This window comes from Moschus berezovskii, chromosome 2 (assembly GCF_049115385.1).
Source record: "Moschus berezovskii isolate FMDL1 chromosome 2, NW_MosBer_1.0, whole genome shotgun sequence".
In the NCBI taxonomy this organism is placed as follows: domain Eukaryota; kingdom Metazoa; phylum Chordata; class Mammalia; order Artiodactyla; family Moschidae; genus Moschus; species Moschus berezovskii.
The window spans coordinates 107,109,549-107,382,822 of record NC_142461.1 but is presented as its reverse complement, the minus strand read 5'-3'; the positions used below and the strand labels follow the sequence as shown (position 1 = coordinate 107,382,822).

General features: G+C 38.7%; 1 protein-coding gene and 1 non-coding gene across 3 annotated transcripts; both read left to right on the top strand.

Moving 5' to 3' along the window:
• Nucleotides 1-35,120: 35,120 nt before the first annotated feature.
• On the top strand, nt 35,121-35,227 carry LOC129538812 (U6 spliceosomal RNA). The gene has a single exon (XR_008682346.1). It is a non-coding gene; the product is annotated as a U6 spliceosomal RNA (small nuclear RNA).
• Nucleotides 35,228-46,491: 11,264 nt separating this feature from the next.
• COBLL1 (cordon-bleu WH2 repeat protein like 1) lies at nt 46,492-221,908 on the top strand. Of its 2 annotated transcripts, none has more exons than XM_055398008.2 (15): nt 46,492-47,242; nt 151,020-151,208; nt 167,799-168,000; nt 170,241-170,469; nt 171,333-171,371; nt 176,453-176,550; nt 176,661-176,897; nt 201,829-201,982; nt 202,457-202,531; nt 204,041-204,169; nt 207,053-207,287; nt 208,297-208,391; nt 211,823-213,537; nt 215,696-215,872; nt 220,637-221,908. In XM_055398008.2, the coding sequence occupies exons 2-15, from the start codon at nt 151,117-151,119 to the stop codon at nt 220,721-220,723; spliced, it is 3,564 nt and encodes a 1,187-aa protein (XP_055253983.2). In that variant the 5' UTR covers nt 46,492-47,242; nt 151,020-151,116; the 3' UTR covers nt 220,724-221,908. The 2 variants fall into 2 exon arrangements, with proteins under 2 accessions (XP_055253983.2, XP_088685927.1); XM_088829801.1 differs by lacking the exon at nt 46,492-47,242 and adding an exon at nt 124,420-124,484.
• Nucleotides 221,909-273,274: the final 51,366 nt, after the last annotated feature.

Below are 273,274 nucleotides of genomic sequence, written 5' to 3'. Positions count from 1 at the left end.
TGGGGCTCTAAAATCACTGCGGATGCTGATTGCAGCCAGGAAATTAAAAGATGCTTACTCCTTGGAAGGAAAGTTATGACCAGCCTAGATAGCATATTAAAAAGCAGAGACATTCCTTTGCCAACCAAGATCCATCTAGTCAAGGCTATGTTTTTTCCCGTGGTCATGTACGGATGTAAGAGTTGGACTGTGAAGAAAGCTGATCACCGAAGAATTGATGCTTTTGAACTGTGGTGCTGGAGAAGACTCTTGAGAGTCCCTTGGACTGCAAGGAGATCCAACCAGTCCATTCTAAAGGAGATCAATCCTGGGTGTTCATTGGAAGGACTGATGCTAAAGCTGAAACTGCAATACTTTGGCCACCTCATGCGACGAGTTGACTCACTGGAAAAGACTCTGATGCTGGGAGGGATTGTGGGTAGGAGGAGACGGGGACGACAGAGAATGAGATGGCTGGATGGCATCACCGACTCTATGGACATGAGTTTGAGTGAACTCCGGGAGTTGGTGATGGACAGGGAGGCCTGGCGTGCTGTGGTTCATGGAGTCGCAAAGAATCGGACACGACTGAGAGACTGAACTGAACTGAACTGAACTGTAGTGTAGTTCAAAGAGCTATGAGGTAATATATCATTTTGATACTTGTCCTTTGGCATTGAATTTCAAATTCCTACTCTCAACCTGATTTAGAAATTAGAGAACCAAATTACATTCAACTCATTTCAACACAAATTTGTTGAGAACCTGTCATATGCCAGACATCTGGTTGTTTGGAACATATCAGCTCCCTTTGGACAGCTGAAGTGGTAGAAAACAGGGAGAGAAAAAAAAAAAATCTTCACTTGAATTCTCCATAAAGCAAAGCCCATGCCTAAGGGCTAATTAAATGTATGTGGTTGATTGAGGAGTATGATCTCATTGGACAGGACTTAGAGATGGGGCATGGGGTGGAAAAAAGAATGTGGAAGAATCAATCAATATATGAAATAAGTTGGCCACCATTGTTCCATCCCATGGGATATTTTGTGGAAAGTGTCTGGGAACATCTGCCTGAGGGGAGAAAATGCTCACCTCCCATTGGTCTAGAATAGCGCTGCAGATAACCCTCCCCGCCCCCACCTTCAGGTTACACTTATTTTGTACTCAGCAGGTTTCCAAAGGTAAAGTTAAAGCGTTAGTCGCTCAGCCGTGTCCGACTCTTTGTAACCCCATGGATTGTAGCCCACCAGGTTCCTCTGTCTGTGGGATTTTCCAGGCAAGAGTACTGGGGTGGGTTGCCATTTCCTTCTCCAGGGAATATTCCTGACCCAGGGACTATTCCTGACCCAGGGACTGAACCCAGGTCTCCCGCATTGCCCACAGACTCTTTATCCTCTGAGCTTAAGTTTTCCAAAAACAGCCTGCAAAGAAGTCCTAAGGCTGGAATTCAAGATGTGAGTCTAAGGTGAAGCATGTTCAAGTTTCACACAAGCTGCTTGAAGCTGATCAAAGCCCTCAGGGAAACTTCGTTCATGGCCAAAGTTGGAACCATAGGTGAGTTCAGCAGGATGGAGAGCTTTAGATAAGTTGTATTCACTGCGACAATGAACAAATACTAGTAAATCATGCAGTATTTGAGAAAATGACAGATGCTAATGATAAATTAAAAAAACAAAAAATAAAGTAGTTTAAGGAGATTTGGAATGGAGAGGGTGAAAAAATAAATATACATTGGGTTGGCCAAAAAGTTCGGTCAGATTTTTACATGTGATGTTACAGAATAAGTCTGAAACCTGGTACATTGGTCAGGGCAGTCCTCTTTTAAAAGGGAAATAATTGAGCAATGACTTGAAGCATGTGAAGGAACAAGTCACACAGATAACTGAAACTGAATCATCTGAATACTCTCAGTCATTAAGAACTGCTGAGTAATTTTCATCTCTGATCTTTTTCACTCCAACATCTCTTGTGGGGGAGGGGCAGATTTTAGATGCTCTATAAAATGATTGTTAACCAAAAATATTGGTATGGTTTTCAGGCATCCCATTGACTTCTTTCAATTTACTCTGGTTTTGTTTCTTTCCTGTCAAACAAGGCAAGTTTGTATTATTCTTAGATAACCAAATTAAGACTAATACAGCAACAATGTAAAGAATGTTTCCAAACCAGACCTCTCCCTTGGACTCCAGACCAAACTGGATCTAACTGCTGACTTAACAGCTACTTGCAGGTTTAATGGACCCTTCACATTTATCATGTCTGTAATTAAACTCTTGATACTCCCTCACCCCATAGGTACCCATGTTAGTTTTCAGTTCAGTTAATTTCATTTTTTCGTTTTCCATATCATAATCTTGGTGCCATCCTTGCTTCTTTTCTTTCCTTTACTTTCCATATCTGGTTTATTATCCTTCTGTAGACTGATACAACTTGCTTTGGATCCTGTCATTCCTCATTTAAAAGGCTCTAGTGGCTTCCTATAAAAAGAGCTGGACTTCCCAGCAAACCCAAAGTCCAACTCTGATCTGCAAAGGCCTTCAGTGTTCTGACTACTCATTACCTCTCTGACCGCATCCCTAGCTCCTTTCTTGTTCCAAGCAGACACCTTCCTGACCTTTAGCTTTTGAACTTGATTTTTCTTTTTCCTGCCTGAAATGGTCTTCTCCTAGATATTGGATGATTAAGTCCTTCAGTTCCTTCAGATTTTTCTCAACTGTCACATTCTCAGTGAGGCCTTCCCCACCTGAAAACATTCCCAACCCCACCCAAGAGAATAGTACAGTTTCCCCACCCAACACTTCAGTTGCCCTTCTTAGCCTCATTCTTCTTAGTATTTATCACTAATACCTTCCTTATATCTTTGACTTATTGTCAGTCCCTGTCACTAGCATCTAAGCCCCTGAAACAGTGCCAAGCCTATAACATATGCTCAATAAATTTTCGCTAAATGAAAAAATAAACGGTTCCAGAGCCATCCATCTGCCTCCAGGATAGTTATGATGATTACAGTAGAAATCCAAGGGAGGGAGGAAGTTCAGCTTTTGACCAACAAGGTGTAAATTTTTAGACAGTCCATAGGCTTGAATGTCAAAATTTGTTGAGAAACAAAATACTTTTCAAATTTATTGAGCTCCCATGAATGTATTAAGAACAAGGCTGAGGGAATTCCCTGGTGGTCCAGTGGTTAGGATTCCATGCTGTCACTACCATGGGTCCAGGTTTGACTCCTGGTCAGGGAACAAAGATGTACAAAGCTGTATGCTGTGGGGGAAAAAAGAGAGAGAGAACAAGGCCTAGCAAATGGGATGGTAGGGTTTTATTTCAGATCAGAGGGAAGAGGAAACACATGATTTGGCATCAGCTACTTTCTTTCAGAAAGGAGGAAGGAGTAGAAACCTTTCTGTTCCAGGAGGGGTGATACTGGGAAGAAAAGGAGAGGCAGAGAAAGCGACACTTCAGAGGTCTATTATGATCTACCTATACCTCTCAGGACTAAAATCCTGGGAGCTGGGTATTAGTTAAATTGAAAGAACAGGAATCAGGAGTTTTGACCCCATCTCCCACTCTGTACTCTGGTACCATGAGACCATCCTCACAGTGGGGAAGGGAGAGGAGATTGTAATGGTACCGAGGCTGTGGATAGAAACAGTCAAAAACATGCTTACAATGAGGAAATCAAAGCAGTTCTTATAGAAAAGCACTTCAAACAGGCAGGCAGACCAGGATAGCAAGTGAGAGATACATCCAGAACAGATGAGAGGTCTGTGGTGCAACCTAGGGTCAAAGTGAAATTGGTAGTCGCTCAGTCATGTCCATCTCTTGGGATTCTCCAGGCAAGAGTCCTTGGGTGGGAAGTCATTCCCTCCTCCAGGGGATCTTCCCGACCCAGGGATCGATCCCAGATCTCCTGCATTGCAGGCAGATTCTTTACCATCTGAGTCCCCAGGGAAGCCCAAAGATCAAGATAGTACACATAGGAAAAGCAATTAGTTCTTCCCTAGTCAAGATAAACAGACCATAATTTCCATAGACTTCACTGATGAACACCAGCAAGACACTCATGGATTGGAGCAGACTGGGTTAGGTAAGTCAGTGGATGTCAAATATCAACCACTGCAAATCCAGACCAGCACAGAGACCATAATGAGGACCTCATCTCTCCAATGAGGACCCTCAATTTCCCTTCATCTAATGCCCTCTTTTGAAGGAAGCAAGCACAGGACAAACAGTCTTGACTTTTAAAATTTGAGTTTTTAGTTGACTAAATGTTTGTTTCACATAATCAAATTGTTTTAACTAGAAAGAAACTGTCTAAGCTGAAAGAAAATGATATACCTTGAATTGACAAATCAAAATTTTTTCTTTTAACTGCACCACGAAACTCGCAGGATCTTAGTTTCCTGACCAGGTATGGAACCAAGGCCACAGCAGTGAAAGCTGGAACCCTAACCACTGAACTGCCAGAGAATTCCTGGCAGATTGAAATTTTGATCCCTACCTCAGTTATCCGCACTGAGTGAATTGATGGCTCAGGAAAACTTTATCAGTAATATGTAAATAAACATATGTATACCCATGGCTAATTCATGTTGATCTATGATAGAAATCAAACCAATATTGTAAGGCAATCATCAGTCAATTAAAAATAAATGAGTGTAATTTTTTTAAAGCAACAATGTTTTCAAACATCTGTATAATAATAAATTTTCTACTCTACAGCTAAAGCAAGGACGTGATCCCTTACCTCCCTAACCAGGAAATAAGTTGTTGATCTGAAACCAACCTAATTAATCAATTCTTCACATGTTACTTCACAGGGATCATTATAAGGACAGGACAGAATTTCAACTTTGTCCAGGATCTTAGGGTCTACACTTCTGAGAAAAGTTCTGTAGACAAAAAAAATAAACTTTTATAATTATGGAAATGTTGGCTCTCAATGTAATCTGGAGTGTATCATATATATAAACATATATGTAGAAAAAAATACACACATAGTTTAGTCTACTTTCTTCCTTTCCCAAGTTTCCAGTAAAATTCAGGATGTACTTTCCTGTATATTCATCATGTGGTCAACCAACACCCAATCTAGGAACTGATATCCTAAATTGTTCACAAGTGGAACACCAATCAAATATACAGTTCTGTGACTGCAGGTAAAAAGTACAAATCAGAATATCCTTTTTATTTTCTAATTGTTTTTGGCCCCAAATCATAGCTTGTAGGATCTTAGTTCCTGGACCAAGGATAGAACACAGGCCCATGGCAGTGAAAGTGCCCAGTTCCAACCACTGAACTGCCAGGGAATTCCCAGGATACACCTTCAGTTCAGTTCAGTCACTCAATCGTGTCCAACTCTTTGCAACCCCATGGACTGCAGCATGCCAGGCCTCCCTGGCCATCACATATTCCAGAGCTTACTCAAACTCATGTCCATTTAGTCAGTGATGCCTTCCAACCATCTCATCCTCTGTCATCCCCTTCTCCCACCCTCAGGATCTTTTCAAATGAGTCAGCTCTTCGCATCAGGTAGCCAAAGTATTGGAGTTTCAGCTTCAGCATGAGTCCTTCCAATGAATATCAGGACTGATTTCCTTTAGGATGGACTGGTTGGATCTCCTTGCAGTCCAAGAGACTCTCAAGAGTCTTCTCCAACACCATAGTTTAAAAGCATCAATGATTCAGCCCTCAGTTTTCTTTATAGTCCAACTCTCATATCCATACATGACTACTGGAAAAACCATAGCTTTGACTAGATGGAACTTTGTTGGCAAAGTAATGTTTCTGTTTTTTAATATGATGTCTAGGTTGGTGATAACTTTTCTTCCAAGTAGCAAGCGTCTCTTAATTTCATGGCTGCAGTCACCATCTGCAGTGATTTTGGAGTTAAAAAAAAAGAAGTCTGTCACTGTTTCCACTGTTTCCCCCATCTATTTTCCATAAAGTGATGGGACCAGATACTATTATCTTAGTCTTGTGAATGTTGAGTTTTGAGCCAACTTTTTCACTCTCCTCTTTCACTTTCATCAAAAGACTCCTTAGTTCTTCTTTGTTTTCTGCCATAAGTGTGGTGTCATCTGCATATCTGAGGTTATTGATATTTCTCCTGGCAATCTTTGATTCCAGCTTGTGTTTCATCCAGCCCAGTGTTTCTCATGGTGTACTCTGCATATACCTTAATTAACATAATAATTGTTAATTAAACTATTTTCTTGTAAAACAGTGTAAAAATCTTGTTTTTATTCAATAGCAGTTTCTACTTTTAATTCCATGTTTGTCTGGGAAAGACTAGTTCAATGGCATATATAACAGGATCTCAGCTTTTGCATTGATATGTAACAAAGAAATTTAACCTGTAATTTGCTGAATTTAATTGCTATTTTTGAAATAAAAATGAGTGATATCCTATTGTTGTTTTCGTTTGTCAGTAACTGGTTAGAAAGAGTTTCCTGGCTGAACAATCAAGCTAATACCATAGTAATTACTTAAATTATAGATTGGTGTTGAAGACTTACTGGGGAAAATTGATGGTCATGAAGAGTTACTGACTAACCAACTACTCTATTCATCTTTTAAAATCTCTCTCCAGAATAAGGCAGGCACAAATAATTTCAATATTACTTGACAAAATATAACTTGATCTAGGTATTCAAGTCATCTAAAATACTGTAACTGGTTTTATTTTATACATAAAAATGAAAGACATTCTATAAGAAATCTAAAGGTAAAGCAAAATATATACATATTTCACTGTTCTTTCTCCAAGTGCAATTTATTAAAAATAATTAGCTCATTTTCCCTATGAAAAATAATTTAAAAATAAATTTCTTCTTACTACTACTATCTCTATTTACTTCTAATATCTCTATTTACTACTAATATCAATGTTTACTTATTGCTCCTACTGATCACATTCTACATTCAATCGTTGGTACTTACTCTTCTTTCTCTAGGAGCAGCTCTCACTTACCCAATTATCAGTTCAGTTCAGTTCAGTCGCTCAGTCGTGTCCTACTCTTTGCAACCCCATGAGTCACAGCATGCCAGGCCTCCCTGTCCATCACCGACTCCCGGAGTTCACTCAAACTCATGTCCATCGAGTCGGTGATGCCATCCAGCCATCTCATTCTCTGTCATCCCCTTCTCCTCCTGCCCCCAATCCCTCCCAGCATCAGAATCTTTTCCAGTGAGTCAATTATGTCTGACTCTTAGCGACCCCATGGACCGCAGCCTATCAGGCTCCTCCGTCCATGGGATTTTCCAGGCAAGAGTACTGGAGTGGGTTGCCAGTGCCTTCTCCGGAGTCAATTATAGTTGCTCTTAAATAAGTAGCATGAGTGTGTGCATTCTAAGTGGCTTCAGTCATGTCCAACTCTTTGAGACTCTATGGAAATAAGTAGCATATCATACTCAAAAAGTATGCTGTCTTGGTTTTCTTCAAAGAAAAAATGATTAGAAGGGAGACTTCCCTTTGTGGTCCAGTTGTTGAGAGACTGCCTTCCAGTACTGGGTATACAGGTTTGTTTGATCCCTGATCTGAGAACTAAGAGCCACATGCCTCTGGGCATAGAGAGCCTGCATGCTGCAACTAGAAAGCCCACATGCTGTAACAAAGATCTGGTGCAGCCAAAAACAAACAAACAAGCAAAAAATAAGAAGGGAATGTTGATATCAAAGCTGTCAATGAATTTACTTACTGGAAAATACTGTTGCAAATTTAAAACAAATAAGACAATGATAAATTACCAAGAAATAGATCTGGTGATTTTTATGTTGAAACAGAATAAACACCTAAATTAACCAGTTGATTTGGAGAAATATGATCTTTTCCTCTCATCTAACATTATAGGGAGATCTATCCTGGGTGTTCATTGGAAGGACTGATGCTAAAGCTGAAACTGCAATACTTTGGCCACCTCATGCGAAGAGTTGACTCACTAGAAAAGACTCTGATGCTGGGAAGGGTTGGGGGCAGGAGGAGAAGGGGACGACCGAGAATGAGATGGCTGGATGGCATCACCGACTCTGTAGACATGAGTTTGAGTGAGCTCCGGGAGTTGGTGATGGACAGGGAGGCCTGGCGTGCTGTGATTCATGGGGTCGCGGAGAGTCGGACACGACTGAGCAACTGAACTGAACTGAACTGATCGTTATAGGAATGTCCAAGACCAAGAGTAAGGTAGTCATCAAATTATAAGTGTTTCCTTTAAAATTTTTAAAGCTAATAGTTTAAAAAGACAAGCTAAACACTCTTTATGCTGTAGTAAAATCTCAAAGTTAAAAAGCATCATTCAAAATAAAATTATAAAAAGTGTGAAATCTCAAGTGGATTTAATTATATTTTACATAAAAAGTTGAAAAGATGACTATAATACAAACATAATGTCAACTGTAGAAAAATACACAATCTAAAAGTTGCAAGTTGTGCCTTATTAGGGGCCCTTATTGAGGACCATGGGCTTCCCAGATGGCGCTAGTGGTAAAGAACCTGCCTGCCACTGCGGGAGACGCAAGAGATGTGGGTTCAGTCACTGGGTCAGGAAGATCCCCTGGAGAAGGGCATGGCAACCCCCTCGGTATTCTTGACTGGAGAATCCCATGGACAGAGGAGCCTCGCAGGCTAACAGTCCATAGGGTCACAAAGAGTTGGATATGACTGAAGTGACTTAGCACACATTCATGCACATTGAGGGCCATAGCCTAGGAGACAGCCTTTCAGATAGCTCTGAGGAATTACTCCAAAGAAGTAAGGAAAGAGCTAGGCTATATAGGAGTTTTTGCTGGGAAACAAACTAAAACATCGTGTACTCAAATACCAAAAGATTACTGCTAATCACAAAAGACAAACATCTCAAACTGGCTGATAGCCAGGACCCACTCACTCTGCTCTTGGAGGCTCTCTGTAGTCCCTTTCATCTTCAAAGCAGCAACAGTGAGTTGAATCCCTCCACTCTTCAACAATTCTTGCTTTCCTTTTTTTCTATCAGCTAAAGAAAACTTCTGCTTTTAAAGAGTACCTGTGATTCAGTTAGGTGCAACTTGATATAGTCTCCCTGCTGTAGGTCAACTGATTAGTACTCTTAATTCCCTCTGTAAAACCCCTCTTGTTCTGTAACATAACATAGTCACAGACCTAACAGCTCATCACACTCGTGTGCGTGATAAGTTGCTTCAGTCAAGTTTGACTCTTTGGACCCCATAAACTGTAGACGGCCAGGCTCCTCTGTCCATGGGATGCTCCAGGCAAGAATACTGGAGTGAGTTGCCGTGCCTTCCTCCAGGGGATCTTTCCACCCTAGGGATTGAGCCCGCATCTCTTGTGTCTCCTGGATTGGCAGGCAGGTTTACCACTAGCGCCACCTGGAAAGCCCCCATTACACTCAAGGCGAAAAGGTAGCATTTTAGGATTCTGTTGATCGCATAATTCTTTTCACAAGGTTCTGAGAATCTCTTTTTTTTCTAGCCTGTAGTTTAGAGGAGAGACTTTAGAGAAGGATAGAAGAAAAGAGAAGACACATGCTGAAGATAAGATTGAATACTAGGGGATAATTTATTGTTATCACGACAGCATCAGAATAGAAAAGAGTAAAATCCTTTTTTTCAGGTTTAATTTATTTCATATGGATTTGATCAATGTTTCTCATAAGAAAAAGAACATATTATGGACAATGTGGGAATTGACAATACTACATAGAAATATTCTGAGTGTTATGAATAAATTACTGCTTCATAATTTCATACTCAATACTCCTTATCTATTCTTATCTAAATGATATTTTCAGTGCAGTTGGAGTCATTAATGTGAGAGATTTTTACTTGTTTCACATTGTTCTTGAACCTCTCTCAGCCTCATGGAAGATGATGGATTTCAACACTAACCTCTTTCCTAACTCACAGCTTCCAGTCTCTTTTCTGCCACCGCAACAAAAGACTTCAGAAGAGAAAGCATTTTTAAAGGTTTAGCTGCACTCCATTTTCTTTTTCTTTGAGTTCTTGCTATTACAGTCACAAGAAATCATTATTTTATTTTGAAAAACCAACCATTCCTGTTTGGCTAGCTTTTTTGTTAAAGGAAAAATGTTGACCCTCCAAACTCCTATTTTGTAGTCCCTTTTTCTCTGCTTGTCCATGCCCCTCATTTTTAACTCACAATTGTATTACCCCTCCACACCATCCACAGGGCACAAAATGCCCTACATTAGGATAGAACAAATATTGTTGCATTATTTTTGAGTGCTTTAAAATGGCTGAATTCCTTATATTTATTGAGAGCCTGCAAGGTAAGAGGTGCTTCCAAAAAGATGCTTTTTAATTACTCTCAGTAGGACAATTAACTGTAAGTTATCACTCATGAGTGCTGATGAAATCACACAAATCCACCTACAGGTTATATCCTGTATATGTATGATGGCTATCCAGAATTCACTGTTCAGTCAGAGGTCATGAAATGGAGTGATCCATGTTAGGTAAAATCTATAGCCTAGTGAAATAATATGCAGCACTGGATGTATTTATTGTCTTTCCTGTCTTTCCATTCTGCCTATGAGATTTTTAAAGTGAGATTCACACAATAAAATGAGAGAAAGCTTGTTATGCCATATTGACATGATAATTCACTGTACTAGGGATTGGCAAGCTTTTCTAAAAAGAGCCAGATAGTGAATATTTTTGGCTTTGTAATCATACAATTTCTGTTAGAGTGATTTTTTTTTTTTTGCCATGCCACATGGTTTGTGGGATCTTAGTTTTCCAAACAGGGATTGAACACATGCCACCTGCAGTGGAAGTAGAGAGTCCTAACCAGTGGACCATCAGGGATTTCCCTTGTTATAGCAACTATTTGACTTCATTTCCCATGAAAGCAGCCAGAGACAAAATGCAAAAAAATAAATGTGGCTCTCTTCCAAAAACCCTTTCTTTAGGGATATCAAAATTTCACACATCACACAATATTATTTTATTTTGGTATTTTTCGATTATTTTAAAATGTGAATACCATTCTTTCCTGAATCTTGTTGAGCCCTCCACTATACCAGGTACTGAACCCTGATGCTGGGAAAGATTGAAGGCAAAAGGAGACGGGGACAGCAGAGGATGAGATAGCTGGACAGCATCACTGACTCAACAGACTGAATCTGAGCAAACTCTGGCAGATAGTAAAGGACAGGAGAGTCTGGCATGCTGCACCCCATGGGGTCCCAAAGAGTAGGACATGACTTAACGACTGAACAACAAACAACCTTTCTTTAGGATTGATAATAACGAACTATAAAAAGTCTGTCACCCCCATTTCTTGGGTCAGTAAATATTAGTCATTGTTATTATTATATTTGTTATTTATTCCCAAGTATTGTTAGCACTTGGAGAAGGAAATGGCAACCCACTCCAGTATTCTTGCCTGGAGAATCCCAGGGATGGAGGAGCCTGGTGGGCTGCCGTCTATGGGGTCACACAGAGTCGGACACGACTGAAGCAACTTAGCAGCAGCATTGTTAGCACTTACTACGTACAAATGAGAATGATAGATACTTTGATAACCTCACATCAAGGAATATGGGAAGTACAAAGAAAGACAGGGCCACATATAATAAAACTAAGAGACTAAGCAGCTAACAGGAAGGCCAGAGCTCCTACATCTGGGGATGGGAAGAGGATATTAATGAAGCCTGCCTAAAGGAGGTATGATTTGACCTGGGTTTATAGAGGAGAAAAATTATTAATGTTAACTATTGAAAGAGGACATCTGGTTATAATTTAGCTAATGAAGTTTCATAAAAAGTCCTGTACACAGATTCAAATCCCCTTTTCTTGACAACTGCCCGTTGTTATTTAGTCACTCAGCAGTGTCCAACTCTTTTGCACCTCCATGGACTGTAGTCCATCAGGCTCCTCTGTCTATGGGATTATCCCAGAAAAGAATACTGGAGTGGGTAGCCGTTTTCTTCTTCAGGGACTCTTTCTGACCCAGAGATTGAACCTGGGTCTCCTGCATTGACAGGCAGATTCTTTACCGCAGAGCAACCAGGGAAGCCCATGGTACTTATTCACTAGTAATCTGTGAACCTGAATATCAGAAAGCAGGAAGAGCAATACTCTAGTACCCCAAAAGCCCTAAAAAAATCACTGTGTGCTTATAAAGATTACCAGTGTTTCAAGGAGATCCAACCAGTCCATTCTAAAGGAGATCAATCCTGGGTGTTCATTGGAAGGACTGATGCTAAAGCTGAAACTCCAATACTTTGGCCACCTCATGCGACGAGTTGACTCTGGAAAAGACTCTGATGCTGGGAAAGGTTGGGGGCCGGAGGATAAGGGGACGACAGAGAATGAGATGGCTGGATGGCATCACCGACTCTGTGGACATGAGTTTGAGTGAACTCCGGGAGTTGGTGATGGACAGGGAGGCCTGGTGTGCTGTGATTCGTGGGGTCGCAAAGAATCGGACACGACTGAGTGACTGAACTGACTGACTGAACTAGTTACTACACCAGAAAAATATACTTTCCCCTTTAATTCAATCTAGAATCTAAACTAATGAATTTTCATCTGCACAATACTTTTACTGTTTCAATCTGTGCTGTGAATATTTCGTATGCATAAAGCACTAGCCCTGTGGGAATTTTTGTACCAAATAATATCAATAAACTCCATGCTATGTAAATAAGTAAGGGTTTTCATCTGTGTATCATTAATTTAACTTTGCTTTGTGCATTAGATGAATTCCCTTAAACGTTCACCAAAACCAAATATCTGAGTGTATATCACATTTTTTATTGATTTACAGCAACATTTCACAGATACTGAAACACTGAAGAAAATGTATCCCCAAATGTTGTTATAATACATTTAATCCTAGTGTTTACTTTTTTAAAAAAACCTTTCTTTTTTGTATTTTTGTATTGGAGTATATTAACAATGTTTTCACAGTTTCCAGTGGACAGTAAGGGGACTCAGCCATACATGTACATGTATCCATTCTCCCCAAACTTCCCTCCCATCCAGGTTGCCATATAACACTGAGTAGAGTCCCCTGTGCTATATAACAGGTCCTATCGGTTAACCATTTTTAATATACCACTGTGTACCTGTCCATCCCCAAACTCCCCAACTATCCCTTCCCCCTAGTATTTGCTTTAAAATTTCCTTTTACAGGCACATTATATACATTTTCAGGATTTGCCTACATTTCCACTGACAGTTTTCTCTAAATTGGAGAAGGGAGCTAACCTTGAAAAATGACAAAAGTCAGTCACCCTAAGTTATGCAGCAGTAGGTATCAAAGCTAATTTCCTGTAAGCACTAATGTTAGCAGCATTCAACAAATATTCATATGACGTATTTTCATTAACATAAAGTTTAAAACTTTTTCTCATTTCCCTAGTGATTTTTCACCCTTGAACTATTTGGAAGTGCATTTATTTCCAAGTAGCTACTTTTCTCTAAATATCTTATTGTCACTAATTTCTAGTTGGGCTTCATTGCATTAGAGTAAATTCTGTATGATTGGAAATCTTTTAAATATACTGAGGTTTGTTTCTTAGCTCAGCAAATGCTTTAAACTAGTGAACATACCACATGCACATGAAAACGTGTATTCTGCATTTGTTGGGTGTCCTGGGCTATAAATATCATTAGGTCTTAATGGATTATAGTGTTGTACAGATCATCTGTTTCTTTACCAATTTTGGGGAGCTGGTTGATTAAAACTAACTGTAATACCTCTCCTTCCCTTCTTTTGCCCAGGCAAGTTTTTATAGGTGCCACTTTTTTAAAGGGAAAAAAGCAATATAAGAGAACAAAGATTAGCTTCAAACAGAGCTTAGAATAAAAAGGGAAAAAGAATGATTCATACAGCTGTGAAAAATGGCATTTGGTTTTGTGGTTTGGTTTTTTGGTAAGAAGCTGGCAGCTGCTAGAGTGTTTTTTAACTAAAAAAACTTTACAACCAAAGACATCAAAGAGAGCCACCCTTGTCTTGTCAGCCAAACCTCTCCCAGTTTACAGCCAGCCAAACCATGTCAAACTGAAAGAGGACAGTTTAAAAAGGAGGGTGAGGATGGAAACAACTGCACAGAATAAGAAGGTTAGGTACCAACATCCTCACTCTTTTTTTTTTTTTCCCTTCCCCAGACTGAAGTAAGCAGTAGTGGATCATCCCTTTCACCCCCTGTGAAGAATAAGCACATTCTGTTCAATACTTCTGTGTGCTCAACACAAGGATGGCTGAATCATTCTAACCCTAGTGAGCTCCCGCCTGCCTCCTGAGCTCCCGCCTGTGAGTGGCATAGCAAGAGGTGATGAAGTTACTTCATATCACATTGATAAGATACAAGCGCTCCATGTTATCACTTCTAAATGATTCATTCTTTTTCAACTAAATGTTCAGCTTTTTAGATGGCTTTTGGGCATGTAGGGGCTTATGTGAACTTGGGGAGGAAAGAGGTAATGGTGCCAAAGACCCATACATGTAGTCTTCTGGACCCTACTGGGTCAGAACGACTCCTGTATTTGTTACTACTCGGATGCAATAGGATGTTTATTGCATTTGAGGCATCCTCATACACCAGCTCTCAGTCCAGACCCCAAAGCCAGCCTGTATTAGCCCTCCACGACACCATCTAAGAGCTCCTGGTCCACAGAAGAGGGAGTGGCAGGAGTGCTGTGTCGATCTCACTCACCCCTCCAATCCTCTTCACCCACCCTTTTCACCACTGTACCACATTTGTATGTCACCACGCTGACTCCTACCAGAGGCCTCAGAATGTAGGCCACACACTTTTGTGTTCTCAGATTATCTTACACTTACCTGGGTGTTTCTAATACATTCCTTTTTCTGTACTTTCCACCTTTGAAGAAGGGAGATGAGGACACACAGATCTGACCTTCTGCTTCTGGCTCTGCCAGTTTTTCTCACCCAGTCCCTCAGACTGGAGAAGCTATTGTATACTTGTCCTTCCTCTCTGCAGGCATTTCAATTTAGCCACAGTCTCTTTTTTCAAGGATCACTTAACCTGTTGACTTAGCCTTAATGCTAGGTATTGTGTTTCTCTCCTCAGTGGGAGAAACCTTAGGATCTGGACATATCAGGCAGTTGCTCAAAATGCAAGCTGCTGCACCATCAGGCTCTGAAGATGAGTAAACATGAAGATGCATTGGTGTATTGTATCAAATATCGTATTGCCGTTACTGGCGTTTAAGTTTCTAGCATCATTTATACTCTTGTTGTTCAGTGTTAAGTTGTGTCTGACTTTTTTCAACCCCACAGACCCTTTTTAGTCTAACGGGGACTAAATTCCAGGCACTCTGTCACTAAAGGGGATTGGAATGAAGCTGATGGATGGAGACCAAAGAGAGAAAATATAGGCAGAGATGACTTTTTAGGAGTACAGAATTGATATATATCTTGTGTCCTACACTATGAATTCTTCCACACAATCAAGGGCCAGGTGTGGGATCACAGAGAAGGGGCAGAAGAATTCAGGGATTATTCAATTTGTTAGAGAGCGATTAACCCTACCACTATTAGGCTTATTTTATATATATTTTATATAAATGTGCAAGAATTAACATTAAAATACCCTGAGATACACAAGGAGCTTTAAGCCATCTAATCTGAAAGAGAATTTTCCAGTGACTGTTTTTACTGCATTGTTGATTTTTTTCATCTTTATGTGTAACAGCACAGTTACATAGTCACCAGTCCTAAGAGACAGCAGTTATCTAAATTGTAAGCATCACCTTCTGATGCTATTTGTTCTTCTTGTTATTATAAGATAGAATGTAGAAAATGAGCTTAAACCAGGATAAAGGATCTAAAAGTTGCAAGTATGCTTATATGTCATATATATTCTCTATGTAAATATGTTGTAAGTATATAGAGTAAAAGCTAGTTGCCTGGTTTTGACTGAATGGAATCTCCAGTTTTATTCCTGCAAGAAGTAAGTTAACAACTAAACAATGTGGATAATTGTTATCGAGGAGAATGCTATCCTAAACTACAGTTAAAATTATACCAGGGTTAGCTGTTGGCTCTATTGGAGTCATTTATAAACATTTTTATAACCAGAAGGCAAATAAGACTGGTTGTCTTGGGTACGTATGATACATATCAAAACCATCCTGTTTTCCTTTTGTGTGACTTTTTGTATTCTTAATCATGATTGTGCATAATTATCTTAAATACCAGTAATCATAAATTGGCAGGTACAAATCAGTAGTGGCATGAGTGTGATTCATTTTCACATGAACCTTGCATACAGTAAGAATCTTTTGGTGGAGAGAAATGTTTCAGATGGCAGAAATACAGGATATTAAACCTTACTTAGAAGTGTCTACCTGAATTTTCCACTAATTTAATTTTATTCTTAATCTTATGCCTAATTTTGGGAGCTAGATATGTTTACTTATTTATTAAGTAAGTAGTAGTAGTGTTAGTTGGAAAAGGAAATGGCAACCCACTCCAGTGTTCTTGCCTGGAGAATCCCAGGGACGGGGGAGCCTGGTGGGCTGCCATCTATGGGGTCACACAGAGTCGGACACGATTGAAGCAACTTAGCAGCAGCAGCAGCAGTAGTGTTAGTTGCTCAGTCGGGTCTGACTCTTTGCAACACCAAGGACTGTGGCCCACCAGGCTCCTCTGTTCATCGGATTCTCCAGGCAAGAATACTGGAGTGGATTGCTACTCCCTTCTCCAGAGGATCTTCCTGACCCAGGGATCGAACCTTGGTCTCCTGCACTGCAGGCAGATTCTTTACCACCTGAGCTACAGGGAAGATCCTATTAAGTAAGTTCACAACAGTAAATGTAGAACAAAAGTTGTACAACTTCCTTCTCTAAATAGATAACAGATAAATACCTCATGTGCTGTAGTACAGCATAGAGAAAAGGGTTCATAATCTCTCTCAAAGAAGGAAAACCCCTGTAAAATGATTGTACAAGTAGTCATTTCTGCATTATTTTCTTGAGTGAATGTTACATTTTGTAACAAGAACAATTAATATTACTCATTTCCTTAATGAAAAAAAGAGTTAAAAGAAAAATTAAAATTACATTTCAAAGAGATGGCATCTACATGGCTTTCTATAAAGATATCTATGTCAGGAAGGCATCTATGAACATAGCCATAAAATAAAAGGACGTAACTTCCTATAATTGTGTCGGTCCAGTATTGAGACCAGTAGATGAAATTAGAGAGAAATCTTGGTAATTAAAGTCAAACAAAACCCTGCTTTACATGGTAGTTTAAAAGACTAGGCTTCTCTCTAATGAAGATCAACAATTTGAGTAATAAATCAACGCAAATAGAGACTTGTTGGATATTTTTCTTTGGACAATGTTTCAGTTTAGTAGCTCAGTCATATCCAACTCTCTGAGACCCCATTGGCTGCAGCACTCCAGGCTTCCCTGGCCATCACCTACTTCCATAGCTTGCTCAAACTCATGTCCGTTGAGTCAGTGATGTCTTCCAACCATATCATCCTCTGTCATCCCCTTCTCCTGCCTTCAATCTTTCCCAGCATCAAGGTCTTTTCCAAAGAGTCATACTTCCCATCAGGTGGCCAAAGTACTGGAGTTTCAGCTTCAGCATGAGTCCTTCCAATGAATATTCAGGACTAATCTCCTTTAGGATGGACTGATTGCATCTCCTTGCAGTCCAAGGGACTCTCAAGAGTCTTCTCAACACCACAGTTCAAAAGCATCAATTCTTCAGTGCTCAGCTTTCTTTATAGTCCAACTCTCACATCCATACATGAATACTGGAAAAATCATAGCTTTGACTAGATGGACCTTTGTTGGCAATGTAATGTCTCTGCTTTTTAATATGCTGTCTAGGTTGGACATAGCTTTTCTTCCAAGGAGCAAAGCGTCTTTTAATTCCATGGCTGCACTCACCATCTGCAGTGATTTTGGAGTCCCCCAAAATAAAGTCTGTTACTGTTTCCATTGTTTCTCCATCTATTTGTCAGAAAGTGATGGAACCAGATGCCATGATCTTGGTTTTCTGAATGATGAGTTTTAAGCCAACTTTTTCACTCTTCTCTTTCACTTTTATCAAGAGACTGTTTAGTTCTTCTTCACTTTCTGCATTAAGGGTGGTGTCATCCTCATATCTGAGGTTATTGATATTTCTCCCGGCAATCTTGATTACAGCTTGTGCTGCATTCAGCCTGCCATTTCGCATATATACTCTGCATAAACATTAAATAAGCAGAGTGACAATATACAGCCTTGACATACTACTTTCCCAATTTATAACCAATCCATCATTCCATGTCCAGTTCTAACTGTTGCTTCTTGACTTGCATACAGATTTCTCAAGAGACAGGTAAGGTAGTCTTGGATTCCCATCTCTTTCAGAATTTTCCACAGTTTGCTGTGATCTACAGTCAAAGGCATTGACATAATCAATAAAGCAGAAGTAAATGTTTTTCTGGAACTCTTTTGCTTTTTGTATGATCCAACAGATGTTGACAATTTGAGCTCTGGTTCCTCTGTCTTTTCTAAATCCAGCTTGAACATCTGGAAGCTCACAGTTCATGTACTGTTGAAGCCTGGCTTGGAGAATTTTGAGCATTACTTTGTTGGCGTGTGAGATGAGTGCAATTGTGTGATCGTTTGAACATTCTTTGGCATTGCCTTTCTTTGGGATTGGAATGAAAACTGACCTTTTCCAGTCCTGTGGCCACTGTTGAGTTTTCCAGATTTTCTGGCATATTGAGTGCAACACTTTAACAGGACAACATTTAAACTTAACTTATACTGCAAGTGTGGGGTATGTCTGGTAAAAACTGGTTTTTTGTTTGTTTGGTTGCTAGGTCATATCCTACTCCTGCGACCCCATGGACTGTAGCTCGCCTGCCTCCTTTGTCCATGAAGTTTTCCAGGCAAGAATACTGGAGTGAGTTGCCATTTCCTTCTCCAGGGGGTCTTCCTGACCCAGAGATCAAACCCATGTCTCCTGCATTGGCAGACAGCTTCTTTACCACTGCACCACCAGAGAAACCCTCTAGTAGAAACTGGACAGCTATAAATTTATCAGAGGGCACCAAATTCTGATAAATTTATCAGAATTGCACAATAAAAGTTCAGTTAACATATTTAATTTAAAAATAAGCTGGAAGAGAATAACATTTATTTCCACTTTGCCTCACCAATGCTTCTATTATTTAAATATCTTTTGTAAAGGCAGTCATGGATATTTGATGAAAATACATTTGAATGTGTGCAAGACAGAAATGAAAAAGACTATGAAGGATCTGTTCTTTATTTGTCTACCATGGGTCATGGCCTTCTTCTCTTGAATGTCAAGCGTTCTGAGTCAATATACTATTTATATAGAAAATCAATAGCATCTTCTAATAAGAGGCTATTATAGTGCTGTGATTCATGGGGTCGCGGAGAATCAGACACGACTGAGCGACTGAACTGAACTGAACTGATAGTGCTATATTATTCACATTACATTTGTGAAAAAGATACTCTAATGTTGTGAAGGGCTTTTTACAGTGATGATTATGAGTTTTCTCATCCATAAAAAGATGGTAATAATATTAACCACACTATGTTTTTAAGACTCCTAAATAATGTCTTTGAGACCCCATGGACTGTAGCCTACCAGGCTCCTCTGTCCATGGAATTCTCCAGGCAAGAATATTGGAGTGGGTAAGCCATTCCCTTCTCCAGGAGATCTTCCTGACCGAGGGATGGATCTCTCCAATCCATGGGTGCAATCCGAGTCTCCTGCACTGCAGGCATATTCTTTACCATCTGAGCCACCAAGGAAGCCCAAATAATGCCTGTTTCTGTTTCTGTTCCGTCGCTCAGTCGTGTCCGACTCTTTGCGACCCCGTGGACTGTAGCAGGCTTCTCCGTCCATGGGATTCTCCAGGCAAGAATACTAGAGTGGGTTACCGTTTCCTTCTCCAGGGGATCTTCCCGACCCAGGGATCGAACCCGGGTCTCCCGCATTGGAGGCAGACGCTTTAACCTCTGAGCCACCAAAGTGCTTAATATAGTGCTTGGAACCTGGTAAGTCTTAAATATATGCTAATTAGTTGCTATTGTTTTCTTGGCTTCTTTGTAGAAGATACATGATGAGACTGTTTGTTTGAAGAAATCCAAAAGACTGATTTAAAAGTGACAGCAAACAAGCCAATTGGAAGATTTAAATAATATTTTTAGAGTTTTGTTCTCTCCAGTGCTGGCTGGCACTATCACATTCATTATGCATTCGTATTGTTCAGGGTTGCGTCAGAGCTGTGTGTTTCTACAAGCAACTCTTTCGAGTGCCAAACCAGAGTTCCCTGAGGGTAGCCACAATCCTTGAGCACAGAGATGGTCAAGGAGGACAAATCTGAATTTTTTAATAGAGTCACAGCTGTGACTCACAAAATTAGTTAAACTTAATAGAAATGTCTTAACTGAAAAGTCTCCATTATTTTTCCCAGGTTTTTAAGTATGATAAGACAGTGCTAGCCGAGAAATAAAACTTTTATAAAAATGGGTTTGCTTTCAGTCCTTAAAATTTTCACCTTGGGAATCATTGTATGCAACCTGAGTCAGAAACTAATATATTCAGGCTACTGCCTGTCTTAGCCTCAAGTTCATTTCAGTCTTTAAGGAAGAAAATCTTTACAGACTCTACATGACTAGCTTTTAATACTGGTAAAGGAAATCTGAATTTTTGCCTTTTGAGGGTAATATTATAGAATAGCTTGCTTAGGTAGCAGTCAATGGCAATCCAACAATGAGAAGGAAAATGGCAATTGTTAACACTGGCAGGGACACTGAGATGACGAAACACCCAGAGAGTATGAGATTTAAAAACATTCTGGAGCACATGAATTTCTATTTTAAGGCACTTTAAAGAGTACTTTCATTTCATTTCAACCAAGACTTACATAGCAATGAAAACTCAGAAATAATGAAATTCTGAATTTTGTCTCACCACTTCTAAACATTAGTGTATACAGGTAAAAAGGGCATCTCTCAAAAAGCCTGCTTTGAAAAGCCAGCAATTTCCCTTTGTTCCCTCTTGCTATGCTAAATTGCTTCAGTCGTGTCTGACTCTTTGTGACACTATGAACTATAGGCTGCCAGGCTCCTCTGTCCATGGGATTTTCTAGGCAAGAATACTGGAGTGGGTTGCCATTTTCTTCTCCAGGGGGTCTTCCCGACGTAGGGATAAAACTCTCGTCTCTTATGTCTCCTGTATTGGCAGGTGGGTTCTTCACCACCAGTGCCACTTCGGAAGCTCTTGTCCCCTCTTCAGTCGCTCAGTCGTGTCCAACTCTTTGCGACCCCATGATTCACAGCACGCCAGGCCTCCCTGTCCATCACCAACTCCCGGAGTTCACTCAAACTCATGTCCATTGAGTCGGTGATGCCATCCAGCCATCTCATTCTCTGTCGTCCCCTTTTCCTCCTGCCCCCAATCCCTCCCAGCATCAGAGTCTCTTCCCTCTTAGTTATGTGAAAAATGTTGAAGACTGTCTCCTGAATATTTGCTCAGTTATACATTCTTAAATTATCACTTATCAAAGGAATTTGGTCTTTTATGTGATACACACATCCTACCACTGAATGCAAAGTTCTTAGTTTTGATAATGCTCTGTTCTTCTGTTTTCTAACTATAAACACCCTTCTAGACTGGGTCCATGTTGTCTCTCAAATTAAGAGTTTATTCCAATCGCCACACATTAGGCTAAGCTGCTTCCACAATGAGGAATCCTTTTGCATCTGTATTTCAAATTAATGTCTATCCAGGCCTCTCTCCTTTGCAAAACATTCTACAGATTTCTTCCAACTCAGAACTTCAGGAGCACTTGCTTTCTGAGCCACTTATTTGCACATAGGAACATATTTGTGTGGGCATCCCAGGTAGCTCAATGGTAAAGAACCTACCTGCCGATGTAGGAGACACAGGTTTGATCCCTGAGTCAGGATGATCCCCTGGAGTAGGAAATGTCAAGTCACTCCAGTATTCTTGCCTGGAAAATTCTTTGGACAGAAGATCCTGGCTGGCTACACAGTCCATGGGGTCACAAAGAGTCAGACAAAACCAAGAACTGAGCACGTACACATTCATGTGTTTCTGTACTGATGTTTCATTGTATACCTCTAACCACACCCAGGAAGGGAGCAAACTTCTAGAAGGCAGAAAACCTTGTTTTGTTATTATTTGTTTTCACTTTGCCAATTCAATAAATGTATGATGGACCTTATGCACACCTAACTCTGAGCTAAGCACTGGGGATATTGACATCCTTAAGAATTTCTGTGTATAGTCAGGAATTTCACAATTACTCATTATATCCCTCAATTTTTGTCTCAATAGAGACAAATGAAGGGCAATAAAAGTTTTTTTTTTTATTGTTTTGATTGCTTACCTCAAAGTTTCCCATATTTTGAGGTGTTGTTTATACTTGGGTTGGAAGGGCAGGGTGGGAGTGGATCAGAAGACTAGGAAATCAGTATCTGTAATAGGTATAGTAGTGATTATGCAGCTCAGCCTATATAAAATCCTCTACTATTGATAAAGATCAAATAACAGAACTGTCACAGACTTGTTGAAATCCATAATTTGCCTTATCTGAATACTTCTTTTAACCTCTCCTTTGAGCAGGATTTTATTAATGTAATCAGTGCTCCTGATTAGCTAGTTAGTTCAGTGTCGGACTCTTTGTGACCCCATGAACCGCAGCACGCCAGGCCTCCCTGTGCATCACCAACTCCCAGAGCCTACTCAAACTCATGTCCATCAAGTCAGTGATGCCATCCAACAATGTCATTCTCTGTTGTCCCCTTCTTCTCCTGCCTTCAATCTTTCCCAGCATAAGGGTCTTTTCCAAAGAGTCAGTACTTCCCATCAGGTGGCCAAATTACTGGAGTTTCAGCTTCATCATGAGTCCTTCCAATGAATATTCAGGTCTGATTTCCTTTAGGATGGACTGGTTGGATCTCCTTACAGTCCAAGGGACTCTCAAGAGTCTTCTCAACACTACAATTCAAAAGCAATTCTTTGGTGATCAGCTTTCTTCACAGTCCAACTCTCACATCCATACATGACTACTGGAAAAACCATAGCTTTGACTAGACAGACCTTGGTTGGCAAAGTAATGTCTCTGCTTTTTAATGTGCTGTCTAGGTTGGTCATAGCTTTTCTTCCAAGGAGCAAAGCGTCTTTTAATTCATGGCTGCACTCACCATCTGCAGTGATTTTGGAGCCCAAGAAAATAAAGTCTGTTACTCTTTCCATTGTTTCTCCATCTATTTGCCATGAAGTGATGGGACCAGATGCCATGATCTTAGTTTTCTGAATGTTTAGTTTTAAGCCAGCTTTTTCACTCTTCTCTTTCACTTTTAACAAGAGACTGTTTAGTTCCTCTTCGCTTGCTGCATTAAGGACGGTATCATCCGCGTATCTGAGGTTATTGATATTTCTCCTAGCATACTTGATTCCAGCTTGTGCTGCATTCAGCCCACCATTTCGCATCTGTACTCTGCATAAATGTTAAATAAGCAGAGTGACAATATACAGCCTTGACATACTCCTTTCCCAATTTATAACCAATCCATCATTCCATGTCCAGTTCTAACTGTTGCTTCTTGACTTGCATACAGATTTCTCAGGAGACAGGTAAGGTGGTCTGGGATTCCCATCTCTTTCATAATTTTCCACAGTTTCCTGTGATATACACAGTCAAAGGCTTTGGCATAAACAATAAAGCAGAAGTAAATATTTTTCTGGAACTCTCTTGCTTTTTGTATGATCCAACAGATGTTGACAATTTGATCTCTGGTTCCTCTGTCTTTTCTAAAGCCAGCTTGAACATCTGGAAGTTCACAGTTCATGTACTGTTAAAGCCTGGCTTGGAGAATTTTGAGCATTACTTTGCTGGTGTGTGAGATGAGTGCAATTGTGCGGTCGTTTGAACATTCTTTGGCATTGCCTTTCTTTAGGATTGGAATGAAAACTGACTTTTTCCAGTCCTGTGGCCACTGCTAAGTTTTCCAGATTTGTTGGCATCATCTTTCAGGATTTGAAATAACTCAACTGTAATTCCATCACCTCCACTAGCTTTGTTCGTAGTGATGATTCCTAAATCCCACTTGACTTCGCATTCCAGGATGTCTGGCTCTAGGTGAGTGATCACAACATTTTGGTTATCTAGGTCATGAAGATCTCTTTTGTATACGTCTGTGTATTCTTGCCACCTGTTCTTAATATCTTCTGCTTCTATTAGGTCCACACCACTTCTATCCTTTATCAAGTCCATCTTTGCATGAAATGTTCCCTTGGTATCTCTAATTTTCTTGAAGAGATCTCTAATCTTTCCCATTCCATTGTTTTCCTCTATTTCTTTGCACTGATCACCGAGAAAGTCTTTCTTATCTCTCCATGTTATTCTTTGGAACTCTGCATTCAATTGGGTATATCTTTCCTTTTCTCCTTTGCTTTTAGCTTCTCGTATTTTCTCAACTATTTGTAAGCCCTCCTCAGACAACCATTTTGCCTTTTTGCATTTCTTTTTCTTGGGGATGGTCTTGATCACTGCCTCCTGTATAATGTCATGAACCTTCATCCATAGTTCTTCAGACACTCTATCTATCAGATCTAATCCACTGAATCTATTTCTCACTTTCACTGTTTAATCATAAGGGATTTGATTTAGGCCATACCTGAATGGTCTAGCGGTTTTCCCTACTTTCTTCAATATCAGTCTGGATTTGGCAATAAGGAGTTCATGATCTGAGCCGCAGTCGGCTCCCAGCCTTGTTTTGTCAACTGTAGAGTTTCTCCATCTCTGGCTGCAAAGAATATTATCAATCTGATTTTGGTATTGACCATCTGGTAATGTTCACTGGTAATGTTCATCTGGTAATGTTCAGAAGAGTATTCTCTTGTGTTGTTGGAAGAGGGTATTTGCTATGACCAGTGTATTCTCTTGGCAAAACTCTGTTAGCCTTTGCCCTGCTTCATTTTGTATTCCAAGGCCAAATTTTCCTGTCACTCCAGGTATTTCTTGACATCCTACTTTTGCATTCCAGTTCCCTATGATGAAAATGAGATCTATTTTGGGTGTTAGTTCTGAAGGTCTTATAGGTCTTCATAGAACCATTGAATTTCAACTTCTTCAGCATTACTGGTTGGCACATAGACTTGGGTTATTGAGATATTGAATGGTTTGCCTTGGAAACGAACAGAGATCATTATGTCATTTTTGAGGTTGCACCCAAGTATTGCATTTTGAACTCTTTTGGTTGACTATGATGGCTACTCCATTTCTTCTAAGGGATTCTTGCCCACAGTAGTAGATATAATGGTCATGTGAATTAAATTTACCCACTCCAGTCCATTTTAGTTTACTGATTCCTAAAACATCGATGTTCACTCTTCCATCTCCTTTTTGACCACTTCTAATTTACAGACTCTTGGAGGGCACAAACAAAACCTTGTGAGCACCAGGACCCAGGAGAAAGGAACAGTGACCCCACAAGAGACTGGCCCTGACTTGCCTGTGAGTGTCAGGAGTCTCCAGCAGAGGCGTGGGTCGCCAGTGGCCTGTGCAGGGCTGGGGGCATTGAGTGTGGCAGTGGGTGCATGGGACCTTTCCAAGGAGGTCACCATTATCCTCATTACCTTCACCATAGTTTGGTCTCAGGTCAAAGAACAGGGAGGGAATAGAGCCCTGCCCATCAACAGAAAATTGGATTAAAGATTTACTGAGCATGGCCCAGCAAATTTGGAAAACTCAGCAGTGGCCACAGGACTGGGAAAGGTCAGTCTTCATTCCAATCACAAAGAAAGGCAATGCCAAAAACGCTCAAACTACCGCACAGTTGCACTCATCTCACACGCTAGTAAAACCATGCTCAAAATTCTCCAAGTCAGGCTTCAGCAATATGTGAACCGTGAACTTCCAGATGTTCAAGCAGGTTTTAGAAAAGGCAGAGGCACCAGAGATCAAATTGCCAATATCCACTGGATCATCAAAAAAGCAAGAGAGCTCCAGAAAAACATCAATTTCTGCTTCATTGACTATGCCAAAGCCTTTGACTGTGTGGATCACAATAAACTGTGGAAAATTCTTAAAGAGATGGGAATACCAGACCACCTGACCTGCCTCTTGAGAAACCTGTATGCAGGTCAGGAAGCAACAGTTAGAACTGGACATGGAACAACAGACTGGTTCCAAATAGGAAAAGGTGTACGTCAAGGTTGTATATTGTCACCTTGCTTATTTAACTTATATGCAGAGTACATCATGAGGAATGCTGGACTGGAAGAAGCACAAGCTGGAATCAAGATTGCTGGGAGAAATATCAATAACCTCAGATATGCAGATGACACCACCCTTATGGCAGAAAGTGAAGAGGAACTCAAAAGCCTCTTGATGAGAGTGAAAGAGGAGAGTGAAAAGGTTGGCTTGAAGCTCAACATTCAGAAAACAAAGATCATGGCATCTGGTCCCATGACTTCATGGCAAATAGATGGGGAAACAGTGGAAACAGTGTCAGACTTTATTTTTTGGGGTTCCAAAATCACTGCGGATGCTGATTGCAGCAATGAAATTAAAAAATGCTTACTCCTTGGAAGGAAAGTTATGACCAACCTAGATAGCATATTAAAAAGCAGAGACATTACTTTGCCAACTAAGGTCCGTCTAGTCAAGGCTATGGTTTTTCCCGTGGTATGGATGTGAGAGTTGGACTGTGAAGAAAGTTGATCACTGAAGAACTGATGCTTTCAAACTGTGGTGTTGGAGGAGATTCTTGAGAGTCCTTTGGACTGCAAGGAGATCCAACCAGTCCATTCTAAAGGAGACCAGTCCTGGGTGTTCATTGGAAGGACTGATGCTAAAGCTGAAACTGCAATACTTTGGCCATCTCATGTGACGAGTTGACTCATTGGAAAAGACTCTGATGCTGGGAAGGATTGGTGGCGGGAGGAGAAGGGGATGACAGAGAATGAGATGGCAGGATGGCATCACCGACTCGATGGACATGAGTTTGAGTGAACTCCGGGAGTTGGTGATGGACAGGGAGGCCTGGCGTGCTGTGATTCTTGGGGTCGCAAAGAGTCGGACACGACTGAGAGACTGAACTGAACTGAACTGAGCATGGCCCCACCCATCAGAACAAGACCCAGTTTCCCCCACAGTCAATCTCTCTGATCAGGAAGCTTCCATAAGCCTCTTATCCTTATTCATCAGAGAGTGGACAGAATGAAAACCACAGTCACAGTAAACTAATCACACTGGTCACATGATCACAGCCTTGTCTAACTCAATGAAACTATGAGCCATGTCGTGTAGGGCCACCCAAGACAGAGAGTCCTGGTGGAGACTTCTGACAAAGCGTGGTCCACTGGAGAAGGGAATGGCAAACCACTTCAGAATTCTTGCCTTGAGTACCCCATGAACAGTGTGAAAAGGCACAAAGATAGGATACTGAAAGATCAACTCCCCAGGTCAGTAGGTACCCAATATGCTACTGTAGAAGAGTGGAGAAATAACTCCAGAAAGAATGACGAGGTGAAGCCAAAGCGAAAACAATGCCCACTTGTGGCTGTGACTGGTGATGGAAGCAAGGTCCAATGCTGTAAAGAGCAATATTGCATAGGAACCTGGAATGTTAGGTGAATGAATCAAGGCTGATGAGAAATTAAACATTTTAAATTTATATTTAAATATTGTCTATGCCCCTTAAACTGGGAGTTTGGGCATGGAATCTTAATCTCTTGGAGATTCAAAATGGGGATTTCCTTTACAAAATCCTTTAGGAATTATGTCAAGATTATGTGGGAATCTTGATATTATTTATTGGTGTAAATCATTATTGTGGGTTTCCCAAGTGGTTCAATGGTAAAGAATCCACCTGCCAACGTAGGAGACACAGGTTCAATTCTTGGGTTGGGAAGATCCTCTGGAGAAGGAAATGGCAACCCTCAACCTGCTCCAGTGTTCTTGCATGGGAAATCTCATAGACAGAGGAGCCTAATGGGCTACAGTCCATGGGGCTGCAAAAGAGTTGGACATGAGTTAGTGACTAAACAATAACAAAATCATTATTGTAGGTGTTTGTCAAATATTGCTTGTATAATTTGTTTAGGTCTGGATATTAATTTTTGTTAATATAGTTTTATCAAATATCTCAATAGCAAATGTAAATAAATGTAAGTAAATACTAAATATGTAATGCTAAATAGTAAATATATAATACTTAAATGTATAAATAACATGAAATGTACAAATTAAACAAAATATATAATGCTAAATAATAATTGACATTAAAATTGTTATCAGACTCTCACCATCCAGCTGTTGTTTTAACAGCTTTTCAGTGTATCCACATCTAGTAACCAAAATCCCCTGAATGTACTAGATACCTATCATTTCTTATTTAGCTGCTGTTGCTGCTAAGTCGCTTCAGTCGTGTCCGACTCTGTGCAACCCCATAGACGGCAGCCCACCAGGCTCCACCATCCCTGGGATTCTCCAGGCAAGAACACTGGAGTGGGTTGCCATTTCCTTCTCCAATGCATGAAAGTGAAAAGTGAAAGTGAAGTCGCTCAGTCTTGTCTGACTAGTAGCAACCCCATGGACTGCAGCCTACCAGGCTCCTCTGTCCATGGGATTTTCCAGGCAAGAGTACTGGAGTGGCTTGCCATTGCCTTCTCCGTTCTTATTTAGAAACTGTAGTAAATTTGAGTTAAGATCGTTATAGGGAAATATTGTTCATCTAAATGTGTTCTCTACTCATATGACAAAAGTGAACAGCATTTTGATGAATTTTTTTTTTTAAAGAGGAACCCTTTCTTAAGGAATTTCAAAATATCCAGCTGATTTTGAGACAGATTTTAATGTTTAAATCATTTTATCTGTATATTGCACTTTTCTTATAAAATAGTACTTTTGGCTAATGCCATCCTGGCATGACTAATTATTTTTATAAGAGAAATTTTAAGGCCCTTGCATTTTTTACTTCATTTTATTATTTTTACAGTGATTTTAATATTAATATTAGTTAGAATAATCTGAATATAATGTTAAAATAACTGTAAATAATATTATATACCTTAAGTAATTTAAGTAGCTCCTTGTATTAAGGTAGCTGATGTACTGTGTTTACTGAAATGTGGAGACTCAGTTACTACTCCTCCACTAATTTGTGTGTCCTTGGGGTAATCCTACAATAAAATTGAGGTGTATTTTATTCATCTTTAAAATAATAATAATTATGCCTTCTCTTTGCCTCATAAGCATAAGAATTAATTACATCTTTAAAATATATAGAGCTCTTTATCACCTTGTAAGTGGTGATATAACACAAGTAAGTGATATAACAAATATCAAATGTATTATTATATTAGTACAAGATTTTCTTTCTTTGTGACTGGCTAAAAGGTACCACGTGCTGTAGTTTGGACTCTTAATAAAATCTGTTTTATAAAATGTTAAGCTCTTTTATTTATTTTTTATTGAAGCATAGTGCTGTACAACATTATGTTACAGGTGTACAATGTAGTAATTCACAATTTTTAAAGATTGTACTGTATTTATTGTTAGTATAAAATATTGGCTGTTTTGTATTAATATATATTCCCTCTATTGCATAATGGGCTTCCCTGCTATTGTATAAGATATCCTTGTAGCTTATTTTATGGAGAAGGCACTCTAGTACTCCTGCCTGGAAAATCCCATGGACAGAGGAGCCTGGTGGGCTGCAGTCCATGGGGTCACTGAGGGTCAGACACGACTGAGCGACTTCACTTTCACTTTTCACTTTCGTTCATTGGAGAAGGAAATGGCAACCCACTCCAGTGTTCTTGCCTGGAGAATCCCAGGGACGGGGGAGCCTGGTGGGCTGCCGTCTATGGGTTTGCACAGAGTCGGATACAACTGAAGTTACTCACCAGCAGCAGCTTATTTTATATCTAATACTTTGTGCCTCTTACTTCCCTACCCCTATATTGCCCCGTCCCCTCTCTTCTCCCCAGAGGTAACCATTAGTTTGTTCTCCAGAATATCTGTTTCCTTTTTTTAACCATTTATATTATTCCATATTTCTAAGGAATACTTTGTTTAGAATACAATTGCTTTACAATGTTGTGTTAATTTCTGCTGCAGAATGAAGTGAATCGGCTATAGATATACACACATCCCCTCCCTCTCGGACTTCCCACCCACCCACTACCCCCACCTATCACAAAGCACCTAGCTGAGCTCCTTTTGCTATACAACAGGTTCCCACTAGCTGTTTATTTTACACATGGTAGTGTATATTTGTCAATCCTAATCTCCCAGTTCATCTCACCCTACCCTTCCCCCACTATGTTCATATGTTCATTCTCTATGTCTCTATTCCTGGCCCTGCAAAAAAGAAAATTATAATTTGGAGTAGTTACAACTACTACTCTTTCTAAATAATTCACTTCTCAAAAACAAAGAGTGTTAGATTTGGAGGGTATCTAAATCTTTGGTCCAACTTCCCACTCAGGGCAGGTATCATCTTTATAACCTGCCTGATAAATTGACTTCTAACCCCAAGCTTCCCTTTTCCCAGGGACCTCTTCACAGAGCATTGAATAGCATTTTAAAATTTAGAGAAAAGGTATTGAAATAAATATGTAGTGGAAATCAACAAAGCTAAAGTTCATTATTGTCTTATAACATGGCACACCTCTAGCAAAATTAACAAGAATGAAAAAAACATGAACAAACATATTTGAAATGAAAATATGCAATTTAATTGCAGTTTTTTTCAAGGCTAATCAAGTAGAATATTATCAACTTCATGTTGATAATTTAAAAAACTTGTGAGATGATTAAGTTGGAGATTTATATGAAAAGGATACATTTGCTCAAGGAGAAATGGAAAAACCTAAGTAAGAACTTGAGGACACAATAAGGCAACAGAAGAGCCTTGCCTCAATTTCAAGGAACACCCCCTGCCCCCCCTTCCCGGCATCGTGCAAGACTCCTGTTTGCCTCTCTATAATTGAGGCTGCTTAATATACCAGTCGAGAAGGCAATGGCAAGCCACTCCAGTACTCTTGCCTAGAAAATCCCGTGGATGGAGGAGCCTGGTAGGCTGCAGTCCATGGGATCGCTATGAGTCGGACATGACTGAGCAACTTCACTTTCACACATTGGAGAAGGAAATGGCAACCCACTCCAGTGTTCTTGCCTGGAGAATCCCAGGGACGGGGGAGCCTGGTGGGCTGCCGTCTATGGGGTCACACAGAGTCGGATACGACTAAAGTGACTTAGCAGCTTAGCAGCAGCAGCAGCAATATACCAGTACATCAGTGTTATTTAAGTGTTGGGTTTGTCATATGTTACCCATAAAAATGAATAAAGGTAGATTATGGTAATAAAAATATATGATAAAGTAAGTGATCATCTAAAACATCAAGTTTAGATCAGACTAGAGCTATATGATACTAAATTATTCTTAGTTTTACATAGATAAGGTTTCACTATACCTAAAAATTACTTTAATCATTGACTACACATATTCAGAAACATGCTTAGAGGAATACCTGCTGGTTCTGGTTAACAGCGAAGACCAATTGAGCCACTCTTGTTTTAGCAAAAAAAAAAAAAAAGAAACTCTGATTTTTAAATGTGAGCTCTTTTCAAATTCTAAGAGAATAAAGTAATTCAGAATTTGGTTACTAGACTCAAGAGATTAGAAAGTTTCCATTTTAAATGATTTGGTTATTTTCAATTTTTATAAAATTATGTTTATGTTTATTGTTACTTTGCTTTTTTAAGACATTCTACTATAGAACTTAATTCTTTGGAAGAGTTTTCTGTAAACCTTTAATTATTCAGATTCTATCCCTTCATCAGTGTGTAGTTAACTGTATACCCTTTGAAAAGAATTATGGAATTCCCTGGCAGTCCAGTGGTTAGGAATCCACTGTAGGGGCAAACGCTCCACGCCTGGTTAGGGGACTAAGATTCTGCATGCATGGCATGGCCAAAAAGAAGAAAAGAAAGAAGTTAAGATACCTCTGTGGGTAAGGTTGCTGGATAAAACACAGGACACCCAGTTAAATCTGAAATTCAAATGGACAATAAATGATTATTTAGTATAATTAAATATTATGTTGGACATACTTACACCAAAAATTACCTATTGTTCATCTGAAATTCAAATTTAACTGGACATCTGGAGAAATCTGGCTACCCTATGTCTCAGTTTTCTAATAAATGTAATGAATGGTTTGAGTAGACAATCTCCAAAGACTTCCTCAGATTTAACATTGTATAATCCCTGTTTATTACAGTTAGACTCTAAAAAATATTCATTCATAATTCAAACCTTGCAAGATAGGGTATCATACTAATTCATCACCATATTATTGATGAACAAACTTACAGAATTATTTTCTAAATTTTCCTTCAGATATGGGATTACAAACACCCACTAATAAATCTATGATAATTATAAAATTACTAGCTTCCCTGAATTGACTTGACTTTAAAGTCTGAATGGAAGGGTTGTATTCCAAAACTGTCACTGTGTTTCACCAACTTACTCTTAAATTCCTCAACCTCCTCTAACATTTGGGGAAAAGAGAAAAGGTGAGATATTTCAGAATGAATTGGAAGGAAGCTCTTGGGTGTTGAAATAGTAATGATAGCAATAGCTCAGCCTGTTCTATAGCATTAACAGATTGCAAAGTTTGTAACATGCATAAGAACCATTCCTGGAGCTATGAGGCAACACTTAATCCAAATCAAAATATAGATAGAGAAAAGTAGCTTTACATTTGCCAGGTGTAAAACTATGTTTTAGTGATAGACCAAATAAAAGGTCACTGATTATCATAAATAGTTCCTATGTATCAGGGAATTAAGAGGTTAAAACTGATACGGTTGTATATAATCTTCATTAGCATCCTCAGAAAGAACATCTTAATCCCATTTTTATGTTTTTATCCCCCAAATAACTGTATTTATTTAAAACATTCCCAGATCTCTGTATGAGAATATTTGTTCCTTTCTGAGCAAAGTCATCATTTTAACAGAAAATCGTAAATATCTAGAAAATATATATTATTATTCCTGAAATTTACACAATAGCTCCTGTAACTATGTCATCACATAAAAACATACCAAATAAGAAAACCACTTTATTCAAGTAGTCTTCTACCTACTTGTCTTGCGATGTCTGATAATACTATACCTTCAATGCTGACCTAGAGTTCAGAGATGGGAAAAGATGTTCAACACACTATTTACCTAATAACATTAATTTGCTGTGGTAGCACTTTTTAAAAGTGCTATCCTTGCAGCAAAGTAGCTGCAGTGTCAATAAAAAAAAAAAAAGAAACCAGAAGAGGTAATTTTTGTTCCTATTTGTGCCATTTCACTAGTACTGCAGTTTCGGGCAAGTCACTTGCTGCAGTTTCCAGAACTGTTAAGTGGGGATAGCAGTTTCTGTCTCTGCAAATTCTTGAAAGGCTTGACCCAATCTCAGTACACAAAAGTGTTTTGCATGTGCAAAGTCTTTTTATTAATCATCCACCTATAAAAATTCAATAGTTCTTGACAGTGAGCTTGATTGCTCAGCACAGACAGAGACAAAAAGAACTTAGAGATCATGGAATATTTATAGACTCATTACAGAGATAAGGAAATTGAAAATTCCCTAGTTGAGTCACTTGATTAAGATCATCAAAAGCACAAAAAGCCAGAAGTCTCAGCTTGGAGCAGGAAGAGTTCTGCTTCATAAACTGAGCCTTAAAAAAGACACAGGTGACTCCCGTTTGTAACATTTTTTAAGAAAAGGATCTCCATTTCGTTCCCTGGATACTGATTTTATCTTCACTGGTGGTTTTTCTCTACCAGGAACAGTAACCCTCCTAATGTCACTCTGATAGTGAATAGCCAGGCCAGGAACATGAATTCAAATCTGCCTGGCTCCAGAGCCTGAGCCACTGTGGTAGTTAGTTAATCACACACATGCTCACTCAGCCTCCCAAGAGAAAAGGCAGAGAAGCGGGTGGCAAGCCCTGCCAGAAGGAAATGTGCTGAGACTTGTTAGATTTTTAGGCCTGGAAAGCCAGAGTCAGTGGCTGCCTGGCTCAAAGTTGTACATTTTGATACATGGAAACTGACAAGCAGTTAAGAGTTTACCGAGCTCTTTAAGATTTACAAAAGGAGAAAAGTAGTTCCCAGTTCCCAGTTGCAATTTAATAGGCAATATTAAAATGCTAAACACCAAGATTTTAATTGTATTATACCAAATAGATACTATCTGAATTGATTTTTCATCCTTAGCCTTTTGTTAAAAGAGAGGAAATAACCACTATTTGAATGGCGTTTAAATTTTAAATCACAAGGGTATTTTTTAACAGCACTGATACTTTAATGACCTAAAAGGGAATATTCTCTTCCAATGAGTAGGAAAATTTACTGCCAACCAGTAACAGATTATATAATAAAGAACAGAAATTCACTTTGACAAAAGGGCATCTTAAAAAGTGAAGGAGAAAGTGGGTTTTAGGCAACTTGGTGCTGACCTATCTAAATCTGTAGCTTAGAATTTGGATGGGTACTGAAAAGCTGGCCCTCCTGCATGTCCATTATACTAAGTATTTTATACATCCACATGCCCATGCTTGTTTCTCTAGGCCTTATCTTTATCCTAGAAAGTATGCATATTAATGAGAAAGTCTATGCCTAGAAATGTTTATGATGATATAGACATATAGTGCCATTTATAAGAGACATGTGATATGCAATAAACAGGAGGCATATATTACAGTAACACTTGATAACATGAATAGTTATATTACCACTTCATTTGAGTATGTCATTATTTTACATGTTATAAATTTCATGAGCTTTCTTTACATATAAAAATGGCTATGATTACCATGGTTATCAAAAACTATATAGTAAAGCTTTTAATTAAATTTGACTGACAAACACTCATGAAGCAATTTCAATGGACAAAATGAATCCTGTAAGTTTTATAATTACATATATTAGACATTATACTAAACATGAAATCATTTAAAAACTGTTAAAATATTTTCCTATGTATACCTTTGTCTTCAAAAAGAAAAAAGCTTTCCAATAAAAAAAAATCGAGAATTTTTCATAAAATAGTGATTTCTAGTGCTCGCTTTGGCAGTACCTATACTAAAATTGGAAGGATACAGAGAAGATCAGTATGTTCCCTGCACAAGAATGGCATGCAAATTTGTGAAGCATTCCATATTTTCATTACCAATGGTATTTTTCACAGAATGAGAACAAAACATTTTACAATCTGTATGGAAACACAGAAGATCCCCCAAAGCCAAGGCAACCTTACGAAAGAAAATTGGAGCCGGAGGAATCAACCTTCCTGATTTCAGCTTATACTACAAATCTATAGTCATCAAGGCTGTATGGTTCCAGCAAAAAGCAGAAATATAGACCAATGAAACAAGATAGAAAGCCCAGAGAAAAGCCCACACATCTGTGGGCAGCTTATCTTTGAAAGAGGAGGCAAGAATATATAATGGAGAAAAGACAGCCTCATTAACAAGTGGTGCTGGGAAAACTGGACAGCTACGTGCAAAAGAATGAAATTAGAACACTTCTTATGGAGAAGGCAATGGAACCCCACTCCACTACTGTGGCCTGGAAAATCCCATGGACGGTGGAGCCTGGTAGGCTGTAGTCGATGGGGTCGCTAAGAGTTGGACACGACTGAGCAACTTCACTTTCACTTTTCACTTTCATGCATTGGAGAAGGAAATGGCAGCCCACTCCAGTGTTCTTGCCTGGAGAATCCCAGGGACGGGGGAGCCTGGTGGGCTGCTGTCTATGGGGTCACACAGAGTCGGACACGACTGAAGAGACTTAGCAGCAGCAGCAGAACACTTCTTAACACCATACACAAAGATAAACTCAAAATGGATTAAAAATTTAAATGTAAGGCCAGAAACTATAAAATGCTTAGGGAAAACAGGCAGAACACTCTTTGACATAAATTACACATTACCCTCTTTGACCCAACTCAGAGTAATGAAAATAAAAACAAAAATAAACAAATAGGATCTAATTAAACTTAAAAGCTTTTGCATAGCAAAGGAAACTAAAAACAAGATGGAAATAAAAATCTCAGAATAGGAGAAACTAATTGCAAACAAAACAACTGACAAAGGATTGATCTCCAAAATATATAAACAATTCAGTATCAGAAAAACAAACAACCTAATCAAAAAGTGAGCAGAAGACCTAAATAGACTCTTCTCCAAAGAAGACATACAGATGGACAATAAGCACATGAAAAGATGCCGAACACGACTCATTATTCAGTTTAGTTCAGTTGCTCGTCGTGTCCAACTCTTTGCGACCCCATACACTGCAGCATGCCAGGCTTCCCTGCCCATCATCAACTTCCAGAGCTTTCTCAAACTCATGTCCATTGAGTCAGTGATGCCATCCAACCATCTCATACTCTGTCGTCCCCTTCTCCTCCCGCTTTCAATCTTTCCCATCATCAGGGTCTTTTCAAATGAGTCAGTTCTTTGAATCATGTGGCCAAAGTATTGAAGTTTCAGCTTCAACATCAGTCCTTTCAGTGAATATTTAGGACTCATTTGCTTTAGGATTGACTGGTTTGATCTCCTTGCAGTCCAAAGGACTCTCAAGAATCTTCTCCAACACCACTGTTCAAAAGCATCAATTCTTCAGTGCTCACCTTTCTTTATAGTCCAACTCTCATATCCATACATGACTACTGGAAAAACCATAGCCTTGACAAAACAGACCTTTGTCAGCAAAGTAATGTCTCTGCTTCTTATGCTGTCTAGGTTGGTCATAGCTTTTCTTCCAAGGAGCAAGCATCTCTTAATTTCATGGCTGAAATCATCATCTGCAGTGATTTTGGAGCCCAAGAAAATTAAGTCTGTCACTGTTTCCTCATCTATTTGCCATGAAGTGAAAGCCTGGATGACATGATCTTAGCTTTCTGAATGTTGAGTTTTAAGCCAACATTTTCACTCTCTTCTTCTACTTTCATCAAGAGACTCTTTAGTTCTTCTTCACTTTCTGCCATAAGGGTGGTGTCATCTGCCTATCTGAGATTATTGATATTTCTCCCAGCAATCTTGGTTCCAGCTTGTGCTTCATCCAGCCCAGCATTCCTCATGATGTACTCTGCATATAAATTAAATAAGCAGGGTGACAACATACAGCCCTGACGTACTCCTTTCCAGATTTGGAACCAGCCTGTTGTTCCATGTCCAGTTCTAACTGTTGCTTCTTGACCTGCAGGTATCTCAGGAGGCAGGTCAGGTGGTCAGTGGCCATCATCAAAAAATCTACAAAAAAATAAATGTTTGAGAGGATATGGATAAAAGGGAACCCTCTTGCACTGTTGCTGGGAATGTAAATTGATACAACCTCTATAGAGAATAGTATGGAGATTCCTCAAGAAAACTAGGAATAAAACTACCGTATGACCCATCAATCCCACGACTGGGCATATACCCTGAGGATACCACAATTCAAAAAACACATGCACCCTAATGTTCCCACTGCAGCACTATTTATAATATCCAGGACATAAAAGAAAAGTAGATGTTCATTAACAGATAAATGAATAAAGAATTTGTGATATATTTATATAATAGAATATTACTCGGCCATAAAAAGGAAAGGATTTTAGTCAGTTGTAGTTAATTTGATGAAAATAAGCCTGTTTTGGGCTTCCCAGGTAGTGCTAGTAAAGAACCAGCCTGCCAACACAGGAGATGTAAAAACGTGGGTTCGATCCCTGGTTTGGGAAGATCCCCTGGAGGAGGGCATGGCAACCCACTCCAGTATTCTTGCCTGGAGAATCCCATGGACAGAGGAGCCTGATGGGCTACATACAGCCCATAGAGGAGCAGAGAGTCAGACGCCACTGAAGTGACTTAGTACACAACACAGAGCCTGTTACAACGTGAAGTAAGTCAGAAAGAAAGAAACAAATATGGTCCATTAGAGCATATATATGGACCCTAGAAAAATGGTACTGATGAACCTATTTTCAGGAATAGGAGACACACATATAGAGAATGGACTTGTGGACACAGTGGGGAAGGTGGGGGATGAATTATGAAAGTAAGCACTGACATATATACACTACTATGTGTGAAACAGCTAGCTAGTGGAAGCTGCTCTACAACACAGAGAGCCCGGACTGGTGCTCTGCGATGACCTAGCAGGGCAGGATGGGGGTGCGGTGGGTGGAAGGGAGGCTTCAGAGGGAGGGTACATATACAATTATGCCTGATTTGCAAAGTTGTGTAGTAGAAATCAACACAACACTCTAAAGCAATTATCCTCCAATCGAAAACGAAACAAAAAGAAAAAATAGTAATTTCTATATTAAAGAAACTAACATTTCAACAAATATATATCTAGTGAATTGATTTCTTTTCACCTATGAAACAACTGTTGAAGAATAAGAGGAGATGGAAAAGCAGATATGCCAATGATAGAGAGGCAGTAGTGACTAAAGGAAAAAACCTGGCCCAGGAGTCCTGGCAGCAAAGAAAAAGAAAGATTTTTGGTACTTTGAGATAAAGCTCTCTTATGGAGACTTTATATAGGGAACACTGAATGCTAACAACACTTTGCCTGGAAAATCCCATGGACAGAGTGGCCTGTTAGGCTGCAGTCCACGGGGTCGCTAAGGGTCAGACACGACTGAGCGACTTCACTTTCACTTTTCACTTGCATGCATTGCCGAAGGAAATGGCAACCCACTCCAGTGTTCTTGCCTGGAGAATCCCAGGGATGGGGGAGCCTGGTGGCTGCTGTCTATGGGGCTGCACAGAGTTGGACACGACTGAAGTGACTTAGCAGCAGCAGCAGCAGCAGCAGCAGGAGAACTGTGAATTATAAAGCTATAAAACACTATATGAAGATGAAACAATAATAAACTATTATGGCTTCCTATGGTGGCTCAGTGGTAAAGAATCCGCCTGCCAATGCAGGATACACGGGTTCGATTCCTGGTTCGGGAAGATTGCCTAGAGAAGGAAATGGCAACTCACTCCAGTATTCTTGTCTGGGGAATCCCATGGACAGAACAGCCTGGCAGGCTACAGTCCCTGGGGTTGCAAAAGAGTTGGACATAACTTAGTAACTAAACAACAAATATATTTCAGAATATAGCCACAATCCCAATTTTTAACTCCCTGATGTCATCAATAAACTCATATATAAATATCTAAATAAAACATTTGCTTGCTTGAGATTAAATAGCTTCTAGAAATACAAAGTCTGAAGTAAGAGTACATCATGAGAAATGCTGGTCTGGATGAAGCACAAGCTGGAATCAAGATTCCCAGGAGAAATATCAATAACCTCAGATAGGCAGATGGCACCACCCTTATGGCAGAAAGTGAAGAAGAACTAAAGAGCCTCTTGATGAAAGAGAAAGAGGAGAGTGAAAATGTTGGCTTAAAGCTCAACATTCAGAAAACTAAGATCATGGCATCCGGTCCCACCACTTCATGGTAAATAGATGAGGAAACAGTGGAAACAGTGTCAGACTTTATTTTTTTGGGCTCCAAAATCACTGCAGATGCTGATTGCAGCCATGAAACTAAAAGACTCTCACTCCTTGGAAGGAAAGTTATGACCAACCTAGACAGCACAGTAAAAAGCAGAGACATTACTTTGCTGACAAAGGTCCGTTTTGTTAAGGCTATGGTTTTTCCAGTAGTCATGTATGGACGAAGGCTATGGTTTTTCCAGTAGTCATGTATGGACGTGAGAGTTGGACTATAAAGAAAGCTGACTGCTGAAGAATTCATGCTTTTGAAGAGTAGTGTTGGAGAAGATTCTTGGGAGTCCCTTAGACTGCAAGGAGATCCAACCAGTCCATTATAAAGGAGATCAGTCCTGGGTGTTCTTTGGAAGGACTGATGCTAAAGCTGAAACTCAAACACTTTGGCCACCTGATGTGAAGAACTGACTCATTTGAAAAGACCCTAATGCTGGGAAAGATTGAGGGCGGGAGGAGAAGGGGACGACAGAGAATGAGATGGTTGGATGGCATTACCGCTCAACAGACATGAGTTTGGGTAAACTCAGGAGTTGGTGATGGACAGGAGGCCTGGCGTGCTGTGACTCATGGGGTCGCAAAAAGCTGGACACGACTGAGCGACTGAACTAAGAGGTCCATTGAAATTGAACACTACCTTGCAGCGTCTCTGATCTTGCTGTGTAAACCACAGCCACATACACACATAAATTTGGAAGACATAAAATAATAATTTCCTTTATGTTGTAATATGCAAAAAGAAATGCATAGGAAGATATTTACCACCTCAGAAATGTGAAATTTCCATTTTTAAATAAATCTTTTCAATAAGACTTATACCTGAAAAAAAGCATTGTTGCTATTTAGTTGACTTACACCTGAACAAAAGCATTGTTGACCTCACTCAGTCATGTCCAACTCTTTTTCAACCCCATGGACTGTAGCCATCTAGGATCCTCTGTACATGGGATTTTCCAGGCAAGAATGCTGGAGTGGGTTGCCATTTCCTTCTGTAGGGAATCTTCCAGACCCAGATATTTAAGCCATGTGTCTTGCATTGACAGGTAGGTTCTTTACCACTGAGCCACCAGGGAAGCCCCGAACAAGAGCACACCTAAATATTAAGAAAAGTATCATTGTTCCAAATAATTCATAAAATATTTAGGAGGATATGCGGGTTAAATCTTTGGGTCTGGAAGATTCTGTGTAGAAGGAAATGACAACCCACTCCAACATTCTTGCCTGGAAATCCCATGGACAGAGGAGCCTGTCCATGAGTTTGAGATTATTTACACATACCCCTAAATATTTAGACATACCCCAATTTCATTTTCTACCACATTTTGCATTGCTCAGTTGAACCACTATGTCTTTTTATGTAAGCATATACATATTTGTCTAGTATGTAAACCTCTTTCCCTTTTAATGTTCTCCAGCAGAAATCTGAGGCCTAGATTATCATTCAGAGAGATATGTAGCTAAATAGACTTTCTCTCTGCTGCTGCTGCTGCTGCTAAGTCACTTCAGTCGTGTCCGACTCTGTATGACCCCATAAACGGCAGCCCACCAGGCTCCCCCATCCCTGGGATCCTTCAGGCAAGAACACTGGAGTGGGTTGCCATTTCCTTCTCCAATGTGGGAAAGTGAAAAGTGAAAGTGAAGTCGCTCAGTGTCCGACCCTTAGCGACCCCACGGACTGCAGCCTACCAGGCTCCTCCATCCATGGGATTTTCTAGGCAAGAGTACTGGAGTGGCTTGCCATTGCCTTCTCCGAGACTTTCTATCTAGCTAGTGATTTTGAAACTAACACCATGCAGAGAATAAATCTTCTCTAATAGAACAAACTCAACTTTTATCTGTTCCTTTTTAAATAGTCCACTAGACCCTTTGAATTGGAAAGACCTTCCCTGACTTGAGGTCCCACTCACCTCTTACAAGTAACCTAGAAGTGGAGTTTTTAAGGATTCCCTTCCTCCTTAATAGGGCTTTCCTGGTAGTGCAGCTGGTAAAGAATCTGCTGGCAATGCAGGAGACCTGGGTTGGATTCCTGGGTTGGGAAGATCCATTGGAGAGGGATAGGCTACCCATTCCAATATTCTTGGGCTTCCCTTGTGGCTCAGCTGGTAAAGAATCTGCCTGCAATGTGGGAGACCTGGGTTTGATCCCTGGGTTGGGAAGATCCCCTGGAGAAGGGAATGGCTACCCACTCAAGTATTCTGGCCTGGAGAATTTCATGGAAACAGTTCCATTCCTTTCATTTCTAAAAAGCAACAGTAAATAATTAAACATTTCAAATAAGGTTTCTGTGAGAAACATAAACACAAATGAAAAATACCTGCCATTTATTCTGGAATGTGAAAACTGACTGCTTGTAATAGCACTGTACTTGAATAAGTCATACTGTCACAGTGACCTTTACTGATATACTATTTCCCAATATAAAGCATCAATCCTGCTGCTTAAAAGATCTTTTTTTATGCAAGACCTGCAGATCCATCAAGTAACAAAATTATGATTTGCTATCTGTATAGTCCATGGGGTCGCACAGAGTTGGACATGACTGAGTGACTTTCACTTTCTTCCTTAATTCATTCCACAAATATATGCAGAGAACTTCCCATGTTCTGGGCCGTTCTTTCCGGACACAGAATAAGATGTGTGTCCCCCTAAACACTCCAACTGTGTTCTTTGTAAATGAATAACTGAAACAAGGTGTCATGGAGCCTGGCCCCACCTTGCAGAATGTAAAGGGGGCTGAGAAAGGGAGGGGCCCATTCATTACGTGAGGTCCAGAAAGTCTTCCAGAGGATATAACACCTAAGCACATGCATTAACCATGAGTGGATCAAGAGGTCAAAGGAGATTTCCAAATAGAACTGAGCAGAGTCTTGGAAACTTGGACAATTTTGCAGTAGTTCATCACAATGAGAGGAAAGGATGTGGGATGAGAGGAGTAGGATAATTTCGCACTATTATATATAAAGACTTATAGCCTGGAGAATCCCAGGGACGGCGGAGCCTGGTCAGCTGCCGTCTGTGGGGTCGCACAGAGTCGGACACAACTGAAGTGACTTAGCAGCAGCAGCATAGCAACTTTGTTTACTATTTTGCTAATGAACTATGTAACCAGCAGACTATAGGGAGAACAGTTTAGTGCTTACCATATGAGAACACCAAGTCTAACCTATTAGGGATTCTGAAATTGGTCAACTATATCTAAGGTAGGCTAAGTCATGCTGGACAACAAATTGCTCCAATATTTTAGAAGCTTAAGCCAAAACAAGTTTATTTCTTGCTTTATGCAGATTCTGTTGTAGGTCCTGGGCTATCCAGGGCAGCTGTGCTCAGGGTAATAATAGGGCATCCCAGGGTCCTTCAGTCCTGTGCCACTTCCATCTTACTATAACCTTCCGTGATTATAGCAGCAAGGGAAGGGAACCTAGAGAACCAAGCACTGGCCTGTCAATGAGTCTACCAGGAAATGAAACATTACATGTCTGCTCACATTTACTTACAAGTTACATCACCATACCTAATTTCAGTGGGGTGGAGAGTATAATCCTCCCCTACACCTAGACCCAGAAAGAGGACAGGAAAAATTGGTAAGCACTCAAAATGCCTTCAGCTGTCATGAAATGTTATGGTAACGTTTTATGGTTCAAATTAGACTAATGGAGTTTACTGCTGCTGCTGCTGCTAAGGCGCTTCAGTCCTGTCCAACTCTGTGCAACCCCATAGACGGCAGTCCATTAGGCTCCTCTGTTCCTGGGATTCTCCAGGCAAGAATACTGGAGTGGGTTGCCATTTCCTTCTCCAATGCTTAAAAGTGAAAAGTGAAAGTGAAGTCGCTCAGTCATGCCCGACTCTTAGCGACCCCATAGACTGCAGCCTACCAGGCTCCCTCGTCCATGGGATTTTCCAGGCAAGAGTACTGGAGTGGGTTGCCATTGCCTTCTCCGAAGGTTGAAACTAACGAAAGTTTATTCTTCATCTAGCGATTGAAAGTTACATATCTGATTCATGAAACTGTTTAATCTGTGTCATTTAAAGACTAAAATTCAGATGGATTTAAATGGACTGATTTGATTAATATTAATATCAAAGAAAATATTGAAAAGCAAATTTTTCTGGTATGGTTCTGATATTGTAATCCACATAATCTACTTTTTCCTCCTTTTTATATTCAAAGATACACAGAAAGAAACATATATTATGCACAGGAGCAAATAAATATTAAATTAATGCCTCTCCATAGAGACAAAAGGCATACTACTAGATACTAGTATGTTACACAGTTTCAGCAATCTTTGTATCAATCACTGTAGTTTCAGCTACAAGGGGTATATAACTGAGAGAACATTTAGTCACGCAATGGTTCTAAGTATCAACCTAATTTTTACCACCTTCCAAATGCTATTGTATCTATAGGGTGAAATGACTAACACAGATGGACTCAGTTCAGTTCAGTTCAGTTCAGTCTCTCAGTCATGTCTGACTCTTTGCGACCCCATGAATCACAGCACACCAGGCCTCCCTGTCCATCACCAACTCCTGGAGTTCACTCAAACTCATGTCCATAGAGTCGGTGATGCCATCCAGCCATCTCATTCTCTGCTGTCCCCATCTCCTCCTGCCCCCAATCCCTCCCAGCATCAGAGTCTTTTCCAGTGAGTCAACTCGTCGCATGAGGTGGCCAAAATATTGCAGTTTCAGCTTTAGCATCAGTCCTTCCAATGAACACCCAGGATTGAACTCCTTTAGAATGGACTGGTTGGATCTCCTTGCAGTCCCAGGGACTCTCAAGAGTCTTCTCCAGCACCACAGTTCAAAAGCATCAATTCTTCGGTGCTCAGTTTTCTTCATAGTACAACTCTCACATCCATACATGGCCACTGGAAAAACCATAGCCTTGACTAGACGGACCTTTGTTGGCAAAGTAATGTCTCTGCTTTTTAATATGCTATCTAGGTTGGTCATAACTTTCCTTCCAAGGAGTAAGCGTCTTTTAATTTCATGGCTGCACTAACGATGCTAATACCACAGTACAGGCCTCATTTACGACCTTCTTTCACTTAACGTCTCAACTACATTTGATGGAAATACTTTAAACTGTAAAGTTACTTTCTTAATTAATTCACTTTATTTTTCGGAATGCAAACTTTCGGGCCCATCAGAAATGGCTTGCGCCTTATAAAACCTGGCAGGCACATATAATAGCACACAGGATTTACAAATACTTGTCAGGTGTAAAGAATCCCGTAAAGAGCATGCACGTTGTGCCTATGTGAGTCCTTTCTTCCCATAAAACTTTCAAGAGGTGAATAAAACCTGTCATTCGATTGTTAGTTTATAGATCGTTATTAGACATAATATTGTCTGGTCCTCAGGGCACAGCTGTTAAAAGTTTAAAAATAAAAAAAGAAGGGGGAAAAATGCTCCTGAAGACAGGACAAGCTCAAACCCGCCACCAATCAGAAAGATCACAGTGTCACAGGTATGCTTTTAACAGGAGAGCAACCTCAGAGGTCAAGTTGGGGCGGGGCGGGGGAAGACAGCACCCTGGACGGAGGTCAGACTGCAGGGAGGGCGAGCTGCAGGCCCCGTCCGAGGGTTTCTCCCGGTACTTCCGCAACGCCCTCCGCTCCGGTCCTCGCAAGCGGGTACGCTCGCTTCCTCCCCACCTGTCCGGCTGGGCTTCCCGAAGCGATGCCCTAGCGGTGGGAGTGAGAGCACGCCGCGCGGGAGCCTCCTTTCGGTTCGGCTCCCCGGCTGGACCCCGAAGCCCCGGGGGAAGGAAATTACCACTCGGCCCTCTCCCACCCCCGCCGCGTTCCTCTCTCCGGTTCGCTGCCTGTCTCGCTTTGATGCCGCCGGGCCCCAGCGCTACTTCTGGGCGGCCGTCAGGCGGAGGCGGCTGCGAGCTCCCGGGCTCCAGGGAGGGAGATGGGGCAGGGTGAGTGAGGCGGCCGGGGGAGGCTCCGCAGCGCCGGCAGCCGCCCGCGGGCAGAGGAGGCGCGGTCTGGCCCGGCCCGCGCGGGGCCGAGCCTGGGGGAGGCTTGCCGCTCTCGCCTTCCTCCCAGTCCCGCCGGGAGCCGAACGCGAGCGCGCGGGCCGGGGGAGGGAGGAGTGGGAGAGGAAGCCGCGGGAGAGAACAGGGAGCCACTGTCTCCTTTTGAAAGGAAAGTAGGAACCCTGGGTGGGAAAAAACAAAGGCGCCCTCCCAACTTTTCTTCGCGAAAAGTTTTCCCAGGGCGTTTTGTTTGTGCGAACTCGGCCGGCGGAGCCCGGGACCGCGCTGCCGGCGTGGCGGCTGTGCCCGTGCGCCTCGCCCCGCTCCTCCTCCTCCTCCCAGCCCTGGTAGCTCCGCTCCCTCCCCGAGAGGCGCCAAATGGCTACCCAGGAACCTCGCGGGGCGGGGGCTGCAGCGCCGCCTTTTGCCGCCGCCGCTCCGGGCGGCCGCTAGTCCTGGCGGCGGCGCGGCCCGCGGGCGGGGAGCCGGGCCCGCAGGTGGAAGCGCGCCCTGGCGGCGGGCGGGCGGGTCCCGGGCTGGGGGCGGCTCGGGCGGGCTCTGGCGCGGCCAGCCCCGCTCGGGCTCGGGTAGACGTGCGTCCCGCCCTGACCCGCCGGCCTCTCCCCCTCCAGCAGTGACGCGCTGCCTCGGAGCCAGAGCCCGCGCAGCGCCCCGCAAGGCGATGGACGGCCGAGCCCCGCGCGTGCAGGACGCTCCGGCGGCGCTCCCGCCTGCCGCACCCGCAGGGTAAGCTTCGAGCGCCGCGCCGCCGCTCAGCCGGGAGGTCGCGAGCTGCCGGGCCTTCACCCGCCACCTGGCTGGCAGCTCGCCGCCCCGTCGGCGGCCGAATTCACCAGCCGCGGGACACGCGGTTGACGGGGCTGCTGCCTCCCGGCCTCCTCGGAGGCCGCCCCGGGGTGGGGGCTCGGTAGTTTTTGATTGCTTTCCTACCCGGGCTGCTCTGAGCTGCTAAAGGGCAGCTGAATGCCAAGAATTGGGTAAGGACTCCGGGAGCAAAAATGGTAACAAAGGGCTCCTTGTTAGGGCTCTGGGAGACCGGCGGACGGTACCTGTAAGTGAGCTCCTGAGAAAGGGAAAAAAGTTTCCTTGGCCGTGGGCTGAGGCTCAGCAGGTGAGCCGTGTCAAGGTGACTGTAAGGAAGAGGCTTTCTGCGAGCGGGTGGAGGGCGACAGGAAGGTGTGCCAGCTGTCAGCCCGCAATGACAGTTCCGGGACCCGGTCGGGTGCGCGCCTCTGATTGGGGGTATGTGTGTGCCTGTGGCCAATTGCCAGTGCCAAAGCCTAGCGCAGAGTCAGACCGCAAACACGGTACATTTCTTTGTACCCTCACGTGTTTAGGAGAGACTGGAATGGAAGGGGATGTCACATGGTGAGTTAATATTCAATGGAGCACGTCTTCCTGCCAGATATGCTAATAAGCACCTTGCTAAGCGTTTGGGTAAACAGTAATGAGAACAGGTAGTTCTGCAAGAGGTGGGGAGAACCTGAAAATAACCTTCCTCTTGGTAAACAGGGAAGGCTTAACATGGGTGCTAGTTGAACTTCTGAAGTGGGAAATCCCTTTGGGAAAGTGTAACATTTTCCTTCAAGTGTTCCCCCAATTCAGTTTCTTTTCCGAGAGTTAATCCGAACACAGCAGTGCTCTCAAGAGAGACTATGAACATTCAGAAAAGAATCGGTAAGGAAAAGTCTGTTTTATAGCTAATGAATGAGAGTTCTACAGTTTTCTTGATTTGAGAGTAGAAAAGTCATTTTTAGCCCGGAACATGACACATGTTTCCTTAGAAGCAAGTCACAGCATGTTTATTCATCGGAGACCATTCGAACATTGGCAGCTGTCTAGAGGAAACATGGAAAAGTCTCAAAGCAGCATGACTAATATAAAAGATATTTAGTATAATGCTTACGTAGAGGAAACATGGTGTATGAATTAATTCTTTTTCTTCCAATTAGTTATCTTCTTCCCTCTGCAAATAGCTGTATTTCTGTCGACTTCTGTTCCTATTCTTTACCCAGTTTTTTTCATCATTTAGATATGATCATATATATTTTTTCATATGTTATCACATTAGGATGTATGGGCAAAGAAGTACATTGGCAGGAAGATATTAATCTTAAAAGCATGAACCTCTGAAGGGAGTTGCAGGAATACTGAAATGTATTCAGGTACCTCAAAATAAAAGTATTAAACTGGTGGATTTGGAAGTGGATTAGATTAAGGTACTATTTGGGCTTCCTCCATGGCTCAGTGGTAAAGAATCTGCCTGCAATGTAGGAGACAGGAGTGAAGGGTTGGATCCCTGACTCAGGAAGCTCCCCTGGAGGAGGAAATGGCAACTCACTCCAATATTCTTGCCTGGAAAATCCCATGGACAGAGGAGCTGGCGGGCTACAGTCCCTAGGGTTGCGGAGAGTCTGACATCGCTGAGCACACACACAGATACTATAAAAAAAAAAAAAAGAACCCAGCATATGCACACACACAATACACATACACTAGTATACTTTTATGGGTGTTCAGAAGTCAAATAATTCTGTGAGTAAAATAGGCGAGGTGTCAGATGCCTCTGACGTAAAGGAAATGAAAAGAGCTTTCTAATGATAAGCATGACTGTAGTAAGATACTTCAGATTTTACTTTTGAGGATTTAAAGGTTAAACTGAAATTCTGTGCTACAAAAGAATGTACAAAATTGCTTTATCTAATTTCTCAAATATGAAGAAAATACATTTTAGAAAATTTGTCCTGCTCTCTCCAAACTTAAGAAAAGATAAGTTGAAAAATACTTCAGCATCTTATCGAAATAGCATCCCTTCCCCCATATCATTTTACTCTGTATTATTTGGAGAAGTTAACAATATTTGAAAGGTATAAATGTTAAAAAAAAAAAAAATTACTTCTCTGCTTTCACTTGTCTGTCTTGTCCCTGGGTGTATTCCCAGTGCCTGTTATGTAGTATTTGTTGAATATTCATTATTCAATATTACTTTTGTTCTTTTTCTCAAAACCCCAGTATATTAAAAAGATTTTAATTCTGAGGGAAAAAAAGGAATTATCAAAGAGATGAACAGTTCTTTGGGAAGTGGTAGGGCCAATCTCTATGTTATAATAAAATGTGAGGTTTGGAAAGTACATTCTTACTAATTAAATCATGATTCACGACTCCAATAACTTATGAGGCCTAGCTTAGTCCTTATTCTTGAATATTGCTGCTCTAAAGAATGCTTCTGTATGTACTTTTCCAAGTTTTAGATCCTTGTAACATGTCATTTTAAAGAAATATCATGCAGCTCCTTATTTTACAAATGAGAATCTGAAGCACAAAGACAGTGATTTTCGAAGGCCCAGAGCAAATTAATGGCAAAACCTGAAGGAAAACCCAGGGTGTTAGTCGCCTCGTTCATTGTACTAATTACTTTTAATCTTTTTCAGATCACAATATGATAACATTTCAGCTGGATACATTATCTTTAGAGCTGCTAGTGCTGGTGATTTTGCTTGCCAAAGTGGATAGATATTTTTAACTCTTTGAAATTTAAATGTCAAAAGTTGACCTTGCTTTGAGGGACCTTATTGGTGTTTTGATTCTGAAAAAATTTTCAGGCATGGCACATTTGCATATTTCTTTATCGTCTTGCAGCAGTGGGGCTATGGAGCTAATTGAAGGCATAGTAAAAAATTAAGAAGAAATGATTTAGCAGCTGCTTCCTTTAGTTTTTGTTTGGAGGCACCTTTGTTTTGAAAGTTTTACTTTTGATTGTTTAAACAGGTCTTGTTAGCTAACATGTATTGACTACTTAGAAGCTGAATGCCTTAGCAAAGGTTTCAGCATAATCACCTGGGTATCTTTAAAACAGGTACACACGCTCTCACACTCCTACCTATCCTAATTTTAATTGGTCTGGGAGGAGAGGAGGGAATGGGGAGTTTTAAAATACTGCTATGTGATTCTAATATGCATCCTGATCTGAGAATCATTGATTAAGCAGGTATCACCAGCTGAGATAGAGATGAAGCCATAAATGGAATGGAGGCTGCTAGTAATCATTTTTAGCAAACTCAAGACCCTAGAGTTCAACTTTCTTTTTACTTTTTGAATGATTCCATTTAGATGCTCTATAGTATTGTTTACTCTTTATTTTATTTTTTTACTTTTTGAGGAAGTATATTAACTCCATTTTATGATTTTGGAACTGGGGCTCAGATAACTTAATTAACATACACAAGGCTATACAATGCTAAGACGTGCAAGAGTAATAAAAACAAGATCTGATCCCCAAAACTATGCTCTTCATCCCTGTTACCCAGGATGTTTGCTACCATGGATGATACTGAATGGATTATTTAAAGTGGCCTTATGCATACGTTGTCTTGATTCTTCTTAAAATTATGTTTGTAGTATGTTTAAAAATAAATCCTACAAAATTGAATGCATATGAAAAAACCCAAAGGTTTAAAGGAACTTAAATTTTTGGTTTATATCTTTAAAGTCATATTTAACATTTTCATGTGTTTGGCATGATTTATCTCATAGTAAATCGGCACCTTTCTTTTTGTCAGATGACAGATATGTCACAGCTGTACTTATTTTTACTCTTAGGCAGCAATTAAATTTATTATAGCATAGTTTCAAATGTAGGATTTTTGACCAAATAAGAAAAATAAAAGTGTTTATTAAGACACTGCTAGACATTTTTTTCAAAGTCTATAATTTTCTCTGAATGTATTAGAGGGTAATACTGTTATCACTTAACCTTATTATTAAAATGCCAGTTGTATTTATATAATAAATTTCAAGCTTCATGTTATTGAGACAACTGCTCTAATGCAATTAATTAGTCAAAACTTGTGAGCCCTTATTTTATATAAAACACATTTTTCTGGGCACAGGGAGACTGGCCTCTGATCTAAAGAGCTTTACTAAAAAACTATTTGTAACTAGGCAGGAAAAAAAGGAAAGTGCTGTTAGTGTAGAAGTGGTACTTTGATATTAACTTTAAAAGCATACTGTGGATATGCTTAGGATTTAAAATATAATGTCATGGTTCATTGGTCAGCAGACTTCATTTGGAAGGTTGAAATGGGCCCTCTATCTGTTTGTATTATGTTTTCCTCCTTTTTTTTTTAAATTGTGGTATAATACACACAAAATTTACCATCTTAACTAGGAAGGAAAGTTATGACCAAACTAGATAGTATATTAAAAAGCAGAGATGTTACTTTGCCAACCAAGGTCTGTCTAGTCAAGGCTATGGTTTTTCCCGTGGTCATGTATGGATGTGAGAGTTGGACTGTGAAGAAGGCTGATCGCCGAAGAATTGATGCTTTTGAACTGTGGTGCTGGAGAAGACTCTTGAGAGTCCCTTGGACAGCAAGGAGATCCAACCAGTCCATTCTAAAGGAGATCAATCCAGGGTGTTCATTGGAAGGACTGATGCTAAAGCTGAAACTGCAATACTTTGGCCATCTCATGTGACGAGTTGACTCACTGGAAAAGAGTCTGATGCTGGGAGGGATTGGGGGTAGGAGGAGACGGGGACGACGGAGAATGAGATGGCTGGATGGCATCACCGACTCGATGGACATGAGTTTGAGTGAACTCCAGGAGATGGTGATGGACAGGGAGGCCTGGCGTGCTATGATTCATAGGGTCGCAAAGAGTCAGACACGACTGAGCGACTGAACTGAACCATTTTTAAGTGTACAGTTCAGTATTAAGTACATTCATATTGTTGTACAACTGTTATCATCATCTATCTCCAGAATTCTTTTCATCTTGCGTAATTGAAACTGTACCCTTTGAACACTAACTCCCCATTTCTCCTCTCCCCACCACTCCTGGCATCTGCTTTTCCGCTTTCTATCTCCATGATTTTGGACTATGATTACCTCGCATCAGTGGAATCAAACAGTGTTTGTCTTTTTGTGACTGGCTTACTTCACTTATTATAGTATCCTCAAGATTCATCCATGTTGTATCATATATCAGAATTTCCTTCGTTTTTGAGACTGAATAGCAGTCTACTTTTAATATGCATTTATCGATGGACACAGGTTGCTCCCCATGTTTTAGCTACTGTGACTATTGCTGTTAGGAACATGATTGTTTAGCTATCTCTTTGGGACCCTGCTTTCAGTTCTTCTGAAGCAGAATTATGGGATCTTATGGTCATCCTGGGCTTCCCAGGTGGCGCTAGTGGTAAAGAACCCTGCTGCCATTGCAGGAGACAAAAGTGACGCAGATTCGATCTCTGGGTTTGGAAGATCCCCTGGAGTAGAAAATGGCAACCCACTCCAGTATTCTTGCCTGGAGAATCACATGGACAGAGGAGCCTGGTAGGCTACTGTCTATAGCTTCTCAAAGAGCCAGACACGATTGAAGCAACTTAGCACAGCACACACAGCATGGTCATCCTATTTTTAATTTTTTCGAGGACAGCCAATTCCATAGCAGCTATACTATTTTGCATTTCCCAAAACAGAGCGCAAGGCTTCTGGTTTTTCTACATCCTTGCCAACACTTGTTATCTTATTTTTTTGAAAGCAACCATTCTGTTACGTGTGAGATGGTATCTCATTGTAGTTTTGATTTGCTTTTCCCTAATGATGTTGAGCATCATATCATATCGGCCATTTGTATATCTTCTCTTGAGAAATGTCTATTAAAGCTTTTGCCTCTGTTTCATTTGGTTTGCTTTTTTTGGCTTTTGAGTTTTAGGAATTCTCTTCATATTCCAGATAGTAATCCCTCTACCTGTCTTTGTAAGGCATTATTGGCACACACCCATACCCACTTATTTGCATATCGTTTATGGCTGCTTTCATATTATATCTGAGTAGTCCAGGCAGAGATATTATGATCTGTAAGCTAAAAATGTTAGCCTTCTCTCCATGTACAGAAAAAGTTTGCTGATCCCATGGGCAAATGGGATTATGAAATTGGTAAATGAAGTAGTGGTGATTCCAAATTTATTTACTTGGGAGGGAGGCATGTAAGTATTGAACTTATAAATTAGAGCAAAATTATGTTTGTTTGTATAAAGCAAGGTAATTCTTATAGTAAGTGCTTGTATTCAATGGTGATCCGTGGTCGTGTTTCCTCCTGCCCCCCCAAGTGAAAACTTAGGCTTGGTCTGTTGGCAAGCAATGTAGAAATTATAACATTGGTGTGATATCAGAATATATTTTAAAGAAAAGTTCTACACTTCTGTGCTGGAGATTCTTTCATGAAAAATGACTGATGTATGGTAAAGGTGTTTAGAAACAAATGTGCTAGGAGAAGCTTGACCAAAGGTATACTTAATTCCTATCTAGTTTTTTTCTGCCTATACCTATTTTCAGTTAAGCAAACTGTCTTTATAATAGTGTTTTTGTTGTTACCATTAAAGATCTTTCATATCCTGCAGCTTTTAGTGCTCTAACATTAGAGTGACAGTTATTAGAAGACCTTTTTTTTTTTTTTTAATGACTTTGCTAAATTTTTTCCCCATCTGTTACAGTAAAAACAAACTAAAAGTATGGGAGAAAGAAGTTTCCCATGACTATTTATAAAGGGCCAAATGTCTTCAGTTTTGATATAAACTTCATATCTGAGGAATGAATCCCTTGGAAAAGATTCTCAAAGACTGACTAGTCTTAGAAAAATGCTAGAGTGAGCTTGTTCCCTGCCCCCCGCCTCATTCTTTAAGTTCACATTGCTGCTTATAAATTAAATAAGTTAAAACTATTTATTGACTTTGGCCATTAAAAAAAAAAACAACAAAAAAACTGTGGAAGGGAGTCCCTGGTAGTCTAGTGGTTAGGATTCAAAACTTACACTGCAGAGGCCTGAGTTCAATCCCTGGTCCAGGAACCATCCTGGGTGCCACACCATACAGTCAAAATAAAAAAATAAAAAAAACTCACTTTAGATAAGCATGTATACTTAGGAGTGGAATTGCTAGGTCAGAAGAGTATGCATGTGTATTCATCTTTTGTAGACACTGTCATTTTTCCAAAGTGATTCCACCAATTTATACTTCCCATCAGCAACATGTGAAAGTTCTAGTTGTTCCACAGTTTCGCTAAGAATTAGTAATGGTCAGTCTTTCCCATTTTAGTTTTTCTGTCAGGTATGTAAAAATACCGCATTCTGTAATATCTCAATAAAACTAGGGGGGAAAAATGGAAAAAAATGCTGTGGAGTTGAATTGTGCAGTAGTTTGACCAAGAAATGCTTTAAATGGGATGCTCATCTCATCATTACAAAAGCAAAGAATGCAGACAGGAGAAACAGTTTAAGCTCAACTCGTAGAAAGCTGAAAACTAAGAATTATTTTCAACTTTTACTGTATATTAAATAGCTACACATCTTTACAATTTCCAAGTTTCACAGGGAACAAATGAAGATATTTAGGTATCCTATATGGGGCAGTATTGTGATGTGCCTTTTCATGCTGTATAGCTCAGACAGAGGCAGGCTTTCAGGAATTTGGTGGGAGAAGTACATTACAGAACTGAGTCATTTTCTTAACCTCTATTCTCTAGAAAAAAGAAAAAAGGGTAGCCTCATTATGGCTTTCAGGTATGTGGTTGTGACATGGTGAGGACGGAGGTGCTAGGTGAGCAGGGAGAAGAATGATCTCTGAATTCCTCTTCTTTCCTGTAGGTACTCATGTACCCTTCCTATTGAATGCCCTCCCCTCCCCCACTGAAAGCAGAGCTTTAGAGACAATGTAAATAAATCATTACTTTTTGAAAAAGAGTATGGGTTAATAGGACAGAGGTTTTCCTTGGTAATTGCCTCAGGCTTGGAGAAAATTGCTTTGGATGAAATTAAAAGTGAAAATGCCATCCATGTTGGGTGGCATTTTTAAAAATAGATAGCTCAGTTGGTAAAGAATCTGCTGCAATGCAGGAGACCCCAGTTAGATTCCTGGGTTGAGAAGATCCGCTGGAGAAGGGATAGGCTACCCACTCTGATATTCTTGGACTTTCCTTGTGGCTCAGCTGGTAAAGAATCCATCTGCAGTTTGGGAGACCTGGGTTTGATCCTTGGGTTAGGAAGATCACCTGGAGAAGAGAAAGGCTACCCACCCCAGTATTCTGGTCTGGAGAATTCCATGGACTGTATAGTTCATGGTGTCACAAAGAGTCGGATACGACTGAGCAAGTTTCACTTTCACTTTCAAAGTGGTTCAGAGTTAAGCCTCTGCAGTGGGGTCAAAAAAGAACTTGAGATACAACACTTTGGGTCCAAAATGTGGATCTACTTTTGAAATAATGATTTTGGTTTTCTCATGTAGGGTTTAACTTGATTTTAAATAGGGTTGAATACCAAGGGAATCACAATATGTTTTTTAAACAATAATATCAGTGGAAAAATGGCATTGTTTCTCAATGTAATTAATTTGAGAGATTAAAACAACTTTGTATGCATTTTGGTGTATTTTTAAAAATTACACCATTTCACTTTGTAGCGATGCGATTGCCACTTCTGTACTTAACACCAATATTTATTTGTAAGGAAATAGAGTTAAGATGCTCAAATATAGGTGGGCCATTTATCACCAGACCTTCGCTTTCTTCTCTGTAACCTGTCCACCTGCTATTACAAGCACTTTCACACATGCTGTTGTTTCTGGAGAAATGGAAGTGAGGAAGTATTAGAGTAACCCCCAGGGAAATAGCCAGAATTTTAACAGCTGCTGTAGTCGTGTATATCAGTTCAGTTGCTCTGGGAAAGCAGGAAATTGAGTTGCTAAATCCAAAAATGGCTACCACTTTGCCTTTCCCACATCTGATGGATGTGTTGGAGTTTCTAGACCAGTTGAGTTCACAGTGGTCAAGATAATTACAAAGCCATTGAATTGATATTCTTTGTGCTAACGTGGTTGCCTGTTACACACAAAGTGGAAGTGGCAGAGACAGGAGCAACACTGTTTCTTCCTCTTTTTTATGTCAGGTATCCCTGCTCCAGGACGATCAGGAAATAGACCGGATCCCTGTCTTACAGGACAGCCTCTGTGTCTGGCGGGCTGAGCAGTTCTCGTTATTCTCAGGTGTGCATGGTTCTGTTAGTTACTGGCTGCAGAACTACTGAGTAACGCGTCCTACCTCCCTCTCTCGTTTCTACATAAGGTGCCCATTCCCAGAGAGCAGTTAGATGCTTTAACTTAAAACACAGTTTTTTTGCTGTGTTTCAAAAGAGCAAAGCTGAAAGTGGCAAAGAATGTTGGCAGGTGGAGAGAAACTACTTTTTACACATTTGTCTTTTGATACCAGGCTACCAGTCGTCTTTCTTCAGTTTTCTCTTTCTCTAAAAGAGGATAAGTGTGACTGACTTTATTACCAGTGAACTTTCCCCCACCCCCAGAAGAGCTAGGTGTGACTTCATTTGAAAACATATATATATTTAATTTAACACTAGATCTGAAAGGGGAAATAATACTGATTTTTCCCCCCTTACATATAATTAGGGCAAATTTTGTATCTAGAACCTATTCCAACCTATAGTTTAGTTTATCATACATTTTTGATATACAGTCTGATCTGAAAGGAGCAGCGTCCAAGAGTAGTTCATATAGTCTGTTCATCTGTTGTGATCCTGTATGTATGTGGAAATACATAGGAAATTCACTCTTAGATGGTGTTAAGAAAACATAGTCCTGAAGTTTGTGCTCGTAACTTTGTGAAGCCTAGGAATGTATTTTCAGCTAATTTAGTAGTTAAAAGTTATGTAGCCTAGAATGAATGCACTTAGAGGCATTTTTAGAGTTTCCTAATTAAATTTAGGATTATATATATGTGTGTATGTTGCACACCAAATATTTTGAACTTTTATTTTTGTGTGACTTTTATTTTCAGACTTTTATATTTAGGACACTAAGCAGATTATTCAAGCTCAACTTAGTGGCAATTCTGAAAGTTATCTGAAGGTGTTGAATGAATATTTGCTGTAATTTTTGTATTCTTCCAGGTATTAAGGATAACACAAGTTAAAGTTGGCAGTGTAGAATATTTGAATGTCCTAGATTTGGGGAATTCACAGTGTCCTTATATCACTGTAAAATCTAGGCAAGGTAAAGAGATCAAATTTATGGAACTCCACAGAAAATTGTAATGGTTTGAACACAAAGGCATCCCAAATGCCATTGGTGTTAAAGGACCAACCAAAGGAGCATCCAGAAATGACGGGCTTTCCTGAAGGCACCTTCAGTGTAGGAGGCAGGGAGTTGTACAGCGGTAGCTATTTTTATCATCGACATCTTTACCACTTACCAGTCTTCACAGGGGATATCATAACATTTCCTGTCAAGAAACAATTTTTGAAAATTCTGGCACTTAGCCATTCTGCTTTACTAGTTAAAGGCATTTCAGAATGCTGTGCTCTCATATCAAACCCAGTCAAAGCCTTTGTTTATTGTGATGATTGTGCATCCTGGCATGTGATCTGTGTGACTGGTGAGGGTGTGTCTCAGGGCTGAACTTTGCACACTTTATCTCTGTGGCCCCTGGAGTATTTCCTCAGGATGATACTTACCAGTGCAACCCTGAGTCAGGGACTCTTGTGAAGTTGGATGCAGAATATGCAAGAAAAGGAGGGGAGCCTTTAGGAGTTTAGATTGGAGGCTTTTTTCTTCCTTGAATCTTAGAAAACCAGTTTAAAATTAACACTGCCAACAAGAAACGGTTTTTCACTGACGTATGTATTTAACGTTCTAACACTGGGGACTTCCCTGGAGGTTTAGTGGTGGGACTTCGTGCTTCTACTACAGGGGGTGTGGGTTTGATCCCTGATTGGGGAGCTAAGATTCTGCATGCCCTGCAGCACGGACAAAAAGGAAAAAAAGTCTAAAATCAACTATGTCAGTGCAGAAAAAATGTTCAAAGTATTTATTTTTAAAATAAAGTGGGAAAAATTTAGAAATGGTAATATCTGTATGTAATTTGATTTTTTATATTTAAATACGTTAAGTGTATTTCAGTTGTATATTGAGCCCTTAAGTGATCTGCTTATGTTTTTACACTTTTGTTTCATGGAGAAAAAAAAGTGAAATTTCATGGTTTCTGAAGGGTAGAATTTTCTTGACATTTTTGCTTCTTTGGTTAGCCAAATAGATGAATGCTGAGTTAAATGGAAATTACAGTTTTATTTGGGGAGGCAGGTGAAGAAAGGAACAGGAAAATAGGCAAAATATATTCAATGATGGGAAAATGAAGAGCAGAACAGTCTCTGATGGCAGAAGAGGAGGCAGTGGTGCAAAATTGCTAGACTACGCAGGCGCTGAACTAGCAGATGGAGGTTTGTAGTCTTTAATCTCTTACACTCAGTTGGTACCTCGGGTACCATTAATTTGTGAAACACCTCTGTGATCTTAGGTTATTAGAAACCATTTTCTGCCCCAAAATGTATATATAACATCTTCAAAAATACCCTGTATGTTTTGTGGGAGGAGAGATTCCATGAACGTTAATTACTAGTTATGCCAATGACAGTTATTCTCTACAGTGTTATATATAGGTCACATCACTTTATTACTTATTTTTCTAATAGGCAATATATTCAAATGGCACAGAATTCCAAAGAGAAAAATGATGAAACAGTGAGAGATTCTCCCTGTATACTGTTCACCCAGGCTTTCTCCCTAGAGGCAATCATGTTATGGTTCTTACAAACCCTTGAGGGATACTCTACACCAGGGCTGTCCAATGGGAATATAATGTGAGCCACAAATACAATTTTAAATCTAGGAGCTAGATTTAAAAACTCAATTTAAATGATATATTACACGATGTAGTGGTTAACATGCTTCTAATTCTATAGAACAGTAAAGTTGTCTTTAATAGAAAAAAATATTTTACATTGTCAGGATTGAAATATAGATAAACTATGCAGAATTTGAATTTTAGTTTCTTAGTCACATCAGTCACATCTCTAGTGCTGAAAAGCCTTATGTGGCTGTTGTCTACTCCATTGGACAGAGCATCTCCTTACAGTCAGGAGGAAATGGGTGTGTGTATGCATATTGTTTCTTATCCTTTTATATGCTATTTTATTACATAAAGGGCTCTATTGTTTTCCCCGTAACTGCGTGTTATGTCTTTGTAGGGATGACCATAATTTATACAACCAGTCCCTTAATGATGGATACTTGAATTTATTTCTCCCTCCCCTGCCCTTTTAATGTTATTAAGTGATTATTAAATGTTATTAAGCATCCTTTAATCAGGGTACAATTTCCTGTACTAATACCCTTTCTTGGTATGTTTGATTAAATTAGCTAGATTGTGAAACCCTAAAAAGCAGAGATCATATTCTTTTTTTAAAATTTTTCATCTTCAATGAATTTCTACATATGTGAACTTGTAATCACAAACCAGATCAAAATATAGACTATTTCTAGGAGCATAGAGTCCTCTGTCTTGCTTGCTCCTCAGTATTACTCTGACTTCCATCCCAATAGATTACTTTTGCTTATTTGTAAACTTCATATAAATGGAATCAAATAATTCTTTTGTGTCTGGTTTAGTGTTATGTCTCTTAGACGCATCTACATATTTTTGTTGGCAGTAATTCATTTTTCATTGCTGTGTAATATTCCATCATGTAAGTATATATTTTCATCGTGATATTTATAGACATTAGGACCTTTTATAGTTTTTAGCTCTTATAAGCAAAGCTTCTGTGAACAATTTTGTACAGTCTTTTCACTGGCATAAAGATTCACTTCTGGCTAAATAACTTGGAGTTAACCTCATCTCTCTCCACATACATGCACGCGTGTGCATGCACACACTCACGATTCTTAATTCCATGTGGTTCTTAACACATGCTAGATGATCACTAAACGATTAAAGATGCATTACTAACCAGTCATGTACTGTGAGGTTAGTTCAATCTTACTAAAAATATTGAACAATAGTTCCTTGTAGACTCTATTATTCTTATATGATATATAAAGCATAGCATTTTACCCAGGCTATACACATTTATTTTCTCTTGTTCCCCTTTTTTAAACCTTATTTTAAAAACTGAGGTATAGTTGATTTACAATTTTACATAAGTTTCAGGTGTACAACTTAGTGATTTCCATTTTTAAAGGTTGTATTCCATTTATAGTTATAAAGTACTGGCTATATTCTCTGTGCTATACAACATATCCCTGTAGCTTATTTATTTTACACTTAGTAGAATACTAAGTGTAAAATACTAAGTATATTATTTTACACTTTGTACCTCTTAACTGCCTACCCTATCTTGTCCCTCCTCTTCATTTTCTGCACTGGTAATTGCTATTTGTTCTCTATATTTGTGAGTCTGTTTCTTTTTCTTGTTATAGTCACTGGTTTGTTTTATTTTTTAGATTTCACATGTTAGTGAGATCATTCAGTGTTTGTCTTTGTCTGACTTACTTCACTAAGCCTAATAGCCTCCAAGTCCATTCTTGTTGCAAAGAGCAAACTTTCGTTCTTATAAAGTTTATAACTGAGTAATATTCCATTGTATGTGTGTGTGTGTGCGTGCATGCCGCATCTTTATCCACTCATCTGTTGATGCACACTTGGATTGCTTTCATATCTTAGCAACTGTATATAATGCTGCTATAAACATTGGGGTGCATATATCTTTTCAAGTTAATGCTTTCCTTTTCTTTGGATATATACCCAAGAGTGAAATTGCTGGATCATATGGTAATCCTGTATTTAGTTTTTGAGGAACCTCCATATTGTTTTACATAGTGGCTGCGCCAGTTTATATTACCAGCAACAGGGTACAGGGACCCTCTTTTCTCTACTTCCTCACAAACATTTGTTATTTATGGGCTTTTTGATGATGGCCATTCTGGCAGGTGATATCTCATTGTGGCTTTGATTTCCATTTCTCTGATTAATGATGTAGAGCATCTTTTCTTATGCTTGTTGGCCATCTGTATATCATTTTTGGAAAAATGTCTGTTCAGGTCTCCTGCCCATTTAACTGGGTTTTGTTTTGTTTTTTATGTTGAGTTGTATGAATTCTTTATATATTTTGGATATTAACCTCTTATTGGTTATATCATTGTCAAATATTTTCTCCCCATTCAGTAGGTTGTCTTTTTGTTTTGTAAATGGTTTCCTTTGTGAAACCATGTTCTTAAATATTGTTCTTGTATGTATTGCTGAATTATGAACATACCTAGATACATAATGATCAGTTATTGGTTAGATGGGTGTTATTTAAATTATTTGTATGAACCTGGGCAAGAGATCAGTGTTGGGGATGCAGATCAGCAAGTTACTTGTCTACTTGTTCCTTGTGGTATGAGCTTAGTTACACAAAAACTGAGTAGTTAACATTTATCTTATTTGAAACTGTCCAATGATATTTTTCATTGAAATATGGTTGATGTACAATGCTATGTAAGTTACAAGGGTACAATATAGTTAACATTCATTTTTGTAGCCATTAACCAACAAATTGTTGCTAAGACTCTATCAAAAATCTCACATGTAAAAATGCTATTGTAAATCTCTCAGTATTCTACCATAAAACTCTGTTCTTGGTTTGAGATTCTCTTTTAGCATTAATCCCTGCAGTAGTATTTATGAAAGAAATATACATTTCATTAGTAGTTGAAGTGAAAATTCTGAGTAATGACACTTCCATCACAAACTTCCAGGGAAGAATAACTCTGGCCTTCATGGGTAGTGTTGTTTAATAGGACATAAGTGCTGTATTGTTATTTGCAGCTTAAATAGTCCTATTTGAATAATGATAGCAGAGTAACATTTGATTTACAGAATAATTTAAAAGTTTTGAGAGTAAAACAAGTAGTCATTAATTATATGATTAATTAGTACATAAGAATTCTTCTCATTTGTGTCAGCACCTTGAAATCTAAATTGACAAGAGCCTTACTATTTTGATCCAGTTCTTCTATCAGTAGAAAAAATTAGCATTTTGATGTGAATAGTAATTACAGAAGAGTAAGATTAAAAAAAAAAAAGAGGGTATATTTCCAGCTTATGAAAGAAGAGGTTGACAATTTAGAGGTATCATAAGGAAAGAAATTATATTGTCAAATAGGCACTTAGGAAAGAAAAATCAGTGAGTGTTCCTCCTAGTGTTTTTTGAGAGTTACACTTCAAAATGGTCCTAAAACTGTGAATATTGTAATGAAAAGCAAGTTCATTCTTTTTTTTTTCTTAAGAATGCTTTCACCAACAAGTTGGCATTTAATACCATTCCAAAGTAAGATAAAATTCTTAAGCCAGTATTGATCTGAAAAACAAAAACCCTCTAAAGAAGTAATCATTTAATGCACGGCAGGTGAGAGATCATTCTGTGAAGCATTCTCAGCAAGTCTGATCCTCTCCACTTAACTCAGCAACCTACCTTACTGTTGGCTGACGCAGTGAACAAGTACATTTAATTTGGCTCTCTGGCATTTTACAGCATTTGGTTTTGGTTTCAGATAAAACTGGTCCAGCCAGAAGTCAGAATAAGCACTTGGCAGGCAGCTATTGTAGAGGGGAGTTGGAGGCAGTAGACCTGGAACCAAATCTCTGTTCTGCCACTCACTGGCTTAGGCACTCTCTCTTGTCACAGGTGTTTCCCAGGTGCCTCAGTGGTAAAAAATTCACCTAGTAATGCAGGAGACTGAGGAGTCATTGCAGTTCCATCTCTGGGTCAGGAAGATCCCCTGGAGGAAGAAAGGGCAAGCTACTCTAGTATTCTTGCCTGGAAAATCCCAGGGCAGAGGAACCTGACAGGCTGCAATTCGTGGCCTCTCAAAGAGTTGGGCACAACTAAGAAAGCACACACACTCACCTGGCCTTGGTTTCCTCCCTGGTGGAGGAAGATGACAGCCCAGAATGAAAGTACGAAAGTAACACCAGCACATGACAGGCATTGTGTTTATGTTTGTTAGCTTTAAATATTATCTACTTTGTTGGTACTCAGCCTTTTGTATTGCTGGCATCATTACTACACTAACTGGAAACCACAGTACGAGGAGTCAGGTCTTATTTTTATTTTCCTCTCCCCGGAAGTGGGCGATGGGTTGGTTTTCTTCCTAAGTATACTGTGAAAGCCCCCATGCCAGATGCAGGGAAGTTGTTCTTGGAACACTGAATACAGAATGGGTACTGATCTGGATGAAAATCACATTCCCTTTTAAAGGAGAAAAATGCCCTGTCTGAGATTTGGAATATGCTACCAAGGTGATTGCATTGTTTGTTTCTCTGCTTCACCATTTGGGAAGTGCCTACATTTTAATATTTTACTTTTCTCCTGTGTAAGATGAGAGTAACTCTAACTAAGTTTGTTTGATTTTGTTAGGACTGATATGTAGTGACTGAAAATTTTCCATTGTAGTATCATACACTAGAACATCTATTCAAAAGAGGAAGTTGAGGTATGATATACCATTCTAATCATTAGCTATCATGTATTGAAGAGAACTTTTGTTGTTTTTACATAGATTATAATAAGATCTTTCACCTCCTGTAAACAAGAAAGTTTAGTTCAGTCGTTCAGTCGTATCCGTCTCTTTGCAACCCCATGGTCTCCAGGATGCCAGGCTTCCCTGTCCTTCAACTCCCAGAGCTTGCTCAAACTCATGTCCATTGAGCTGGTGATGCCATCCAACCATCTCATCCTCTGTCATCCCCTCTCCTCCTGCCTTCAATCTTTCCCAGCATCAGAGTCTTTTCCAAGGAGTCAGTTCTGTGGATCAGGTAGCCAAAGTATTGGAGTTTCAACTTTAGCATCAGTTCTTCCAATGAATATTCAGGACTGATTTCCTTTAGGATTGGCTGGTTTGATCTCCTTGCAGTCCAAGGGACTCTGGTCTTCTCAAAAGCAATTCTTCAGCGCTCAGCCTTCTCTATGGTCCAACTCTCACATCCATAAATGACTACTGGAAAAACCATAGCTTTGGCTAGATGGACCTTTGTCAGCAAAGTAATGTCTCTGTTTTTTTAATATGCTGTCTAGGTTGGTCATAACTTTTCTTCCAAGGAGCAAGTGTCTTTTAATTTCATGGCTTCAGTCACTATCTGCAGTGATTTTGGAGACCCCCAAAATAAAGTCTGTCACTGTTTCCATTGTTTCCCCATCTATTTGCTCTGAAGTGATGGGACCAGATGCCATGATCTTAATTTTCTGAATGTTGAATTTTAAGCCAACTTTTTCATTCTCCTCTTTCACCTTCATCAAGAGGTGCTTTAGTTCTTTGCTTTCTGCCATAATGGTGGTGTCAAGAAAGTTTACTTGACTCAGAAGTATAATGAATCATTATATTTTACCACAAATGCTTTGAATGAAGTGACAATTTAGAAACTAACTTTAGTTATTGATAAGAGGGATCTCCAGGTGCTGACTCCTTCACACTCAACGATGCTATGGCTGTATTATTTAGAACAGAGGAGCCAAGTGCACAGCATTTGTCCATATGTAAAATTGTACCTCTTTAAGTTCTGGTGGCAACATGATGACATAGTCTGAAAATTAACCCAGTACACCCTTGAAACAAAGGTCCGTCTAGTCAAGGCTATGGTTTTTCCCGTGGGCATGTATGGATGTGAGAGTTGGACTGTGAAGAAAGCTGATCGCCGAAGAATTGATGCTTTTGAACTGTGGTGCTGGAGAAGACTCTTGAGATTCCCTTGGACTGCAAGGAGATCCATCCAGTCCATTCTAAAGGAGATCAATCCTGGGTGTTCATTGGAAGGACTCAGGCTAAAGCTGAAACTCCAATACTTTGGCCACCTCATGCGAAGATTTGACTCACTGGAAAAGACTCTGATCCTGGGAGGGATTGGGGGCTGGAGGAGAAGGGGACGACAGAGAATGAGATGGCTGGATGGCATCACCGACTCTATGGACATGAGTTTGAGTGAACTCCAGGAGTTGGTGATGGACAGGGAGGCCTGGCGTGCTGTGATTCATGGGGTCGTGGAGAGTCGGTCATGACTGAGCTACTGAACTGAACTGAACTGATACCCTTGACTAAAAGTCTGTTGTCGAGAAAATAGTTAAACTAGCCTTATTTATTTCCCTGGATTAACTTTTTTTTTTTTTTTTGTTGTTGTTCAATTGCTCAGTCATATCTGACTCTTTGTGACCCCATGGACTATAGCACACCAGGCTTTCATGTCCTTTACCATCTCCAGGATGTTATATAGGAATCTTTTCTCTATTCTTGGAGGTGAGTTTTGATGTCAAAGAAGAAAGACTAATTCAAAATTTCTTTGCCTAATTAGGATCCATTTTCCCTTGATTGCTGTTGTTGTTCAGTTGCTAAGTTGGGTCCAACTCTTTGCAACCCCATGGACTGTAGCATGCCAGGCTCCTCTGTCCTCTACTATCTCCTGGAGTTTGCTCAGATTCATGTCTGTTGAGTTGGTGATGCTATCTAACCATCTCATTCTCTGCTGTCTCCTTCTCCTTTGATTGCCTTCAATCTTTCCCAGCAGCAGGGTCTTTTCCAAGGAGTGGACAGGAGTTAGGTGGCCAAAGTATTGGAGCTTCAGCATTAGTTCTTCCAATGAATATTCAGGGTTGATTTCCTTTAGGATTAACTGGTTTGACCTCCTTGCAGTCTGAGGGACTCTCAAAAGTCTTATCCAGCATCACAATTTGAAGGCATCCATTGATGCTTTCAAATTGATGCTTTCCAAGTAAACTTGGTAAGTTTAATGAAAATATTCAGACAGAATAAATTATACCTGTGTACAGACTATGCACTTGGAAAGTTTCTTGAGCACTAAGGTATTCCTGGTAAATGTACTTTTTAAAAATATGGAGTGTGTTTGCTTTACAATGTTGTGTTAGTTTCTGTTGTACATTGAAGTGAATCAGCGATATGTATACATATATCCTCTCCATCTTGGATCTACTTCCCCCTGTGTTTTACAAGGTAGTATGTAAAATCATATGGAGCCTTATTAAATGCTTCAGAGACTGAATGAATATTTGTAAATTCCTTCAAATTTCTACTAATTGAAAGGATCCAGGTCACAGTTGTTTAAGAACAGAGGATGATGGCTTGAGTGACTCTGCTCATACAAGCACAAAGCGTTTATGGAACACTGTTCACCAGGTTTAGGTTAAATCCATGGCACATACTGCTGCATTTAACAGTCAACAACCATTCTATAAAGCCGATGTAGTTGTTATCCAGGTTGTGCAGAAGAGGAAGCTGAGGGTCCTGTCTGGGGTCACATGGCTAGGCAGTGGCCAATCTCAGAGTGGTATGCATTGTTTTGACCACTTTGCATTTTGCTTCCCTCCCTCCCCAACTGCTAGGGGTGGCAAAGCCAATATAATAACTAATAATAGGAGTGACATAAACTGCAACTAAACTGTTTTTGGTATTTTGCTTTATTTTATTCTGGTTATTAAATGATGTGCTTATCACAGAATATTTGAAAGCAATAAAGAAAAATAATCATTATCCAGACCAACTGGAGATAACCACTGTTACATGGTTTGCATTTTAGCATTCCCCAAGGTACTTTCTGAATAAGACATGTTAACATGTTTTCTGTCAAAACAACTTATATGGTCAAGTAATTTTGGGAAAGTGAGAGTGAAAGTGAAAGATGCTCAGTCATGTCCTACTCTTTGCAACCCCGTGGACTGTACAGTCCATGGAATTCTCTAGGCCAGAATACTTTCCCTTCTGCAGCGGATCTTCCTGACACAGGAATCAAACTGGGGTCTCCTGCCTTGCAGGTGGATTCTTTAGCAACTGAGTGATCAGGGAGGTCCCAATTTTGGGAAAGTCTGGGTTGAACAAAATGAAACTGTTTTCTTCCCTAAAGGTCTTCTTAGAAACTTTAATATGCTAATATGTTCAATGGGCTTCCAAAATGCAAACATGGAAAATAACATTTTTCAAATTTATGAGAAGAACACTAATTTGTATCTTAAAACGAGTGTTCTGTCAAATATAGTTTAGATAAAATGCATCCTTCTAAGCTCTTAAATAAACATCTATATTTTTAATTACAAATACTATTTTTGTTTTCCTCTTCTCCAGGATTGTATTATAGGTTATTCCAGCTATTTAAAACTCATTTAAAGGTGCCTTTTGAAATAGTTGTATAACAAACCATATGTGGATCTCTGTATGTGTTCGCATTTCTTTAAAAAAAAATCTTTCATCTGTGGTTAAACATTTGGACCATTTCCTATGAAATCATTAATACAGTCTGAGTTTCAGATTTGGGTAAATGTGATTCCAGAACTGAAAGACTGCAGAGTCTTGAGCAGTGAAGAAACCAGCCTAACTAGAAACTGTGAAAACCATTATAAGTTTCAAAGAAATCTGTGTAGGATGTGCTCTCTGAGAGAGACATGCCAAAGGAAGAACATTCTTAGGGGGAATAGGAGTAGTCAGTTATTAGAATGGGCTGGGAATTTAGGTGTCTCTGTGTATAATTAGCCACTTGGTTTGGAAGAATACATTTATTCACATGGAGCCTGTGTGGTCCCCGGGCTAGGCTTGATCTCCTCCCAGAAGCCTGGACACATGGGGAATTTGGGTTAGTAAATCTTCCCTGGGTCAAGGAGGGTGAGAGGGTTGGGAGTCTCAGACTCTGTTGAGGGGTGATAAAACTGGGCTTGGCTTTTGAGAAGGGTGGTTTTAAACTTGGATTAATTGGGGAGATTTGAGTTTGAAGTGCTTTAATAGATAACTTGTTTTAGCAACAACAAGGAAAAGAAATCTCCCTGAAAGAATCAACAGTTCATTCCCTCCCCCGCCTTCAACAGTCACTTATTGAAGGTTAATGATGTGTCAGGCATTGGGCTGGGCATTGGCAGCTAATTATATTGAAAATATACAGTACATGGAAATTATATTCATGGAATAGAATTACTTTGGCTGGCATGAAAACGTGATTCAATCTTAAATACACATCTTTGAACAACATCCAAGGCAGGGTAAACAATACCCTCTCTGTTTTAAAATAAGTAAAGTCCAAATCTCTGAAATGCCAGTTACTCTGTAGTTTCAAATACTTTTTTTTTTTTTTTGCCTTGGTTAACATTATGTCTGGTTCCTCAGATGAACCTTTCCTTGAATATAGAACTTGTAAATGTAGATGTGCCCTCTCCCTCCCCCCATGGAAATTCTCCTTGAAATTAGTTCTTCTCACTGGACTCTAGGAAGTTGTTAGCAATGACTTTCTTAGAACTGAGTGTCTAAACTGTCTTCCTCACCCTGAGATTTTTAATGGCAAAACTGGAGGATGCTGCCCTCACTGGGGCAGTGGATTGCAAGGCCTGGTGAAGTGCCAAAGGGAAAATTCCTAAAGGGAATATCCAGCAGCCCTGGAGGCCTGAGGACCGTTGCTATGGAAACAAGAGGTGGTTGGCTCTGGCCTGTTCCCTCCCCGCCTGGAGCTCCTGGCAGGGGGTTGGGGGGGGGCGCAGCTCAGCAGGCGCAGGGGCAGAGCCACCAGTCTGACATCAGGCAACAGTGGAGGTTATTCTTCATCCTACTGGACTCCAGCCGTCACCTTTGTAGCCTTAAACTTGTGACTGATCTGTGTGAAGTGACAGTCAAGAAGCACTGGGAACAGTCTTGGCATTTCAGGACAATGAATCCTGGCTCAGCCGCTGAACAGTTAAGACATTTTGGACAAATTATCTCACCTCTTTGCTTCTGTTTTCTTTTTCTTTTTTCCATCTGCAAATGAAGATACCTATTTCATAGGCTCAAGCCTGAGGTTAACTGGAAGTATTTGTTTGTGAAATCACGAAATATTGACAGAATAATAAAGCTCATTGACTGTGATTTAAATTTAACAATTAAATGTCTATAGTTAAATTATTAAAGATTTTGAACATTAGCCATATGAAAAATTCACGTGATTGGTTTAAGCTGCTGACTCTTGGTTTCAAGTAAATTAGTATTTGACATTTGGGTAAGGATCATGGTTCTCAAATAAAAATCATACTGTTTTGTAATTTGTTACTTCGTGGAATATGATTCTCTGTAAGCAGGCTTTCTCATCCTTTACAATCATTGGAAAAGCCTCTGCCTGGTAAGATGTGGAGATAGTGAACACACAATGTATACATTGTCAATATTTGTTCCTTTTTTCCTCTAAAAAAGAAAATAACTCACCAAATATGTTCTTTCACTGGGCTTTATTGTTGGCAGTTTCCTGATGAAAAAAGCTTATCTTTGAGATTCCAAGGTAGTTCCCTCACGTATAAAAAGACCAGGTTTTTTGTTTTTGGACCTTTCCTATCCATGTTTCGGGCTTCATTCTTTTATTAGGAAGCTTCAGGAGCAGAATACAGGCTGGGAACCTGGTACCAGATATTCACATACTGTAAACTAAAAATAACCCATTTACATTAAAAATGATCTGTAAGATGGGAACCGTTTATGCATTGTTTCAGATACCTGTCTTGAAGTGATTTGGTTGAACGGGTTATGCATTTCCTTCTTAGATTCTTGATGAGGTTAGTTCTCTTGACAGCACAAATTCTCTTAGGTGTGGAGCACAAGGTGAGATCTGTTTTTCTCATCGAGTGTGTTGGTGCCATCTTCACATCCTGCCAGTTTCACTTCCACATGGTGTGTGCTCAGTCATGTCCAGTTCTTTGTGACCCCATGGACTGTAGTCCACCAGGTTCCTCTGTCTGTGGGTTTTTCCAGGTAAGAATACTGGAGTGGGTTGCCATTTCCTACTCCAGGGGATCTTCCCCACCAAGGGACTGAGTGTCTTCCCAAGCCAGCAATCCAAATGTCTTGAGTCTCTTGTGTTGGCAAGTGGATTCTTTATCACTGTGCCAAACCCATTCAATTCAAAGGTGTCGATGTCATTTCTGAAGGAAGGTAGATTATTACTTTGGTCATCAAGTGAACAGCTACAGTGTTTTCTCACTACGATATCCGAACCAGCTTTCCTCTGGTCATAAACTATAGAAAATTGATGAGAACCCTCAAGGTCATGAAGAAAGAAGGGATGATCGTGGAAGAGGGTAGCACATTAGAGTGTGTTCACATTTTGAACTGATGTGTTTTGTTAAAAGTGCAAGCATTCTTATTGAAACTGGCTGCTGTTTGAATGGTATGAACACTAGTTGCACATTACTAGTTTGTGATTTCAGAGAAATAGACATATGTAGTTTCCTGACAGCAGTTATGTATTTTATGGGGCTTCCCAACTGGCTCAGTGGTAAAGAATCCAATGTGGTTGACAGTTTGGCATCTTTTCTGGTATCACTGAGCCTTCACTGCATTTTTTTAGTTTCAATTTGATTAAAAAAAAAATCACTTTCTGCCTTGTAAAACCTTGATGGTTTCCAGTCTCATGGGGGAAGATAATTATGATTATTTTCAATGTGTGTTTCATAGATCATTTGTGATGTTTGAGGAACTCTTAAAATGTTTAATTTTTATTCACTTTTCTCTTAAAAATCAACTTCATACCCTTTATCTCATTTATGTTTCTATATTCATCTTTCTCTTATTGATTGTGTGAAAGTCCTTAATATGTATTTTGCTCTTAATATGGAAAAAATATTGACTTTTTATTTCTTGTGTTCTAAATATTTCTGCAGTTTTAATCACTTATCATGCAGTTTGTTTATGGAAACATATTTAGCATTCTAGTTTTTTATTATTTGAGAGACAATTCCATATGTTTTCCTTTGTCTTGCTCAGAAATGCATGTACTTGCTTAGAAATGCATTACTGTATAAGTCTTAAAATTATTCGTTTATCTTAAATTTATGATAGATTAAGTGTTTGACAGAAACAAACTGAAGTTAATCCTTTTGTGATATGAAATAAGGTCTAAATTTTGAAAAATTACCTCAACATTATCTATTGAAAAATTGATCTTTTCCTACCGATTTGAAATGGCACATTTATTATTTTTGTTTCTGTGTTTGTTAATGTGCTGTTTTGTTTTGTTTCTGTGTTCTGTGTTTCTCTTCCGCTCTATTGATTTTTCTGCTTTTCTATAGGTCTAAAATGTTTTATTTAAACATGTTTAGGTGTCTCTTTAGTATGTTTTAATGATCTGGTAGGGTAAGTTGTCATGGTTAGTTTTCATTTCAGAAATTCTTCTGGCTGCTTTCAGGCATTTCTTTTTCCATGTTAAATTTAGAATTAGAAATGAGAATTGATTAGCAGCTTCAGTTTTTATACAAATTTTTAGGGTATTGGTATTGCTATTCTACTGAATTTTCTCATTTGGGAACATGTCCCCAGCACTGTTCTTTTCCCTTGTCTACCTCTGTTAAGAACAGCAGAACTTACAGATTTTACCACTGGGAAAAAGTATGCCTTCCTAGATGCCCTCTGCCAATAACAAATCATCTTGAGAGCTACTGAATTAACCAAGTATCTACAACTAAGTAAATTAACTTTGTCATTACGGTACAGTGCAGTGGTTTTCAAAGTGTAATCAGCAATGCTAATATCAAGTGGGAACTAGATAGAAAAGCAAATTCTCAGACCTACTTAATCAGAAAGTCTGAGAGTGGAGTCCGGCAGTCTTTTACTAAGCCCTCCAAATGATTCTAACTAAAGGGAATGGTTGAGAACTGCTGTAATGGATGGAGCATAGCATTGGAGTCATAGTTGACCCTTGAACAACACAGGTTTGAACTTTGGGCCTTCTTGAATGTGGGTATTTTTCACTAAATATATGCTATAGTAATATGTGATCCTTCCTGGCTGAACCTATGGATAGATATAGAGAGCTGGTATAAAGTTACACTCAGATTTTCAACTTCGTGGAGGGTCAGTCTCCCTGTCTCCGTGTTGTTCACGGGTCAACTGTAGTATAAATTCCCATTTTAGCCCTTTGCTCCAGAGAAATATTGGGTACTTACATATTTTGTATTTACATATCCTCATCTATAATATGGGCTGTTATGAGAATTATATGTGATATATATAAGAGAAATGTATCTATACCCATAAGCAAAGGGTATAGATGCTGAGTAGCTATTTTTGTTATCAGATTGCCTTCTAGTACATAATATGAGTATTAGATAGTTGTGATATCTTGGGGAATGGAGAGAAAGATCTGGAAAGCAAGGGGCGTTGCTGGTTTTGATGGTTTCTAGAATATGGGTGATGCCAAGAAAGGCATAAGAATTCCTAATGTAGGACAGTGAGGATAAACACTTTCAGTCTTGTTCAGGTTCAATGCCTTTTAAGTGAGAAAACACGATAGCCCTCTATTATTGAAATCCCTGAATTCCATCAGGAATTCATGGACCCCTGGAAAATGGAAAAAAAAAAAAGTTACTCAGCATATGGATGGGTTAGTTTATGCCAGAAATGTCTAGGTATTGGGCATAAAATAGTGATTATGGTTTAGATATAGCTTATGAGTGGTTCACAATTGGATGGTGGAAATACCTGTTTGATGTGACACTATTGGTAGCAAGGCTAGGAACAAAGGCACACGTGGATGACTGTGAGAGCTCTGAGGCTTCCTGGAAGAAGTAACTCTTGAGCTGATCTGGAAAGACAAGTATATCCTCCTCCGGGAGAGGTATGTAGAAAATGCTGTAAAAACTCACCCAGTGATTAGTTATGGTTGATGGCACCAGGGTTCTTAAAGTGAAGGTGACTTAAAGGATAAATGGAAGTTGCCAAGCCAGAAAAAGGAGATGGATATTGTAAATGGAGACATACATACACCAGAATGCCCTGAATACTGGGGAACGTGGAGTAGTCCAATGTGAGTAGAGCTTATGGGCTGGGCAGGGGCAGGTGAGGCTACAGACAAAGCTGAGCCCAGTTATTCAAGTTCTCCTAAGATTATGCTGGACTAAAAGACATTTTGCTTTAGTACTTTGTCTTGTTTTTAGGTCTTCATCTTTTTTTTCTTGGTAACCTATACCGTTACAATCATATCACCTAAGGAATTTAGGTTATGAGTTCAGAAAGGCATTTCTGTTTAAAGTTCATGTTATGTAGCACAATTTTATTTTGTGTCCTATTTTCCTTTCTCAGTATTAAAGACATAACTTGCGGGTTCAAAGTTGGTTAGTGAATTCCAGCAAAGCCTCGCCCACCCTTGGATGTGGTCTAGAATTATTCTTGCTACTTGAAGCACCACTGTTAAGTGTGCCATCAACATCCACATACCCAAGGCTTCCCCACTGAGCCCGTGTTTCTTATGCCTCACTGGAGTCATGCCTTGGAACCAGGCCATTTGACTGGGCCCTGAGTCCCTGGCTAGCTAATTGTTTACTCTTGGGGCCTGGATTTCTGTGGCCTTTAATTAGCTGTGAATCGCAGAGACCCACCAAGAACCTTGACCACATCCCCAACCTGACTTCTACGCATACCACAAGTGTCTTGAGACCTGGGCTATTGTGTTTTATCCACCAACTGATAGCCCTTTATTATAGTATAGATACCCTTTATAACCAATATTGAACCTAAGTCTAGCGACTCTGGAGGGTTAATTTTGACTTTTGGTCTCAACAGGCTGGTCAGCCCTTCTCACCCCCATGCCCCTTAACCCACTATTTACTTTTATTCTGAGTGGAAGAAATGTATTTGTTCATTATAAGAATTAGAAATTGCTGAATCTTGTGGACTCTTACAATATAATGTCCTTTTCCTTGATGTTCTTATTTGAGCCTGGGCTATTTTGATAGCCCCTTTTTGCTCTGAGTTTTTATTTTTCAGGATTTAATGTAATTATAAGAATATTTCCAAATCATGAGGTATTTCTTATCAAGCTCCCCTTGCTCTCCCCCAAAAGGTCTTTCCTTACTATACTGTAAAGGCCAGACTCTGTAGCAAACATTGGGAGTGCATGGATGCCTGGTCTTAACTTTCCTTTCTAGCTTCATCTTCCATCATCTCCCTCTAGTCACAATCTTTTCAGACCTGGGGGTATCTCCTGAATACTGGGAAGTTTCAAACTCCTTGCTTTTGTCAAGTGGTTTTCAGTGTGGAATTCTACTGGCCCACCTCACTGCCCAGAGGAATCCACACATTTTTTTCAAGGCTCAGTTGCAAATTCCACCTTGTCCTGGAAGATTTTACAGATCCCTGAGCCAAATATATTTCTTTTTACTTTTTGCTTTCATGGTACTTTGATTCTAACTCTGTCAGAGCATGTATTACTGTGTTTTATTTTAGTTTTGTTTATAAGCTTGTTTCTCACTAATTTGTAAGCTTCTTAAGGGTAAGATTTACTTATCATTTTATCCACAATAGCAGTGGTTCACATTATTTTGTTCACAGTGGGTTTTCAATTACCGCTTAGTCTATATTAGGATTTTGGTGGTCTAAGAAATGACTTTTTTGCAAAGAGTGATGTAGTAGAAGGATTTATGTTTTTCCAATAGTTGCCTATTTATTCTAGCTTGTTCTTTCTCTTTTCTCCTTTTACATTCTCAGAAGAATCTGGGTGAATGCTTGAGGTTCCAAAAGGAATGGTTTGGGAAGGAGCTCTCCCTATGGACCTTTAACTAATTAAAGTGATTGCAGTGCTTTCATTGAAAATTGCTTGAAAATAAGTCATAATCCTTATCATTTATTGCTATTATTAAAACCAACTACTATGGCAACGCTTTCACATACATGGACTCACTTAGTCCTTTCTACAACCCTATGGGATTCATGTTTCATTCCTTTTTACACAGGAGGACACTCTGAGGCTCATGGTTTTCTTAACTGAGATGGAGGAAATGATAGAACCATGTTTTCATGTCAAGTTTGTCTGTTTCCAAAGCCTATATTCTCCATCACAGTGCTGTCCTGCTTTACCTGAACATTTGAATAGTGTATGTTTCTGACCCTGCCTACCTGCTGCAGAGATCAAATCAAGTTCAGCTTCAAGATCAGCTGGCAGTGGAAAAAGTAATTTCAGTGTGTACCTTTTCCCAAGCTAGTGCTTATCAGCTTCTAGATGCTTACGTTGACAACAAGGTAAATTAATTTATCAGAATCAATTATAAAGATGTTAAGTTAAAAATGTAGACATTAATTCAAAGACTTTTATATCATATAGAGTTAGTCAGTGGATAAACACAAAGAATTGATTTTTAGCTCTTCCTTTGCTGTATGATTAGAGGACTAGTAATTAGATCCTATTGGAGGATGGTGGAAGATTTCAGAAGATAATGAGAATTTGTACATTTTTCTAGAGTTCGGGGTGATTACCTTCAAATTGAGAAGGAAAAGCTGTGAATTAAATTTTTTTTACATATATGTCTACCTAGTTTTTCTTTACCTGATGTATGGAAGTTCTGTTTTTTCTTTTGTTTTCTTTCTTTCTTTTCCCCCTTTAATCAAATAGGATTTCCAATGAAGGATCATTTGTCCTCAGAACTTTTGAATCAAGTCGTCCTTGTGGGAAAAATAAATTAGCAAAAGTGATAACTTTTATTTTACTGACCATCAATATTTATGCAGTGAGATAAAAGTGAATGGGAAATTATTAGATTTATTTATTCAGTAACTGTTGAGCACTTACTCTATTCCAGACTCTCTAAGTGACTTCTTCAGAGACCTCATAACTGATGATCAGTAGAGAATACTCTTTAATTTTACACATGACAGCAAGAGTAATGTAAAAAAATTGACGAACATTTATTAAGACCTTATTAGATGCTAAGGACTTCCCACATGGTGCAGTGGTAAAGAATCTGCCTGACAATGCAGGAGACATGAGACACAGGTTTGATTCCTGGGTTGGGAAGATCCCCTGGAGAAGGATATGGCAACCCATGCCAATATTCCTGCCTGGAAATCCCATGGACAGAGGAGCCTGGCAGGCTACAGTCCATGGGGTTGCAAAGAGTCAGACACAACTGAGCACACACACTATTAGGTGTTGGATCTTACGATAAGTATGTTAACTATATTAGAGCATTTGTCTTTCTAACTTGTGTACGAGATAGTACTATCTTTGTCCTTATTTATCAGATGAAAAAAATAAAACAGAACAAAACCTGAGATAATGAGAGAGAAAGCAACTTCTCCAAGATCATCCTTGGTACTTTACTGCTATGATACATCCTTTCAAAGTATATGTGATTTTAGTATGTCTCATATGAAAGACTTTCTTCAGAAAAGGGGGTGGGAGGAGAAGGGGACGACAGAGAATGAGATGGCTGGATGGCATCACCGACTCTGTGGACATGAGTTTGAGTGAACTCCGGGAGTTGGTGATGGACAGGGAGGCCTGGCGTGCTGTGATTCATGGAGTCGCGGAGAGTCGGACACGACTGAGCAACTGAACTGAACTGACTGTTCCAAAACATCTTGATAAACAATATTCTGTCTGCCTGTTCTGATTTTGTCACATGAGCTTGGGTCTGAAGATGTGCTGTTTTCTTATTGAGTTACCTTGGGGAAGTTACTCTCAGAGTCCCTGTTTCCTTGCTCATAAAATGGCAATTAAAACATTTTCATGTATTTGTAAAGCACATGGTAGTAGATCCCTAAAAGTAGTTCCCATTTCTTTTCTCTTTTACTTTTCCATAAAATGACTCAATCACAAAACCATATAAAAAAGTAGTACTGAATTTTTTTAGCTTGACCACTAATAATTTTCTTGTAAACAACATGAGTTCCAGCAGCCTAATAAGTTGTGAAGTTGGAAAGTAAACATTGAACTTAAAATTGGAAGTCTTGTGTTTTGTTTGCTACTTTGTTGTCCATTTCTTATTTTACGAGGGATGGAAATGCTTTCAGTTAATAATTACCACATGACTTTTTACTTCTTCTTGATGTTTGAAAGAGCTACCAGCTCTGCAGTCAGGCAAAGAGGAATAATCCACACCCTCGATGTTCCATTTGGATGATGAGAGTCAGTTACATAATGGCAATAATGCTGTTTCTATCTCTCAAGCTAAAAAACCATGTGTGTGTGTGTGTGTATGTGTGCATGCATGCGTGTGTGGACGCGCACGCTCACGCAGTCATGCTCAGTCATGTCTGACTCTTTGTGACCCCATGGACTGTAGCCCTCAGGCTTCTCTGTCCATGCAATTATTGCAGTCAAGAATACCGGAGTGGTTTGCCTTTTTCTACTCCCGGGGAATCTTCCAGATCCAGGGATCAAACCCGCGTCTCTCGCATCTCCTGCCTTGGCAGGCAGATTCTTTACCACTGTGCCATGTGGGAAGCAACTGTGATTCTAGATAAAAATCTTTCCTCACGGGTAAGCTTTTCCAGTGCCCAGTTTGGCTTTACAATTTCGTAACATTTGGTTACCCCCATGAGGTCTTTTGAAGGTACATTGTTGTTTATCCAGTGGTTAAAGTAAATGCATGACTAGAAAATCTTTGTTGTTGATTAAACGGAGATGTCATATGACAGTGTGGATTTTCTTGTTGGTATTGTGTTAAACTGTGCTGAATAACTAGATTTAAAAGTAGCAACTCACTACAGTGAATATGTGTAATACTGTATTTATTTAATGTTTCTACATCAATCTAATTGATACACCTATATGAATCATAATTAGAAGTATATGTCACTTTCTATAATTCTGGAAAAGTTGTTCAAAATAGCTTTTTTTAAATTTGGAAATTTGATTTTTGATCTTAAATATACTAAAAGAAGTTATTTAAAGGAATCAATGTGAAATTTGGGGTGAGGTGAATAATCAAGCCCTAATATATTTGAGTTTACATAAATGAACTTTTGAGAAGGAAATGGCTACCTCCAGTATTCTTGCCTGGAGAATTCCATGGACAGAGGAGCCTGGTGGTTTGCAGTCCATGGGGTCCCAAAGAGTCAGACACACCTGAGTGACTAACAGAACAACAACAAATGAACTTTATTGAGTTACACTATATATATGGAGAAAATACAAAAAAGGACTATCTTGTTACACATCACTTTGCAACTGTGTAATTAAAGTTAATAGCTTTTTAAAGTAAGGTCTCAGTTCAGTTCAGTCACTCAGTCCTGTCCGACTCTTTGCGACCCCATGAATCACAGCACGCCAGGCCTCCCTGGCCATCACCAACTCCTGGAGTTCACTCAGACTCATGTCCTGAGGTTTATTCTGTATTATCAGGGCCCTACTTTTTTTAAACGTAAAACCTAGCAAACAGTTATGAAGTGTTTACTTATTATAAGCCAGGCATTGTACCAAGAGCTTAGCATGTGTTTATTTTTGTAGCAACTCAGAAATGAGTGTTAAGATGCTTGTTGAGCATCTGGAGGAATTCAGGCAGAGAAAGGAGAGACCTTGTCAAGATTAGAGACTTAGAAGGTGGTGAGAGCAGCAGTGTGGACCCGTTCACATTCACTTAACCACTAGTCTACCAGGCTTCTCTAGTATGAGAAGAATAGTCCCTATTTGATGAAGGTTTTTCCTGTGGAAATGAAATTAATCATTAATATTTTATTCTAGAATATAGATAAATACTAGATGTGAACTAAGTAGATTATGAAACTAGAGGAGTACAGGGACCATGTATGCCTTACCTACTTCCCTACATAGGTCACAAATGCCTAGCACACAGTAGACCAGTTAATTCATTTTTAAAATGGAATCAATTAAAATGAACATTTGTAGAATTGTGGTATGAAAAAAATTATACATGTATAATGATTTCAATTTTGTCTGTAAAGCAGGCATTAACCATAAAGGCATTCCGTGTCTTGTCTACTGATCTAGTTTCTTACATAATACAACGAATGTCAGAAATTCTATTGGTTTTCTTTTATTTGTGGTGTTGGATGTTGGTGAAAGTTAGTCTCCAAATGCCTCTAGTTGTGATGTCTTACAAAAATGCTACCACAGAAGATGATAAATTTATATTAATAGGTGGGAGTAGATGTCTAGCATTTGACTTGGAAGATATAAATGAGAACTTTTCCCCCTGCATTTTTGCAGATTGCTGTTCAGATTCTTGATTTATTCTTAGCCTTAACTTGATGGCAGAAACTTGGACTTGCTTTTTGTCTGTGTCATTTTTTAAACTTGTTAATTTCATCCTTAGTGTTTGATTTTTTTTTTGAATACCTCTTTTTTATTTTCCAGAATATCTTTTTAAAATCAGTCATCATAGAGGCAAGGAAATTGAGAGAGGAAACTGGTGCAAATATTTGCATTGGGGTGTGGAAAATCTAACCCAATATAGACACTGGTCACACATGATGGATTTTAGCCCTCTAATAGTCACTGTTTATATATATTTCATTGAATCTAAAATGCTATCGAGTTTTAGGTTCACCTTTATTTTATATACTACTAAAAGAAAAATACTATCAATTAAACTAGTACACTGTTCTTAAGTTTTTCTTTTTTCTATTAAGGCAGAATTGTATGGTAAAATTTACTTAGTTTAATGTTTATTGCTGCAAGTTTTGACAAACAGATGCAGTCATAACATACCATCCCAACACTATCAAAACTGAGCTGTAGAAAAATTCCATATACAATATATTTCCAATTAGTTTTTATATGTAATAATGTTGAAAAGATTTTAAATAAGTTTGACATATTTAATTATGTTGTTGTTCAGTTGCTGAGTCATATCCGACTCTTTGTAACCCCATGGACTGCAGTATGCCTGGCCTCCCTGTCTCTCACTGTCTTCTGGAGTTTGCCCAAGTTCGTGTCCATTGAGTTGGTGATGCGGTCCAATCTTCTCATCCTTTGCCACCCCTTCTCCTCCTGCCCTCAGTCTTTTCCAACATCAGGGTCTTTTCCAGTGAGTCGGCTTTTCGTATCTGGTAGCCAAAGTATTGGAACTTCACCTTCAGCATCGGTGCTTCCAATGAATATTTTAGGGTTGATTTTCTTTAGCATTGACTGGTTTGATCTGCTTGCTGTCCAAGGCACTCTCAAGAGTCTTCTCCAACAGCACAGTTTGAAAACATCAGTTCTTCAGCACTCAGCCTTCTTTATGTATGGTCCAGCACTCACATCCATACATGACTACTGGAAAGACCATACCTTTGACTCTACAGACCTTTGTTGGCAAAGTGATGTCTCTGCTTTTTAATGCTGCTTTTCTTCCAAGAAGCAAGCATCTCTAATTTCATTTAAATTCTATTTCTTGCATATAAAAAGTTTCAATTATTTTGGGGGGGTAATCATCAAAAGGAACATATAAATAAACATTTTTTTTCCCCTTAAATGTCTTCATGTTCTGAGTCTGAGTCTTCTTTTGGACTCAGAGTTGTCAGTGACTACTATTTCACTCAATCTCGTCCTCTGCAGTCAAGAGCATGGAGGATGATACGGCACCCCTGGAAATACACTCTGTTGTTGGCTCCTGGGATTTTTCCTTCAAGTTGATTATGTCCATTACTCAAGTTTTGGCTAACATTTTCTTATTTGACTGACTTCTAGGTTTTGCTTTTCCCTTGAGTGGACTGTCACTGAAAGTTAAGCAACTTCTGTGCAAAGTCAGTAGGAACTTTCTCACATATTGAGGCTTGAAGCGTTTGTGTTATTCTTTCAGTTCAGTTCAGTCACTCAGTCATGTCCAACTCTTTCTGACCCAAAGGACTGCTGCACACCAGGCCTCCCTGTCCATTGCCAACTCCCGGAGTTTACTCAGACTCATGGCCATTGAGTCAATGATGCCATCCAGCCATCTCATCCTCTATCATCCCCTTCTCCTCCTGCCTTGAATCTTTACCAGCATCAGAGTCTTTTCAAATTAGTCAGTTCTTCCCATCAGCTGGCCAAAGCATTGGAGTTTCAGCTTCAGCATGAGTCCTTCCAGTGAATATTCAGGACTGATTTCCTTTAGGATGGACTGGTTTGATCTCCTTGCAGTCCAAGGGACTCAAGAGTATTCTCCACCACCACATTTCAAAAGCATCAATTTTCCAGCACTCAGCTTTCTTTATAGTCCAACTCTCACTTGTTGGATGCATTAAGTCATTGGTCTCATTAGCTGTTTCTTGCTTTCGTGTATCTTTGTCTTCTCCAAGAGCTCTGGTAGTTTCTTTACCTCCTGCTGTTTTGCCTGGTTGGCAGTATCAAATGAGTAGCTGCAAGAGTGCACATAATTCCTGCAGGTTAATGATCACATGGATACCTAGGACCACACGTGGATATCCTGCATCATGACTGTCACCTGGCCAACAGCGAGTGTAAGAGGACATTGAGTGTTAGACACAACTAGGCTTCACACTTGTTAAAAAGTGAGGGAAAAGTGTGGATTAGAATTGACAAAATAGTGTTTTATGCCTACCACTACACATTATTATGCATGAGAAAATTGAGGTACACAGTGATTAGTTTAGGGCCATAGAACTCTGGGAGCAAAGCTGAAGCCAGACACTAGGTTTCTGTCTGCTAGTTTGAAGATCTTTTCACAGTACCCCTGGGAGAGATGTTTTGATCTAACAGGAGGCTGGTGTGATAGCAAGCCTATCACAGATGAGACCACAAGCCTGGTCAAACAGATGAGTTATTTGTATTCTGGTTCTGGGCATACAAACCGGTGTCTCTGGAAATTATCTGCATTCCTTGTCTCTTATTTTTTTCTCATCCAAGAAATGAGATGATGATGATGATACTTCTTTCAGAGAATTGTTAAAATTAATGAATACTTGCATAAAAATATGACATACTCTTTTTTAGAATTGAAAAATTATTATTTTCTTTTCTCCACACTTTCTTCCTTTGTATGAAATTAAACCTGTTGTCTCAAATGTATGGTAGATAACCCTAGAGGCTTTTAAGTTTCTCTATCATGTTGTGAAATTCTGTGGTCCTGGCATGTAAATGTTGGGGCATGACAGAAAAGTCCCACGGGTCTGATCATTGACATGAAACATACACTTGGTAGTTCCTTCCTCAAGTCATGGCAGCTTCCTGATTCAATAAGTGACTCTAGCATAATACCGTCCAAATGTTTAAAGGATTCTATGTTGTTTTGCTCTCTGTATTTGTTTTGAAAAGTTAAACGCAGATATGTTTTAGAAGTTACAAAACACATTCAGATTTTCGACACCTAGAAATCATTTAACATTTTTTTCATAATATTTTACTATCTTTTATTCAAAGCATTATAGATAAAACTAAAGTCCCCTTTAACCACCATTTCTGTTCTAATCACCTTCAAGAAGTGACCAATACCACTTAATGTATGTGTATTTCTGATCTAATTTTTGTACTTAGATAGGAGTGAGCAATATAGTGAACTCTTTTATAATTAATTGGTGTATGCTTTTCATATATTTATTTTTCTTTATTTCTTTTCAAATAATTTTTGTTTAGCGATAGTTTTGGTTTTAAAGCTCCCACTGTCAACCACATCTCTGACATCTATATTCTACTTAGGGAACTGAATAAAATTCTGCAGTAAGAAGTTTGATAATTGGTGATTTGGAGAATAATCAATTTTTTAAATCTGTTCATGGCATAGATAGCAATAAAAAATTAGCTTCAGTTTTGCCATCCAAAAAATCAAATATTTTGATTTTAGGTGTTTTCTTTAACTGCTTTAAAATTTTAGATTCTGTATTTTTATATAAATATTTCTATATTGGTATAATCTTCATCAGAATTTTAATTCTACATCATATTCAATTGCATTGTTGTGACATTATTTAACTCTTGTTTGGTGCATGATTTGTTATATAATTACTCTTATGTTATATAACTTGAATTTTTAGAAATTAAGCTTTTTATAAAAACAAATTTTTCTGTTAAATGTTTGCTCTGGAAATATATATGACATTCTTATATTTTTGGAATATAATCACTCCCCACCCAAATTCAATTTTCAAATCTCTTAAGAAAAAAGATCTTGAATACATTTCAAATATCAGCCAAGGAAGCTATTCCATAGTCAAACATTTAAAAATACATTGATTTTCATTGGAAGTATAGGCAATAGAACTGACTTAAATGGGTTTCTTTTAATGGCTGAGTCCCTGGTGGCTCAGATGGTAAAGTGTCTGCCTACAATGTGGGAGACCCGGGTTCAATCCCTGGGTCAGGAAGATCTCCTGGAGAAGGAAATGGCAACCCAATCCAGTATTCTTGCCTGGAAAATCCCATGGATAGAGGAGCCTGGTAGGCTACTGTGCAAGGGGTCGCAAAGTCGGCCACGACTGAGCAACTTCACTTTCATTTTCAATATTCCATTGTATATATAATATACCACAAATTATTTATCTATTCATCTATCAGAGGACATCTGATAGGTTGCTTCCATGTCCTAGCTATTGTAAATAGTGCTGCTATGAACATTGAGGTTCAGTTCAGTTCAGTTGCTCAGTTGTGTCCGACTCTTTGCGACCGCATGGATTACAGCATGCCAGGCCTCCCTGATTATCACCAACTCCTGGAGTTTACTCAAACTCATGTCCACTGAGTCAGTGATGTCATCCAACCATCTCATCCTCTGTTATCCCCTTCTCCTCCCACCTTCAATCTTTCCCAGCATCAGGGTCTTTTCAAATGAGCCAGCTTTTCGCATCAGGTGGCCAAAGTACTGGAGTTTTAGCTTCAGCATGAGTCCTTCCAATGAATATTCAGGACTGATTTCCTTTAGGATGGACTGGTTTTATCTGCTTGCAGTCCAAGGGACTCTCAAGAGTCTTCTGTACCACCACAGTTCAAAAGCATCAATTCTTCAGCGCTCCGCTTTCTTTATAGTCCAACTCTCACATCCATACATGACCACTGGAAAAACCATAGCTTTGACTAGACAGACCTTTGTTGGCAAAGTAATGTTTCTGCTTTTTAATATGCTGTCTAGGTTGGTCATAGCTTTTCTTCCAAGGAGCAAGCATCTCTTAATTTCATGGCTGCAGTCACCATCTGCAGTGATTTTGGAGCCTAAGAAAACAAAGCCTGTCACTGTTTCCATTGTCTCCCCGTCTATTTACCATGAAGTGACGGGACCAGATGCTGTGATCTTAGTTTTCTGAATGTTGAGTTTTAAGCCAACTTTTTCACTCTCCTCTTTCACTTTCATCAAAGGCTGTTTAGTTCTTCTTCACTTTCCGCCATAAGGGTGGTATCATCTGCATATCTGCGGTTATTGATATTTCTCCCGGCAATCTTGATTCTAGCTTGTGCTTCTTCCAGCCCAGCATTCCTCATGATGTACTCTGCATATATGTTAAATAAGCAGGGTGACAATATATAGCCTTGACGTACTCCTTTTCCTATTTGGAACCAGTCTGTTGTTCCATGTCCAGTTCTAACTGTTGCTTCCTGACCTGCATACACATTTCTCAAGAGGCAGGTCAGGTGGTCTGGTATTCCCATCTCTTGAAGAATTTTCCACAGTTCTGATCCACACAGTCAAAGGCTTTGGCATAGTGAATAAAGCAGAAGCAGATATTTTTTTCTGGAATTCTCTTGCTTTTTCGATGATCCAACAGATGACAAGAGTGAACATTGGGGTATATGTGTCTTTTTCATTTATGGTTTTCTCAAGGTATATGCCCCGTCGTGGGATTGCTGGAGCATATGGTAGTTTTACTCCTAGCTTTTAAAGGGATCTCCATACTGTTCTCCATAGTGGGTGTGTTGGTTTCCCTTTCTACCAACAGAGTGAGGTTTCCTTTTTTCCACACCCTCTCCAGCGTTATGAATCTAAAGCCTGTTATACAGACTGAAGTAAGTCCGAAAGGGAAAAATAAATTTTGTATATTAATGCATATATATGGAATCTGGGAAAATGGGACTGATGATCCACTTGCAGAGCAGGAATAGCGATACAGACATAGAGAACAGACTTTGGACACAACAAGGGAAGGAGAGGGTGGGACATATTGACAGAGTTGCATTGACATATACACATTATTATATATAAAATAGGTAGCTAATAGGAAGTTGCTGTATAACTCAGGGAGCTCAACCTAGTGCTCTGTGATTACCTAGAGGGCTGGAATGGGGTGGGGGGTTGGGGAGAGGTTCAAGAGAGAGGGGACATATGTGTACTTATGGCTGGTTCACATTGTTATATGGAAGAAACCAACACAATATTGTAAAGCAGTTATCCTCCAATTAAAAATAAATTTAAAAAGTTAAATTGGCAACATCCCCCCCAAAAGAAATATAGGTAATCAATCTTATGATTAGAAGGTATGTCCTCTCTGTTATAAATTCATCAGTACATTACTGTGTAAGTTGATAATAAGTGACAGATCTCAGAAAGAGTTGCAAGTTTGTTTTGTCTCTATATTCTTTAAAGCCCCAAGTATAAAATTTATTGATAAACTCCTTAGTAGCTGATAACTTAGAGACTAAATGTTATCTTGTCATTTCTTAATACTCTGAGAATTGGCTATTTATTTTTGAAAGAACAATTCTATAATTTGGAGGTATTTTACTTTTACTTTGGGCAACTAATCCTGTAGAATTTTAGACCACAAAAATATTTTTATATTAATCTTCTGTTTATATAGGTGAAGACTAGGAATCCCTAGCATGACTTTGTTAGAAACAAGAATTTTATTGTCTAGGGGAATTTTATTATATAATGTAGAAATAATTCATCAAATTTGTTATGTAATAAGGAATATTTATTTCCTTTGTATGTGAATATGTATATCACATAGTTTATATGAATGTTATTAAACATACCTTCCAGACTATTAAAATATATAAACTACATATATTTCTCAACTTTGTGGTTTCTGTAGAAATGTGGTAATAGATTGCTGAAGATTAATTGTTTTCTTGAAATTCATCATATAAATTTTATTCAGACCCAGTGAAATGACAGAATTTATTCTCTAAATTAACAAAACACTGTTAGACAAAATGGGAATCTGAGCTACTTAACATATTATGTTTTGAGGATGATAGTCCAAATGGTTAAAGAATCCTGAATATGGTCTAGTGCTGTTCTCAAAGGAAGGTATATTGAGAGGAGTGAATGTTGTAGAAAGTACCACATTGTTTAGTTATAAAAAGAAACATTGTTCTTTCTCTTTAAGACTGTGAGTGGGGGAGCAAACCAGCTATTTCTGGTTGAAACAATTTCACTTAGTGATAGCCTCTCTCAAAGACAGTGATACAGAAAACACTATAAAAATACTGAGGACTTTTCTCTGTATACTTAACACAAATTTTAAAAAAATGGATAGCATTTTATTGTTTAAATGTACTTACGTACTTTAAAAATCCTTAAAATTAAAGTACATATATACTTTTAAAGTATTTTACTAATCTTTGTGCTATGTGCTTAGTTGCTCAGTCCTGTCCGACTCTTTCTGACCCCATGGACGCGGTAGCCCACCAGTCTCCTCTATCCATAGGGATTCACCAGGCAAGAATACTGAAGTGGGTTGCCAAGCCCTCCTCCAGGGGATCTTCTCGACCCAGGGATCAAACCCATGTCTCCTGCATTGCAGGTGGATTCTTTACCATCTGAACGACCAGGGAATGTTAGTTAAACTCACACTGTGCCTCGGAAAACTAAACTGAGAACGAGAAAGTAAGTAAATATTATGAGATTGGAATAGCTAAAGCTTTTTTCACAGAGGTCAAGCATTTTTCTCAAAGGGTACTGACAGACTCTTTACTGAAACCTTATCAGGTTTTATTTAACATTTATTCCTAACAGGTGGTACTATTATATTTCAAAAGCAAAGGCGGATGCTAGAAGTAGTGATTTAGAATAGTGGAGATATACTACTGCAAGTGACACACTAACAGCAAGTGGTGATGACTGAAAGAAAGAGACAGAAAAAGCTATTAGAACTAGAGTCAAGGACTTGGTAGACCTTACCATGAGGGCCTGTATATATTAGTGAAGTCCCCAAAGTGTTCCGTAATCCAGCAAGCATAGAGCACTGAAAATAGTGTTTACCCACTTAAAAGAGACCATAGGGCAGCAAACTAAGGTAGAATGTGCTTTTTATATTTAAGAAGGTTAAAAATTAGTTATAGACTGGGCCAGAAGAAAATCTAGTTCATTTCCATAAATTTGAGTTGTACAGAGATGTTATTTGACCCAAAGTTATTATTAAAAGCTCAAACAAAGACTATTTATGGAAATAATAATCAAATTCTTCTAAGCTTTTAGGGTAACAAATGAGCATCCTAGATGGCTCAGTGGTAGAGTTCACCTGCCAATGCAGGAGATGTGAATTTGATTCCTGGGTGGGGAAGATCCCCTGGAGGAGGATATTGCAACCCACTCCAGTATTCTTGCCTGGAGAATGCTGTGGACAGAGGAGCCTGCCAGGCTAACAGTCCATAGGGTCAAGAAGACTTGGACACGACTGAACTGACTTAGTATGCATGCATGCATGCAAAATTAAATAAGAATATTTAATAAAATAATAATAGAATAAAATTGTATGTCACTATGTAGAATTATTTAGTTCAGTTCAGTCGCTCAGTCGTGTCCGACTCTTTGCAACCCCATGAACCACAGCACACCAGGCCTCCCTGTCTATCACCAACTTCCGGAGTTCACTCAAACTCATGTCCACAGAGTCGGTGATGCCATCCAGCCATCTCATTCGTTGTCGTCCCCTTCTCCTCCCACCCCCAATCCCTCCCAGCATCAGACTCTTTTCCAGTGAGTCAACTCGTCGCATGAGGTGGCCAAAGTATTGAAGTTTCAGCTTTAGCATCAGTCCTTCCAATGGGCACCCAGGATTGATCTCCTTTAGAATGGACTGGTTGGATCTCCTTGCAGTCCAGGGGACTCTCAAGAGTCTTCTCCAGCACCACAGTTCAAAAGCATCAATTCTTTGGTGCTCAGCTTTCTTCACAGTACAACTCTCACATCCATACATGACCACGGGAAAAACCATAGCCTTGACTAGATGGAACTTGGTTGGCAAAGTAATGTCTCTGCTTTTTAATATGCTGTCTAGGTTGGTCATAACTTTCCTTCCAAGGAGTAAGCATCTTTTAATTTCATGGCTGCAATCAGCATCTGCAGTGATTTTGGAGCCCCCAAAAATAAAGTCGGACACTGTTTCCACTGTTACCCCAACTATTTGCCATGAAGTGATGGGAACAGATGCCATGATCTTTGTTTTCTGAATGTTGAGCTTCAAGCCAACCTTTTCCCTCTCCTCTTTCACTTTCATCAAGAGGCTTTTGAGTTCCTCTTCACTTTCTGCCATAAGGGTGGTGTCATCTGCATACCTGAGGTTATTGATATTTCTCCCGGCAATCTTGATTCCAGCTTGTGCTCTTCCAGCCCAGCGTTCCTCATGATGTACTCTGCACATAAGTTAAATAAGCAGGGTGACAATATACAACCTTGACGTACTCCTTTTCCTGTTTGGAACCAGTCTGTTGTTCCATGTCCAGTTCTAACTGTTGCTTCCTGACCTGCATTCCTTACAGGAATTCAAAAATGGCTTACTAGTATAAAGCTGTATCTCACACTAATAAATCAAGGGTAAATCAGGTTCAGAGTTGCATAGTTTTTAAGTGACAGACCTAGGTGTTAAACTTAGTTTTGTGATGCAGAAGTTAGCCAGTCATTATCCTTTCCTGGGAAATGATTTCTTATTCTTATAAATTGGAGTACTTATCCTAGACTTGTTGGAGGTTATCTTCCTTGCTGTATCTCCCAGTTTTATCTTTTCTCTTATACTGAAATAACTCCCAGGCAGGAGGCCACACAGCCTTCTGAGCCAGTCAGGGTCCTTGACATCACACTTGTCCTTTCCTCCTATGAATGTTTACTGAGTGCCTGCTCAGGACCAGCCACTGTGTTAGTATCTGGGGAGACAAAGGTTAATAACAGAGGGTTCCTGACTGGAAAAATTCCTGGTCTATCAATGCTTCTCAATGCTGTAACAAACTGTTTTGGGGAGGATATAGTTTTTTTCCTTCTAATGCTCATTTTTATTCTGTGTTAGAAAATATAAGTTCATGGATTTGATATATTGTTAATTAAAATCAAAGAAGTTAAATTGAGTAAAATATACAAATAAAACATTAATATTACTCTAAAGTTATGACCAACCTAGATAGTATAATAAAAAGCAGAGACAGTACTTTGCCAACAAAGGTCCATCTAGTTAAGGCTATAGTTTTTCCAGTGGTCATGTATGGATGTGAGAGTTGGACTGTGAAGAAAGCTGATTGCCGAAGAACTGATGCTTTTGAACTGTGGTGTTGGAGAAGACTCTTGAGAGTCCCTTGGACTGCAAGGAGATCCAACCAGTCTATTCTAAAGGAGATCGATCCTGGCTGTTTATTGGAAGGACTGATGCTAAAGCTGAAACTGCAATACTTTGGCCACCTCATGCGATGAGTTGACTCACTGGAAAAGAGTCTGATACTGGGAGGGATTGGGGGCAGGAGGAGAAGGGGACGACGGAGAATGAGATGGCTGGATGGCATCACCGACTTGATGGACATGAGTTTGAGTGAACTCCGGGAGTTGGTGATGGACAGGGAGGCCTGGCGTGCTGTGATTCATGGGGTCGCAGAGAGTCAGACACAACCGAGCGACTGAACTGAACTGAACTGAATGTGGTGAAAACCTTGAAAGGGAATAGATTGGGAAAGATTATATGGTATAATTGGGCAGCTCAACAGAACAGTGTCTTTATGGAACTGAGGTGCATGTCCTTATAACTTTTCCTTTATAGTTGTATTATGTTATATACATACAGTTATATATAATTATGTTCTCTAAAGAGTTAAAGCATTATCTGGTCCTTCTGCCACTGAATATATCTTCTCAAAAGATAATGGAAAATTAAGAACTTAGAAACCTAGAAGTGGAGGGATATTGATTAAGCAATATGTGTGTTAAGCTAATAAAAAACTTTGTATTTAATAATGAAATATTAGCTGTGTCACTGAAACCAGGAATGAGTCACCATTACTATGTAACTTTCCGCCTGAAAGTTCTAGAGAGTGCTGTTAGATCAAAATTGGCAATGAGAGGTATACAGATTTCAAAGGAGTGTACTTTTCCCTCTCCCCTTTTCCTTTATTCCTGCCCCTTTTTGGTAAGAAACCTACCTAAGATAATCAAGGGGCAAAACATTTAAAGACAATGAAAAGTTTTAGAAAGTTTTCTGGATGTGAAAGTTAATATGCATATATCTGTTAAAACGGTTAAAGTTCAAAACACTGACAACACCAAATACTGACGAGGGTATTGAATGATAGGAACTCTCATTCATTGCTGGTGGGAATGCAAACTCATACAGCCACTTGGGAAGACAGGTGAGCAGTTTCTCACAAAACTAAACATATTCTTAACCATGCAATTCAGTCATCATACTCCTTGGTATGTATGTGTTTCACAATGAGCTGAAACCTTGTATCCACACAAAACCTTACATGATTGTTCATATCACGTTTATTCATAAAGTCTAAAACTTGGAAGCAAACAAGATTTCTCTAAATAGGTGAATGGATTAACTGTGGTATGCTGCTGCTGCTGCTGCTGCTAAGTCGCTTCAGTCGTGTCCGACTCTGTGCGACCCCATAGATGGCAGCCCACCAGGCTCCCCCGTCCCTGGGATTCTCCAGGCAAGAACACTGGAGTGGATTGCCATTTCCTTCTCCAATGCATGAAAGTGAAAAGTGAAAGGGAAGTCACTCAGTTGTGTCTGACTCTTCGCGACCCCATGGACTGCAGCCTACCAGGCTCCTCCATCCATGGGATTTTTCAGGCAAGAGTACTGGAGTGGGGTGCCGTCACCTTCTCCAGTGGTATGCTAATGCCAGTTAAAAAAGAAAAACACAACATGAGATTTGCAAGTTAAGTTTTATGTGGGGCAAAATGAGGACTACAGCCCAGGAGACAGCATTTCATATAGCTCTGAGAAACTGCTCCAAATAGGTAGGGTGGAAGCTTAGTATCTGTGTGATTTTTGGTGAAGGGGGAATACATACACATACATACAACCAGCACATACTTTTTGAAGGTTCCTGCTAGTCATGAGGAGCAGTCATCACCATGAAAGATTTTAGTGCTTTTCTAGATGTGAGGAGATATAAGAATTGGGCTCATAAAATTGGCTCTTGAGAGTATCTAACTGTCTGAAGACCTGTTCTGCCCATTTTTCCCAGGGCGCAGAGTGCCTCATTTCTGCTCTCCACTGAGTTCCTTTTGGGACCCAGGGGTGGTGAGAGGGGAGGGGTTTGAAAATCAGCAGGTGCAGAAGCACATGGTTTAATCCTTGTAGAGGTAGACGGCAAGTGCCCGTGGCAAGTGTCAATTTGTAGAATTTGTAATTGACACTCATACAATGAAACTTTATTCATGGGTGAAAATAAATGAGTTATCAAGCCATAAACAGACATGTAGGAAACTTAAATGTATATTGATAAGTGAAAAAAGCCAGTCTGAAAGTATATACTGTGTTATTCCAACTACAAGACATTCTGAAAAAGGCTAAACAATGAAAACAGTAAAAAAAAAAAAAAAATCAACTGCTTGACATTTGGGACTGGGGAAGGGGGTGTGAATGAGTGGAGGCTGGGATATTTAGGGCAGTGAAGCTATTCTGTATGATATACTAATGATGGACACATCAGTACATTATTTGAAACCCGCAGAACTGTACAACATGAGTGGTGAACCCTAATGTAACTATAGACTTTAACAATAATGTTTCAGTGTTGGTTCATCAATTATAACACATGTACCACACTAGTACAAGATATAAATAATGGGAATCTGGGAGAGGAGAGGGGCACAGGGTATATGAGAACTCTTTGGACTGTCTCATCAGCTGTTCCAGGAGCCCAAAATGTTCTTTAAAAAAGTCTGTTAAACATGTCACATGGAAAAATCTGCATCTTTGCCCCTTAGCCATTTTAGGACATCATCATCTGCTTCCAAATCAGTGGAATCTCCAGAGAAAGGGGGAGTAGGGGATGACTCACTGGTATGAGAAAGTATTAGAACATCATTGATATGTAATTTTAAAAGAAACAGAAGTTAATTTTTAATTGATTTTTAAAACATGGTTAGGCACTGAGGACATCACTCAGTCTGTGGTTCAGAGACTGTATGGGCAGTGCTGAAGTTATGCTGTGGGAAGAGACAGTGAGCTTTCCTGGGGGCAACCTTGGCCAGCCTCATGTGGCTTTATCTTTTAACATATTGCAGTTTAAGTATGGGGTTTTGGAGAGTGCGTTATTTTCTGAGTTCTTCAAAGTTCCTCTTTATATGAAGTTCCTCTATATATGAAGACACATATAGACAAACAGATGGACTCTCTCTTTCCCAAACCCTTTATCCCATACCTTGATCTTTTCAGGAAAGGACTCTTTTGCGTATGGAAGTGGCACCTTTCTTTAGATGGTGTGTTTTTTGCATTTGGTGTTTCTTGAAGCTCTCGGCAGAAACTTGTAGCAGTAGGAACTTAATTCAATTCTTTGAGGGCCCTTGGATGGTGGAGTTGATTTTCTGCAGCCTCAGTCTGAAATCTGTCTGCTAATAAATGTACATGGAGGTCAGGATCCCAGTAGTAGGTGGGGTGGGGGAGGTGTTCGGGGATGGCTTGTCACATAATTACTTTTCAGTTTTGGTGATTACAATACTTGTCTCCTGATCCTTTGGATATTACCCCTCCCTTCTCCTTTGGTTTCAGTTCAGTTCAGTTACTCAGTCGTGTCCGACTCTTTGCGACCCCATGGAGCACAGGACGCCAGGCCTCCCTGTCCATCACCAACTCCCGGAGTTCACTCAAACTCATGTCCATCGAGTCGGTGAAGCCATCCAGCCATCTCATCCTCTCTCATCCAATTCTCCTCCTGCCTTCAGTCTTTCCCAGCATCAGGGTCTTTTCAAATGAGTCAGCTCTTCAGATCAGGTGGCCAAAGTATTGGAGTTTCAGCTTCAACATCAGTCCTTCCAATGAATATTTAGGACTAATCTCCTTTACGATGGACTGGTTGGATCTCCTTGCAGTCCAAGGGACTCTCAAGAGTCTCCTCCAACACCACAGTTCAAAAGCATCAATTCTTCAGCACTCAGCTTTCTTTATAGTTCAACTCTCACATCCATACGTGACTATTGGAAAAACCATAGCCTTGACTAGACGGACCTTTGTTGGTAAAATAAGGTCTCCGCTTTTTAATATGATGTCTAGATTGGTCATAGCTTTTCTTCCAAGGAGCAAGAGTCTTTTAATTTCATGGCTGCAGTCACCATCTTCAGTGATTTTGGAGCCACCCAAAATAAAGTCTGCCACTGTTTCCACTGTTTCCCCATTTATTTGCCATGAAGTGATGGGACCAAATGCCATGATCTTAGTTTTCTGAGTGTTGAGCTTTAAGCCAACTATCTCACTTTCTTCTTTCACTGTCATCAAAAGGCTCTTTAGTTCTACTTCACTTTCTGCCATAAGGATGATGTCATCTGCATTTCTGAGGTTATTTGATATTTCTCCTGGCAGTCTTGATTCCAATTGGTGCTTCATCTTGCCCAGTATTTCTCATGATGTACTCTGCTGCTGCTGCTGTGTCACTTTAGTCGTGTCCGACTCTGTGTGACCCCATAGACAGAAATCCACCAGGGTCCCCCGTCCCTGGGATTCTCCAGGCAAGAACAGTGGAGTGGGTTGCCATTTCCTTCTCCAATGTGTGAAAGTGAAAAGTGAAAGTGAAGTCGCTCAGTCGTGTCCGACCCTTAGCGACCCCACGGACTGCAGCCTACCAGGCTCCTCCATCCATGGGATTTTCTAGGCAAGAGTACTGGAGTGGCTTGCCATTGCCTTCTCCCATGATGTACTCTACATATAAGTTAAATAAGCAGGGTGACAATATACAACCTTGATGTACTCCTTTTCCTATTTGGAACCAGTCTCTTGTTCCATGTCCAGTTCTAACTGTTGCTTCCTGACCTGCATACAGGTTTCTCAAGAGGCAGGTCAGGTGGGCTGGTATTCCCATCTCTTGAAGAATTTTCCACAGTTTGTTGTGATCCACACAGTCAAAGGCTTTGGCATAGTGAATAAAGCAGAAGTAGATGATTTTCTGGAACTCTCTTGCTCTTTTGATGATCCAGAAGATGTTGGCAATTTGATCTCTGGTTCCCCTGCCTTTTCTAAAACCAGCTTGAACATCTGGGAGTTCACTGTTCATGTACTGTTGAAACCTGGCTTGGAGAATTTTGAGCACTACTTGACTAGTGTGTGAGGTAAGTGCAATTGTGCTGTTGTTTGAGCATTCTTTGATATTACCTTTCTTTGAAATTGGAATGAAAACTGACCTTTTCCAGTCCTGTGGCCACTGCTGAGTTTTCCAAATTTGCAGGCATATTGAGTGCAGCACTTTCACAGCATCATCTTTCAGGATTTGAAATAGCTCAAATGGAATTCCATCACTTCCATTAGTTTTGTTCATAGTAATGCTTCCTAAGGCCCACTTGACTTCACATTCCAGGATGTCTGGCTCTAAGTGAGTGATCAAGCCATTGTGATTATCTGGGTCATGAAGATCTTTTTTGTACAGTTCTTCTGTGTATTCTTGCCACCTCGTCTTAATATCTTCTGCTTCTCTTAGGTCCATATCATTTCTATCCTTTATTGAGCCCATCTTTGCATGAAATGTTCCCTTGGTATCTCTAATCTTCTTGAAGAGATCTCTAGTCTTTCCCATTCTATTGTTTTCCTCTATTTTTTTGCACTGATCACTGAGGAAGTCTTTTTTATCTCTCATTGTTATTCTTTGGAACTCTGCATTCAAATGGGTATATCTTTCCTTTTCTCCTTTGCTTTTCGATTCTCTTCTTTTCACAGCTATTTGTAAGGCCTCCTCAGACAGCCATTTTGCTTTTTTATATTTCTTTTATTTTTTCCTTTGATGTTAGATAAGGTTTGTCATAGGGAGGAGCTTCCCTGGTGGCTCAACGGTAAAGAATCTGTTTGCAGTGTGGGAGACACAAGTTCCATCCCTGGGTCGGGAAGATCCCCTGGGGAAGGAAATGGCAACCTACTGCAATTTTCTTGCCTGGAGAAGCCAATGTGGACTGAGGATCCTGGTGGGCTACAGTCAGTGGAGTCACAAAGAGTCGGACAGAATAGTGTCATAGTCACCATGGGAACACCTCCCTACCCCCCATTATACTGCAGGTTTTAATCCTTGATTGAAGTGACAGTTTCTGTTCTTCAGAAAGGGAAAGATCATTTAGCACTGCTATGCCGACCAGCCTAGATAGCATATTAAAAAACAGAGACATTACTTTGCCAACCAAGGTCCGTCTAGTCAAGGCTATGGTTTTTCCTGTGGTCATGTATGGATGTGAGAGTTGGACTGTGAAGAAAGCTGATCGCCGAAGAATTGATGCTTTTGAACTGTGGTGCTGGAGAAGACTCTTGAGAGTCCCTTGGACTGCAAGGAAATCCAACCAGTCCATTCTAAAGGAGATCAGTCCTGGGTGTTCATTGGAAGGACTGATGCTAAAGCTGAAACTCCAATACTTTGGCCACCTCATGCGTCGAGTTGACTCACTGGAAAAGAGTCTGATGCTGGGAGGGATTGTGGGTAGGAGGAGACGGGGACGACAGAGAATGAGATGGCTGGATGGCATCACTGACTCTATGGACATGAGTTTGAGTGAACTCCAGGAGTTGGTGATGGACAGGGAGGCCTGGCGTGCTGTGGTTCATGGGGTCGCAAAGAGTCGGACACGACTGAGCGACTGAACTGAACTGATGCCATCTGATTATTGTTTGGTTTTGGACAGCATCTGTCATATCTTCGCTTAATCATTTCTCTCTTTCCCTCCCTTTCCTTACTGACTCCCTTATTTTAAGTTTGATTTTTAAGTGTCATTCCCAACTTGATAGTAAATGTAATTGGATGTTTCTCAGAGAATGGCATAGGCTTTTAAAAGTAGTTGTGTGTCAAAATACAGGTAATTAAAAGAATAAAACCTGTTGGTATTGAAATAAAACTATCTCAGAATTTTAGTGTGTTTCAAAGTTTCTGTAGCCTACATCCCTGAACATCCACATACTCTAACTTCCTCTGTCCCACCGTCCACTGGACCCTACTTGGAAAGTGAGTCAGTGTATTTGGGTGAATGGTGCAGAGGAAGCTGAGCATATACCCTCTTGACTTCAGTAACCCCCGTCACTTGCTTTTTCCTGCTGTGCTGGGCCACGTGAGTCAGTCTTTCCACAGTTAAATCACTCACTGTCTTCAGGTTTGTTACTGGCAGATGCTGCCACATGTTTGCCTGCAAAAACTCAGCTTTCAGTGTATTGGTACATGCTTGGTCTGGGTGCGTCATATTGGATATTCCTTTTTATTAGGTGATAAGTTATGGAATTATGGTGATTGTTTCCGATGTGCCAGGTACTGTGCCAAATGCTGTGAAGTCTATAAAAATACAACTCTTTTACTTTTTTTTAGATTTTCAACTTTGATTTCCCCACAGATATGCTTTTCTTTTTTGTTATTTACTAGCATCCATTTGTGAGTGCTCATCTCCTGTTATTCAGTTGCTAACTCTGTATTTCCAGGTTCTAAGCTAAAATGAATTTTCACACTTACTTCAAGTGTAATTACAAAGAATCAGGAAAAAACATTATTATGTTCTTTTTATTTTTACTTCTGAGTGCTCAGACAAAGCATGATTCAGATGACTAGCAGTGTCTGTGGGAATTTATACTCTGTTCCTTGGTGGCTCAGACAATGAAGAGTCTGCCTGCAGACTGAGACACAGTTTCGTGCAGGAAACCTGAGATCAATCCCTGGTTCAGGAAGATACCCTGGGTGAGGGAATGGCTACCCACTCCAGAATTCTTGCTTGGAGAATTCCATGGACAGAGAAGCCTAGCAGGCTACAGTCCATGGGGTCGCAGAGTCAGACATGACTGAGCAACTAACACTTTCACTTTCACTAATCTCCCTTCAGCCTCTAGAGCCCATTGTTTTACTAGAAATGTATTGCATGTTCATAGATAATGGAAATAAATGTGTTATTTACTTGCTCAATTGCCTTCTCCTGACATAGATATTTTTATTTTAAAATAGAGTGGAGGAAGGAACGTTAAAAATTGTGTGATAGTATGGATATAAATAAAGGCTATTCTATTAAAAATTTTTAATTTAACTTGTGTAAACATCACATTTATTGGGTGTACAATTCTAGAAATTTTGACCCATGCAAGATTCGTGAAAACACCACAGTCAGCACACAGAAAGATTCAATCTTTCTAGAAAAACTCTTCTTTGTAGTTAGACCTTCCCCTGTCACTGGACACCTGGTGACCGCTGATCTATTCTCTCCCTGCTCCTGCTGCTAAGTCACTTCAGTCATGTCCGACTCTGTGTGACCCCATAGACGGCCTCCTACCAGGCTCCCCCATCCCTGGGATTCTCCAGGCAAGAATACTAGGCTGGCTTTTTAAGAATGTCATACAAATGGAATCATAACCTTTGAGACTATCTTCTTTTAGCATACTGCCTTTGAGATTCATCCAATTTTTATATGTATCACTAGTTCTTTTATATTGCTTAGTGTAGTATTACATAATATGGATGTTCTGTGGTGTGCTTTTTCATTCATCCATTGAATGCTATTTGGGCTGTTTCCAGTTATGAGTCATTATGAATAGAACATTCATGTACAGGTTTTTGTGTAAACACTAGGTTTTCGTTTCTCTTGTGTCTAGGAAAGTGATTGCCGGGTCATACGATAAGTGTATATTTAATTTTATGAGACATTTCCAAACCATTTTCCAGAGTGGCTGTACCATTTTGCATTCCACCAACGATGTGGGAGACTTTTGTTTGTTCTGCATCCTCATCAACACTTGGTATTGTCCATATCTATTTTAGTCATTCTAATAGGTGTATAGTGATCTCATTTTGCTTTTAATCTATATATCCCTAGTAGTGTTAGATGTTGAAGAACTTTTTGCTTGCTTATTTGCCTTTTGCTGATCCTCTTTAGTGAAATGTCTATTTAAGTTGATTTTTTTAAATTAGCTTGTTTTCTTATTGTTGAATATTCAGTTATTAATGTGTTCTGTATATAAGTTCATTGTCTAATGTAAGTTGTGAATATTTTCTCCCAAACTGTAGTTGGTTCTTTCATTCTCTTAATGGTGTATTTTATAATTTCTTGTTTCAATAAAGTCCAATTTGTCAATATTTTTTCTTTTATGGATTGTTCCCTGGTGTCTTATCTAAAAACTTGTTTCCTAACCCCAGATCATGAAGATATTCTCCTGTATATATTTTGTGTGTTTAAGTCTTACAGATTCTCTTTTCTAATTAAAGCTGGTTTTTATTTTGAGTTAAATTTTGCTGAAGGTATAAGGTTTTAGCATACATATGTCCAATTACTCAAAGGTCATTTGTTGAAAAAGACTATCCACTGTCTATTTAATTTTAACTTACATCAAAAATAAGTTCTTCATGTTTGTGTGGCTTTCTTTCTAAACTTTCTGTTGTGTTTTGTCAGTCTATGTGTCTGTCCATTTATCAATACTGCATTGTTTGATTAATGTAGCTTTATAGTAAGATTGAAATCAAGTAGCTTTCTCTTCTTTTTCAGGTTTCTCCAGCTTTCTCTTCTTTTTCAAAATTTTTTCTATTTTTATTGTTTTGTCTTACTGTGTATTTTATAATTAGCTTGTATATAGATACAAAAATTCTGCTAGAATTTTGACTGGAAGTGTGTTAAATATATGGATCAATTTGGGAGGAACTGACCTTTTTACTGTGTTTAGTCTTCTAATCCATGAACATTGTATGCCTCTTCGTTTATTTAAGTCTTTTTTTATTTCTTTTATCAGTGTAATGTAAGTTTCAGAAAATAAATTCTGTGTACATTTTGATGAAGATATTATACCTAAGTAGTTCATTTTTGTGGTATTTAAATTTTTTTTCTTGGCTATTACATATAATTTTTTTTTTTTAATGAAAGGAAAATGTAAAAGGTATTTTCCTTCTTATTTCTGTGCATTAAGAGACCATTTTTCTGCTCTTGGACCCTGAACTACAGGGCTGAGTCTCTCTCTGCATCTGTTGTCTGCTTCTGAGTTTGGGGCTGTCTTAAATCCTGGCTGGGGTATTCTGAAGGAGAAAAAATGGTTAATTTTCTGCCAATTCAGTGGTACTTTGAATTCTGGTCTTCTTCAGTCCACTTACACCAGTTTACTCTGAGTCTTCAAATTGTTTTTTCATGTATCCTGTCCAAGTTTTATAGTTGTATTCTGTTTGAGAGATAGGGTAGTGTGTGCTTACCTCATCTTTCCTGCAACCGGAACCAAGAATTATCTCTTTTGCAGTGATTGTAGCTATCTTTTTAATCACATATCTAATTTTGTTTGTTATTAGCAGGGAATCCACCAGTGTGTTGAGATCTTGTAACATTTCTTCCTCATTTACTCCCTGTAGGAAAATTATGGTACAACTCTTTTCTTAACTCTGAATATCCAATGCCTATTTGTAGTCTTAAAGTATTTATTGAAGTATTTTTAGCTTGGGTAATTGAAGTTGAACATGTGATGTCAGAATGACATATTTATGACAATTTTCCTTAAAGAACAGTCATGAAAGATTATATTTGAGTTATTTAAGACTGATTAGGCTGGCAGCCTTGGCAAACTTTAGAGAGAATTAAAGAATTAATATTTAAAAAACAATTCTGTGTGTATGAAACAAATCATGGAAAATGTTACACATTTAAAATTTTTTTTACACAAATGATAATGAGATTTAGAGGCAGGTATTTTAAAGAAGGAATAGATTTCCTTAATTTGCATAGGAGTCTCAGATTTTATTTTTTCTTTACTGCAGTTTTATCATCTATCCAAAAATTCTGCAGTGAGAGCACTAACAATTTTTGTGTTGAAATTAGAGTAAATACATTTTCTTTTAAATTTGTTGGCCAGTTTTGTGTTTAAAGTTTGCTTTCAGTATAATGAGCACAAGCCGACATAACCATAGATTTCTGACCTTATCTCTGGTAATAATTGATCCTTTCGATGTAAATTTTATTAATTCTGTAGTCAAGCATAGGAGAAGGCAATGGCAACCCACTCCAGTACTCTTGTCTGGAAAATCCCATGGATGGAGGAGCCTGGTAGGCTGTAGTCCATGGGGTCGCTAAGAGTCGGACACGACTGAGAGACTTCACTTTCACGCATTGGGGAAGGAAATGGCAACCCACTCCAGTATTCTTGCCTGGAGAATCCCAGGGACGGGGGAGCCTGGTGGGCTGCCGTCTATGGGGTTGCACAGAGTTGCACATGACTGAAGTGACTTAGCAGCAGCAGCAACAGCCAAGCATAATCATTTAGGAGTAAAATTATATAGTTTCAGTTTCAATATGGATTTCCCCAGAAACGGAAACTATTTAGTAACATTTATATCTGTTAGAACAGTTCTTGCTTGGGGGAAAAGGAAACAAAGGAAGGGTCAGTTCTTTCACAGGGAAACAAAATACTCAGTGACTTTTTCAAAAGTGAGCAGAGTCCTCCATATTCCTTCCTGCTTTTCTTGGAAGAAAAATGTAGTACCTTAGTTCAAAAAATATAACTGAAATATCTTAAAGACTAGCTGGCAAAATACTCAGTGCTCGTTTTGATGAAGGATAAGCATCTGAAGGGAGGAATGGGTAGATGGTCTTGATGAAATGAAAGTGCATAGACTCTGGGATCAGAAAGATCCCATACAGGAATTATGTGGACATTTTTATCTTTCAGGTGAGCTCATGAAGGTATTAGACTGGTAAGAAGTTGCCCAATAAAAAGTAATGGGCCAAGTAGTGATTATATGAGTTTTTTACTTCATGTTACTGAGAAAACCGACCGTGTTATTTCTGGGTCTCCTAAGGACACAGAAAGCACACACTAAGTTAAATGGGTAATTTAATATAACACAAAGAATTATTAATATTTAATATAATATCAAGAATTATTAACTAAGATAGATGAGTAACTATTACATGTAAGGAAACACTGCATAGTGTCCTGGGGCAGGAGGAGAGTAACCAAGGATGAATAGACTCGCAAACGGTTCAGACCTCCTTGAAGATGTGGATCAGTCCCCAGAGAACAGAGAAGCTTGCTGGGTTAGCCAGTCTAGAGCTGCTCTGCAGTTTCTGTATAAGCAGTAGACCACCTTCCACAGTGCAGGCATAGAGCAGGTGTGAACTTGCCATGGGAGTCTTAAGTGCTGGAGGTAAAAGGTGGCAGAAGTCCTTCCCCGTGTGTGAGATAATGGGAACCGGGATGATGGGGCTGGTGAAGTTGAAGGTATGTAGAGGAGTCACTGCTCAGTATGACCTTCTGGGTCACAAGTAACTGTGTGTGGGCCATGAAGGGCCTTGCCTAGAAAGTGAAGACACCAGTACCACAGGCAGAAGCCCTTCATTGCATCTGGTCTGTGGGGGCTCTCAGAAAGGTTATTTCTAGGAAGCAGCAGCAAGATCATGGGGAATAGTGATTTATGCCCCTGACTGAGGCAAGGTCTACAAGATGTCCTTACCCAGTAGCACCATCTAGTAGACTCAGGCTAGGAATTCCAGGGAGCCCCTTACTTTTTAGTGTCCTAGTGCCCTCTATATGAAAGCTTAACATTATATCTACTTTAAAGGAGGAATGCTTAAAGGAATTTCATTGTTTATCTCAGGGCCTTCTTTGAAACATTTGGGACCAAGAGGCAGTAAATTGATAAATCACATATCATCTGTTCTAGGGGTTATACCAGCATATCAAATCTAGAAATTATGCAAAATGTGAACTTCATACTCATTTTGCCTTGCATATAATTTCTTGTCTTCCGTAGGAACTATTTATAAAACTTATGAGAACTAAAATCTTAACAATGGTATATGAAAGGCTTGCTGAACTTTGATCATAACACCCTTTAAATCTGCTGTAAGCTATTTAGTTTTGCATCATCTGGTCTCAAGTTAATCATGGTTGCCTGGGAGAGGGTGTTTTAGGTTGTAGTGTAAGTGGAGAAGCTACAGGTCCTTCCCTCCCTCTCTGTTACCCCTTATCACCCCCCTCTTCTAGCTTGCCTAACACATCTTAGCCAGCAGGGAGTCAACATTGCTTAGCCTGGTAACGCCTGCACATGAAAGGACTTTCAGTTACATTGACACTTTACCTGTGACTGATGACATCACCTAAATTCCTAGAAGTAATGCTCCATTTTCCTTCTAGCCTTGTAAATAGCACTGAGTTTTAGAACCTTAATGTACAGTACTAGATGTGAAAGGATTTCAATTAACTTTTCTCCATCAGATGGTTTTATTAACTAAATTACCTGTCATCACACAGATACCTGTCTCCTATAAAATTTTAGGAGATTGGTTGCCTGGGCAGAAGCCCAACCTCTTTTTTTTTTAAAGGTTTTTATTTAATTATAATTTTGTTAATGCTACTTTGTTAAAAATATCCATTCTAGAAAGTAGAAGATATTAATAAGCAAAAGTAAGGTAAAGAGACATTCTCTTATCTAGAGATTATCTCCATTTATCCTTCAATATGCAGAATTTAAGATCTGTTTATGTCTACACACATTTGTTTTTATGCAAACAAAATGCTGTTTATGCTGGTTTATCAGTTGCTATTTTTTCTGTTAATGCTTTTCACCTTCCCATGTCAATACATTTTCTTTTTACATAATACCCAGTCCATTCTCACAATGGTTCAGTCACCTCTAAATCATTTATAGGTACTTTGTTCTAACTAGGATCTACTCTGGGACTTTGCCGTGCATCTGGTTATATCTTGTAAACTCCAGTCATGACACTGACATTTGAAAGAAGCAGGTCATTTGTCCAACAAAATATTACATTTTCTGGATTTTTCCATTGCCTCCTTGTTGGGTGTAAGCTTGTTCTTAAATCCTTCTGTATGGAAAAGTTAGATCTAGCCAATATAGGTTGAAGTTAAATGGCTTTTGACTAAAATATATTTGACATATGAAATCATAGCATGTCACATTAGGAAGCATAAGCTCAGGCTCAATTTTCTTAAAATGCAATCCTCGAGAGAGTTAATTTAACTGGAAGATGATAATTGGGCAGTCTACCCACTCCAGATACAAGAAGGGTTTAGAAGATATTTGCATGGTAAATTTAATAAAATATAATCAATGGAAATGATTAGTAATAATGCCATGAAAAAAATTAAGTGGCATGTAATTCATTTTAATTTGCTAGGCCCTGAGGGAATTGCATATTTTTATCAGAAGTAAAAAGTGTCATTTCCCTTTTGTAATGTCTTCTCTGTTGCCCTCTTTCTCTCTTTCTCTGTGTGTATGTGTTTAATGTGCATAATCCTTTTCTGTTGAAAACTTTTCAGTGTATTTCAAAGTACTATGTCACTTCTAAAAAAACAGAGTTCTCATTTTAGTATGTTATTATAAAGGAGTAACTTTAAAAGACGCATCTAAGGTAGTTTCCCTTTCAGAATAAACATATTTGATTACTTGATATGTGGAAGCAACTTTCCCCTAGGGATGAAGATGAGAAGAGTCCTAGAAGGAAGTGGGCTTAGTGAAGACTGGTAACTGTGATAAGTATTCCTCACAATTCACTGTTGTTTGTATTGGCTCTTGCTGTTGGCATTGGCTTAGGAGGCTTAAAAATTCATATTCTTGGCTTTTCTGAACAATACCAAGTCTTCATTACTAGTCCTCATTGGGTGGGGAAGGGATTTATGAGTTTACCAATGTCTTTCACTTTTATGTATAAATGGTATTGACTTAAGAAGAAAACACTCCAGCAACCCGAGGCAGGGAGGGTGGAGAAAGGGGTGGAGTGAAAGGGGATGTCTTTGAACAATCATACTCTGTTTAGGGAGTTTAAATTCCCTTGTGATTCCTGGGGAGTTTGAGTGTCTGTGCTGTGTATGTAGCTGATCTCTAGTCAGTCCTTTTCTTTCTCTTCCCTTCATCTCTGGCTGCATTGTTCAAGAGTGTGTACCTGACTGAACAGTGGAATTTGCCAAGTAGTGTGAAATTTGCTGGGTCATCACCATACCTAAACTAAAGGGTCACTGTTGTCAGAATTCTAAGTATGGCATTCTACAATTTTAAAGGATGTCTGTATTTCCCTGTTTTTTGTCTCTCCTACCCACCTCACCCCATGCCCCCAAGTCACTTGAAATGAATTTGCATACTTCTGAAAATTCTTACCAGGACTGTCCCCAGGTATAAGATGCCTCTCAAACTCAAAGATATTCTCTCTCCTCTTCACATGTAGCGTTTACACAAGTGTAGTTTTCTTTCTTTTTTTAAAAATTTTATTGAATCTTCTTTCTTTTTTATTTTTTTAAATTATGAAAGTATGATAACACATTTATAGGAGACTTGGAAAATATAGAACAAAGTCACACATAGTCCCACTATATAATTATTTTTTAAGTAGATAAAGATTTTTAGTTGAAGTTTCAATATAAAGTTCTCAATACTTAATGAAATGAATAGACAGAAAAGTAGAAGGTTGTAGTATACCTGAGAGGTATTATGAACCGATTTAACATAATTAGGATTTATATCATTTTCACACAACCAGCAGGATTCAAATTCTATTCAAGTTCCCATAGACTATAAACCAGGAGACACTGGAACATATCCAGGGACATAAAACAATGTGCAAAATTTTCATAGTCTAAAGGTATTGAAATCATACAGAAGCTGTTCTCTTATCACTATAGAATTATGTTAGAAATCAATATCAAAAGATATTTGAAAATAACCATATATTTTCAAGTGCAAGAAAGATTTTACCGAGAGAGATTTTGACTTAGCCACTGAAAACCTCAATATAGCTAAAAGACTGAAAAGACACAGAGGGTGATAGCAGAGAAGAAAGCATTTAAATGAGAAATTAATATCAAAATGAGAAATTAATATCAAAGCAACTTAAAAAAACCCCCACATATTTAGAAATTAAATGTCCCCTTGTAAATGATGGGTATATCTAAGAAACCATAACAAGGAAAATTAGAAAATGTTTGCAATGGAATGAAAATGAAAAGAGAATTTATCAGAATTTGTTGCATGTAGCTGATACTATGCTGTAAATAGAAAAAAAAATTTTAAGCCAAAGAAATTAACATGTGATACAGTATTACTAACTAAAGTACAGATTTGGTTCAGATTTCACAGGATTTTATGCTAGTGTCCATTATTTGTTTTCATATCCTATTCAAGATTCCATATTGTATTTAGTTACATTGAGCAGCTTCAGTTGCAGTTTTCTTTTATCTTACATCTATGGAATTATTATTTAGGTATGCATAATTTAAGCCTTATAATGACATTAAGAATAGGTACTATAGGTGCTATGATTGTCAGGATACACATGAGAAGATTGTGTGTGGTTCTACTGCAGTTTTGAGGGACTTTTTCCTTTCAAAGAGATTGGCACATTACAAAGGCAGATAACTCTTTTGCTTGATAGAGTCCTGCTGTTACTTTATTCAAATTTATTCTTCCTGTTCTAGGTATGTGTGACCTAGTGCTTGTCAGTTGAATACCATGTAATTTGGGGAGGTCCTAACTATGGTTGAGTAATTAAATAACATATTATTATATATAAATAACATATAGAAGCTGTTTTAACTATCTTGCAAAACCTTTCATAACATGAATTTTAACACACACACACACACACACACACACGACTTCCCTGGCAGTCCAGTGATTAAGACTTTGCCTTCCAGTGTGGGCAGGAGATTCCTGGTTTGGGAGCTAAGATCCCACTTGCCTCCTGGCCAAAAAACCAAAACATAAAACAGAAGCAGTATTGTAAAAAATACAAAAAAACTTTGAAAATGGTTTGCATCCAAAAAAAAAGAAAAATATTAAAAAAAAAAGACTCAAGAATGGGAGGAATTGAGAGAGTAGCACTGAATTTTATGCATTACCATATGTAAAATAGATAGCTAATGGAAAACTGCTGTATAACACAGGGAGCTCAACTAGGTGCTCTTTGACAACCTAGAGGGGTAGGAGGTGGGAGGGAGGTTCAGGAGGGACAGGACATATGTATACCTGTGGCTGATTCATGTTGATGTATGGCAGAGACCACCACAACACTGTAAAGCAATTATCCTCCAATTAAAAATAAAAAGAAGACCCAAGCACACAAATCTTTAATCTGTAATTGAAAATTTCTTTGATAATAAATGAGCCTCAGAAGCCTGGTGGGCTTCCATCTACGGGGTCACACAGAGTCGGACACGACTGAAGTGACTTAGCAGCAGCAGCAATGCTTTGAATGAAAGTGAAAGAGAAGAGTGAAAAGGTTGGCTTGAAGCTCAACATTCAGAAAACAAAGATCATGGCATCTGGTCCCATCACTTCATGGGAAATAGATGGAAAAACAGTGGAAACAGTGTCAGACTTTATTTTTTTGGGCTCCAAAATCACTGCGGATGCTGATTGCAGCCATGAAATTAAAAGACGCTTACTCCTTGGAAGGAAAGTTATGACCAACCTAGATAGTGTATTGAAAAGCAGAGACATTACTTTGCCAACCAAGATCCGTCTAGTCAAGGCTAGGGTTTTTCCCATGGTCATGTATGGATGTGAGAGTTGGACTGTGAAGAAAGCTGATGGCCGAAGAACTGATGCTTTTGTACTGTGGTGCTGGAGAAGACTCTTGAGAGTCCCTTGTACCGCAAGGAGATCCAACCAGTCCATTCTAAAGGAGATCAGTCCTGGGTGTTCATTGGAAGGACTGATGCTAAAGCTGAAACTGCAATACTCTGGCCACCTCATGTGATGAGTTGACTCACTGGAAAAGACTCTGATGCTGGGAAAGGTTGGGGGCGGGAGGAGAAGGGGACGACGGAGAATGAGATGGCTGGATGGCATCACCGACTCTGTGGGCATGAGTTTGAGTGAACTCTGGGAGTTGGTGATGGACAGGGAGGCCTGGAGTGCTGTGATTCATGGGGTCGCAGAGAGTCGGATGCGACTGAGCGACTGAACTGAACTGAATGCTTTGGAAAGGAAAATACTTCCGGTTTTACTAGTTTTTATGATAAGCAACATGATACTAATCTCAACCTGCCATCCTGCTTATAAAACAGGCACTGATGCTTGCTTTTGAGTTGCTGAATGTTTCCTCATACAAATGTCTGTCTTATTCTGTGAAATACTAGGATTCCTTTTTTCTTTTTATTCCTTATCACATGTAGATCCATTAAGATTAGAAGAGACTTTTCACATAGAACTTAACACGAAAGCTATAAAAACAAAAATCTGTTAAAGTACAAGACACTTCCTAATCAATCACTAATGATTTGAGTCATAAGGATCTGATGCAAGAATAAAGATGAATTAGGGTAAAATGTTATCAAAAAAGTCTCTCATTTGTTTTCCTCTAGCTTTTTCCAGCAAAATAAAATATAAGGCAAAATTACATACATGTGAAAATTCTTGAAAATGGCAACCCACTCCAGTGTTCTTGCCTGGAGAATCCCAGGGACGGCGGAGCCTGGTCGGCTGCCATCTATGGGGTCGCACAGAGTCGGACACGACTGAAGCGACTTAGCAGCAGCAGCAGCAGCTAAAGTAGATCACATTTGTAAAAGGTTCAGTTTTGGTAGTGCTGGAGATCTAAGATGGCTTAAGTCCCTTGTTTCTTATTTTAATATTTTGAGGAAAAAGCCAAAACCTTTCCTGAAAAGGATTTATAAACCACTGTTATGGAGGAGGGTTTTGTTCCAGCTGTAAAAAGAGTTCCATTTATTTCTACAATTTAAATATGTGCAAGTCACCCCAGAAAGGGATAAACCGGGTATTTCAAGAGTTTTCAATCATGTTCTACTTAGAGGTACATCTGGCTTATTAGGGTAAACAAATATTTCTGCTTCTTGGTGAGGGTTTCTAGGAGCATATTATTTCTGGACTGCTTTTGTAATTAAAGGGCAGAAGATAAATTGGTGATTCTTTTTACCCCAGGCTGAGTAGTGACCCCTAATAGGAAATTCCGTGGAGTTGTGTGGTGGGAATGCCCATGGGTGGAAACTGCAGGATGTGCTTCCCCTGGAATGTCTGCCCTGAGTAGGCCATGGAAGGGGTTAACCCTGGGGTGGAGCAGCAGGGGGTCACTTAATCTGTCCAAATTCGGATTTGCAGGCAGGAGTTTTTAAAGGGTTGGATCTTCACAAAAAAAGAGTACATGCTTAAAAATGTTCTCTCTATATACAGAGCATTAGTTGAAAAATGGAGGCTTCAAAAATTTAAATGTTACTAGAAGTCTTATTGAGCCCTAAGAACTTTTCCGTTCCGTTCCGTTCCGTCGCTCAGTCGTGTCCGACTCTTTGCAACCTCGTGGACTGTAGCCTACTTTTCCCCCCTCATGACATCTAGTGCTTGTTAAGATACTTGACATGTGTAATTTTAATACATAGTGTTTAGTTTTGTTTCTGTGTGGCTGTTGTTCACTCCCTAAGTCGTGTCTGATTGCAATTCATGGATTTCAGCATGCCACACTCCACTGTCTTTCACTATCTCCCAGAGTTTGCTCAAACTCATATCCATTGAGTCAGTGATACCATCCAACCATCTCATCCTCTGTTGTCCCCTTCTCCTGCCTTCAGTCTTCCCCAGCATCACAGTTTTTTTCCCAGTGAGTTGGCTCTTCGCATCAGGTGGCCAAAGTATTGGAGCTTCAGCATCAGTCCTTCCAGTGAATATTCAGGACTGATTTCCTTTAGGATGCACTGGTTTGATCTCCTTGCAGTCCAAGGGTCTCTCAAGAGTCTTCTCCAACACTGCAGTTTGAAAGCATCAATTCTTTGATGCTCAGCCTTTTTTATGGTCCAACTCTCACATACATACATGACTACTAGAAAAACCATAGCTTTGACTAGACGGACCTTTGTTGGCAAAGTGATGTCTATGCTTTTTAGAATGCTGTCTAGTTTTGTCATAGCTTTCCTTCCAAGAAGCAAGTGTCTTCTAATTTCATGGCTGCATTTACCATCTGCAGTGATTTTGGAGCCCAGGAAGAGAAAATCTGTCACTGCTTCCACTTTTCCCCCATCTATTTGCCATGAAGTGATAGGACCATATGCTATGATCTTAGCTTTCTCAATGTTGAGTTTTAAGCCAGCTTTTTCACTGTCCTTTTTCACCCTCATCAAGAGGCTCCTTAGTTCCTCTTCACTTTTTTTTTTTTTTTTGCCATCAGAGTGGTATCATCTGAAAAGAAGGAAAGGTAGTTGTTTTAAATAGACAAGAAAAGAGAATGGTACTTACAAAAGTGTTGGCGGTTTGTAGTCGCAGGACCTGAGCTAGGCCTTCAGATGTGGAAATACCGTTTATCTGGTCTGACAGGTACTCTGCCTCTCCTACAGTCAGGAAAGTGGAGAAGCTGCCTTGGGAGTGTATCTGTGATCCAGGAGTCACAGTGACATCATTGTAAACGGCTCAGAAACCACTCTGGGCATGTTACATTCATCCCAGGAAAAAAAAAAAGTCCCATGCTTTGCTTTTTTATACCCCTGAGATTAGTTACTGGACACTGGGTTGCTGCAGCAGTGTCTCACAGCCTTGCTTAGCTCACTTTCTCCTTCCTAATCTCATGCTTGTATATCTTATTAGTAGACTACTAGTTGCAGGGGAGCCTGGAAAAAGAAATGTGACTGGTTTTGGCCTATGTCATATAGGAAGGCACACAGGAAGATAGTTGGCATGGAGATTTTTTCCTCCAAGAAAACTGGCATGGAGCACCCGTCCACTATATTCATCATACCATTAATACATTAGAAAAGAAGCATGGCAGTGGAGAAGACCTTGCTTTTTTTTCTATGATCACATTTCCTGATTTTCCTCACCTCTGCTGCTGCTGCTAAGTCGCTTCAGTCGTGTCCGACTCTGTGCGACCCCATGGATGGCAGCCGACCAGGCTCCGCTGTCCCTGGGATTCTCCAGGCAAGAACACTGGAGTGGGTTGCCATTTCCTCCTCCTCACCTCTAACCCTCCTTAAAATATCACCTGCAGCCTTTCTGGTCCTGTGGAAGATTTTCCAACCTTTCCTGTCCAGTGTTTTCAGCAGGTACATATATATAATTGACAACATTTTTTCCTAATAATAATTTAATTTCTAAGAAACTGCCATCATGACATGTTACTGACGACTAGATGTAATCTGTGTTCAGTTATTTGTTCATTTTTTCCCGTTTTATTAAGATTTAATTGACATACAGCTCTGTATAAGTTTAAGGTGTGTAGCATGATTTGACTTACATATATCATGAGATGATTACCAACAAGTTTACTGAGCATCCATCATCTCATTTAGATACAAAATAAAAAATATTCTTTTGTTCTGATGAGAACTCTTGTGATTTGTTCTCTTAACAACTTTCACATATAACATAGAATAGTCTTATAGTGATCATATAGTACATTACACCCTTAGTACTTTTTTCTCTTATAACTGAAAACTTGTACCTTTTGACCACCTTCATCCAATTCTGCCCGCCTCCCACCCCTACCTCTGATAACCACAAAGGTTTTCTTTTAACCATGCCATTAGGGGATTTTTTAGTGAATAAATACTTTAAAAATAAATATTTGATTATACTTTTTTGTAGTTATACTGTTTTTTTTTTTTTTTTAATTTGGGAGGTTGGATATTATAGCAAGTGGAGCAAGGGATGCTAGAGCTAAACTCTAGTTCTTAATCCCAAAGTTCCAGAAAAAAGTTAGCAATATAACTCTAGGAGAGTGTCCTAAATCTCAGGGATAGTGTTCTGCAATATTCTATTTTAAAAGGTAAACTGCAGAGAATAAAGTGTGTACGTATAATATAAATGTATATATTTATATATATCTTATTTCTGAATGGAAAGTAATTGAGATGAATTTTCCTGGAGATTTCTGTTGGGTGTTATCTTTTGGAAAGTACTTTATAAGGCAATCGTTCCAGTTACATAGAAGTATGGAAAAGAAGGAAGTTATTTCTAAGCTATAATTGTGTCTTTTGGCAGTTGTTTTTAGGTCAGGTGCCTAAAACTGTCAAAAGCTGAATTGGTTTCTAGAAGGAAGTAGAGTGACCTCCAAAACTTCCCCTTAATGACCGATGTGTGTTATATAAGCCATGTTTTATTTTCTGAAGTTCCTTGTGTAGACTTTCCATTTTTTACTTTACTTATCTTCTTAAAACCTTTTATGCTTAGTGAGCAAATACAAAATACCAGTTTATAAGCTAAAAGAAAAAAATGACTAAAGGATCTTTGGTTCATGTTTGATTATAGAAAATTTGTATTCATATTTTTATCTTGACATTTGTATTTTTATCACCTTCATCTGTTTCTTCTCAATGTATTTGAGTATAAGAAAAAATGATAGGTTAAAAAAAACAGCTCCCTGTTTTGGAATTATTCAGTTCAGTCGCTCAGTCATGTCTGACTCTTTGCAACACCATGGACTGCTGCACACCAGGCCTCCCTGTCCATCACCAACTCCCGGAGTTTACCCAAACTCATGTCCATTGAGTCGGTGATGCCATCCAGCCATCTCATCCCCTGTTGTCCCCTTCTCCTCCTCAATCTTTACCAGCATCAGGGTCTTTTCAAATGAGTCAGCTCTTTGCATCAGATGGCCAAAGTATTGGAATTTCAGCTTCAGCATCAGTCCTTCCAATGAATATTCAGGACCAATCTCCTTTAGGATGGACTGGTTGGATCTTCTTACAGTCCAAGAGGCTCTCAAGAGTCTTCTTCAACACCACAGTTCAAAAGCATCAATTCTTCGGCATTCAGCTTAATTCGCCCAATATGTATGAAACATTCATCAACTTAAGGGCAGCAAAGTAAGTAGTAATCTTAGCTGAGAATTACCCAGTTGTACTCAATTATTACTTATTTTGGAATATTTCCTATGAAAGGTATAATTGCAGAGAGAATATATGCAATTACAATCTATATTCTGATGTGAGAAATAGGCTTGCTGATTATAGGTTTTCAGGTGGGTATTACATTTAAGTAGTAATTAATCTTCTAACCTATTCTGAAATCTGCATAGAAATAATACAGCGCTAAAAATAGTGAGACTTGAGAATTAATAGATTGGCTAAGTGTTCAGTATACCCTCTGAACTTCTCAGGAACAAACACAACTTCACACCTCTGTCTACTTGTCCACGTTATTCATGCCTTTCAGGAACATTGCATTTCCTTTGGAAGATAGTCATTCTCCTGAGCACAGAGGTAATACTAGTAGTAGCTTTTCCCTGAATCCTGGTTTTGCTTCATATTATTCTATATTCTTGTCAGAGGGGATAAAAAAATATCAAGAATCCTCACTACCTTAGAGATTGATAACAATGCTCATTACCTGGGAGATGGACACTGTCCAAACACTTGACCATATAAACCATGTTTTCTTTTCTAGAGTTCCTTGTGTAGTCTTTCCATCTTTTTTTTTCTTATCTTCTTAAAAGTTCTTATGCTTAGTAAAATATGAGATACCAGTTCATAAGTTAACAGAAAAATAGCTGCCCATCCCCTACCAGTCTTTTTCTCAGTCCCTTTAAACTGCCTTCATGCTCTCCATTAAGATGGAGTATTTGACTCATCTGGTACCCTGGATGTTTTATGTTTTTATTTTAAAAACAAAAAATAAAATCCCCTATTTTGTAGTCCTGCCAACTATCTCCCTGGAGAAGGCAATGGCACCCCACTCCAGTACTCTTGCCTGGAAAATCCCATGGATGGAGGAGCCTGGTAGGCTGCAATCCATGGGGTCACTGAGAGTCGGACGTGACTGAGCGACTTCACTTTTCACTTTTATGCATTGGAGAAGGAAATGGCAACCCACTCCAGTGTTCTTGCCTGGAGAATCCCAGGGACGGGGGAGCCTGGTGGGCTGCCGTCTATGGGGTTGCACAGAGTTGGACACGGCTGAAGCGACTTAGCAGCAGCAGCAACTATCTCCCTTGTTATGAACTGGAATTAGCATGCCTCTGAAATTAGTTCAGACATTTCACTCACTCTATAGATTCTAATCCTCCTCTCTTCCTTACTAAACCTGTTCTATTTGCTCTTTACACCTCTTGCACATTTTTGTATGTTGTTAGTTACCTGACTTATGCATTTATTCTTTTGTTCTGCCTAAACTCCTGGATCAGTCATGTAAACTCCCTTCAATAGCCAGCTCACTTTCAAGTTTTCTCTTCTCCCTGGACAAACTTTTACTCAGCATGCCACCAGTCGTAAAAATGAATTAGCCTAAATTATAGTATCTCCCATTTCAGTCCTCTAGATAATGGGTGCTACTAGGGTGAAGTATGACAAACCTAGACAGTGTGTTGAAAAGTAGAGACATTACTCTGCTGACAAAGGTCTATATAGTCAAGGCTATGGTCTTCCCAGTGGTCATGTATAGTTATGACAGCTGGACTGTAAAGAAGGCAGAATGCCAAAGAATTGATGCCTTCGAACTGTGGTGATAGAAAAGACTGCTGAAAGTCCCTTGGACAGCAAGGAGATCAAACCAGTCAATCTTAAGGGAAATCAACCCTGAATACTTTTTGGAAGGACTGATGCTGAAGCTTATGCTCCAGTATTTTGGTCATCTGATGCAAACAACCGACTCATTGGAAACATCCCTGATGCTGGGAAAGATTGAGGGCAGAAGGAGAAGAGGGAGTCAGAGGATGAGATGGCTGGATGGCATCACTGATGCAATGGACATGAGCTCAGGCAAACTTCAAGAGATGGTGAAGGACAGGGAGGCCTGGTGTGCTCCAGTCAATGGGGTTGCAAAGTGCTGAACTTGACTGGGTGACTGAACAATAGCAAAAACAAGGGTGAGAAAGTGGGCCTGGATAACTTGGTGGCAGATTCTTTGCATATATCTCATAATTTCCCTAACCTCTATAAAAGTTATTTTCTAGATTAAAAAAAGATGCAAAGATGATTTGAGTTCAGCTCTTCTGATGCATTATAGTGCAATAGATGCAGCAATTCAAACATCACATCTGCACTTCAGTCTTTCTTGGGGAAGAAAGTCTCTCTTCCCTGATTGTCAAAGAGGACTCCTAGGCTTCACTCTGGACCATTTTTAAGCTGTGGTCTCCATAGCAATTCCTATGGTCAGAGTGATGCCAGCCTCAAGTTGGTTTGGGCTTGAATTACTACCAATCACAATAGTAAGGCTGTGAGATTTTGCCAGTTGTTTTAGGCCAGTACCCACTCGTGTGGCTAGCTTATGGAAATCAGTTCTGTCTAGTCACCAAAACTGCTAAGCTGTACAGGAAGTATGAAATAGAGATTGAGGAAGCAGCTGACAAGAGTCTGCTTTGGTGGCTGATATTTTTATTCAGAATGAAGAAAGGACTTCTTACATTTTCAAATTCTAATGGTTTATATTTCAGTTTTGTAACAGACATTATAAGACTAAAGCATAAAAGAAGGCAGTCTGAAATCAATAATAGAACAATTTCATGGGATTTTTTTTAGCCTCAGCTAGAGTTCAATCCTGGGTGTTCATTGGAAGGACGGATGCTAAAGCTGAAACTCCAATACTTTGGCCACCTCATGCGACGAGTTGACTCACTGGAAAAGACTCTGATGCTGGGAAGGATTGGGGGCGGGAGGAGAAGGGGACGACAGAGAATGAGATGGCTGGATGGCATCACCGACTCGATGGACATGAGTTTGAGTGAACTCTGGGAGTTGGTGATGGACAGGGAGGCCTGGCATGCTGTGATTCATGGGGTCGCAAAGACTTGGACACGACTGAGTGACTGAACTGAACTGAACTGAGGACTAGGGGAAGTATTACCATAGTAATTCCAAGTTGGGATTTATGAGCCATAAGCTGCAAGGTCAAGGATGCAAAGTAGTTAAGATTGTAGGTGAGAGTGTAGCTCAGGTGATTTCATGAGGTAGTCTGTGGTGGATGGCGAGTAAATGAGGCTATAGTGTTTATTTGAGAGGTCAAGTTCACAGAGCAGGGGGATGCCAGAGCGGAAAAGGTGTAAGAAGGATGAGGTATTCAAGTATAGTACTTGTGGCGTGGCGATCTTTCAGGCAGTGACAAGATCCTGTGATGATGGGGTACCGGTGTGGCGATGGAGTATGGGTGTCAGGAGCCCAGGGCACTACATACATTCTCTTCCTGGAGAATAAGTCTTACATGTTATTTTTCCTTTCTTGGGCTCAAACTCATTGAAAATCTCTCAACAATTAGCATAGTTAAATGATGACTGGATTATCTGTACCAGGTTTTTTCTTGCTGCCATTGCAACTCTGAGCAATTGCATTGACTCACTTTTGGAGCTCCTGCATGCTCAGTTGTGTCTAACTCTACAACCCCCTGGATCCTCTTTCCATAAATTCTCCAGGCAAGAATACTGGAGTGAGTTGCCATTTCCACTCTAGGGGATCTTCCCCACCCATGGATCGAACCTGCATCCCTTACGTCTCCTGTATTGGCAGGCAGATTCTTTACTGTAGGGTCACCAGGAACGCCCCCATACTACACTTTATCTTAGCCAAAAGGCCTTTCACATGTGAAAATGTTTGGTGTAGCTTCCCTTCTGGAAGTTGTGTCTCTCTCTCTGTTTCACCATGAAAAATATTGCCTTTTTTTTTTCTTTTAAAAAAACCCGAAACAAACAGAAACACAAACGCACAGAGAAACCCAACTCTAAATCTTTGAGTACTTCAATTCATTCATTAGGTTCTCTGGAAGTTTTCTCGTGAATAAATTAAAATACTTTTATGTCCATTTGTTTTTATGTTCATCGTTAAAAATCATTTATAGATCCTTCTGGTACCATTGAAATCGAAAAATGAAAAATTTCCTGCCCTATAAATTCCTATAAATAAATCTGTAATATAGGAAGGAAAACAAATAAATGAGTAATAAATATCATATAGAGCTTTTTTACCCTGATTACCTGGGAATGGCCCGCTCTCTGTGCTTACTGGACACAGGACAGGGGGCTAGAATGTTCTGAAAGGAGAAAGGACTAGAGTTGACAAAGAATTAGCATCATAGCTGGCTTTTTAGGGACTTCCCTGGCTTCCAGTGATTAAGACTCTTTGCTTTCACTGTAGGGGGCATGGATTCATCCCTGGGCTGGGAACTAAGATACTGCATTGCACACAGTATGGCCAAAAAAGAAAAACAGAGAGGAGAGAGAACTGGCCTTTTATAGAGAACCAGTGCTTTGGACAATAGATGTGCACACATCCCCAATGGGATTCATGGATGTGGCCATGCAAAATAATTATATATGTGGGTTGAACACCTTCTATATGCTTTAGCAGTGTGTAAGGAACTTGGGGGACGAAAAAAATATATCTATGAATATTGAACAAATGGAACTCAAACTTTAGTTAGAGATACAAAATGCTGGGGCTTCCCAGGTGGTGCAGAGGTAAAGAATCTGCCTGCCAATGCAGGAGACACAGGAGATTCAGGTTTATCCCTGGGTTGGGAAAATCCCATGTAGTAGGAATGGCAGTCTGTTCCAGGATTCTTGCCTGGAAAATTCCATGGACAGAGGAGCTTGGTGGGCTACAGTCTGTGGGGTCACAAAGTTGGACAGGGCTGAGTGTATGTGGTTGTGTGCAACCGTGCATGTGCTTGCGTGCGCACACACACACACACACACTGCAGACATGAAAATGGAACAATAAGACAATTTAGGATTATAAGTGTTCCTTATGTTTATGGTGTGGCTGCTGCATCATGGTCTGTAGGGATAGCAATCCCTCCTTCTCTGCTTAGTCGCTGAGTCATGTCCGACTCTGTGACCCTCTCTATGGGATTTTTCAGGCAAGAATACTGGAGTGGGTTGTGATTTCCTCTTTCAAGGGATCTTCCCAACTCATTGCTCAGTTGGTAAAGAATCTGCCTGCAATGCAGGAGACCCTAGTTGGATTCCTGGGTCGGGAAGATCTGCTAGAGAAGGGATAGGCTACCCACTCCAATATTCTTGGGCTTCCCTTGTGGCTCAGCTGGTAAAGAATCTGCCCGCAATGAGGGAGACCTGGGTTTGATCCCTGGGTTGGGAGATTCCCTGGAGAAGGGAAAGGCTACCTACTCCAGTATTCTGGTATGGAGAATTACATGGACTGTATAGTCCATGGGGTCGCACAGAGTCAGACGTGACTGAGCGACTTTCACTTTCCCAACTCAGGAATCAAACCCACGTCTCCTGTGTCTCCTAAATTGCAGGTGGATTCTTTACCTGCTGAGCCACCAGGAAAACCGGTTTTTAGTCTATAAAGTCTATTTGAGAATATAAAACATACATAGAGGAAAACTTAGCATTTTAGACAGTCCATAAAATTAATATGAATGCATTAGAGATAAGCACTGCGAACACTATGGAGTGAGAAAAAGAAATCATCACTAGTTAAGGAGCGTACAGGACCCTGAGGTTGTAATGGCCTACTTGGACCTGAACTTCTCTTCCTTGTGGCCTGGTTTGGCGTCTGTAGAAAGAGTGCGACAGTATCCACTCCTATCAGTAGTGTGGTGGTTTGAACTCATCCTTAACCTCTTGCTTACAAGATTAGAATGTGCATGCCGTTATCTCTAAATCTGGGATGTGTGTGGAATGTCTGGAATGGAGGAGGAGATTTTAGTGTTTGGTTCTGGCCAGCCCAGCCAGGACATGTGTTTCTGACACTGTCTGATTGAGTGGATGGCCTGTCAGGGCCACAGACCACAGTCCAAGTGGTATGCACTCTGCCTTTCTGACAGATCTGTGAAACTTTGGCATTTATTGTTGGATTATTGCTGTAGAGTCCAAAATACATGGTCATCATAATCACATACTAATCTTACCTGTGTGTAATGGAAGAAAAAAATGTTGGGAAGTAGACAATCTACTGAACTGTTGATAACATTTTTAAACCATTTTACTTACAACTTTCTTTGGGAAGTTATAATGTTCCAGGAGATAAACTGTTTTAATGTGTGCAATATAGTAGCATTTAATACATGTACAGTGTTGTGCAACCGTGACTATCCAGTTCTAGAACATTTCATCATCATCCCCAAAAGGAAACCCCTCCCCATTCAGCAGTCACTCCACATCCTGTCTCCCCAGCTCCTGGCAACCACTAATCTGTTTTCTGTTTGGTTTTTGATGTATATACTTTGATGTCATAGGTTGCAAAATAACGGAAGTACTCTGGTTTGATTTTTATTGCTCAGTTTATATAGTGGTATAATAATACTTTTCTGTTCAATTTGTTAGACTCTTTTTCTGATCAGGTGAATTTTTTTTTTAATACATTCACCAACATGTAGAGTTTATTTAGGGATGAGCAGCTGTACATTAGAAATTTTTTTTAATAGTAATATATTGGTGATTTTATTAACAGACTAAAAAACTCACAAAATTATTATAGAAATAATTAGGTTAGGTATTTTCTTATTGTAAAACATCAAAGTAAAAAGCAATGCAGAGTAACCAGAAATTAACATATCATCTAAATGAAAATCCATCCTAAATTACAAGGACAAAAATTCCATTTTTTTCCTACTAGATAATCTACTCTGAGGCTAAAGAAAAAATACCATTATAAAATGATGTGTGACTTTGTTCAGGTTTAAAGAGTAAGTGCACTGATGATAAACAATGTTATAATTTATTTAGAAAGGCATTTTTACTTTTTCCTTAAAACACAGTAGTGATATTTGAATACTAATTATAGTCTTGATTAGTGGTCTTGATATCTGTTGAAAAGTATGTTTTCTTGATTTCCTCATGTAGTTCCCTTATGTTTTTTAAAAAGAATGTTTTGAGTGCAGAGTGCCTATAGATAAGCTCTTTCACAGTGAGGCCCTTTGAAACAAAACCATGTGGGAAGATTTAATGTGGAGCACATTTGGAATGAAATTTGACTTTAAGTTTAGTGAGGTCTGGAGTCAGACTATGTGTTAGTCACTCAATTGTGTCTGACTCTTTGTAATCCCATGGATTGTAGCCCTCCAGGCTCCTCTGTCCCTGGGATTCTCCAGGCAAGAATACTGAAGTGGATAGCCATTCCCTTCTCCATTGGATCTTCCTGACCCAGGGATCAAACCTGGGTCTCCTGCATTGCAAGCAGATTTTTTACCATCTAAGCCACCAGAGAAGTCCCAAGAATTATTATTAACATCTTTGAATATAATATATTATGAGGTTAGGCGAAATTGTATATGGGTTGTAACTACTAAGTAGAAAAGCAGATATTACCTTGTCTAGTTCCTATGATTTTTAGAAGATATTTAGTAATTAATTTTGGTGTATTTTCCATGGATTTTAACTTATGCCTACCTACGTTTTTTTCCATGGACAGAGGAGCTCTCCAAAGAGTATATGAAAATGCCTACTTTACAATTTTAACAACACTGGAGTCAGACTGCTGAGGTTCAAATCCTGCCCCTCAGGTGAACTACTTCATTGTCAAGACTCAAAATTGTTCTTATCCTTAAGTATTACTATCTTGCAGACAAGTGGAGTGCCTGTTTGTGGGCTGTTATGAGGAAGAGTGAAAGAGGGTCTGAGAAGCTCTCTGCAATAAGTGTTCAGTAGGTGGGGGCCCCATGACAATGACAAAGCATTCTTTATCTGAATATTAAAATGTTAGCTCAACACTTGTACAGCTCATTAGGAGCAATTTTATTGTCAACAACCTATGACAAAACTGTTCCAGCCCCTCTCCATAAGTATCCACATACCATTTTTCCTTTGAATATTGGCCATTATTGTGATGTTTTTGTCATATAGATGCTAAGTTGCTTCAGTCATGTCCAACTCATTGCAACGCTATGGACTAAAGCCCACCAGGCTCTTCTGTCCTTGGGATTCTCCAGGCAAGAATACTGGAGTGGGTTGCCATGCCCTCCTCCACGGGATCTTCCCGACCCAGGGATGGAACCCTGATAGAAGGCACCTACAAATGAATACTTTTGATAAAAAGTCTGATAACTTAATGCAAAGAAGGTAGATGGCTTTATTTACCTGCATTATTTTCTCTGCATTATTCATGGTGATCTTCATATAAGGTGTCAAATCTTATTTTCATGCTTTTGACTTTAAAGTCAGGAAAATTATTTTTACAAAGAAAATATAATAGTATGAAGTTCAGAATATTACAGAGGAAAACATATTACTCACTGCTGGTGAAATTCTGGAGGGGTGTCTGTGTGTGTGTGTGTGTGCATTGAAAATTCACCCAAGATGAAAGAAACACCCAGGGGAAAACATGCACATCACAGGCAAGGTATTCTTAAAGGGTGTCTGTTCTAGAGTTTGACCAAGTGGAAGAGCAAATTATTGACTGGGAATTATATTTACCCCTTGCCCAGAGACCTCACAAGGTGACAACGTTTCTCCATGAAAACAGCATCTCCACTGTGTCTCTGCTTACCCTGCCTTTGAGTTTCCACTTAGCCCAGCAAGACACTGGCAGCACCACCCAGGGCAAACAGTGTTTGGTTTCTAAATAAGGCACAAAGCTGAAAATACATAAAAATGGAGTGGATGCTAAATCAATAGGAGTCCTACATCTTCTGTCCATACTTTGTGGTGATGATGTCTCTGTCTTTGTAGAGCTCATAACCCCAAATCTTGATAGCCAAGGAAAATAATGTTTAACTCTTCAACTTATTTACCTCTTCAACTAATGTTTAATTATTAACTATTTTCCAAGAGGAAGCCACATGAAAAAAGCCGGTTTAGGAAAAACCCTCATGAAACAAATCTCAAAACTTTTTCATGTGACTCACTCAGAATCCCTTTAAAAAAATACACACACACACACACACATATATAGTTTAAATTGACTGATAACTTGCAAATTAAAAAAATTTTAATTGATTTACCTTTTTAAAAACGGTATTGAATATCATTTTACTTTCTGAATTATTTACTATGAAGGTCTGCTTATATTCTCTTTGGGGCATTATATATTCAGTCACTAAATCGTGTCTGACTCTTTGTAACCCTGTGGACTGCAGCATGCCAGGTTTCCCTGTCCTTTACTATCTCCCAGAGTTTGCTCAGATTCATGTCCATTGAGTCGGTGATGCTATCTAACCATCTCATCCTCTGCTGCCCCCTTCTCCTTTTGCCTTCAATCTTTCCCAGCATCAGGTATGACCTAAATCAAATCCCTTCTGATTATGCAGGTGATGAATAGATTCCAGGGATTAGATCTGAAGAACTATAGACAGAAGTTTGTAACATTGTGTAGGAGGCAGTGATCGAAACCATCCCAAAGGAAAAGAAATGCAAGAAGGCAAAGTGGTTGTCTGAGGAGGCTTTACAAATAGCTGAGGAAAGAGGAGCAGTACTGCATTTGAAACTCTTCTGTTGCTTTGAGGCACTGGAAATCTCAATAAATATTAGCTATTTCAATGGTGCAGGCACTGTGCTGAGGACTTTATGTTTACTTACTAAATTTTCACAGTAAACCCCTGAGTATGCATTATTCCACCGATTTCACAGATAAGCATCTAAGATAGACTGAGCATAAGTGACTGGCCCTGGATCACACAGCCACTCAATACTGGGAATCAGCCCAGGTGATCATCTCTATCTTGCTAGATTGACCCACATTTAGCAAAAGTAGCACTTTGAATTTAAGACAGGGAAGTGATGCCATAATTGTATATCTAAATCACAAAAGGAATAAAAGTAATCACATCATAATTTTCCCTTTTAAAATATAGAAGTGCATGAGGCTTCAACAGGCTTCACCTGAGGCTCAGTGCAACAGGAGAACTCTCTGCAGATGGAGGCCTGACCCACATTTCCCCCTTGGACATCTCTTACTTTGCTTTTAATTGTGCATCTAAACTAGCGGAGCTCTATCCCCTAAGCTCTTCTTTTCTCTCCCTAGACTTAGTTACGGGATGGTGGCTGGTGGAGTTCCTAGTCTGTGCCTTCTCTCTTGCTGGAGCGGAAGGGACTTGTTGGTTAGGTGGTCAAGGGGACCCCCTGCTCTGAGGACCCAGTCCTGCCTGGGCCTGAGTGTCTGTGGGAGGCTGGGAGATGTCCTGCAGTGAACAGATGGCATGGTTTCTCTTGTCAGAATTTAGATTCTGAGGGAAGCTGAGTTTGTCGAGGACAGCCAGACCAACAAGACATATGAAGGAAAAATAACAGTGAGATGTGCTTTGAAGAGAATTAAAATAGGGTGATGTGATAGCAACTGGCTTGTTACTGTCGATGAGATGCAAAGTCTTCATGAGAAGCTGAGATCTCAGGGATGAGGAAGGTTCAAGGAAAAAAGCCTCCTGGGTCTTGGGAACAGCAAAGGCAAAGCTGCTAAGGCTGGGAGAACTCGTGGATGACAGACCTTCAAGAAAGCCAGGGCTGCTGCAGCACAGGAGGGGGATGGACTGAGGGGTATGTGTGCAGGGGAGGCTAAGGAAACCTCTGTGAGAGCCTGAGTGGCCAGTTTGTTGGGCTTCATTTACCAGGATGAGGCATTTGGGATTCATTCTTAGAGCTATAGAAAGGGTTCAGAGGATTGAAAATGGAATAAATTGAAAGGGCTTGTTTTAAAATGATCACCATGGAAGTTTTGGGAAGAGACTGGATTGCAGCATGAGCGGAGAGGCGAGAAGACCTGGGTTGCAGGTGGGGGTGGGCGGTGGGTTGACTGGGAGAGTTGCGGTGGAAATTAAGTGTACGGTTTCAGCATCTACTCTGGGTTAAATGGGGGCAGTGAGGGAAAGAAAGGGCTTAAGATTAATTTTTAGATTTTTGGCTTTAATGGGGCTGTTTATTGAGATAGGAAAGAGTAGGGAAGGAGAGACAAAGATTTCGCTTCCAGCATTGTCAAATCTAGGATGCCTAATTAGATAGCAAACAGGAGGTATAAAGAAAATGGGCAGAAACACCCAGGTAGGGTGACCAGGCAATTGACTGTGCAGCCAGGGACACCTTCAAGAGTGAAAGGAGGGTGGGGTGGGATTTGAATTTTAAGTACTAAAGCTGGGACAACAGAGGCCAGATAGGAATGTCTTGGCAAAGTGGAATGTATATGTGGGAATCCACTTCCAGGCAAAGATTTTAGGATTGACAATATCAGATGTTTAGAATACTACAAAGATGTCAAGTGAGATAAGAACAGAGAGGAGGTCTCTTCAGTATCCATTGAAATATACAGATGATATATCACTGGTGATAATAAAAACCATAGGACAGCCTTATCTTAACAGGCTTAGGGATAGTGGTAGCCAGATGGGTATACACTTCTGAGTGGACATGAAGTAGGGAAGTAGGGATGGAAGCCATAGATACTCAAGAGATTTTGCTGTGGAGAAGTTGGTGAAAAATATCTAGAGTGCTGTAAGAGACCATTGCTGCTGCTCCTCAGTCACTTCCGTTGTGTCTGACTCATGGACTGTAACCCACCAGGCTCTTGTGTCCATGAGATTTTCCCGACAAGAATACTGGAGTGGGTTGCCATGCCCTCCTCTGGGGGATTTTCCCGATCCAGGGATTGAACCTGTGTTTCCTTCATCTCCTGCCTTGGCAGGCTGATCCTTTACCACTGAGCCACCGGGGAAGCCCAAGAGACCATTGATTCTCTTCTCAAAACTGGAAAGCAAGCCCCAGAACTTCCCAGTGGAGGTTCTCAGTTTTATTTTAGACTATGATTTCATTAGTTTCAATATTGCACTTGTGGAAAAAGAAATAACCACCTCTATTAGTGAAAATAACGGTACATGCAATTTTGGATCAAAATTTCTATTGTTTTTATTTGAATAATGTGTATTTGATTTTGAACTTCCTAGAAAAATCTAAATTGATGATGAGCTTTAATTTATAAAAGGACCAGCTACAAAATTTACCCTTTCAGATTACACTGCGTTCACATCAGGGCTCATGTCTTTCTGGAGTAGTGGAGTGAACCTGTGCAACTCAAGTATCAGCTTCCATTGGCTGTATCAGAGTTTCCTTGGTAGGAAATGGTGCTTGTCTTGAACCAGCTGGAGCATCTGCAGGGAATTTTCCTGTTTCTTTTTACAAATTTTAAAAGCCTGATCTTTTCTCTGAATCTGATTTTTATATACCCAACTTTCTTCAAACTATCTGCAAATAATTTTTTTCTTTAATATTATATAGATGTGTTTCTTAACTAGCATCTAATAATTATTTAGTAAGATGTTGCTTAAAATCTTTTTAAAATTACATATGTTGAGAATCTGCAAGCAGTTATAACTTTATAAAGGAGACACATGTTGAAATTTTCGATTTTAAAGCTGCTTGGTAAGGAGTTATTTTTAAAACTACTGTGTAAAATACATTCTCTTCAGAAAAAAGACCTGTGAAAACATTACATAATTATTCCTGGAATGATGTTGTAAGACCAGTGAATTCCTTCTTTTATGTACTTGCCAGAAGTAAGGAGTACCTGGCACTTAACACAGGATAAACAGAAGAGGCAGTAACAGAACAGGACAGTCTGTGTAACATTCTCTAAGTGTAAGTAGCCAATAGAACAGTAGTGTTTCATAGAGATTTTCGGAAAGAATTGTTAAGTATATATGATTTGTAAAACTTTTAATTTCACATTTTCTGATCACCTGCTTTTAAAAATGGTCTGATATTGTCCAATGAACTATTGTTACTCTTAAACATTTTTTAACATGTGTGAGAACTCATTTAGTCAAAATTTTTATAGAAAGGGTTGAAATACTTATGGGTTTTTGAATTGGTATTTTGGAGAGTAAATCACTTAATTTATTTTCCTTGACACGTTAAATATACAGCAATGATGTAACTTACGCTTGGAGAAGAAAAAAAATTTAATGTTTAATTCACTAAACTCTGTGTATATATAAAATTAATTACTGCTGTTCATTTCTGCTCTTGAAACTTTCAAGCTTGAAGATGCAGTAAAGTTTCTTCAAATTATCATGAACATTTCAATAAGTCGAGTGAGCGACTTTCACTTTCATTTTGGGCTTCCTTTGTGGCTCAGCTGGTAAAGGATCTGCCTTCGATCCCTGAGTTGGGAAGATCCCCTGGAGAAAGGGAGAGGCTACCCACTCCAGTATTCTGGCCTGAAGAATCCTGTGGACTGTATGGGGCTGCAAAAGGACACGACTGAGGGACTTTCACTTTCAATAAGAATGTATGGTAATTACACTTATCTAGAGTTCTTACTTTTACAAAGTACTAATCACTGTCTTTTTAAATACAAGAACCTTATAAACATTCTTCCGATGTTTTCTTCACTCAGTATCAGTAAACAGGAAAGCTGAAATTCAGAGGTGTGAAGTTATCTAACAGAGAAATTAAAACTAGAATGTAGTATTTTGATCTCTAGATTTGTGCTCTTCGCTTATACCTTCCTGGCATGGGGCTTGTCTGTGTTAACACCCCTTTAGGTAGTGCGTAAAAATAGCGTTTAGTCAAATTTACCTGAATTAAAAAAAAAAAAAAGCCAGTGGTTAACATAATACTTTTAGAGCAGACCCTGAATGTAATATTAACTCTGTCAGCATATGGTGTAAGAAGTTGTTAGTGGAAATTCTGACTTGGCTGGTGCTTGATTACATATAACTTTGCTCACTTAACTAACCAAAGAATGCAACCTGACTCATCACTTTGCTTAGAATATTGTATTTCTTTTGTAAAAATATGATTTGTACAACTTTTAAAATAATTTCACATTTTCTAATCATCTGCTTTTGAAAATGGTCTAGTATTTTCCTCTGAAAATATTTTTTCTTTTTAAAGATTACACTAAACTCATCGCTAAAATAGATGGCTGGCATTATGTAATCTTAGATGATATGTGAAATTTGGGGGTAGATATCTGTGGAGGTTTGATGACTTAAATAATAAGATGAAGAAAAATATGAGCTACTTTTGTTTTGTGGTGGAAATTATCTTTTTCCAGCTTTGAAAGAAAGTGAATTTGCTCAGTCGTGTCTGACTCTTTGCGACCCCATGGACTGTAGCCTACCAGGCGCCTCCGTCCATGGGATTTTCCAGGCAAGAGTACTGGAGTGGGTTGCCATTTCCATCTCCAGGGTATCTTCCTGACCCAGGGATCGAACCCAGGTCTCCTGCATGGCAAGCAGACACTTTACAATCTGAGCCACCAGGGAAGAGTTTATTTACTGAGATGTAATTGACCTATAACATGTATGAATGAATGTAAGGTATACAACATGTTGGTTTGATACACTTATATACTGAAAACTATTATCACCATAGCTTTAACACCTCTGTCTCATCACATAATTACTTTTTTTTTTTTAATGGTGAGAACATTTAAGGTCTATTCTTGCAAATCCTTTCATGTATATAATAAGAGTATTGTTATTGGCTATAGTTGCCATAGTGTTCATTAATGATTTCTAGAACTTATACATCTTATAACTGGAAGTTTGTACTCTTTGACCAAAATCTCCTATTTTCTCCAGTCCTTCAGTTCAGTTCAGTTCAGTTTAGTCACTCAGTCGTGTCCGACCCTCCACGACCCCATGAATCACAGCACGCCAGGCCTCCCTGTCCATCACCAACCCCCAGAGTACCTCAAACTCATGCCCACAGAGTCGGTGATGCCATCCAGCCATCTCATTCTCGGTCTTCCCCTTCTCCTCCCGCCCCCAACCTTTCCCAGCATCAGAGTCTTTTCCAGTGAGTCAACTCGTCGCATGAGGTGGCCAAAGTATTGCAGTTTCAGCTTTAGCACAAGTCCCTCCAATGAACATCCAGTCCTTAGCCACTGTTAAAACCATTTAATGTCTGTTTCTCCAAGTTCAGCTATATAGATTCTACATGTAAGTGATATCACAAGTATTTGTCCTTCTCTGTCTGATTTATTTCACTTAGCATAATGGCCTCAAGGTCCATTCACGTAGTCACAAATGACAGAATTTCCCTTTTTCTCCTAGATGAATTGTATTTCATTATATATATGGAATATTATGATATGTATATACCACATCTTCTTTATCCGTTCATCCATTGATAGATACTTAGGTTGTTTTCATCTTAACCATTGTAAATAATGTTAAGATAAACCTATGAGTACAGCTATCTCTTTGATATCCTCTTTTTATTTCCTTTGAACATACACCCAGAAGTGAGATTGCTAGATCATATGCTAGTTCTCGTTTTAAGTTTTTGAGGAAGATCCACATTGTTTTCCATAGTGGCTGCACCAATTTACCTTTCCATCACAGTGCACAAAAGTATTGCTTATAGGTGTTTAGTAGTTAAAGAAGTCTTCTTAGAAATGGTGAGATTAAAGAAACCTTAGGAAATAGAGAAAAAGCGACAAGTTGCCTAGAAAATCCCATGGACGGAGGAGCCTGGTGGGCTGCAGTCCGTGGGGTCGCTAAAGGTCGGACACGACTGAGCGACTTCACTTTCACTTTTCACTTTCACACATTGGAGAAGGAAATGGCAACCCACTCCAGTGTTCTTGCCTGGAGAATCCCAGGGACAGGGGAGCCTGGTGGGCTTCGTCTATGGGGTCGCACAGAGTCGGACACGACTGAAGTGACTTAGCAGCAGCAGCAGCAAGAAAGATTTTATGTGTTTCAGGTTATAAATCAATATGCTATTATAAAATAGATCTGAAACCTCAAAAATAATTTGTTTGATAGAATCAAAGTGGTTATACTTTTCACAATGGCTATATTTCTAAATACCTTGTAGAAATCTGACTTGCATAATTGAAATTTAGTTTTTCTCATAGAAATAAGTACATGAGATTTATATTTTTCTAATTTTACTCACAAAGAAACATTATCATACCTAAGATTCACATAAGTCAAAACTACAGAAAATGCAATAACACAATATTTTATTTTAAAGATCAAAAAGATGTATCATGTTATTATCTCCTTCTGGTTAATTGCTGCTAAGCACACACTGAGGATTACAAACTAAACAAATCCATTTATCCATGTAAGCCATGAGGTCAGATAGTTGAGACTATAAATAGGCAGATTTAATGATGCCATTAATAAGGAAGTAGAGAGAGTACTTCTAGGGTGTCTTGTTTACTGCCACTAAGCATATGCTCTTTAGAAAGCAAATTACTGAGCCAGATGGAATAAGGGAAAAGCTAAGGTGAGTAATAGAATTATTTAACCCAAAGTCATTATACATTCAGTATTAAGAATATAATTATATTCCACATTCATGTTTGAAATGATTATGCATTAATCTTTAGAATTAAATTTGGGTGAGTGTTTTCTGTGGAATCTTGGAGTTATATAGTTATGACTTTAAATGGAATGTGAGGATGTGTTCTTCTCACTCATTAACTTTGTCAAAACAATGACAAGAGTTATTTGTACAAAGACAGATTGAGGTGGTTAGTCTATAAACCATACGTATGGAAATATACAACTAGAAACTCATGTTTTTTGAACCCTACTGTTTCAACCTTCCCACAATGCTGCCCCTTGTAATGACTTGCATTCCCCTCTTTACTTTTTATTAAACTTCAGCCTACAGTCAATTCTGTTATTAAATAAACTCTCAAGTCATATGGAAAATCCAATGATGGTTCTGTTTGTCAGAGTAGTTTGTTTGTTAATCATTTTCACTTTGTAAAATATGTACCTACCCATTTTTTTTTTTTCTTCTCAAAGAGAAACTCTTTGGAAAACAATGTAAAACTGTTGTATAAACAAACAAAAATGAGGAAGTATTAAACTGTTGACTGGTTACATTTGATTGAGGGTTTTTTGTTTTTTTGTTTGTCTGAGAATTACTCTCATGGAATCACTAAAGATAATTTTCCAATTTTCATAGTGAATTGGAAAAAAGGTTGTTGGTCAAAGTTAATTGTCATTTTTTGAAGTGCAGATACATTATATCTCATCTAATTCATGAAAACATGCAATAGTTTTTCAAAGAGAAATAGAAAAAAGGTTAGTTTTGCTTGTGAGATAAAATATAACATTCTTTACTTTTCTAGTCGTTATTTTTTTTACATTTTTAGTTTTCCTAAATGTAAAAATAACATGGGACTGGCTGGTGCTTAAGAAATTTAGGGGACAAAAGAATGTAATGGTCTTTTTGTGAGAGCGTTGCAATAAATACATCAATACATTTTTATTTTAGGGTCAAAAAGTGAATGTGTTGTTATCATTTTAGCTCCTTTATCTTGGCATTTATCATAACAGGACCACACCTATTATACCAGAATTCTTCTGCTAAAAAAAAGTTGTTTTAATGGCTTTGATATTCTAAGAGCTATTTTTGAACAAAATCTTTGCTAAGACTTTGTGCTGTATTGACCACCAGTACTTGGCATGTTATATATGCCTTTGTTTCTAGTTCCACCTATTTCCTCAGGGAAAGTTTATATAAATGAGACTACTGTATATTTCTTTGTCATTTCCTTCTGTTGTTTCTCAGGAGGAAGAACTGCAATGGATTTTATTGTATTTCTATGGTAAATTAGCTACCTTTTTGTGGAAATGAAATATATGGTAGTTGGGAAGGCCTGGAATAGTATTTTGGGTTGTTTAAACTATGCAGATGACACAAAACTTACCTTTTAGCGTGTGAGTAATTTCCTATTTGAAAGGATTGTGGTTTTATAAAGCACAAAGGCACGGTTCTGATGAATTTAGTCTTTAGCATATACATGTCTTATGGTTTTCTTTTGCTGAGTCAGTGCTTCTTACAGTGAAAATAAATTGTATTTACTGGATAGATTCACACAATGTTTTTTTCTTTCCAATCTGCCACTATAAGTAGAATTTTAGGACTTCCAATAGTTGTTTGACCAGTGCTGGATGTACGTAGTAGGATATTCAGCAACAGAATGGCATCGGAGAAAGGAAATAGGCTTGGAAATGAACTGTTGTTGTTCAGTCTCTAAGTCACATCCAACTCTTCGCGACCCCATGGACTGCAGCACACTAGGCTATCCACTATTTCTTGGAGTTTGCCTAGATTCATGTCCACTGAATCGGTGATGCTGTTTAACTGTCTTATCCTCTGCCACCCTCTTCTCCTTTTGCCTTCAATCTTTCCCAGTCAGGTTCTTTTCAAATGAGTCAGCTCTTTTGCATCAGGTGGCCAAAGTACTGGCGCTTCAGCTGAAGCATCAGTCCTTCCAATGGATATTCAGGGTTGATTTCCTTTAGGATTGACTGGTTTGGTTTTCTTGCAGTCCAAGGGACTCTCAAGAGTCTTCTCCAGCACCACAATGAACAGTATGAAAAGGCAATAAGATAGTGTAGGTGCTGAATAAATTACCTGTTGTATGGGAGTGTATGTGGGGAGAACTAGTGTTTCTTTATCTCCTGGTTCAGAGTCTTTCTCTTGTATCATTACCTTTAACTTATGATTGCTATTTTAAAAGAGCTCATTTTAATTAATTAATCTATGATTTGACTTTTTTCACAACCTGAAATATAAAGTACATTTTTATTTGCTGATGATTATGGGAAACTATGTATAAAATAATTTCTTTGGAGGAGTTGCCTGACAATGTAAGAAAATATTAACAAAGATAAATGATTTTCTGTTAGATGGAAGGAGGGAAACAGTTTTAACGGGATCTGGATGTTAGGAATCCTAAGTGTTGATTGGTTATTTTTATATATTGTTTAAAGACAATCAGACTTTTGTAGGACTGAGGATAATTTATTCTGTTTATAAGTTTTTCTGTTTTCTGAGAATCAGGGTCAAATGCTCAAAGGAAATTGTCATTTTGTATCAAATACATCAAATGTCCTTTCCCAGTATGCTTCTAAGAAATTTGGATATTTTTTTAGAAAATTAGGAAGATAGTTAAGTACCTGATGCGCATGTGTACTTTATTTATCTGCAAGAGAGAATCCATTCATTGAACAATATTTTATTAAGCACCTTCTCTGTGCCCAAAGTTTCCTAGATCTTTCAGGATATAGCACTAAACGAAAGAGTAAAGTGCCTCGACTCAACTAATCACTAATCAGAAATGTGACCATATATAACAAGCCATTTGAACATTATCATCACTGTATGAAAAGGATATGGTATGGAAACTGGGATCTTTTGTTTCGTATGCCGCTATGTGCTTACAACAAATAAATACCTTCAAGATAATTAAAGAGACAGGAAGGACAACTCTTTCACAGAGGTCTTTATCTCTTTGTCAGTATTCTTTGTCAATAAATATTATTTGGTTTTAATTTCATTGTGATTTTTAATTATGATGGCGTAAATACAGTTTTTAATAAATTTTCACTTCCTTTTGTGAAATTATTTACTTGAGGACTGAAAGTAGTCATGAAAGCATTTAATTAATAGAAGTGGATTGTTTCTGGGGGAGGGATAAATTTGGGAACTTGGGATTAACAGATACACTCTGCTGTGTATAAAACGGATGGACTGCAGGGGCCTGCTGTGTGACATAGGACTATTTTCAGTGTCTGGTGGTGGATGGGAATCTGTAAAAGAATGCACATGCTCATGTGTGTGTATGGCTGAGTCACTTGTTGTACACCTGAAGTATTGTGGGTCAACTGTATTTCAATGGGGGGGGCAGGGAAGAGAACTGGATTGTTTCATGTCCTTCTTCCTTGGATAAAAGGGATTATTTCTACAGAAGTTTAAAATGATGGTTTCTGGAGAGTTATACTTATGTATTTATATCCTACTACTGCTTAGATTGTTATTCTATTAAGAGAGAAAATAGTATAATTTCTGACATAGATGGAGAAACAGTGAAAACAGTGGCTGACTTAATTTTGGGGGGCTCCAAAATCACTGCAGATGGTGACTGCAGCCATGAATCTAAAAGACGCTTGCTCCTTGGAAGAAAAGTTATGACCAACCTAGACAGCATATTAAAAATCAGAGACATTACTTTGCCAACAAAGGTCTGTCTAGTTAAGGCTATGGCTTTTCCAGTAGTCATGTATGGATGTGAGAGTTGGACTATAAAGAAAGCTGAGCACTGAAGAGTTGATGCTTTTGAGCTGTGGTGTTGGAGAAGACTCTTGAGAGTCCCTTGGACTGCAAGGAGATCCAACCAGTCCATTCTAAAGGAGATCAGTCCTGAGTGTTCATTGGAAGGACTCATGCTGAAGCTGAAGCTCCAGTACTTTGGCCATCTGATGCGAAAAGCTGACTCATTGGAAAAGACCCTGATGCTGACGAAAGATTGAAGGCAGGAGGAGAAGGGGACATCAGAGGATGAGATGGCTAGATGGCATCACTGACTCAATGGACATGAGTTTTAGTAAACTCTGGGAGTTGGTGATGAGCGGGGAGGCCTGGCGTGCTGCAGTCCCTGGAGTCGCAAAGAGTCAGACATGACTGAGTGACTGAGCTGAACTGACGTGTGTGAACTGATCCTTATTGTTCTCATTTTTCACCATCTTTCTTACAAAATTAAGTGGTAAATGAAGAGACAGCTGGTGTGTTTTTTGCTTGGACTTCAAGTGTTTGGATGAACTAACAAATTGAGTTTTGGGCCACAGTGTCTTAAAGATTTGTCTGTGTTTGGGTCAGAGTTTTCCAGCAATCTTATGTCTAGTAATACTGTCAAAGTTCTTAAATTTCAGACAACTCATTCATTGGGTCAAATAAACTTTCCATCCCCTTAGTAAAACGTGCCGAATGGCTGTCCTTGGCACAATGAACTCCCAAAGTCAGTAAGCTATTAATACGCTCTAGATTGCCTGCATATGCCTCTTGTTATATTTCATCAAAAATTTGTTTTGACTATTTCTTAACCTGTTAAGGCCTGTTTTTATAATTACTTATTATAATAATGTAATTAACCTAAATATGACAGACATATGATTTAAATTCAGTAAGAGTTGTCTGATAAAAGCCAAGTTAAATACTTAAGAAAGAATCTTTGGTGAGCCAGCTACCCCACCCCTCCAAAAAATGTACTGTTGAATTACATGTAATAAGGCAACTGAAGGAATGAAATAAAATGCTAAAATCAAGGAATTTGCGTTTGAATTGCTTGCAGGTGTCTTGAAATCCTTAACAAAGTTAAAAAAATTGGAAGTGGGAGGCAAGCCTTTATGTGCTGCTTATACAAGAAGGACAAGCTGAAAATTCAGTCAGTGGGTACAGTTGCAAATATAAACATTTCACTCTGCAACAAAGATCAAGAATTAATTTATCGTGTATTTTAAGTTACAGTGCTTAAGGTTTACTTGAACTTTTGATTTCTCACTTTAAATGGCTTTTTAAAATAACCTATTGATTAGAAATTTTAAAGGGTTTTTTTTATATTTGCATTCCTTTTTGATCCTTTTCCTAAATCCCTATTCTCAAACTGTTTTCTGTAAGAGAACATTAATATCTATTATATTTATATATTTAAAAACGCAATAGAATTTTTTCTCCCAATAAAAACTTTAAATATATGAGAAAAATGCTAAAAATATTTATGTAGTTTTATGTATGAGTATAAAAGTACAGTTTTGAACTACACTTTGTTATATAAGCAATACCTAGCGTGGAATCTTATGTTTTCTGTGTTTTGGTAGTGAAGCCAGTATATAAGTTAAATGCAGTTATACTGAGATTTCATTATACCAACTACCTCTTCCTTTGCTAGATATGTTAGTCTATTCAATGAGTATTACTTTGTATCTTGTCTAAAAACAAATAAGTTTAATTATGTTATTCATTATAGTTAATGGAAAAGCAGAATCTTATGGTCCTTGTTGTTTAGTTCCTAAGTCACGTCCGACTCTTTTGCAACCCAGTGGACTATATAACCCACCAGGCTCCTCTATCCATGGGATTTTCCAGGCAAGAATACTGGAGTGGGTTGCCATTTCCTTTTCTAGGGGATCTTCCTGACTCAGGGATCGAACTCCTGTTGCTTGCATTACAGAAGGATGCTTGTATACCCCTGAGTCCCCCAGGAAGTCCTATGGTCTGAGCTGTTTTAATTATAATCGAAATGTTTCTTGGATAATCAGTTTGTGTCTGAAGCTGTGTTTTATATAGTCTACATGTGACTTATAATTCTTGAATATTTATTGGTCTTTTGTAACTATTTTCAGTTACAAAATTTTAAGTGCCAGTGACTTCAAATAACATTGAAGAATCTTGGCTTTAAACTATTTATTTCCCTGTGCCTGTGGGAATTGGGAGGAATTATTACACCAAGTATGGACTGAGCATGCATGTAGTTACACTGAGTACTAGGAATACTAGGAAGAGGCTGTATTAGTTTTGTTGTAAAGTCTTCATATGAATGACATACTGTTCCAAGAATGGATGTGTACAGACGTGTCTGTAAATGTTCATAGTAGCATTATTTACAATAGTAAATAGAAAAAAGTAGAAACAATTCAGTATCCATCAGTTGATAAATTAATAAAATATATGTTCGTATAAAGGAATCCTATCAGGTAATAAAGAGTAAAAAAGTACAGCTAACACGCTACAACATAGATGAACCTCAAAAGGTTGTGGTCGTTGAAAGAAGCCAAACACAAAAGGACACATATTGTGTGATCTCATTTGTATGAAATGTCCAAAAAGGCAAGTGTATTGAGACAGAAAGTTGCTTAGTGATTGCTTAGGGCTTGAGATGCGTTAAAGTTAAGGCAAAGATATTAGAAAGAAAAATGATGATCCTTGCTTACTTGAAGCACTTACTAGGACTATTTGAGTAGAAGAAGCAATAAAGACTTTAAACATACCTTCTGCGGTATTATTGTACCCAACAACATTAACAATTCCTTTGGCATATCATCTAACACCCAGTTTTATTTACATTTCTCTAATGTTGCCAAGAGAATGCACTGGTCATAGCAAACACCCTCTTCCAACAACACAAGAGAAGACTCTACACATGGACATCACCAGATGGTCAATACCGAAATCAGATTGATTATATTCTTTGCAGCCAAAGATGGAGAAGCTCTATACAGTTAGCAAAAACAAGACCAGGAGCTGACTGTGGCTCAGATCATGAACTCCTTATTGCCAAATTCAGACTGAAATTGAAGAAAGTAGGGAAACCACTAGACCATTCAGATATGACCTAAATCAAATCCCTTATGATTATACAGTGGAAGTGGGAAATAGATTTAAGGGACTAGATCTGATAGATAGAGTACCTGATGGACGGAGGTTCATGACATTGTACAGGAGACAGGGACCAAGACCATCCCCATGGAAAAGAAATGCAAAAAAGCAAAATGGCTGTCTGAGGAGGCCTTACAAATAGCTGTGAAAAGAAGAGAAGCGAAAAGCAAAGGAGGAAAGGAAAGATATAAGCATCTGAATGCAGAGTTCCAAAGAATAGCAAGGAGAGATAAGAAAGCCTTCCTCAGTGATCAATGCAAAGAAATAGAGGAAAACAACAGAATAGGAAAAACAAGAGATCTCTTCAAGAAAATTAGAGATATCAAGGGAACATTTCATGCAAAGATGGGCTCGATAAAGGACAGAAATGGTATGGACCTAACAGAAGCAGAGATATTAAGAAGAGGTGGCAAGAATACACAGAAGAACTATATAAAAAAGTTCTTCACAACCAAGATAGTCACAATAACGTGATCACTGACCTAGAGCCAGACATCTTGGAATGTGAAGTCAAGTGGGCCTTAGAAAGCATCACTACGAACAAAGCTAGTGGAGGTGATGGAATTCCAGTTGAGCTATTTCAAATCTTGAAAGATGATGATGTGAAAGTGCTGCACTCAATATGCCAGCAAATTTGGAAAACTCAGCAGTGGCCACAGGACTGGAAAAGGTCAGTCTTCATTCCAGTCCCAAAGAAAGGCAATGCCAAAGAATGCTCAAACTACCGCACAATTGCACTCATCTCACAAGCTAGTAAAGTCATGCTCAAAATTCTCCAAGCCAGGCTTCAGCAATATGTGAACCGTGAACTCCCAGATGTTCAAGCAGGTTTTAGAAAAGGCAGAGGCACCAGAGATCAAATTGCCAACATCCGCTGGATCATGCAGAAAGCAAGAGAGTTCCAGAAAAACATCTATTTCTGCTTCATTGACTATGCCAAAGCCTTTGACTGTGTGGATCACAATAAACTGTGGAACATTCTGAAAGAGATGGGAATACCAGACCACCTGACCTGCCTCTTGAGAAACCTGTATGCAGGTCAGGAAGCAACAGTTAGAACTGGACATGGAACAACAGACTGGTTCCAAATAGGAAAAGGAATACGTCAAGGCTGTATATTGTCACCTTGCTTATTTAACTTATATGCAGAGTACATCATGAGGAATGCTGGGCTGGAAGAAGCACAAGCTGGAATCAAGATTGCCGGGAGAAATATCAATAACCTCAGATATGCAGATGACACCACCCTTATGGCAGAAAGTGAAGAGGAACTCAAAAGCCTCTTGATGAAAGTGAAAGAGGAGAGTGAAAAGGTTGGCTTGAAGCTCAACATTCAGAAAACAAAGATCATGGCATCTGGTCCCATCACTTCATGGGAAATAGATGGAAAAACAGTGGAAACAGTGTCAGACTTTATTTTTTTGGGCTCCAAAATCACTGCAGATGCTGATTGCAGCCATGAAATTAAAAGACGCTTACTCCTTGGAAGGAAAGTTATGACCAACCTAGATAGTATATTAAAAAGCAGAGACATTACTTTGCCAACAAAGGTCCGTCTAGTCAAGGCTATGGTTTTTCCCATGGTCACATATGGATGTGAGAGTTGTACTGTGAAGAAAGCTGATCACCGAAGAATTGATGCTTTTGAACTGTGGTGCTGGAGAAGATTCTTGAGAGTCCCTTGGACTGCAAGGAGATCCAACCAGTCCATTCTAAAGGAGATCAATCCTGGTTGTTCATTGGAAGGACTGATGCTAAAGCTGAAACTGCAATACTTTGGCCACCTCATGCGACGAGTTGACTCACTGGAAAAGACTCTGATGCTGGGAAAGTTTTGGGGCGGGAGGAGACGGGGACCTCAGATGATGAGATGGCCGGATGGCATCACCGACTCAGTGGACATGAGTTTGAGTGAACTCCGGGAGTTGGTGATGGACAGGGAGGCCTGGCGTGCTGTGATTCATGGGGTCGCAGAGAGTGGACACGACTGAGCGACTGAACTGAACTGAACTGAATGTTCACTTTGTCCAAATTGGATTAAGTTTCACACGTTACTTTGGAGTTTACGTCGCTTAACTCTCATTCTATGTCAGCTCTTACCCCTTCATCTTTTCCCCCACATTGTCGATTTGTTAGAGAAACTGGGTTGTAGACTATCCACATTCTAGAGTTTGATTATTATTATGTTGATAATTATTAAACAGCTGAACTATTTGAGCATAATCAGAAAATGACTAATGTTTCATCCTTTTGAATTCTTTTGAAATAGTTTTCCACAGAGCTGAGAGCAAGGGAGCTAGCATTTTAGAGTTTATAGCAACTGTTTGAGATAGAGATTAGCAGTCTTTCAGAAATTAGCAGCTTTAGGTGTTATGAGACTTGATTTATTCTGTTATATTGCTTCATTTCTCCTGGTAATAAGATGGATGGAAGACAGTGTGAAACTGCCAGTCATTCTCCCTGAGGAAAGTGAAAGGACTTTCACAAAGACTCCCCAATAGAAATGCAAAAGCCAATTGGGCTGCTTGGTGAGGGGATAATTGATGGAAGTCTTGGTAGACTTCTTGGGTTTTAATTCTTAATTTGTTGTATATGAAGTAATGTCTAGGTTGATCTTTTTCACGCTTTATTTTTCAAAAAAAGAAGCCTTTAGATCAAATGCGTTCATGCTTATGTATGTGTGTGCAGTTTGCCAACTATAGTGGTTTTACATAGAGCACAGGTAAGGACCTTTAATAGACATTTAAAAATGTGACCTGTGTTTCTTATTGAGAATGTTTCCCCTACATGCCTTTGTTTTAATAACATTTTTTTTAATGCCAGCATTTTCCCTTCTGTATTGATATAACAGATTTGTGTTATAAATATTGATATTTGCATAAAAATAGATCAGGTATTGGTTTTATTAGTATGTCTTTCATTTAGTCTATAAATGAGAGCCTTTTGGCTCAGTAAGATAGTCTGTGAATGAGGTTCTGTGTAGGTAAGACTTCTTTAGTAATTAGTCATTAAATAGAACAATATGTATTGATGGAAATCATCATTTTTCTTTCTAATACCTTTTCCTTTATTTTAGTCCAGTGGGTCTCAAACTGTAATGTGCTGGACCACTAGTATATAGTATTAGGACCCCATATTCAGATTCTATTTTAAAAAGTATAATGTGGGCCCATTCAAGCAGATCTGTATTAAAAGCAAGTTTCATAGATAATTCTAATGCTCACTGAATTTTGAGACTCTCTACCTTAGATATAATTTTATTGTAAATGAAATTGTGTATAGTTTTATTTTTAAATAGTTTGATTTGGAGGAAATTGCAAAAATAATGCTGAGGTTTCCCTTTGCCTTCCCCCAAGCTTCCCCTGATAATAGTATCTTACATAACCACAGAACATTATCAAAATCAGGGAAGTGACTTTGGTATAATAGATAGAGACCTTATTTAGATTTTTATCACCTCTTACATGCATTTTTTACTTAAAAAATTTGCCTTGATTTATAATTCTATGAAATTTTCATACATGTATAAATTTGTGTGGCATTCCACAAGCAGAATACAGAACTGTTGCATCACACCACGAAGGAACTCCCTTATATTACTGTCAATGGTTACACCCTGCCTCCAACTCTGGCAGCCAGTGATCTGTCTTCTATGACCATAAGTTTGTTACTTTGAGACTCATATATATGGAACATATAGTACTTAACCTTTTGAAACTGTTTTTCCCCCCTCAGCATAATGCCTTGAGATCATCCAAGATGATGTATACCAAGGTTTGGTTTTTATTGCTAAGTAGTATTCCATTGTGTGGATGCATCACAGTTTATTCCTTCTCACGTTGGAGGACATTTGGGTTGTTGCCTGTCTGGGTTTGTTATGAAGAGAGCTGCAATAAACATTCATGTATAGGTTTTATGCAAACATAAGTTTTCATTTCTCTCATGTCAATACCCAGGAGGAGATTGCTGGGTCAATGGTATGCATACGTTTAGTTTCATATTGTGCTGCCAAACTCTTTCCCAGAGTGGCCATACCACTTTGCATTCACTTTGTTCAAGACATCTATGAGAGATCTAGTTTCTCTGCATTCTTGTCTGTATTTGATATTATCAGTAGTTTTGATTTAGGTGGGTAGTGGTATCTCATCATAGCTTTAATTTGCATTTCCCTAAATGAATAATTGTGTCGGACATCTTTTCATGTGCCTCTTTGGCATTCTTAGCTCCTCTCTGGTGAAGTGTTCAAATATTTTCCTATTTAATGATTGAATTCTTTGTTTTTTAACTATTGCATTTTGAAAACTATCTATATATTCTGAATATGACTTTTTGTTGGCTATGTGTCTTAGAAATAATTTCTCCTGGTCTGTGGCTTGTCCTTTCATCCTGTTAACTTGGTCTTTCACAGAGCAAAAGGCTTTAGTTTTTGATGAAGTTCAGTTTACTGATATTTTAAAAAATCTTCTGGACTGCATCTCTGTTGTCATGTCTGAGATCCTTTGGCCTAAGCCTTGGTCCCAAGGATTTTCTCCTATGTTTTGACCTGAACATTTTATAATTTTATATTTTACATTTAGATCAATTTTAGGTTAATTTTTGTAAACTCTGAGACACTGTTTCTAAGTAGTTTTTCTAGCCAGCGTTTAAAGCTTATAGCTAGGAAACTTAACGGAGAAGGCAATGGCACCCCACTCCAGTACTCTTGCCTGGAAAATCCCATGGATGGAGGAGCCTGGTAAGCTGCATGCAGTCCATGGGGTCACTAAGAGTCAGACACGACTGAGAGACTTCGCTTTCACTTTTCACTTTCATGCATTGGAGAAGGAAATGGCAACCCACTCCAGTGTTCTTGCCTGGAGAATCCCAGGGACGGGGGAGCCTGGTGAACTGCCGTCTATGGGGTTGCAGAGTCGGACGCGACTGAAGTGACTTAGCAGCAGCAGGAAACTTGGAAAATTCATTCCTAGGATTTTTCTTTATCAATAGGCAGTGAATGTTATGACTTTGAACATGGTTTATGACAACAGACACCATTCCGAAACATAGATTTAAAACTTTAACAGAGAGTAAGGACTAAGTGCTGTTTGCTGCTGCTGCTGCTAAGTCACTTCAGTCGTGTCCGACTCTGTGCGACCCCATAGACGGCAGCCCACCAGGCTCTGCCCTCCCTGGGATTCTCCAGGCAAGAACACTGGAGTGGGTTGCCATTTCCTTCTCCAGTGCATGAAAGTGAAAAGTGAAAGTGAAGCCGCTCGGTCGTGTCCGACTCTTAGCGACCCCATGGACTGCAGCCCACCAGGCTCCTCCATCCATAGGATTTCTTCAGTTCAGTTTAGTCGCTCAGTCGTGTCCAACTCTCTGCGACCCCATGAATCACAGCACGCTAGGCCTCCCTGTCCATCATCAACTCCCGGAGTTCACCCAAACTCATAGTATTTACCAAAAAGTACATATTTGAGAGTAGGTTATTAAGGTTATGATTCAAAAGCATCTTATGCTTTCATTTTACGGTTGGTTAGTCTACCAGTGTGCTTGCTTGGCTGACATATACATTCCTACTGTTTAATATGAATGTGTGCATATATTTTAATAATTATGATATCCACATTTAATCCACATTTAATGTTTTTCAGTTCCTTACCTAGCTTGATTTGGAAAATTAAGAAAACATTTCAACTAAGAACTCTTTTTCTTTTTTTATTTTTTAAGACTTAATACTTTTAGGGTAGTTTTAGTTTTACAGCAAAGCTAAGTAGAAGTTACAGATTTTCCATATAACCTTGCCCCTACACATGCATTCTCCCCAGAATGGCACCCTTGTCACAACTGATGAACCTACACTGATACATTATAATCACCTAAGTCTATAGTTTACATTAGTAATCACTTTTGATGTGCATTCTACAGATTTTTGTAAATAAATTATGTTCGGTAGCGCTGGGTCTTTGCTTCTGCACGTAGGCTTTCTCCAGTTGCAGTGAGGAGGGACTACTCTTCCTTGCAGTGCACAGGCTTCTCATTGCGTTGGCTTCTCTTGTTATGGCTCACAGGCTCTAGGATTATGGGCTTAAGTAGTTGTGGTACATGGGTTTAACTGCCCCATGACATGTGGAATCTTCCTGGACCAGGGATTGAACCTGTGTCCTCTGCATTGGCAGGTAGATTCTTATCCACTGTACCACAGGAAAGTTCAGTTCTACAGGTTTTGAAAAAACATAATGACATGTATTCATCTTTATAGTATCATATAGGGTATTTTCACTACTCTAAAAATCTTTTGCATTCCACCTATTCATCTCTCACCAAAACACCTGGCAACCATTGGTGTTTTTCACTTTTCCATATTTTTGCCTTTTCTAGAATGAAATTAGTTGGAAGTATACAATATACAGCCCTCTCAGACTGGCTCCTTGTGTTTAGTAATATACATTTAAGGCTCCTCCATGTTTTTTTCATGACTTAATAGTTCATTTCTTTTTTAGTGGAAAAAGTGGAAATGATAGTGTAATATTTCATTGTCTGTATGTACCATAGTTTATTTATCCATTGACCTACTGAAGGACATCTAGGTTGCAAACTAAGAACATTTTAACTTCCTTTTAGGGGTAAAAATTTTTTTTTACTTTTACTATTTTGTTATTTCAGCGAAGCTAGTACATAAAACAATCCGATTGTGCGCGATTTTTCTGTCTTAAATTTAATAAGTAACCTCTTTTGAAAAAGTGGAAATATTAATATATAAGGCTTTTTATACTTAATTATTATGTGGCAAAGAAAAAAGAAGCCCAAGAAGTTTTGTGTAGTCTTCTCTACCCATCATTTTTGAATTTTTAAGTTGTATTGTCAATCACATTTTTTATTTGCCTTTTCAGACTAATTTTCATCAACTGCATCAACTTTTCCATGTACATTGCCTGCAAGGCAACAATATGAAGTTCAAAGGAAGCTTTCAGTAAATGATGCTAAGCCCAGTTGTTACAGAGCAAAAGCCTGTAATGGGGTAGCCAGTGAGCAATGGGTCATGGTTTTGGAGTTACAATTTATTTTGAAAAAAATTACCTACTAATCTCTATACTGTTTAAGAATTTAATAAGATACTAATTTTTTTTCAAAAAGGACTAGCACTTGTTAAGGGATTATCTATGTAAAACATTTGCACAGTTCCTAGAACTAGATAAGCTTCAGTTAAGTTAGTTTTGCAGGGCCCATTTAGGATATCTTTGAAATTGTTTGCTTGGACTCATTGCATTTTTAAGCTACTAGTGTCAGAGGACCTCATGCGGTATTTCTTTAATCTACCCAGATTCTTTCTATAACACTGAAGGACACCCAATTAATGCCGATGACTGTCTTTTGACTCACTGTTTACATTGCTTTCAAGTCTGTTTTTTCAACTTTGCTCATTTGTTTGGATGAATTTTGTATCTTCTCCATTGATATGTTCTTTGCTATTGAAGGCTTTCCTCATTTCTCCTCTTGTTGATGTTTGACTTTCTTAACTGTGCATAAAACAAACATCCCATATAAGATATTTAGAAAACCCTGAGGCAAGCTGAAGTTGCAACAACATTTATGGGACAGATATGAGAAATTTAATATTTAATTTTTAATTTATAGACACATTTGCCTACTTTAATCTTGTGTGATGGTTCCATATTCCACATTCACATATATATGAAAATGTATCCACTTATATTTTATGTTTTTCTGTGTATAAATTGTAACTTAGTGAAAAATATCAAGGGAAATTTATGTTTTCTTTCCTTTCATAAGGAATTTCCTTCTTAGAGAAAAAGAAGCAAAAATATAATGAAGATTTTAATTTGGAAAAGTTATTACTAAACTTCAGGCCTACTTTTAAAATTTGTTACCTTCACTGAGACTAAGACCTTCTTGATTTACACAAACTTGATTGACCTATATAGCAACCTTCAGGGGGTGTTTCAGACTCTGCAAAGTCCTTAGGAATGTCAATCATTAACTTTAAATGAATGCCTACTCTCTGTCGGGCATTACGCTAGACCTATAGTTATCAAACTTGGCTGCCCTTTAGAATCCTTTGGGGAGATTTAAAAAATCCTGGTAGCCAGTTAAATTGGAATTTCTGGGCATGGGACCTGGGCATTGGCATTTTATAAAACTCCTCAGGTGAGTTCATTCTGTTGTCAAATTTGAGCACCACTGGGTGAAGATTGGGCTGAGATAAGTGGGTATAGAAATTGGCAATCTTTTTGAGTGGTCAGAGAATACCTATATGACACGGAAATACTAATATTTGATCTGAAAGAGCTGAAGGCACAGGCAGTTTGAAGTTCTGTAGTTAAAAGTATTTGGGGCAGAGGGAGTGGCTCTGCAAATCCTCAGATGTGAAGGAAAGGAAAGAAGGCCAGGGTGAGCTACACAGTGAGCTGTAACCAAGTGATAGGAATGGCTTCCCAGAGCTTTCCACTGTGTCTCAGGCTGTAAAGAATCTGCCTGCAATGCAGGAGGCCCAGGTTCGTTCCCTGGGTTGGGAACTCCTCTGAAGAAGGGAATGGCAACCCACTCCAATATTCTTGCCTGGAGAATTACTTGGACAGAGAAGCCTGGCGGACTACCGTCCACAGGATCCCAAAGAGATGGAAATGACTGAGCAACTATCGCACGCACAATCAGAGGGGAGCTCAGATGCTGACATGGGGTGGCTCAGTGATTTCTTAGGCATTCATTTACATCAGGACTTCTGGGAGGGTTGTCAAAGGTGCATTGCAGGGCTCTACTCTCAGTGTTTCTGATTATTTAGGTTTAGGGTAGGGCCTGAGAGTTTGCATTTCTCACAAGATCCCAGCTGCCACTCTGAAATCACGCTTTGAGAACCAGCAGGCTGGCTCATCTAGGGCTAGTAAATCAGGACAGGATTTGGTTTTATTCTCAATGCTTTGGGAGACCAGTGAAGGGCCAGAGATGTGATGTAATCTGATTTACATATTTAGCAGATCCTCCTTGACTACAGAGAATAATAGATTTTAAGGGACAAGAGGAGAAGATTTTAAGGAACAAGAGGAAAAGGGGAGAAATCAGTGAGGAGGCTTTTTGAGCAGTCTAAGCAAGAGAGGATAGCTTAATTGCCAGGGTGTAGCAGAGAAGCTGGTGAAAAGTATACAGATTCAGGTTATGTTTTAGAGTTAAAAAGTCCACAAGACTTGATAATGGATTGAAAATACAATAGAGAAGAATCAAAACATGCCCAGAATTTTTGCTTGAGTTAACAAGGTGGTTAGCGTGGAGCCTTTTACATGGATGGGATATCCTGGGGAAGGGTTGGATGAGAATTGGGGTAAGAGAGGAGAATCAAGAGTTTTGATCCTGAGATAACTTTGGGACCTTCCAGGGGAGAAGGCCATGAAATTTAGGGGCATGTAAGTCAATAAACATGTCAGGGTTGGAGATGTGAATTTGAGGGTTATCAACTTGTAAATGATGTTTAAAGCCATGGAGTTTATGAAATTACTTGGGGGTGAGGATTGTAGAAAGAGAAGACAAAGGGGCAGACAAGAAACCCTGGGGTGGCCCAATACTTAGAAGTCAGACAAGGAGACTTCTAAGGGCATTGAGGCTGAGGAGTGGCAGTAAAGAAGAAAACAGTAGATTGTGTTTTTATACAAAGAGATAAAGGGAAGAGAATTCCAAGCAGAGGGGGGTTGGGCAGCTGTGAAATGTGTCCTTATTGGAATTTAGGAGCTTACTCAAATGTGACTGAGATGAATTGTATAATTGTCTATTAGATTTGAACACACAAAAGTGATTGGTGACCTTGACCAGAGAAATGTCTGTTAAGAGTCATAAAGTGCCTTGGGTCTCCCCATGTTGCCTTTCATCACTGCTTATCTTTTAAAGCCACTTTGATATATTCACTTTGATTAGCTATAAGGCTCATCAAGAAAAGGCACTTAATTGCTTCCCTCAAGCACATAGCACAGTGTTGTGTTCACCATTGGAACAGATTTTTAAGATAATCTTCCCTTGTTTTATTAAACCCAGGGAGACACACTAAGAAATTATTTTGAAGAACTGGTCTCTATCGCTGAAATGCGTAAGTTAGGAACCATCAAAATATTGCCAGATGCTTTGAAGGATGCCTCGTCAACACTTAACTACAATGCTTCTAATGTTTGATTAGTACAGCCCTGTATACTGAGAGAGTGAAAGTCATTCAGTCGTGTCTGACTCTTTGCAACCCCATGAACTCCAGTCCATGAAGTTCTCCAGGCCAGAATACTGGAGTAGGTAGCCTTTCCCTTCTCCAGAGGATCTTCCCAACCCAGGGATCAACCCCAGGTCTCCCACATTGCAGGCAGATTCTTTACCAGCTGAGCCACAAGGAAAGACCAAGAATACTGGAATGGGTAACCTATCCCTTCTCCAGTGGATCTTCCCGACCCAGGAATTGAACCGGGGTCTCCTGCATTGCAGGCAGATTCTTTACCAACTGAGCCATTAGGGAAGCCCAATACTGAGAGAGGGTGGCTGTTAAATTTCTTTTTGGTCATTAGAATTTAATATTTTAAAAACCTACTGTTAAGACATGATTTCATTCTTACATTTTTTTTTAAATATCAAAGCTGTATTTTCGTGTAGTATTTCTCTGAATCTATAAGGATACAATATAAATATAGCAATCAATTGAGATCCTACTGGACGTGAGTAGCTTATTAAGAATGCAAGATCTCATATTGGGTTGGCCAAAAAGTTTGTTCAGTCTTTTCCATAATATGTTATGGAAAAACCCAAACACATTTTTGGACAACCCAATACAACTGAAAGCTTTTTTTCTTTCAAGCCAAGTAGAGGCATTTGAGTAGACACTTGTTTTGCTGAGCTTCTCTTTTATTCCTTTTCATTTATCTTAAAGATACTAATATTGACAGGGATGGAGAGATGATTGCAATGGATACATGATTTTGGAGTACTTTATAGATCAAATGATAAAAAAAATCGGTCAGTAGTAGTAACAGGATACTGTTTAAATTCTGTGTTAAAGTTAAATTTGGGTATTTTAAAGTCATGTTACTTCATATTGTGGGATTGTACCTTAATTTTCATTGTGAAAATTGAATATAATATCACCGACTCTGTGGACATGAGTTTGAGTGTACTCCGGGAGTTGGTGATGGACAGGGAGGCCTGGCGTGCTGTGATTCATGGGGTCGCGGAGAGTCGGACACGACTGAGCGACTGAACTGAACTGAACTGATTTCATATTGTGGGATTGTACCTTAATTTTCATTGTGAAAATTGAATATAATATTGAGATAATTTTAATGAGTAAAATAATACTTAAGCAATAATTTTACTGTGGCTTGTTATTTTTAGGGCTCGATTAATGGATTTTTGCCTTGACATAGAAAATATTTCTATCTTAAATATCTTTGCAGTATTGGAGAAGGAAATGGCAACCCACTCCAGTATTCTTGCCTGGAGAATCCTGTGGACAAAGGAGCCTGGTGGGCTGCCGTCTATGGGGTCGCACAGAGTCAGACACGACTGAAGCAACTTAGCAGCAGCAGCAGCTACCACCCTTGTATAAAATTTGCTGTTGTTACTGTTGAAACTAGTGGCCTCTGAGGAGCAGAAACAGAGTCAAACTAGGTCACTGGTGAAGAGGAGCTTAAGTGGAAATCCCTAGAGGAGAAAACTGGCTCAAACATCATTCTTATTTAAAAGAGGTGTAGGGACTTCAATGGCAGTTATGGTACTATAATTTTAATATATTAATAAAAACTAGCATTCATAAGCCATGTTGATATGTTACTCTCTTTACCAGAATTTCCTATGCTTAGACTATGCTAAAACTTTGATTATTTTTACAATACTTTGGCTTTGGGTGACATTTAACCTAATTTTGTTATCACTTCAAAGCATCTCAACTAAAACATTTAAAACATTGGGAAGTATGTGAGTAAGTGAAAGGCATTTAAAAAATTTTTGCTGGTGAGTAAAAGGTCAAGTAAGTTAACAAAGTCTTAAAGCTACTTAGGATTCAGGCCCAATGCAGGCTTCTGTGTGGTATTCCTTTCACTAGACTACAGGATATAGTGAGCAAACTTTAGATAGACACATTCCTGAGTTTAATGCAAATGGATCACAGTTGGGAACTAAGGCATAGATGAACCTACAGCCTCTACCTCCTAAATATTACTTTTCTTTCACAAATGGAGTCACTTTTCTTTTTTCTTTGAAGTATATCTTGATACCTGCCTTCTCACCCTCACAGAGGATTTTAGCTTACTCCCATTGCTCTGAATTTTCAAGGTTGCCTGTTGTATGTTTTGTTTTTTTTCCCCCTTTGTATTTGTTGCTTAAATACCTACATATTGCATCTTCCCTGTTGGATTTCTGATTCATTGTGGAAGGATCTTGGTTTGATTCTCAATATGCTTGCCAATTTTCAGGGCCAAAGGTGACAAATGCTTTATTATAATTGTAGGGAACATTGAGGTGTTCTTAATAGATGTTCCATGTAAAAAATATTTCAACAAATGCTGTGTTCTACTTTTTCTTTTAAGTTGGCTTACCTTTAGTAATTTAGGTGGATTTTCATCATAGACTCAAAGCTGAGTCAGTCACATATATACAGAACATTAAAACTGTTAGAATTCACTGCAATATGCAATACACAGGGAAAATGTCACAAGGAATTGTGATTCAATCTGGACCTCAAAGGATATATAATATGTGTCAATGCAGGGAAAACAGGGAGGCCATTCAAACAGAGACCAGAAGGAGGAACACTTGGAGATGGGAAGGTACCTTCAAAGATGAAAGCAGGAGATAGGGAGGTGACTGTGGTAGAAGGTGGTGCCTATTAGACCTTCTGTGGTACCACTTCTCTTGAAAGCCAGGTTCATTGTGCGCGAGGTTGTTCTTGATGCTTTACCTCTGTGCCTGTAGGGAGTTGGACTTGTCTTCTGACCTTTCTCATGAAACTCCTCTAAAGCCCTAAAGTTCTCACTTCTCCCTTGCTAATAATACTACTGCATACTTTTCAATATTCGTCTTCTTAAAAATAAAACATGAGTTTCTAAAATCCAGCACAGCTAATTATGATGTACCTTAGTGGTATGACTTTTTTCCTTCTCAGTTAAATGCTTATGTACCTCATCTTATGGGAAGTAGTCACAGAATTCATTCATTTAGCAATATGGGTGCCTGCGATGTAGCAGAAATTGCTCTAGAGATTTCACATATTAGCAATTATGTGTGACACTAGACAGTGAAGACAAGAACCTGTACTCATGGGGTTAATTACTAATGGAAGGAGACATGATAAGCAAGAATGTTAGTTGCTGATAAGCCCTCAGACAAATGTAAAGCAGAGAAATAGAGGTGTTATCTTAAGGTCAGGACAGACCCTTAAGGCCTGAGTATGAACTGTCCTAGATGTATTCAAGTAAAAGGCAAGAGTCATAGAACTGGAGCACAGTGAGCCTGGGAAGAATGTGGGAGAGGAGCTTGGAGAGGCTAGGGTAAGGGTGGACAGATTATAAAACTCTAGATCTTATTTTAGGTGAGGTCAGAAGCCATCGAAGGGTAGGAAAGGAAGTTCTGTGACCAGCCTTAACATTTTAAGAGGATCACTCCAGCTGCTATGTTGAGAATAGAGTGTAAAGTGACAAGGTTGGGAATGGGAGACCAAGAGCAGCTTGAACAGAGGTATTTAGTAGTCAAGGTTGTTGATGGATTCTGGGTCTATTTATAATATAGAGCTGGCAGAATTGTCAATGAATTGGATTGTATGTGTATGAAAGAGGAGATTTGGGGCCCAAGCAACTGAAAGAATTATGATTTACTGAGATGGAAGTCTTGGAGAGTAAATCGTTTGGTTTGGAGGAGCTGCAAAGAGGAATTGGAAGGTAAATTAAGTTGGAGATTCCAGTCAGTCATCTGAGTCCAGATGTCAAGTAGGCATTGGATTTACAAATCTAGAATCGAAGGGAAAGATCCAAGCTGAATATTTGGCATTTAAGATTTTCTTCAAATAGATTTTGCAAAATTCTTGTGTTTACTATAATAATTTTTAAAATTTATTTTTGTTGCTACTGTAAAATAAGTTTTCTCTTTCATTATACTTTAGGTTTTGCTTATGTTTACATAGGATATTGATGTTGGCATGTTCACTTTGTGCTAAGCCACCTTGTTGAATTATCTTATTTATAAAAACTTTTTCATTGATTCACTGATTTCTCCTCTCCTTTGACTTCCCTATGGAATTTTACCAAACTCTTCAAGTTTGAGAAGTACCACTTTCTTTCATGGTTCGATTTGCTTTTTTTAATCCCTGCTAAAATATCAATTATTTCTTGTCTTTTCCTGTGAGTTTCTATTCATTCCCCAAATTCAACTCATGTTTCCCATCTGTCAGCCATCTCTGGATTGCTACACAGGTTTCTCTTCCTATGAGCTTCAGCTGTATCATCTGCATACCTGTAGTAGAAGAGTCATCAGACTTTATTCTAATTTTGCATGGTCCTTTTTGGGGTAGGAGAACTGGTTCTGACTGTCGCAGTTTTTACATCCCCAGTGTTTAGCTGAATCTGCTACATGATTGTCAGGGTAAAGGTCTGTTGAATAGATGAGCAGTCAATTTTAATAGATTAAAAAACATTTGGAAATTGGATAAAGTTGTTCTTCATAGAAATTTTATAAACTTGTTATATTTACTGAAATACTTCTAAAAATTCATTTTTGTCACTATTGTAAAAGAAATATTTTCTGAAGTGTAATATAACTTTGCAACTATACTCCTAAATATTAAAGTTCTATTATTTTAGAAAATTAATGTAGGAACCTTGTTTCTGTTTTTTCATGATGCTGAGTGCATAAAGGTGCTTAGATTTGTGAGACATTAAGTTTTGAAAATACTGAATGACTGGATGTTACATACTTACTTACAGAGAAACCCTTTTATCTTTATGGTTTTTATTTTTGCCTAGGAGTGGAAAGAGGGAGAAATTAAAATTTATATTTTTCTGAATAGAAAGCAGAAGTATTTTTTCTTTCAAAATCAATCTGGGGATGGGAAAGAATAGGTGAAGGAAATTAAGAGATTTGTTGTTGTTTAGTCACTAAGTCATGTCTGACTATTTTGGGACCCCATGGACTGTAGCCCTCCAGGCTCCACTGTTCATGGGATTCCCCTCTCAGGAATACTGGAGTGGGTTGCCATTTCCTTCTCCAGGGAGTATTCCCTGACTCAGGGATTGATCCCGCATCTCCTGCTTGGCAGGTGGATTCTTTACCACTGAGCCATCAGGGAAGCCCATAATTAAGAGATACAAATCTCCAATTTTAAATAAGCCACAGGGATATAAGATGTATTAATAGCACAAAAAATATTATCAGTAATATTGTAATAATTTTGTATGGGGACAGATAGTTACTAGACTTAGGGTCATTTCATAACATATGCAAACGTCAAATCACTATTTAGTACACCCGACACAACGTAATGTTATCTGTCCGTGATGTTATATGTCGACTATATTTCAACAAAAAATAGTAAAAAGCATTTTCAAAAGCTCTAATTTGCAGTACTTAGAAAATATGTGTATGTACTTACTTATAGTTACATGATGTTTATTTCCATGTCTCATTTTTTTCAACCCCTCAAATCATTGAATTGGTCTTCTGCAGAATGTCTACTACTATTTCTGTTATAAATCAGCTAAGGGGTTGTCCTGGTAAGTGACACTGAAACATATTTATTAGAATAATTACTTGTAACATTTTTTATTTTTTGGGCTTCCCTGATGGCTCAGTTGGTAAAGACTTCACCTGCAATGCTAGAGACCCAAGTTCCATCCCTGGGTCAGGAAGATCCCTTGGAGAAGGAAATGGCAACCCACTCCAGCATTCTTGCCTGGAAAATTCCATATAGTTTAACAAATAACCAATTGTAGTTCACTGTTCATTAGTAAGTCCAGTGGGAAATACAGCATACTTCTTTCTTACAAGGAGTAATAATTGTAGGCAGAGAGATGAAATTTTCTAGGGGGGGAAAATGGAAAAAAAATGTTACATTTGTGTAATTTGTTGTATGTGCCATGTAGCATATGTGCCACCTCATATTGATGTAGGGTTTGGGAGGAGGGTGGTTGCAGCTAGATTTAGTAGCAAAGGTAGAGTTTAATCTGGATAAAGATGCAGAATACACTACATTAGAAAAAAGTAGAATGAAAGACATGAAAGTCAGAGCTAGTAGGAGGTATGGAAATGAGATGTTAGGACAGTAAGAATTTTATAATTTGTTCCATCAAACAAAATGTAATACTTTTGCCTGCTGTAATGAACACACCTTAATTGAATTTAATAAGGCCAATATCAAATCTTTGTTATCCTGTTTGTTTGTATTGACAAGTAATGCAACCATATTGTTGAAAACAAACAAATGTGCTGATTTTTAAAAAGGCAAAAAAATTTAACTTAATTCTTCCATCCCTAGTAAGCTAACAGTTGTAATATTTTAGTGCATTTTCCCTGGATGTGAAAAAGCATGCACACATTTTGTGTTTTTATTAAATGAGATCATATTAGCAAGTTATTTTTAAAACATGTATACTTTATTCTTTGTGTTTTGTTTTCGTTTTAGGAGAAAACCAAAAGCCAAGGCACCACTTCCTCCAGCTGAGACCAAATGCTTTGATGCCTCTTCAGCTGATGGTTCTGTAGAATCTTCTGCTTTTATCATGGATCAGAAAGAGAACATGACAGATAAAGACATTGAACTCTTGGTGGTTCTACCTGGAGATGTTATCAAATCTACTACTGTTAATGGCAGGTAAGGTGGAGTGAATGAAACACCAGGACTTCCCTTTCTTCTGTAATTGAAACCCTCTGTTTGGACTTCTTTTTTCTTTGACAGATACGTTATTCATCATTCAGTTATCTGTTTAAAAAAGTAGATGATAGAGGTATTAAAATTTTCCTGACAATGCTTTAAATACCAAATGTATGGATTCCACAACCCTGGTGAAGTGAAGTATTAAAACTTTCCTGACAATGCTTTAAATATCAAATGTATGGATTCTACAACCCTGGTGAAGTGACTCTTGAAATTTGGAACTATTTTACATTTTGTTAGTCATTTACTAAGTTTTTTTTTTTAAATAGTCTTTTCCAGAAGAATAGTCATCAGCTTTATTGATTTTTTAAGTCAAACTTAAAAAGCAAGCCAGAGATCCATAAGAAAAATCCTTCCCTTCGCTTCCAAATTATTCTTTCTTTTTTAAGCTGCTTCTTTAAATTTGACTTGCAGAAGCTGTGTTAGCTACTCTGAAAAGGTACTCTTTTATTTATCCAAGCAGATAAATCTGTCTTTAAAACTAGCAGGATTTTTTACATCAATGAATGATTTAATGAATTTATTAAAATGTAGATAAATTTAATAGAAACAGAAAATTAAACTTTAACCCAGCAAGAAGGGGATATGTGATTTAGGAGACTGATATTTTTAATACCTGAATAAAAACTGGAAAAATGGAATGCAGCCAAGTGTAATTTTCCATTTCATTTTGAAGAGGAAAGTTACATGAGTTGTATACTTGGTCTTGTTCCACCTTTCACCTTTAACTACCTGTTTGTTATCAGGGGTACTGTTTTAGAAACTGAAGCTATTTTGATGTTTCATTACATGTGTATGTATATATATTTGTTTGTAGAATGAAAGAATAAGTAAGCAATCTATTGGGTATTGCACTTTTGTAATGTGGTTTTATCTAGAAGAAATTCATTCAAGATACCTTACTTTTGAGATTTATCCTTAAGATTATGTTACAACTTTATGAATTATTGAAAGTACATGAACATAGAAAAGTTCAGCATTAGCAAACAATACATAATATTTCATATTAAATTCTTATTAAATTCAAGTAAGTTGTACTTTGCCATTTGTTTTGTTTTGAAAGTAGTTTTGGAGATGACACATTGAATCATGTTTTAAAGGTTGGGAACCCTGTGACTGACCTCGGTGGGCTTCCACCTCTTTTGGGTGAAGAAGGCATCTTGTGAGTTAGAGACAATGGTCATTGTATCATCTTTAACCCTTGAAATCACACCATTACCCTGGTTTGAAAATAATGATGATAATGGATGTGGCTTGGGTAATGTAAAGGCAATTCCTCTTATGTTCCCTGGATTCAAAGTAATTTTTTTAAGTCAGTTATTTTTCCTAGTTCTTCACTAATGGTGACCGATAACAGTGGTTTCACCAGTACTCAAAATTTCTTCTTGAATGTACCAGTCACCTGTTTATATTGCCATCTTCCCTACTATTAGCCCTCTGGGTTCTTCAGATTTTTTTTTTTTAACCTCAATGACTTCAGTATTAGAATCACAGGTTTCCTCTCTATCCTGTAACCCATTGTAATTACTTGGGTAATTGTAATTACTTCAGATTTTCCCACCTGCTACACCAAGCTAACTTCCTTCTGTTTCCTTAACTCTGGAAAACTGTGTCCATAGTCTGCTTCCCCTGTTCAACTGGACAGTGGTATCTTATTACTTTGAAACTGTTTCAAAAGTGAGATCTTAGGGTTTACAGTTTGACACAGTTCTTTTGAATCTAGCTTATCCACTTTTTAAATTGGAGTTGTTCTTCATTCTCCTTAAGTCTAACTGATGACTTCTTTTCCGATTGCTGCATGTTTTTTTCATGTTTGACTTGAATTCTTCATCAGTCATTTCTACTACATTTGTACTTACAAGGACCCTAGATTTTCTGCACCCTTTTGACCTAGTAGCCTGTTCGCCTTCCAGGTTCCTAAACTGGAGTAATTTTCCACCAGTCAGCTTTTTGTTTCTGGGCTGCCAACTATTGTTGAATTGCTTCAGTTTTCTTATCTATAAAAATGTTTTATAACTGAATTGTTTTGGGGATTAAATGAAATACTATCAGTGCCTGGCACATAGTGGCCTCCTCCATTTTCTACTGAGACCTGTTTTCCTTAACTCTGGGCTCTTTCCATTCATTCTCCACCCTCAGGTTAATCTGACTAAAACACCCCTCTGTTTGTGGCACTCCCTGTGATAAAAGACTGCGGGAATGGCAATTGAACACCAAAGTGAGGAAGTCCAAGCTACCAAGCCTGGACATGAGGTGCCCTGCCTAACTTCTTCTGTGAAGTTAGGCAGGCTTTCCTTCACTACTTCCCTCTGAATAGCTTCAGCTTAAGCCACACGACTCTTTTCTTCTACAGATACTCTGCTTTTTCCACTCTCACATTTTTTTTGAAAGCCTTTCCATCTTGAGTACCATACCAGCCACATTTATCCAGTTAATACAGCTCAAGTGACACTTTTTATATAAAGGCTCCCTGATCTCCCAAGAAAGAACTGTTTACCTCTAACTTCCAAACTCTTCTGACACTTGATACCATTCATGGTTATCATACATTATCTCAGGCTGTAATTTGTATGTGTGTCTTATCTTCTTAAACAAACCAAAACATTCATGCAGGCGTCATGACTTTTCTTCTTAGTCTTTATCATAGTTTCTTTTTTCTTTCGTTTTCTTATTTATTTTTTTTTACAGTTTCTTGTAGTGTAGTAGACATTTTGTAAATTCAGATGTTGTCTCCTTAAATCTTATGTGCAACTTAAATGATGTAGCTTAAATGATGTGTCTTGAAGAGGCATTTGGATGGGCCTCAGTAACTTTCCCAGAATCTCTTAAATAAAGATATTTTCTCAGATAGACAGCAAGGCAGTTCAGTCAGTTCAGTTCAGTTCAGTCGCTCAGTCGTGTCTGACTCTTTACGACCCCATGAATCACAGCACGCCAGGCCTCCCTGTCCATCACCAACTCCCAGAGTTCACTCAGACTTATGTCCACAGAGTCGGTGATGCCATCCAGCCATCTCATTCTCTGTCGTCCCCGTCTCCTTGCACCCCCAATCCCTCCCAGCATCAGAGTCTTTTCCAGTGAGTCAACTCGTCGCATGAGGTGGCCAAAGTATTGCAGTTTCAGCTTTAGCATCAGTCCTTCCAATGAATACCCAGGACTGATCTCCTCTAGAATGGACTGGTTGGATCTCCTTGCAGTCCAAGGGACTCTCAAGAGTCTTCTCCAGCACCACAGTTCAAAAGCATCAATTCTTTGGCGATCAGCTTTCTTCACAGTCCAACTCTCACATCCATACATGACCGCGGGAAAAACCATAGCCTTGACTCGATGGATCTTGGTTGGCAAAGTAATGTCTCTGCTTTTTAATGTGCTATCAAGGTTGGTCATAACTTTCCTTCCAAGGAGTAAGCATCTTTTAATTTCCTGGCTTCAATCAGCATCTGCAGTGATTTTGGAGCCCCAAAAAATAAAGTCTGACACTGTTTCCACTGTTTCCCCATCTATAGGCCATGAAGTGATGGGACCAGATGCCATGATCTTTGTTTTCTGAATGTTGAGTTTCAAGCCAACCTTTTCACTCTCCTCTTTCACTTTCATCAACAGGCTTTTGAGTTCCTCTTCACTTTCTGCCATAAGGGTGGTGTCAAGGCAAGAATGCCCCAAATTCTGATTGCTTTTTAAAATTTTGTTTGGGGCTGAAAAACTTTTCTGAGAGTAGAATTTGTTTTCTATCAGTATTTTTATGAGGGATTTTGATTTTAGAATTTGTTCCTAATAGTTTTATTACTCAGGAATGACTCGAGTTGAAAACACTATGACTAATTTTTTAATATTAATTCTTTATGATTAAAAGTGATTGTGTAATTCTGAATATTTCAGGAGTATGATTCTGGATATCTAGGAGTGATTCCAAATATTTTAGAGGGCAGTTCAGGCTATCTTGAGTGTTATTTGGGATATTTTGAAGGTTGCAGCAATTGCTGGCCTATTGTTTAAAAAAAAAAATTCAGTGTTTAACAATAAAAAGAAAAACAAAAATGTAATTATAGAAAAAAATTCTATTTCTGAAAAGTGTAGCTATCTAATATGCAAAGCCATGGTATAGATAACTTAAATTTCTTCCTTGCTTTGTTACCATAAATGGAATAAGACAATTTTCAACAAAACGATACAGGGATTTAGTGGAAGAGTATACTATGGAAGAGTATTTTAATTAAATTAAGTAATTTAATTAAGGGCATACAGTTTTCTTATCAATTAATAAATCAAAGTTCCTTATGTCACTATGAAGGGGCTCTCTAATATTTTTAATATTTTGAGGCCATTTCTTCTTAACTTGTCTAAATATTTTTTGTATTGTATATTTCAATGGTGTTACTTATATATGTTTCCTCTGAAGAATAATGTCAATATGAGCCTGAAATAAACATTTAGAAACTTATGCTTCATTTAACTTTTCAGAAAAATTGTGCTTCTCAAAATGTATCCTTGGGGAAGTTCTTTAGAAAGTTCCCCTCTGTTCTCATACAGTGCATGCAGAGGTATGCTCAGAAAGTCCCATTTTGGAGAATGTAACACACAACATTATCTTAGAATACACTTGTTTGTACATTGATGTTTCACTGGAGAGCTAATTCAGATTCGGGAACACAATAAAGTTGGAGATGGCAATAGACTTATGCTCAAGGGCCAACTAAAAGCTTGTTATCCTGAAGCAGGTTAGGAGCTATATCTGTACAGGCTTACCAATCTTTTGGTATCAGAGCTTAGTGATAATTGCCTCTTTAGTGACCAAAAGTCACCCAGTGTCTGTCATCTTGCCTTTGTGATCCTTGGCTTACATCGAAGATAGCTGAGTGGCAGCATGAAAACGTTGGGCCTTTCTGTTTGTCCTGTTGTCACAGATGATTGGATTGACGGAAGTACAGGTATATGTGTATGTATATGTATGTGTGTGTGTGTATATGCATGCATGCATACATATATCTGTGTGTGTGTGTGTGTGTGCAGGTCAAGTAAACAATCTTTTTCACCAGGCAAAGCAGCTCTGGACCTTGCTAAAAGTGAGCATTAAAGAATGTTGTTGTTAGAGGCAAGTGGCGTAGGGGCTAAGCTCCTCAGAAAAGGCCATGCTATGCAATAGCATATGTGGTGGTATCTACTAGTGCTTGGGAAAAGTTAATTTTTAATGATAATGAGCTTATAGGTTAAACTCTGATAGATACTACAAATATGCAGGTATGTTTGTACGTCACTCTATGTCCTTGCTTTATAGTGAGGTGTCATTCTCACTGAATAAATATTTTTCCCTTTTTCTCTGGGGACATTTTAAAAGCAGTTTTGATTTAGAAATTTGATAAAAGACTGGTATTAACTCTCTTTGTTGGACTACAGGGAGAGCACATTATGTCTGTTAGCCTATTCTCTCTCCTGTAATTTGTGATATTTTACGTCCTGAATACCATAAATAGGGATTTGTTTTGATATGAGCAAACCTTAGAATGTCAGGAATGAAAACACAAATAAAGAAAGCATAGAACTTGAAGTTAGAAGTCTCAGGCTCTACAGTTTATTCCATACCTTGCTGTGTGACCTTAAGCAAGTGACCTCATATCTCTGACCTTTGTGAGCAGAGTTTTGACTGGTACCCGGAGGGTCAGAGAACTAACTCGAATGTTTTACGTGAACTGCAGTGCCACCTACTGGAAGAAAAAAAAAGTGAAAATGAAGTCGCTCAGTCGTGTCGGACTCTTTGCGACCCTATGGCCTGTAGCCTACCAGGCTTCTCCGTCCATGGGATTTTCCAGGCAAGAATACTGGAGTAGGGTGCCATTGCCTTCTCCAGGAGATCTCCCGGACCTAGGGATTGAACCCAGGTCTCCCGCATTGTAAGCAGACGCTTTACCGTCTGAGTCACAAAGTATACTATAAAAAATGACAAGATATTACTGGATGAATGTGGGTCAGTTTCGTTTACCTCCCACCCCGAAACCAGTAATACAGCAGGTGGTATGGATCTTAGAAGAATTTCAGAATCATTCTTATATTTACTGAAAAATGTCAAATGACAGATGTGTAGTAAATACATTATATGATACAAAAACACACTGCTGAAAATCTGTTGCATGGGACAACCACATTTGTTGTTGTTCATGGCTTCCGGTCCCCATCACTTCATGGCAAATAGATGGGGAAACAAATGAAGCAGTAAGAGACTTTATTTTTTTGGGCTCCAAAATCACTGCAAATGGTGACTGCAGCCATGAAATTAAAAGATGCTTGCTCCTTGGAAGAAAAGTTATGACCAACCTAGACAGCATATTAAAAAGCAGAGACATTACTTTACCAACAAAGGTCCGTCTAGTCAAAGCTATATATATCCAGTAGTCATGTATTGATACGAGAGTTGGACTATAAAGAAAACTGAGCGCCAAAGAATTGATGCTTTTGAACTGTGGTGTTGGAGAAGACTCTTGAGAGTCCCTTGGACTGCAAGGAGATCCAACCAGTCCATCCTAAAGGAAATCAGTCCTGAATATTCACTGGAAGGACTGATTCTGAAGCTGAAACCCTAATACTTAGGCCACCTGATGCAAAGAACTGACTCATTTTAAAGACCCTGGGAAAGATTGAAGGCAGGAGGAGTAGGGGACGACAGAGGATGAGATGGTTGAATGGCATCACCGACTTGTGGACTTGAGTTTGAATAGGCTCTGGGAATTGGTGAAGGACAGGGAAGCCTGGCTTGCTGCATTGACTCATGCCCATTGATCAGTGATGCCATCCACAACTGTCTTATCCTCCATCACCCCCTTCTTCTCTTGCCCTTGATCTTCCCCAGCATCAGGGTCATTTCCATTGCGCTCCATAAGAAAGCTCTAAATGTTGATTTAGATACTTATTCAACTATATCTGCTAAATAAAAGTTGTAATTTTAACTGTTAAATTATTTAAGTGTAACAGCCCTGCCTGAGTTTTTACCTAGTTTGAATCCTGTATACCAGGTTTCAGTACTGCCCCCCACAGCCCTGAGTCAGGCAGCACATAAACATCTGTTGGCTGATGGCTCTCCTGGTTGTTAGGGTGACTGAATACTAACAATAACACCCTCCAAGTGTGGTTCCCAGAAGGGCCACCCTCATTCCTTTCCTTTCCTGGAATCTACACCTTGCAACAATGACCCTTCTTAATTTTATTTTTAATTTTTTATGACTCTAAATGCAGTGGTGGTGATTGGTTTGCTCATTAAGTTGTGTCTTACTCTTGCAACCCCATAGACTGGAGCCCATCAGGCTCCTCTGTCCATGGAATTTCCCAGGCAAGCATACTGGAGTGGGTAGCCATTTCCTTCTCCAGGGGATCTTCCCAACCCAGGGATTGAACAGTGCGGGTCTCCTGCATTGCATCAGATTCTTTAACAACTGAGACCAGGGAAGCCTGATAAATGCAGTGATTGGGGATTATTATAGAAAGTGGGAAAATACAGACAATCCAGAAAAAAAAAATACTTAAAACACCATGTTATGATTAAGGAGACCAGTTACAACTATTAACATTGTGGTGTATTTTCCTATTGCATAATTCAGTAAGCACTCTCAACTTTGAGATTAGGTTTCTTGTTTTATGTACCTGATCCACTTCATTTCAGGCACATGGACATTCCCGAATTCATTCTGAACTAGGTGGGTTAGCTTCATTCCTGAACTCTTTATTGAATGAGGTGGGTTATCATAAGATAAACATCAGTAACAATGAAGAATGTCCTAAAAGTTCCTATACTGTCATCGATAAGTTTAATTGGGTTGTTGGTTTACATTTGTAAGGGACAGCTGGAACCAATTCAACTCAACTCAGTTTTGAGGATTTATTGAGAATGAGTATACCTTATTAGATACTAGGGTAGATTTAAAGAATCTTATTAAGAAAGAATCTTATTCATTTGAGCTCAACCCCCTATCAGATGCTTGAAATCCATCTGGTCATAAAAAGTACTTTCATCATGCATCCTCATTTTCTTATGACAGTCCCTGTTTGTACCTGTTATCCCAGAGTTTACTAACCCCCTTTCATTCTCAGGTGTCCAGATTGGATCAGTTACATAGCAACCCTACTGGTAAGTGACTTTGTTTAAGCATCTCTAGGATTTGGAAATTCACCTAGGTAGTTGTTGGAGCTGATCTGAAAGCTCTTTGGTGAATCCTGACTTTCATTTTTAATACCTAAGTGGATCTTTAAAATCTCAAAGCAGAAGTCTTCTTTTGTCTAGCAGGTAATAAAACTAGGACAAGATTACCCTTCATATGTACCATGAATGCAGGAAGGGTCAGTGGAGGATTTCAGGGAGTTATTTAGTGATGCCATCAATCTTTGAAGTAAAACTGCAGTAGATAGCAGGTAACCTGTTGCAAGCCATCTGCTCTGAGTCTTGCATGTCATCCTGAGGCTAAAGTGTAGCTGGATTAGGAGTCAGGACATTTTCACTCTGCAGCCAATTCTATGGGGTTGCTAAGAGTCAGACATGACTGAGCGACTTCACTTTCACTTTTCACTTTCATGCATTGGAGAAGGAAATGGCAACCTACTCTAGTGTTCTTGCCTGGAGAATCCCAGGGATGGGGGAGCCTGGTGGGCTGCCGTCTATGGGGTTGCACAGAGTCGGACACGACTGAAGCGACTTAGCAGCAGCAGCAGCAGCCAATTCTATTCTATGCTCTTTGTAATCTGTTTATGTCACTTTTCTAACCACAGTTTCTTCATTCATAAAGTGGAAGTAGCTTTTGTGGTGGTTGTGAACTCAGAGGAGGTACTAGATATGAAATTAATACAAAGGATTGTTATTTCAAAATGGAGTGGGAAATCTCATAGGGTTTCTCCTGGTTCAAAGAAGAATTTTTTTTTAAGTTTTTTTTTCTTTTTTTTTTTTTAAGTCCGCTCTCTAGAAAGTCATTATTTTACAAGATTAAAAAAAAAATCTGTAAATATTAGTGCAAAGCAGACTTTGTTAAATAATAAGCCAAAATTCAAAGTAATATGATGATATAGAGGAGGAAAAGACTTTTTTGTTTGAATGAGGAAGTGGTGATCAAATTCAGCCAATCGTACTCAACTTTCCCTTATTTGGCTTGGGTTTTGGGTAGACTACTGGTATGTGCTCCCACCTTGCTGCTGCTACTAAGTCACTGCAGTCGTGTCCGACTCTGTGCGACCCTGTAGACGGCAGCCCACCAGGCTCCCCTGTCCCTGGGATTCTCCAGGCAAGAACACTGGAGTGGGTTGCCATTTCCTTCTCCAATATGTGAAAGTGAAAAGTGAAAGTGAAGTTGCTCGGTCGTGTCCGACTCTTTGCGACCCCACGGACTGCAGCCTACCAGGCTCCTCTGTCCATGGGATTTTCTAGGCAAGAGTACTGGAGTGCCTTGCCATTGCCTTCGCTGGTGCTCCCACCTTAGCAAATAGGAAAACAAGTGTCCTTACTATGGTGATCATGTGCTTAAACCTTTCAGCCGACGGTTGTTAGGTACATCAGCTTAGGATAGTTACCATCAAACTAAAATTGTTGTTTTTGGTAGAAGTACCTTGGCATTCAGGTGGATAATTCTAAACTATCCTCAAGAGAGGATTTTGTTTTCTAGGGGAGCACTTTGTGACTAGTTAATCCCCAAAGCAGTCCCACTGTGGGCAGGGCCTGCTTAAAAGTTACTGTCCTGCTTTTATTGTGTTACAGCTCCTTTAAGGTAGAACCAGATGGTCAGCAAGTCCCACCCTCAGAATTGGCTAGATCAGGGTCAGCTCTTCTGTGCTTTTAGGGCCAAATGCTGAGCCTTTAATTAAATACTTCAAGCAGTCAAACTGATCTGAGGCTGATTTTGGATAGTTTTAGTCCAGCTTAATGCTTATACCCCACTTCTATGTTAAGTGTACTGTCTTTAGAGGCAACAAGGCTACTAGTCAAGTTTGTTAATTAAAAAAAAAATCAAGACCGCTTTCTCACCTCTGTGTGTTTTCTTTTTCAAGCATGTGTCTCCTTCTGACAATTTCACCTTTTCATGAATCAGACACTGAAGAGCCATCTCAAATGCATATTGTCTGCTGTGTGTTTGAACTCATGGATATTTAAGCAGAATTACCTAAGAGATAAATAATCATTGGCGCCTATAAATCCCTCATTCACTGACGCTGACCTGTGTTGTATTAGGTCCTAGAAAGAAGTCCGCTAAGAGGTGGACCTGCTAGAGAGGAGTTCACATCTGGGTAAAGGGTACCCAGATAACATCTTGAGATCATTCTGCTCTTCCAGGTCTCTGAAAGATTGGCCTGAACCCTTGTTTCATAAATACCCTTTATAATATTATTGTAAATTCCCAAGGGTTTGTGTTCTTGGAGCCACCTCTGACTTGGACTTTATATCTTAACTTTGGATTCTTATTTTTCAGTCCCTTACTGTTTTGAAATGTCCTTTCTGTGCTTGATTTAACCACTCTCAAAGCTACCAGGACCACCACAATGGCTTGTGGGTCACTGGGGAGAGGTTAGTAAGCATATCAGTACCAAATCACTTCAGTGAGCATTTCAGACCTTCTGTAGGGTCCTTTTAGTGATGTAGTCACTTGGTAGTGTCCCCCGCAATCCTGGCCTCTTCCCATTGGCTGGCTTCTCTCTCTCTTTTTTAAAAAATTTATTTATTTGATTGCTGTGGGTCTTAGTTTCAACGCCTTGGATCTTAGGTATTCATTGCGGCATGTAGAACCTTTATTTGCAGCATGTGGGCTCTATTTCCCTGGCCAGGGATTGAACACACAACCCTTGCATTGGGAATGCAGCATCTTAGTCACTGGACCACCAGGCAAGGCCTGTCTCCTCCTTCTGTCTCTTCTGTCATTCTACCCTTTCATCCCACATTAAATTTAATCCTTTCACCACCTTATGAAATACATCTGAAATCTGACTAATCTAAAGCACCACCATCTCGCACCTAAATTTTTGCAGTAGCTTTGTAACTGCTCCCCCAGACCACTGTGAATAGAGCAATCAGAATATAATCCTTTAAAAGTGTAATGTAGATCCTATCACTCCTCACAGCCCTTCTGTGGTTTTCTATCTCACTTCATAAAATCCCAGGCTTCCACCAGGCCTTCCAGCTCTATAAGAAAACCACTCTAATATCTTATCTACTGCTTTCACCCGAGCAGGCTGGTTTCTGGTTTTCTTTAAACACGTGGGACACACTTCTGCCTCAGGGCCTTTGCACTAGTCAGCTGTGCTTGGGATTGCTATTTCACCAGTATCTTTTGCCATTCAGATCTCTTTTCTAATGTCATGTTTCTTCAGTTAGGACATTTTCTAATGTCCTTTATTACTTTCATCATAGCATGTATATACCATATAATTTACTCGTTTCTTTATCTTCTCTCCAGATCACTGGGGGGAAAGCCATAGTATGTGTCAGAATCAGCTGGAGTGCATGTCAAAGCACATATTCCTAGGCTTCACCCCCAGACTTTCTGATTCAAGGATTGGGACTGAAGCTTGAGAATTTGCATTTCTAACGAGTTCTCAGTAACACAAATATTGTTGACTTGTGAATCACACTTTGAGAATCAATGCATTTAGCTACTCTGTCCAGTACAGTGCTTACTCGTCACATGTTTGTTTAAACTATTCAAGCTGAATTTAAGTGAAATGAAAAATTCAATTTGTTAGTCCACTATCTTAGTGTATTTCAAATGCCAACAGCCACATGCAGTGAGAGGCCCCTGTATTGGGCAAGACAGATACAGGACATTTCCATCATTGTAGAAAGTTCTGTTGGACAGTCCTGCTCTAGAACATGGACTACATGAAGGTGGATTTCTTTTCTGTTTTCTCCCCCAGAATTATATTCTCATATTTATACAGTGGTCTGCCTAGCCATACTTTAGTGTAAGGAATAAGGTAGACTGATAGCTTTTTTTTTTTTTTAAGTCAGATTTGCTTCCCTGGTGGCTCCGATGATAAAGAATCTGCTTGTAATGCAGGGCATCAGGCCTGATCCCTGGGTCCAGAATATCCCCTGGAGAAGGGAATGGCTCCCCACTCCATTATTTTTGCCTGGAGAGTTCCAGGGACAGAGGTGCCTAATGGGCTACAACCCATGGGGTTGCAAAGAGTTGAACACGACTGAGCAAGTTTGTTGAAAATTCAATTCTGTGCCCAGAAATTTGAAATATCATTATCATAGGCAGTATCAAATCCCTGTGTATTTTTGTCTGTTACAGAACTTACTGATCTTTTATCTGCCCACTAATATTTTCTAGAGAGAATTGGCCTCTGGAATTATTAAGTAAAAGTTGAAACTGTAATTACAGAATGAGAGAATAAGGTCGTGAAGAAGATCTCTACCTTTTAGTTGCTTTTCCAGAAGTTGTTCATTATAAACTATTTAGGCAGTGACTTCAAAGGTTACAGTCATCAGATGTTCAGGCTGGTTTTAGAAAAGGCAGAGGAACCAGAGATCAAATTGCCAACATCCACTGGATCATCGAAAAAGCAAGAGGGTTCCAGAAAAACATCCATTTCTTCTTTATTGACTATGGCAAAGCCTTTGACTGTGTGGATCACAATAAACTGTGGAAAAATTCTGAAAGAGATGGAAATACCAGACCACCTGACCTGCCTCTTGAGAAACCTGTATGCAGGTCAGGAAGCAACGGTTAGAACTGGACATGGAACAACAGACTGGTTCCAAATAGGAAAAGGAGTACGTCAAGGCTGTATATAGTCACCCTGCTTATTTAACTTATATACAGAGTACATCATGAGGAACGCTGGGCTGGAAGAAGCACAAGCTGGAATCAAGATTGCTGGGAGAAATATCAATAACCTCAGATATGCAGATGACACCGCCCTTATGGCAGAAAGTGAAGAGGAACTCAAAAGCCTCTTGATGAAAGTGAAAGAGGAGAGTGAAAAAGTTGGCTTAAAGCTCAACATTCAGAAAACAAAGATCATGGCATCTGGTCCCATCACTTCATGGGAAATAGATGGGGAAACAGTGGAAACAGTGTCAGACTTTATTTTGGGGGGCTCCAAGATCACTGCAGATGGTGACTGCAGCCATGAAATTAAAAGACGCTTACTCCTTGGAAGGAAAGTTATGACCAACCTAGATAGCATATTAAAAAGCAGAGACATTACTCTGCCAACAAAGGTCCGTCTAGTGAAGGCTATGGTTTTTCCAGTAGTCATGTATAGATGTGAGAGTTGGACTGTGAAGAAAGCTGAGTGCCGAAGAATTGATGCTTTTGAACTGTGGTGTTGGAGAAGACTCTTGAGAGTCCCATGAACGACAAGGAGATCCAGCCAGTCCATCCTAAAGGAGATCAGTCCTGGGTGTTCATTGGAAGGACTGATGATGAAGCTGAAACTCAATACTTGGCTACCTCATGCAAAGAGTTGACTCACTGGAAAAGACTCTGATGCTGGGAGGGATTGAGGGCAGGAGGAGAAGGGGAAGACAGAGGATGAAATGGCTGGATGGCATCACTGACTCGATGGACATGAGTTTGGGTAAACTCCAGGAGTTGGTGATGGACAGGGAGGCCTGGTGTGCTGCGACTCATGGGGCACGACTGAGTGACTGAACTGACTGACTGAACTGAGTCACCATGCAACTTTTTTGCTGTGAAATCTGGTAAAGAGTGCAAAATATAGGTGACCACTTTGACTAAAGGAATAAGCCATAGTTATTGTATTCTTGGCCCATTCTCCATCACTTTTATTAAATTAGAAAATTTGCATATCACAGATAAAAATACAATAATTCATTAAGGCATATTGGAAAAGTTAGAGTGTCAAATTGTTCTTTAAAAAGTTTTTAAAGTATCTTTTTCCCTAAAAGATAAAAATTGGTAGCATAAAAATAAGAGATTAATAAAAAAAAACCAAAACTTTATACTAATCACTGTTTTTGTCTTGTTAATGTTTAGTGTATATTTTTGGCAGAGAGTCTAAAAGGACTGTACAGTTAACAAGTAAAAGATATGTGAAGTATAAAGTTTAGAGTTTTTACATGTATTAACTGTCACATTTATATATAGAGAGAAAAGGAAATATAATCTGAACATAATACCATTTACTCATAGACCACAGTGGACATGTCTCCATTGAGTTGACACTGAAAATTCTCTCCTCTTCTAGCTTACATGTATAAGGATTTATAATTTATTGTAATTTATAATTATTTTGTATAAATATTTTGTATTTATAGTTGTATTTATTTAGACATTACCTAATCCTTCTTAACTTTATTTACTATCAGGGAAAGAAGTACTATTTTCAAATCTAGAATTGGCATTTAGCATCAAATTGCTATCATAGAGTACTGTTACCAAAAAATGAACTTCAGCAATACTATTATGCTAGTCTTTCTCTGGATGAAATTGAGTGTCTACTATCCAAAGCCAAAATTTGGGCAATTATAGAAAATTTATGTATGAACATACTAGGCAACTCAAAAGAAGGAAATAAAACTCCTAAATATTACTGTGCAAGCCTTTAATAAAGATATAGGAGACATATTTGGGGGACTGAAACATATTACAGAGAACTATTTTTTTTTTTTTACTGAGAGACTTATTTATTCATTTTTCTTGGCATGTATATAATGGGTACACTAGTATGTGGGAGAGAGAAGGGAAGTAAGTGCACCATTATGAAAAATGCCTCTTTATCCCATAACAAGTGGAATGGCCTAAGAATGGGCAACAACCTCAGAAGCTGAGGGTGAGGTAGGGAGCTGAACCCAGGGGGTGGTTTGAAAATCTGTATAAAGTATTTGACCTCAGGACCATGGAATGTCAGACAACTAATTCTTCCCCAGCAGGATATTTCCTCTCTGGAACCCGAGAGGCTATAGACCTGGGAATTCCCCCTAGGAGACTGAGGGTTGGTGCATATGGGAACAGATGTACTAAATTAAAAATAGCATACTGAACAGTGAGGCTTTTTAGTCTCATTTCCCTGTCAAGTTCCTAAAAGACTGATAGCTGTTCATAATCTAGGCAAGAAATTGGAGAATTATCTTTTATTGACATTTATACTTACTTTTTGGAGGGAGAAAAAAAGCTGGCCACCTGATTACCCTCAAGTGAAGCCCATCAACCTGTAAACCTCAGTTCACAAAAATAAGACTTTTAGATAGTATTTTATTGCCTCAGTCTTGAGTATGAGCTAACAGCTTAGGACCTCCAGACATTTGCAGAAAGCACCTAATACAAAAGATTTATTGGTATGCTTTCCTCAAATGCTGACAATTAAGAAAGAGTTTGAGACCACACAATTCTGTTTATTTTTCTTAGTATATGTAATAATGGGTAAAACTTGTATGTGGGAGAGAAAAGGGAGATGAAGTGAATGAAAACAAGTCTGTGTCAGCAGTTGGAATCTGTGGAAAGGGAAGCAAAAAATTAAGTGTCTCTGAATCTCACGTTGAATTAGCAATTCCGTATAGAAATAGATTCTGTATTGCTATTAGTGTTCAACACTTAATCACTGTTTGAAATTTTATCATACATTTACTTGGTTATTTTTTCACTGTCTAGCACAAGAGTCCCTAAACTTTTTCTGTCAAGAGCCAATTAGTAAAAAAGTATTAGGTTTTGCGGGCCCTACAGTATCAGTCATATCTACTCAAATCTGTCATTATAACACGAAAGTAGCCCTCCATACTATATAAACAAATATGCTTGGCTGGGTGCCAATAAGCTTTTATTTACAAAAACAAGACTGTGGACCCACTTTGAGCTGCAGACTGTAGCTTGCTGACACTTAGTCTAGTCCATCTAGCAGTGTTTTGGGTATATGAGAGAAGGTATGCCATAAAGTTGTACCCTGTTGCCAATGCCTAGGGATATTAAATGCTAATTGAATGAATTAAGAAGTCTGTATGACACTTTTTGTTAGGATTTTGTGGGCTTCCTCATGTAGATTCTATGCTTTCTAACGACCAAAAGTGACAATACTGTATTCTTATCAGAACCAATTTGTAAGGTAAAGATTGCTCATATTCCAAATGACATTGTAAAGGAGCATCTGCTAAGTTAAGTGACTGCTTTGGGTAAAGAAGATCTTTCCCTTCTCCTGAAATCTGTGATATGAAGACAATTTGGCAGATAAAATATACAGAATTTTTAAACCAACACAAGGATCCACGTTTTCTTGAATACTACTTAGAATTTTTAAACTATTATAATTTTGTCTGCTTAAATATAATATCTTGTAGTTAGCTTTTTAAACAGATTTCACAGTATTCTGTAGACTTGTTTTATCTGCTGAAGATAATAATAAAAAGGAAAGTTAGTTACACAGTTGTGTCAGACTCTTTGTAATCCCATAGACTGTAGCCCGGCAGGTCCTCTGTCCATGGAATTCTCCCGGCAAGAGTATTAGAGTGGGTTGCCATTCCCCAGAGGCCCTAGAAAAAATGCTTGAAACAATAAATTGAACAGGTAATGAAACTGTTCCATGATCAGCACTCCTCTTGTTTTACAGTAAACCTATGATGGACTTGTTGATTTTCCTCTGTGCACAATATCACTTAAATCCATCAAGTCACACAATTGATCTGCTCTCAGCTGAAAAGAGCCCCATTAAATTTAAGCCAAACACACCAATAGGAATGTTGGAGGTGGAGAAAGTAATTTTAAAGCCAAAAATTCTGGATAAGAAAAAACCTACACCTTTAATACCAGAGGTAAGATTTTCATAGTAGGTTTTGACGTAATACTAAGTGAATTTTTAAAATCATTCTTTGCAGCTCAGTGTAAATGAAATAAAATTTGCCTTTCCTGGTCTAATTCGATATAAGTATGGCTATCATGTTTTCCTGGACCTTTTTGCTTAGGATTCACTTGGTTGTTTATCCTTGGATTAACTAGCATTTGGGGAATACTTTAGATTTTAGATGTGCTAAAGTGATCTTTTTGACATTACCAGAATCTGACAATTATGAAAGATCTATATTTTGAGCTACTCTTTTAAAAAGTATTTTACATTTTTATAAAAAGGCTTTAGAATTTTTTAATACAAATTCCTCTAAGAATTTAAAATAATTTTTTTTGATTTCTCTGTACTTGGTAAGTGGTGGTTGTAACTTTTTAACTTATAAATTATTGCTAATTTGAGCTGCATGATGGCTCGGTTTTCTGTAATGTATGAATTTTAAGCAAAAATTTTTTACTGCAGTGATAACATCAGTTCTTCTTTATAAAGTTGTTCTGTTTCTGTAAGCAAAGGGGGGGTAGAAGTAATTGGTTTCTATAATACTCTTTTATTAGGAACAACATAAACCATTTTTAACTTTAAAAAATATGTAAAGGTTTATTTTTTAAATTAGTTCATTTACACATGACTTGAGTACATACGTTCTCATATTTTCTTCATATTCTCATGAGAGGTTTTTTTTTTTACTAAAAAGTTACCTTTTTTAGACAATACTAAAAATTCTTCGTTTTCTACAACATTTGATTGAATATTAAATATTAATTAGGATATTATATTATTGGTATACTATTAATACTAACATTAATTAGTATACATATCTTTATGGCTGTTTTTCATAAAGGTATGTATACTAATTATCTAAATGGAAATTGTATTATTTATGCTGTAGCATTGGACTATATGTGGTATTTTAGGAATATATGTTAAACTTTAAAGATCTGCAATCTGTAAGTTTCACTTAACGTGGTCATGTTTCTAAATTCCATTTACATACAAAATTTAATTCAATTGCATTAAAATACAGAGGTGTTTAAAGTCTTCTTGGTAACTTTGAGTTAGCAGTATTAAATATCTAAATGAGGACAATTATACTATTCTTTATTAATATATTAAAATTAACCAAAGTAATAATAATAGTAGTGACAACAACAATAGTTAGTTACAATTGCTAATGTTTATGTGTTGATAATTTACAATATGCCAGTGTGTTAAGCTCTTCATATGGCTTAACTCACTTATCTCAATTTTGGTTAAAATTAACCAAAGTAATAATAATAGTAGTGACCACAACAATAGTTAGTTACAATTGCCAATGGTTATGTGTTGATAATTTACAATATGCCAGTGTGTTAAGCTCTTCATATGGCTTAACTCACTTATCTCAAATAACTTAGCTCAAAATGTTAGTGTCTTAATTAAAATATCCCCTTTTTTCCATTGAGACAACTGACAAACCATTAGAAAGATAAATATTTCTCAACTAAAAAAAAACAGAATAAAACATTTATAATTCTATTATGTATGCTAATTTTAAATATTTTAAGGAATAAAGCAAAAACACCTATAGGACTAGATAAGAGGCTTTTATGTTTTGTTTTGGATTTAAATCTACTTAGTACTTTATAAGAGTTATGAATTTAATCTAGATTACTTAATAAGCAAACTTTTTCCAAGAATCTGGTTTGGATTTAGGAAGTAACATTAATCAAAATGAAAATTTTACCACAAAGTAGAAAAATACTGTATATTGTATTTGTTCCAATACATAATTTTCCATAGATTATCTCATTGTTCTAGACATCACTGTAGAAAGTTTGTCAGTAAACTATGGTAATTTCAAATTATGCAATGTGAGGGTGCTAGAGATATAGGAATAGAACCTGGGGCTTAGGTTTAAGTCTGAAGTATGAGACAGAAATTTATGACATTCTAGTGCTACAAAGACTATTCTAGAAAATGCCTCCAATCTTCTCCAGATCTCAGAATGGAAACTCAGGCCACTTACTTCCACCAGAAACACCATCAGTTAAAAATAAGGTCACAGGACTTTGTATATCATCATGTTATTCACTTTAATTCTAAATGTTACCTATATTATTGAACTTGATATGGAAGAAGGATTCTTACATAATAAAATGAAGGTTCTTATTATCTTCAAAAAAAAAACAACAGTAAATTATGGTGTAACTCTGGCTTTAATCTGTGTTTCAGAAAACTGTGAGAGTAGTGATCAATTTTAAGAAAACGCAGAAGACAATAGTGAGAGTTAGCCCACATGCACCACTTCAAGAACTTATTGCCATTATATGCAGCAAATGTGAGTTTGATCCATTACACACACAGTTATTGAAGGACTGTCAGTCTCAGGAGCCCCTTGACTTGACAAAATCTCTTAATGAACTGGGACTGAGAGAATTATATGCCATCGATGTCAGCAAAGGTAAGTAAGACTTTTCATGTTGTTCATTTGGCAGGATGTGCATATGTGTGCATGTTTTGTGTTTATGTATAAGTATTCTCAAATTCATAAAGAATCCTGTAGTAAAGTCAGTATATGTCATTGGAAATTAAGAGAAAACTAAATGTAATAAAATTTAACTTGAGTTCAGTTATTAAAATTGGAATAAAAATTTGTCTTTCTTAGCTGTCATTTACAGTTTATACTTTTCCATCTACCTTTGAATATTTAGGGCATCCCTGGTAGCTCAGCTGGTAAAGAATCCACCTGCAATGAAGGAGACCCTGGTTTGAATCCTGGGTCAGGAAGATCCCCTGGAGAAGGGATAGGCTGCCCCACTCCCGTGTTCATGGGCTTCCCTGGTGGCTCAGATGGTAAAAAATCTGACTGTACTGCAGGAGCCTCACCATGGTTTTGTCTGAGTCTTAATTTTCTTTCAAATTTGGGTGTATATTGACAAATATTCTTCTAAGTCCAGCACCCAAAATCAATTAGCTTATAAAATGAGTCAGTCTAGTTACAAAAGTCTTCAAAATAGGAATAACTTGGGAGTATAAATCTATAGATATAATGTATTAAAACTTGGAGATTTTAGATAATGTTGGTTTCTATAATATCTAATAGATAAATGCAAGTTTATTTATTCAACACAAATCTGTTTTATTAGGAGTAATAAAAGCTTTGTGAAGAATGATTACTTACATCTTCTCTGTGTAGAGAACTTCATCTTGAGACTGTGGCTTTAAATAATTCATAGACAAATGTTTCAACTCAGTGATGTTTTATACTTGAACAGACATTATCTTTACAGTCAATTTACCCTCTTTTACTCCCTCCTTCTGTAGCCACTGCTGTTACTGCCTTCAATAAGTCATCTTTACAAGGTAAGATATACAAATCTGTAGAAAGATTATAATATGAAATCTCTATTGGGTAAATTATAAAAACTGCTAATGGGACTTTTCTGGTGGCTTAGATGGTAAAGAATCTGGAGACCTGGGTTTGATCCCTGGGTTGGGAAGATCTCCTGGAGAAGGGAATGGCTACCCATGCCAGTACTCTTGCCTGGAGAATTCCATGGACAGAGGAGCCTAGCGGACTATAGTCTCTGGGATCGCAAAGAGTTGGACATTACTGAGTGACTAACACTAACCAACTAAGCTGATAATATTACCTATTTTCTTAACAATAGTAATATGTACATTCTGTAAGAGATTTTAATTTAGAAAATCTTTGGGTTTTATTTCTGAAAAATAGTTTATAAGCTCCTACCTTGATTTCTGAATTTAATACAGTAATTACATTTCAGTAACTATTTGAAAATTAATATCATATTAAGAATGAGAAAAACATATCCTTTACTCACAGACAAGAAAAAGTGATTTTGCTAGGGCCTTTATTGGGTACATACACTGAAAGCTTGGTAGTTCCAAGAAGGGTCCCAAATTATTTCTTTTGAAATAGTTATTAAGAATATTAAGGGTATATTCATTATAGGAAATGTTTGCAAATTTAAATTGCTTGTGAATATTTTGTAATAATATGGAAAGTGCTTATGCTAAAATCAGCTTTTAAAGCTCTTTAATGTTTAATATAGTATATTTTAAAAAAACTTTTACATGAAATTTCTGAAAAGGAATATATAAAAATTTTAAGTGTGGATACCTTTGGGTGGTAGGGCTATGAGTGACTTTTTTCATCCTTCTTTTCTTTATATTATAGAATTTTATAATGGAAATATATTACTTTCAAAAGAATAGGTTCAGATAATTGATTACTATAATAATTACACCCTACTAAAAAAACTTATTAAACTATACACATTAAGTGTTATTAAATTACTGAAATCTTCTTTCTTCACCATTTAGAATTTTTTCATAACACAATGAACCTCTTGATTCCAAGAATTAAGCCCACATAAGTAATAGTGTACTTATTTATTTCTAGTGGCTATTGTGAAGACTAGACTAATCAAAGGAGTTGAAAATTCTTATGATTGTAAAGTGTATACTGGCTAACAATCAGAAGATAGGCATGTTAATCCTGATATTGCCTTAGCTACTAAGCTCATCTGGCAAGCTGATCAGGCAAATGACTTTATTTGTCTGGATCTCACCTCCCACGGTTATGATAATCAAGAGAAAACAATGTTCTCCTGATTCTTTCCAGCAACAGCATTCTGTTACTTGTACGTGGCTTTCACTCCTAACTTTGCCACTCTCTGCATACATAACTCAAAGCAAATTCCATAATCTTGTTGGCTTCATTTTGAAGCTGTTGAATGCACTGATTTGTAATATCCCCTCCAGCCGAAAAAGTATGTGGTTTATGCAGAGTATTAAACGTTGTGAGTATAATCTTAAGAGACTGTAACAGGAAAACGTAAAAAGCTCCTTTTACAGTGTCAGACTCTACAAAGTCAATCCAAATGTTGTGAATGCTCCTGCCTCCTTATTTTGTCTGATAAGATCAGAAGGCTTAGAACTTTGTGTGCAATTATTTACAGCCTCTCTTTGAGAAACAGGAAACTATATTATTTGAGTTGCTTTTCTAAGTAAGTTCAAGTCCTTGTTTGTCCTGGTGTTTAACTCTGACTTGTGACTGAGCTTTAAGTGAAGACTTAGGAATTAACCACTGTTGAGTATGCCTGGAAATTTCTTTGCCAAAAATAACTACATGAGTACTCTGGTTATAGTTATTGCACTGCACCGCCATGGGAACTTGCTATTTACTATTCCAATGAAATTTAATTGTATATCTACATTCAACTAGTGGAGGAGTCTATCTTAAAATGAAATAGCATTTCTTAAAAAAAGAAGTCAGAGGTATTGCACATCATCTTTAAATGGGTACTGGATCCAGTTCTAGTGTTTAATCTATTTGTTTTGGTGCAAGTTATTCAAACTCTCTCGTCACCGTCACCCAGGCCTTTCAATTCTTTACAGTTCCCAACTTATAACAAGGGCTCAGAATAGCTCAGGTAGCTTGTGACACCTACCTCACAGGATTGTTCTAAAGAATGAATTAGGCATGTGAAAAAATTTTTGACCATAAAATGCTGTCCACATGCCTATTATTAGTTGCTAGTATTGTCAGTAAACTCATTGTACAGAATACATAGTGCTTATTTAATATTTGAAGCATCAGATTTATGAAGTTTTAATTTGTGAAATATAGTTCTCCTTTAGTGTCTTATTGAGGCATATTGCATTAATATATTTATTGATGTTAACTATCTTTGCTTTCCTGGAAACTCCTACTTTGTCATAAATTATTTAATTTTTGAAACTTTTTCTTTAAATAAAAAGACTAGAAAAGACTATGTATTTAAGACTGTCACTGAGCTCTAAGTTCTGCTATAGATATATCCCACACATTTCAACGTATAGTACTTTGTCTCCAGTGTCACAGAGATTATATTGTGATTTGCCATAAAACTCATATGTGTTTCACAGGAGAGATGTTTTTAAAATGTATAAATGCCCACTCCTGCAACTTATTTGTTGAAGAAATTAGGTCATTTGTCTTACGGTGTTTTCCACATTCAGAATTTGGCTGATTGCATCCTGTGGTGCCACTTATCCTCTATTTCCTGTAAATTGACTGTTAAATCTAGAGACTTGATCAGATTTGGGGGAGGTATTTTTGATAAGAATATTTCATGGGTTATATTATGTATTTCCATTAACAGACATGTAATAACAAGTTACCTTTATTGATGTTAGCCATCAGTAATCATTGCCGGTATCTTTTTAAATTGAAGTATAGTTGATATATCACTCTACAGCAGAGTGCTTCAGTTATACATATATATAGTTCCTTTTAACATTCTTTTCTACTGTGGTTTATCACAAGATGGTGAATATAGTTCTCTGTGCTATACAGTAGAACCTTGTCACTTATCCATCCTATCTATATTTAATAGTTTGCACCCAACCTGCCACTCCATTCCTTCCCAACTCCTACCTTCTCCTTGGCAACCACAAGTCTGTCCTTTATGTCTCTGAGTCTGTTTCATAGATGGATTCATTTGTGTCATATTTTAGATTCCATGTATAAATGATAGCATATGGTATTTGTATTTCTCTGTCTTACTTAGTATCAAGATCTCTAGGTCCATCCATGTTGCTGCAAATGGCATTGTTTCATTGTTTTGGGGGGATGAGTAGTATTCCCTTGTGTATATGTACCACATCTTCTTTATCTATTCATCTGTTGATGGACATTTAGGTTATTTCCATGTCTTATCTATTGTTGGTAGTGCTGCTGTGAACATCACTGCATATGCCTTAGTTAATTAAGAGTTATAAAATAACTATAATCTGTAACAAATATTCCTGTAATTAGTAGTTGAGATATTTCTTATAAAAGCCAGTTTTCCTATGTCAGCTATTTATCTCTCTCAATAGAATTCATTCAGAAAATGCAGGATAAAATGTGATTCCCTTAATTTTCAAAATAATGGCCAATGAGAATCAGTTACTTTTTAGTATTGTTATGAATTCATGGAATTAAACATGTGTGCTATGTTTCACTTTATTGAGTTATTCTTCAGTTCAGTTCAGTTCAGTCGTTCAGTCGTGTCCGACTCTCCGCGACCCCATGAATCACAGCACGCCAGGCCTCCCTGTCCATCACCAACTCCCGGAGTACACTCAAACCCACGTCCACAGAGTCGGTGATGCCATCCAGCCATCTCATTCTCGGTCGTCCCCTTCTCCTCCCGCCCCCAACCTTTCCCAGCATCAGAGTCTTTTCCAGTGAGTCAACTCGTCGCATGAGGTGGCCAAAGTATTGCAGTTTCAGTTTTAGCATAAGTCCTTCCAATGAACACCCAGGATTGATCTCCTTTAGAATGGACTGGTTGGATCTCCTTGCAGTATAAGGGAGTCTCAAGAGTCTTCTCCAACACCACAGTGAGTTATTCTTACGATGTCCAAATTGTCCTGACTGTGGCCAGGAGAAACTGTATCAGATTGGTTCCTGAGATGGTTCCTTTTAGTGGGAAATGGGATTTAGAAACAGTCTGGGCCAGGGTGACTCAGGGGTACTGAATTTGTTGTTTGTAGGCCCTTTCAGCTGACATTAGAAAATACTGTTTAGAAAATGAAATGTTACCTATGCAACAATGAGGTTTGACATTTGCCATTCTGATTAAAATATGGTTTAATTTCAGCACTATTGACATTTGGGGCTGGATAATTCTTTGTTGATGGGCTTTAGAGTATTATTGTTGTCTTTGCTTTAGAGTATTATTTAGCGGCATCACTAGCCTGTACCCAGTAGATCCCAACAGTACATTCTCTTCACCCTAACTCAGTTGTGACAACCAAAATTGTCTCTAGACATTGTTAAATGTCTTTGGGTGAATGTATGTGTGTGTGTTTGTATGTGCAAAATCACCCTCAGTTGAGAACCATTGGATTACAGAAATAAAATGTTTAAAACATTTAACAGAGTGCTAAGTAATTATAATGAATCATGCTTTGTAGAATTAAATACTTCATGATAGTTTAGCTGAGACAAAAAAGTATAATTCAAAATCAACAAAGAGACAAACTGTATGATAACAACATCCTTTTTACAACATCCTTTTAAAAGTAAAAAGTGTCCTTTTTACTTCTAACATGTTGGTAGTTGTGTATAAAACAGACTCTGAGTCACTACGAAATGGGTTTATGTCCTAGCTCTGTCATTTCCTGACCTTTGCCCCAAGTATGTATCTTAGTTTCTTTAAGCTTCAGTTTTCCCTACTGTGGAACAGGAACAATAATACTAAATGTGCTTGCTGCTTTGAGAGTTAATGAAAATATGAGGTGCCTAGCAGAGTGCCTGGTTCATAGTAGACCATAGCTAGTAGCTTTTATCATTAAATACAGTTATCAAGGAAAAGTAATCGAGAGAAACCTCAGAAGTGAACATATAACCCTGTAAACAAAAGTAAGGTGCTTTTTTTCTGTTTTAGAGTCCTGCCAAATATCACAAAACCTAGACCTTATGAAGGATAAAGAAAGTAAAGGGTTTTTCAGCTTATTTCAACGCAGTAAGAAAAAGCGGGAGCAAGTATGTATCTTCTTATGTAGCATTTTATAAGATTCTTCTAATCTGTTTTTAATTGCATGTGCTTTTTACCATGAATTACCTGCAGATTTTGCCTTTTCATTCTGTATTAGACTGTCAGTGCCCCTGCGACTCCTCTAGTAAGTAAGCACCGGCCAACTTTTACAAAGAGCAATACCATTTCCAAACAGTATATTTCAAACACCCTGCCATCGGATGCCCCCAAGAAGAGGCGTGCTCCACTGCCTCCAATGCCAGGGTCTCAGACTGCCCCTCAGGACCTTGCGCACATCCAGGAGAGGCCAGCTTCTTGTATGGTGAAATCCCTGAGTGTGGATGAAACAGAGGAGGTATGTACTTTTGTTTTGTTTGTATTTTTAAGATGGGGAAGGGGATCATCCATTTTTCCTCTTAACTAACTTGTCCTTTTTCATATAGGCTGCCAATAGTAACATTTACTCATATCTAATTAGATGAATAACTAGTTACTAACAGCACTGGTACCATGAAGAGAGTCCCTATGTACAGTTCTGAAATGCAGTAAAGAATAAAATGTGTCTATTTTAAGTAGCTTTTATATACAAGCAAACACATCATCTGTAAACCTTAAAGTCCTGGTTTATTAAGGCCCAGCTGGAGGTTCTTGTTTGATGCATGTATTAGGAAAGGAAATATTTATTTTTGAACACATTTTTCTTTTTGTTAACAGAAACACAATCTATGTTACTTTCATGGATTTCTAAATACATATAGTCAGGTCTTGACCTGACTCTCAGATTCTCAGGGGGTCTGCCTGATACATATATACTCTATTATAAAAAAGTCTTTATATATAAAATACTACAGTTACTATCATATACTTAGATGTTCAAGGCACTGTTCTAGGTGTACCTTTTTCCCAAACATTCTATTACTTCTCTTTAATCCCAAATTTTCCTGGAACATGCTATTTTGTAGAAATCCGCTTGCAAACAACTTTTCATGTATGTAATGTCTGTACATTCTTTGCTTTATTCAGGTGAATTATATTTGAAGTTTTAAGTAACTGTGATGAACATGAGACCATATATTTTGTTGCTTGGAGTTGACAATTGTTTTAAGTAACTTTGAGAGCAAATTTTATTTTGAGGTATTTGAGAAACTCAGTTTTCTTGTGTCTCGTTGAAGGATTTTGTTTCCACCTTAGAAAGTTAGTAAATTCAATGCTCAAGAAATTAACACTTCTCAACTAATAAAATAAAATTTTTTGTATTTTCTTAATCTTACAGATATTTTAGCTATGGTTTTAAATTGTAATTTATAAACTGTCATATGTGTCTTTAGAAAGTAGGAACTGGATTAGATAGAAATGAACTTAAAAAACGCTGAAACTCAGTAGTTACTTGGAAAGTCATTATTTCTATAAGGCTCTCTTGTCAAATGGCTGTGGTATAAAATCTCATCTTACACATCAGGAGGAGAGTTATTTTTTCAAATTATAGAATCATTTACTACAGAGTTTTCCAGGGGAAATGCTTGGTGGTTGGGTTCAGTCTTAAAAAATGTGTGGGCGTGTATTCGTTAGGCAAGAGGAACCCTGTTGAAAGATGCGGGGAATGTGAGGACTGTTGGTCAGACTGGGCATGCGCAAGCAGCAGATTGAAACTGAGTGAGAGAAGCAGGGCCCCCTCGTCAGGGTCAGAGACTTCATTTTGTGACCATAACTAGTTTGCACTTCTTCATAGCAAGTCATTTATAAGGTAGCACTTTCAGGATCATTTTATATTTTTAATTACCATAAAACTGTACTGTAAGAGTATAAATTATTACACTCTTGAGTGGTTACCAAAGTCTGTCTTTTCCTTTATATAGAAATACATCTTAGCCCCTGCTCACAAACCTTTCCAGATGACTTCATCCAATCTATTACAGTAAACCTCCTTTGTGTTTGGAGCCTGAAGAGGTCTACATTGTCTTTCTAAAAGTCAGCTTCTTAAAATTCTAGGCTGTACTACCAGTGACCTCACCAAAAACCATTTCTTTTGATTCTCACTCTCTGTTCTGTGACCAGTTGATGCCCCCATGTTCAAGGCTAATTTTTTTTTGTTTGTTTGTTGCCTTTGGAAAATTAGACATTTTTATATAATTTTCTAATTATTTTTTCCTTTGATCTGGCCATCTGGTTAGTTCTTTGATGTATTGTTTAGCAGGATCTGGGATTATTTATTTTTCCCTAGAGAAGCTGAAAAATCATTTTATAAAATTTACTTATTACAAAAATTTCTTAACAGTGAAGCTACGGTTCTCTGTGTGGGTATATGTATGAGTGTGTGGACATGCACACATGCATGCTCATGAGTTCATGCCTTCCAAGGCATCTTACCACGTATTTCCTTAACTGCTTCGCCATATTCAATAGGATAGATCACCCTTTGGTCTTATTTTTTCTCTCTTCTGTGGCCCTAATTCTCTTCTTATAGCTCAGCTCTTTTTTGCCACAACTTCTTTACCCATTTTCTAAATTTGGAGGTCCCTGAATCCATGATCTTAGTCTATGTCTACTCTTTCAGAGAAAACATCTATTCTTTGTTGAGTTCTCAGCTGCAGTGTTTGGAATAATGTCCCCCCCCAAAATAAGTCCAAGCTGAAGATCTAGAGATGCGATAAGAAAGTCCTGGACTTAAGTTGGGCCCAATCCAGTGACTGGTATTGTTACAACAGCAAGAGGGGAATGTTGTTCAGTCACTCAGTCATGTCCAACTCTTTGCAGCCCCCTGGACTGTAGCCTACCAGATACCTCTGTCCATGGGATTTTCCATGCAAGAATACTGGAGTGGGTTTCCATTTCCTTCTCCAGGGGATCGTTCCAACCCAGAATGGAACCCACATCTCCAGCACTGGCAGGCAGATTCTTTACCACTGAGCCACCAGGGAAGACTCAGGCACAAAGACACAAAGGAGAGGTCATGTGATGACAGATGCAGATTGCAGTGGCACTGCCACAAGCCAGAGAATGCCAGGAACCTAGAGGAGGCGAGGGAGAACTCTTCCCCACCGACTTCTGAGGGATATGGTCCTGCTGACACCGGATAGCAGACTGCCAGCTTCCAGAACTGCAGCAGAATATATGTCTGTTGGTTAAAGCTGCCCAGCCATGGTCATTGGTTCCGGCAGTCTAGGAAATGACTCCATCAGCTCTGTATTCCAGTCTCAGTATCATTCCACTTGCAGTTTGAACTCATGGTTGCTTATTGACTCCTCGCTGCCTGGTTATTTAGTTGCTAAATCATGTCCAGCTCTTTGAGACCCCATGAACTGCACAGCACGCCAGGCTTCCCTATCTATCATTATCTCCTGAATTTACTCAAACTTATGTCTGTTGAGTCAGTAATGCCATCCAACCATCTCGTCTGTCACCCCCTTCTCCTTTTTGCCCTCAATCTTTCCCAGCATCAGGGCCTTTTCCAAGGAGTCAGCTGTTTGTATCAAGTGGCCAAAGTATTGAGCTTAAGCATCAGTCCTTCCAATGAATATTCAGGGTTGATTTCCTTTAGGATCGACTGGGTTGATCTCCTTGCTGTCCAAGGGACTCTCCAAGAGTCCTCTCCGGCACTGCAGTTCAAAAGCATCAGTTCTTCAGCATTCAGCCTTCTTTGTGGTCCAACTCTCACATCCATACATGACTACTGGAAAAACCACAGGTTTGACTATACAGACCTTTGTCAGCAAAGTGATGTCTCTGCCTTTTAATATGCTTTCTAGGTTTGCCATAGCTTTTCTTCCAAGCAGCAAGCTTCTGTTAATTTCATGACTGCAGTCACTGCAGTGATTTTGGAACCTAAGAAAATAAACTCTGTCACCGTTTCCAGTTTTTCCCCATTTATTTGCCGTGAAGTGATGAGGCAGGATGCTGTGATCTTCATTTTTTTAATGTTGAGTTTTAAGCCAGCTTTTTCACTCTCCTCTGTCACCTTCATCAAGAGGCTCTTTAGTTCCTCTTCACTTTCTGCCATTAAAATGGTATCATCTGCATATCTGATATTCTTCGTATTTCTCCAGGCAGTATTGATTCCAGCTTGTGCCTCATCCAGCCCGGCATTTCATGTGATGTACTCTGCATGTAAGTTAAATAAGCAGCGTGACAATATACAGCCTTTATATTCTCCTTTCCCAGCTTTGAACCAGTCTGCTGTTCCCTGCCCAGTTCTAACTGTTGCTTCTTGTCCTGTATTCAGGTTTCTCAGGTGACAGGTAAGGTGGCCTGATATTCCTGTCTCTTTAAGAATTTTCCAGTTTGTTGTGATCCGCACCATCAAAGGCTTTAGGGCAGTCAATGAAGGAGATGTTTTTTTGAATTCTCATGCTTTTTCTGTGATTCAGCAGATGTTGGCAATTTGATATCTGGTTCCTAAATCCAGCTTGTATATCTGGAAGTTCTCAGTTCATGTACTGCTGAAGCCTAACTTGAAGGATTTTGAGCGTACTCTCGCTAGCATGTGAAATGAATGTAGTTGTGCAGTAATTTGAACATTCTTTGGGATTAGAATGAAAACTGACCTTTTCCAGTCCTGTGGCCACTAATGCATTTTCCAAATTTGCTGACACATTGCGTGCAGCACTTTAGCAGCAGCATCTTTTAGGATTAAGAGCTCAACTGGAATGCCATCACCTCTACTAGCTTTGTTTGTAGCCATGCTCCCTAAGGCCCACGTGACCTCACACTCCAGGATTCTGACTCTAGGTGAGTGACCACACCATTGTGGTTATCTGGGTCATTAAAACCTTTTTTGTACAGTTCTTTTGTGTATTCTTGCTACTCTTCTTAATCTCTTCTGCTTCCATTAGATCCTTGCTGTTTCTGTCCTTTATTGTGCCCAACTTTGTATGAAATGTTTCCTTGGTATTGCCTTTCTTTGGGATTGGAATGAAGACTGACCTTTTCCAGTCCTGTGGCCACTGCTGAGTTTTCCATATTTGCTGGCATATTGAGTGCAGCACTTTCACAGCATCATCTTTCAGGATTTGAAATAGCTCAATTGGAATTCTATCACCTCCACTAGCTTTGTTCGTAGTGATGCTCTCTAAGGCCCACTTGACTTCACATTCCAAGATGTATCCCCAGTTTTCTTAAAGAGATCTCTAGTCTTTCCCATTCTATTGTTTTCCTCTATTCCTTTGCATTGTTTGCTTATGAAGGCTTTCTTATGTCTTCTTGCTATTCTCTGGAACTCTGCATTCAATTGAGTATATCTTTCTCTTTCTCCTTTGCTTTTTACTGATCTTCTTTTCTCAGCTATTTGTAAGGCCTCCTCTGACAACCATTTGGCCTTCTTGCATTCCTTTTTCTTGGGGATGGTTTTGGTCATCACCTTCTGTACCGTGTTAGGAACCTCCATCCGTAATTCTTTAGGCACTCTGTCTACCAGATCAAGTTCTTTGAATGTATTCATCACCTCCACTTATAAGAGATTTGATTTAGGTCATACCTGAGTGGCCTAGTGGTTTTCCCTGCTTTATTCAGTTTGAGCCTGAATTTTGCAATAAGGAGTTGATGATCTGAGCCACAGTCTGCTGCTGGTCTTGTCTTTGCTGACTGTATAGAGCTTCTTCATCTTCAGCTGCAAAGAGTATAATCAGTCTGATTTGGGCATTGATCGTCTGGAGATCAATGTATGTAAAATCAATCTCACTTATTTCTCCCGGTTTGAAAAGCTCAAGATGATCTCTGATGTTCTTTCTTTTTCCCCCACATCCATTCAGTGACTAACCATTCAGTTTCTCTTCAGTGTCTCCTTGTCCCTTTCTTCTATTCACTCTGCTAAAGCCACGCCTCAGGGAAGTCCCGGGCCAGGAATGTAAGGAGAAGGTCGGTACTTGTCCTGGCCCTTCTCGTCTGCACAATATGAAGGATGTGGCAAGCCGCCACATTTATATTTTATAATTGTCACTTTTCAGTTCAGAAGCTTTGGATAGATGGCTGTTATTTTCCAGGCATTTAAGGCCCTCTACACACACACATCTCCCCACTCTCTCCCCTTTCTTTCTTTCTAGTTATTTTGAGGTATAATTGACAAAATTGTAAGCTATTTAAATACATTGTGGCAATTTGAAATACATTGTGAAAAAATTCCCACTATCTATTTAATTAACATGTCCATCACTTCACATATTATCGTTTTTTTTTTTTTTTTGGTATGAACATTTAAGCTCTGGCTTAGCAAATTTCCATTATATAATACAGTGTTGTCAACTACAGTCACTATGTTTCGGTTAGATCCTCAGATCTTATTCATCTTCTAGTTGAAAGTTTGTCCTCTTTTATCAGTTTCTCTCTATTCCCTCACTCCCCCAGCTCCAGGTAACCTCTTCTACACTGACTTTGATTTTTAGATTCCACATGTAAATGATACCATGCAATATTTGGCAGTCATTGGCTTATTTTGTTTACTGTAATGCTCTGAAGGTCCATCTACATTGTTTCAAATGGGAGAATTTCCTTCTCTCTTATGGCTGAATAATATTCCTGTGTGTGTGCATATGTATGTGTATGTATTATATATATATATATAATACATATTTAACATATCATACCTTTGTCCATTTATCCATACATGAACACTTAGGGTGTTTCTATGTCTTGGCTATTGTGACATGGGAGTGTAGGTATCTCTTTAATATCCTATTTTTGTTTCCTTTGAATACATATCCAGAAGTGCAATTGCTGGATCATATGGTAGTTTCTATTTTTAATTATTTCACTGACCTCCAAACTGTTTTCCATCGTGACTGCACCAATTTATGTTCCTACCAAGAGTGCACAAGGATTCTCTTTTCTTAACATTTTTGTCAGCACACATCTCTTATAGTCTTGATAATAGCCATTCTAACAAGTATGACATGGTATCTTACTGTAATTTTGATATGTACTTCCCTGATGATTAATGATGTTAAATACCATTTCTAATACTGATTGAACATTTGTAAATCTTTGTAAAAATATTCACTTCCTCTGCCCATTTTTAAAATTGCATTTGTTAGGCTATCAAGTTGTATGAGTTCTTTATATATTTTGGATATTAGCCCCTTACCAGATACATGATTTGCAAATATTCCCTTCCTGCAGGTTGCCTTTTCATTTTGTTGGTGGTTTCTGTTACTGTACAAAAGCATACGTTTTTGTTTTTTTTTTAAATGTTTATTCCTCATCATTTTCAGTATGCTTCTATCTCTAACCAGAAGATTTGACATTACTTGTGCAAAAACCCTGTTTCCTATGCTTTTAGAATAGAGTAATTCCCCCAGCTTCATCTTTATTCCTCCTCGCTCATTCAAATTATACCTTTCCTTTACCTGCTTCATGGAGAATTTTTTAAAGATTTCAACATGGGATGATCTTACTTTCTCTGAATTTGTCTCTCTTGTGTCTTTATGTTTCATTTTAATTGATGTATATGTTTAGGTAGTATATTCCTATGATATATATTTCTAAAGTTGAAAAGGAAAATACAGTGAAAATTCTCCATTCCAACCTTCAGTTCAGTTCAGTTGCTCAGTCGTGTCTGCCTCTTTGCGACCCCATGAATCACAGCATGCCAGGCATCCTTGTCCATCATCAACTCCCGGAGTTCACTCAAACTCATGTCCATCGAGTCGGTGATGCCATCCAGCCATCTCATTCTCTGTCGTCCCCTTCTTCTCCCGCCCCCGATCCTTCCCAGCATCAGAGTCTTTTCCAGTGAGTCAACTCGTCGCATGAGGTGGCCAAAGTATTGGAGTTTCAGCTTTAGCATCTGTCCTTCCAGTGAACACCCAGGATTGATCTCCTTTAGAATGGACTGGTTGGATCTCCTTGCAGTCAAGGGACTCTCAAGAGTCTTCTCCAGCACCACAGTTCCAACCTTGCTGCCAGCCAAATTCTTATGCCTAAAGGCAACCAATAACAGTCTTGTGTATTTTTCCAGCCTGACTATATGTATATATATTCAAGTCAGTATTCAACCTACGTATGTTTTTAATTTCTCAGCCAGTCATATGCTACATGTATTATGTTATACCTTACTTTTTGGTACTGAATGATATATTTTGGATATCCTTATCAATACATAAAAGGCTTCCCCTTTTAAGGTTGCATAATATTCCATTGATGGCTATAACATGTTTTGGGATAGACACCCCATCCTCCAAAGATAAATATTATTTTATTGTTTAAAGCTTATAACATCGTTAAATTCTCCCTTTTTTAATTCCAAACCAGAGGATTGGATTTGTGTTCCCCAGAGAAATTCTGTAACACAGTAGGTGTTCAAGAGAATTGATAAATAAATTAAAACCACAGTTTCACACAATCAGGTATGGTATATACAATGAAAATGTCAAATAAAATTCTAGTATTTCATGGGTAGATCTGGTAAATTTTCAGAAGTACTTGGATAACTTAAACATTGCTTACATTTACTTTTAATAGTAACTGGCTCAAATAATTCTTGGCAATATTTTTCCTAAGGTTTTACAAAGAAGCCAGAATTTTGGCAAGGTTGGCCAAGTTTAAGGATCAACAACTAAAATGTAGTGTGCATTACATAATGCATATAAATGAAATTCACTCCTGAATTGAAATTTTTTTTATTGTATCAGATGAAAATATTCAGGAAATTCAGCAAAGCATATAGTCATAATCACTGTAGACATTTTATATCTGTTTTAACAATTTAGTTTTGAATTTGAAATTTTAAAAAAGCACTATTTTTACTGGTTAAAAGTAATACCAAGCTGGGAAAAATTACTGGAAAAAAATAAACGACAAAATAATTTCCTAAGTCAGTGAAAATTTTGGATACATCCTTGTCTTATGATTTTTATTGTTTAGGTGGTAAAATAAACCACAAGGGTGCGCTGTTTAACAGAACTATAGCATTCTGATTTTTCCAGTTTTTTCCCCCCAAAGCATCCTTTGAATAAAGCAGAAAGAAAATATTGGAAATAGTTACATTATATTAGAAATAGTAAATGCTTATCTCTTGTGGGTGAACTACCAGGAAACAGAGCTAGAGGGAGAAATAACAGTAATGTGTTAGAAAGTGATTTATAGTTAGCACAGTTTTATTCGAGTTTTTATTTTAATGTTCTTTAGTAATCACTGATATTCTGTTTGCCTTCGGCTTAGAGATAAGTCAGTCTGTCTGTGGCTTGGAAAAAATGTTGCTAACCACATCTATTTTATACTTTTTGGCAGTCTATATTTAATAATTTGCCTCATTCCTCTAAGGCACTTCTCAGTACTGGCAAATTAAGGTATTTGGATAGTGATTTTGGAGCATCAACTGAAAATATTCACATAAAAGGCTGTTGATTTTCTGAGCTAATTTTGGCAACCAGTTGTGCAGTTTCCAAAGAGAACTCAATGATGATCCTAGTTAGTAAAATAATTTATCCTAAACTTTTGGGGGAACATTTCTGCATCTAAAATTCTTTCTATCCATCTAAAGCATATATTTTAAAAGACTATGTAGTTTACTGTCACTACTACAGTGGCATTTTCCTTGTAAAGGTGAAATACCTTGTTTTCTATGGAAATGTTCATTTGGAAGAGAAAACTATCCAATTAGAAATTTTCTGGCAGTTTTTCTTGGTTCTTTTAAAGCATTTTTTGAATATGATTCTGCTTGAAGATGTGAAATGCCATTTGTGCAACAACATATGTAAGAGCTGGCCCATGCTGTCATTTCATGGACTAGATTGCATGTATCACTGCATAAAATGCATATAAGTTTTTTAAATAAGGTTGTCCTTGACTTCATACATGACATAAGCCAGAAATGCAATGGTATTGACTTAAAAGTGACTTAAGAGTTCTGGGATTGAAACTAAGTTCAGAAATCCAGTTTCTGACCCATGCTGACCAAGTATCTGTGAAGAGCATATTTAATGAAATCAGCGGCCAATGGATGCCCTAGTATTATTGACAAGCTAACCTTTTATGCTTATTTTACATTTGAAGAAGTGGAAGGAGAGTTGGACAGAAGCTGTAGTAATCTTGACCCATAAAATCCAAAGAATCTTTCAGAGAATTCTTCATATGTTTGGTGTGGCTTTGCTGCATGGATGTGTGTGTATACAACAGAAAACTGCTTTTCCTGGGCTACTAGCATGACATCTCATTTTCTTTAAGATATTGACTTTTGGCTGGAAACACAACAAGGAATGCTTTTGACTGGGCATTTCACTTGATCTCATTTTGCTTTCTGCTGCAGACACGCACTCAAATGTTGAGAAACTGAAATTCTTTGCCATATAGTCTTATGCAAGTGAAATATAATACCTAGAGTGTTAGTTTTTTAACAGCTGATTTGTTTCTTTTTAAATACTTGACATTTTTCGTCTTTTACCCAATTTCGTCTTTTAATATTTATCATGCTTTACAAGCAGATGAGAGGTTGTCATACATTTATGAAATGTGCAAGCATATATTTGGTCTTCACTTAATGAGCTTAATCTAGTCATTTTATGCAGAGTCATTAAGGTTGTTGTAATGGAGCATATATTTATAATTTTTCAGAAATATACCCCTTTAAAATTTTTTTCTCCAGGTTATCTCATAACATTTGATTTTTACCTCCACTTTCCACTTATTATATAGAAAGTGGACCACACATATAATTCTCATTGCCTAGGAACAGTGGTTGCCATGGCATTTTCAGCTTGATATACAGTATACAGCTGTCTGTACTTCCAAAAATATGACTTGTTTCATTCAGTAGAGAAATGTACCAGCACAATAAAATATTTAATATGCTTCCTCTTTTAAGGTTTTCCCAGATACAAGACATACTTTGCATTGTACTTTTCATCAGATCTTGAAAGGGTCATAATCACACAAGGGCAGAAATAATGACTAATGTTTATATAACATTTGCTAGTATTTCAGACAAGGCTCACTTTATTCATTTAATGCTCATGACATTCCTCTGAGCAATTACTTTTTAAGTTTCTGCCAGCTTTACCTCTGACCTAAATGCAAAGAACTAAGCACATTATAAAGCTGCTAAATTTTAAAGAACAGTACTATTCAAGGAACAATAGATCATTTGTGGAATTAGTGGGGATTTCACTTCCTTATCTAGTTTGCCTCTTTAAAGTATGTATTCTGATTTAATAAAATATCATTGAGGGACTACCCTGGTGGTCCAGTGGTTACGACTCCACCTTCCAATGCAGGGGGCACAGGTTCAATCTGTGATCAAGGAACTAAGGTCCCGCATGCTGCAGGGTACAGCCAAAACTTTTTTTCTTAAATAGAAAATTATCATTGTTAGGTGTCTTCCTTTACAAGTTCTTGTAGGACAAAGCTTTCTTAGTCTTTCTACCACTGTGATATTTGGGACCACATGGTTCTAAAGACATGCCTTTCTCTGGTAACCAGCATATTAACAGAGGTCAGGGTGGAGAGAAGCTGGCTCCTTTCCTGGAGCTTCAGTAATAAAAAGGTGGGGTCACTTGGATAATGCCGGCCATACAGCCTGAACTCTCTTCTGGGATGAACTGAGTTGGTCCTAGTTTGTTTCCTTAATTGCTCCTTTACTCTGGTAGAGACCCTAGTTCAGTTACCTGTACAGTATTCTCCTTCTGTGCCTCTAGACACCCCTCTGTATTGATCACTGTGACCACAGAGAACCATAGTTACCACCGTCCTCTTTTTAACTTGATCCTGATCTCTGCTTTCTCCTGGTTCATCTTGTCTGCTTTCATTCAAGATATACTACTTAGGCCCATATCTTCAGGCATTTAAGAAATGTTATAAGGAAGGGACTACTACTAATAAGACTTGATTACAGACTTTCTCAAAGTATTGGAGGGTTGATAAAATGGAAGCAGATTTCCTGAGGGAGAGAAATGTAAAACCCTTGCAAGAACAGGTGTAACACAGGTTGTAAAATTTGTGTTTTAGTTTTATTCTGATATGTGTGGAGAGGGCTAGAAAGAATTATTTTGTGGCAGAAGAAACCCTAGCCTGGCTTGAGAGAGAATGTTGAATCTGCCAGAGGTCTCTTATATTCTTTGTTTTGGGGTCATTTTTCTCATTGTCTTCTTCATCATCTTCTACCTTGAAGGACAAGCCATTGAACTTTGTGGCTTGGGTTTCTCCTCTGTAGAGTAAGGTTTTGTAACAAGTTTTCCAAAAGTCTTTTTCAACTCTAGTATTATAAAATTGTTTTTTGTTAAAGTTGTTGTCATTTAAAATCGGGCTTTAACAAATGAAAGTGCTCTGTTGTAGGGGTCTTTGGTTTGGTCAGTGTTACACTGCTGCTGCTGCTGCTAAGTCTCTTCAGTCATGTCTGACTCTGTGCGACCCCATAGATGGCAGCCCACTAGGCTCACCCATCCCTGGGATTCTCCAGGCAAGAACACTGGAGTGGGTTGCCATTTCCTTCTCCAGTGTGTGAAAGTGAAAAGTGAAGTCATTCAGTCGTGCCTGACTCTTAGTGACCCCATGGACTGCAGCCTACCAGGCTCCTCTGTCTATGGGATTTTCTAGGCAAGAGTACTGGAGTGGCTTGCCATTGCCTTCTCCGCAGTGTTACACTAGACAGTGATATCTAGTCCTGGTATTACTCATCCAAAGATTTTTGAACCCTGAAGAAGGATAGCAAAATAAATCATGAGCTAACTGAGATCTTTCTCCCTGAACTCTTTATTGTAACACAAAAAGCCAACACGTGTGTTTTGGCCATCCCTTAAAAGAGGCTGAAGGTAATAAAATTTGAGGAAGGCATGTTCAGGTTGATGAGTCTGTTAACCAGACAACACAGATGTTATTGTCATTGACTAAAAGTGAGTTTGCCGCTGTTATGCCAGCAAATTTGGAAAACTCAGCAGTAGCCACAGGACTGGAAAAGGTCAGTTTTCATTCCAATCCCAAAGAAAGGCAATGCAAAAGAATCCTCAAATGACCACACAATTGCACTCATCTCACAAGCTAGCAAAGTAATGCTCAAAGTTTTCCAAGTGAGGCTTTAATAGTACGTGAACTGAGAACTTAGAGATGTTCAAGCTGGATTTAGTAAAGGCAGAGAACCAGAGATCGAATTACCAACATCTGTTAGATCATCGAAAAAGCAAGAGAGTTCTAGAAAAACATCTACTTCTACCTTACTGACTATGCCAAAGTCTTTGACTGTGTGGATCACAACAAACTGTGGAAAATTCTTCAAGAGATGGGAATACCAGACCACCTGACCTGTCTCTTAAGAAATCTGTATGCAGGTCAGGGAGCAACAGTTAGAACTGGACATGAATAAACAGACTGGTTCCAAGTAGGGAAAGGAGTACGTCAAGGCTGTATATTGTCACCATGCTTATTTAACTTATATGAGGAGTACATCATGAAAAACTCTGGGCTGGATGAAGCCCAAGCTGGAATCAAGATTGCTGGAAGAAAAATCAGTAACCTCAGACACGCAGATGACACCACCCTTATGGCAGAAAGCAAAGAAAAACTAAAGAGCCTCTTGATGAAAGTGAAAGAGGAGAGTGAAAAAGTTGGCTTAAAACTCAACATTCAGAAAACTAAGATCATGGCATATGGTCCCATCACTTCACTTCCCATCACTTCATGGCAAATAGATGGGGAAACAGTGGAAACAGTGACAGACTTTATCTTTTTGGGCTCCAAAATCACTGCAGATGGTGAATGCAGCCATGAAATTAAAAGACGCTTGCTCCTTGGAAGAAAAGCTATGACCAACCTAGACAGCATATTAAAAAGCAGAGACATTGCTTTGCCAACAAAGGTCCATCTAGTCAAGACTATGGTTTTTCCAGTAGTCATGTGTGGATATGAGAGTTGGACTATAAAGAAAGCTGAGCACCAAAGAATTGATGCTTTTGAACTGTGGTGTTGAAGACTCTTGAGAGTTCCTTGGACTGCAAAGAGATCAAACCAGCCCATCCTAAGGGAAATTAGTCCTGAATATTCATTGGAAGGGCTCATGCTGAAGCTAAAACTCCAATACTTTGACCAGCTGATGCGAAGAACTGACTCATTTGAAAAGACCCTGATGCTGGGAAAGATTGAAGGTGGGAGGAGAAGGGGACAACAGTGGAGGAGAAGGGGACAACAGTGGATGAGATGGTTGAATGGCATCACTGACTCAATGGACATGAGTTTGAGTAAACTCTGGGAGTTGGCGATGGACAGAGAAGCCTGGCGTGTTGCTGTCCATGGGGTCACAAAGAGGCGGACAAGACTGAGCGACTGAACTGAACAGTGAGTTTAAAACTAGATGATTCTAAGACAAATGCTTTGGTGGGCTTGGCCACTCAGTATCCTCTGAAGGGATTTAACTTGTTAGTAACTCTAAAAGTCACAAGTGAAAGGTGGTGGTAGTCATTTAGACACCTGTAGGTGGATCCAGCTCTAATCTCATTGCTACCCCTTGTAGAATTTATTTCAGGGGATTGATAGAAACACCATTAAAATGAGCAGAATAGATGCCTGCTTATATAGTGTGGATTTGAGAGCTCCAGGCTCTGAGACTGTGTCCCTATTTCTCCTTTCCCTAATTACAGTTGTCTGATACCTGGAATATCACCCCTATTTCTTATACTCCTTCACTGATATGACTTTTTAAAATGTAAGTTGACTAAAGCAAGCTTAGACTTTCAGTGCTATCAATGAAGGATCTTAAAACAGGATTACAGAGAGAATAAACAAATAGAATATATAAGTTCTAAATGTTTAGGAGTCCTGACAAAGTGCTGCCCAAGGGGGAAAAGGGTATGGAAAAAGCAGGATTCAAGGCAGCAAAGTAAACTTGCTCTAGCCCCACCAAAAGATAGCATGCTGTGTGAAAAATCATCATAGACAAAGAAATTGGCATGTATGCTTTCATCCAGTACAAGTCAAAGTTGGATGCATTTGTCTGTGTGAGTGTATGCAGGTATAAGGTAAATGTTGGACAACAAAATTTCTAGGAGGTATCTTGTATTTACTGAGATTTACAGTGATTTTTTTTTTCCTTGTCAACATATGCACTGTTTGAATCTCATGGGAGGTTGTGCTAACTTTATGATCAAGTCAATAAAACTGATTTCTCTGTAATAAGAAAAACCTACCTTCAGAGCTTTGTCTATTTTGAAATTCAATAGAACGTCTTATACTTCTATATTACATTCACTCTGGTATAATAGTTATGTTTAAAGTTTAAGAAAATTGATTTGTTGTTTAAGTTGTAAAAGTATTCTAGAATTCTGTCAAGAGTTAAGAGTGAGGAATTCCCTGGCGGTCCAGGGGTTAGGACTCCATGTTTTCACTGCAGAGTTCAGTTGTTGGTCAGCGAACTAAGGTCCTGAAAGCTGTGGTTCTGGCTTAAAAAAAAAAAAAAGTTAAAGCATGACTTTCAGTTAAATGGAAATTTAGTCATTAGGATAGAAATGATTAATCCACAGTAAATTAGGAAAACCTAATGTCAATTATAAGGTATTATAATATTTTACAGCATTTATTGAGTGTCCAAATTGGAGAAGAATAATGGGAATCTGTGCCTAAAGAAAAGAAAATTATATGAGTTTTAAGACAATTTTAAGAGATTGCTTAAATTCTCTCAACCCAACCCTACCTTACATGGAAAATCGTATTATAAACAAACTAAAATCCAAAAGCTTCTAATAGAAACATTTAACAATGTCATTGAAGTTGAATCACTGTATTTCCATCCTGTGATTCAGTCTTTTTATTTTCCTATTTGTATTCTTCTCTTTTAACCAGAATATATTGATTTCAATGATCTACATCATGTAATTCAACTGTGATTAATAAGTAATTTAATAACTACTATGGTGCAAGAACTAAGTAAATCTATTGAATGTCATTCAATTCTGTTTTCTTCAGCTAAATTTACTTTTATTTTGAACCAGTGAATTCTGATCTGGATGTGAATTATGAGGGATTAACTATCTGGCATGGTTTTCAGCTTGACCTTGTCACTTTCATTAGTGAATTCTGTTTATGCAGTAATTTTTTTTTTCACAGACAATAAAATTCAGTGATGTACGTTACTGTTAGAGGTGTTGTTTTTGGTGAAGGCAGGCAGACTTAGTGACTCTAACTAAATAATTGGAGATTTCTAATCATTAACCAAAGAATTTTTCCCATAGTAAAAAGAAACCTCTCTGTTTTCTTGTTTTGTAAATCCTCTGGACTTAAATATAGTATGATCTCAACTCCTTTTGGAGAAGGAAATGGCAACCCACTCCAGCACTCTTGCCTGGAAAATCCCAAGGACCCTGGTGGGCTACAGTCCATGGGGTCATGAAGAGTCGGACACGACTGAGCAATTTCACTTTCACTTTTCACTTTCATGCATTGGAGGAGGAAATGGCAACCCACTCCAGTGTTCTTGCCTAGAGAATCCCAGGGACAGGGGAGCCTGGTGGGCTGCCGTCTATGGGGTCTCACAGAGTCGGACATGACTGAAACGACTTAGCAGCAGCAGCAGCAATTCCTTTTAAAAATATCCATCATAATTTGAACAAAGGAAATATACCTTGGCTAGCTGGTAAAAACTAAAGACAGTTCTAAGCAGTTCTTTTATTTTAAATGTTTGCACTCAATGTGTGAAATATTTCAGTTATATACTTTAATACACCCCCTCACTAAGATTTAACAAACTGGCATTAAACATTTAGCTTTTATTAAACTCCTTTAACGAATGATGAAGGTATGAAGAAGCTGCCTGAAGTGACTTAAGGTGGAGTTTTACAATTTTGGAATTGGTTTGTGCAGTGGACTAAGCACAAGTTCCTGCAGTTGTTTGAGGTCGATTATCTCTGAGACTGACGCTAGTAGGACTCCCACCGCCACCAGCACTAAAGAAAGGACCAGTCTTAAATACCTCCTTTCACCTATGCTTTTTACTCTAACCCCTAATTATAACTGTCATCTGCTTGTCTTATTGACACGTCCACATACTTGAAAATAGACAAATTACGTGTCCTAACATGAGCTACTATTTGTGGAGCAGGTTCCCTGTGCTAGGGGCCGCAATCAGTGCCTTCAGTTCAGTTCAGTTCAGTTGCTCAGTCGTGTCCGACTCTCCGCGACCCCATGAATCACAGCACGCCAGGCCTCCCTGTCCATCACCAACTCCCGGAGTGCACTCAAACTCATGTCCACAGAGTCGGTGATGCCATCCAGCCATCTCATTATCCGTCGTCCCCTTCTCCTCCCGCCCCCAACCCTTCCCAGCATCAGAGTCTTTTCCAGTGAGTCAACTCGTCGCATGAGGTGGCCAAAGTATTGCAGCTTCAGCTTTAGCATCAGTCCTTCCAATGAACATCCAGGATTGATCTCCTTTAGAATGGACTGGTTGGATCTCCTTGCAGTATAAGGGACTCTCAAGAGTCTTCTCCAACACCACAGTTCAAAAGCATCGATTCTTCGGCGATCAGCCTTCTTCACAGTCCAACTCTCACATCCATACATGACCACGGGAAAAACCATTGCCTTGACTAGACGGACCTTGGTTGGCAAAGTAATGTCTCTGCTTTTTAATATACTTTCAAGGTTGGTCATAACTTTCCTTCCAAGGAGCAAGCGTCTTTTAATTTCATGGCTGCAATCAGCATCTGCAGTGATTTTGGAGCCCCCCAAAACAAAGTCTGACACTGTTTCCACTGTTTTTCCATCTATTTCCCATGAAGTGATGGAACCAGATGCCATGATCTTTGTTTTCTGAATGTTGAGCTTCAAGCCAACATTTTCACTCTCCTCTTTCACTTTCATCAAGAGGCTTTTGAGTTCCTCTTCACTTTCTGCCATAAGGGTAGTGTCATCTGCATATCTGAGGTTATTGATATTTCTCCCAGCAATCTTGATTCCAGCTTGTGCTTCTTCCAGCCCAGTGTTCCTCATGATGTACTCTGCATATAAGTTAAATAAGCAAGGTGACAATATACAACCTTGACGTACACCTTTTCCTATTTGGAACCAGTCTGTTGTTCCATGTCCCATTCTAACTGTTGCTTCCTGACCTGCATACAGGTTTCTCAAGAGGCAGGTCAGGTGGTCTGGGATTCCCATCTCTTTCAGAATGTTCCACAGTTTATTGTGATCCACACAGTCAAAGGCTTTGGCATAGTCAATGAAGCAGAAATAGATGTTTTTCTGGAACTCTCTTGCTTTCTCCATGATCCAGCGGATGTTGGCAATCTGATCTCTGGTGCCTCTGCCTTTTCTAAAACCTGCTTGAACATCAGGGAGTTCATGGTTTACATACTGCTGAAGACTGGCTTGGAGAATTTTGAGCATGACTTTACTAGCGTGTGAGATGAGTGCAATTGTGCGGTAGTTTGAGCATTCTTTGGCATTGCCTTTCTTTGGAATTGGAATGAAGACTGACCTCTTCCAGTCCGGTGGCCACTGCTGAGTTTTCCAAATCTGCTGGCATATTGAGTGCAGCACTTTCACAGCATCATCTTTCAAGACTTGAAATAGCTCAACTGGAATTCCATCACCACCACTAGCTTTGTTAGTAGTGATGCTTTCTAAGGCCCACTTGACTTCACATTCCAAGATGTCTGGCTCTAGGTCAGTGATCACGTTATCGTGACTATCTTGGTCGTGAAGATCTTTTTTGTACAGTTCTTCTGTGTATTCCTGCCACCTCTTCTTAATATCTTCTGCTTCTGTTAGGTCCATACCATTTCTGTCCTTTATCGAGCCCATCTTTGCATGAAATGTTCCCTTGGAATCTCTAATTTTCTTGAAGAGGTCTCTTGTTTTTCCTATTCTGTTGTTTTCCTCTATTTCTTTGCATTGATCACTGAGGAAGTCTTTCTTATCTCTCCTTGCTATTCTTTGGAACTCTGTATTCAGATGCGTATATCTTTCCTTTTCTCCTTTGCTTTTCGCCTCTCTTCTTTTCACAGCTATTTGTAAGGCCTCCTCAGACAGCCATTTCGCTCTTTTGCATTTCTTTTCCTTACACAGGCCATTTCACATGAGCATCCAGCCCCAGTGAAGCAGGTACTGTTACTTTTCCCGCTTTGTGGAGGAGGGACAGCAAATGCTATGCTCTCCTGGTGCAAGCCCTGGCATTGACTCCAAAGCTCCTGTGTTTGGTAACCATTACATTGCCTCTCTTCCAGCTTGCAAACCCTCTGTAAACTTCTCTCCAGTTAGACAGATTCACACTCAACGTCCTGGGTAGCTGCACCCTGATGAATGAAAGAGTAGAACTACTGGGAGTCGATTAAGGAGCATATTCCTGAAGTGCACAGAACAAAATGGGGCTTAAGAATACACAATGCCCTTCCTCACCCTTTTTTATTTCTTTAATATTTTATATGGGAACTCATGATGTGTTTACTTAAATAACGGCATTAGTTTAGTATGTCTACTTTTTAGAAAGCTTGTGTACTGAATCTGTTATTCCACAGGTATCCCAAGGTACATGCCAGTTTTCTTGGCTACAATTTAGAAATACCTAGATTTTCTACCTTAAAAGCCCTTTCTTTTTCTGCAGGTTTTTACCCAAGAGAAATGTTTTCATATAGGATCCAGGGGTTCCTTCATTTTAATCTTAATAGCAATATTTTAATTAACACGAAATAAGTCCAAGTTTGATTTTCGCTTGGCTGCTGCTTAGCTGATTAAAATTCTTTTCTAACAGCCTCTAAACACACACACACGCACACACAAATTTAAAAACTCTTGTGGCTCTCTCTTATAGGACAACAAAAAATGTATATTAAGCTATTCTTTGAATGCTAATATTATTTATATCTCAGAATGAAAGTAATATTCCCATCACTAATTGACGCTTATTTTTTAAACTCATCATTCTTAGTCCTTAAAAAATCCTGCCTGGCCCATCTTACAGCATTTGTTAAGTTTACATTTTTGTCATCAACTTAGTAAGCTCTTACCATTAATTATAGCATGGAATCTAGGGATATAGTTAACATAAGCTGACCTGGTCACACGCAGTGATAATCATGTTCTCTTCAAAGGTCTTTGTTCTTAAGTCTGTATGACCCATGTACTGGTCTAGAAACACAAGTCCATTTGCTTTTATTACACACCCGTATAATAAAGGCAGGGGGTAAATCTTACAGAATGAGGTTATAAAACATGTGCTCCCCGCAATACATTCATGGCTTTGACCTTCTAACATGGATTCCCTCAATTGTCTTCACAAATGCTATTAAAAATAGTTTAACATTTGTGATGCTGAAATATGTATATTTTGACAAATTTTAAATTATTTATCCATAGAAATATAAATATCCTGTACCAAAAAAAAGGTTAGCTTATTTTAAGACCTCTAGGGTGATAAATGAAATACATGAGTTTATTTTTACTCTGTCTTTGAGTTATTAGGTCCATATAAATTTGTGAATCTCTGTATATACACTTCTCCCTTTTTTAATTTCTGTGCTATCTGCTTTATTATATTATAATGAAATTTTAAGAGCTCTCTTAAACAGATATAGTTGCCTGAGAAATTCATGTTGTGACTGCTTTTGTCAGGTCATAGAAAAGACCAATAAATGACTGGCTGGGAACTTGACCTGAAGGGGAACATGAGTTGTTTTCAGATGACATGAAAGCAATCAGTCCAGAGATGGGAAGCATGGTGTCAGCATAGAATTAGGAGGATCAGATGCAGCCATGGCTTCATGCATTCACCAGTTACTTACTGATCACCTACTGTGTCTCTACTGATAAACTAGGTCTGTGAGAGGAATGAGGCATACTTGAATAGGGCTTTATGAAGTAATCTCATCAAGAAATAAAATGACATTTTTACTGCTTTTGATATTTTAGATCAATGTTTCAGAAAGTGAAGTGCCACATTGTTTTAGGAGAATTTTTGGCCTTCTTCCTAACCATCCCTAAATTTGTTACTTTTATAAGATGGCAAGTGAACATTTCCAAACACAGACACATCATCATGAGGTTTTTATTTAAACTTTATGTTCCACTCAAAATGATATTTAAATACCGCTGATTGATCACTACATTCCTTTCTCATCTCTTATTATCAAGGGCCTTACTCCTAATTATTTAAAGGTCCAAGCAGCATATGGGTGAGGACCCATCCATATGCCCATCTAGGTGAGGTGTGTCGGGGGGTGACCCTCTGATTTAATCAGAATTGGCTTTAGTGACTCAGAATCAAAATCTGGGTTTGGGTGGCAGGCTTTAACTCATTTCATGCTGGATTTTGGAGACGTCTAAAGGGTTGTATAGAAGGGACCGGAGTAATGAGAGGAACGGACATTGATGGTTGCAGCTATTTATCAACTGGTACAGAGGTCTAATGTTTCAGTTACTGAAAAGGTCAGCCTGGTGCCACCCTGTCTGACCCCTTGTTAAGATGACTTAACCTTAGTGAGAGGTGTGTTCCGCCAAGTGCCTGCCACTGTGGACCGGACTCTGCTTCTGTCCCTGTGAGATGATCTGCCTTCCACTTTGGTACCTAACAGAACTGGCAGTGACAACAGATGACTCAAAATTTTCTCTGGGAGGGCAGGCTTTCTTCCTTCTCTGACAGAAATATTACAATATTTCAAAAGAGTAAATTTGCTGAACTTTTTATGGTGTGTAGCAAAACATAATGACTAATAAACATCTTACGAACTAGACTGCTTTCCTTAGCTGTACTTACATTGTCTCATAAGATTGGAATGGCCCAAGCTTTACATACTCTCCAAGTTTATCAGGAGCCTTTATTAACAAATGAAGAAGGCAATTTTTGGTTCATTTCTCTCATTCATTCAACAAATATTTTTCGAGAAACTTCTATGAACCAGACATTGTTCTGGAGATACAGCAGTGAGCAAAACAGGAGGAAAAAACATCCTTACCCTAAGAGTCAAACCTGGTGGAAGCAACAATAGACAAAGTAAACAGGCCAATCCTGTAGTCTGTTAGAGAAAGATTAAACATTGACGATAAATATCCCAGGTGGCACATATTCTACCCCTGCCAATGTAGAATATGCAAGAGATGTGGGTTCAATCCCTGGGTTGGGAAGACCCCCTGAAGTAGGAAATGGCAACCCATTACAGTTTTCTTGCCTGGAGAATCCCATGGACAGAGGAGCCTGGCAGGCTATGGTCCATAGGGTTGCAAAGAGTCAGACACGACTGAAGCCACTTAGCACAAGCACATAAATCAAGCTAGGAAGAAAGACAGGAAGTGTGTGTGGGTGGGGGGAGGGAGTCAAGGAGGAGCTCACTGAGAAGTGTCACTTGAGAAATGACGTGAAGAAAATGAAAGGGTAAGATGTTAAGTTACGAAAAGTGCATTCCAGGGATAGGGAACAGCAAGGGCAACCATCCTGAAGTGAGAGCACTCCTCCTGGCACATTCGAGGAGCAGCGCGAAGGCCAGTGTGGCTCACTCCGCTCCACACTTGGAGAAGGAGGTCAGAAAGGTCTAGGTGCTGGGTCACTGATAACCTTAGAAGTCGTTACAAGGACTTTGGCTTGTCTGCATCACTTGGGAAATTATTAGGGGGTTTGGAACAAAGTGTTTTCACCTGATTTTTTTTAAGATTTATTTATGGCTGTGATGGGTCTTCAGTTGCTGCATATGGGCCTTTCCCAGTTGGGTTGAGTGTGGGCTTCTCATTGCAGTGGTTTCTCTTATTTCAGAGCACGGGCTCTAGGCATGTGGGCTTTGGTAGTTGCGGCACTGGTTCAGTAGCTGCAGCTCATGGGCTCTAGAGCACTGGTCCCGTAGCTGTGGCTCACAGGCTTAGCTGTTACCTGGCATGTGGGATCGTCCCAGATCAGGGATTGAACTGGTGTCTCCTGTTTTGACCAGGCAGATTCTTTACCATTGAGCCTCCAGGGAAGCCCCTTGATTTCTGTCTTAACGGGCACCTTTGCTGCTATGTTGCGGAAGGACTGGAGGGAAGCAGTGAGGAAGCAGCAATCCAGGTAGAAGGTTCCCAGTGGTGACTCAGACTCTGTGGTAGCAGTCACACTGGATGAGCCAACAGGATGGACTTGATGGGCAGTGTGAGAGGGGGTAAGGAAGCGTGACTCCACAAGTTCTGGCCTAAACAAATGGAAGAATGACTTGCTTTTTATTGAAACAGGGAAGACTGTGAGAACAGGATTATTTTTAATGGGGGAGATGAAAGGAGGGATTATCAGGCTCTTAGTTTTAGACTGCTGAGTTTGAAATGGGCTTTGACACTACATGAAGATCAGACAGAGGTCCAGGAATGGAGACATAGTTTGGAATCACCAACATATAAATAATACAGAAAATAAATAATATAAGTATATAAATAAATACAGAATATATATATATATATATATATACACACACACAAGGTCCAAAACCTGTAAATAATATAAATAATACAGAAAACCTAGAGATAGTGGTGATTACTAAGACTGAGCATAGATATTCAAGAGAATATGTCCAAGGACTAGATGAAAAGGAACCCATACAGAAAGTTCAGATGTATGCAGAATAAGGATATAGTATTCTGGATGTAAGAAAAAGGAGACTTTAGAGGATGGTCAGCTATGTAATGCTGCTAATATGTCCAATAAGTGAGCTCTAAGAAGTAACTTCTGATTTAGTCAGGGAGGAGGTCATTGATGACTTTCGCAGTATAAAGTAAAAACTCAGTTTTCTGCCAGTATAGGGAAAACCCAGTTTTTTCCTACTGTGTGTTTCTTCCCTGAGTCTTCTCTGCTACTCACACAAAACATTTCACTTCTGCTCACCAGATGTGTGGAGGTTTTCCTCCACACCACCAAGCAATTTTTAGACACCAGCATTCAACTCAATTCTGACCTACCTACCCAGAGACAGCATGATTCCATAGGATAAGGGCTCCATCCCACAAGCTCGCCTTCCCTTCCCATACACACTTCTGACACCAGTCACAAGCCCTGACCAACCAGCTGTTGATCAGAGGTTCCAGTGACCCTCTTCTTGAACTTCAGATACCATTCCCAAGTCCAAGTTGTTACCTATACTTCTGACTGACTAGCTATAAATCAGAGGTTCCTTAGACCCCTTCTCAGGTTTAATTAATCTGCTAGAACAGCTCACAGAATTCAAGGAAATACTTGCCTATATTTACCTGTTTTTTAAGGGCTATGATAGAGGATATAGATGAACATGTAGATGGAAGAGATATATAGGACAAGGTATGTGGGAAGAGGCGTGGAGCTTGCAACGACCTGTTCAGGTATGGCACTCTCCCAGCAGCTCCACATGTGCATCAACCCGGGAGCTCTCTGAACTCCATATTTTTGTGATTTCATGGCAGCCTCAGCACACAGGCACGATCAGTCATTAACTCCATTTTCAGCCCTTCTCCTTTCTCAAGACAGTGAGGGCAGGGCTGAAAATTTCAGGCTTCTAATTGTGACTTTCCCATGACAAGCCCTCATTCAGGAGGCCTCCAGAGTTGCCTCATTACAACAAAAGATACTCCTATCACCCAGGAAACTACAAAGATTTCAGGAGCTCTGGGTCAGGAACCAGGGTCCAAAACCAATATTAGAACAAGAGATGATTCTAGTGTTCTTGTCACTTAGGAAAGTTCAAGGGTTTTAGGAGCTCTGTGCCAGCAACAATGACAGAGACCTTTATGTATTTCTATTATGTCACAGACAGGAATAGTTTTAATGGATCAAAGATTGAGAGAAGTCAGATTGGAGGGGTTCAAGTGGCAGATGAGAAATGGGAGAAAAAAAATTATGAATAACTCTTTTAAGCAGGTTTGTTGTAAAGGGCAAGAGCAAGATGACATGGCAATGTGCCACGAGGCACTGGTCAGCCTGCTGACAGTCACATGCTGTGAGTGTGAGCGTCAGCTGTGTATAGAGTCAAGGACCTCAGATGACCTTGCTTTTGGTAAACATATAGATTTTTGAAATGTTTGTCATTGATGTATTGTGCTAAAAAGAGCAAGATTAATCAAGCCAGTCCCAATGTACAAATTTTCTTCCCTTTTTCACTTCTGACTTTACTCCAGTAGTTTCCTCTAGATTTTTCTTTGGAAGCTAGTTTTTATGAGTCATGTACATTTTAATTAGTTGTTTACATGCCTGCCTCCCATTCTAGCCTGACTTTCTTGAGAAGGGCCATGTTTTATTTTTCTTTACATATCCATTTCTGGCACATGGCAGATACTCTGTAAGTGCTTTCTGATTCGTGAGCTCTATGTTGGCATGTGATGTGTTTGAATGGAAAGGTCAGTGTCTTCCGAAAGCCTGCTGTTCATTTTTGAATGGAGATTCCATTTGGTCGTTTTGTTTTCTATAGAGTTCCTATGGAGCAGGCAGGGTGAGAACGGGTTCTCTGCAGCTCAGCAGCACATCTGTTGGGAATTCATCTTTGAAAAGGACAAAGCGAAAAGCACCTTCCCCGCCCTCGAAAACAGTCCTGCTGCAAAGCGATGAGAACAGTCATGTGACTGGTAATGTTACTCTTCCCATTAACATTACATTTGTGCTGTGTTTTCTTTAGACAACAGAGATGATATGTTATAAATCATGTCTTTTTATTAAATAATAATAGTACTTAGACTTAACTTTTAATTAATTGATTATAATAGTAATACTTAGATAGCCCCTGGTTATTCTCGCCACCTTTGAAAAATCTGCAACCTAACAAAATGTAAAACTGTACAGCTCCATGATCCTAAAATGAGCATATTATAATTTATGAGTCTATTAAGAAAGATGCTGTCTTTCCAGGATTGACTACATGCAGGACTGGGAATCTAACCAGATTCAGCAGTTTCAGAGCTAGACAAGTAAAGTGGCTTCTAACGAGGCTAGGGCTCTCTCTTTCTGAATTAATACACGTCACTCAGTCAGGCTGGTGAGGAGCTGTTTCACTGGCGGAGGTGGCCTGCCTGCTTGTAAGCTATGTCTCTTCCGTCCTCTAGCCGTGCGGACAGTACCTGCAGTTCCTACCGACAGTGGTGTAGAAGTGAGCTCTTCTGAGGGCCCGTCCAGCCCAGGTATGACACCTCTGTCCTCCTGTAACCACTGAGCGAGAGCTTCCGGTAGAGCTGAGGAATGAAGTTAGAAGCTACTTGTAATGCTCTGTCCATAAAGGAGATACAGATACTTTGACTCCATTTCCCACCAGGGAGGGGCTTCCCTGGTAGCTCAGTTGGTAAAGAGTGCCCGCAGTGTGCAAGATATGGGTTCAATCTCTGGTCGGGAAGATCAGAGAAGGAAATGGAGAAGGAAATGGCAACTCACTCCAGTATTCTTGCCTGGAAAAGTCCATGGACAGAGGAGCCTGGTGACTATAGTCCATGGGGTCACAAAGAGTCGGACATGACTGAGTGGCTAACACCCACATTATACAGTATGAATGAAAAATATTCCCCTCCTGAGCTCAGAGCATGAAATACAGCAGTCAGAATTTTAATTCTGTGATGGCACCCTGAGTACTTTTCCTATAGGTTTCCTGCTTTTCCTTATGCAATGTCAGGTTGCCATTTATTAATCTTCTCCCCCAGAGGAACAACACATCTTAGTTAGGAATGTACCTTGGTGTGTTCAGAAGAAAACTTATATGAAGATATAAAGTATCATTCTTTATGCAGCTGTCATAGGTGAATTCATAGTGTCCTAATCTAATGGTAAAAAATTTACTGTGAAATATTTATTGTTATATGGTTTTATTTTGAATTCTCTCTAAATAAGTAAAATTCCAGTAAAAAAAATTCAGCCTAACACTGTTTCCTAATATTTTAAATAACAGCTATTTAGTAGCTATTATAGGTATGATAAAATCTCTTATTCCTTAGACTTCAGTTCAGTTCAGTCGCTCAGTCATGTCCGACTCTCTGCGACCCCATGAATCACAGCACGCCAGGCCTCCCTGTCCATCACCAACTCCTGGAGTTCACTCAAACTCATGTCCACAGAGTCAGTGATGCCATCCAGCCATCTCATTCTCTGTCGTCCCCGTCTCCTCCTGCCCCATAGAATATTACTATGTCAGTACTTTAACATGGAGATAATTTGATAGGTATAAAAATTGCTTAATATAACTACTTAATTTTTATAATTCATGTTCACAAATACAGAAAAACTCAGGAGCACCCAAGTGCTCCTGAATCATTAATCCTTAGGTGATACTTAGGAATTTAAGATTTTGACATAGAATTCTCCTTTCCTCTGCGATTAAAAACACTATCATTAGGTAACTAGTAATGATTTTTCTCAAGTCTTACCCAGAGTAATATCAGTAACACCATTCTGTTTCACATGGAAATGTATTAAATAATATCAAACTTTATAAATGAAATGAGAGGATTTCTAAAGTATTAGAGAAAAGTGGCTGCTCTTTGGATTCCGCTTCATAGCTCTTTCTCCTTCTGTTCCTTCCCTCCTGCACGCTCGTTTCTCTTATTTAATGCATGGCTAATTGTGAGGTGACAAATACAATTTCTTCCAAAATGCTTCTCGGTCTCTGCTTGCTTAATTCTGTTTTCTAAGTGCCATCACCACAGATTTTACTTCCTTGGCAGAAGCCTCCCTCGGCCCTGGGAATGAACAGTGTGCTGTGTCCCAGCTGCCCGCCGGAGCCCCTGTCTCGGGGTGCCCTGGAACGCCTGAGGCTGCTGCCACATCTCTGCCCTGTAAGTTACCTGGCCTTTCCTCAGTCTCTAAAAATGAAAGAGAAAACAGCTCATGTAACAACCACAATAGTGCCTGATACAGTGAGCATTTTTCTGAATAAATGAATTTTTTAAAGTTCACAAGAATAGATTTAATCTAATACAATTCTGTTTTAGCAAAGGGTGGTGTTTATCAAACAATTTTGCCATTTTGACCATTTCCAGGAAAAATATACAAGATGTCCCAAAAGGCTTAGTGAAATTTTAAGCTTTAATAACATAAGATGCTACAAACTAAGTTTATTTGAATTTCTTTTACACAATTGAATTTTGTGAATTTTAAATATTTTAAATTTTATTTTTGTTTCAATTTTGTAACCTTTAGAAGGATTGAAAAAATTGTGGTAAATATATTCAAATTATAGAAAGCTAAGTAAATGTAAAAGAAATTTCAATAATTATACTTTCAAATGATATTTTTGTGAATTTTTTTTAAAAACACACTTTGGGAGTTGTATCTTCAAACTACACTAAAGGTTTGGATATTCTGTTCTTTGAAAGTGAATTGTCTTCCCTTAGAATGTATGAAGCTGAAATACGATAGTTGCGGTATAACATCTGTGAAAAGTATTCATTGTTCACAGCCCCCACCTCATTTTGTTATAATCATTGTCACTGTTGTAGTTCTAAAATTTGGTCATTTGACCATAGTATCAGTCTATTAATACATTCAAAACAAACTTCGTTTAATATTTTTTAAAGCTTGAGAAAATCTGTACTAATCAAATAACAAAGTGTGAAAGTGCTCTTGGATGATTAGACTTATTTTTAAAAGAATAACAGCCTTTTCTAAGACTTAATGACAGGAATGCATTTATTTAAGAAAGCCTACATAATGCTTGGGCTTCCCAGGTAGCACAATGGTAAAGAATCTGCCTGCCAATGTAGGAGATGCAGGGTTCAATCCCTGGGTCGGGAAGATCCCTGGAGTAGCAAATGGCAACTCACTCCAGTATTCTTGCCTGGTGAATTCTATGGACAGAGCAGTCTGGTGGGCTACACTTCATGGGCTCACAAAAAGTCAGACACAACTGAGCATGCACACATATAATGCTTATAACTACTAAGTATAAAACCCCAGAAAAATAATTTGAAAAAACTTTTGAAACATGTGACTCATTCTTCATACTTTAGGACCAGTTTTTCAGTGAGGACCTCATGCTTACAATTGTGTATCTATATAAAATACTTGTGATTGTGAAGAGAGAAATGGGGAGAAAGATCAATAATTTGCTAAATGTTACCTCAGTTAATTTCAGAAGAGCTTAACATATATCAAAGAGCCATCTATAAAACACACTTGCATCCATAATGGCCATTAAGTTTTCCTGGATACATTTTTAAAATTATGTAAATATGCTCTTACTATATAGATGTCATATCTATACAGTTACTTTAAAGGCATAATATTGTACATTGGCATCAAAATAACTATTTCATGTCACGATAAAGACTTGTATGTATAAGTATGTGCATATATTTATATATATGTTTACTTAAAGTCAAATTATTTATTTTTTCTTAGTAATCTACTTTTCAATTTATAACAGAAATGTTGTTAAAATTTCCCATATTTATTAAAAATCACAAATGGCATACTAGTCTTTCTATATGCTTTAAGATAAATACATTTTAAGTATTTCAAATATTCTTCAAATATATTAAACTTTTTGTTAAATTTTGTAGATGTGCAGATCACTACAATTCAATGCTATACTACTTTTTTTTTCCTCCCCCAAATGGGGCAAAATTAAACTTTGTTCAGCTGCTATTGTGTAGGTGGAGGTACTGAATTACATTCAAATAAGCAGAGATCCAAAACCTCATTCGTTGGTTTAAATATACTTTCAGAACTAGTGTGGACACTAACCACTTAGGATGGCTCCTTGTCTTTTACCCTGTTGGCCATTTGTTGTTAGAACTAAGAAATAATAATAAAACTATTTTAGTCAACAAAATATTAACCACAGCTATTGAAAAGAATCATACACAACACACACACGTATTGATATGGGACAACCTTTAAGATACAGTTGAGTGAAGAAAGAAAAGTTGAAAACATCAGCTACAGGATGTATATTAAATAAACCAACAAGAAAAAGAGAGAGGAGGAAATATATGTATATCTGCTTAAAAGGTATATGCTAATTATACTTTGATAATATAGAGAAAAGACTTAATTGAAGTTGCCTCTGAGAATCAAACTCAACCCAGGAATTAAAATTAATTTTCATGCATAATGCTTATTCTATTATTATCTTAAAAACTGTATTAAGCATCTATGTAAGTGGCTTTTAACCTTGGTTACACACTAGAATCACCCAAAGAATCTTAAAAATTCTTGGTCCTGTCTTTCAGAGATTCCAATTTAACAGATGTATGGTAGAGGTGAGCATCAGTATTTTTAAAGGATGCTCAGACAGTTCTCAATCATAGTACTGATAACTACTGAGTCAAACTTTGTAATTACACTTGTAGACTATCTAAAAATTTATGTTCTTTTTGTTTACATTTAATGCTATTGGATCAAGGTAAAAGTCATTTAAATTGAAAGACACATTCTTAAATGAAATATATAACTTGAAGTTTATAAGCTTAAATAACCTTTTTTCTACCACAAAGAAAACCTAGAGCGATAGCATATTATTTTTAGAAATGCACGTCTGAGATAATCTGATTATACATTAACATAATTCTTCACCATTAGACAAGTATCTTACTGTTAGCTTTGAATCTGAATTTAAAAGAGTCCAACTAATTATTATCTTAAAAATTCCTTCCTTGTCAGAATTGCATAGGATGAATGAGACTAATATTTAGGATTATATCTTAATTTCTTTGTAGCTGGAATAAGCTCTGATTATAGCCTTGAAGAGATAGATGAAAAGGAAGAACTGAGTGAAATGCCTAAAGATGAGGCTGAAAGTACTTCTCTGAAGTCACAAGACATTCCTACTGTATCTACTGATATAATAAATACACTGAAAAATGATCCTGACTCAGCCCCTGGCAGTGCTACTGGGGAGTCCTCACAAAACTCCAAAGAAGAAAAACAAGGAACTAGAAACACAGATGAACAGTAAGTAGTCTGTGTGCCAGAAGTGGTGGTGGTGCTTTGTTTAATTGATAGTAGTCTTCTGAAATACAGAAATGATATTTTAAACACAAGTGAAGTCATTTCTTTAGTTTATGCTTTATCCCTTTTACCATCATTAAAAAAATTTTATTCAAAGGGTATCTATTTACATGTGTGGTTTTAAATAAAATCAAATCCAATGGTTTTGGTGTCCCTGTGGCAGATAAACCACAAAATGTAGTTATTTTGTATGGATATTATTAGCATTTTTGTTTGTGTTGTGTTTGTTTTGCCTGTTACCTATTTGGCCTAAATTAAATATTTAATCTCAATTTTCACCAAATACTCCTAAAGAACTTTTACTGACTGGTTTATAAAATAATTCTGCATATTAGAATATGATGTTAAGCGACTAATCATTTTTACAATCAATTTTGTGAAGCAGAGAATGCACTTTCCCCTTGGTTCTAGAAAGTTATAATAAAGTACAGTTACATTCTGTTAGAAATACCACACTATGAATAAAGATGAAATCAAGAACGTAAAATAAACCATTTTATCAAAGTTTTACTATAATTTGCTTGAGATTGTCTCCAAATTAAACTCCTCTCTCATTAAAAAACAAAACAAAACCCAGTGAAGTTAACTCACATTCTGACTTGCCACAAGGTGACCTTGCCAGATGTAAGGGAAATGTCTATGAAAGTAAATTTCATTTAGCTCCTTTTTCTTTAAAAGATAATTGATAATAAGAAAAAGATACTCTCTTGGGGAAACTGCCCATCTTACCAAGCTTCTAATATCTTGCTTTATTACAGGGCCACAAATGAAAGCTAATGTTTCATAGCACCATTTCCTCTTAGCTGTATTTTTTTCTTTGCTATTAAATTTCCAGTATTTGGCAGACAAAGATGATTGTTCCAGTCTGTCTGTCTTTGGAAATTATTGCCTGTTTTATTGTGTGTGTGTGTTTGAATAGTATCATATATAATATACAATATCATTTTTACAGAAGGCCACACATTATGGTATGTAATTCAAGTGACAAACAGAGGGTAGCTGACAGTGTAAGAAACCTGAAGTCACTGGACCCAAATCAAGAGAAAGGTGAGTTCCATAAGCACTAATAACTAACTTTCATAGCACATACTATATGCCAAGGACCTTTCTTAAACACTTTATATGAGCTCATTTAATCCTGTATATTAACTCATTTATAGGTAGTTACTTTAGTCCCATTTTACAGATGATTGATCCACAAAGATATTACATAACTCACCTGAGGTCCCCACAGTAAGTGGCAGAGCTCAGATTTGAACTCAGGCAGTATGTGTTCAATATGTGTTGATTCCAAAATTTGCTTCTCACTACCATGTCTTATGTTGTTGTTGCTGTTAAATCTTAGAGGTTATCTAACTTAGCTCTGAATCTTACTGATGTATACTCTGTGCATACTTATGATCTACTTCTTTTTCCTTCTACTGACTCCCTAACTCAAGCCTGTTTTATTTCATAGTCATGTTGATATACCTTAGGTAAAACTTGTCTGCCTGATATTTCAGGCTCAAGCCACCTAATCATGTAATAAAGTTTATCAGTATTTCCCACTCCTCCCCCCATACCTCCAAATCAATGTAGTTTATTCTTTCTCACAATATATATATTTCACTCAGTTCTATCATTAGGCCTATGGTTATTTTATTATTATCTTTTTCGGGAAAATAATCTTCACCCATTCAACTATTATCCAAATCCTGCCACTTCACTTATTCTGTTGCTTGACTGCTGGAAGCCAGGTAGTTCTGTGTCTCAACTACTTGACTAGATTGACAGTCTTTGATCAGAGAAATTATATCTGATACTTTGTTTGAATTCCTTATGGAACCTAGCAGAATACTGAGATAACAGTTAAAATATATAGGTAGGATTGAATTTCAGAAAAATGATACTATACAAATCAGAACTGCAGTGAATACACAATGATATTTTAAGGGTATATTGAAGGAAATGGCTTATTCTCAAGTCCAATCTATTATGTTAGTACATAAAACTAGGTTAAGATTCATAGAAAACATAGAGAGAGATATATGCTGCTGCTGCTAAGTCACTTCAGTCGTATCCAACTCTATACGACCCCATAGACGGCAGCCCACCAGGCTCCTGTCCCTGGGATTCTCCAGGCAAGAACACTGGAGTGGGTTGCCATTTCCTTCTCCAATGCATGAAAGTTAAAAGTGAAAGTGAAGTCGCTCAGTCATGTCTGACTCTTTGCGACCCCATGGACTGCAGCCTACCAGGCTCCTCTGTCCATGGGATTTTCCAGGCAAGAGTACTGGAGTGGGTTGCCATTGCCTTCTCTGGAGATATATAGATACATATATAAATCCAATAGGTATTGGATTATCCCAGTGTCACAAATAAGATAGATATATATAGATATGTCATTTTATATATGTGGTATGTGTTGGTTAATTTGAATGAATGTCTTTGATTCCTTTTCCTTATGGTCAATAACCTCCTGAGATACAAGTGTACAACATATACTTGTACATAATTTCCCCATTTTTTTCTTCTTGATGCAGCTTTTTAACAACATATATTATGATGGCAATAGCATTTCTGTTGAGAAGATGTGATTTAAAAGCTGCTTACTGTTTAAAATCATCGTAAAATTAAATCATTTTTGCAAAGATCTGGGTATCATGTTAGTATTAAGGTCCCAGGCACATTTCTGTAATATACTTATTTTGATTTCCACTTGATTTACAATGACCACTGTCAACTCTGGGTGGTTTTTAAAATAATTTGTTATCCTTAGAACTAATTTTATTCTGCTTTTCTCCTTTTTTCTTTAAACCTAAACTGTGTACTTATCTGAATGATCCTTTCATCAGGTTGTTGATGTTCGTGTCAGTTTTGAGTAGGGGAAAGTATAGTATAGTACAAAATATACCTTTTCCCTCTACTGGCCATTCCTGAAAAATAGCCTGTCTATTCATTGACATTTTGTTTGCACTATCAGCAGATATGTAGCAGGACAGACAAGCTAATGGATTCAGTAGTGATTCTAGGCCTGACAATCACTGAAATTTTTGAAATTTTGGTGAGAAATTCAGTAGATAATGGTAAAGTAATTATAACCCACAGAAAATGTGAAGAAGTTCTAAATCCAATAAATTAGGATTTATTACAGGGAATTTCATTAAAAAATATATTTTCATAATGATTTACCTTCTTTTAGAAAGTGTTTCCATTCTGTAACTGGGATATATCTATATTCAGTGGAAAATGAGAAATAAGCAAGAGAAAAGGAAATACATTTAGGCTCCTTTTTTCTTTTCATTTTTTACAGAGGATCCATTTTATATTTTAGACAGTGAACTTTTATCTTATAGGTAAAAGTGAGTGATTATAAAACTAGAGAGAAATACATGACATTCTTTCACAATTTGATATCCAAGGCCCACATTTCACATGTGCTGAGCAAACTGTCATATTTGAAAGAAGAGGCCACCAAGGATTTTGAAGAAGAGGGCTAGCTGGTTCTTCAGAAGAAACGATTCTTCATGGTGCTTGTACATATAATCAGTACAGGACACAGGGTGCACATTCATGAGCCTCTGTCTCCTTCCAGATGCCTCATTCCAACTCTTTGCCATCATGTTGTTGGCTGGCAACTGTTGCTTTGTTAACCCAGACACTGGCAAATGATTTTTGTTTTCAGGAGGTCTGAATTAAAATTAAGAGGAAAAGTAGAGTTGGGAGAGGGAAGTTTGTTTTCTCTACCTGGATTGTGACATGAGAAACATAAAGTTATCTTTTCTCACAGAGAAAAAAATAAAAACCCACATGGTTGTTTTTAATGTAGTTGAAACCACCCACATTGTGACCGAAAACAAAATCCTCTAAAATTATTTAGCAAGGACACCTAATTAGTAAGACAATGAAGTTAGGTTGTTTTTATTTCAGCTCTTAAAGGTAAGGTTTTGTGGTCTGTCGTAAGTAAAACTGATAACATTAAATGGGAAACAATCCTAATGCTAAGTATGAAATATAAATACTAGGGATTATAGAAAAGACAGAATCAAAATGGAAAAAACAGAACAAAAACATTTTTAAAAATTTGTCAGTGTCTTTTGTCATTCTTAACAATGACTGAAATATGGTCTTCACTTAAAATCATAGCTATCTTCTATGAGTACTTGTTTTGGGCAATACGGTATCCTAATAAGCATGTTACATAAGTAATATATATTTCATAGTTTTGTTTTTGACATCTGAGGCTCAAACGGGGTGAGTAACACGATGTGGCCCATACACATTTTAATTAGTCAAGCTGGATTCCTGACTCAGGTTTCTATGATCCCAAAGTCCACGCCACTTTCTCTGTATGCCATTACCTGTATAATCACTGTATCATTGGTGAGCTGAATATTTATCTGTAGAATTCAAACCAACCTATTCACTTTGGGGGAGGGTGGGTACTGAAAACTTGCACTTTTCTATTTTTTTCATATACTTTATATTTTTTCTCTCAGTAGATCAACATGAAATAATTGTCATTCCAACAAACACAGAAAATAATATGAAAAATGGAGTGAGGAGAACAGAAATCACTGTAGCAGGTGTTGCCAAATATAATAACGTGGACAAAGAAGTTGACAGACCATCAAATTATCAGGCATATAAAACTGATACTGCTGGACGTTACAAAGAAAATCATCTTGCTGTTTCATCGGCACCAGATCAAAACCTGATTCAACCCAGTGTAGAAAAGTCAAAAATGCAAGATGCAGCAATTCAGACAATCCCCTCCTGTGACAGTTTTGATGGAGATCAGCAAGATCATAATTTGTCTGACGTCAAAGTTGATGAAAGTGTGCAAACTTCAAGTAACAACAAATCAACTCAACACTTATCTTTAAGCCCACAAGATTCTAGAGATATCTCAGGAGAATTCAGGAGTCAGGGCCCCCTTGTTGTACATACAGAAGAGCAACTCACTATAAAAGATCCAGCTTGTGCACATGTTAATGACAATCTTTTGCCTCCTGTAGATGGAACTGATAAAAATTCAACAGCTTCCTATGTAAGGAATTATCCATTTTACAGACAAGATTATAATCCCAAGCCAAAACCTTCAAATGAAATTACAAGAGAGTATATACCCAAAATTGGGATGACTACTTATAAAATAGTGCCTCCCCGATCCCTAGAAATATCAAAAGATTGGGAATCAGAAACCGTAGGGTATAAAAATGATCAGGAGATAGATACTTTAGGGAAAAAAGACACCTATGAGAATGTGAAAGAAACTACAATCCAAACAGAAGATCTCGTCATTTCTGAAAGCCCAAAGGAGTCACAAGCAGACCTGAAATCAAAGCCTACCCTGAGAACAGAGCATCAGATGCAAAGTGACGAGAGCTTTACCCGCAGCAGAATGGTGAATCCTCTGAAACCTCCCAGAATGATGAGTGACACTGGCACAGCTCCTTTTGCGCCAAAATTGGAAGATATAAACAATATTTTGGAGTCAAAATTTAAATCACGGGTTTCAAATCCCCACTCCAAACCAAATGCTTTTTTCTTGCAGATGCAAAAAAGAGTTTCAGATCACTATGTGTCATCTGCAGCCGCCAAGAGTGTTCAAGCTGCCTCTAATCCTATTCCAAAAGAATTAATAAAGAAAGAGGTGGAAAGAGATACAGTACCTCCTCCAGAGCCAGCTCTTTCTCCCTTAAGTAAAACTATTCAATCTCTTCCACAGCTACAAGTTCAAAACACTGATGGTGACAGCAATCAGAAGCCTACTGAAACCTCTCCTCCTCCCGTGGCCTCTCCCCTTCCCCCTCCTCCCATGGCTTCTCCCCTTTCCCCTCCTCCCGTGGCCTCTCCCCTTCCCCCTCCTCCCGTGGCCTCTCCCCTTCCCCCTCCTCCCGTGGCCTCTCCACCGCTGCCTCCTCCTCCCGTGGCCTCCAAACCTGTTCCTCTTCCCAAGAGTCAGTTAGCAACACTAAATCTGAAAACTCTGAAAACTTTTGGCGCCCCACGACCATACTCCAGCTCTGCTCCTTCACCATTTGCCCTCGCTGTGGTGAAACGGTCACAGTCTTTCAGCAAAAGCTCTACAGAGTCATGCAGTGAGGAGGTCAAGGGTGCCTCTGCCAGAACTCCAACTGATGCAGAGAAAGGGAAGATTCCTTCTGTAAATACATTTGGGAACATGCCACAACTAGGTGTGAGTGATAAGGTAAATGTAACCTTTTATAAAATAGGGGATTGTTATACAACATGACTTAAATGGATTTAACAAGCATGTGTGTTACTTAATTCATGATCTACAATCAAGATGCTGTAGGGGAAAAAATGAGTAGTAATACATAGAATCTGATTATTTACTCTCAGTCATTATAATTCATATAATTTAATCAGATATTACTATAAGATCATTATATAATCACCTCATTAGCAAATATTTAAAGTTTCTTTGCTCATACATTTGTGTAGTGTACTATAGTTCTGACTAGTTTTCTGTGTTTTGCTTATCTCAGTTTGTTGAAAACTTTCCTGGATGTTCTGGTTTACTTTATTTTCTTCTCCAGTTCTCCATAATAGCAAAATTAATTGTTTTATTTATATAAAAACACAAGCAGCATCAAAGACTAGATAAAATAACCAAACATATCTCAGCTCTGTACTTTGTCATATACTCTCAACCTGAGCTTACCAAATATTGTTATATATAATTTAAATTAAAATCAGAGTTTAAATATGTAATTTTCCAAATTTTCCGTTTTGTTAATTCAGTGTCAACTTTCCAGTTATATGTATGTTGACCAAAATATCACTTCAGTTCAGTTCAGTCGCTCAGTCGTGTCCGACTCTCCGTGACCCCATGAATCACAGCACGCCAGGCCTCCCTGTCCATCACCAACTCCCGGAGTTCACTCAAACTCATGTCCACTGAGTCGGTGATACCATGCAGCCATCTCATTCTCTGTCGTCCCCTTCTCCTCCTGCCCACAATCCCTCCCAGCATCAGAGTCTTTTCCAGTGAGTCAACTCTTCGCATGAGGTGGCCAAAGTATTGGAGCTTCAGCTTTAGCATCAGTCCTTCCAATGAACACCCAGGACTGATCTCCTTTAGAAGGGACTGTTTGGATCTCCTTGCAGTCCAAGGGACTCTCAAGAGTCTTCTCCAACCTTAGTGATGTACAAAAAGGAGAATTTGTTGATTTCATGTTGGGTCAACTAAATGATATAATTTTCTAGATTCAAATAGTATAGTTAGAGGATATAATTCACAGTATGAATTATGATAATCCCCATGCAATTAAAAAAAATACATTGTGTACTTTTTCTGATAGTGTTTAAAGAATACTTTCATATTTGTATGACAGTTCCAGAAGTATTTTATGCAATTTTTTAAAACACTCCCAGAGTAACTGAACATTAAATATGTTGCCAAGTAAAGATTTTTCCATAATTTAAAGCAATATTTACCTTGAAAAATATTTCTTTATATTTTGCATTTTTATTACTTTGATATCATATCAGGAAGAGATATATGATCTAGAGAGTAATTCTTTACTTGGGAGCAAAGCCTGTGTTTTTTTCTTAGAATGGAATACCATTTCTAAACAACAGAAGCTTGATTTAGATAATACAATTTTTGAGCCATTGCCTGAGTTCTGTTTAACTCATCTTTTATAGAGATATTTATTTGGCAGTTTGAAAAAGACATTTTTAAGATTGTTTGAATACAGTTGCCACTGAAATCAGTTACTAAATATTCCTAAGAAGTTTAATTAAAATTTTGATTCTTAAATTTCTAATATTTATTTTCAGTCTCATGGGAAAAATAAAACATGGGCATCACTTCGTCCCAGTGACTTCCAGAAAGACAAAATAAGCTGTTACATAGTCATTAATACTCCTTTATTAGAAGATGTGTTAGGTTCAACCAGTATGAAATTGCCAATATTTGTCCATTTGTACCATCAAAAATAACTTCATAATACTAATATATTGGAATTATGAAAATGGGTTTGTTTTTGTGTTTTTGAGTCTGTGGATTTTTATTATTACTTTGTCTCTTCTAACCAACTCTACTGAAGAAATCAGCATTATTTCATTTACTCAAGGACAGTAAAATTACCACTGCATTTGTGAAACAAAGAGACCTACCACTTTTCTTCCTTAGCCTCCTGAGTTCAAAATGAGGGAAAGTAAGGCCCTTATCTTCCAGCTGAGCCTGGCATCAGAGATAACTCAGTGGATGAGGAAATAGTTTAAAGCACCAGTGCAGCAAATGGGGGTTCTTAAAGAGCTATTGATGATGAAAGTGTTTTGAACACTGGCCCATTCTTCACCTGGTATTCATATAACTTTCACACTTATTTTTATAGGAAAATAACTCTGTGCATAATGAACAGAATCCTCAAATACCATCTCCAACTGACTGCCCGTCGTTCACTCTTAAGAGACAAAGTTCTTCGACATTCCAAAGCTCTGACCCAGAACAGATCCGACAGAGTTTGCTGACTGCAATTCGTTCTGGAGAGGCTGCTGCCAAATTGAAAAGGGTAAATTTTCTTTATCAGATGGGTGACATTGGGTTTATTTTCAACACTGTCAAACTAATACTTAGGGGAAATTGTTTTCTGGCTTTTAAATCTGAATAGGGAAGATGCCAGAAGTTCCTCTTTTATAAGTCAAGGGTCATTTTTGAAGTATAAGCTGAGAGAGTCCAGAGTGTTACACATCCTTAAAACTATGTCAGGTCTATTTTCCAAAACATGGGCCAGGTGCAGAAAGCAAGTTTTGCTCATTATTATATAACTATATATAGAAAGTGCCCTGGACTCTTATTTTAAGAAACTGTGTTAGCACAGTAAGAAAGAGTCTTTTGGAAAGAAAGTCCTTCCTTTACTCCAGAAAAACTGCGCTATTGTAAGAGCCTGCAAGTTTTCAGTCCTGGCTCCTATAGTAATCAGTTACTAACGTACTGATTGGTTGGTTAAGGGGGAGGAGTTTTATAGGCCAAACTTAAAAAATTTAGGGAAAATCTAGGGAATTTAGATGAGACCTAATGCAGAAATTCAAGTTTTAATAATGCACTGCCAGAGTCGAGCTTTTATTGACATGTGAGAGAGCAAGGTGATGCACTCTGTTCTCGGGTAAACACCAGAAAGCATCACAGGGAGTTATTACAGATGAGTTTCCTCACTGTCGCCCTCTTCCTCTGAAACAGGAGGTAGTGAAGCCTCAAGCCTGCCATCATGACTTGGACTTCCCAGAGGTTTCAGTTTCCCCTAAATGTCTTTCCTGATCTTCCCTTAGTCATCTTGGTTGTAAGTTCTTCAACACCAAGACAAGAAAAGTACTCATTATTTCACTGACTCCCTAGGCATTTCATTTTGTGAATTGCTTTTCTAATCATTTTAGAAGCTATTTAGAGAAGAGTAAGACACTTGTTGAGCAAATTACTGAACTCAACAAAAATGGAATTTGCGAAGGAACAGGAATGCTGCAAAGATAGAAAAAGGGGGAGGCATTCGTGAGTGTCAGTCAGCTTCCTAGTGGGTTTCAGTGGAGCCCTGAGTGACAGCCGTTTGCCCAGAGGACTTAGCATTCCCATCTGGGCAGACATGGTGACAAGGCAAAATATTGTGTGCTGTCAGGAGTGGAGGAAACACAAAGGAATAATTCAGGGGGGTAGGTCTGAATTTCGTAGATTATTTGTAGAATTTGAGTTTAGGTCCCAGGCAGCAAACAATAGCAGCAAAAAAGGAATACTGAATTTGGTATTTCACAGGTCATGACATTTATACTTTTTGGGGGAAATATGTTCCTGTAAATAAATTGTACATTCTCATTCATGAAAATAATTCTGTTTCTAATCTTATAAATTAAGGATAGAGTTTCAAAGTTCTCAATTCAGTAAATTTGATAAGCATTTTTTAAAAACAGAAAAATACCAAACACTGTACTAGATACTGAGGATACAAAATTAAGTCAAATGAAGCCTCTGCCTTCTGGGTGTTCAGAGCCAGGGACTGAGAACAGCGGTTCCTCAGGCTCATGGCAGAATAGAAAATAACTGCAGTATCTTTGTATTAAGTCAGTGGATATGTTATTAATAATCAGTTTCAATGAACTAATTGCAGAAAATAGTGCATTACGTTGGAAATACCTTTTGGCCAACAGAATCATACAGGCAGGCAGTTGTATACTTGGTGTGTTATGGGCCCTGATTTGGCAGTCTCTCCACAGACAAAGCTCTCATTGCTTCCAGAACGAGCTGGATGTGAGTCAACACAGAAAGCAGGCCCTAAATGATGATCCTATAATTGTATCCTATTTATTACTCATTACTTTAGGTTCTATTGAATCTAAATTTTATCTTTCAGTAGGCGGTTATTGATAGCTCTGACTCTCTATAGTGCCAGCTCCTAAATTCTGTTTAATGAAAATCCCTTACATAATCCTTTTTCTTCCTCTAAAGACATGGGGTCTAGTGGAGTTGATGATATCTACATGCCGTGATTAGCATCTTCACTTCTAGTTATATATGCTAAAAATGTGTTTCAATGTGCCAAGACTCAAGAATATTGTTTGTAATAGCTCCAAATACATATAACCTTAATATCCAAAAATGGTAGAATAGTGGTATATTTAAAGCATAGACTATCAAATGGCAATAAATTGGATAAGATATACTAAAGATAACAATGTAGATAGAGACGTAAATAAATGATATGTGTAAAGTTGATGGCATGCAAAACTAAATTATATAGTGATACATGCATTCAGTTAAGTTCAGTTCAGTCGCTCAGTCGTGAGCAACTCTTTGCGACCCCATGGATCATAGTTGGCAATTATTCCTAAAAGTTGGGAAGTAATTACAAAAGTCACAATAGGGTTACTTCCAGAAGGGAAGAAAAAGGGTTGTTAAAGGTTTATTGGAGCAAGACTGGAATGTAATTTAAGAGGGAACCAAAAAAATTAGTAATCAGGATAAATACTGTATTTTCTTTTTTTCAAGATAAATATATCTTAATGCAATATTTTTAAATATAAAAATTAATGCAAAAATCCATGATAAAGTCAAAGTTTTAAATAAAGGCAAGATCAGGAGGGAGCTGGAGGTATTCTTTCTCTTGACCTGGGTGGTGGGCTACATGTTGTCTGTTTTCATTGTGCTGTTCAATGCACGTCTCTGTACATGTATTATATTTTAAAAAACTGCAGAAGGTGGTAGAGATAGACACAAGGCTCTAATTTCTTACGCTTTTTTTCTTTCTTACACTAATTTCTTTCTTATGCTTAAGTCCCAAATTTCTGTGCTGTTCTGAACATGTCTCTTGGTTTGTTTTAAATTCTAACATTTCTTTTATAGAACAACAGTTACAGTGCCAAACAAAATCTCCAGTGATTTTGACAGTGGGTTTAGACTGTTCATCAGAAAGTTGGCTCTGTGTTTGCCTGTATTTTGGCACCCAAATGTTCACTTTAACTCCAGGTACCAACCTGCCTTATGGCTCTTGTTCATACTTGAGCAATTAACCTTCATTATATAGTTGGTTCACATTAGAACAATTATCTAGTTGATAGCTCTAGTGTAAATGTAGTCATGAATTTTCATGTTTCTGAAGGCTTTTTTTTCCTGTACCTTACCCTCATCTCAACCTGCATATAATCATGGTGATTTGTCTTATCTTCATATAAAGCATTACTACATCCAGCACAGTATTTTATAAAATGTTTTTGATGTTAAGACATACATATGTGTTTTTGTGCTTAGTTGCTCAGTCGTGTTGGATTCTTTGCAACCCTATGAACTGTAGCCTGCCAGACTCCTCTGTCCATGGGATTTCCCAGGCAAGGATACAAGAATGGGTTGCCATTTCCTACTCCCAGAAGCTGTATAGTGCAGCCAAAAAAAAAAAAAAAAGACTACACAGAATTGGTATGAAAGAACCATAGCTTATTTGCCTCTCATTGGTAGACATTTAACTGGATTCTAGTTTTTTACCCTATAAATGATGTTACAATGAGCATCTTGTAGATATTTAGAACCATCTGTATCTTTTTTAAATGCTTAAACCAAATGATCTTTTACTTTACAAAGAATGTGAGAACTGCAGTTTTGGCAAGAATTACAAAAATAACCCCTCACATACAGACTTTTCAGATCAAGACTGCATAGCAAAAAGCCATTACCTGTCTGTTGGCTGTACTTGGAAAGTAATCCCACATAAGTACTGAAAAGGATGCAGACAAGTGTTCTTCCTCTGGTGACAACTTTTTTTCCTTAGCTGTTTTGTTTCAGGTGGATGGTTGTCAACCATTCTACTCTGTCCTGGGTTCCTAAGATAGTCAAGAAAATTGATTAGTTTGGATTACTTATCTTTGTTTAGTAAAAGGCAGGAAATGAAGCACCAGGAAACCAAAGCCAACTAAAGTTGCCAATTTTATTTTCCTTTCCACTGACTTACTCTGTTGCTAGGCAGAATCTGGCCTTTTGTACTTCAGTTCTCTGCTTGGGAGAAGAGGATAATGTTTGGTTAAGAAGCTAAAACTAGTCAAATTATAATCAAGAGATAAATCATTTTTTAAAAATACTGCTATATTTTACATGTAATATTTTAAAATGTTGTACCTGCTATATAGAATCCAGATAATTTTCTTCTACATTCTTATAAATAATGTTGGAATTTCAAGCTATTTAGGAAATTTTTAGTGTTTTTTATTTACTTACAGCTTGTAAATAGGAAACTTTGCCATAGAATTTTGGAACTTAGGAATGTATTTGTAGTTTTGGCAAAACAGTCACAGGTTTGACATTTTTAGCCCTTCAAATGAAGGCATTTTAAAAACCAAAGCTATTTTTTTCTCATAAATAACGGGTACCTGGGAGAGAGTAACTTCAAGTTAATATCATCAATATGAAAATTACAGAATTCATTGCTCTGTGGGATTCACCATGTTTTTCTACATTCTCCAAGGTACTTTGAGGGAACCAGAATTAATCTAGCTAAAAATGCACTTTAACAGCTTGGCCTGCAGTCTGTTTATGCTCTTGTCCTTTGAGTTGATTTGGTAATTTTGTAAAGACTAAGATGTGTTAATGGATTATTTAACTTGTTTGTTGTGGAAATAACTAATTTTTAATTTCATGGTAGAATGAACATTTATTCTTGATTATTTGAAACTTATTCAATGACATGAAATGTTAGTATTTACAATTAAGCAGAAATTAAAATGTTGGTAATCGATGAAAAATCAAAATTAGACATCTGTCCAATTTTACATTGATGGCTGCAAAGTGTTTTTCTTTCTCTTAGGTTACAGTTCAATCAAATACAATATATGTGAATGGAAAGTCAAGACTCAGCCATTCTATGTCCCTTGATGCCCCGGATAACCATTAAATGCTGCCCTGCCATGCTGCAGTTCACGACCTCTACTGCGCAGAACAATTTCATACTGATGGAGAATGTTAGCAAATGTATATTCAGATATACACTAATATATTATCTATTAAAACATAAGAATTTGTGCTGTGACTTTTAATGCCAAAAGAAGAATTACCAGAATTTATAATTTATAATAATGTTTGACCTTTTTTGCCTTAAGAACTGAATATGCTGCTTCAGAACTTTAAGACAAGGTGTTGATAACTCATTTTTTCAAATGAGAAATAGTCACTTTTTGTTGATTTCACTTATTTTTCACTTATTAACACATTATCTACAATGGTGACTTAGACAAAAGGATAAATTAGGATTCATAGACTTATTTATGTGACACCTAAATAGCTAGGCAAACATAGATCTGACATTTGCTGCCTCAACGTTACAGTTTAATGGAAATATTTTTAAGTTATATTAAAGCCTGTTTGTGCTGAAAGTTTGATCTAGAAAACTAATGATATCAATAAGTATATTCAGTTTAATAGTTAATGATGAATCACTTAGTGTGCAGGTTTTATCTTGCACGCTCTCTATGTAATTACAAAATCAGTGTCAAGTTTATGGAAAAGCTCATAGTATTTTAATATTTTATTAACATGGACACTTAAGTTTTTTAATCTTTAGAACTTAAGTTGCTCAAGGAGAATTTTAAATATTTCCTGTATATAATTATAACATTATTGACACAGATTTTACACATTTTATGTGCCAGAAGCCTTAAAAATCTTCCTGTGAAAATGTTGATATATTGTGACAATTATTTCAAATTCGATATGTAGAGAAGAATAGGGGTTAGTTTATGTCCATATTGGAAAACTTTAAAAGATTACTTGGAGGTTTCAGAAATCCTGGTTTTAATTAAAGTGATAAAGTCATTATGTAGTTCAGAAGCTAATATTCTAAATAATATATATTTACATTAAAGATAAAATTGTTAAGCAAAACAATGCCTAACTTGTTGGCTTATGATTCTGGGGTCTGGAGCTGGTTGATGTTCTGTTCCTACCTGAAGAATTTAATTGCTTGCTTATTCTAAATGCCTTGTCAAACAAACTGATGTTACGTTAGTTACTGGGATATCGGCCTCTTTGGAAAATATGTTGATTTTTTCCCCTGTTTAATAAAAGCAAGTTATATATTTGGGATGCTTTTTTAAATGCAGTGTGTGTCAATCGGGTATTTCTACATTTCACCTGATCTCATCTCCTTCAGCCAGTAAACATTATACTGAGACCGTGCATTCATCAGGGCTCTCTAGTATAGGTAAGCCCACATGTTCAAACTCCAAAAACCACTACCACCACCACAACTAGTGTGTATAAGCCCACACATTCTAACTTCAAAATGCATAACATGGTTGGCAGAGTTTCTGACACAGGGAAAGTACACATTAAGTTAAATACTGCTGCTATTACCTTGAATCAGACTTGAAGAGACCTGTGAAGAAAGCTGATCGCTGAAGAATTGATGCTTTTGAACTGTGGTGTTGGAGAAGACTCTTGAGAGTCCCTTGGACTGCATGGAAATCCAACCAGTCCATTCTAGAGGAGATCAATCCTGGGTGTTCATTGGAAGGACTGATGCTAAAGCTGAAACTCCAATACTTTGGCCACCTCATGCGACGAGTTGACTCACTGGAAAAGAATCTGATGCTGGGAAAGGTTGGGGGCGGGAGGAGAAGGGGACGACGGAGAATGAGATGGCTGGATGGCATCACCAACTCTGTGGACATGAGTTTGAGTGAACTCCGGGAGTTGGTGATGGACAGGGAGGCCTGGTGTGCTGTGATTCATGGGGTCACGGAGAGTTGGACACAACTGAGCGACTGAATTGAACTGAAATATATGGAAGCCCGTTACATCATTATAAACCAATGGGGAAAGGAGTGACTTTTTTTAAAAATTGTGTTTGATTATCCTCTTGGAAAACAATAAATTTGGATTTGTACCTCAAACTATGAACAAATATATTTGAGTTAAAGTTTTGAGATTAATATTTTAAAACAATATATTCAACATTTTTCAGACCTCAGAATAGGAAAATTTTTAAAATAAGACAAAGGCACAGTCATAAAAGATACATTTACAAATATTAAAATGTATATGTACATTAAGTACTATGAAAGTAAAAAAAATAACCCACAAAGTGTTTATTGTATATAAGGATTAATTTATAAAAATGTAAAAATCCCTAAGATTAATGAAACTACTACCCAATAGAAATACACAAACACTGAAAACAAAGGTATTTCTTACAAGAGGAAATCTGAAAGCCTAATAAACATATGAAAAAAATACTCTGCACTAATAATCAAGGCAACACAAGTTACAAACCCAAGGAAATGTACATCACACTGACAATGTAAGTTTCAAAATAGCAAGTGTTGTCAAGGACAATGAAGTAATGAAGACTTTTTTTTTTTTTTTACCGTTGGTGGCAAACTGAACTGGCAGAACCATCAAATGTGCAATATTTAATAAAATTAAAAATCTCTTACCATGTTACCTTAAGGAAGTACTTATGTGTGTGCTTGTGTGCATGCCAAGTTGCTCAGTCATGTCCGATTCTTTGCAACCCTATGGACTGTAGCCCACCAGGCTCCTCTGTCCATGGGATTCTCCAGGCAAGAATATTGGAGTAGGTTGCCATGCCCTCCTCCAGGGGATCTTGGCAACCCAGGGAATGAACCTGCATCTCTTATGTCTGCAGCACTGACACACAGGTTCTTTAACACTAGCTCTACCTAAGAAGCGCTATGTGTGTGCTTGAGACATAAAAATGTTCATGGCAGCCTTATATATAAGCAGCAGAAATGAATTCCAAATGGCATTCAACACTGATAGTATATTCATACAATAGATTTCTACACAGCAGTCAAAATGAATAGTTATGCATGTCAACATGGATACATCTCAAAAATAATGAGGAAGAAAAGTTGTGGAACAATGCTTGTTTTATGATGCCAGTTATATAAAATAAAAAAAATGCAAAGTGATACTATATATTACGGCTGTAAATACAGAAAAAATAGAATACACATGTTTGCTAGTGGGAATCAAGAAATGAAGACTGGATTGGGGAAATTTATAGGAAGCATCAATTGTGTTTGTAGTCATTTCTTTCACAAATTGGTTTGAAAACAAGTTTTACTCCAGATTTTAGCATACTTGAAATAGTTTGTAATTATATTTTTAAAAGATCACACAGGACTTAGGGGGATATATATGAACTATGAATACACATACATTCTGAAAAAAGTTCCCTTATCCACACTATTTTTGAGAAAAGCATGTGCTACTTTCTCTCTCCAATTGGGAAACGATGTGAAAACTAGTGAAACTAGTGAAAACTATCCATATCCTTAAGTGACAACAAAATGAAGACACAGGAGTGATTCAGAACTTTCAATTTTCATATTTAATTTTTTGGCATCTAGGCATTTTGCTTTTTCCTTTTTCCCTCCATCAGATTATTTCTTTATAATACATATTTTTAGAAGAAACTTTAAAATTTCATCTTTAATTTGGGACATCTAAGTATTTTACTTTTCATTTCCCACCAGTTTATTTCTTTACAATGCATATTTTTAAGTTATTCAGATTCTATGTAAATTATAGGGTATGAACTGAGATACCCTCTTTTCGGTCTCCAGCATCGCACTCCCCTCTTCAGTGATAACCAATATTAATGTTTTGATATGAATTCCTATATTTAGATATATTTATATCCAATATATAGGTTTGTTTTAGGCTTTTGTATTTTTACAGAGTTTGTTTTTGTTACTGTTGTTTTTAAGATTTAATACTATTTAGCATCTTCCCTTTGTACCAGCAATGTTCTGGAAGAGCTTTTCCATTTGCACCTACAGATCTACCCTGTCATGTTTCAGTTTGCTGTTCTATTATTTGTTTCTTGCTGTGGTACACAGATCTGTCGAGAGTCAAGATACTTGGGTTCATATCATATGTCTGCCATTTATGAATCGTGGGCTTTGGGAAGATTATTTTATCTATGCCTCTTTACCTTTGAAAAACTGAATTAATAAACTTACTTCATGGTGATGGTTGTAAAGTGACGTGAAAGTTACTCAGTTGTGTCCAACTCTTTGCCACCCCATGGACTAGAGAGTCCATGGAATTCTCCAGCCCAGAATACTGGAGTGGGCAGCCTTTCCCTTCTCCAGGGGATCTTCCCAACCCAGGGACTGAACCCAGGCCTCCAGCATTGAAGGGAAGTCCAAGAATACTGGAGTGGGTAGACTATTCCTTCTCCAGAGGAGCTAAAACTACCTATATTAAATACTACTATTAGTGAACAGGTATTATTTATCTAGTAATCTAGTATATTTCCCATCCTCCTGAAGAGTGACCTTCCCTCTCATTTTAAGATCAGATCTGGCTTTGGCCTGAGACACCAGAATCCACACTCTGCTAGTTGGTCCAAGTCCTTGAATGAGACCAGCCATTCTCCTGAGACCTAATGTTGCTTGTCCTTGAAACTTAAAAAGAATTGCAGTTGATACAATTATTAGTCTAGTGCCAGTTCACATCTTACCCACTACTAGTAGAGACAAAAAAACACAAGAGTTAAGAAATTCATCATTTTTTACTATTCGTTGACTGTCATAAAATGTCTTCAAAGAAAAGGGAACTTGCAATTAGGGGTCTCAATGAAGATTTCCATGGATAGAATGTTTTTCTTAGGTGATATTTTATGTAAAAATAGCTAATTTATGTTGTGTTTGAGTTTACACAGAACTTTTATATTATTTGATCCACATATGTAACAAAAAAGTACACGAGGAAATTGCTTCTTTACAAAGGTCACACAACCAGACAAGTGACCGAATCGCACATCTCATTTCCAGTCTACTCTTTCCTGTGGACAAACTGTGCAAATGATGGAGAATCTGGGGCTAGATTTCAAGGGACACTTGATTAGGGACCTACTTGTTCCAGATCTTTGGTTGGTTTTGCTTTTCTCTTAAATGTTACCACTTTCCTGCAAGTTTTCTTCCTTAACACCTCAGACTCTTCATATGGATCGATATATTTTGTTTATGGCAAGAAAAAATGCCACCATGTGCTCTCTCAAAAGAATTTTCTGACAGGTATTTCAAGAGAAATTGTGAAACATTCTGACAATTTGTGTAGAACTGTTGGCATTTCTGCTTCCACAAACTGGAGAAATTCATTTGGATGCCTCACAAATTACTCATCTTGAAGCAAAAGTGCCAGAATTCCAAACTTTTTAGTTTTCAAGTCAAGGAATTTCTTTACCTCCCAACTGATCCTTATGCTCCTACCCACTCCTTGTGGCAGATGGCAGTGACGGCCCCGATTCTTTACTGCACCTGCATCTACACCTTTTGCCACCTGACTTTGCACTTCTTTCACTAAAGAGACATGGCCCATTTCCCCACCCAGAGAAATAGGTTTCGTGACTAATAGAATGAGATGAAAATGACACAGTGCCAGTTCTGAGGCCAGATATCCAAGTGTGCATGTTTTCGCTTGCTCTCCCTGTGCCTGAAATGTGTGCTGCTGTCAGAGACATCTCTGGGTTGGCTGAATGGTCCTTAAATAAAGGATGAGCAATGCAGAGAATGGTGCTCCCAACTGAGGTCGGTCTACAGCATTTAACAGTCAGAGCCCTAGTCCTGAGTAAGTTCAATCAAGATTAGCAGGGCCACAGAGCTGCCCCTGGTATGTAAGCAATCAATATTTACCAACTAGCGATGCCCTCAAGGTTCCATGTTTGATTGTTATACAGCATTAATGTGGCAATAGATTCGATACATCCTTTTAAACAAATATACATATGACTGCAACCCAAAATATAAATTCATTCAATTGGTTCAGATTTACATGCCCTATTTCCCCCAGAGTTCCACAGACTGTTTACTAAATCCATCAAAAATATACCTCTGAATCTCTCTTTAGCTCTCAACTAGCTCAAAAAATCATTCTAACTTAAAAATGCCTTTATTACTGGTGGTACAGAAATATTTTCTTTCCCTTTCTCACCTCTCAATTTATCTTCAGAAGTGGGAGAACGAGAGATCCAATATCAAAGAGATCCACAATCCCCTTAGAAACTCTTTGGACTTGTTTTTTATACAGTTGCCAAATAAAATAAAGATTTACCAGCTAAATATGAATTTCAATGATAAACAATGAATTACTTTTAAGTCTAGGTATGTCCCATGCAATCTTTGGGAGATATACTAAAAAATTAATCACTGATCTGAAATTTAAATTTAACTGGACATCCTATATTTTTCTTTGCCAAATCTGGCACTCCTACTATTTCATGAAAGTCTAGAAGGAGGATATGAAGCATCCCACATGTGGGGAAAGGAGAGAGCAGGTCCAGCCGAGTCAGGAAACGAGAAAGAGACCTTGTGAAAGAGTGACTCAACCTTTATTTTCTTTGATAATTCACCATCAGAGAAACCCTCATATGGTAAATAGGAAAAGTTTCATTGAATAGTTCACAGTGAAGAAACCCTGTGGATGACTTCTGTTGGTGGACTTTAGATACCTTCTAAGTCATCAGGAAATAATATACTCGCAAAATTCTGCTAGAGATTGGCCAAGATGGCAGAGTAGAAAGACAGTGAGCTCACCTCCTCTCACAAGTCCACCAAAATCATAACTATTTGCAGAACAATGATCAATGAAAAGTACCAGAGCCTACCATAAAACACCCTCTATGATTAAAGACATAAGAAAGCAATGAGACAGTTAGGAGGAGCAGACTCATGATACAATCCAGTCCCATAGCCATGGGTGCATAATCCACAAGCTGGAGAATAATCATATTGCAAAGATCCTTCTACAGGAATAAGAGTTGAATCCCATGTCAGGCTCTCCAGCCTTGACCTCGTGCATTAGAAGACAAGTTCTCATCGCATTTGGCTCTGAAGGCCAGCAGGGCTAAATTTCAGGAGCCCCACAGGACTAGGGGCAAGAGAGTCTTCACTTGCAAAGGGTGCTGACAAAATTTCATGTGCACTGGGACCCAGGGCAAAAGCAGTGATTTGATAGGAGCCTGGGCTTTCCTGGTGGCTCAGACAGTAAAGAATCAGTCTGCAACGTGGGGGACTCAGCTTTGATTCCTGCGTCGGGAAGATCCCCTAGAGAAGGGAATGGCAACCCACTCCAGTATTTTTGCCTGGAGAACTGCATGGACAGATGAGTTTGGTAGGCTGCAGTCCATGTGGTGGCAGAGTCAGACACAACTGATCGACTAACACTTTCACTTTCTTTTGGGCCAGATCTACAGGTGGGTCTCGGAGAGTGTCCTAGGGAGGTGGAGGGTGGCTATGGCTCACCTTAGGGACATTCAACTTGGGAATCAGGACACACTGCTGGGAACCATCTTGGGACCCTCCCTCTAGTTTACTAGTACCAAGATCCGACTCCACCCAATAGCCTCGAGATCTGCAGCCTAGGACACCTCAAACCAAACAACTCAGTGGGCAGGGAAACACCATGTCTATCAGCAGGCAGTCTGCCTAAAGACTTCTTGAGCTCAGGCCACCTCTACACATCCCTTTAATATGACCCTGCCCATCAGAGGACTAAAACCCAACTCAACCCCACAGTGGGGAGGCACCAGTGCTGCCTCCAAGAAGCATGCACTAGTGACTAGACCAGCCTCAACCAGAGGGCAGACACCAGACAGAAGAAAACCATAGTCTTGCAGCTCACAGACCCAGCCGGCCTAGAGGCGGCCAGCCCTTTCCCTACCCACTAGCAGACCAACACAAGCTTCAGGACACCCAGGACCCCATATCCAAAGGTGTCAGGAACAGTCCCTCCTTGTAACAGTGATCTGACACCAGCTTCAGGACCCCTGGAGACTATAGGAACTGGTTGTGCCAGCTGTAGCCCAGTACTAACCCCATAATCTGGCTTCACTCTCCAGTGAGCAGGCAATAGCTCTTGAGTCTTTCGAACCCTGATTCCACACACTATTGAGCCAGCACTAGCCTAGGATTCCCCAGGGTTCTGCAGCAAGCTCTTCCATGACTCAGCCCCACTAACTGGCACTATCTGCACAAAGCAGTACATGGCAATTAACTGGGCTATGGGCCAGTCCAGCTTACCAGACCACTAACATACTCAGCCTGTCACAAAAGAAGAACCCATGCAGCCCTCTGAGAGGAAACCCCTAGAACACATAGCTTAGGTGATGAGAGGGGAGTGGGCTGCTAGAACACAGAGAACGCCTCCCACAGGAGGCCACTTCTCCAAGGCTGAGAAACATAACTAACCTGACACATACATCAAAATACAAATAGCAATGTAGGCAAAACAGGGCTGCAGAGAAACATGTTTTAGACAAAGGAACCAGATAACACTTTAAGAAGAAGAACTAACTGAAGTTGAGATAGGCAGTCTACCCGAAAAAGAGTTCAGAGTAATGATGATAGAGATGATCAAAGAACTTGGGAGAAGAATGGATCCACAGAGCAAGAAGTTAGACGTTTTTAAACAAAGAGAAAAAAGTAAAAAACAACTAGGTGGGTGAAAAGATACAGTAATTGCAATGAAAAATACACTAGAAGCAATCAATAGTAGACTAAACGATACAGAGGAAAATATCAGTGAGCTGAAAAACCAAGTACTGGAAATCACTGCCTTTGAACAGAAGAAAGAAAAGAAAATGAAAACACGTGAGCACAGCTTAAAAGACCTCTGGGAAAACATCAAGTGCACTAATATTTGCATTTTATTTATTTTTTGTTTATTTTAATTGGAGGCTAATTACTTTATTGTATTGGTATTGCCGTACACTGACATGAATCTGCCCCGGGTGTACATGTGTTCCCCATCTTGAACCCCCCTCCCACTTCCCTCCCCATATCATCCCTCTGGGTCATCCCAGTACACCAGCCCCGAGCATCCTGTATCAGGCATCGAACCTGGACTGGTGATCTGTTTCACATATGATAATATACATGTTTCAATGCTTTTCTCTCAAATCAACCCACCCTCGCCCTCTCCCACAGGGTCCAAAAGACTGTTCTATACATCTGTGTCTCTTTTGCTGTCTTGCATATAAGGTCATCGTTACCATCTTCCTAAATTCCATATATATGTGTTAGTATACTGTATTGGTATTTTTCTTTCTGGCTTACTTCACTCTGTATAATAGGCTACAGTTTCATCCACCTCATTAGCACTGATTCAAATGTATTCTTTTTAATTGCTGAGTAATACTCCATTGGGTAAGTAGCACAGCTTTCTTATCCATTTGTCTGCAGATGGACATCTAGGTTGCTTCCAAGTCCTGGCTATTATAAACAGTGCTGCGATGAACATTGGGGTATAATATTTGCATTTTAGAAGTCTCAGAAAGATAAGAGAGAGAAAGGGACATAGAGAACATATTTGAAGACATAATAGCTAAAAACTTCCCAGACCTAGGAAAGAAACAGTCACCCAAGTCTAGAAAGTTCAGAAACTAGAACACTCTCTAACACTATCCATAAAAATAAACTCAAAATGGATTAAAGACCTAAATGTAAGATTGAATACTATAAAACTATTAGAGGAAAACATAAGCAGAACACTCTTTGACATAAACTGCAGCAATGTCCACCTCCTAGAGTAATAAAAATAAAAACAAAAATGAATAAATAGGACCTAATGAAACTTAAAAGCTTTTTCAGAGCAAAGGAAATCATTAAAAAAAAAAGACAATATATGGAATGAGAGAAAATATTTTCAAGTGGAACAACTGACAAGGGATTAATCTCCAAAATATACAAACAATGCATGCATTTCTATATCAGAAAATCAAAAAATTGGCAGAAGATCTAAATAGACATTTCTTCAAAGAAGACAGACAGATGACCAAAAAACACATGAAAAGATGCTCAACATCACTAATTATTAGAGAAATGTAAATCGAAACTACAATGAAGTAACACCTCACTCCTTATGGCAGAAAGTGAAGAGGAACTCAAAAGCCTCTTGATGAAAGTCAAAGAGGAGAGTGAAAAAGTTGGCTTGAAGCTCAACATTCAGAAAACAAAGATCATGGCATCTGGTCCCATCACTTCATGGGAAATAGATGGAAAAACAGTGGAGACAGTGTCAGACTTTGTTTTTTTGGGCTCCAAAATCACTGCAGATGCTGATTGCAGCCATGAAATTAACAGACGCTTGCTCCTTGGAAGGAAAGTTATGACCAACCTAGATAGCATATTAAAAAGCAGAGACATTACTTTGCCAACCAAGGTCCGTCTAGTCAAGGCAATGGTTTTTCCCGTGGTCATGTATGGATGTGAGAGTTGGACTGTGAAGAAAGCTGATCGCTGAAGAATCGATGCTTTTGAACTGTGGTGTTGGAGAAGACTCTTGAGAGTCCCTTATACTGCAAGGAGATCCAACCAGTCCATTCTAAAGGAGATCAATCCTGGATGTTCATTGGAGGGACTGATGCTAAAGCTGAAACTGCAATACTTTGGCCACCTCATGCGACGAGTTGACTCACTGGAAAAGACTCTGATGCTGGGAAAGGTTGGGGGCGGGAGAAGAAGGGGACGACGGAGAATGAGATGGCTGGATGGCATCACCGACCCTGTGGACATGAGTTTGAGTGTACTCCGGGAATTGGTGATGGACAGGGAGGCCTGGCGTGCTGTGATTCATGGGGTCGCGGAGAGTCGGACACGACTGAGCGACTGAACTGAACTGAACTGAACTGACAGTATTCTTGCCCAGGAAACCTCGTGGACAGAGGAGCCAGCTGCAGTGCATGGGGTCATGAAAGAGTTGGACATGACCTAGTAACAACAATGTTCATGTTTACATTTAGAGCATTATTTACAACAGCCAAGACATGCAAGCAACCTGTATCCATGAACAGATGATGAATAAAGAAGATGGGATGTGTGTGTGTGTGTGTATACAGCCACACACATATATATAAAATGATATATGATGGAATATTATTCAGCCATAAAAAAATAAAATTTTGCCATTTGCAGCAACATGGATGGACTTAGAGGACATTATGCTAAGTGGAATAAGTCAAACAGAGGGGAAAAATGGTGTATAATATCATTCATATGCAGAATTTTAAAAAAGTACAGCAAACTAGTGAATATAACAAAGAAACAGGCTCACAGATATAGAGATGAACTAATCATTACCAGGAGGGTGAAAGAACTGTGGAGCTGCCATATAGGAAAAAAAGGTTATTGTGGTATTACATAAATTGTGTGTTTGAAACTTTTGAAAACTGTTTTGAAAAATTGTGTCAAACCATTATAGAATTTAAAAATCTTTCATTAAATAAAATAAGAAAAGATTCTGCTATGGTTCTCATTAATCTCAGCATCATTATTACGATTATTATAATGACTATGAAATCTAGACAGGAGGTATATGGATTATAAATACACGTTTTTTAAACTTTCCTTCATGTTTTAAAATTATTTAAAATAAAGTTGGAAAACAAATTATTGAGATACTCCTATTATAGAGGCCAGCTGCACTAACATATGTGGAGAGGGAAAGATTAAATGGTGGTCACTTGTTTCCCTTCCACCAATGAAGAATTTTAGGCAAGTCAGGGGAGATGTTGTGATGCAAATATTAATTTGGCAAAAGCAACTAGCTATTAGCAAAATTTACTGAACAGTTTTATTGTTAAGTCTTAACTAAAAAAGATACACTTCAAGATTTGATTAAATACAGCATTATCTGTGAGAGGGAGGATAGAAATAAGGAAAATAAAATTTAAGAGGGAATGTTATGAAGATGGCAGAGGGGTAGGACATGGAGCTCATCTCCTCCCACAAATATATAAAAAATATAGCTACATGTGTCACCTGATATATGACTACCCAAATACATAAAACAAAACTAAGAGACCTAAAGGGAGAAATTGACAGAAATATAGTAGTAGTAGGAGACTATTACACTCCACTCACATCAATGGATAGATTTTCTAAACAGAAAATCCATAAAGCAACAGAGATCCTAAATGATACAACAGTTAGACTTAAGTGATATTTTGAGGAAACAGAGAATTACCATAAGATCCAGCAACCCCACTCTCAGGCATATATCCAAGAAAAACTATAACTGAAAAAGATACGTGCACTCCTATGTTCATAACTGCACTATTCACAATAGCCAAGACACGGAAACAACTTAAGTGTTCACAGAAAGATGAATGGATAAAGAAGATGTGGTACATATATACAATAGGATTCTACTCAGCCATAAAATGAAAGAAGTAATGCCATTTGCAGCAACATGATATAACTGGAAAATATGATACTAAGTGAAGTCAGAAAGAGAATGGCAGATACCATATGATATAACTTAACGTGGAATCTAAAATATGATACAAATGAATCTATCGACAAAATAGAAACAGACTCACAGGCTCCAAGGACAAAAGAGAAACTGCAATAAGATGGTTCAGTTCAGTTCAGTTGCTCAGTCATGTCCAACTCTTTGCGACCCCATGAATCACAGCACGCCAGGCCTCCCGGTCCATCACCAACTCCCAGAGTTTACCCAAACTCATGTCCATTGAGTCGGTGATGCCATCCAGCCATCTCATCCTCTGTCATCCCCTTCTCCTCCTGCCCCCAATCCCTCCCAGCATCAGAGTCTTTTCCAGTGAGTCAACTCGTCGCATGAGGTGGCCAAAGTATTGGAGCTTCAGGTTCAGCATCAGTCCTTCCAATGAACACCCAGGACTGATCTCCTTTAGGATGGACTGGTTGGATCTCCATGCAGTCCAAGGGACTCTCAAGCGTCTTCTCCACCACCACAGTTTAAAAGCATCAATTCTTCGGCGCTCAGCTTTCTTCACAGTCCAACTCTCAAATCCATATTGATGACTGGAAAAACCATAGCCTTGACTAGACGGACCTTTGTTGGCAAAGTAATGGTAGGAGGGGCGCAATCACATTAAAATCAAATCCCATACCCACCGAGTGGGTGACCACATCTGGAGCACAATACTACCAAGAAGTTCTCACACTGTTGGGAAAGTTCCAGGCACCACAACAGACTTCCCAAACTGGGGATCAGGCTAAGGTGCTGGGAATATCCAGGGAATCCTATTTTGAAGGCCAGAGGATTTGATTACAGAACATCCACAGGGACTAGGGTAAACAGATACTCTTGGGAGGCACAAACAAAACCTTTTGTGAGCCAGGAATCAGGGGAAAGGAGCAGTGACCCCACAACAGACTGAACCAGACCTGCCTGCAAGTGTTTGAGGGCCTCCTGCAGAGACGTGGGCTGGTACTGGCCTGCTGAAGGGACACGGGCACTCGCAGCAGCAGTACGAGGAGGCCCATGCTGGCATAAGTCCCTTTGGGGTCGCCGTCCGCCCTACCATAGAGCCTGGAGACTCTAGGACCGGGCCACCTCAGGCCAAACAGCAAACAGGAAGGGAGCAAAGCCCCACCCATCAGCAGAAAACTGGATTAAATATTTACTGAGCATGGTCCTGCCCACCAGAGCACAAGCTTTTCCCCACAGCTTGTCCCTCCCATCAGGAAGCTTGCACAAGCCTCTTATCCTCATTCATCAGAGGGCAGAGAGAAGTAAGAACTATAATCGCAAAGCCTCCAAAACAAAATCTACCATCAGAGAAAGCTAACCGAGATGATCACATAAATCGAAGCCTTGTGTAACTCTCTGAAGCAATGAGCCATGCCTTGCAGGGCCATACAAGATGGATGGGTCATGGTGGAGAGTTCTGACAAAATGTCCACTAGAGAAGGGAATGGTAAACCACTTCAGAATTATTGCCTCAAGAACCCCATGAACAGTTATGAAAAGGCAAAAAGGATGATACCAGAAGATGAGCCCCCAGGTCAGTAGGTGTCCAATAGGCTATTGGTGAAGAGTGGAGAAATAGCTATAAAAAGAATGAAGAGGCTGGGCCAAAGTAGAAATAACGCTCAGTTGCGGATGTGTCTGGTGGTGAAAATAAAATCTGACAGTGTAAAGGACGATATTGCATAGGTACCTGGAATGTTAGGTCCATGAATCAAGGTAAATTAGACATGGTCAAGTAGGAGATGGCAAGAGTGAACATCAGCATTTTAGGAGTCAGTGAACTAAGACGGAGGGGAATGGGTGAATTTAAGTCAGATGATCATTACATCTACTACTGTGGGCAGGAATCCCTTAGAAGAAATGGAGCAGCTCTCATAGTCAACAAGAGTCCAAAATGCAGTACTTGGATGTAATTTCAAAAATGACAGAATGATCTCGGTTTGCTTCCAAGGTAAACATTATGGTAATATATTCAACATTATGGTAATCCACGTTTGTGGCTCAGTCACAAATGCGAAGTAGGTGAAGTTGTACAGTTCTATAAAGATCTACAAGACGTTCTAGAACTAACACATATAAAGAAGATGTTCTTTCATCATAGGGGACTGGAATGCAAAAGTAAGAAGTCAAGAGATACCTGGAGTAACAGGGAAGTTTGGCCTTGGAGTACAAAATGAAGCAGGACAAAGGCAAACAGAGTTTTGGCAAGAGAACACGTGTTCATAGCAAGTACCCTCCTCCAACAACACAAGAGACGAAACTACACATGGGCATCACCAGGTAGTCAATAACAAATTCAGATTGATTATATATTTTTGTACTCAAAGATGAAGAAGTTCTATACAGTCAGCAAAAATAAGACTTGGATCTGTGGCTCAGACCACGAGCTCCTTATTGCAAAATTAAGGCTTAAATTGAAGAAGAGAGGGAAAACCACTTGGCCATTTATACATGACCTAAATCAAATCCCTTATGATTATAGAGTAGAGGTGATGAATAGATTCAGGGGATGAGATCTGGTAGAGAGAGCGCCTGAACAAGCCTGGACTGAGGTTCCTAACACTGTACAGAAGGCAGTGACCAAAACCATCCCCAAGAAAAAGAGACACAAGGAGGCAAAATGGTTGTCTGAGGGGGCCTTACAAATACCTGAGAAAAGAGAAGCAAAAAGCAAAGGAGAAAGAAAAAGATACACTCATCTGAATGTAGAGTTTCAGAGAATAGCAATGAAAGATAAGAAAGCCTTTTTGAGTTAACAATGAAAAATAGAGAAAACAACAGAATGGAACAGACTAGAGATCTATTTAAAAATAAATTAGAGATACCAAGGAAACATTTCATGCAAAGATGGGCACAACAAAGGACAGAAATGGTATGGACCTAACAGAAGCAGAAGATATTAAGAAGAGGTGGAATATACAGACTGTTCAAAAAATTCTTAATGACAAGGATAACCAAGATCGTGTGATCACTCACCAATTGGAGTGCAAAGTGAAGTGGGCCTTTGGAAGCATCACTTCAAAAAAGCTAGTGGAGGTGATGTAATATCAGCTGAGCTATTTGAAATCCTAAAAGATGGTGCTATTAAAGTGCTGCACTGAATATGGTAGCAAATTTGGAAAACTCGGCAGTGGCCACAGGACTGGAAAAGGTCAGTTTTCATTCCAATCCCAAAGAAGGACAAAGCCAAAGAATATTCAACCTACTGCACAATCGTATCATTTCACCTCGTAGCAAGGTAATGCTCAAAATTATTCAAGCTATGCTTCAGCAGTACGTGAATTGAGAACTTCCAGATGCACAAGGTGGATTTAGAAAAGGCAGAGGAACCAGAGAGCAAATGCTAACGTCTGTTGGATCATAGAAAGAACAAGGGAATTCCAGAAAAACATCTACTTCTGCTTCATTGACTACTCTAAAGCTTTTCACTGTGTGAATCACAACGAACTGTGGAAAATTCTTAAAGAGATGGGAATACCAGACCATCTTACCTACCTCCTGAGAAACCTCTATGCAGGTCAGCGATCAACAGAACTGCACATGGAACAATAAACTGATTCAAAATTGGGAAAGGAGTACATCAAGGCAGTATATTGCCACACTGTTTATTTAAGTTCTCTGCAAAGTACACCATGTGAAATGTTGGGATGAATGAAGCTCAAGTTGGAACCAAGCCTGGTGGGAAAAGTATCAATAAAGTCAGATAGGCAGATGACACCACCCTAATGGCAGAAAGAGAAGAGGAACTAAAGAACATTTTGATGAAGGTGACAGAGAAGAGTGAAAAAGCTGGCTTAAAACTCAACATTCAAAACACTAAGATTATGGCATCTGGTCCCATCACTTCATGGCAAAAAGATGGGAAAAAATGCAAACAGTCATGGACTTTATTTTCTTGGGCTTCAAAATCACTGCACATAGTGATTAAAAGATGCTTGCTCCTTGGAAGAAAAGCTATGAAAAACTAGGCAGCATATTAAAAAACAGAGACATCACTTTGCCGACAAAGGTTTGTAGACTCAAAGCTATGGTTTTTCCAGTATTCATGTACAGATGTGAGAGTTGGACCATTAAGAACTTTGAGTGCTGAAGAATTGATGCTTTCAAAGTGTGGTGCTGAAGAAGATTCGTGAGAGTCCCTTAAACTGCAAGGAAATCAATCCTAAAGGAAATCAACCCTGAATAATCATTGGAAGGCCTCGTGCTGATGGTGAAGCTCCAATACTTTGGCCACCTGACGCAAAGAGCTAACTCCTTCTAAAAGACGCTGATACTGGGAAAGATTGAGGGTAGGAGGAGAAGGGAGCGACAGAGGATGAGATGGTTGGATGGCATCACTGATCAATGAACATGAGTTTGAGCATACTCTGGGAAACAGGGAAGGACAGGGAAGCCTGGTGTGCTGCGGGCCATGGGTCACAATCAGCCTGAAACAATTGAGCAACTGAACAACAACCAGTATCCCTGGGCCCTACAGCCAGACGAAAGGACCTGGCTCTGCAAGCCAGCACTTTAGCACTAACCCCATGATCTGGCTTCACTCTCCAGTGAGCAGACAACAGCTCTGGAGTCTTTTGAACCCTGATTCCACACACTATTGAGCCAGCACTAGCCTAGGATTCCCCAGGGTTCTGCAGCAAGCTCTTCCATGACTCAGCCCCACTAACTGGCAGCATCTGCACAAAGCAGTACATGGCAATTAACTGGGCTATGGGCCAGTCCAGCTTACCAGACCACTAACATACTCAGCCTGTCACAAAAGAAGAACCCATGCAGCCCTCTGAGAGGAAACCCCTAGAACACATAGCTTAGGTGATAAGAGGGGAGTGGGCTGCTAGAGCACAGAGAACGCCTCCCACAGGAGGCCACTTCTCCAAGGTTGAGAAACATAACTAACCTGACACATACATCAAAATACAAATAGCAATGTAGGCAAAACAGGGCTGCAGAGAGGAACATGTTTTAGACAAAGGAACCAGATAACACTCTAAGAAGAAGAACTAAGTGAAGTTGAGATAGGAAGTCTACCTGAAAAAGCGTTCAGAGTAATGATAATAGAGATGATCAAAGATCTTGGGAGAAGAATGGATCCACAGAGCAGGAAGTTAGACGTTTTAAAACAAAGAAATAACTAAGAAACAACTTTCAGTGTCCTATCTTTTTGCCTTTTATACTGTTCATGGGTTTCTCAAGGCAAGGATACAGAAGGTGTTTGCCATTCCCTGCTCCAGTGGACCACATTTTGTCAGCAAAAACAACACCCAGTTGTGGATGTGACTGGTAATGGAAGCAAGGTCAGATGCTATAAAGAGCAATATTGCATAGGAACCTGGAATGTTAGGTCCAGGAATCAAGGCAAATAGGGAGTAGTCAAACAGGAGATGGCAAGAGTGAACATCGACATTTTAGGAATCAATGAACTAAAATGGACTGGAATGGATGAATTTAACTCAGATGACCATTATATCTACTACTGTGGGCAAGAATCCCTTAGAAGAAATGGAGTAGCCATCATAGTCAACAAAAGAGTCTGAAATGCAGTACTTGGATGCAAGTCAATGCCCAGACCAGGAATGCTGAAGAAACTAGAGTTGAACGGTTCTATGAAGACCTACAAGACCTTTTAGAACTAACACCCAAAAAAGATGTCCTTTTCATTATAGGGGATTGGAATGCAAAAGCAGGAAGTCAAGAAACACCTGGAGTAACAGGCAAATTTGGCCTTGGAGCAAGGAATGAAGCAGGGCAGAGGCTAATAGAGTTTTGTCAAGAGAATGCACTGGTCATAGCAAACACCCTCTTCCAACAACACAAGGGAAGACTCTACACATGGACATCACCAGATGGTCGACACTGAAATCAGATTGATTATATTCTTTGCAGCCAAAGATGGAGAAGCTGTATACAGTTAGCAAAAACAAGACCAGGAGCTGACTGTGGCTCAGATCATGAACTTCTTATTGCCAAATTCAGACTTAAATTGATGAAAGTAAGCAAAACCACTAGACCATTCAGGTATGACTTAAATCAAATCCTTAAAGATTATACAGTGGAAGTGAGAAATAGATTTAAGGGACTAGATCTGATAAACAGAGTGCCTGATGAACTATGGATGGAAGTTCATGACACTGTATAGAAGACAGGAAGCAAGACCATTCCCAAGAAAAAGAAATGCAAAAAAGCAAAAAGGCTGTCTGAGGAGGCCTTACAAATAGCTGTCAAAAGAAGAGAAGCAAAAACAAAGGAGAAAAGGAAAGATATACCCATCTGAATGCAGAGTTCCAAAGAATAGCAAGGAGAGATAAGAAAGCCTTCCTCAGTGATCAGTAGAAAGAAATAGTGGAAGACAATAGAATGGGGAAGACTAGAGATCTCTTCAAGAAAATTAGAGATACCAAGGGAATATTTCAGGCAAAGATGGGCTCAAGAAAGGACAGAAATGGTATGGACCTAACAGAAGCAGAAGATATTAAGAAGAGGTGGCAAGAATACACAGAAGAACTGTACAGAAAGATCTTCATGACCAAGATAATCATGATGGTGTGATCACTCACCTAGAGCCAGGCATCCTGGAATGTGAAGTCAAGTGGGCCTTAGGAAGCATCACTACGAACAAAGCTGGTGGAGGTGATGGAATTCCAGTTGAGCTATTTCAAATCCTAAAAGATGATGCTGTAAAAGTGCTGCACTCAATATGCTAGCAAATTTGGAAACTCATCAGGGGCCCCGGTACTGGAAAAGGTCAGTTTTCATTTCAATATCAAAGAAAGGCAATGCCAAAGAATGCTCAAACTACCACACAATTGCACTCTTCTCACATGCTAGTAAAGTCATGCTCAAAATTCTCCACGCCAGGCTTCAGTAATATGTGAACTGTGAACTTCCAGATGTCCAAGTTGGTTTTAGAAAAGGGGGAGGAATCAGAGGTCAAATTGCCAACATCCGCTGGATCATGGAAAAAGCAAGAGAGTTCCAGAAAATCATCTATTTCTGCTTTAATGACTATGACAAAGCCTTTCACTGTGTGGATCACAATAAACTGTGGAAAATTCTGAAAGAGATGGGAATACCAGACCACCTGACCTGCCTCTTGAGAAATCTGTATGCAGGTCACGAAGCAACAGTTAGAACTGGACATGAGACAACAGATTGATTCCAAATAGGAAAAGGAGTACGTCAAGGCTGTATATTGTCACCCTGCTTATATAACTTTATGCAGAGTACATCATGAGGAACACTGGGCTGGATGAAACACAAGCTGGAATCAAAACTGCCGGGAGAAATATCAGTAACCTCAGATATGCAGATGACACCACCCTTATGGCAGAAAGTGAAGAGAGTAAAGAGCCTCTTGATGAAAGTGAAAAAGTTGGCTTAAAGCTCAACATTCAGAAAACGAAGATCATGGTATCCGGTCCTATCACTTCATGTCATGTAGATGGGGAAACAGTGGAAACAGTGGCAGAGTTTATTTTTGGGGGCTCCAAAATCACTGCAGATGGTGACTGCAGTCATGAAATAAAAAGATGCTTACTCCTTGGAAGGAAAGTTATGACCAACCTAGACAGCGTATTAAAAATCAGACACATTACTTTGCCAACAAAGCCCGTCTAGTCAATGCTATGGTTTTTCCAGTAGTCATGTATGGACATGAGATTTGGAGTATAAAGAAAGTTGAGCGCTGAAGAATTGATGCTCTTGAACTGTGGTGTTGGAGAGAGTCCCTTGGACTGCAAAGAGATCAGACTAGTCCATCCTAAAGGAAATCGGTCCTGAATATTCATTGGAAAGACTAATGTTGAAGCTGAAACTCCAATACTTTGGCCACTTGATGTGAAGTGCTGACTCATTTGAAAAGACCCTGATGCTGGGAAAGATTGAAGGCGGGGGGAAAAGGGGACAACAGAGGATGAGATGGTTGGATGGCATTACCGACTCAATGGGTTTGAGTAAACTCCGGGAGTTGGTGATGGACAGGGATGCCTGGTGTGCTGCAGTCCATGGGGTCCCAAAGAGTCAAACACGACTGAGTGACTAAACTGAACTGAAGAAACAACTCAGCAGATGAAATGGGCCTCCTTGTGGCTCAGATGTTAGAGAATGTGCCTGCAATGCCGGAGGCTCAGGTTCAATCCCTGAGGTCAGGAAGATCCTTGGTGAAGGAAATGGCTGTCCACTCTGGTATTCTTGTCTGGAAAATCCCATAGACAGAGGAGCCTGGCAGGCTACCGTCCATGGGTCAGAAAAAGACAGACACGATTGAATAACTAACACAAAGGCAGATGAAAAGACACAGTAATTCAATGAAAAGTACACTAGAAGTACTCAACAGTAGACCAAATGATACAGACAAACCTGTCAGTGAGCTGAAAAACTGAGTAGTGGGAATCACTGCCTTTGAACAGAAGAAAGAAAAGATGAAAACAAGTGAGCACAGCTTACAAAGACCTCTGGGAAAACATCAAGTGCACTAATATTTGCATTTTAGACGTCCCAGAAAGATAATAGAGAGAAAGGGACATAGAGAACATATTTGAAGATATAAGAGCTAAAATCTTCTCAGACCTAGGAAAGAAACAGTCACCCAAGTCTAGAAAGTTCAGAAACTAGAACATTCTCTAACACTATCCATTAAAATAAACTCAACATGGATTAAAGATACTATAAAACTATTAGAGGAAAACATAAGCAGAACACTCTGACATAAACTGCAGCAATGTCCACCTCCTAGAGTAATAAAAATAAACAAATGGTACTTAAAAGCTTTCAAAGCAAAGGAAATCATAAACAAAAAGACAAATCACAGAATGAAAGAAAATATTTGCAAGTGGAGCAATGGACAAGGGATTAATCTCCAAAATATAAAAACAATTCATATATCTCTATATCAAAAAACAAAACCCAATCAAAATTCAGCAGAGGATCTAAATAGGCATTTTTCCACAGAAGACATACAGATGGCAAAAAAAACACATGAAAAGATGCTCAACATCACTAATCATTAGAGAAATGTAAATCAAAACTACAATGAATTATCATCTCACACTAGTTAATGTTCATTTTCAAAAAGTCTACAAACAGTAAATGCAGGAGAAGGTGTAGAGAAAAGGAAACCCTCCTACACTGGTAGAGGGAATGTAACTGGTAGCCACCATAAAAAATAAAACTATCATATGATCCAGCAATCACTACTACTGGGCATTTATGCAGGGAAATCTTAATTCAAAAATGATACACGCACACCAATATTTATTGTAGTACTATTCATAATAGTCAAGAAGTAGAGACAAGTTAATTGTCCATTGACAGAGGAGTAGTTAAAGATGTGGTATATATACAATGGAACATTACTCAGCTGTAAAAAGAATGAAAGTATGCCATTGTAGCAACATGAATGGATCCAGAGATTATCATACTAAGTGAAGAGACAGAGAAAAGACAAGTATCATATAATATCACTTACATGTAGAATCTTAAAAAAATGACACAAATGAACTTATTTATAAAATTGAAACACACACACAGACTTTGAAAACAAATTTATGGTTACTAAAGTGGAAAGGTGGGAGGAGGAATAAATTAGGTGTCTGGGATTAACATACACACACACACAGTATCATATATAAAACAGATAATCAACAAGCACCTAATGTAGAGTGTAGAAATGTTACTCAATATTTTCTAATAAACTATATGGGAAGAGTCTGAAAAAAAAAAGATGGATATTTGCACATGGATAACCGAATCAATTTGCTATACACCTGAAACTAACAAATCAACCATATTCTCATACAAAATAAGAAATGTATAAAAGGATAATTCTTATACACTGTTAGTGGTAAAATAATTTGTGTAGCCACTGTGGAAAACAGTATGGAGGTTTCTCACAAAACCACAAATACAGCTTCCATACTACCCAACAATTTCACTCCATGGTATGTATCCTAAAAAAAAAAAAAAAAGAAGAAGACACTAGTTTGAAAAGATACAAGCATCTCAATGTTCACACTGGTGAACACCTCACCTTCACACCTCAGTGTTCACATCAACATTCCCTGGTGGCTCAGTAAAGAATCTGCCTGCCAATGCAAGAGATGCAGGTTCGACCCCTGGGTTGGGAAGATCCCCTGGAGAAGGAAACGGCAAGGCACTCCAGTATTCTTGCCTGGGAAATCCCATGGACAGAGGAGCCTGGAGAGCTACAGTCCATGGGGTAACAAAGAGTCGGACGTGACTTAGCAGCAGCAACAATAACAATGTTCGTGTTTATATTCACAGCATTATTTACAATTGCCGAGACATGTGAAGCAACCTGTATCCAGCAACAGACAATAAAGGAGACACATAAAGAATGCCACATAATACACCCAGCAATCGCACTCCTGGGCATACACACCGAGGAAACCAGAATTGAACGAGACACATGTACTCCAGTGTTCATCGCAGCACTGTTTATAATAGCCAGGACTTGGAAGCAACCTAGATGTCCATCTGCAGACGAATGGATAAGAAAGCTGTGATTCATATACACAATGGAGTATTACTCAGCCATTAAAAAGAATGCATTTGAATCAGTGCTAATGAGGTGGATGAAACTGGAGCCTATTATACAGAGTGAAGTAAGCCAGAAAGAAAAGCACCAATACAGTATACTAACACATATATATGGAATTTAGAAAGATGGTAACGATAACCCTGTATGCGAGACGGCAAAAGAGACACAGATGTATAGAACAGTCTTTTGCACTCTGTGGGAGAGGGCGAGGGTGGGATGATTAGGGAGAATGGCATTGAAACATGTATATTATCATATGTGAAACAAATCGCCAGTCCAGGTTCAATGCATGATACAGGATGCTCGGGGCTGGTGCACTGGGATGAACCAGAGGGATGGGATGGGGAGGGAGGTGGGAGGGGGGTTCAAGATGGGGAACACATGTACACCTGGGGCAGATTCATGTCAGTGTATGGCAGAACCAATGCAATAATGTAAAGTAATTAGCCTCCAATTAAAATAAATAAATTAAAAAAAAAGAAAGGTCCAGAAATAACCCTTAAAAAAATCAAATAATAAAATTTTGCCATCTGAAGCAACATGGATGCATGGATGGACTTGGAGGGCATTATGCTAAGTGAAATGTCAAATGGAAAAATAAAAGTGGTGTAAAATATCACTTACACGTGGAATCTAAAAATACAAATTAACAAATTAGTGACTATAACAAAAAGAAACAGACTCAGATACATAGATATACAGAACAAACTAGTCATTACTAGGAGGGAGTAAGAAGTGTGGAAAGACAATATCGTGAAAAAAAAAGGGAGATTCTGAGATTATATGAAATTGTGTGTGTGAAACTTTTGAAAAGTGTTTTGGAAAACTGCTTAAAAACATTATAGAATTTAAAGACACTTTCATTCAATAAAAAATAAAAAAGATATTCTGTCAATGTCCTAATTAACCTCAGCATCATTCATATGATAATCATTGTAATGACTGATAAATCTAATAGGGGGTATCTGGATTATAATTACACATGATTATTCAAATTTTCCTACTTGTTTGAAATTTTTCATAATATAAAGTTGGGGAACAAATTACTGAGATACTCCTATAATAGTGAACAGCTGTACTATGCACAAGTTGGGAAGGAGAGTTTAATTTGTGGTCATTTGTTTCCCTTCCACCAATGAAGAATTTTAGGCAAGTCAGAGGAGATGTTGTGATGCAGCATTAATTTGGCAAAGTTCAGTTCAGTTCAGTCGCTCAGTCATGTCCGACTCTTTGCGACCCCATGAATCACACAGCACACCAGGCCTCCCTGTCCATCAGCAACTCCCAGAGTTCACTCAAACTCATGTCCATCCAGTCGGTGATGCCATCCAGCCATCTCATTCTCTGTCGTCCCCTTCTCCTCCCGCCCCCAATCCCTCCCAGCATCAGTCTTTTCCAGTGAGTCAACTCTTTGCATGAGGTGGCCAAAGTACTGGAGTTTCAGGTTCAGCATCAGTCCTTCCAATTAACACCCAGGACTGATCTCCTTTAGAATGGACTGGTTGGATCTCCTTGCAGTATAAGGGACTCTCAAGAGTCTTCTCCAGCACCACAGTTCAAAAGCATCAATTCTTCGACGATCAGCTTTCTTCACAGTCCAACTCTCACATCCATACATGACCACTGGAAAAACGACAGCCTTGACTAGACGGACCTGTGTTGGCAAAGTAATGTCTCTGCTTTTTAATATGCTGTCTAGTTTCGTCATAACTTTCCTTCCAAGGAGTAAGCATCTTTTAATTTCATGGCTGCAATCAACATCGGCAGTGATTTTGGAGCTCCAAAAAATGAAGTCTGACACTGATTCCACTGTTTCCCCATCTATTTGCCATGAAGTGATGGGACCGGATGCTGTGATCTTAGTTTTCTGAATGTTGAGTTTTAAGCCAACTTTTTCACTCTCCTCTTTCACTTTCATCAAGAGGCTTTTGAGTTCCTCTTCACTTTCTGCCATTAGGGTGGTGTCATCTGCATATATGAGGTTATTAATATTTCTCCCAGCAATCTTGATTGGAGCTTGTGTTTCATCCAGCCCAGCATTTCTCATGATGTACTCTGCATATAAGTTAAATAAGCTGGGTGACAATATACAACCTTGACGTACTCCTTTCCCTATTTGGAACCAGTCTGTTGTTCCATGTCCATTTCTAACTATTGCTTCCTGACCCGCATACAGGTTTCTCAAGAGGCAGGTCAGGTGGTCTGGTATTCCCATCTCTTTCAGAATTTTCCACAGTTAATTGTGATCCACACAGTCAAAGGCTTTGGCATAGTCAATAAAGCAGAAACAGATGTTTTTCTGGAACTCTCTTGCTTTTTCCATGATCCAGCAGATGTTGGCAATTTGATCTCTGGTTCTTCTGCCTTTGCTAAAACCAGCTTGAACATCTGGAAGTCATGGTTCACATATTGCTGAAGCCTGGCTTGGAGAATTTTGAGCATGTCTTTAGTAGCGTGTGAGATGAGTGCAATTGTGTGGTAGTTTGAGCATTCTTTGGCATTGCATTTCTTTGGGATTGGAATGAAAACTGATGCAACTAGCTAATAGCAAAGTTTACTGAACAGTTTTATTGTTAAGTCTGAACTAAAAAAGACACACTTCAAGATCTGATTAAATACAGCATTATCTGTGAGAAGGAGGATAGAAATAAGGAAAATAAAATTTAAGAGAGAGTGTTATGAAGATGGCAGAGGGGTAGGACATGGAGCTCATCTCCTCCCACAAATATATAAAAAATATAGCTACATGTGGCACCTGATATATGAGCACCCAAATACATAAAAACTAACAGACCTAAAGGGAGAAGTTGACAGAAATACAATAGTAGTAGGAGACTGTTACACTTCACTCACATCAATGGACAGATTTTCTAGACAGAAAATCCATAAAGCAACAGAGATCCTAAATGATACTACACATCAGTTTGACTTAACTGACACTTTCAAAATAAATAGAGAATTACCATAGGATCCAGTAATCCCACTCCCGGGTGTATATCCAGTCAAAAGTATAATTGAAAATGATATATGTACCCCTATGTTCATAACCACAATATTCACAATAGCCCAAAACATGTAAACAACTTAAGTGTCTACTGGCAGATGAATGGAGAAAGAAAGATGTGGTACACATATACAATGGAATATTACTCAGTCATAAAATGAATGATGTCATTTGCAGCAACATGGTATAACTAGAGATTATCATACTAAGTGAAGTTAAGTCAGAAAGAGAAAGACAAATACCATATGATATCACTTAATGTGGAATCAAAAATATGACACAAATGAATCTATCTACAAAATAGAAACAGACTCAACTGCCAGACTCCAAGGACAAAGGAGAAGCTGCAACAAATGATAGAGGCGCAATCACATTAAAATCCAACCCCATATGCACTGTGAGGGTGACCCACAAACTGAAGAACAGTAATAGCAAAGAAGTTTCTTGCACTGTTGCGAAGGCTCTGGGCCCCACGTCAGATTTCCTGACCTGAGGATCCAGCAAAGCAACTGGGAATACCCAGAGAATCCTATTTTGAAGGCCAGTGGATTTGATCACAGAACACCCACAGGGACTAGGGTAAACAGATACTCTTGAGAGGCACAAACAAAACCTCGTGTGAGCCAGGAATCAGGGGAAAGGAGCAGTGACCCCACAACAGACTGAACCAGACCTGCCTGCAAGTGTTTGAGGGCCTCCTGCAGAGACGTGGGCTGGTACTGGCCTGCTGAAGGGACACGGGCACTGTACTAGGAGGCCCATGCTGGCATAAGTCCCTTTGGGGTTGCCGTTAGCCCTACCATAGAGCCTGGAGACGCTAGGACCGGGCCACCTCAGGCCAAACAGCAAACAGGAAGGGAGCAAAGCCCCACCCATCAGCAGAAAACTGGATTAAATATTTACTGAGCATGGTCCTGCCCACCAGAGCAAGAGTTTTCCCCACAGCTTGTCCCTCCCATCGGGAAATATTCACAGGCCTCTTATCCTCATCCATCAGAGGGCAAAGAGAAGTAGTAAGAACTATAATTGCACAGCCTCCAAAATGAAAACTGCAATCAGAGAAAGCAAACCAAAATGATCACATGGATCACAGCCTTCTGTAAATCATTGAAGCTATATGCCATGCAGGGCCATCCAAGCCAGACGATCATGGTGTAGAGTTCTGACAAAGAGGTCCACTGGAGAAGGGAAAGGTAAACCACTTCAGAATTCTTGCCTCGAGAACCCTGTGAATATGAAAAGGCAAAACCTTGCTCTGTTTTTGCAAGCTGACCTTTAGAGACTTTAGTCAATGGGCTCCCTGGCATTCTGGTTGAGTTGGGTTGAGCTAATGAGAGACTCTGCCAAATACTGAAGGGACGGGTTGAGAGTGAGGTCAGGGTTTTTAGTGAGATCAGCTCCCTCTCTGCCAGGCTGCTGATTGGTGGAGTTCTACGAAAAGCTAGAGCTCTGTTGGGTAATCCCCTCCTACAGCTGCAGCTGCCCTCTTCAGGTTCCAGTAATTCCTCCCTCTCCCTTCCTCTTCAGGGATGGGATGGCCATGGCTCCCTGCCCTTGCTAGAGCTAGCATGCTTCATCATCCCATAATAGTTCCTTTATTTAACTTTCCTCAATTACACAATTTGACCTTGTTCCTGCCAGGACCCTTATTGGTACAACCTAAAACTCAACAATTTCACTCTTAGGCACACACCCAAGAGAAACCAAAGCAGGAATGCTTTCCAGGAGACATGTTCAAGAATGTCCGCAATACACTTGGCACACTTTGGTAATAGCAAAACAGAAAACAAGGAGGGGTGGGATCAAAGCTAATTGTGATATATTTGCAACCTAATATTATATAAAAGTGAAAACTAACCAACCGTAAGACATGCAGCAACACAGATGAGTCTTAGTAACCAAATGTTGAGGAAAACAGTTTGAAGCAAGCCATAGAAGGCAAACTAGAGCATGGCAACCTTTTATAAAACTGAAGATTATTTATATACGCCAAAACATATATAAATGAGGCATGACAAATGCCAAACTTAGGACTGTGGTTAGCTCTGAGAGAGAGGAAAAGGGTAAGATTAGGGGAGACAAGGAGGACACAGGTAGGTTATTAGTATTACTATCTTGTTATGAATTAGATGGCAGGTTCAGGGGTGAAAATAAATTGGTTTAATAAAAACAAACCTACATAACCTAATGTTAAAACATGAAAGCAGTTTTAGGAAGTCTAGATCCAGGTGAAGAGTTTCAAATTTATCCTCTAATCTTCTGAAGTTTCTGAGCAGAAAATTGACGTCTGTACACATTTATGTTAATCTGCTGGATGCAGACAACAATAGAAATTCAGAAGTTAGCAATGGCATTCTGGTCCTGGAATCACAGCAGGAGCATCAGAAGGAACAAGAAACAGGGCTAAGAGTTGTTAGTTTTCTTGGTGGAAACACAGAAGGCCGAAACAAAGGAAGACTGAAGTAGGAGGCCAAGAGTTAATTTCCCAGGACAGAATTTTCGTCACAGAATTTTTGAAGCCAGAATTTTCAACATCATCTTTTAAGGAGATGTGAAGAATTTTAAATTTCTGTTGCTGTCTCTCTAAGTGGCTAAATTTACGCTAAATAAACTGAATGGCTTTATTGCTTGGGCTTTTCCCAGTCCTACTGAATGGGAATTGAATTCTAGGGTAAAGTGACACCATAAATGGCCAGTGAGTTTCAGCTACATCTGCTGGATCAGTTATGTCTAGCTAGCTGATGCTAGACAAATTTGGGTGTTCTTTTGCATTTTTGTTTCTAAGTGAGAAGAGTATCATTAAAAGATATAAAGGGACTTCCCAGCTGAAAAACTGAAAGAAACCCTATTTCAAATAAGTTGTCATTGCTTGAATGTCAGTCGTCCTTAAATTTGAACATACTTTCACAACCAAGATTTCTCTTAAATTTTTAAATGGTATCCTATTTAACAAAAACTAATATATCTTGTTAGCGAATTCAATCCTGTGGGTTGAGTTGTTAATCCCAGTACTCTATTTATACAACTTTTTTCAACTTTATTTCCTATTTTTATCTCGTCCTTCAACTGCAATAATAGTTCAGGGTTGCCTATTTTTAGTGCACTCAAGTACTACAGGGCAGAAATGCTTTAACATTTCACTATATAACCACGGCAGTCCTAGGCTGCACCTTCCCTCGTAGCAGGCAGCCTGTGCTTATGTCATCTGTGTCTTGCAACTTAAAGGGTGAGTCTAAATTTTCCTATTTGCCCAAAGAATACCCATGTTGTGGCAAGAAGAAAAAAGAGCAATAAAGTATTTTGATGACCCTGCATTTGAGAGGAGACCTCAAAAATCTTGTCTAAAAATAAGGCATTTAATATAAGTGCCAAAGGTCAAGTAAATCATTTTTAGTAAACCTAGGACTTTTGATTGTGTCCAGGATTGATTTGGGGAATCCTTGTATAAGAATTGTTTTATTCTTTAAGAGAAAAAAAAAAATCAGAAAAAAAAAGCCTGACTTCTTGCAGAATCTGACCATTTTCTTTTTTAAACCCTTATGAGCAGTCTGTGGAACAAGCTGACCTTCATTTAAATATGAGTTTACAATCTGCCTCAAATGTCTGGATAGGGCCAAACTGCCAAGCGTACTTAGGGGTATCTGGTTAATATTAGTGCAGATTATCCAAATCAGCTTCCTCCTAGAAGGCTAAGATTTGAATGAGAAGGTGTGACTGTAGTTGTGACGTGGAGCCTTTGAGTGAGATGAGGACAGTTGGGTGATGGGGTTGTGTTTCCTCCTTGGCACTCAGGCTGTCCATGCCATCTGCTGCAGAATGGAAGAAACAACTGGGCTCCTCCTCAACAAACCTTGGCTGACGGTCTCTTCATTTTCTCTCAGAAGAACTTGTCTTTATTAGGACAAAGGTCTCTGGAGCATCACAGAGATTTATGCCTTAACAAATGTAGTGAACCATTGGGAATTAGGATTGCTTTCTTGAAATTGTGTGTGCGTGCGTGTGTGTGTGTACATGCTAGTCTCTCAGTTGTGTCCGACTCTGTGACACCATGGACTGTAGCTCCCCAGGCTCCTCTGTCCGTGGGATTCTCTACGCAACCATACTGCAGTGGGTAGCTATTCCCTTCCAGGGATTGAACCCAGGTTTCTCGCATCGCAGGCAGATTCTTCATGGTCTAGCCACCCTTTTGAAACTTTAAATGGTCATAAAGCAATGAGAAGTGGGAAAATAAATTATTCTGAGGATGCCTGCCCAACACAACGGTCCTGATGTGAAATTCCATTTGCTACTCACTTGAAAGTGTATGATTAATCCTAAAAATATCAAAAGATTTTGAGACTCAGTCACCATGAAGGGTGTGGAACAGCAAAATGAAGTGTGGTTCTCTTGGTTGCAATCAAGACAATGACACATGAACATTTGGAGAGATCTTATTTCCCTGTGATATTATCCATGCTGTACTTCCCTTAGCATTTAATAACTGTAGCTTAAAGTTATTTATCCAATTGTTTACTATTTTTCAATTACTAACTTGTTCTCCATGAGGGAAAAAAATCATACCTAGTTTATCTTCCATCCATAGTCCATAACACACAACAATAACAGCAGCAGTTAACATTTTGCCCTTATCGTGTGCTCTTCTAAATGCTTTGACATTAATCCTTTAATCTAACAATAGATATTTTTACCTCCAATCTTACAAACAAGGACACTAAGGAACAGATTACCAAAAGACCACATCTAGTAGGTAGAAAACCAGAACATAAACCAAGCACTCTGACTTCAGAGTCCCCATTCTCCTATATTACCTGTCATATTATGCAAGTGATAAATATTGGTTAAAAGCATGAATGAGCAGTTCAGTAAATAACTTTTTAAAATTTTGTCTAAGTGAGAAACAGATCATTTGAATTTTTCTTCTTTTCTCTCACTAGAAATATTGATCCGCCTCTCCACAAATATAAGAAAATAATGATAGAATTGTATTGAGAGCTTAATAATGACAACAACCTAACTTCAATCTTGATACAATTATTATAGAATTCCCTCAAATTCTAAAGAGACAGAAAATTTGGGTAACTGAAGTTAAATTTACTCAAAGTTGTCTTGATTTCCACTAAAACATTCTGCCAGAAATACATACATTAGGAAGCAGAAACCTTTCATAGTATTTGTAAAAGTGGTTTACAAACAGAATTTCTATATATGAGTTTGTTTATTGATTTTTAAAATCCTCGTCCCTACTCTCTAAAATATTATAGCTCTAATCAAGTCACCACCTCTTCCAGGGCCTTTGATTTTTCCCTCTATAGAGAAGGACTCCAAATGGTCATTTTCTCCAGACTCCAATTCACTGTGTATTTTACACTTGGCTTGCTTACTACTTGTCTCCATTTTAAAAGATTTTCCAGGGGAATGGATGAATTTCATTGTTTCAAAAAATTCTTCAAGTATAAGAAATAACCCAGTTGGTAAAGAATTTGCCTGCAAAGTAGGAGACTCAGGTTTGACTCCTGGATCAGGACGATTCCTCTGGAGAAGGAAATGGCAACTCACTCTAGTATTCTTGCCTGGGAAATCCCATGGACAGAGGAGCCTGGCAGGCTACTGTCTATTGGGTTGCAAGAGCTGGATACAACTTAGCAACTAAATCACCACCAATGAATACATTTGAGAGTTTCAAAATTCTACTTCATGATAAGTACAGTAACATTTTACTGAGGAGAGATCTTACTGCTTTTGTTAAAATCAGTTTCATTCAGGAGTATGTAGGGCCTCAGACCCCGGAGAAGGAAATGGCAATCCACTCCAGTATTCTTGCCTGAAGAATCCCATGGAAAGAGCTTGACGGACTATACAGTCCATGGAGTCGCATACAGTCGGACATGACTGAGCAACTAAACAGCAAACAGAGCCTCAGAGGGAAAGGAGGCTTGTATTCTGGACTGGGACACCAGAGAGCTGAATTCTAGGCCTGTAATGCTACTACCTTATGAGGAGAACTTACCCAGGCCATTTAATTTCTCAGAACCTCAATTACTTCATTAGCAAAACTAAGATTCGATGACACGATCCTTACTGCTTCCAGAGAGCATATACTTTTAAAATAAATTACAGAAGTACTATGAATTTAATAGTAACATTCTAAAGGAGTCATTTTTAAGGGGAAATAAAACACCATCCTTTCTTGAAATCTAGCGTCCATCTAAGTGACACTGTTTCTCTATGAAGAAATAGAATGAGCTACGGTGAGGTGACTTTTGCAAATGATCTCATTCAGGAGGTACCGAGGGGACAGAGACTTGTCATTGCCAAGTAAGTCACATTTAAATTCCCTCAAGCCTTGAGAAATAATGTAAGGGAAAGTGCAAAAATAGCACAGTCATTCCTCTGGACCAAGTCGACTCCGAGGCCTCCTGAGAGCGCCGCAGCTGTGTGTTCATCTATATGCAAAGAGAAATGATAAGAATCCTCTGTATTTGGCATATGGTGCTCTTCTATATACCAGTGTGCTTGTCTATCAGTGCATTTTATGCTGAGCCTTTCGGTAAGGAAAGATCCACCATACACATTGCCTCACACACAGCTACATATATTGAAGATACTTTATTTTTCCCTTGCAATATGGAAAATTGCAAGAGCACACAGCCACACTGAACCAACCAGAATGAAACCAGAGGCAGCTGTATCTGATTGAAACTGTGGAGAGAATTGAGATTGACAGAGTTGCAGGGCTAGAAGGTTAATGAGTCCATAGTCCTGCCTCCAGGCAGAACTGTCCTGAACCATTCCAGGCAAATGACAGCTCAGCCTCTCAGAAAAAAAAAAACAAACAAAACTTCATAAAGCGCTTCGGTAACATATTCCATTGTCTAAAATGTCCTCATCCTCATAAAGTTCTGAAAGCAATATAAGTCCACACTCCTGTTTAAGCTTCCTGTTGACAGATATATAGAATAATAAAATTGACAGAAACATCGATGATGAGAGCCTTCGAGATGGGTCACAGAACTGGTTATATCTTCTCAGAGACCGCAGAGAAAGGAATAATTAGCACATCTGTGGACTCTGGTTCTAGTTATAGTAACATTATGGTTCCAACTGTTTTCTATAAATCAGATCTAGGATTTATCATACATCAATAAATGAAATTTTGCCTTGCAATTCATACCAAGAATCATAAGTTTAGCAAACAATATCTAAACTGAAACATGTAATCAAGAAATAAACTCTTACATAAAAAAGCAAAGGAAGTACAGACTGGTAGGCAAATAGACCCATGCTGCTGCTGCTGCTAAGTCACTTCAGTAGTGTCCGACTCTGTGTGACCCCATAGATGGAAGCCCACCAGGCTCCCCCATCCCTGGGATTCTCCAGGCAAGAACAATGGAGTGGGTTGCCATTTCCTTCTCCAAAATAGACCCATATTTATTTACTAATGTTGTTATAGTATTCCAATTTATGGATCTGCTCTTACATATACAATGCTTCTATAGATTACTGCCTCTTATGTCTCTGGGCACTAGGAATGATGAAAATGTTGGTGGCACTATATAAAGATTAGCTTAGGCCATTGGCAGATCAGGGTTCAAATCTCTACTCTGTTGCCTGTTATTTGGGTGACTAAGCTGCTGAACTGATCCTCACCGCCCCTACTTGTAAAAGAAACTAATAATACCTATTTCACACTGGTCTTAGATGATAAAAGGATAAAAGCACACAGGACCTAACAGGCAGTACAGCAAGTGTTAGTTGACACTAACCATGAATCTGATGAGCCACACATTGCCCTTCTTGCCTCTTCTCCATTCATTAAAAGTTCTGGGAGAGAAGTGATGGAGTGTGGGACACACCTGCCTCCTCTGAGTATCACCAGGCTGTGTTTCTGCTTTCATTTGGCCTTTCTTCTGTTGCTGATCCCCATGCAAATTCATCAAGGGATTTCCCTTAGGGACATTAGGGGTAACAGCAAGGAGACCTTACGATGCCAAGCTCAAGGCAATGCTGGATGTTAATTTGACTTTAATAAAATCTGTGTATGTGATGTTTGTGCTAAGAACAAGTAGATGGAATTCAGATTCTAAAACACTATATTCATTTTTAGAAAGCTGTAATAGAACTGCTTTGTGCAAAAGATAAAAAGACTGGTTCAAAGATAGACTTCCTTTTGGTTCACAGGAGTGAGCAATAAGAGGAACTATTATTCATTATGAAGCAGAAATGCTAATATATACAGAATCTGAAATAGATTTAAATACACAAAGTCTCATATTATCAGAGAAATATGCTCTTACGACATAAAACAGATAGAAGCAGAGGCATTTTAAATCATCATTCCAACTTTATGATCCAGAAACCACTGATATTTGAGTACATTTTCTCTTTTTCTGCACATATTCTGACAGGCAGGACTGCTTTTAAGTTCTTCCACTTCCTCGTTAGCTGGCGTTGGACATACTACTTAGTTTCTTTAACCTTCTGTCACTGCATCTGAAAACTGGTATCAACTTCATAATTATTGTGATGACTCATAAAATAAAGCATATGAAGCACTTAGCACTGTGCATGGTACACAATAAGCATGCAGTCATGACAGCTATTGTAATTATTCTCTTTGTTATGTATTATTTTAAATGAAAAAATGACAATTGGAGAGGAAATGAAGGTCACTAGGAAGCTACTCTGTCTTGAGCTTGGAGCCAGCGCAGTACAGAAAGATTTCTCGTGTAACAACATCAGAGACAATTTATTCAATGTTTCATTACATGCTTCTAGACACTAGGATATCATTAATGTAACTGATTCAATCCCTGTACCAGTCCTGAGACAAGCGGTATCACTATCTTCATTTTACAGATGAGCAAAATGAATCAAAGACAGGTTAAGTAATATGCAAAATCTCACAGCTAAGTGACAAAGCTAGAGTTTGAATGCAATCCATCTAGTTCCAGAGTCCCTTCTTACAAACTGCTGGGTGGCAAGCCCTGTACTTGCCCAGCCTTAAGACTAAAGAAAAAGCCCAGAGTAAGCGACAGAGACATCAATGGGATGGAGGGATCTTATCCATCTTATCCAAGGTTGCACACCCCACTGTGCAGACGGTGGGGGGACATGACAGCCGTCTTCACTACTCAGGGAGAGAGAGGCTACCAGGAACAGCTGGCTCAGTTGCCACAGAGACCAGCACCTGGGGCAAGGGGCAAGCACTCAGGCTGCTAATTAGGCCCTTTAATAAGAGAAGTAGATAGTCATGTGAGAGAAGCAGGGCCTGGTTAAGCAGAAAGCAAGAGAGCAGCCATCTTGAGCGGCCTGACTATACACTCACCCCCACACACATGCATAACTCTTACAGTCTGTGTCCACCCATCTTCCCGGATACCCCTGGAGCCAGGTATGTAGAGGTACATGGAAACCATATACCACACACACGGAATCAACAAACTGTAGCTAAAGAGTATCGAGAGGCTAAGAGATGGACAATTTGGGGTCACATGCTCATCAAGTCAATTTTTCATGAACGTCCAGAAGAGGATGACATAGTCATCTTGCTTTAGCAACTCAGCAGCCACACCTGTTTTCCAGTGAAGCCACCTGTTCATGAACAGGTTCCCTCCGCTCAGACTAAGGATGAAATGCAAGATGTCTAACAGGCACATTAGAGGGGCAATCATGACCACTAAGCAAAACACAAGCAGTAACAGCCTTCTGAGACAACGTCAGCCCTGCCTGTGGTTTCATCCTGGCCTGCAGGACCATCTCACCTGTCCACTCACAGTGCTGACAGCTGGTGCTGAATACTAGAGACGTGACATGACAGACCCCATGGTAAAGTAAGGGTGCCTTTCTCTGCTAGAGAGCATGGAGTAGTTACTTTACTAGGTGGGGCCCAGCAGGAGACAGGTGAGATCTGTAGCCAGCAAACTGAAACCACCAAGGCCTTACCTGCCAGTCCCAGAGCCATTTTACAATGTGTTCCTCTGGGGCTAGATCTTGTGGCAAGGGCAAAAGCAAGTTAGTGTCCTGATCAATAACCAGCAGTCATCCTTTGGTGGTCAGTAGTCGAACTCGGATTGCCTGGACCAGCTGCTTCTGGGTTAACACAGCATCAGAACTGGGATGGGACCACACATGCGGAGAGAGGGTTTCCCATCTCAATAATTGTTTAAGTAGCCTGGCAGAAGTGGGGTTGTAAGGAAGGTGAATGCCAGTGTAGGTCGTTTTTATTGGCCCATTCCTGAATTCATGGTCAAGAAAAGTAGATCCCTTGGTTCTTACCAATGTTTACAGTGTGTGTGTGGGGGAGTGTCTATCATGCATAGTTATTCTAGATTCCAAATAATGTTTTTTTGGGTTGCTAGATAACTAGGATAGTCCTCCTGTAATGTCTTCCACCTGTTATATGGTAGGCTACATTTAGCTGTTGTTTCATCACACTGCATCATCGCTCTGCCCTTTTGCATAGCTGGGACCTGAAGCCCAAGAATGCTCTAATAATTTTGCTATTGTGTCAGGCCCCTTCCAAGAAACTCAGCCATTCCAATTTATATGCCTGTCCCTGAGTTAATATCCCTAAACCTGTGTCTATAATTGCTTAGAGGTGATGCATTAGGGGTATGCTCAACATAGTTGGCAAAGAATCTACCAGTAATGCAGAACACAAGAGTTTGGTCCCTTGGTCAGGAAGATCCCCTGGAGCGGGAAATGGCAACTCCAGTATTCTTGACTGGCAAATCCCATGGACAGAGGAGCCTGGCAGGCTCCAGTCCATGGGGTCACAAGAGTTGGACATGACTTAGTGACTAAACCACCATCACCACCCAACTAGAAAACAGCCAGGTATATGATAACCTAGGTCCTGCATTTTATCTGTATTCATCAGCCATTTCTGTGCACAAGCATGGGGCTGCTACTTTTCAGCTGGCAAGAGACTCTCCAGTTTAACAGAATTTCATCGACACAATGTAATAAAAAGACACATTTCATGGTAAACAGTGGCCACAGGGCTCCACATGCTGGGGATGGGGGGCTACCTTGCAACTTTCATTCCCTGTCCTTATTTCCCAACATCTTGACATTTACAGGAGTTTTCTCAGCCACTCGGCTGGCTCACCAATTGGTGGGCTGCAAGTGTTGTTCAGTTCAGTTGCTCAGTTGTGTCCGACTCTTTGCGACCCCATGGACTGCAGCACACCAGGCTTCCCTGTCTATCATCAACTCCCGGAGTTTACTCAAACTCATGTCCATTGAGTTGGTGATGCCATCCAGCCATCTCATTCTCTGTCATTCCCTTCTCCTCCCACCGTCAATCTTTCCCAGCATCAGGGTCTTTTCAAATAAGTCAGTTCTTCGCATCAGGTGGCCAAAACATTGGAATTTCAACTTCAGCATCAGTCCTTCCAATGCATATTCAGGACTGATTTCCTTTAGGATGAACTGATTGGATTTCCTTGCAGTTCAAGGGACTCTCAAGAATCTCCTCCAACACCACAGTTCAAAAGCATCAATTCTTTGGCGCTCAGCTTTCTTTATGGTCCAACTCTCACATCCATACATGACTACTGGAAAAACCATAGCTTTGACTAAGATGGACCTTTGTTGTACTTGCTCAGCTTTAAGACTGAAGAAACAGTCTGTAGTTATGACAGAGACACCAATGGCTTAAGGGACAGGAGATCTTACTTGTCTGAAGTGAAGTCCCGGAGCAGCATCCCACTGTGTGCTGTGTGAGGCAGCCAGGAGCAGGAAATGCCAGCAACCTTTGCTACCTGGGGGTGGGGGTAGGGGGGCAGGAAGTCTCCGTTTATAGGAGAATTGATGTCAGGTTGGCTCAGTTACCAGGGAGACCAGCAGCTGAGGCAAGGGGCAAGCACGCAGGCAGTTAATTAGGTTCCATGATTAAGAGGATTGGATATTCATGTGAGAGAAGCAGAGCCTGGTTGAGCAGGCGGGCATACAGAGAATAAGAGAACAGTCGTCTTGAATGGCCTGACCATACATAAACGGGTATAGAAGACTTTAATATTGAGCAGATATTTTCGTTAATGTTGCAGTTTAAGTCAAACGTTCTAAAAAGACCTTAAATTTTTTACAGTGTAATTGCAATTAATTAGAAAAGGACCAGATAGATAACTACCAGGAAAATAATTAGATAGATGCCCTATTCTTTAAAAAAGAATGTTTTGCAATGTTCCCAAGTGACTTATTACGCCCATCCAGAGAAGTTACAGGGTCTCAGAGTTGATCCGTCTCTTCTGAACTTTGTAGGTAGTTGGAGAAGGAAATGGCAACCCACTCCACTGTTCTTGCCTGCAGAATCCCAGGGACAGGGGAGCCTGGTGGGCTTTCGTCTGTGGGGTCGCACAGAGTCGGACACGACTGAAGCGACTTAGCAGCAGCAGCAGAAATGGTTAGGCAGCAAGCAGTGTTCTTGGAAAAATAGATTTGTATTACCCTTGGAAACAGACTGTGTTGCAAGAAAGTTTTTGGCATGAAAGGAGACTGAGTATACACAGTTGTCTCTCAGATGGTGTGGGTTTGGAAACATAAGTGGACAAGCCAAACCTTTAAGTCTTCCTTTTCCTTTGAATTGAATTCCAGAATGTGTTTTTAATGTTACTATGTAGCATTTGTGTTTATCCTTATTTATTCCTGCATAATATTTCACTGAGTGGCTGTAACAACAGCTATTGAATGAAAACAAGAACCCTCAGTCATTCCAAACTAAGTTAAAAGTTCCATTCTTTCCAAGTTCATCTATTTATCCCTTTTGGATAGTGAGGAAAAAATCTCAAAGCATGTGTGTGGTCAAATGATAAAGCAAAATTGCTGTCAACTTTTGGAGAAAACGGATATGCTCAGATACTGCTGATGAAAGTATAAATTGGTATATTCCTTTTAGAAAACAATTTGGCAACATTTACAAAGTGCACTATAAATGTTCATAATATTTGGCACAGTTCCTCCTATTCCCAGGAATTTATCCTAAGGCAATAATTAAAAAGGAAAAAAAAACCATAAATGGAGAGAGAATTCAAATATAGTGTCAGTTATAAATAAAACCTAAGGAGCATACTGATGGTTCAACAATAGAGAAATAGATAAGTAAACAACATGGAATATTTCATTCCCTCAAATAATGATAAATATAAACTGCATAATAACATAGAAAAACAACATGTTAAAAATCAGAGCACTCAATGATCTGTTTACTTTGATTATACCATGTGATATGAATAAACTAGAAGGTTAACACTGAATAAAGTGCACCAAAAAAGGTCATGGTCACTGTTTGGTGGTCTGCTGCTGGCCTGATCCACTATAGCTTTCTGATCCTGGCAAAACCATTATATCTGAGAAGTATGCTCAGCAAATCATTGAGATGCACCAGAAACAATGCCTGTAGCCGTCATTGGTCAACAGAATGGGCCCAATTCTTCTCTACAACAACGTCTGACCACACATCCCACAACCAAAGCTTCAAAAGTTGAATGAATTGGGCTACGAAGTTTTGCCTCATCTGCCATATTCGCTTGATCTCTTGCCAACCAACTAACACTTCTTCAAGCATCTCAACAACTTTTTGCAGGGAAAATGCCTCCACAACCAGCAGGAGGGAGAAAATACTTTCCAAGAGTTCTTCAAATTGAAGCACAGATTTTTACGCTACAAGAATAAACAAACTTATTTCTCGTTGGCAAAAATGTGTGGATTGTAATGGTTCCTATTTTGATTATTAAAGATATGCTTGAGCCTAGTTATAATGATTTAAAATTCATGGTTTGAAACCACAATTACTTTTGTATCAACCTAATGTTTACACAGTAAAAATAAACGTTTTGTGGGAAAATTAACTGTGCTTTCCCACTTGTTTTTAAAATAGTTTTTGTCACTTAGTGTATCCAGTTTGTCATACAGTTAAACAGTATTTCTGGTCTTCGTTGGAGTAAACTCACCAGGTGTCTGTTGCTTAGACTGTTTGCAATAATGTAGTTTCATTCTGTGTTGTTAATGACTTATTTTCTGAGTTATTCATATTGAAACATTTTCAGTCTAAGTGGATCAACTGCCCTAAGATACTTTTCAACTTACTAAATATAAGTAAAAGTTAGACTTTACATTTTGTTATGAAGTCGTGATTATAAGCAAAGACTCTAATTTGACTGTTTTCTTTGACTTAGTTCTTTTAGCATTTGAAAATATACAGTATTACAAAAACTTATGCTTCTCTAAATGAGAATGTAACACTGTTACATTTTCTGTTTCATTGCTTTTATAGATGACATATAAGTCATATTTCTCTGTTTTCATAAGAGTACCTCTGAAGCTTAATTTGATCATCAAAGGTGAACACTTAAGCAATGTCATTATGAAATAATATTCAAATACCTCACCTTCATTAAACAAGTGTCTTCCTATAATGCAGGAGACCCAAGTTTGATCCCTGGGTCAGGAAGATCCCAGTGGCAACTGGGAAGGAAGTGGCAACCCACTCCAGTACTGTTGCCTGGAAAATCCCATGGACAGAGAAGCCTGGTAGGCTACATTCCATGGCGTCACAAAGAGATGGGCACAACTGAGCAACTTCACTTTCTTTCTTTCATTAAACATACTCACCAAGAACCTGTTATGCATTAGCTCAGTGTGGTGCCTAATGGCAGAAGGAAATGGCAACCCACTCCAGTGTTCTTGCCTGGAGAATCCCAGGGACAGAGGAGCCTGGTGGGCTGCTGCCTATGGGGTCGCACAGAGTTGGACACGACTGAAGCGACTTAGCAGCAGCAGCAGCAGCAGTGTGATGCCTAGGAATACAACAGGAAGGAAAGCTCTTGGTACCCTGTGCTTTTTTCGAAAATAGGAAACTGATAACTTCATAAAGCTCCCTTTAGGTGTAAACTGTCCAATTCATCTGATTGTTTTTATTTCAAGGATCATAAAAAATTACCCATTTTAGTAAATGCAAAGTTTCAAAAAAATGTAAGATATTTGAAATGATATCTGGTTCAATATATAGAATTTACCAAGGTAGGCTATAACTGGTGAATGTTAGAGTTATCTTTGAATACGACTAAAGATGTATTTCTATTTTCAAACATTGGATAATACATGTGTATTGTACAAAGGAATTTAAATTGTAGGTTGCCCTATGCACTCAGAAAATTGAACAAAGCAATGAAACATGATAAATACAGCTGAACAAACAAAAGTTGAAGGATTTTACATAGTCTCAACATACTCCCTTTGGTGCATACATTAAATATTTCTACTACCGCGATATTGAGATGAGAGCATGGCCTTATGTTACATATCGACTCTTTGGAAAATCCAATATTAAAAATTCTAAGCACATGAGAGAAGTATGTGTATTAGTTCCATGTTACACAAGGAGTCATTTTTTTGGTTTTCTTTAAAAGGGATCATTTATGATCCCTCCATGAGTATATTTATAACATTATTTCATGTAAAAAATTTTTGTTTCTGCACAGTTTATCAGTACTGAATCTATTGTGTAAAGCATGCTTCACTTCTAATCTTCTTATACTGCACTAAGCTTATACTGTACTAACCTTGAGTAGCCTCAAGGTCATTCAGACCGGTTTTCGCTTCTGTGTAAAGACAGCCTCAAGCTATTTAAGGAATATCTAGCTGCTGGAGAGCTTGGAGCCAAATTTGCAGTTCAGTAGCAAGTGTATGCTTTTTAGATATTAACCTCACTCCTGGCTCCATCTAACTTTTCCATTCTTATTTTTCCTTGTTTAAAAACACTTATTTAAAAGTTCAAAAAAAATTTTAAATGTGAAATAAACTCTCAATCATCCACCCTAAATTGTTTTGGGTGCTTATCTAGATATAAATAAAGATGGGCTAAATAATTTATATGATTATTAGGAAACCCAAAGACCAGAATTATGAAATAGCCTACTGCTTGAATTATGTTTATGCTAGAATATCCAAAATGAATAGCCATAAAAAAGAATCACTTTTTAGCAGATAAGTCATGTGTCTGGGCTTCCCAGGTGGCTCAGTGGTAAAGAATCTGCCTGCCAAAGTAAAAGATGCAAGAGGCGGGGGTTCAATCCCAGATCTGGGAAGATCCCCTGGAGTAGGAAATGGCAACCCACTCCAGCATTCTTGCCTGGAAAACTCCATGGACAGAGGAGCCTGGCAGGCTACAGTCCATGGGGTCTCAAAGAGTCTTGACACAACTGAGCGACTGAGCACATACAAGTCATGTATTGGTAAACATGAAGAATTCTCACGGGTAAATGACTTATTTAAATACATAGTTTTACTTGAAGTAATCCTAATAGCACTTATTTGTAAGTTCTAAACAGTAATAAGAACCTGCATAAATGGACTATGACATTTTGAAAACTGCTTCAATCTTTAAAACAGTACATTAAAGTTGATTTACTGAAAATCTTGGGAAAATACCTATGACATCAACATCAATACATGGTGAAAGATTAGTAATCAGTAAAACGTCTGTGATTTCCATATGAATCAACAGTGGTAGACTGCTAATGTAACACTCAATTACATCATGTTTAATTTATGGGAAAATATTTGGATATGCTTAAAATGTCTGTGGTAAATCATTTTGGGATCTTAATTGACATTTTTCTGTGATAAATTACTCTGTAAACACTGAAATAATATTCTTACATAACTACCAATTTACTTTGAAAGACTCCAACAACCCCAAATCATTACGTTATTTTCTTTGTATGATCCAAAGCATGTACCCTGCAGGACTTAATTTTCCTTTCTGGTAGCAAATAATCTTAACGTTTATAAAATTCTTATTTCCATTCCACAGCCTAGTTATCAGTTCTTAAAATTCAAAATATCTATGTTAATGTACTAAATATCATGGTATATTATGGTTTCTTCAATAATGAAAAATGCTTAGAATTATAAATTTGACACTTTTCCCCAATAATAAGCTACTTAATTTAATATACTAATGTAGTAATGCTCTATTTCCATACTCTATTACTTTATTATTAAGAATATTTAAGAAAGGTGTTCATTTTTATGGTGGAGACTAGTTGAAATGTCATTATTACAGAAAAGATTATTATTATTAATGTATTATTAAAACATTATTAATACAGAAAAGATTTTATGTAAAGTTGACAAATAAGTATTTTTAATCATAAAATACTATGATACTAAAAATTAATAATTCCCATGTCACTACCATTCACTACCTGATGAAATGTTTAAGTAAAATAAATATTAAAATAAATTCTATTTTGAAAGTTTATATGTCTGTCTACTTGAAATACAATAATTCTTCCTAAATTATAATTAATTTAGGTAATATAACTTAAAATCAATGCAAATTTATATTATGCCAATAGCTACAAACTTAAACTGGACTGTGATTTTTCTATCACTTTCCAGAAAAATGAGTTAACAACAAATGTGGAGACTATACCAGTCCAAGTTCTTAGCTGCAAACAGTAACACAAACAAAGCAACGTGACACAGCAAAAGTAACCATGGCTTCTTCGACAGGCCCTAACTGGATTCTGTGACTCCCTGTGTCCATTATCCTTTCCTTTGCCTTTAGTTTGAACCTTAGTGGGTCATAACTTCTTACCCAACACGGTGAGGGAGCTGAGCCCCCAGTAACCTTGTTTAAGTCCGCTTGCAGTGTACTGACATTTTCTTCCACCCACCGCTGTGACAGTAAGTCTGTCTTCCCTTAAGGAGAACAGACAACCACAGCAACACAGCAGCAGTCATCATCTTCTCTCTGTGCGATTTTGGTGTTTTTTTAGTATTTATTTACTTGGCTGCGTCGGGTCTTAGTTGTGGCACATGGGATCTTTCATTGTGGTGCACGGGCTTCTCCAGTTAAAGCACAGGCTCTCTAGTTGTGGCCCGCGAGCCTAGCTGCCCCACGGCATGTGGGATCTTAGTTTCCTGACCAGGACGGAACACGTGTCCCCTGCACTGGAAGGTGAGTTGCCAACCACTGGACCACCAGGGAAGTCCTTCTCTGTAGGTTTCTCTTTTTTCTCCCAATGGCTCAGTGGTAAAGAATCTGCCTGCAATGCAGGAGATACAGGACACATGGGTTCAGTCCCTGGGTTGGGAAGATCCCCTGGAGGAGGAAATGGCAACTCACTCCAGTATTCTTGCCTGGGAAATCCCATGGGCAGAGGAGCCTGGCAGGCTACAGCCTATGGGGTTGCAAAGAGTTGGATGTGACTGAACATATACACAAACACACACATAGGGCATGAAGAACCCAATCTGATTAGGTGCAGCCTTACTTTTCAATTCAGTGGAATTCCAATCCTCATGTAACTATTCCATCAGAATCTAAAATCAAAAGGATAGAAAGCAAACAATTGGCATGACAGTCAGTAAATATAACCCCGAGAACCTCCATCCCTATTTCAAACCCTAGGGTTTCAGACTTGAATATTCTAAGTGGAAAAGGAACTCCATGTGGTAATCATTTTTTCAAAGCGTGTAACATGTCCTGCAGGACAACACATCAAATCCCCACACTGTTGACTCTCAGGTGAAATTTACCTAAGTGACTAGGAATGGGGTATGCAAAAGGAACAGTGAATCCCTTGAACATTAACTCACTGACTTCCTGTTTCTTTAAAAAATGACTTCCTTTAAACTGAAACTAGTGTGGGGTACCATATCTTTGCATAAGGCAACCAATTAATCTACAGGTGGCATAATGACAGAGAAAAATGATAAGGGAAAGCAAAAATAAATTCAGAATATCTGCTGCAATTTGGAAAAATTGCTACTCTCTTCTCCCCATACCATAAAGATGACTGTTATTCTGTGTAAACACTGAAAGTTGCTCAGTTGTGTCTGACTCTGCGACCCCATGGAATTCTTCAGGTTAGAATACTGGAATGGGTAGCCGTTCTCTTCTCCAGGGGATCTACACAACCCAGGGATCAAACCCAGGTCTCCCACATTGCAGGCGGATTCTTTACCAGCTGAACCACCACGGAAGTCCAAGAATACTGGGGTGGGTAGCCTATCCCTTCTCCAGGGGATCTTCCCAACCCAGGAATCAAACTAGGATCTCCTGCCTTGCAGGCAGATTCTTTACCAGCTGAGCTGTTTGACATTAAACTGTTCTTTGGTCTCTCTAGGTATAATGCTTTTTAGAAGCCCATGATCAGTTACTGATACTAGAAAAAGGAGTGTTCCCTGCAGCTGGATGGCCACTGCTGAGAACTCCATGTTGTTGAAACCAGGGATAATCTTCATTCCCTCTATGATAAATGTTTGGTTCATGAACCCACTGGCATTGCCAAGAAAGGAGATTAACCTATATTTATGGAGTGGGTCACATATCCACACTAGAGGCTTTGTGGTGAACATATAACCTCCTAAGAAAGGTACTCATATTATGAGAGCACAGATTTGTTCAACATACCCTTTCCCCAAACTCCTCCATCATCCTCCAATCCTACTCTTTCCAACTGCCTGGCCATCTGACTAGTTCCATTAGCCACTGGATTGGTATAGGTTCTTGTTCTGATTATCTTTGCTGTTTATAAAACTAACCTACAATTTAGTGGCTTAGGGCTTCCCTGGTGGCTCAGACAGTAAGAATCTGCCTGCAATGCAGGAGACCAGGGTTTGACCCTTGAGTCGGGATGATCTCTGGAGGAGGAAACGGCAACCCACTCCAGTATTCTTGCCTGAAGAATTCCATGGATGGAGGAACCTTGTGGGTCACAAAGAATTGGACACCACTGAGTGACTAACACTTTCACTTTATTTTTTAGTGGCTTAAAGCAATTACTCTATTAGGATCATGAATTCTGTAGGTAAGGAATTCAGGTGGAACCCTGGGGAAGGTTTTCCCCTGTCCTGTGATGTCTACTGCCTCAGTTAGGATATCCTGAGCTTGGGAATGACTCATTAACTATGGGCTGGAGCCATCTGAAGTCTCCTTCGCACATATCTGGTACCTAGATTGGACTGACTCAAGGACGAAGATTGATGACTGAAGTAATTACATAAGGCCTCTCTTGGCAACCACAGACCATGATGGTCAGAGAGTGGTAGGATTTCATTCCCAGGGACCACAATAAATAAGTTAATTAGCTGTTTCAGTTCTTCATACTAGAATCAGGCAGATCTACATTCTATCTCTAAAATGACTAGAATTTTCTATCCCTTCACCCTCAACAAAGCCATATAAAAGCCCTGGATCCTGCCCAATTTCACTGAGGTTCTGTGCTGCAACTCACTTACTGGTAACAGTTTCTGTTTAAACTGGGGTCTTGCTTGCATAGCAGAAGCCTACTCTGATTTTACAAAGCAGAAAAGGACTTCATTGAAAGAAAAAAATGTTGGCTCAGACAGTCTATAAGAGGGTTAGAGAATCAAGCTCAGGAAAGGGGCCTGGTTTAGAGACTGGGAAGCAGAGAAGGTAGCTAAGCTTCTTTCTCAGGATCAGCCTGGACAGAATATTTCCATTAGCAGTGCTGCCACTGGATCCTGGCTGCTGCTGCTAGCATGAAGGCTTGGAACCGCTGTGACTTAACTGATCAGTTGCCTCCAGAACAACCCTCATCTACCCCTGATTCTGTCACTTCCTAAAGCTCCAACATTCCCATATAAAGCTTCCTGCTGACCAAACCTAAGAGTCATGTCTGCATCTTAGCTCTTGGGGTGAGAAGAGGGAATGAATGTTTCCATAACAAGATTCCTACCAGATAAAAAGGGGTCTTAGATTCTGAGCAGACAAAAATGAAGGACATACCCATTGAACATGCTTAATCTGATTATTTAATAATTAAAATAAATGAATGGGTGAAATAACAGTAAGATTTAATTAGTTTATGCAACTACTTTAATAAAAAGAACCTGAAGCTGCTAGCCTTAGTATTGAAGCGTGACTGGGTAAATCACTTAACCTCTTGAGTTCTCTTGTCTTACATATAAAATGAGAGTTTGGCCTCTGATCTCAGATTTTCATTATGACTAACTTCTTTTAATAAAATTACTGTCAGTGTAACTTGCAGAGGCTCATCCACATGGTGGAGCCATATGCCTGGGACTTGGCAGTACCCACTGCCTCAGTTTTATAATATCAAAGAAACTCTTAGTAAACCAAGTTGGCTAATTTCTTTGAAGTTACAATGGATTGTTTTAATATGTGTATATTAATGAAAGATTATTGAACAAAGCTTGGTTAAACTTAATGGTTATCCATCCAATTTTCCATTGTGTGTGCAGAAATTTGGAAAATTTTTTCCCCACAGAGTCTCATTTTGTATTCTCAACTCCAACACAGTCTGGAGATAGCCAATAGATTTTAAAATGGCAAATTCAAGAAATATCCTTCCCCAAAGAGTGTGGGTTCTTGGTACAGAAATCTTTTCATGAGCGACTTGGTTCCAAGGTTCTCCATAAGGACATCTGGGGACTTTCCATCTAATTTGCCTCATGTCTCATCTGAGTCATTCCTTCAGTGGCCTAGATGTCACCTCTGAGGGACGATCCAACCTTTTCAAGATAACATGGAATCTTTTCCCTCCCCTTGGGGAAAGATTACAAATATGCTTTGAAGGAAAAGATGATGGCCCTCCAGACTGTCTGGCTTCCCCTTTTGCAGTAATTCTCTTAGGAAGTCTCTCAACCTTACAGGGAATCCCCCTTGGATCCGTCTTTTGGCAGGCAATACTGAACCAAGACCAAATCTTCAGAGAAGACTTTACTCACAGTGACTCCCACAGCCCATCCCTCACAACAGAGCAATGTTTTGTAAATTCAGGGAAGTATGTTTGCATTTTGGACAAAAATATACTTGGTCAAAATTCTGCACACTGTGCTATAACATAGGATGGGTCCGAATTTCCCAACAGGGTTATGACAGGAAAATAAAACAATCAGAACAGGCATTCAGAAATGCCTGCTCATCCAAGCAACATGAAGTTCTCACACTTGGGGACTCTGGGTTTTATTTAGCTGACTTGAGTCATGTCTGCGTAGGGGAAATTCCTAGTGAGGTCCTGGATGTGACCGCTGGGTGTGCTCCAGTCTCCTCAAGCCAACACCAGCTCAAAACAGGACCTCATTCAAGGGAAGCTTACAGTCAGACTGGCTCCCACAATCTTTCTGTGGGACTAGCTCCATGATTACAGGGGTGTTCACACAGCGGGAATATGCATTCAGAAACTACTTTCTGACCAGCTACACTAAATCCCCATATTATGGCAGACAATGGCTATTATATTTTATTATATAGATGTAACTAAAGATCACTGGTTAGGTGAAGATTTAATATGAACAGATGATGGGTTGATTTCACAAGTAGATTTCACTGTTTGGAACATTTTCATTTTCTCGCTAACATTACCAAAAAAAAAAATTTATAAAAACATGCAGCTGAAGGGGCCAGTAATAATGATCTACTTCATGAGCTGATGGGCTTCCCTGGTGGCTCAGATGGTAAAGAATCTGCCTGCAATGCAGGAGACCAGGGTTCAATCCTTGGGTTGTGAAGATCTCTTGGAGAAGGGGGTGGCAACCCACTCCACTATTCTTGCCTAGAGAATCCCCGTAGACACAGGAGCCTGGAAGGCTTCAGTCCATGGGGTCACAAAGAGTTGAACACGACTAAACAACTAACACTTTCACTTTCATGAGCTGATAGAAAAATCAGGAAGATAGTAAATGTTCACACTTATACTATGTTAAAACTCTTCATATAGGGCCTGGCATAAAATGACAATAACAATGAACTAATATTTCTGTTAACTTTACAACATGGACATATTATTACATCTAATTTTAGGGAGAAAAACTAAGGTACAAAAAAAGTTAGTCACATTGCCTAAGTACCTCCTGTTACTTACAGATGGGTTGAGGTTTGAAGTCAGGTTTTTTCCTACCACAGCCCATGGACTTAGCAACACCACTTTGCCTGTGATGGATGCAAACTGAATAGACATATTTTTAAAATAAATAAATAAATACATTAAACAGTGAAATTATGGAGGACAAAACTCCTCCTTGAATTATGTGTTTTTAAAACCCCTCTTCATTCCTACATAATTTTGTTAATTTATCTTATTAGTGTCTCAAATTCAGTTTAGCAAAAATATTATTCCTAAACTTTAATAAAATCTGTTGGCTAATATTAACATAAACACCTTCCTTTGTGTTAACTTCTTACACATGGAATTGTGCTGACCTTTGATGTATATACTGTATAGTTGTCTTAATTCCAAATTTAAGTATATGTAAACAAAAACAAAAGCTCTTGTATTTTTAAAAAGATTAAGTGAAGTTGTAGAGCACATTGATGACCTATGTAAATACAATGGATTTGCTCAAGGAACTGCTTCAGTGGCCTTTACATACCAAGGTCAAGTTCAACCTAACATGGCAAACTTGTTCCAAAACTACAAGTAATTTTCAGAGGCCACATTTATTTCCCAAAAGACATTCTTAGTTATGACCAACCTAGATAGCATATTAAAAAGCAGAGACATTACTTTGCCAACCAAGGTCCGTCTAGTCAAGGCTATGGTTTTTCCTGTGGTCATGTATGGATGTGAGAGTTGGACTGTGAAGAAAGCTGATCGCCGAAGAATTGATGCTTTTGAACTGTGGTGCTGGAGAAGACTCTTGAGAGTCCCTTGGACTGCATGGAGATCCAACCAGTCCATTCTAAAGGAGATCAATCCTGGGTGTTCATTGGAAGGACTGATGCTAAAGCTGAAACTCCAATACTTTGGCCACCTCGTGCAACGAGTTGACTCACTGGAAAAGACTCTGATGCTGGGAAGGATTGGGGGCAGGAGGAAAAGGGGATGACAGAGAATGAGATGGCTGGATGGCATCACCGACTCAATGGACATGAGTTTGAGTGAACTCCAGGAGTTGGTGATGGACAGGGAGGCCTGGCATGCTGTGATTCATGGGGTCACAAAGAGTTGGACACGACTGAGCAACTGAACTGAACTGAACTGAATTGATGTGCTATAAAAATGACAGTCATTTTATGTAGACGCCTTTATTCATTTACCACTATTCTCTGTTCCTTATTAGGATTTCTGAGGATTTTCATTTCCCATTGTATATCCAACCAACCTCATTCTATCCCTTAGAACTTTCCAGAAAAACATCCTCGTGGATGTTTTAGAGAATATTTTAGAGAAGTTTTATAGACTGTTCAACTGTCACATATGCCAAAAAAGTCATTGTTTTTATTTCGTTTGGTAAATGACCTGATGATCTGTGTAGGAAATTAGTTGTTTTATTCACTTATACACTTATGCATTACACCATTATATAGGCATCCACTGCTTTGGGGGATGAATACTTACAAAATATTTGAGTTTAAAGGCCTTTGTCAAATAAGATGAAACTCAGTAGGAAAATCAGGGGCTGGCAAACTTTTTTGTAAAGGATCAGATAATAAGTATTTCAGGTTTTCCTGGCCATACGGTCTTTGCTGCAGCTCCTCAGCTCTGCCATTGTAATGCAAAAGCAGTCATACATGAACAAACAGTGTGACTGCATTCCCATAAAACTTTATGGACACTGAATTTTGAATTTAATTTTTATGTATCACAAAATATTATTCTTTGATTTTGTTCAACCATTTAAAAATGTGAAAACCATTCTTAGCTAGTGGGTCCTCCGGCTATAGTTTACTAACCCCTGCAAAAAACAGTGAAGTCAGGTGTAGATGAAAATAACAAAAATCTGCCAATGAACTGATTTTTTAAATGTCAATGATAAAGATGTAGAGATAGTGGCATTTTAATTAGTATATTTGCTTTTGCTTTTAATCTCTGCTGGGAATTTTCTTTTGTTACCTCTTCCAAATTTGCAATGTTTTCCAAATCCACTATCTTTTTTCTTTTTTTACTGTCCATCAACCATTTTACCCTCGATTCTATGTTCTTCAAAATGTGCACTGATTTGCTCTATTGTTATTATTTATAATAATTGATAAAAACTGAGACAATTGATAACGAAGAATATATTGGCTTCTTTATCCTTGCTCTGATAAATGGTTGTCATTTTGTGTTTTTAGGTCTTCATAAATGTACTAAGTAGTCCTCTGTCTTCTTAATAATATAAAATTCTCTTCTCTCACCTTTCTTTTTATGATAGATTATCTTTAAAACATGGTGATGTACTATGATTTTTGGCTACTCTAATAATGATGTAATCTAAAATGGGGATTAACAGCTATTAATAACATTGGGACTGAACTTTGGCCCTTGTGGAACTGGTAAGAATATGGAAGAGAAGAACCAAGTACAGGCAAGATTAAAAGTTGGGTGAAGACCTGAAATAGAAACACAGGATAACTGTGTTTAATGATAAGGAAGTGAAGATGTGATATGAAAAGTAGTTCAAGGCTTGGCCTTACATCCAATAAAAAAAAAAAAAAAGGATAGTCACATTACGAGAATAAGTGACAAAAGTCCTAAAAGTTCAAAACTGTCTTTTTAGAAATCGACTAGGCCATTGGTCAAAACTAAATACTAATTAGTTGGCATTTTAATACAGATTATGAATAAAATTAATAAACAACACAGTGTCTGAAAAAATATTAGTTTTATCATAACATTAACAATATTACAAAAAAAAAAAAACAAACCTCAGAGGATAAGAGAAAAGATCACTATGTATGAACTGATGAGCTGACATACTGGTTTGGCAGCTGGTAATATGGATCCTGAACTAGAGAGGCCAGGGTTCAAGTTTATGCGAATGGCAGGCACTGCATGGTGAAAAGCCCAAGCATAGAAATTGGCAAATAAAAATAGGGTAACTAGAGACAAGGTAGAAAGATGAATGGGATCAAGAACCTGGAATCTGAGTCATCTACCAAGGATAATTCAAAACTTGCAGGGAACAACCTGAATTTTGAGGTCCTGCTAGCACTGGGAGAATAGTCACAGACGAGGCTCTTCTGCTGAGAAATTAAAACTGGCAGGAAAATAAGAGAATGAGCGAGAGCTGTACTATAAACAACAAAAGAATGAAGTGACACCATAGTCAGATTACATCATTCATTATAAAATGAAACTAGGTCTTCCAATTGTTCATTTAAATTATGTCACTATTCAAATTAATTTGTGTGTCATCAATTAGAGATTAACTGATTTTATTTTAGTCATTCTAATGAAAAATGTGGTCATGGAAAATGCGTATTTGATTGTTTATGCCCTAAAATCTAGTCCTGATGCCTGTTTGGAGTAGTACATGTGGTCACATAGTTGGCCTCACACCTTACTGACCCATCGCTATGTCTGTCCTGGCCCCCTGAACATCTCTTGAGGCCTTTACTTCTTTCCTCCTGGTTGCCTCAGTTTAGTTCAACTCTTGGGCTTATTTCACCTGGATCACTGAAATGTCTTCTTAAAGTTGCTCTTCACTCTTGAGTCAGAATGATCTTCAAAACAAAAATTAATCATCCCCCTTCCCATCACCTTTAAAAGCCTAGCACCATTAACACCCAGCTGAGCAACTTTGCTAAAGGACTTTTAACTCTCTTTGCCTCACAGTACCCACAGCATATACCAGTTATGAAGACAACATGAGATACATTTAGAACAATGTGGAGCCCACAATTAAGCACTAGGAGAGCA

Bases quoted from the DNA above. Each gene is read 5' to 3' on its own strand.
- COBLL1 (XM_088829801.1), top strand. From the start codon at position 124,435: ATGGGGCTGCAAAAGGACACGACTGAGGGACTTTCACTTTCAATAAGA. The intron at 124,485-151,019 runs GTATGGTAATTA...TTTTCGTTTTAG, and splicing joins CTTTCACTTTCAATAAGAAT to GAGAAAACCAAAAGCCAAGG. The intron at 168,001-170,240 runs GTAAGATTTTCA...TCTGTGTTTCAG, and splicing joins CTACACCTTTAATACCAGAG to AAAACTGTGAGAGTAGTGAT.